Source organism: Haemorhous mexicanus, chromosome 1 (genome assembly GCF_027477595.1).
Source record: "Haemorhous mexicanus isolate bHaeMex1 chromosome 1, bHaeMex1.pri, whole genome shotgun sequence".
Taxonomy (NCBI): Eukaryota; Metazoa; Chordata; class Aves; order Passeriformes; family Fringillidae; genus Haemorhous; species Haemorhous mexicanus.
Window position 1 is genome coordinate 73,339,450 of NC_082341.1, and position 288,358 is coordinate 73,627,807.

Here is a 288,358-nt window from a genome sequence, read left to right on the forward strand (position 1 = left end):
TTAGTCTTCCTGTGGAGCCAAAAGGGAGAAGGACATTTCACTTCTGGACTGCTCTTCCTTGTTACAGCTCTTTGAGTCAATAATTAGCATTCATTTCTGCATCAGTCCTGCCTGTCTGATGCCTTCAAAACTCCACTGAATCAGTAATTCTCCCCCCGCTTATAATTAGTGTTGATTACTTGAATTATGCTTCAGTGGTTTTGCTAACAATACTTTTTAAAACTACTGAAAATCCCATGTAAATAGTACCCAAGTAGGCTTTACATAGGATTAGTCATACTGGATGACTACCAGGTACCCACTTCTTATATTAGAGTTAACAATATTTCAAATAGAGTTTTTGTTATTTAGGGATTTGTAAAAGCTATGAACATATACAAGGAGTCAAGGACAGTACTCCTGAGTACACAGAGTTTTCACGTAGTGTTCTGTTGCTGTGGCACCTGCAAGAACAATAGGTTTTGAAAGAAAATGTCTTTCAGGATTGGAAGTGTGTGTATATATATATATTTTTTTTTTTCCTTTTTCTTTCAAAGCTTTCCTTAACAGCAGGCAGTCTAGAAAATACCTACCACAAGTTTCATTAACAAAAGGGCTGTATAACTCTGAGCTAAGGAAGACTGAATGAAAAAAATGAACAAGGCAACAATTCAGAGAGCCTGAGCTCTGTACACTAGCTCTGCTCTGTCTGGCAGATTTTTGTTGTGATTTGTTGTGACATAAGCGTATTTTCCTTTTCATCTGACAGAATACCATTAATTTTTCTTGGAAGAAATTAATTTTGTGTTGGAAGATGAAAAGTTTTCTGGCTACTCCGTGGTATAATGCCAGAAAAAGAGGTGCAGTTTTTAAAAATTCTGTTTGGCCTTCATTATGTCAAATTTCATGGTATTTCACAGAGATTTTATAATACTTCGGTAGTTATTACAAGCACTCAATTACTATGGAAATTATAGACTGCTTGAATGTGTGAAGTGAGGCATTTTAGATAATTTCTGATATGTTGGTCCAGTTTCTATGGTAATCTGAATAAGTGTGAATTAATTGCCTGTTGTTGCCATGGCTTTTTATGGTAATTCCAGACTTCTAATGTTTGAAATGTACCAGGTTACACGTTATACATGTCTTTAGTACTTGTTAACATACCTCTTAGGATGTTCCAGAGATTACTGCCATCTCATTCCTCCTGTTTTTTACTATCTGAGGGTGTTAGCATGAAGAGCTGGAAGATAATCTTCTTTAAGAAAATCCCTCTAGCCACACTGGCTTTACTTTGCAGCCCAAGAAGAAGTCTATTAAGAAAAATTTCCCATTACTACTTTAGATTCTGGTTGGGACCCATGATCTTTCTTGGGCAGCCATGATTGGCAGGCCATTATTTTTTACTTACCTTTCTGTCCTGCTATTGTTATCAGATAGAACTTCTGCCAGTTTCAAGAATTTCTTGGGAAATGTAAATGACCAAGTCAGCACAAAAGCAACATTGAGATCCTTCTAAAGAGGGTTTTTGGAAAAAAAAAAAAAAAAGAAGAAGTAAATAAAAAGAGAAGAAGGAAATGCTGAAAAAAATGAGAACACTGAAAAATAAGTGTTCACCCAAAATTATTGTTCCACTAGTGTTAACAGCATTCTGGTGGGTGATGAAAAGTAATCAGGAATCACTGCATCCTGAATGGGGTGGTACAGCAGTGAAAATTTGTAATGTCTTTCTTAAGGGGCAATTACTGTGTTCAGGATAAGAATTCATGAGCAGCGTAAGTTATCATTTCCAAGTGAAGCCTATACTTCATTTGGTGTTGTGCAATGTGGTGAGGAGCTATCTGCTGTTGTTTACATTCCAGGAACATTCAGACTCCTATCCAATATGTTTTTATCTCCAAGAACTTTGAGCCTCAAAACTGGCACAAGTCTTCTTTATTTGTTATTCAGTGGAAACTATATGAAAAACTTGGCTGTCTAAGGATCTGTCTTTATCACCATGATAGGTTGATAATTATGGATCTGTCACATTAGTCATCATTAGCTACACACAACTCCTAAATTAATTAATGCTATTTAAATTGCAAAGTCAAAGTATTCAGGAAGTGCTGGTTGAGTTCTTAAATTACAGAATTAATTTACGAATTAAGGTATTTGCCCCATGCAGGCTTAACTCAATCCCTTTGTGCATGGGCTTTGAGATCCAGCCTTTGATTACATGATCACGTATTTTTTTCCCCCATATTTGGTGCCAGGGTGGCACTACTGTCTTTATAAGCCAGCTAGTTGATATTTTGTGGTCATACTTTCATAGTGGGTGGTGCCAGGATTATTTATGATTCTCCAGTCAGACACTGTGGATGTGTTAAATTCCCTATTGTCTACAAAGGGAAGTGGGGAGTGCGGACACTGGCCACCCAAGCATTTTCAGAAAAATGACATTTAAGGAAGGAAGGAACTTCATGAAAGTTGGCAAATTCCCTGTAGTGTTTAAAAAAAAATGAAAAGCAAGCAGAAATCAAAAAATGCTAAACAAAATAAAAACATTTTAGCATTTTGGAAGTACTGAAATGAATTGGTTCAATATTTCAATACAAGCCTGTGAATCTCTTTTGTTTGAGAGCAGTGTATCTTTAGACACCGTCTGAAAAACAAACAAGAAACACAGAAAAATACTAAAATGGTTAAATAGCACAAATAATTGCACCAAGAAGTTGTCTTAGATTGAACAAAATGTGTACATGATTGTGATTGTCTGGAAAATATCTGTTTTGACTAACTCTGGAACAGTTTTTTGTTGCATTCCTTGTTTGAGCTGATGTGTTAAAACCCAATTATTTTTGCAGTAAAATGTTAGAGTAACTGATAGCAGAGGTAGCTTCTCTGTTAATCAGAATGAAATTGTGGAGGGATCTTGTCACTGGGCATAGGTATTTGTTGATGGGAAACATCTAATCTAAAGGTAGGAGAGCATTACAATTTCACTAATCAAAGTGTAAAAAGATCCAGAGATTAAATTAGGTAAGTTTTATCTTCAAGTAAAAGGCAATTAATTTTCAGTGAGCCTTGGAACTGTTACATCTCTGGGGTTGTGTTTGTTTGTTTGTGTTGTTGAAGGCAGGACTCGATAAGCTTGCTGTAGGTGGAGTCATGAATGTGTCATTGAACACAATTCTTTCATTTCTACTCTTTCTGTCTTGCTCTTTCTCCTCCAATCTTCCTCAAAGCTGGACAATGAATACTTGATACAACATGGCAAAGCAAGTAAGTGAGAGCTGGGGGTGAGTTGTGATTTGAAGATGAGAGACAGCCTCCATACATGTAGTGATAAACCTTTGGGGTCTGGAGAACGGCTTTCTGGATCCTCAGATCACAGGCATGGAGAACACTGCAGCCTGATTTCTTTCCTTGTGTGACCAATGTTAAAAGGCCTCCCTTGGGTCACTGTACTTCCTAGTCTCTTCCCCGTGCTTTGTTCAAAAAATAGCAAGTATTTAAAATTACTGTGTTTTGAAATTCTTTAAGCAAAGTAAGAAAAGGAGGGCAGGGTTCCAAAAGACACTCAGAGGAAAAGGCCAGAAAGGGATGGCTCACCCAGTTTCACCTGGTGTTTTTAGTCCCAAAGACCAGCTGGTAGAAGATGAACACAATCAACAGTTTCCAAACCATCACTGCAGATCTTCTATGTGGTGGAAGTCCAGTTGCTAGCCTGTAAACAGAGACATTCCTGGGACGCATCTTTGCTGGGTGGCTTCAGAAGGGCTGTAAAACTGTTGAGGAAAAATCATCAAAGGGACGTGTGTTGTGTAAAAGGCCACAGCCACACCTGGAATTCCCTCCTGCTGTGTGTTCCTGACTTCCACATATCCCCTGGGAGTCTCTATGAGGCCACTAAGTACCAGCCACACCTGCCAGGTGGTGTGACACTTTGTAGAAAGTCATGATATACCCACCTCTCCTCTGTGGATGAATTGTCCTGGCCTCAGCTGCTCCTTTTGGTATTCTTTGAAGAAAACTATCATGCATTGTTCTAATAGGCATGCAGTCCCAACCTTGCAAGAGAAATAAAATGCTTATTTACCATCACTATAATAAAGAAAACCGATGACAAATGTTATTCCTAATCTCTTGTTGAAATTTGCTTTGAACTGCTTGTCAGTATTTCACCTTTCTCTTCTCTTTTAATGGAATTCTGATTTTTTTCTGCTTGGGATGCCTCTTCCTCACTATTCCAATTACTTCTGTGTTTGTTGTGAAAGGCGTTGCACTCATTGCCTTTGTCCCTGTAAAGCTCTTACATTCTTAAACAGCTTTTTCACACCTATTTTTCATTATTCTTCAGGAAAAACAGCCAAAAGGACTGCATGGTTTGCCTGGGATTAGTATAAAATACATTAAATACAGAGGCAATGTCAGCTCCTTTTCCTCCTAATGACTCTATTCTTTATGGATCAAGGCATCTCATCAATTGCTTTTATTACAGCATGGGAGCCTGAGTGGAATTGTTTGCTCACTGTGGTGGTGAGGTTTTTTTCTTTCCCCAGTCCTTCAGCTGTGCAAGGCATAGGTTGTTCTGACAGGAGGACATGGCACTGTACTTTATTGTACCACTTATTGGTCCTGAAAAACTTACCATGTCTTACAACAGTGACTATTTAATATTTATTTCTGAATAGCTGATAGATGTATTTGTGAGAAGAGATTGTCTGAGGATACTCAGATCACAAATACATACACTCTAAATGTGATTTTGTCTGCAGAGTGGGAATGTCTGTGACTGCAAAGATGTGCATGCTTGGGAGTTCTTTAGTGTGGGGCTGCAAATTACTATAAGACATTGCAAATTGGTTACAAATTTGTGATATGAACAACTACTGTATTTATTGTTATACTTTATTGCTGCTTCTCTTAAGAACAGGAAAAAATTTATATAGCTTGATGATTTATTTTTATACTTCGTATCTAATATTTAGGGGAAATTGAGTCAAATTAATATAGTGTGACTTGAAAGTATTCTTAAGGTGACACAGTGCTAAAGCCATGAGAACTGCAAGCCCTTTGATTCCTAATCTCAGGATCCATTGCCTTATCTCTCTTGTCTCTATTTTCTACTTCAGGCATAATTCAGCTGGAAATTTATGCCTGTCCTTTCATCATCTACCATCAAAGAGAGGATTTTCTGTGATCTGCTGCCTGTGAATTTTGTCATGATTTGGCTGAGCCTCCCTAGTGGATGGTGGCCAGATTGTGTTATTTGGACCTAATGTTAAAATTCTGTAGTAGAGCCCTCTTCTTCGAGCTGAATTCACTTCTCCCTTCTTGATGTGGAGATCCTCAAATGCTCTTTCAGGGACACATCTTTTCTTCTACTCCCTTTCCTGCATCTCAAAGGCAGTGTTGGTGCCTCCTAAAGCACATACATCCTGGCTTACAGTTTAACCCCTTTGGGAGATTCATGGCAGTTGAAATAAAGAACACAGGATTTGCAAAGGAGCTGCCCAAGCACAGATGCGTGACTTTAAGCAGTGCAAGTGAACTGCAGGTCCAGGGAAATCAATACCTATCTGGATGCAGCACTCTCTTCATCCTGCTGAAACAATTTCTTCTGACACTCGATGGATTAAGTCAGTGTCCTTCAGTTCTTTGCTGGAGAGCTTGCTTTCTTTAATGTTTACTTAACAGTTAGTGATATCTTTCCTCTTTCTTAGCATTTTCTGGATATTTTTATGCCTTGAATCACTGTGGGATTATTGCAAAAAGTCTCTAAAAGTCAAGGATTTTGTTAAAACAGCTGTCTGTCTGTTAGGATAATACTGTTTCAAATAGGCAACCCCAAGAGGACCCTATTCAGCTTTTTGGATGGGGTTTATTCTTGTTTTTAAACTGAGAGTCTCAGTGATACTCAAGGTGAAAATGAGAAAATTACTCTATTTACTTGAATAAGAGTTGAAAAGCATACACACCCATGGAGTATTAGCAAGTTGTGCACTTATCACTGTTATAAATTGCTAGTTTTGAAGCAAATCCTGAAAGAAAACATCCTGGTTATTATTTATGTACTGCATCCAATGCATTAAAGTAATAAAAAAAATCTGATGTATAGTCTGCGATCAGTCACAGGTGTTTTCCCTAGACAGATGCTATAGCTCAATCAGATGTTATGTACTCAACTGAGAAATGTCATCTTCCTCCTTTTCCACAGCCTGGTAGTCACAATGGCTTGGTGGTGTCTTCTGACTCTGGTGCTCTCACAGAGTCACTTAGAAAATGTCTCTCTGTGGTGTCTTAGCCCAGACACGTCAGAGTTATGTTTTTGACTGTAAAACCAGCCTATTCGTAGTAGAGGACAATTGTGTGGAATAAACAAGCATTCCCAACAAACTGACAAAAATAGCAGTGTTAAACCACCAGTGTTTTGTCAAGGTTTGAAGGTGATGGAAAAGAGCATTAAAGAAGTTGTCTGGATGTGGAAGATTAGAAACAAGGAAAAAGGTAGTGATGAAGGTAAGAATGAGATAATGTTTAAATAGCTTTTGTTAGGAGAGAAAAGAAATGCTCTGTAATATTTGGGTCATCGCGTGTATAGCCCTGAAAAATACTGGTGGTATTTTGGAATGAGAAATGAGGATGCCTGTGGATGAAAACTCCACACTTCTCTTTTGAGAGGAAGCAAAAGCTGAGAGAATTTTTGGATGGAGTGAACAAACTCTTAAAATGCCTGGAGACAGGACCTGACTGAAGACATGAATGACCCTCTGCAGTGCACAGATGAGTGCTTTCATGCATCTGGACATGGATTTGCATTACCTATTCTCAGGATTCCCTCTATAACTGGATATTCAGTTATAGAGGGAATGTAGGTTCAGTGCTCCAAAATGGGAAGGACTGGTAGCATAAATGAATGAGCCTATGAATGCCCACCATCCATTGAGGGGACCTGCTCAGAAGCTAACCCAGCTAATTCAGGGGTTTTCAGAAAGGTAAATATTCTCAGCAAGGCGTTGGCATGCTGGGACCTGATAACAAGAGAGAATGCAGGAGATGGTGTTGCATGTGCTGGTGTGGAAGTACAAGTACAATAGACCATTGAGGGATGGGGTAGGGGAAGCAGAAAAATATATTTTTCCTGCTGGGAAAATGTAAAGGAAACTATGACCAACTTCACTTCCATTGTGGCCTGTTTCCATACACTTTACGTGGGAGATGTTGAAGAAAAAAAAAGCTAAGTTATTCAGCATTGTTTTATTCTATATTCCAATATTCCGTGAGGTATTGTATGCTCTGTATAAAACACTGTTTGCAGTAAATATTGTTGAATATGACTGCAGGTATTGTGGCATGGCAGATATGAGGAATATTGTGTCGTGTAAACACTGATAGAGGGAGATGTAAGATGGGAGAATTTATTGTAGCAAAGTTAGGTATTGGTCCCCAGGAAGGAATGAAAGTGCAATCACTAACTGCTGTTCGTCCCATAAAAATAGATTTTTCTGTCTTTCTATTTGGATGTTCTTATGTAGTGTTATATTTTTAAAATATTATCCAGGAGTAAAAGAAGAATTGGGATGTGAGCATTTAATCTTAAATCCAAATTCTTGATAGAGATGCAATGTCTCATCTTTGATTTTCTGAGATTTATGCTTTCTTTGGACTGCCGTATTTTTCTTGCACGGACATTACCTCCAAAACATGTATTACAAGTATGTGGTGTTGAGAAAAGGACGGCACAGTGACAGTAGCATAAGGACTAGTGACAAACTGGATTACTGAAAAACTTGCTGATGCTGAAAAATGCTAAATGGAATACAGGATGAGAAACAATAGATGGACCTATTGAATATTATATTCAGGAAATAATTTTTCTTACAATTATTTTTGCATTAATCTTTGGAATTCTGGGTCAGGATTGATACTGACTCTCTAGTTGTATGAGAAGATGAATAACAGCTTTCTGGCATTCATGCCTCTGTGGGAGGAAGCTGGCTGAGCTCTAGAGAAATCAGTGGAGCATCACTGGCCCAAATTAATTTTCTAAAGGAAGTGGTACAAGGTGGACAGCTTATAAAAAGAGACTGGGTCTGCTGGCACGACCTGTCTACCCAGTGCCTGTGCTGCTACTAGTAATTTCATTTTCATTTTAATCATTCAGTGATGTCAGGTTATTAGAGCTTTTCCCCTTCCCAATGCTCCTTCAAGGTGATTAATGAAATGAAAATGTTTCTTCTAGGATAATGACATGCAGCAAAGATGAGCTAGATAAACCAGCAATAGCTTCTTCCATCCTTCTCTGGATGGCATTTGTGGATAGTTAGAAGGGAGCCCTTCCAGTTTCTATCATCTTTTCACAGAGATTTTACCTCCTAGGCAGCTGTGAAGGGGCAGCTTTGTATATTTAGCTGCTGTTCCTGGGCTCTCAAAGGTGATTTGCTATGTTCCATCAAGGGAGGGAGCAGATGCATTCAGACCTCAGTTATTTTTTTTAAGAACAAGGCAACTGGATTGTACTGTTGCAGAACTGATGAGCAGAGCACAGCACAGCCACCCCAGGAATATAAAACCACTTTGAAACAGGTGATAATATTTTTTGTAACTTTATTCTGACAGACTTTTAAGTACTGCTAAGCCTGTTCAATATTTTGGTTGTTTGGACCAGTTTTCTTTAATCTCAAAGAGCCCTGACTGTGGCTTCCTTGCAGTAGGAAAAGAAAAATAAAACAAATGAATTGCTTCTTTGTTACCTATTTTTATTTTGCTAACACCCTATGTTCTGCATTGAGGTCACTGGAGATTCATTTTATCAACTCATTTTCTGTGAGCACAAGAACATCTCTGGAATAAAAAGCATTCATAATGTCTGACTAATGAGAGGGTAGCTCCCTGGCATGAAATGGTTTTAAAAAGATAGTATTAAAGAGGCAAAGCCAAGTACCCAGAAACAAAGAAATGTTGGAATTCATGCTCATCAGAAGCCTTAATTTGCTTCCTCTCTATGCAATATGCCTTTTGTTTGCTATCTGGTCATGTTTTTTCCATAGGCCTTCTGTCTCACCCAGTACACAGGACACTTGGTGCTCATGCACCAAATATCTTTCAAAGTATTTTTCCACTCCTTCATATATTCTCCTGTAAACATGGATGACTTTCTTTCACCTTGGACTTTTCTAGGGCGCTTGTGCTGAAATAACCTCCTGGCTTTTAAAGAGTTAAGATTTCAAAAGACTTTTTACAGAATGCAGGCTGAGACCTGAAGATTAAAGCCAATAAACATCAGAAGGAAATCCAGCAGCAGAGATAGAGAATGGATACTATTCTTCAGGTAGATTTTCAGTTTCTTTACCTATGAATTCTTTCTGCTCCTCCTCCAGTTTCCTGCCTACTTACTGTTTAGTTTTCCTATGCTAGCAGATGACTCTGAGTCTTACAGATAAATACTCATTCCACCACCAAATCCCAGTTCATCCCCAGAACAGACTAATTCTGTAAAATCAAAAGAAAGAAAAAAAAAATTGGGAAGGTTTCATGCAAGAAAATATGGCATGTGGAAACCTTGTAGGATGTGGGAGACTGCAGACATTTCAGGAACCACAGCAGTTAGCACCTTTGAGAGAAGTGATGTGTACTGCCCTTGCATGAGCTGGTATCACTGGACTGAAGCAACACAATGAAGACAAGATAAAAGCTGCAGAAATTAGATGATTAAATGGAATAGTGAGAGCTTTGTATCCACAGAAAGTGCAGGAGAAAGAACTGAAAACTAATTGGCTAGTACAAGGCTTCAGTGGAATAACCAAGAAGAGCTGCTGAGGGGGCTTGGCCATGTGTCAGGAGTGGAAGATACCTGGAGTGTATATTCTCCATAGAGAAGCAGTGGAGAGCAAAGGAAAGCTGAATGATGAATTACTGAAAACTGACGTGGAAAAGAGAAGCTGTGAAATGAAAGCAAGCAGATGCTCTGCTTTCTGGAACTAGGAATAGAATTAGGCAATTAGAGAGGAAGATGAGGAATGCTTCTACAAGAGTTCTGTAGCCCCTTTGTGCAGGCCTGCACAAAGACCTGTCTGATGTGCTGGAACACCCGTGAGAGCCCGAGGTAGAACAGCATACTGAAACACAATCTAAGTTCCCTCAACTTTACAAGCTACCTGTGTGACAGGAGAATTATAATAGGCTTAATGAACTTGCAAGTCTCTTCAGTCATTTGAGGGATGCAGACTTCTCTACGAATGTGGTAGCACTCGAGATGCTGAAGGTGGAAACAAGAGTTTTCCTTATTAAGGGATGGAGGATTCTGGTGCACTTTTATAATGATATCTCCATGTTACAGTGATGCTGATACAGGTCAGCAAGGTGCAGCTTTGAGGTTCTCAGGTAATTTGCACCTTTGAAAGAAAATTACAGCACTTTCACAGGCTTATGTGTGATTTTCCCTCCTTGTGTTTGCTTACCCTGCAACAGGATGAGCTCTTACAGCTTTTCTGAAGTCAAATTTAGCTCACCAGTGCTCCTTTCCCAGACCTTGTTGAAGAAAACTTTTAAGAACATAACCTTTAATATAAAACTTATCTTTTACTGACATACACACATATCTATCCTACAAGCACATATTGGATGTGGCTTTGGCCTGCTAATCTTGAAGAATATCCAGAATACCACTGTAGCTTTTGCAGTTCGTTGCTTTGTTTTTGTGGCTTGCCTTATAATGAAATGGCACAGAACAATTTTGTTTATTTCCCTGTCATTTCACTGCAGAATCACAATTCAGCTGATTCTTTACCATTTATGAGCACAACATGTAAGAGTAGCAAAGCCACACACAGATACATGTAATGCTCTGAAACACTGCCATCTTTTGGTGTCTGGGAAATGTATTGTGTAATTTGTTCTGGGTTTCTCATAGGTGTCTTGGAAGAGAGAGATGTATTATGTGCTCCAGGGACTTTTTTTATCCTATGCAGCAATGGGTTGCATCGAGGAGCCTGGAGAACTACATCTCCCTATTTTGGTGTTTACTTCAGTGCTTGGAAAGTGCTGCACTGTTTTTCTTCCTGCATCTGTCCAGGAAATGCAAATACAGCTCTCTCCTTAGGCAAGAGGAATAATGACCTACAGACAGCAAAATTGTTTGGTGCTCTGCAGAAAAATACTCATACAGCCTTAGAGAAGGCTTTATGAGACCCTGTGGGAAGGTGCTTTAGGATATGAAGGATAGGAGGCAAATAAGCCTGATGTGAATATCATATTTTACCTTGTACCTTTTTTCAGGAAACGTGCCAAACTTTTTGAAGTTCCTCATATACTCCAATTACTGAGATTTCTATCCTGTTTCTATTTATTGTATGTTTGGAAAGAGTTTTGAGACTTGTCTAGATTTCTGATCCAGATGTTTGTCAGTTCTGCTAGGGAGCTTTGGCTTTTGTGGTGGACTTGCCCCCAAAGCCGCTCTATCACTCACCTCCTCAGCTGGACAGGGGAGAGAAAATAAAATGGGTTGAGATAAGGGCAGGAAGATATCACTCACCAATTAATGTCACAGGAAAAACAGACTCAACATGGGAAAAAAATAAATTTAATTTATTTCCAATCAAATTAGAGTAACATAATGAGAAGTAACACAAAATCTTAAAACACCTCCCTGCCACCCCTCACTTCTTCCTAGGATCAATTTCACTCCCAGTTTTCTTCTCCCACTGCATCGGGTCAACAGAGAATGGGGGCTGCAGTCATCCCATGACACATTGTCTCTGCTGCTCCTTTCTCCTAAGGGGGAGGATCCTCATATTCTCCCCCCACTCCAGTGTGGGCTGCTGTCTCCACAGGTCCTGCCAGAAGCCTGCTCTGGTGTGGGCTCCCTAATGCAGTCACAGCCTCCTTTGCTCTGCTGTGGGGTCATCCAGAGCTGCCGGTGGATCTCTGCTCCATCGTGGACCTTCATGGGCTGCAGGGGAATCTCTGCTCCAGTGCCTCCTCCCTCTCCTTCCTCTCCTTGGTGTCTGCAGGGCTGTTTCTCTCACATTTTCTCACTCCTCTCTTCTCCAGCTGCAATTGCTTGGGCACAATGCCATTCCTTGCTTCTTAAATCTATTATCCCAGAGGCCCATCACTGATGGGCTTGGCTTTGGGTGTGTTTTGGAATCAGTGGGCATTTGCTCTATTGGACATGGGGGTAGCTTCAACAGCTTCTCACAAAAGGTGCCCCTGTAGTCCCATGGCTACCAAAACCTTGATGTGTAAACAGCTTTGGACTGGGCAATTTAGGAATGAAGCTTGGACATAGGGAAAATGGAGGAAGGAACTCTAGGAGCAAGTCGCTGCCATGCTGAGACCAAACAGAGGAATTACAGGGTTTTCTCTCCGTGCTGAACACAATCAGGGAAACTGCTAAAGTAATCTGAATCCCTCTCAAGGGCTCTGTTGTGTCCTTATCTGATTGCCTTCCCTGGTAACTGTACCATTTTGGTGTATGATTAAGGTGATTATAAAGTAGGGCTGTAATCAGGAAACAGAAAAAGGATATAGTATTGTATTTATATTGACTAGACTCAACTTTCTTTTCCCCTGTGCAGATTTTTTTGGGTGTTAACTCTGTTACTGAAGATTTATGTCAATGTGAGAAAAAGCAAAATTAGCCTCTCTGATGCAAATGTCACATGCCATGGTAACACCTCTCTAAGAGCAGACTGAAATATGTGAGAGAAGAATAAGATGCCCAGACTTACTATACTAATAGATGCTTGCTGATATGTAATTGTACAAGAATGCAAGCTGGTATGATCTTTTCTTGGCAGAGAACCAGAAGAAATTGTCACATTAAATTAGGAGGATCTTCTTTAATTTTCTCCTTTTGACATCCTCCTATTGATTTGGTAAAAGTGCCTTTGTTCAATAATTCTACTAAAGGAATACCAAGCAGTCTAGTTGCTTAAATAGCATTTATATATCAATACAATTTTTAATACACAGGATTTCAGTCTGTCAGGACGCAAGTTATTTACCAAAGTGCATAAAAAACCGCCAACAAACAAACAAGCAAACAAACAAAACTCCAACAAAACAAACCAAAAAACCAAACACCAATAAAAACGTTTTAGCATGTAGCCTCTCTGGAAATTAGAACAGAAATGCTGCTTTCTCAGGAGCATCCAGCTTGCACTTTTTCAGCAGTAGTGCTATTACATACACATTGTGTTTCAGAGAGGATCTACCTCCTTGATTATTTTCTGTAATCAAAATAAAGTAAATAGATATTATATGGCAGGAGGGGACTTTTACCCTATGGCAACCTTCTAATATGATGAGATTATCACTTATCCACAGAAGTAATTGCAAATAAAGAGGTTGTTTGTGAAGCTGTTTGGAGGCACTGCACAAAAAAAAGGAATGATCTGAATATTTTCTGACTGGGATGACATAATATATAAATATTTTCTGATGAAGGAAAGCTTTATGTATTATCTCTTCATGAGAACTGATTACAATATTAGCAAAGCTTTGATATATCTATTTTATTGCTCTATGTACATTTTGAAAATGTAGTTCATGATTGTAATATCTTTGAAGGAGAAGTAAAAGTGAAGTCTTGTGTAATTTGTGGGGTAAGTCAGAATGAGAAGTCTCTTCTCCCTCTAACCCACTCAATTTTATTTCATGAAACAATGCTGAGTTTACTCCAACACCTCCAACAGAACCAGTTGTCAATGGCATTTTTGTTCACTTCCTTGTCTTTACAGCTGTGTCCTGATCCTACCATCCCTAATGCAGAGACAGCGTTTCAGGGGTTGCTGTTTTTGCATGTGTAGGTGAATGTAATTATTAATAATATTATAGGGGTTGGAAGAATTAATAAGGAATTAATTCAGGAGCTCACTTTTGCTGGCAGAGTTTCTGTGCTCTTGTAGAGAATAGCTGGTGTGAATATGCACAACTCACATGCTAATGTGTAATGATTACTGTCACACTGTAAATTTGTGAGGTCTCATCCAGTTAATGCATGATTATAATGGTTCAGTATAGATAATTACCAGAAAGCTGGCCATTAAACATTCATTGGTAGGCTGCCTAGTGTACAGAACTGTGTACAAGGGAGGGAATGGTTGGATGAAGACATGGAACACTAAAGAGAAACTTAAGAAGAGTTCGGAGAAATGTGGTCTCTTGTGTGCTCCACATATTTCCTCTCATACAGCTTATTTTGCCCAGTGAACTTCAGAAGGAAACATCCAGCTCAGCCTGCTAGACACCAGAAGACCCTGTATGAAGAACTTAAGTACAAAGTTTAAGACTAATTAGCTCTCCTGTTACCTTAGTAGTGCTAATTCATTTAAATGGATTTGATGAAGCACAATTTGATCAAACAAGGATCAGAGAGAGACGGTCATTGACAGCTGCTGATGGGAGGAACAGACGTCAGGAGATTTATTCCTTTCTTCCCCTGTCCTGTTGGGTCTCTGAGAATTAGTGTTTGTAATGATAGCAGGCTTCAGAAGAGGCTTGCTGCAGTAGCTAACTTATGATCCTGATTAATTTTCTATAACTCTGTAAACTGTAAATAAATGGATTAAAGAGCCATTTGATCTTCAAGAAGAGGTTTAAAGTGGCTTTGATGACTGTGTACCTAGGGGAATACAATGGATTATCATGGATAATTGATTAAAGAAGAGAGAACATTAAATTGATGTTATATGTGAACACATAAAATGCACAATTTGTGCATGTGGGTTCTGTGAGTGCGTAAATGCAGACGCATGTATGAGAGTGCAAAAGTGGGTGTATAAATGTAAACATTACTATTTATTTAATTTCTCTCCTTTATAGTCAGGAAATGAGAGATGAGACATTGCTCAGTTAAGCTGTAATTGCATTTGGAGATGGAGCACTAAAGGTAGCATTCTAGGTGAAGCTCAGACAACCGACAGATTTCTATCAATCAGACAAGCTGTATTCATTAGTGACACTGCCTGAATGTGAAAGGCAGCACAATAACTGTAATCCTGCCTCAGCTGAAGAACTCACTGACGATTCAGAAGGTCGATGGGTGGTGTAAATGCTAATATACATTGGAAATCACGTGGCAGAAATAAGAGCACATGGAAACAAAGTTGTTCTTGCTGTATTCCCCAGTGTGTCTTAGCTTGGATACTGACATCTCAATCTGCTATGGGTGTGGGCTCAAAAAGAGGACTCTGAGAAAATCTTAAAAACATGCAGGGCAAATAATAAGGGGACAAAAAGATGAAGGAGCTGCCCCCTCCAGATTTCTTGATGGAAGAACATAAAGTCTTGCCTCAGCTTTTAAAAGATCTAATTTTTAAGTTCCACATGACCAGAAATGAAAACAATGTAACATAACCTTGAGGCTAGTTTGGCGACCTCATCACTTTAAACAATTGGCTGTCCTGCTTTGTAAACTGGATTTCAGTTTGCAGGGTATTAAGTCAGCAGTGCTGCATAAACCTGCTAAAAATAAGGATTGAAATGGAAATAAGTCAGTGTTTACCTTATTCCTGTGAAGGCTAGCTTACAGGAACTGAAGTGAACCTATGTATTTTTTGTTCTCAATTTCTTTCTTTCTTTTGGATCTGATTTTGCAGATTCATTTTTCTTTCCCCTCACTGTGGTAAAGACTGTGTGGAATAGAGAAGGTTGAATATAGCTCAGGGAGGGGAAGAGAGACGTGGTGTTTGTGCCTTATGGCAGTTACTTTCTTGCATCTGTGATGGTACTTTCAGTTTTGTCATTTTTCTAGTTTAAATGATAATTTTACAGATAATACAAATGTTAAATGATATAAACCAATTCATTCCTTGCTTTTGCTCCTCTCCTGCATATATGCCCTGCCTAGGCATCATTGCTCTTTAAAATTAAGTGGAGGGAGAAGGATTTATTTTGCACCAGGGCTTTGGGAAATCTAGAAAGCAGCTGTTCCCTTCCACTAGAGCAACAGAGACAGCACAGAGTGTCCTCTGGGAACTGACATTGAGTATAGCACTGCATTATAAATACCATTTCCTAAATACAGACTTGGCTCCCTGCGGCTGATGAATAGACCTGTGCTGTCTTAGTACAGGGAGTTAAAGAACAACATTTTCCTCACTTTCAGAGCGGGGGAAGGTGTCTTCCAGCATTTCTTTTACTTCTCTGACTGTGACTTCTCTGGCTGGATAGATCTTTAACAATCATTTATGGAACCGACCTTGATGCTTGCTGTGGCATCATCATTTCCCACTGAGGTGAGCTGTGATTAGGGGTGCAGATCCTGCACGGAGAATTGGGCAATACCCCACATGTGGGTCAGGGCAATCACCAGCACAAATACAAGCTGGGGGCAGAATGGATTAAGAGCAGTGCCGAGGAGAAGGACTAGGGCTGTTGGTGACAAGGAGTTTGACGTGACCTGGCAACATGCGCTTGAAGCCAGAAAGCCAACTGTGTCCTGGCTGCTTCAAAAGAGTCTTGGCTGGCAGATGCAGGGGGCTCATTCTGCCCTGAAGTACTGGGCTCAGCTGTCGAGCCCCCGGTATAGGAAGTACATCAGCCTGCTGGAGTGAGTCCAGAGGAGGGCTGTGAAGGTGGTCAGAGGGTTGGAGCACTTCTATGAAGACAGGCTGAGAGAATTGGGCTTGTTCAGTCTGGAGAAGAGAAGGCTCTGTGGAGATCTTGTAAAACCTTCCAGTACGTAAAGATGACCCACAAAAAAGCCAGAGAGGGACGTCTTATAAGGCCATGCAGTGATAGGACAAACAGGAATGGCTTCACACTGAAATAGAGTAGGTTTAGATTAGATACTAAGAAGAAATTCTTTACTCTGAGGGTGGTGAGACACCATGACAGGCTGCCCAGAGAAACTGTCGATGTCCCATTACTGGAAGGGTTTAAGGCCAGGTTTGGTAGGGTTTTGATCAACCTGACCTAGTGGAAGGTGTCCCTGATGATGGCAGAGGGGTTGGAACAAGGCTGCTTCCAACTCAAACAATCCTATGGTTCTCTAATCCTTTCCAGCAGAGTGAGAAGATGGATGTGAGTTTGCACCCTTCTGTACCTCTGGGCTTAGGCATTGGTTTGATGCACAGCCCCTGATAAATGGCTTCTCAGCATCTCTGCATCACACTGCTGGTTTGTGAACTGGAGCCTAAACATCCTCATAGTACTGTGGGAATATCTCATCCTGCTGTGGGGATACAGCAAGCCACATAAAATGTCTGTTGGCTTCACAGAGTGCCTCTCTATTCTTACCTGTCTGAAATAACTTTCCAGTCTCATTTGGAGAGTTAAATGCCTCTTGGATAATAGGAAGGAATTAACTTTGTTCAACCAATACAAACTAAAATGGGCAGTAAGTAACTGGGTAAGTTCCCACTGACTGCTGAAAATGCTCCTCATTAGAGAACACTCATCTCTTTGGGTACTTTTTTCCCTTTTGTGTTCCCTTTTCTGCAGTAAGATATAACTCTGTATTTCATATCCTTGTGTGCCTGTTCACCGCCAGATATTGTCTGAGGAGGTAAGGAAGTGAAAGAGGCGGCACTTTGCAGCTCCCTGTGTCAGCTGTGAAAAGCCTCCTGTGAATCACAGTTGAACAGACATGTCCTCTCTTCTTTAGAGAAAGCATCCTAAGACAAGACTGTGCTGTTAGGAGACAAGCTGCAGGAGGGAGTGTGATTTTTTTTCCTTAAAAATTCTTAAGTGAGTTTTTTTACTCTGAGCACTTCTTAATTAATCACCAGAGTGCAAGCAATTGTCGGCATTCAAAATGCACAGCTGCACGATTATTTTGCTCCTGAAGATTTGAAATTGCAGAAGCTGGCAGTATCTTAGCCCCCATGTGAGCTACATTGGAGTTGAAATTTTGGACCCTCCTGTCCCTGTCAAGGTCACTTCCATGCTGTGACATGAGCCCAAGATCCAGAGCTCAGCACACACAGCAGCAGTACAGGCAGTAATGCAAGAAGCAAGAGAGAATCCTGACTGTACACTCTGCATGAGGAAAGAAAGAAGTTGAATAGGCAAATACAAATTTTCACAGGATGATGGAGTTTAATTTAGAATGTCACAGAAGACATAGTTTTGGGAATTGAAGAAGATTTTTATAATCTCTTGATATACTTCCTTAATTTCAACTTTATAAATGAATTCCTGAAATTCATTCTTTACCTCTTATTTTTCAGTGCTTTTCCTGGTTATCAGGAAGACAGCACCTACCAACAGCTTTTGGAGTCAATAAAAGCAACCATAATGTTTGCCTTTGATTAATAGCTTCTGTGCAGGGGATTCTCTTGTGTGAATATGTCCCTTGATTTTTATTAGAAAAATGGATATTTAGAGCAGTGTTATTTGCACATACTGTAAGAATCAGTCAACCAAAGTAAACTTGTGTTTAAAAACTGATTCCTACCAATGAGGAAACTGTAGTGTAGATGGAAACTTAGGAGGAACCAGCTGGAAACTGGATGTTTTTTTCTTATGAAGAATTTAAATAATATTTCATAATTTCTCAAAATGTTCAGCAGAAGATCTCAGTTTTTCTCTGAAAAAGTGAATAACTATATTTTTTTACCTATTTTTTACCTATCAAGACAGAGTATTTCTCAAGAAAAAATGCACTTTCTGAAATGATAACAATTTAACAACAATAGTAATAATAACAATGACACAACCTAATGGAAAGGTTGTTGGAACAGGATGTGTGGGATGGAAAAGAGTCTAGAACAGAAGACAAAGCAAAACAGATGGGTAGTTCTGTACATTGAAGTTCCTAGGACCTGTGTCAAAAAATAGCTTTTCAAGGGCAATTAAAGTTACCTCCCCCACCAAAAAAAAATCACAGACCCCTTGTAACTCTTTTTTCATTTGCAAGTGTTGCCCCTTTGTGCTGTGCACAACCAGATATCTTCTGCTTTCTGATTAGTAAAGAAGTTACTTTACAGTATTGGTCCCCTCTTTTTCCTTTGGCCATCCTCTTTCCCATGGTCAGGTGAGCTGATGGGACAGAACGGAACACATCCGTACATGCAATAATCTCACTTCTACTGGAACTAAATATGGACTTTGCAGGTTACTGTGCCATCCATGCTCTCTGCCTGAGCGTGTTGTTTAATGCTTCTTAGCCATTCCCCTTGGAAATAAATCCAGAAATGACGATCCAAATTATGCTAAGAAGTGCTGATCTTGTGGTTTCAGCTTTGCTATTTCCCTGTAGGCAGGACAGAGATCTTAGTGGGAGCTGTGCCTTGCCCCAAGGCAAAATTAGGACAAAGAAGACCATGTGCTGCTTTTCCTTTCCTTCTTTAAGTGTGTCCTGTCTCTTTGGAGCAAAGTATTTCTGGTCTAATGCTGACACTAAATGAAAGTAAACAGGGCTGATGGGCAACTTGCAAAGAGTTTAGCTCAGCTAAGCATTCCAGGGTTATTTCTTATTAATTATTGAGAGTATCTGTGTGCTGGAAATGATGGAATACACGGAGGATACTGTGAACTAGAGAACACACACCGTAACTGAGTCACTGTATTGCTCTTCCACCAAATGCAGTTTAGTGATGAAGGGTGAGAAGGGTTTTAGTGTCATCATGGCTGTGAGTCAGGCATGTGCAGACACAGTGACTTCACGCAGCTTCCACAGCACACACTTGGGATGACTTTTTACACGAGAAAGCCTGTGCTTTCTTGATCCTGCTAAAGTCAGGTGGCATGAAGAATCACAGGCTCACACTTTCCTCTTCTATGCCAGGTCCTCCCAGTGTCAGAAGTGGTAGTGTCAGTTTCCTTAAGGAAAAACTTGTTCTGGATTCTATTTTTTCCAATCTGTTCTAGCATATAGGACTGTGGGAAATTAATTCAGGACAGAGCCATGCTGTCCTCTCAAACTGGGTGGAATTCAAGCTGATGACTTAAAAGGGAAAACCATATAGGTTATTGGCAGTGTCATGTGGCTTCAAGAGCTTTGAACCTGTGAGAATGAGTCTTCTAAATTATTCTTCCTGGAAAATCAGTGAATGAAGATTTAATTCTTTTGCAGCAGAGTCAGAAGATCTGTTCACAGGACTGTTTCATCTGGAATAGAAATTGCTGTAGGACAAAATCAGGGCAGATATAAATTTTAGAGTGAAAGGGATGCAGTGAGAGAGTGCATGATGTGTCACACATACAAGCACCAAGAGAATGTGCTCTGAATAAGTTGCATTTGCAAGGAGGTTTAAAAGATGAGTAATGAGACCCAGTTTTCAAAATAGAGGTAGGCTATTTCACGTGTCCTCCATCTCCTGCGCTCCGGCTGCTCTTCCAGAAGGTTGTGCCATGTGTGTCGGGCCCATGAGGATGTCTTACATACTTAAGGGCATCTCAAATGGCACTTCACTTATGTTCAGGTAGCCAAAGCCCTGTGAATGACAATTCCAGAAAGTGCTTGGGTGGAACTGTGGGGCCGATCCAGCTTTTTGTTCTGTATTAGTAATTCCTACTAACATTTCTTTGTTCTGCAGAACTGAAATAAAAGCAGCCTTTACCACAGGTTATTGCACAGTTGTGTCTGTCCCAGTGTGGGGCAGAGGTAGAAACAGGAGCTTCTGAGATTTGAAAAGTGAATAAATCTTACTGCCACATTAGGGGCAGGTGTTTTTAATTTCTGCTTGAACCACGCTTTAGAATCTTTGACTGAGTAAAAGGATAATAACATGTTTTGCTAAATTAGCTTTCAAAAAGATCCTAAAAGTGAGAGTTCCAGATTACAGTAGTATTTTCTTGTCCAGACAAAGAAGAGCTGCATTAATTGTGTGCTAATTAGTGACTACTTAAGACAGTGTTTAACATTACCATAAATAATTAATAATTCTTGGACTTGAATTTGAATACTGAAACTTACTTGTGTCATATTTATATGGTCTCATTATCTCTTCTTATTTTTCTCTCTTTTTTTCTTATCAAGATAATAAATTCAGTTCTTCACAACTGTTCTGATTATTTTCTTCCCAAGATACTTAGGTTCCTCTCTGTGAATAATAATTGCTTTTTAAAGCAGTTGTGTGTGCAGCAAAGGGCAATGCACTGGTGTTTGGAGAATCCAAAGTTTTCAAATAATTAGATTGAGACGGGGGGTTTTGTCTTGTTTGTATGTCCACAAAGTGCTCTTTTTCTATTCTGTACAAGACCATACATCATTCTAGCATGTGAGTGCCTTCTGGCACTGCAATAAGCAGTGTACTTAGTATTTTGAGGTACCTGAGTTCGTCTAGATCAAAAGCAGAGTCAGAGATTTCATTTCCTTTGTTTTTTCAGCTACACTAGGGACCAATGAAGACACTGGATTTGATCCTCCCAGCTGACTTTGGAAACTTTGGAGTTACAAAACCTCCTTTACACTGGCTTTATAATATATTGCTGTTTTTAAAATACTTAAGCTGCTTTTAATTCATCAATGCAGAACAACCAAATGTTAATGGGATTTACCAGTACAGAGCAAATGTCTCCTTGGAGCATATACACTCCCAGGTTTGTAAATAATTTGGAAATCCCCTGAGATTTTAATGCACTTTAGCTTTCCTTATAACAAAAGAATTATATGTTTGGGCATTTTAAGAACTGCTACTTTCAGCTAGATGAGTTAATCTAATCATAACTATGTGCCTGGAATTTGTTGATCCAAAATTTGCAGGTTTACATACAGAACTATTTTTTGCTGAGGAAGCAATGTATAATGAGCTCTGAGAGCTACCAGCAAGTGTCTGCAGCTTTAAATCATGCAGTTAAAGAATGAATTCAGCCCTGTGAATTGTGAGCAGCCCCCTGGGAATCTTTTCAATATGTGTAAAGCAGGATGTGCATAGTAATAGCAAATGCTCTGATACCACAGAGCAAACATTCTGGAGCAGGAGAACAATGTTTTCCCACTGTTTTATTTGTCTTAACTAACTCATGCAGCATCAAAAATGATATCTGAGACCAGCCCTGGGTTCTTGAAAAGTCCCTGCACTGTGTTAAACTGCAGTGGTGGGGTGATAAATCAGTGTGAGCCTGAAGGAAATATGGCCCCATGCATTTTACTTTGTTGTGCTTAGTGTGAGGTTGATTGTTGAGGCTTGCCATGGGTTATTGACTATTTGGGGGGAACAAGGAGCTTCTGCAATGATTGCTTACACCAATAACTCGTCAAACTGATGTCCAAACCAGACACATTGCCAGGGCAGGAAGGCAGTTCAGAGACTGCTGGCTAACCAGTCCCCATGCTTGGGTAGCAAGTGGCCCCAAGCTTTACTAGGATATGATGTACCTGCTGGGGGGAAATGGGCTGCCTCGGCTGGATCAGAGCTCGCAGAACACTGCACATCCCGGTGAAAGCTGCCAGCTGGAACTGCTGAGACTGGAACACCAAGAATGCTCCTCTGCAAATGCAGATACCTTTTGCAGTTTTTCTTTTACAGTTAAGTTTTGAGGAATGGTGACTCTTTAAGGTTTTAGATGCTGAGGTTGAACAAAAACCTGACTTTTCAATGACTCCCATGTTGCCTTTTGGCACTTATGGACTCAGTGCCTTCTTTATTTTGCTTACACTATTGCTTCTGCTGTTTTCTCACGGAATTTGGTAGGTATGCCTCACACTGGCTGAATAACATTTATATGTGTGATGTATGTTCTGTGATATCCTAGGTCTTCCAAAACATCCTGGCAAACTTCCAGCAGTTTCACTTCAGGTGCTGCAGTGTGAGTAGACTTAGATCCTTTTCAATATACTTACTTTTTATTCCACTTACCTGCAGGACATAATTGCCTTCTGGAATACTGATCTATCTACTGATCTCTCTTTTTCCATGAGAGAAAAAGAGAAGACAGTCTAACATCCAAGCTTTTGTTTCTTTTTTCCCTACTTATTATTCTCTGTTACTAAATGAAGCAGAGCTCTCTTAGTTTGTAGGCATAACATTGCCTCTATACAAAAGCTTTTTTTGTCATCTGGATCACCGTAATTTTTCACCATCCTCTGAACATAAACCATGAAAATTGTCCCTTTTCTTCTATCCTAATTTGTGAATCTCAATTATAAATTGTGAGAGGGTCACAAGCAAAATGTACAGAATACAAGTTGTTACAGTTTAAAGGTTTTATGGACACTCATTTGGGATGACCTGCATAAGCCACTGGTAAATGCTTTAGTAAATTGGAAGTAATTAATTTATAAAATAAATTAGTGGGGAAAATTACTATGAATTTTAATAGAAGTGTGCTATTCACAGGAATGGAACTTATTAAATTTCAAAATATGAGGCAGCCTTTTCACCCCCTAGACTCCACAGTTATAACAGATGGAGATTCAGAGGTACTAAATTGGCTGCATGAAGGCTTTCTAACTGGATATGAATAGTGTAAGGGTAAAGGAGGGAGATAGCTGGAAAGAAAATCAAGACTGAGTACACAAAATCCCAAGTTTATACCATGCCTGTTCTCCAGTTCCTGGTGGGTTATAATGTTCATCATCTGCACTACCCAGGGGTTTGTTTTCCTCAGTAGGAAAGGTGGAGGAGTTTATCTTGCCTCTTGTATCCTCACTTGGGTGTGTTCCCCCATTAGAAGTACTTTTCTCTCTGAGCATGCTTCTCCCGTCTCACAAGGTGCAGCCTCTGTGCAACCTGGTGCTTCTGTCTGACTGCAAAACCTCCACACCACCGAGAGCAGATATAGAGAGAGAAGCAGCTTTTTCAGTGAGGCTTGCTGCAGACTGAACTGCAGCTCTGTACCTTGTATGTCTCTCTCCTGGTTATTTTCCTGCCACGCAATGCTAAGGTGTTGTATGATTACTTGATTATCATTTTTCAAATATGTTCTCCTAAGGAAAAAACAGTTCTCTGTAGGCTGATGCTACTTGGGAAACCCAGTGAACTTTATGAACATGTGTTGTCTGTCTGCCTATCTGATACTAATAATTCTCCTGGTCTTTGGAAAAGTAAAACTTGCCTGTGTTGTCCAATTTCTTCAAACTGAAATCTGAAGTTTGGTTCATTTGTACTCATGCTTTTCTTGTACGTCTGGTGGGTGCTTAGTTCTGGTTCAGTTAATATGCATTTATATGCCTTACTTTCCAATTGAACTTTTACCCGTCACAGGCTGAGAGGCAAGTTATATTGTCAGGCCTCAGTTAATTACCAGTGCCATTATTTTTTTTATTTGTGGTGCCTAAGCAATCAGGAGAACAGCAGGTTAAGTCACATTTGCAAGGAGATCACGACACAATTAGTGCTTAAGCGTATAAAATTATAAAAGGAATAATTAAGGGTATGGCAGTAACAATATTAAATGCCTGGTTTAGTGCTAAAGAACTGCTCTACATAGAAGCTCACTAAAAGAATGAAGGATTAGAAGGGATGTATACAATGCCTGAAAAAGCAACAGGGAATTTATGTGAGAGACTCTTCTCACAAAAAAAAAAAAATTAGAAGAGCTTGTTAGAACAGGGCACAGTATCTGGTTCTGCAAAATCAAATGTCTTTGGTTTGGAGGATTTGCTGCATGGCTAGTTTAGTTTTGGTTGTGAAAACAGAATTAAAAAGCATCTGACATTCAAGATCATCCCTGTCCACTCTAATCAAGAATGTCCCAACGTGTCAAAGTTTTACTTATTAGCTCTTCTCTCTTTCACTAGGGAAAACTGTTTTAACTTCTAGGTTCAGCCATGTTTCTTTCTCTAGCATGTTGTAGTTACACTAATTCCCATTATTTTTAACTACTTGCCCCCAAAAGTACTGAACTGCAAACTCAGTAACTGAATGGATCACTGCATGGGATTGGAAAGGCTGTCTCTAATTTTATTCTACTTACAGCCTGGTGGTACTGACAGTGTGGAGAAGAGGTGCTGCTTCCCTTGAAGTAAAACTGCTAAGCAGGTGGAGCCAGCTGAGGAGCCAGCTTTTTGGGTTATACATCCTTCCCTGGAAACTAATTAATTTGAGAGACACTGCATGTGTGCTATTTGTTAGCTGGGTGAAATATTTCTGAATGGGGTGTCGGCTCAGGGATTTTTAAAGGAATTCTGGAGAGGGAATTGTTGTACACAGGAGCAGAGATATGCCAAAAAACTGTTCACCTCCTTTTCCATTGAGAAGGCGGTTCCAGCTTGTCCTCCACCTTCAGGCTGAGAGGAAACATGCCCTTGGCTGTGGCTTGCTCCTTCTCACACTGCAGCTTTATCTTCCAAGCTTGTCATCTTGCTCACTCTTCGGGGTAGTCTGTGTCTGAGTAATATACGACTGCTTGCCTTCTCTATAGGAAGCTGGCTAGGAAAATAAGACTTTCTTCATGAAGAAAATCCAGCTGCTCTTAATTCTGGGTGCCTTCAGTTCACTTCTTTGTGGCATTGTTTTACTTTCCCTTAGTTTTCAAAAAACTTGCACACAGCCCCTGTGACGTGAGCCGAAGTAATGGACCTGGCAGCAATACACAGGGGAGTAGGGGAGCTGAATTGCAGAATTAGCACAGTGAAAAACAATGCTGTCACTGCACCAGTCTGCAGCTGTGACTGGGTGTACAGATCATCACAGAAGCTGGGTGGGGTGAAAGTGCTTTTTTCACTGGGTTACAGATCCATGCAATGATGAGACCCTGGAGGAATTTGAGTCTTCAGTGGAGAACAGCCACTTTCCTGTTGCCACTTGAATATAGAAGCACCAAGATGTTTGTACCTCACAGTGCCATGTAGAATACATAGGGAGTCCATTTCTCCTCCTGGGAAAAGTACAGTTTGGTACTGTGGTGCTCTTCTCTAGCACTGTTATGAAGCAGGGGTTAATATTTTGAGAAAAATGAAATTTTTGTGCAGCAAAGTTTCAGCTTATTGGTATGTGAACTTTTTCTGTAGGACAGGGGTACTCAGTAACATCATGGGGCCTCTGACAGCTTAAGTAAGGGAAAGATTATAAAATATTTCTTTTTGATTTTACAGGCATGTATGTGTGTTTAAAATTGCTTGTGTTTTTAAATATCTGCAAATATTTTCTGAGTCTGAAAAACCAATCAGGAAGCATGTTTCTTCACAATCCTTCATCAGGTGAGCTCAGTGCGACCTTAACCAGCTGAGGTTACACTTAGTGTAGTGTAGTCTACACTTTATGTAGACATTTCATGTGGATTTTAACAGGCCTGAGGTTTGGGTACATTTTCTTTCCTTATAGAGGCACCAACCTCTTTTCTTGACAGATGCAGTGGATTGACCCTGTCTGGGCACCAGGTGCCCACCAAAGCCTCTTTATCCTTCCCTTCCTCAACTGGACAGGGGAGAGGAAATGTCATGAGAGGCTCCTGGGTCAAGATAAGGACAGAGAGAGATCATCACTAATTTCAGTCAAGTGCACATAGACTCGACTTAGGAATGCTAGTTTAATTTGTTGCCAGTCAAATTGGAGTAGCATAATGAGAAGTAAACCCAAATCTTAAAACATCTTCCCCACACTGTCTCCTTCTTCCAGCTCCATTTCACTCCCAATTTTCTCTATCTCCTCTTTCCCCAGCTGTGCAGGGAGACAGGGAATGAGGCTTACAGTCAGTCCTTCACATATTGTCTCTGTCGCTCCTTCCTCCTCAGGAGGAGGACTCTTGCCCCTGCTCCAGCATAGGGACCCTCCCACAGGAGACGGTCCTCCATGGACTTCTCCAGCATGAGTCCATCCCATGCGCAGCAGTTCTTCACAAACTGTCCCAGCAGCCCAACAAAGGGGGAATATTGATGTGCCAAAGTACACATGACAGAGAACCCAGTCAGAAACAACTGTTAGCCAAAACCCAGGTAATGAGATGGGAGATGCTGCATTCTCAGTGCTCCAGAAGAATCAGGAGCCTGTTACCTTCCAGGGCAGGCTGCCAAGTTAGTCACTCTCCTTCATCCTTGAGCTGCAGGTTAAGAGCTGGAGATTTATGGCCTCGAGGGACTGGGTAGGTCAGATGGCTTTTGTTTCTTGTACTGGGGCTTGTGCTAAGGGTGTGTTCATGACCAGAATATTAGGGGTTAATAGGGCACTAAGGGATGTTTTAATATATGGTTAGTTAGTTATCATGCATGCTGATTGATTGCCTATCTATTAAATCTTCTGTTGGGGGACTTATAAAATGTATTACTCATCTGTTTGATGGTTATAACAGCTACAAATCATTTAAGAAACCTTATAATTCCTTTATGAACCTATTCTTTAGAGTGAGGCTCTTCATACCATGTGTTTTTAAACTACACATATTGCCACAGCACCTCATGTGAGCATATCTGCCATACTATACAATTAGATAGAAAGGATCAACTGTGTTTCATAGTGGCTGCTTATTTTCCCCTCCAAGCTCTGATCCTTGCCTTTGTGAAGGTTACATACTGCCTTTAATGATCCTACAAGGTCTGTGGCACTATCCTGTATAACTGTTGGAGCCAAGGGGAGCACAGCCATTTGCTCTGCCAGTGGGATGTGCTTGTTTTGGGCAGTTGCACCACCATGAGAACCAAAGTGTGCCAGCCAAATGGCAGGTGGTCCTTTCCAGTGGAACCTGGTGGTGGCTTATGAAGCATAATGTAAGTTCTTGGCCAGCCCTGTTTTAATTTGATTAGGTGACGGGTAGCCTGATGTAACCTGATGGTCCCTGTGGGCGTTTCTGATTGTGCTTGCTTATGCTTGTTTGTGGCGCTGAGGAATGATTCTAGGGACAGTGGAAACCTGGGAGTGAAGCCTGTTTCCAAACCCTCTTACTCCCAGTAAAACCCTCTCTCTCTGAAGAGCAAGGGCTGTACCAGCTCTGTCACACGCCATCATTTTCCTGCTTTGGGAGAGACCCTGTGGGGGACTTGCCAACACTTTTACTTAGCCAGGGAGCTGCATGGATGAGTTTAAGGCATAATTCTGGATATTTGTAAGGCTACAGTTTTCTTTATTTTTTGTTCACTTGATTCACCGACAAATGTAGGTGAATTCAGCCCCAGCGCTGCGCTGGGAAGAGACTGCCAGGGCATTTTTTAAAATTAAATTTTCAAATGCTTCCTTCCTACTCCTGTACTTTTTATATTAGCTTTTTGGAAATCAGAAATTGAAATCTGTTTCCTCCCTCAGGTTTTCTCTCTCTCCTTTTTTTTTCCTCTTTTCTCTTATATTGCTTCAATGTTTGATGACTGGTTTTAGAAGTCAGCCTGTAAGTTCATGAAATGAAACAAGCCAAGAAACAAATGGTACTACATTGAGATGGGGATGATGTTAATACATTTTGCAGAAAGGCTTTGCAGGCTTCAGACACAGGCAGGAATGCAGGGACACAATAGGTAATATTAGAATGGAGTGAATCCCATAAATACCTCTAGCACAGCTGTGAGTTGCCAAGAGGCAGCTGGTACCAGACAATGAAGTCTGTAGATGCCAAATGAAACGTGTCTCATTATGAGACATCCTGTGTTACACCTCAGGACACATTGACATGGAGGCTGCACCTTGGAACACTGGTCCAACAAACTGTGCCAGTTTCTCTCCCTGTCCTCTTAGTGCAGTGGGTGTGATGTCATGCTGCTGTCGGGAAGTGATGCTGGCTCAGCCTGGCCTCCCTGGCATTTGTCTCCTCACAGAACGCATCAGCACCCCAAAGTGGGCCATGAGCCTGTGCCTACCTTATTTCCCTTTCCATGTGCCCTTCCCTCCTGTCAAGGGATTAACTTTAGTTGTGGGATAAGAAGAAAATCAGTCCCTTCTTTCATATTAAAAACCTGACTCCAGGAGTCCTGGTTAGTGTTCCTTGCTTTGGGGGTTTCATCACAAAATTCTTGCAATACACGTGTTTTCATTAAAAAAAAAAACACCCACCTAAGAGAGCAGTTCAGCTTTTCAATTATTTAGAGAGATTTTATCATGGCTGGAAGCTCTGGGACATGACCTCCAAAGTTGCTAGTGTTAGTGGTGGATAGTTAAAAACAAAATGCAATTACTTTTTAGAAGAAAAACTAACTATGATGGAGTGAAGAAAGTTTAATAATTTGGAGATAGCTGCCTTTTTTTTTTGGTTTTTTTTTGAATGCTTGTAACTGACATAACTATCGCCCCTGCAAAAAAGAAAATATGGGGGTACAAGAGGATTACCTGTCCTTCAAGTCTCCTAATTGCAGTGTGATTGATACTTTATCTGTATGCTTGGTATTATTGATGCAAAAAATATAATTAAAAAAAATGTTGTTGTACAAATTTTAGCTTTGTTATTGAAGACTTACCAGAGAAGGGTTTATGGAAATGTTCAAATTAGCAAGCCCATATATAGGGAGAGGAAATGCTTTTTCTCTTAGCCTCTGGCTTTACATGATTATATAACCTCCTCACCTGTATCCGAAATTCCTGCTGAAGCCTTTGTTTTTTGTTCATCCTCAGATCTTTGCTCAGGCATTTCTAACACAGTCCTTCACTGTATGCCCCTTTTCCTGTTCAGCTAAAAGACTATGAAGCAGGATCAGTATTTGCCCCTTATTGTTGTTCTGTCATTGTGTTCTGACCAAAAAAGACTTCAGCTATAAACTCAGCTCATCAAAACACCTTAAAAATGTTGCCAGGCTCCTCAAACACTGCTGCAGTGTGCCAACCCCAATTACCTGCTGCAGGGAAGGCAAAACTTTTCCTGTTTTCAGAGCGGTGCCATTGGAGCTGTTGCAGGGTTGGACTGGACTTTGTCAGCTCCATGGAGAATCAGGGAAGTCGAAAGGTCTGAGGGGAAGCAGGAGGCTGGCATGTGCAATGGTACAGTTGGCTTGCAAGAAGTTGCATTATAGCCTGACCATAGTGTGGCTCCTCATCCCTTGCCACATTTTCAGCGAAAGGAGATGCTCCAGCCCTTATAATGTATTGATTAGAGGGAGAAAATAGTGTGGCTGGAGATGCTGTCTGTAGGCTCTCAGTGAAACTTTTCAGCCAAAACTAGGTCAGGTTTGAAAACCTAACGTGTGCACTGAAGCACAAAGGCAGTGATAGAGAGGACTTGTTCCCAGTAATGATATTTTAAACAAAAGGAAAGAGCAGGCATTCTGTTTGTTTAATGGCTGCAAGCTGATTGGATGTTTCACTAGAGCTGTGTTTTGCTTTTAGCTGCTATCACAGTATTTACTTGCAGAGACAGGACAATGAGTTGCAGGCAGAGGCTGGCAGGGAGGATGCAACAGCAAAAGTAGCTAAACAGCATAATTTTTCTTGTTGTAATTCTGATACATTGCAGTACCCATTATCCAGACACAAAATGAGAGGTGCTCCCCTGGCCTTACAGGCAGAGTAGCTAAGGTGGAGGAGACCATTATCTCTGTGTTGTGGACAGGAATCTGATACTAATAGAACAAACAATTTGCTACAGGTCTAAAGAAAGTTTTTATCACACTGCATATGAAACCAGTGCCATGTTCTTGCATCTGGTCCTCAGTACAAATGTCTTTCAATTAAAAGAGGGGTTGACCAGCTTGTTTTTGCACATGTCAGATTGAGCAGTGAGGCAGGGGGGTAGTAGTTGGTGCTGACACCAGGTGTGTCCGCCAGCAGTGGATGTGCCTGCTGGGCTGTACACCCTTGTGAAACTTGGGAAGCAGCGTGTGTAGCACTACAGGTACCCGAGCCAGTAAATTGAGTTCTTCTGAGATGTTATTCTTCATCGGGGTCTCTTGCACTTGCACTTAATGAGACTTCATCTCTTTTGGAGTTGTGCAGGATGATAAATGTTAGGATCATAAAATCATAGAATGGTTGGGTTGGAAGGGACTATTAAGATCACCTAGTTCCACCCCCCTTGGTGTGGACAGGGACACCCTCCACTAGACCAGGTTGCTCAAAACCTGGTCTGGAACACTTCCAGCAATGGGGCATCCACAGCTTCTCTGGGCAACCTGTTCTAGTGCCTCAGCACCCTCACAGTAAAGAATTTCTTCTGAATATTTAATCCTAACCTACTCTTTCTGTTTGAAGCCTCAGCAGTCCCTTGGGCACCTCTGGTCCGAGGGGACACTTCCTGTGTGGCCAGCAGATGATGGCCTGGGGATAGAGCAACACTCCTTTAGGGGTGAAATCCTCCTGTCCTGAGAAGAGTGTCTAAGGTAATGTGCATGTTTTGCTGAGGATTCGTCCCCTCTCTCTATTGTATAGAAAGAGTTTGGACATTTAATGAATTTTACATCTGGTAATTTTTACATCTGGTCTGCATTTTTTTCTGGAAAAATGGGACCTGCTGTATTATTGGTCTTAAATCCTGCTGGGCTGCACCAAGACGCTCAGTTGATTTTCTTTAGCAATAGTATTGCAATAATAGAGTAATACTCTCCCAGGGCTACTGATAACAGAGCCACAGTACACATCAAGAATGCTGTGCTGCTTTAGTTATTCATATTTATTGTGTGCTTTGATGGTTTTGGAGAGAAGGTCTGACAAGCAAAATATTGTGGCTACGGCTGATAAAGTGAGACAAAGGGAATGATCTAGGATCTGGCTTGCCACAGAATTTTGTTCAAATCTATCCTAGGTAGGCTTTAAGGGATCCTGCATCCCTACAACCTCTGAGTGCTTTCCAGTAATGTGTTAAGAGATGCTACCAACATCTGCTGCTTGTGAGTCATCCTTCTTTTCCTCTTTTCCCAGGGCTAGAAGGGTATGTGCTTTTTGAAAAGAAATATGCAGCTTTATATCCTATCTAGCATGTGCCTGGGGCTCTAAAATGCTTAGAAGTCTCCTTAGATAAATAACAAAATTATTCATGTTGTTATGTGACTTTAGAGTGGGTGGCAGAGACAGTTACCCCTGTGGTATGCTGGGTGGAAAGCCACAGCGCAGAAAGACCATGAAAATTTGCCTGACCTGCATGTAGCATCAACATCAGAGTCAAAGCCACACCTCAGGTCCTGTAGTCCCTTGGTGCTGGTTGTTGGAGATGAGCTGGGAAAGCCCAGCTCACAGGCTTACACAGGGCTTACACAGGGCTTACACAGGGCTTACACAGGTTTATGGCTGTTCACCAAAGTGTTTTTGGCAGATGCCTTGCTTTCTGTCATCCCAGATGTGAAATCATGATACTGGGATCACAGGGAAGGTTTTCAATCTTCCTTTCTCATTCACCAAACATGTTTTTGGGGTGGCTGCTGCAGTGGTTTATAGACTAACTCCTCCCAGGGGATGGAGCTGTTGTCTTTACACTGGTTTTTGTCGCAAATGAAGTCAGGGCTGGTGAGGCACTGAGACTATTCCTTATGAGAAGCTGCTCACAGAAAATGCATGTTTAATTTGGACTTGTTCTAAGTAAAGCCGACAGTTTACCACGTCTTTGAATGTGCTGTTCATTTATTAAGCAGAACCATGAGGTGGATGAAATTTGTCAGAGAAGATGAAGGAGGCACAGTATCTTATAAATCGGTCAGTTTGGAACTCTTACTGTGAGTGATGTTTCAAAAATGCTAACATCATCTGTAATTACTCAAAATTACACATAATTTATGTTGTGCTTGTTCAGTGCTCTAACAGTCTAGGAAAACACTTTACAATTAACTCTGGATGATAAGATTTAATTAGAGCTTTCAGACGTTTTTATCCTACTCATCTGTTTTGAGCTGTAAATGCAACATTGACTTTGGATTTCTTTAGTGGTTGGACAGTTGGCTGAATAGTAAATGATAGGTTCAAATATACAGAAATCATGAAGTGAATTCCCTTGGATTAGTAGCAGAGATAATTTTCTGTTGAGGGACAATATTTATCATATAACTCACAGATATGTTTATCTTATGGGTAAAAAATAATTTTGCACCTGAGCTATAGCTCAAAATTCTATTGCCCACCTGCCACCTATGCCATAGGCATGATTTACTAAGTTGCAAGTGGAATTCTGTTTAGAATTACTGTTGGGACAGGTTACCATTTCTACAATGCTGTGTTTCCATTTATTTGTCTGTAAAAAACACCAGACTATTCTGTAGCAGAATTTGCAAAACGTTTTGCAATCTCAGGTCAAGAGCATAGTGTATAGGCAGAATATGCATTTTTTTCCTTCCTTCTAGTGTACATCTTAAATGCAAGATCATGGTCCATAGGCACAAGATTGAGGCTGTTGAAAGTATGTACCTCAACTAATTAGCTTTCTTTTTGGGAATATGTCTCTAAGCTGAAAGTAAACAAGAGTTTTTGTAACCAGAAGGCTGCTCTGAGGTTAGAATAAGTCATATGCAGGCTGGGGCTCTGTTTATGTTTCCATTAAGAAGACATTTGATTGCTTGTACCTCATTTTTTCTACTTTTACCATCTGTGATACCTATGATCTTACAGAATATTTGGTTGAGCTTCATAAAGAAATGACTTTGTTGGACTGGTTGTCTCCCTTGACAAGGCCCAAGAATAATCTATGCAAAAAATAAAAGAAATAATGCCAAATAACCCATAATGTGTTACCACCACTGCTTGAAAGAAAAGTTTTCCATTTTCTTTCTTTTTCTACATATGGTAGAAAAGACCACATCTTCTGTTTGGCACTCATCAAGGTACTGTGATGCTGAGGAGGATCATGTTGCACTCTGATTTACCCATGTGTGTTTGGCAAAAAGAATCATAGAATCATCACAGAATCACAGAATAGTCTGGGCTGGAAGGGTACTTATAAATCATCTAGTTCCAGTACCTCTCCCATGGGCAGGGACACCTTTGACTGGTTCCTCAGAGCTCCATCTAGCCTGGCTTTTGACACTTCCTAGAACGTCTGGAACTACTAATCCTTTAACTAGGGATTCAGCTTCCTAAATCATATTATGAGTCTGGTAGCCTTCACCCTTGCCACAAAGCAGAAGCAAATGTTGACCCCCATTATGATAGATGATGTCATTATTATTGTTATTGGTTTTCTGTGGCATGGCAAGAACTTCTGCCTCTAGATTTAAATGCTGTAGCTCGTGCACCTTTGGGAAAAAATTGTAGGATTAGTCATCATGGAACCAGCCTATAGATATTAAGATGCAGGTTTGAAAATTCATATTTCCCAAGAGGTCTATTCCCTAATGGTGAGCTTAATAACAAATAAGGTCTGAAAATTATATTACTGCATCAGGTCTTAAAAAAAATCACATGATTTTTTAACGTCATTGTGAAGTCACTCACTTCTACCTCCTCTACCATATTACTCCATTGTCTCTTGGGAAATACAATATCAACATTGCACTGCTGCTTCTGCTCAGTCAGTGATGCGGGTGGCCTGATGTGCCACCTCTGAGGTCAACAGCAAAACACCTGAGTGCCAGTGTGGGCAAGGTCTTCAGAGGGTTGGTATAAGAAAGCAAAACAGAAAATCTGTCCTTAAAGTCTTGGTTTGACAGCGAGACTCCCCAGTTCCTACTGCTTTCCTAGGATCACAGCTCTGACTCCACCTCAGATTCACTGCCATCTGCTGATTTTCCTGTGTGTTTTAACAGGATGCACTGATACAGATTATTACTGCGTTACAGTCCAAATGAGAGGCAAATCACTGACCTTTCTGCAGGAGAACGAATCCCTTAGGTGATACAGCTGTTTTGCAGCAGTGGCTATCTTGGAGCTCTCTGATGCCAAGTGCACTGCAGTGAGAGAGGCAGGGGCACAACTGAGTGAAACACAGCTTCTCTTCTGGATGCTGCACCTCTCAGCAGGCACAAAGTAGGATGTTTGGACAGACCCACTGCCTGTTTACACCAGCTTCATGTGGAGAAAATGCATTAAAGGCTATTCCTTGAGCTGAATGAAATGGGCTGTCTTACACCCTGACACACGGGACAAGAGAGAGCAACAGTAAAGATTTCCTCATGTTCCATCCTCCCTTGTTATTGAGCCCACCTTCTCTCCTGTGCTTGATCTAACTGATAGCTAAGCTGGCATAGACCAAGGTGATCTTATTAGTAAGACCTTGGCAGCACAAATCCAAAAACAACTGAATCTCCTCAACTTTGAATTGGTCCAGGTCAGAACTTTTCTGGAATCTGTAAGGTATCACTTGTGCATCTTTTGTATGCCTCCTTTCTCTTACTCATGGGCGGGACAAGTAAAATGTGGTGCATATGCAGAACAGGCTTCTGGGACATATGCATCCCTCCAGTTTGATGGTTCCTGGGAGCTGTGCTCAGAGAGCAGGTTCTAGCTTGTGCTATGTGAAAGTTGCATCATGGAAAATACTGGCATGGGCAAATAAATTATATTTCAAGGTGACCAATAGATAACTTCTGAGTCCCCTAAGGATTTGTGTCACTCCTGGTTTTAATGAATGGCCTAGAAGGGAATTTTAGGCAACACATGTGATGGTAGCATAAAGTGATTAAGAGCAAAGTGATAAAAGCTGGAGGAGAAATAACAAAATCAAGTGGGGCCTAATAAAGCTGGATAAATGGGCAATGCAGCAGCAAATGAAAGGCAGCATTGCAAGAAAATTTACACTAGGAAAAATGATGTTAACTCTTTTCATGCATTCCTGAGTTCTGTATTTTGCTCTGAAGAGATCTGGAGTCCTTGACAGATGGACAGAACACTGCTGCTCAGAGCCTTGGTATGATGACCAGTGCAGAATAAGAGTGGCAAGTCATGCAACCTACCTAGACAAGGCAGAGATGGGTGGTAGGAAAAGGAAAGGAAAACATCAGACGGTAGTGTTTGCCCATGGTCACTTGTGTAACCAAATTTAGAGCAGAGAGCTTGGGAATGTCATGCCTAGGGCCAGACTGAGCAGCAGGGATGAATCCCTGGAGGCCTGGCCATTAACCGAGAGGCATACAGCTCCAGGGGGCCATAGCATCATACAGATGGCCAGGATGGGGGAATGAATCACTCTTTGTCTAACTCTCTTTGGTAGAGAGAGAGAGTTGAGATGGATTGTTTAGCTCATATGCTCAACTTTTAAGTGGCTGAAATTAGTAAAATGACTTGCATGTTCTGTTATTCTTTCCTCTGAACCACTGATTTGCAGCCACAGCTGATACTAGGGGATTGTTGTTGGATGGTAAGTCCTTTTTTTTTCTTTTCCCTGAGAACTGGCAGCCGTGGAAAAAATGTCATCAGAGGAACAAACCAAAATGAATAGTGGTAAAAGCTCTGTGCACTCAGACCAGCCTTGGAGCACAAGGGGGCTGGGGACACTGGTGAGGGCACATAGACCTTGTCCTGGCCCTCTGACATTTCTGCCCTTACACCAGGGCAGTGGGTAGAGTGGCTGCCATGCAGAACTGGGACTGTCCCTTGGAGGTGTCTGGTGGCGTGGCAAAGCCCAGTCCCTCCACCACAGCAGGCTGAACTCCCTGGCTGTAAACCATGAGCAGGTTTTATGTAGTGCTGCAAATGTTCATGCACACAGCCAGAGCTGCCCTTGAGCAGGAGGCTGAGGACCTGTGTGACCAGTGTGCTTTTTTCACTGACAGTCTGTGGCACCAAGCATTATCTTTGGGCTTGGATTCTCCTCTTCTACTCTGGGCCTGCTGAGCCCTGATGTGTCTGAAAGTGGATCCTTTTCATATCTCATCAACAAAACCAGAGGATTCTTCTGTTTTGTTTGTGGCAGCGTGATAGATGCAAGTGTTGGTTGTTGGCATAGAGATTTCACAGACTGCAGAAACACTGTCACCTGTTCCATAAAATGGAAAAAAAAGGTGCCAGGCTGCCAAGTGCCTACTAAACACCAGCTGGTAAGTGTCACAACATCAAGCTGTGCAGCTATTGACTGTGATCACAAGTTGAGGCAAACCTGAGGACAATCAGAGAGCCTAATGCTGACATGCAGCTTAGGAAGGTGGGTTATGAATTCCCCTGAGGCATGAGTTCAAGCCCCTGGCAAAAGGGCTGCTGGTCTTTCCAGAATGGGGGATACACGCCCTGGGAAGCTGCTCCTGGCTGCTGCACAGGCTGTCGTGCAGAGACCACGTCTGGAGGCTTCTGTGGAGTCAAAACAAACCATGGGGCAGCTTGTCCTGGGATAACTCTCAGTAAATGCAGGAGGCTGAAGGCAGTGTGATGCTGGACTGTACTTTTACGACCCATCCTCCCACTCTGCCTACAATAGGAGATTTAAACTCTCCTGGAATCAAGATATGAAGAACAATCTAGAGGCTTTTTTTGTTCCTGTAGACTGTGACTACTGGAAGAGAATGTCATGGTCTGAAAATACCAAATCACAGCTCTGTGGAGGGACAGGGTCATCTTTGTGCATTGCAAGTAGGCACAAAGTATGCTGCAAGGGGCACATGCCTTGTACTTCCCCTGGAAGGCTTTCAGTAATGAGTGTACTGATGCCTAGAAAGATGCCTAGAAAGGTTACAGAGCTTTAACAGCTGGGGCTTTAAGAAGAAGGACACATCTGCTTAAAATATGTAAAACTAATGTTTGGATCTGACAGGGAAGTGGTGGAATAGATGTCCTCCTGTCTGCGTTCTGTGGTATCTGGGGTGGCAGGAGGCGAGGAAGCTCTCAGACTTTCAACAGCAGCTTTGTGTGCTTTAGACTACTTCCTTGATCATGATGGCTGCAGTTCTAGTTTAAAGTTTAAAATCAATATGACATGTGAGGGTGAGTGCTATGGTGTGAGTAAAAGAATCACTATCAAATAATTATCAGTGCTCTTTCTGCAGTGGTGTAAAGCATGTTCAGGTGATAAGCGGAACCCTTGGCATAATATGTTTGTGAAGGCCCAGATTTTCATCCCATCAGATTAACAAGCAAGAAGTCACTAAAACCTTTTCTCCTTGGTGGGTGTATGGCTCTTTAGGGATGCATGACATTGTATGAAAACAAGGCTCCTGCCTTAAATTGGTACAACCAAAGATTAGCAGAGACTGCGATGTTTTGTGCACATCTGCAACAGGAACTGAGTAAGGCATGCCCATAGTAAAAGTGTGGTAACTGTGGGTGGTTCTGTGTGCACATCTATTTTCTGGGCAATTGGAGGCATAGAGAGTCCTTAGCTAGAAATAAACCTGCAAATTCCATTGCAGACTGTTCTGCTTTCAGAGGCCTTTCTCCACTTTCCATGAAACTTGTGTTAGTGTAATTTCCCGAGCTCTTCTCATTTACACATGCAAACAAGAGACGACCGGAGCGCAAAACTGAATGCAGAGTAAGAGTAAATAGGTGTTTTATCTTAGTCTGTCATGGCTCTGAAGGTATGAGACTCTTGTCAGGGCTGTGTAACTGGTTTCCAAGCCTAGCAATGCCCCAGCCTTAATGTTTCAAAAACATCAGGCAAGACTTTCTTTTGACTTCATCATGATTCGATTAGAAAAGTAACTAGTCTGGTGGGCTGTACTTGGGCAGATTTGCTGCTAAGGGCAATGTCCAAGTGAACAATGATAAAAGAAGCAGACAATCTGCTCGATTCTGCAAACTGAAGCCTTGTCTCCTTGACACAATGCTGATGAACCATTTTTTCTTGATGCTCAAGGCATGTCAAGCTGCAGATAAGCACTAACTGCTGTGTGCAAAGTAGTCAATAAATTGCCATCAGACTTTCCCTTCTATTTAACTTTTATTAAAAGAGGTGCTAAGGTACTGTACTGTATGCAGTACATCATATTTATTACCAAAATTAACAAATATACAAAACTTATACATGTAATTTTCTTACATCCATTTATTTGTCTATAATACTGCATTTGTTCAAGTAGGTTATCTACAGTATGTAAACATCCCTTGGATTGACCTCACACAGATTAGGAAAGCCCATCTAACCCATGTAGTTACCAAATATAGCTTTTTCTTATTTTAAAATTTATTTGGCTTTCATTGGTAGAATCTAATCTTCACATTTGGCACATGGAAGAGACATCTACAGTGCAAAAGAGGCAGATTTTCTGGTTTTGTTCTGAGCAGTTTAGCAGAGTCATGGTTTTAAAGAGTCAAGAATAAATTTACACAAACTTGATAGGAGATGGATTAGTGTTAACGCCAGTGACTCACAGATCAGCCACTAAACTAGAGCAGAAATTCAAAGCCTCTTCCCCAGCCCTCTCAGTCACGTGGGAAAAAAACCTCCAACCTCAGCCTTGTTTCTAAAGGATTAAAAAAGAGCTCTGTTAGCAACAGAGGGAGGAGTTTAGTTTACAAGGAGCCCTCTGAGATTCCAGTTTCAATTTTCTGCTTTGTGGATTTTTTCTCTTGTTAGCAAGCAATTCTTTTCTGTTTTAATGGGGAAAGAAATGACCAGTGGGAAGCAACTCTTCTGTGGTGACAATTTCTCAGTGAGTTGGAGATTACAGTTGGAGTTTATAGATCTTCGAACCCTGATGTATAGAGCTCAGTAAGCTGCCGTGTACAAAGAGGAGAGAAAGGAAGAGAGAGAGAGAGAGAGCAATGCCGTGGAGCTCTCCAATTTTGCTGTAAGAACCAGGAAAAAACTTCCTTCCTTCTGTTTCTCAAAGTTTCAAAAATGTGACTTAATTTAACTGAGTAAAGCTGATCCAGAGAGACTTTCATTCACACCCTTCTTCCCATTCTCATCCAAGCACTGTATTGCTATTTTTTTATGAGGCCTCACCCATGTCCATGGAAGCATCTGATGAGAATGGACTGAACTGGACACCGTTTCACATGGAAAGCCCTCTGCCATTCCTCTCCTGTTACCACAGAGCCCCACTGCTGTCCGTGGCCCCGTACATCTCAGCCAGCTTCTTGAAGCGCGGCCCCCAGTCCGTCAGGTAGTCGTAGCTCTGGTCTGAGTCTGTCGTCACGGACTGTAAGGAGCTGAGCGACTCCGCCACCGAGCCGTTCCCTTCAAACATGTAGGTCTGCAGGGAGTCGAAGGGAGGAGCCCACAGGTCCATGTCAGCTTCGTACAGCTTGGCGAGCACGTAGTTGTGGACGTTGTTGTCCATGACGCACGCCTGAGGCACGTATCGGGAGAGGCTCTCTATTTCAGGGAGCATGTCCTGCCGGTTCTTCACCACCAGCTGGGCCTCCCGCGGGTTCCACATGGCGGCGATGTCGAAGGCCTCCGTGTCCTCCTCCCCGCCGCCCTCGTCATCGTACCTGACGATGTTCTCGTGGATGTTCTCCTCCTCGTCGATGATGTACGGCTGCTTCCGCTGGCGCCGCATGGAGAGGATGAGGAGCACCAGCACTGCGGGAGCCAAGCAAGACACGAGGATGTCAGCAAGGACACAGATCTTGCTGGGGCTTCAGACTTTCCTCTGCCCTCCTTTTCCCTGGGTGAGCCCAACTAGCCCCTTGGATTTAAAGAGCTGTGGTGTTTGCAAGCTGAGGGGTGTAGAAATTTCTCTCTCTCACTCCCCAGTCAAAACTAGTATCTTCAGGACCTGCTAATCTGTCCCCCTGAATTCTTAAGTCCTGGTGACACTTTGAACGTGGATATCTAGTGGTGCATGCCACTTTTAAGCTAGCCAGCTCAGAGGTAATAACAGTTTATCTGCAGCAGCACAGTGCCATAGAGATATTTTGTTTTCTGCTCTGTGGCTGCTCTGCAGCCTGCTTTGGGGATGCCTCTCAGGCTGGCCACTGCATGTGACAGAGATGGATGGTCCTAAGGCACCACAGTGATACATCTGGCTACACAGCAAAATGCAGAGCTAGCCCCTTAGTCTGCTGTAAGGAATTTTTTGTTTATCTGCAAGCCTCCTGCAGTGCTGCAGTGCTGGTGCTCCTCGCCCTCGCTGTGCTTATTAGCATGGGGAGAAGTGGTCATACAGGCACCAGAGCCCTTTTCTATTGAAAATGTGCCATCACTTGGTATCTATTTCCAGAGTTAGAACTCAGCAAAGATTTTGGATACTGAAATTTTGAGCTGATGTATCTAGGCTCCTTTGAAGAGCCAGAATTGAGGCACTTTTAAAGAATTTTTCCTGTAACTTACTACACTGTTCCTCAAACTGGGTCCCCTGAAATTTCAGAGAATGTGTGTTTTGAGCTAGTATTGCATGATTTGAGAGAGCTAACAAGGGAACTGAAGTTCTTTTGATAGCAACAACTAACAGAGGACATAGGGTGTATGGGCAAGGAAAGCATGAAATTTAACTGTGGAGACAGAACTCATGCAAGACCCTCAGCCCCTTTACTGCAGCACAGGCACCATTTAAATGTAGAGTCTCAAGGAAAAAGGATGGAGGTGGGGATATCTCTCTACAAAAGACAAGAAATGGAACTGGGCTTGCCACTACTGTTTCCTGTGGATCAGCCTGAGAAGCTAACCTGCCCCAAGCCACAGCTCTCAATACTTCTCAATACCCTTGCAGGAAAGCATGGCCAGATCAGACACCATAGCACTTGGGGCATCTGGCAGAAATATTTGCCGGCCATAGTTTCCCCCCATTCCTACAGTCCAGATCCTGAATCCATACACAGCTGACTACACCATGGGTCCTTGATTTGGCCCTTTAGACATGCATGCATCTACATACACACGTATACACAGACGTGTGTGTGGGTGTGTTTGGGTCCTACACCTTTGGTGGATCAGCATCATGGCCAGAACCGAAAAGTCTGTCCCTCCCAGGAAGAAGTGCAGGCTTTACCCAGCAGGACAAAGATGCAGGCGAGGATGGCAATGAGTGCCCCTCGGCTGAGGCTGACAGGGAGGACGTAGGCCTCGGCGTTGCAGGACATCACCATGCCCTCCTCGTCGCAGCTGCACACGTGCACCGTCAGCGTGCCCGTGCTGCTCAGCACCGGGCGCCCGTTGTCGCTGATCAGGATGGGCAGGTAAAAGGTGTTCTGCTCGTTTTGTCTGAAGCCAGAGCGCCGTGTCAAAATCCATGCTGTATTGTCTAGAGGCAGGAAATAAACAGAGAGGACAGCTTATATGCAGAGCAAATACATTCAGCAGAGAAAGAATGTTAAAAAAAATCAGCCTTAGACCCACATCCATTTTTTCTTCTCTCTTCTTCATCTTTTTTTTTTTTTTTTTTTAATCAGTTAATCACTAATAATTTTGCCTCTCCTTCCCCTCTTCCAGTATCTTCTCAGGCCATAGATCCCAACCTGAGAGGCATACAGACCTTAGCAGTTGCCTTTACCCCCTCTGATATGCCCAGAGCAAACTCATAATGTTCAGATTTAGTTTTCAAAGTGCAAGACAGAAATGAGCAGTTGAAGGCAACTTGTTGTTCCTGTTTGGTTATGCTCAGCAGCTTTTCTAGGTCTCAGATGCTGCCACAGTTTTGGAGATGCTGGCATATAACCTTTGTGGACATGTTACGGTACTCTGTGGTTTTTGATACATGGCACAATCATCTGCTTGAGGCAACAAGGGGACAAAGGAAAAAACCCAGCTTGCTACCCTAAAGCAGCAGCAAGTTGAAAATTGCAACGAAACATTTTTCCTGTGAAGTACATGCAGTTTCTTTCGTACTTCTGCCAGAGAAAAAAGCCAGAATGCTTCACGTCGTCAGAATTATTCTGCTTTGATTTGACCATTCTGCTTCATTTAGTGTGACTGCCTGTTTTTATAAGAACTTAAATCAAAAGGGATCAAAATGATGCTGCTGACAAAAATAGTAAAAGAGTGACCTAACAGCCAGTTGCTGTTGGCCATTTCAAGGGAAATTCCTACCTTTGGGGCTTTTTCCTTCATATTCAACATGCTTTTTAAAATGTCAACATTTACCAGTGGCATTTGAATTCCTGTCTCCTCCCTCAAATTCCTAAGAATGTGAACCGAGTTTCCTAATTTTAAAAAGTGAAAAATGGATTCAGGAACTTGTTCTCAATTCTCATCTCAGGATGCCAAAGCAAAACTCTTTGGAGATGAGTGTTGATTTTGTCAGTGCTGACTTTGAGCCTTGTAGCCTCTGAGACTTTTGGAAAGTGCAGGACTGAATGTCTCCAATATGATCTGGCTCACCAAAGAGACTAAAGGAATTTGCATGAAAATTGTCCTTTCTTACAAACATGTCTGCAAGGCTAGGGCCAGGAAAGATTACTGGGGAACACAGGTACTTTTTCTCTTTGGCAGACCGACAAGCTCTGATTCCGTGCACTGATGCTGTGGCACTTTTTTGGCAAATGATCTTCATGCAGTTTCTTTTGCAACTTAGTTTTATTTCCTGTTGCCTTTATTTCCTGGTTCAAAAGAGGTCACACAGTCTGGCCATCTGCATCTCCAGGTTGTTACCAATGTACATTGCTATGCTTGAAAATGCAGGACGTTGATCAGCTGTCCCAGGTGGATTGGCACAATGGGACTGCTGCCTGGAAAAGGCAGCAAACCTTCTGATCACAAGTAGACTCTGAAAAAACCTAAAATATTAACACAGAATTGTTCAATTTCCTTATTAGTCCTCTGTCCATTCACTGCTAAGATTTAAATCTTGGGTGATTTTTTTTCAGTGTAGATACTCAGGTAACATGAAGATAAATTCAGCAGTATGATCTATTGTAGTATGGACACCAAAAATGATTTGATGGCTTTTTGAAGGGAAATCAGCAGCTTCATACACAGCCAACTATGGAATATAGGCAAACTCAAGCTCGACTAACCAGACTTGTCTCCTAGACTTAAACTATGGCTCAAGTTACAAACTCTGTGCCTCTAATCTTATGGCATCAGAGAGTAGAGGCACACCTAAGTATTAAGATGTCAGGTTCCACAGTTTGTGAGATCAATTTAAATTTGTGACATGTTTTTAAAAAGAATCTCAGGGTCTTTTTCCTTGGATGTCAATGACATTTCAAGCTTTCACTCTAAAACCATAAAATTCTGAAGTGTGCTGCATGTCTGCATGCAAATATACAGTGAAATTGTAGTGTCTTGTTAAATCATGTGGTCCCAAGAGCTGGAGCTTTGAGGAAAAACCACCAGGTGCTAGATGAAATCCCAAAGTTGCTTAAAACTGGTTAAGTGTCAGTGTTTACTGATTTCGCCTTTGATCTGCAATGCAGCTCTGAGTGTGTGCAGTGGGCATGGACAGACACAGGTAGGTCTCTTCCTAGGAACAAACAATAGGACAAGAGGAAATAGCCTCAAGTTGTGCCAGGGGAGGCTTGGATATTAGGAAAAATTTCTTCACTGAGTGGATGGTTAGGCATTGGAAAAGCCTGTCCAGGGAAGTGTTTGAGTCACCTTCTCTGGAGACATTCAAAAGATGTGCAGATGGGGCACTTAGGGCCATGGTTTAGTGGGGGACTCAGCAGCATTAGATTAACAGTTAGACTCAATGATTTTGGAGGCCTTTTCCAACCTGAATGACTCCATGATTCAGGAATGTGTCCCAAAACTCATCAGAGAGTAGTACCAGTAGTACCCTGTGCCTCCATGGCTCCTGGGCAAAGGGAGTGCTGTGGACAGGAGCCCTTGCCTGCTCAAACCTTTCCCTTCTCTCTCCTGGGGCACATACAAGTGCTTTCTCTCCCCTGGGCTGTTTATGTGCCCTCTATATGTGCTCCACATCTATTAATATCACAACTTTTCGTCACTGGGCCAGTTTTGACATGAGGAAAAGCAGCCCAAAGGCAGAAAGTGGCAAAGTGCCTGAGTTTACGCTGTGTCAATGAAAATACTTGAGTCACCCTAACTGGAGTAATTTGGCTGTATTTCTCTTTCCTGGGTGAAAGATTCACTTTCTTTAAACTGACTTACACTAGAAGTCACAACTTTTATTCAGGTGGCAGCAAACCTTCATTTCATGTAGAATTGTTCTTTGTGAGGGAAAAAAAGATTAATTATTTTGAGCTGGTCATACTTTGCCTGCAAAAGAAGTCACAGGCAGTGAACCTGACAGAAGCTGTGCAAAATCAGCTAGTGAGAGATCTCAAGGGTTTTTAACCACTCTTTTTTCAGGCCAAAACCAAGTTTCTATAATCTAATATAGAAAGATATATATGTATATATACCTTCTGCTGTGATGGCCTGACCATATCATCCAGGTCTTAAATGTTCTTGGTAATTAAATTCTCTTTGTAACTCCCAGGATTACATTCTGGGCTTCTTGCTTCATTTTGCTTTGTACTAGGCAGGCATCCAAATCATCCCTAAAGAATTGTTCTACCTGTTACTCTGCAACAGAAATACATTGGTGCCAAGGCTTGTTGTGTGACTCATCAAAAGCCAGTGTGATTTGACGTGCTAGCACAGTGCAAAGGACATGCTGGAATGTGATGCAGCATGGCAGAAACTGGAATACACAATTTTATTCCAAATTTGATATCTGCTAAGCCCCAGCCATCAAGAGAAGAGGGCTTGTGAGGACATGAAAGTCCCATTATATTAAAAAAGAAAAAGCAGGCCTGATAAGAATGAATATTTTTCCTCTCAGCATCCAGCACGGCGCCTTTGGCTCGTAGAGGGCTGCATGGCAGCACTTAGCTCCAGCACTGAGCAGAGATGCTGAAGATTGCAGCATGGCTGGTTCCACATTTGTGTGAAAACTGAACTTCCCACAGGCATGCAGGCAGGTGTATTTATGTAGTTGTGAGAACAAGCCATGGAGCACCATATTCCTGCAGTTTGCTGCCTCACTAGAAATGATGTACCTCTCTGGAGAGGTCAGGGGATCACTGTGTAGGTCCCAACCTAACCACTGCTCTTCTCACAGGAAAGGCTTGGTTTCTTTCTGCAAACACCTGTAGAAGAACTGGGGATGATTAGCCTGATAATTCTGATAGACTTTAAAGCCTGATTGTAATAATTATGAAGAGCTAGGAATAATATAAATACATATTCCACCAGGAGTGGGAGAAAGAACACAAGCAAGCAGGCAATCTAGACATGACGGGGTTGGGGAAAGAATCACACCTTTCCTTGAGGATTTTCAGCTCACTGCTTACATGTGTGAAGTAGACCACAGATTTAGGGAAGGCAGAAATAGCTAAAAATTTTTCCCAGGACAAATTTAATTGTAATGCAAAGGACTGCCAGGACACCATGCCTGGGTGGGTATGACAGATCCTGATTCTGCACCCATTATAAAAGGCTTCTGTCTTCAACAGTTCCTAGTTCCCAAAGATGGAGGGCAGTGATTAAGGGTCAAGAGAAGATAAGGTCAGAGTTTAATCTAGAAATGCAGTAAGCTTATTTTGTTGGTCATTCTTACAGCAAGCTTCTCTTTCTAACTTATTCCCAGCATAGTCTCACCTGGAAGAAGGTGGAAGTAGGATGGCTTGCCAGTGCCCTACAGCAGACACTGAAGAGATGGGAGACTCCAGCTCAATTCCCTGCTTCATCACATTTATCCTATAAGGCCTTGAGAAGCCTTTGTGCCCAGATTGTTGCAGCTACTTAACATGTCTATTTCTCACTGATTTTACTGAACTCAAAGAGAACCCAGCATGTAAGTAGCCTAATTTCTCCTTGCCCCAGATCCCCATCTATAAAGGAGCACAACAGGATTTCTCTGTCTGCTGAAGATAGGCAAAGAATGAATAGACTGAAGAAGTTCTCAGAGACCAAAATTACAAGGGCCAAAAAAAAATGTAAAACAGCTCATCAGAATGCACACGGTGATCTATCTGTTGCTCAGTATAAATCAAGGTTTTAATTGTTGCCAAGAAGGCTCCATGTCTTGCAGTTTCTTTTACTGCTATATTGGACAACCAAGTAATCAGCACAATTGCTAATCTTTAACAGCGCCTTCCCGCAGCCTGGGAAGCATTCCTGTCTCGTGTTTATGGGCACAGGCTGTGACTAGGAAAGTGTGCTCTGTTTCTTGTCTAGCCACCCTGTGACAAACAGTATAGCTACTCCCTCTGTGCCAACGTTGCATGATTTATATAGCTCTTAGTGGCCCCTAGATGAAAATATAAGCATAAATTACTTTTACTGAAATGACTGCTGCTCTCCAAATTGCTGAGGCAGTAAATAAACCCTTAATCATAGAGTCATAGAATATGCTGTGTTGTAGGGGACCCTTCAGGATGAGTCCAGCTCTTGGCCCTGCACAGGATACACCAAGAGTCACACTGTGTGCCTGAGTGCTTCTTGAACTGAGACAGGTTTGGTGCTGTGACCACTTCCCTGGGGAGCCTTTCCAGTGCTTGTACAGCCTCTGGGTGAAAAACCTCTTCCTCATACTTAACCTAAACCTTCCCTGACTTAGTTTCATGCTGTTTTGTCCTGTCACTGGTCATCAGAGAGAAGAGATCAGTACCTGCCCCTCTGCTTCCCCTCACAAGGAAATGATAGACTGCAATGAGGTCTCCCCTCAGTCTCCTCCAGGATGAACAGACCAGGTGACCCCAGCTGCACCCTATACAGCTTACCCTAAAACCCTTCACTGTCCTCATGGCCCTCCTTTTGGATGCCCTCTAATAGCTTAATATTCCTCTTATACTATGGTTTACCATGTGGATCATTCAAATAGTCAGTGGTTTGATACTTAACATTTTTATTTCAAATTAGTAACTAATAGTACCCAAAGCTTCTTGTGAGAGATATATATATATATTTATATGGAAAACTGGTATTTTATAGAGAGTGGGAGGCACAGCCATTCAGTCACTGCTGTCACTATAAATTATTGCAAGCATGGCCTGAGACAGAAAAAGTGCATCTGATGCTGGGAGTTTTGCGCGTTTCTTTTTTTAGAACAATGCCTTGAGGATGAAATGAGCTTTCTTTGCCAAATGCTTTAGCAATACTTGTGTTATATTTGTTTATTTATTTTGGCAATATATACTCACAAATAAAAAAGACAAGGAGAGAAAGAAGGGGATAAAAATGCAAGAAATTGTGAGGGGAGCTTTCAGGGACACTATAGAGAAAAATGATTTTGGGATGAAAGAGCATTAGCATGCTGTGGAGGAGGGCTCCAGACACTGCAAGTATGATGTTTTAAGACATGCTTGGTAAGTGAATGCATGGGATTCTTTATAAGCCTTTCTGTTGTTCTTTCATATGCCTGGAGAGGTGCAGATAGCGGCTTATAGAAGTAAGTGTGATAAGCAGGCATGTGTGGGAGCAAGGCTGGGCTGGGAGGCTGGCCATAGATGCTGCAGGTGGCCAATCTTTCTCCCCATTTATTCTGGAATTGCTTGCTGATTCGTGGTACTTTACACACTAAACTCATACTGAAACCCAGCCCCTCAATACTGACTTTCCAAGCTCTACACCAGGTCACTCAAGGTCATCCCTCTTTCCTAATGAGGGCTGGGGTGGACCTGTATTTAGATCTTTTCTGTCCATGCAGATCATCTACCAACAGCAGTCATGCAAAGGCCTGCTATGGCAGGACTTTCCTGCAGGCTCCAAAACCACCAAAGCTTTCCCAAAAGAATCAAACTCCACTGGTTAGAATGCTCAAATGCCAGTGACTTGCCATGAGTCTTCCCACTGGTGTTTTAGTTTCTACTTAGGTCATCTTACACAGACCTTTAGCTGTACTCCAAGTTACCACCCCAAGGCTCTGCAAGTCCTCCCTACTTCTCTCTTTCTCTAGGGAAATGAGGATGTGCAAGGAGAAAGAAAAAAGTGCTTGGGGGGAAAAGACTGGAACAGTACAAAAACCTTCTTTTTTTTGTGCCTGGGAGAAAACATGAAGAGTATTTAAAAAAAAAAAAAAAGAGCAATGTAATTCCCTTCAGATTTGTCTTCTAGTTCCAGTTACTATCCTACCTTTAAGCATCTTCTTCTGAGCAAATGCAATTTCCACTCTGATAATCCGAGATGCCTGCAGCCTGACCAAAAGACCTGAATTTGCACAAAACACTGGCACATTTCCTCGAAAAAGAAAAAGGGGCCTATTGCTAGAGAATATTTATAGAGAAGAAAATATCATATAACCTTCAAGTGTATTAAGTGATATGTCATTTTATTATTGCCTTTAAGGAGCAGGTGTCACTTGGTATTATTTGAAATGGCAGTCTTATCACCCACTGTAAGTCACGGCTTCTCAAGTCCAACTCAGGCATTAGAAATTAGAGTAGCTAACTGTCTGTGTCCACTCTGATTACCTTGATTGTCCCTTAGAGTAAAGTTGGGGTTGTTGGCTGCCTCTGGAGCCAGGCTGTAGTAGAAGTGCTGACCCTCCTGTGGGTCATCCCTGTCGATGGCACTCACTGTCTGGATCAGCTACAAAACACAAGAGAAAAGTAGAAACATGTGAGAAGCAAAATATTTATAATATAAACAACCAGCAAACTGATAACATGTATTTTATATCCATAAATATCAGCAACTGGAGCATTTAAATAAAATTGCCTTCCAGAGGTACAATCTTCTCTCAAGAAGAGACTCAAAAGCTTGCAGGGGTCATCTATTTTGCTGTGGTGATGCACATCACTTTTAAACAAAGGAAGAGAAATTCCATTTACCTCAAATTACAGATGCTTTCCTGTCATGCATCCCTATCTTCTGTTGCACATTTATTTTTTTCTTTTGGGGGCCCAGGTTTTTCAGAAGATTCATTGTGCATTAGAGAGCTTGTAAGAAAGCTCATACTTACTTTCAGCTTCATTATGCAGGTAGAAAAGGACTTCAGGTTGATTATTTTGCCACTCTTTTAGTTTTAAATCAATAAAATTCTTCCCAAGATGTCAGTGGAAATGAGAGAAAAGCCAGCCATGCAGAATGCATATGCAATAAATAACACCAAACTAAAGAAACTAAGACAATGCTAAATCCAGAAAGAGATTTGTTACTTCACTTATAGAGGCTTTGTAAAGTAGGTCTAACAGCTTGAAGCACAATGAGCACTGTCTGAATAAACATTCTGGCATCTTTTTGGACAAGGAATAAATCTTCACCTGGATTTTTTAACTTGAAAGTTATTTTGGGATTCAAAGGCAAATGTCAGACCCATAAAGGCTTTTTCACCACCTTAAAACTAATTTCAGAACTTTTAAAAATGTGGCAATAGAATTTAGTGTTCTCTGCTGAAGGAAGTAGTCCACATTAGCATGCATAATAATATTGAACTTAAACAGCTTATTACCTAGGACACTCACCCTTCAAAACCGGGAAAAAAGGTTTAGGCAATGAATTCTATTGCCTATATTACTAAGAAGCTCTGTAAACTGGTGAGATGAAAATATCCTAGATGTGATAGTTGTAAGGACAGTTACCCCAGCAGCGAGCAGCTATTTCATTCTGTTCCACACAGCTGGGAGAAGCTTCAGCAAACACACAGTGATACTACTTGCATAATTGTTCCTTCACAGATCATGAGAGGCATGTCTGTGTGTTTAAGTGCTATTTATTCTAGTCAGCTTTGCATGAGGAGGCACCAGTCCCCACTGTGGACCCTGGTGGTGGACCAAGAGGAGGCTCCTCACAAACAATCAGCAGCAGAGCTTGCAGCAGGTCCAGTGAGGGAGAGCTCACATCTGTCTCTGGCACTGGTGACCTTGTCCAAGGACTTTGATGGGGTTTTGGAAGGGAGAGGAGCAGAGGAGCAGAGTCTTCACTGCTTGCTTGAAGCTGCTCCTTTAGAGTGTGTGCAATGGGAAGTCTTGTGCTGCTTTTGACTCTCTGTCATCTCCAGTTCACAGCAGAACATATTCTGCTTGGCACCCCTTTGAACCTGATGTAGTAAGTTATGTCCAGCTCCTGTAAGTCCAGGTGTGCTTAAGGCTCTTAAAACATTTAGCAGTAAGCCTAGTCTGTCACACGTGGCCTGAGCTGGTTCTGTGGCACTTCTCATAACACTTCTCCTCTCTTTGATGCTGCTACAGGACACACTGGCTGTTTGCCTGCTGGCACATGCCTAAGGGAAGGCTTTATTTCAGCTATGAAATGTATTGTGCAGTGAGCTTAGAATCTACTTTGGGAGAATAAAAGAAATGTGGGAGAAACAAAAGAGGTGCTATACGTGATGCTCCTTCCAGTGGGATATGCTTGCCTTTGGAATGAAGCACAGATGGCTGCTGATAAGATTTCAGATGAAACGTGTGAGTAGCTGAGCCCTCTTTCCAACACTCACCTGTCCTGGCATGCTGCCTCCATGTAGGACAGCATACCCTTCCCAACCCCTGGGGGTACAAGCATTTCTCACCTGGCCTGCTTTGGCATTTTCACAAACAAAAGCTTCATAAAATCTCGCAAACTCCGGCGCGTTATCGTTCACATCCAGGACTTTCACTGTCACAGAGACGCTGCCCACCTGTGAGGGGTTATCTGGAAGAAGAAGGTTTAATGTAAGGAAAGGCAATATGTGGGAAGGGGAAGAGGCTGCTCCTTACTCGGCTCAAGAGGTAAATCAAGTTTTCTGCTACTAGCTTGTGTTAAGTCACATTTTCCCATTGGAAACTGTGGTGACTTGGGCATTGTGTGACTCAGAGTGAAGCTCCAAATGCTGCTCTCTGTCTAGCCTGGCTTCCCATTTAATCGCATATTTACAAATCAAACAATTCTAAAGAAGACTTCACCCTGGTTCAGTCCAATTAACTATTTCTACAGCAAAAGTTTCAGACAATGCCCCCCCTTTTTTTTTTTAATTGCCCTTCAACTGTTTGTTGAAGGGCAATTAAATATTGTTTGTTGAGCCTCCCTACTGGTAGCATGAATTAGGAAGGTGTGGTTTTAAGGATAGACATGTTATTTAGAACTTGTTAAAAATGGCAGTTTCTATCTCCAGTTCAGAGATGGTTTTGCTCAAAATTTATGTTCCTTGAACTGAAGAATAGTGTCAAGTCTTTGATACTTTGTACAGAGGGGTTTAAAATGTAATAACACATGAAATTGAACAGAAAAGCTTTCAGTGAAGCTTAAAATTGCAATGAAAATTTTACATTCTGCATGACATCATTTGTGATGTTTCTGTCCCACTGGTGCATTAGCTTTCTTTGTCAGTAAATCTGTACATGTTTTCACATATCTTCACAAATTCCAAACTAACTGGCTACAGAATAATTTGTTTTTCTTACTGTTCTTGTCTGCCCCAAATCATCTTTCCCCCCCTTATTTAAAGACAAAATGAAACTGTAATCAGAAAGAAAAAAAATATTAAGGGGTCAGAAGAGGTGCAAAAATCAAGAAAATTCTTTAATATTAGTATTCTCATCTTCTTTTCAGCTGTAGCATTTTGTACATTTATCTCTAAATGTATCTCCCTTTATAGCAAGAAATGATATATTCATATAAACAATAGAGTTTACATAAACTCTGGAATTTTCTTAAATGTTCAGCATACTGTAGTCCACAACATGTGTTGCCTGTGCCATTGAGATAATACTCAAACTATGTTGTTTCTCCCTAATTTGTAATGTAATCCTTCAGCTTCCCACATATGCATACATCCATCTTGCTAACACACCTCTTGTGGCAGGTGAAGTCACACTCTTAGAAATAATTGATCTAACCTTTAGGACTAGGGGCCTTATTCAGGAATGCAGAGCTATGAAATTTTTGAAACTATTCACTAATTTAAAATACTGTGCTGTACATGTACGGAGCAAAACTGGCAGAGGATTGATGGAAAGGGAGCCAAAGGAAGACATGCCTTCCTATTGCTCTCACCCTCAAGTGCTGCTACAGGGGCAGCTTTTACAGACTCATGGTATTGCAATGGCCTTTGGTGGCTGAAAATAAAAGTAGGATCAAAATAGATGGGGGTGAAATCCCATTGTCTCAACCACCTTCACTACTTAAAAGGGCACAAAAAGGCATCATGTGCTGGAACACCCTGCAAATAGGTGGCAGTCACTCCAACTCTTGTGAAATATTTCCCCTGCTTTCAAGCTGGCTGATTGCAATTTGGGCAAGGTTGTTGAAACTTTGTTCCTCTCAAAGTGCTCCATACCTCTGGCTCAGCCTAGATGTGCAGGAAGCTTTCTGAGACACAAGGAATGACTCAGCTATTGGCACCAAGCTGCAGAAAAGCTGCTGCCCCTCACAGATGAACTGAGATCCTGACCAAAAGCTATGTGAACCGAAGGAATTTCAGGTGAAGACTAGGTGAACCTTTTATTTGCTTATACATCTGAAGTTCCTTTATGAAGCTCACATCTGTGAGCATTTCAAACTCAGCTAAATTTTTCATACTGACACAATGAAATGAGCATCTCCTTCTTCTCACAGCCTTGAAAAATACCCAGCACAGATGAACCCTGAGCTGAGTTTTAGCTCACTGTAAACCCCAAAAGCATAATGAGTTCAGCATACTTGAAGATCCCAAAGCACTCTAGCCCAAATTATTTATGTAGCAAGCAGATGGCGATGTCATTTACTTGCTGCTGAACCAGAGCAGATTTCAACTAGTGACCTAGCAGTGTAGGATCACTGCTGCCTACCCATCCCTGCACCACTCAATCCTCCCAGGAAGTACTGGGAGCTTTAGCAACCATGCAGCCTTTGCAGTATTTTCTTTAGCTGCCTTGGCTTTCTGAAGTGAGAGGGCTCTGCAAGAAACACATCAGGAGGAGTTTTAAAAAAAATCTCTGGAATGCTAATGAATTGGAAAAGAAGGACTCTGCATTTAATTGCCATCCTCTATGCCTCCCACCACCCTGTGAAAATGAGCATAAATAGATAAATAAAATGCAATGTTTGCTGGTTGATGTCAGAGGAGCAATTCACTTAACGCGCCTTCCCACTCAGTGCATAACAACATGTGATCTTTGAATTCAGGTCTCTCAGCCTGCTTTGTCTACTGTATCTCTTTAATCTATGTACAGTCTGCATTCTCCTTACTCAGCTCCATGGCCAACACAGTGATGTTGTGCCAAGAAATGTCCTCCCGGTCAAGAGGTCTTGCAGTCATCAGTGCTCCGGATGTTATGTCGACATAAAAGAACCGTCCTGGATCACTGCTCCTGTCAATTGAGTATCTGCAAGAGTACATATGAAAAACATTATGCAACCCTTGTGAAAACTGTGTGTTACAGCCACCAAAGTATCCCAGCAATGAGGACAGTGTCATATAAAGCAGATCCACATTCTTCCATATTCTTCTTCTTTCATTCTAGTTATGTGCTTCTCTGACTTGCATAGGTCCAGAGTGAGATGCTGGAAAAAGTTCATGTGGCTAGTGACATTTAACAGTTAGTACTTGAATGGAGCTGGAAGACAGGAAGATTTAGAGGAATAAGTCTCAAAGTAAGGCCCAGATCAGTGCAGGAACATCTGCTTTACAGAGAAAATCTGCCAGTGAGACGTATAATTTCTTTTTCTGAGAGAACTAATTATGCCCTGTCTCTAGGCAAATTCAGACAGGATGAAAATGGCTTCAGATCAGCTCATTCTCTGAGCACCTAGGTTGATGAAGAGGAACCATTCCCTTCCTTGTTCTTCTGTATTCTCTCCTTCTTGAGGAGAATTAACTCCACCTGCATCCTGAAGCATGCTACTGATGGGGCTGTGTCAGCACAAGGGGGATGATGCATGCCTTTCTCACAGCATCCAGTCAGAAAAACAGCTCCCTCTGTGAGGCTGATTCATTGTAATTACTGAACCTTCCTGACCAATGTCATGTCAGTCCAGTGCTGGGAACCAGCTTCCTGCACCTGTGAATGGGGGATTGTGGTGGTGCCTGCAGGCCAGAAAACCTGGGCAGGGAGGCAGCTGATGGACAGAGGTCACTGCAGTACTCGGGCAGAGGGACGATTTCTCAGGGTGGGTAAAATACTCAGTATCCTTCACAGGCATCGCCTTGCTCTTAAAGGCACTTTGTGCAAGCTGCCTTCCCAGCTGACTGTTAGCATGGAAAGGGATACTCTGGCCAAAGCCACACAGGCCTAGGTAAATGTCACAGCCTAGAGCAGAGACCAGACTTTTTGTCCTTTTTGTTGGTACTTTCATCAGAGTGGATGGGAATTGAAAGCATTAGTCACAACAGACACTGAACAGGGCTCATTGTTCTGAATTTTCTCCTTTCAGCATGAATGCATCCACTGGAACAAGCATGACAGCCTTTTCTTTATATAGGGACTTATTAAACTAGGATATAAAACACTATTGAGATATGTTGTTGGGAAATTCTTTTACACTCTTTTTCAGAACAATCAAAGAGGAAGGGATGGCAGGTTTGTATCCCTTTCCTTCCCAGTCCTTCCTAACTCTTCATCAATAAAAAGATTCCTCAGGTATTTGATTTATTTAGACAATAAGTATGAGTGTTCCTATATTTTGGTATAATAATTATTCTTGTATGAGGGCTGTAAAAATAATTTCTCTCTGACATTTCAAGGCCAATGGGTATCTGAAATTGACTATAGTCTTGTGATTAGGGGTTCAGAATTAAGCACTGGTGTCAAGAGGCACAGGTGGATCATTTTCTAGATTCTCAAGCTAAGTTCTCTTGTTAAGTCTACCTGCTCCTGCACACTTGTTTCCACTGTACTATTTAGATAATCTTCCTGAATCATTTAACAACAATCATGGCATATTTCCAGCCATCAGAATTTCACAGTGTAGGAGCCAGGTACTGGATGCTGGGAAAGTGAGGATTTGAGCCAGATCACAGTTTAAATTTCAGATGGATTTCAGCTCGTGCAACACAGTAAGTATTTGGGGATACTGTCTTAGCTTGCCTTGCCCCGTGCAAAGTGAATTCAGCTTAAAACATCGCCAGACTGTTACTGCACCGAGTTGGAATGAATGGAGGAGAGCACAGAAGAGGCAAGAACTAATTCTTAATATCTGCATTTTGGATAGCATTACAAATGGTATTTATTCTTACTTTTTAAATCTGTTCCTTTACCTCAGCATGGGGGAAAAGAAGGGAAGGAATGAGGGAAGAAAGGGCAGTGGAAGAGGAGAAAGGTGGGGAGAAAAGAGGAAGGAAGTTGTCAAGGAACAGAGTTACAAAAGAGTCTGCGCATATTTCCAGCTTTTTTTTTTTTTTTTTAATATATCTTTGTTGATGGATTCTGTGGTTTATAGAGTGCTGTTAATCAAGGGCAGTCACTGCAAAGCTCTGAAAAAAACTAAGAAAAAAACTCATTAAAAATAACAATGATCAATTCTACCGTCTGATAGTCCTCAGTATTATTCTTATACTATTTTAAGCAGATTAGCAGAGAGCTGTTTGCATTGCAGGGTTGGATGATGCCAGACAGTATTCAATCAGCAAAATAGGATGCAAATGGAAAAAAGTTTAGGGTAATGAAATTGTGATGCAGACAGTATAATAGTTTTACTGAGGAATTTGAGGCAATGTCATGAGAAGTATGATAACCTTATAATGCAGGCAGAAAAGATAGGTATATTAAAGTAGCAGAGATGAAAATATAATTAGACCAGCAACACGGAGTGCCATACCATTAAGAAGAACAGGCTTTGTGTCTGCTCAGATCTTCTAGCTGAAGTCCACAGAATTGCTCATTTAGATTTTACTTTTTTCAAAAAATCCTGGTACTCAATGTTTCAAATCCCTCCTGTATTTCCCAGGACTGTCCCTGAACACAGGCATCTCAGAAGCTGGACCAATGCATGAGTAGTCAAACAGCAGCTCAACACCTGAAACTCTCAGATGAGAGGAGCAGCCAACCTGCTGGGATAATCAAAGTGCCTGTACTAGTTGCTACTGCAGGTAGTGAAAATTTCTGTGTGGGCTGGCCTTGGAGAAGAACACCTTCCTCTGATAAATGGGGCTGGCAGTGGCTGGCAGCCACTATGGAAAAGAGTGCTATGATCCCACAAATCTGCTCCTTTGCTCCTTGCTGAGTTGCACCTATGAAGCTCCCATGGTTGTAAATGCACCTTTACCTTTCTTACCTCCTGCTGGGAATATCTAACTCTGCATCTTTGACCAGACACTGGATAATTTAACAGTTCTTGGATATTTATTAGCATGCATTCAATCTACTCCAAAAGTAGCGGCGTGTTTGAGCTTGTTGACAAGGGCAAGCTTTGAAAGAGAAGGGGGGAAAAGGACAAGCAAGTTGATCCCCTTGCCATCAGAATGGCAGTGGGTTCTCAGTGGTACTGTCAGGTACATAGTCACAGCATAGGCAAGATTCTGGGACTTGTTTTTAAGAGACATGCCTGACCAGTTCATTGCAAGGCTTGATGCTGATGGTCTTCCACACCACAGAATAGGGGGAGCTCCTGCATCTCTTTGACAGAGCTTTGACAGTATGTGAGGTCTGGTTTGCCAAACCCACCGATGACCACTACTGGCTGGAAAGAGAGAGTCCCTCTCGCTCACCAGTGCCCCACCAACCAGATGTATTAAGGAGTGCTCCTGGGGCAACACACAAAGAGAGGACAGACCTGATGGAGTTGTTGGTCACGTCTGGGTCCTTGGCAGAAATGATCTGTATGGTGGTTCCAATCTCCACATCCTCGGGCACTTCCACAAAGTAGATGCTGGGCTCGAACACAGGAGGCTCATCCACGTCTTCCACACTGATGTGGACAGTGGTGGTGTCACGGAAGGGACCCAGGTTCAGGAACCGCATTTCCAGGTGAGGGTTGGCACCCTCTACCTTCAAGGTGTAGCTTTTCTTGCTCTCAAAACTTAAAGGCTGAGGAGAAAAAATTAAATCTACCATCAGGCACACTGAGCCATATCATTATTACTTTTAATTACAAGTGCAACAAAGATAAATATTTGCAGATGCAGAAAAAGCTTTGAAAGACAGTAGTATTAAAAATAGCACTGTATACATTTTCTGTCTTTAATTTGATAGTTGAGCTGAAAAGGCCAGGAGAAATACTTGTAGATCACTTCAAAATACATATTCTTTCATTCTTCTTGCTAAAATGAAAACATAAACAGCCACCCTGCCACTGCATCGTGATTCACACAACCTGTTTCATGCCACTTTGAGGAAAATACATGAAGAAGCAGACACTAATGGGAGTACCTGGAAAAAAGGTAAGACAGCTAGCTCCTCAAAAATGGGCCCAGTGGCAGGAACAAGGATGCTCACACAGGAGATAGAGGTCCCAGTTAGCATCCTCTTTTTTTCCCTGAAGACACCAGAGTCTTGTCTCCAAGACCCCTGTCTCCAAGCTGATGAAGGGCTCCAGTGGGAGCAGGGAACGTGGTCAGCCTCTCTTGCAAGCTCTTGTTCCAGTTTTTATCCAGAATCCATCTTTCCTAGAAGTGAGGTTTTCTCACCTCCTCCTTTCTGTAAGTATCCTAAACATGGGTTCACCATCCAGGTGTAATGAGGGCTAGGATTTTCATCAGCTCCCTGCCTAGAGAACAGTTTAATTTCAAAGCAGTTTAATTATAAAGTATCCCTGATATCTTCCTCTGGGAACTCTTTCACTTCATATGAAATGTGAAATATTAAATACTCAAGTATTATTTGAAGCAAGGAGTGAGAATGGTCTCCTTTTCCCTCTTCCCTTTTCCCTTTTCTTTCCTTCCTGAGGCAATGGATAAAGGGGGCCAGCTTACTCTGTTAGTAGTTGTCTGAATTTGACTCCCTATCTAGATAAAACTACTTATTTGGTATACATGGATATAAAAATAACTAATGCTGACACTGAACCTCTCAATAAATAAATTTTTCATCTCCCTTCCATCTTCTTTTCACAGATCACTGAAGAAAATAAGGTGTCTCCAAAACCTTCTTAGATCTGAATGAAAAATTCCATATTTAATGTGCTACTTACCAGTCTTGGTAAAAGATAACAGTAAGGATTTGACAAACCAGAATAACAGTATGGAATAGTTAGTTCAAAATATAAAAAAATGCCACCAGATGAAGTACAGCTCACAGAGGATACAGTCACACTTCTCAAGTTGCAGCCAGAAGTTGCAAGCAATTGTAGTGTGGTTAAATGGTCACAACCCTTTACTTGGATAATCTGGGTAGGTCTGATGCTGAAAACCAGCACAGTGAATTCCCTTAGCTTGCACACATTCTGAGCAAGACAAATCTTGTACCAGGAAAGAATTGGCTAATCTCAGGGTCAGCCAGTGGGGCATACGCCTCTTTGCTATATGAGTAGTTTTCAAAAAGAGTGGCTTTATTTGGACATAAGGATTTGAGCCTCATGTGTGGAATTACCACCACAGCAGCAGTTCATTTAGATTGGAGTAAGATGTCTGCTGTTCCCATCCAACCCCTTTGCTTCTTCTATTCAGCTCTTTCTATTTGAAGACCAATCACCAGACCGACACATGGAGATGGCCAGGACAATAAAAGAGAAGGAGGATGCCAAAGCAATTGCAATTCAAAGGTACAAAGATCATTACTGTGGCAGTAAAGTTCTCCTTTGCCAGTCATAACCCACTTTTTTCCTGCCCTGCTCAATGGGGCAGCTGGCCAGTTCTGCAGCCATGAGGTGTGTATTAGTTTAAGCAGCATCAGCAAATTTCCATGCTCAGGCACGGGTCTCAAAACACCTCCTGGATTCAACCAAGTCTTCAGTACTTGTCTGCTGCCCCAACAGCTTCCTTCTTCAGAAGTGGAAATGTTGCAGTGACATACCAAAGCTCATGCTTTCCCAGTAAATTACCAGTACTGACATCCTGCATAGGAATGCCTGACTAAAGGCTGGCATTCTTGAAATTATAAAACTGAAAATCACTCAGCATTTAGTACATGAGAGTGAGGAATGAAGACTGGAATGGGAACAGGTTTCTGTGCTGGGGACACGATGGTCCAGTATTGCTGGAGATGCTGCCCAGTAAGTGAGGAAGTACAAACTGTGCAGTCTGTGGCTACAAACAGGTGAGCTGAAACTTGCTCCAGTTGCCTTTAGTCCCAGCTGGTACATCAGAGACCACTGCAGGCATAGCACTTGTCAGCTAGGGTTTGGTGAGGTCTACAAACGTAATATCCCTGGCTGCAGAGTCATTATTGTCTACCAGTTGCATATTTATGCACTGTAAAAATAGCAGTAAGATATTCACCAAGGACCAAGGACCAAGCTGCACTTATTGTCCATCTGGCAGGGAATGTGCAATGTAAAGGTGCCTAAACATATACTAAGAAAGAGGCCATTGTACTGAATTGTTTCCCACATGAAGAAAACTGCATGAGGAACACCACGTGTACACTAAAAAGCTAAGTTATAAAAAAAGCAGTTAAATGACAGACTTAACAGCTGTAAACCCCAATTACATTATTAAAACACATAATCACCTAGATCAAGTTAGAAAAATGAGAAAAATGAGGCAAGTGTGCTAGACCACTGCATTTTTGATGCTCCTGTTTGCCTTCATTGTCAAAGATGACTTTCCCTCCCGTTTCTCTCCTGGGCCAATGCCTCAGCACCACTGTCCCCCTCATAATTTTTCTCCCATGAGTGCATTCAAACCTCTTCCCAGTGCTGTTCCCATAGGGAGGGCAGGCAAGTTACCTTCTCCTGTGAACTTAGCATGCTGCAAAAACAGCCAAGAGGAGAGGCAGCCCATGGAAAGCTCTCCTTGTCCTTGTCCTTGTCCTCCTTCTGCCAGTGCAGACACAGGCACTGAGAGGTGGCACCATGCAGGGGGGAATTCAGCAAGACCCACTGTGACAAAGTGATTGATCAGGCAACATCAGGGGAGGAAGGCAGGACAGGACAGAGCTCTCCTGTGTGCTGTGCTGGCTGGGTAACCCAGCACCCTGCCTTCCATGGGCAGTGCAGAAGGGAAGGCAGGGAGAAGAGGAAGGTAGGGTGAGCATCAGTCTCCCAGGCAGGCAGCCTGGAAGGTATTTCCAGGAGGTAAATCTTCAGGAGGTGCTCAACATTTTGTGGGATTAGTAGGCTATGAGGAGTAGCCACACTACAAGCCACAGTCTTGTCAGTAACTGTAAATTCTGGCTTGCTGGTGCAAGTGTTAGAAGTGCTAATTATTTTGCTTGGGAATTCTGTCAAGAAAAATTAAAGGGGAAGTTTTGCTTACTTTTTAAAAAAAATTAATTCTTGGTTTAGAAATTCTCTCTCCCCTCTCCTCCCATTTTGATATCCTTTTGTATCGACACCAGTTGATTTTTTTTTTGTTTTGTTTCTTGAGGGGATTCAAAGGACAACTTTCCCCGTGTTTGGCTATTGATAATCACAGCGTTACATAAAGCCGGAGACATACATAAAATATTACAAATGTTTGTGTACAGTAGGTGGATTGAGCAATATGTACCTGATCCCAGTACATATCTGGTATGATTGATACCATACATTTTATAACTCCTCCAGACATACATGAACATATAGCAAAACTGTATTCATAATAACAAAAGTCAAGCTTATTGACACATTTACTCCAAAGAAACTATTTTATTTCATTGATAAATGAGTGGAAAATTACATTAGAGTTTGCATTCAACATCTATTTCATTCCAGAAGATATGCTTAACTTTAGGGACTAATATGCACCAAAAAAGAGCCAGGGAAAGGTGACCATAAATACATGCTTAAATGCTTTGCTGTAGGGCATAGAGGCTTGCAAGGTCAAAGCTCTCCACTGTATTGTTCCATTTTAGTGCACAATTTAATCCCAGGCCATTTAAATGGAAACTATACTTCCTTATTAGTACACTAGATATGCTTAGGCAGAAATATGATTACAATTTCATAACCTAGAAACAGAGTTGAACTTCTAACATTTATGTAAGATTGTAGAATAAATATCCCATAGCAGGGAGCCCAAGCAAAATACTCAATGCCTTCCTGCATAGCCTGTGGTACAGAGTACCAGCGGTTTCACAGCTGCCATTTTAGAGACAGCTTCCTCTAGACTAATTAGCATTTATGGATCTTCAAGCAGCAATTAAAAAAAAAATAAACACTGCCTGGGTTTTATTGGTTTATAAATAATTCCAAGGCATGCTTTATTATTGTTTGTGGAACACCACAGTGAAAAATATGTACAGTTCAAATGCAAATATTGATCTAATTTCTTGCATTGTAGGATAATTAAGCTACAGAGAATATTTAAATAGATAAATAAGGAATCAGAGCATTCGTTTGGTGGGAAAAGACATGTTTATGCTAATGCTGTTCCCACTTTATAAAAGTTGTTCCTGGGAATGCAGTCTGCATTCGTATTTTAGCAATAAATGCTAAAGAAATTGTGTTTTACAGCCAGAGAGGGGCTACTGCCACGTAATGGGAACCAAGTTACTGCAGGCGTAAGGGAATATTCCACACATAAAATGTAACCAGGATAGTTAGCCATATAAATCACTATAAAAAGGAAACTGTTTTACCTTTCTTACAGTGATGATGCCAACTTGGTAATTAGGATCAGTGCTAATATCAAAGACATCCAGTCCATCTCCATCCACAAGGCTGTATTTCATCTCTGCATTAATGCCTTCGTCCAGGTCTTTAGCAACCACACGGCCCACGGTGGAGCTGATGGGAGCAGACTCCAGCACACTCATCTGATAATGCTCTGGCACAAGCAGCACACAGGGAGAGAGGGGAAAAACAGACTGTGAAGAGGAACCAAAACAACTGCAAAGCAATGCAGTGAATCAGGGAGGCCACAACACTGCATGGCCTGCAGAGAGTCTTTAGCACCTGTGCCAAAGCTGTGACAGCCATGTGATTTCCTTTAAAAAGCCACAGCCCAGCTAAATTTCCTGGGGAAGTTTTATTTAGGTGTTTGGTATAGCAGCAGGTTTGTTGAATGGGTTTTTTTAAAAACAGCAATACATCTGAAGATAGGAACTTCAACTAGAAAAATAGGGCAATTAGCACCAGTGCTGTTGCAGCCATGATATAAAGCAGGATATGGAACAGATTTAATAGGACAGGCATCTTTTTATTTGTTCAGTTTGTACAGCAAGAATAAATAAGTTTTGAGCACCACAAATCCTTTCTCAAGCCCCTACAAACTTCTTTTCAGCCCCGAAGAAAGAATTTACCAGTTATCCTATTAAAATGTATTGCCTCTCCCTACAAATACTGTCTTGAGCGCTTTTGTTGCATTGCTAATTTGCTTAGCAGCAAGAGTGGGGAAAGAACAACCTGCTCTTTTAAAAGTGTGTTTTGAAAATATAAATGTTGTACCTAAAATACTTCTCTGGCATCATGCTTTACTTTCAAACCTTCCTTGCTGCACCCCCTCTGTTGACTGCACCAACTATTAAGCTTTAGAAGGCAGAATAACACCAAAGATGGGGTTTGATGAATTGTAATTTTTCTTAATCAAGAGTTTGATATCAGTTACAATCATGCCACTTTCAAAACACAGCTGGCAATGGCGTGCTCAAGAAGTTGCTCTAACAGAAGAAGAAAAGTAGAAGTTGAGACTTCTTGCTGATCCTAGTGGAATACTTTGATTTACCCATGCAACGTGCAGTAACAGATGGAGAGGAAGAATACCATCAAAAAGAACTGCGGGAGTTTGCATTACTCAGCTAAATGAGAAAAATGTCAAAAACAAAATGGCCTGAGATTGATTTACACCACTAAAAGAATCAGTTTTCTTTAAAAATCCCAAATTACATCCCTTGGAAGATTTAGTCCAATCAAAACTGAAAAGCCTCTTTTGAATTTTTAATGGCAATATAGAATTATGTAAATAAATGTGATAAAAATCTTATTAACAAAGAACAAAATATTGTAAATCTTGTTTTGAAGTTCACTTTTGTAAATACAAAGTTGTGTTTCTGGTAAGAGTGGAGCTGCTAATTTTCGCATCCATTAAGCATGGCTGTTACGTATCTTAGGGTTTAACTGTATATTGCCAAGGTTTAGATGAACCTTTCCTGGAGAACAGCCTGTGTGACAACCCACTCCACACTGGCAGCACAGCTCCCAGATGCTCCCCTGCTGTGGCCTGGCTGGAGTGTTGAATGAATCATCTTTCAACTTCCAGCACCACCACATGTCCCTGATTTGAGAGACATCCTCTGGAGATAGGATGAAAAGACAATCAGAGCAGCAATTAGTAGCCAAAGGCAATGGCCATCAGCAGTCTAAACACAAAATTCTCCTTCCTGCCTTTTTCTGTAAATTAATTGCCCATCCTTTAAAAAAACTGGTTTTTTTTGATAATTTTGGAGGTCAGAAACTTTTTCTGAAAGGCAAGGTGTCAAATAATTCCTTTTGACTTTTTTTTTTTTTTAAGGGGAGTTCCATATCGAATCCAAAATTCTGCCCATCTCTAGTTGTCACTATCCTGAGTTTGAAAATGACTGTCATGAGAGCAAACAGCAGACATAAATAACCCTCAGCCACCCTCTTTTGCCTGACGTGGCACCACGGGTACTCACTCTGTGGAAATCTGGGTGGATTGTCATTGACATCAGAGAGAGTGATGTTGACTGTGGTTGTTCCAGCTAATCCTCCCAGCTGTCCACCCATATCCTTGGCCTGGATAATCACTTCATAATATTCTTTTGCTTCTCGGTCCATGTTCATTAGAGCTGTTCTAATTAAGCCTGAGATTGAGGGTGGAAAGGCATTTGGGGAACAAAAGAAAATGGCTGTTAGAGAATACACAAAGAGGGTAGAGGGCTCTTGCTCCTGCATCCTATTCCCTGTGTCAAGAATGGAGACCAGGCTCTGCACTGAGTCCCACCTTTCCTAGCAGAGTAAAACTCACCCAAGTGGAATCTAGGTTAACAGAAGGTGTGAATTTTAAAGAAGCCAGTTAAAATGCATCAGCTCTGGGACAGGCTGCACGTTCAAAATTAAAATGTTGCCTTCCACGGAAAAGCTTTTTGGGAACAGTGAGCTACGTCAAATTAAAGGCCCTGCTGCGGATGACAATCTCTGCACATCACTGGAAGTGATGTGCTTTGCTAAAAGATCCATCAAGACAAGTTTTCCAGAGCACGCAGTCCTAGAGACCACCTGGCATGAGCCCGGGGGCTTTGCTTCGGGACCCAGCCTGGGGCTGCGAGTGCAGAAAGCGGGGAGGCGCCGCTGCGCCCGCTCCGGAGGGGCCCCCCTGCTCCCCCAGACCGCAGGGCGTCCCTTCCCTTCGGGGTAACACTACTGCGAGAGGACATCAGGTGGCAGCATCACTTCTCTTATGGAGGCAGCGAGCGCCGGCCCGGGCAGCGCCGCGGGGCTGCCGGGCGCTCCCGGGCGCTGCCGCTGCTCCCGGGACAGCTCCGTGCGCCCCGGCTGTCCGTCCTGCAGCCCTCCCAGCCCCACCCAGCCTCACGCCTCCAGCACCTCCAGGGTGCTCCCTCGAGCAGCCGGCAGTGCAGCCCGGGGATGCGCTGCCATGGGATAATCCCTTGCTAGCGACACTTAGGATGTCCTTTGGGTGGGGGCAGGCGTGTCAGCCCCAGGCACCATCCCAGTCGCACGGTTCAACACGCAGCACTTGCACATCAGGACACTATTAACTTGACTGATCTGCATTTAGTCTTTATTTTTAGCAGAAAGACAATGTATGGGTTTAATAAAAAAGCAGTAAAAAGATATTGCGTTGGCAATTATCGCTGTGTGTGAAGGGAAGAAATAGTGACCGGTACGGAAGAGCACGCAGTGCGCTGCTTTAATCTTCCTGTGTGGAGCCCTTCAGGTCCCATTCTGCAAAGCTGAGTGCCTCCTGTGAAGTGCTGTAATTCCTCAGCTCCCATGGATATATAAATAAGATATGAAAATACTTAGCATTTTGGGAAGTATTTTCTCCATATATGAACACTTTGTAGGGAATTTCCACTCTTGGCTTGACCTAAAAAAAGACATCAGTGCCTAAACTCCAGGCTCTGCCATGCCTATCTTTAGGGGCTACGATCCCTAGAGGACACCAGGACTCAGGACCACATCAGGTACCCAGAGGTGCAGCAATGCAGAGCAGGGAGCATCTGATGCTGCTGCACACAGTCAGTCAGCAAAGAAATGCTAAGGACGGTGGTGAACATAAAACCCATCCTTAGGGCTAGAGGAAAGACTATGGGATCCTCAGGTCTCCCAAAGAAATGTACTGGAACCATTTCTTTCACTAAAGTGAGTGAGGTTTGTGCTCTTAAGAAAACAGTAAAAAGCAGAGGTGATGGTCCTTTATTTTCTGTAACAGCCACATGGTTTCTTAGGAAGTGGGAGAGTTCTTTTATCTTCTAGGGGAATATGATTGTGGTCAGGCTGTAAAAGTATTCTGAAAAAAGGGAGGAGGAGGCTCTCAACTTTCCTTTGAAGTTGTGCTTTCACATAGACACTTATTCAGCACCTGTGAGGACAGTGACAGGATAGGAATAGGAGCACACCTCTGGGACCAAGAGGCTGTGTTGGGCGGTAAATGGTAAGGACTCCAAATGCTACTGGAGGAGGACTGTACTGAAATGAGTTGTCCACTACTGGGTGTTTTAATCACTATCAATGCAAAGGAGCTGTTGCTTATGCCACTTATGCTCTAGCTCTATTTTAGAAGAATGCCAAAGATGCAACTGCATTTTGTGAGCTATCAAATCCCACAGGTGAATTTGCACAGGGGAAGCTGATTACAGTCCTGTCTTTGTCATAGGGAAATGGCTTCTGGCTCACAACAGTGTTTACCCTAAATGGGAGTCCAGTTGCTGACTGAGGCAGCTAAAGCCTGAGGCATTTCTGAGCCTGTCTAGAGATGCAGGTCTAAGTGACTAGGAAGTTAATCAGAGGAGAAAAAGACTTTTTCTGGGTTAATTACTGATAAAGTACATGCTTTTGGACTTAAGGACCTATCTTCTGTATAAGCTGCGTTCTAGTGGTTAAATCTGTTCTGGATCTGACCCTGAATATTGATCCTTTGCTTTCTTAGAAATAATTTGGTACTCAGCAAATCTATGATTACACCTTTATTTGTTTGTTTTTGACACCTGATTACAAAGGAGCATTAGTAGCTTAGTATATTGCAAATATTAACTAAACTGAGAAAATAGCATGCCACATACAAGTTTGTCTTTGGCTAGAGCACCTACCCTGTAAAATTCTAACTTTGGAAGAAGTTTATTCAGTGTTTTTTCTATGTTGTCCCCCCAGGGCTCTGCAGTGACTATCGTCTCATGAGTTTCTGACCTTAGCGCCACAGATGCCCTTTAGAAACTGTCAAAATCTGTCAGATTCCACTTTTGAATATAAACCTTGGATGTATAGAGAAAAGAGAGAGAGAAAGCAAGCGAAACAGAGAGGGTGTCCTATAGATAAATGTAAGGTTATTAACAAGAATACCCTTAGGCAAAACTACTCCAGATAACTGCATCCATTAGCTTGCACTTTCCAGTCCTGGACAGTTCATAGATTTTATTTCCTCCTAAGCCTTGTTATCAACTAGATCTGTTTAAGACATTTTTCAATGATAGAAGCCAACAAGAGTATTTACAGCACCAAACCTATCCAGATCCTGAGTTGCAGAATATGGTCATTCAGAGGAATATATCACTGGAAAAAGCCCATTCTTCTTCTGGAGCTCACTGCCACAGCATTACTTTACCCCTCACACAGTGCTGCTCTGTCTTGGCTCCAAGCCACAAAACCACATTTCTCTGACCACAGCTATGATGCACTGCCCTTTTTTTCTGCTTGCAACTTTTTCTTTTGGTTTCCACACTGACTCATTCCCTGATGAAATAACCTACCTGTCCGAGAGTCCACAGAGAAATATGGTTGTCCTTGGAGAATACTGTATACGACTCTCGCGCTGTTCCCATAGGTTGGGTCATCAGCATCTGTTGCTGTCACCTGGATAACAGAGGTGCCTGACAAAAAACCATCAAGGTAAGACTTTGTGGGATAAAGAGCTGGCAGGAAAAGTACACTGTTCAAAGTAAATTGAAATGCCTAACAAGAGCTTTCCCGCACTGAACTTTTTCACTTGATGCTCGTAGTGCTTGTACTTATTGTTCATACTTGTAGCTCATTAGCACTAAAATAATTAATAGGTATTAATTCATTATGCTTCTGTAAGAAGCTATAAAAGAGAAAGTACTCTATGGACCACAGTTACAGAATTGCTGAACTAACAGTACTTTGTTATGGTTGACAGAGGAATGGTAATTATATCCTGCTTGCTTCTTTTACCCTTGTCTTGATTTTAAATATTTTTAGGAGGCAGCTCAAAGAAGTTCCATAGCTCTGCTGACATAAATCATGAATGGTCGTAGCAGGCCCATAGATGCTGTAAGTTGACTCAGGGATGGAAACTGTACACAAACAGAGAGCATGAAGGGATGTATCTCTGAGATAATCTCTCTGAGGGACTGCAGTTTACATTGTATGGCCTAAAGATTATACACTGCTGAAATGCCTTTGCAACCCACAGAGAGGCATATATATTTCTTTTTTTCAATTGGTTTTCAAGGTCTGCTTCCTCTGAAACTAGTAATGGCTTCCAGGTGATGTAATTTATCAAGAACAAGGAGAAGGTGAGGCACAACTGAAATACATGTGGGTTTTGACTCCTTAAAATGTCAGACAATGCTTTTCTGAATGTATCTAGCCTTCTACATAATGTTTTGTGTTACAAACAAATCTGATGTTGCTAGATAAGCACTTGGAGATAAATCTGAATTCAAGCTAGCCATTACCATTAAAAAATATTATTACTGACTGGAACTTCTGTATTTTCTGTATTTGATGCCTCTCTCTAGCTTTATGTCAACATAATATTGAAGAATGAGAAGTTGAAGCATATCTGTAACTTCAGGACATGAAATTTATATGGTATTATTATCTCTACAGCGATGTCACAGAGCCAAAAAGCAATAAGCAAACAAAGACAACGCAAAAAGAAAAAGAAGTCCAGAAAAACAATATTTTATGTGATTATTTGAATTCTTATATGGAAATGATTTCTCCTGACTTGTGTCAGGATAGGAAAATAGGAAGGCTGCTGTTTGTGTTCTGCACTGCAATAACAGGAGTGTCTTCAACACGATCCTATTCTGTAAAAGTGGAGGGCAAATAGTAACAGAATCTCAGGATTCACTGAACTATGTTTAGTCAGGCTCACACAAATTAGAAGAAGCTAATGATTGCTTTCATGTCTCCATGTTTTCAAGGGCTCCTGGACAGTAGCTGAGCTCTCAGTATGAACTTGATTAGGTTGCTAAGACTGTGTTATTTTTGGGATGGTAATGGCTGTCTAATGGACTTTATTATTTCTACCATCTGATGTCAGAGGAGAAGGGGCACAATTTGTATGTTATACAAATTGTCTAAACATGCATGTTTGAATCACACCTATTTCATCTCTCAGGCTTCCCTTGGCACATTTTCTTTCAGAGGAGCTGGTGCTGATGTAAAGCCTGTTGTCTCTTTTCTACAGCAAGCAGGCACCCCAGGATAAGCTCCTCTGTCCTGCAGCTCCTGCGCGAGGGGCAGAAGCTGAGATCAAGGAGTCAGGGAATTTGTGTTTTGGCGACCATCTCTAATTTGCTCATAAGGGAAAGAGACTCCACAAAATCTGTCTTACCCACAGGTGACATTTCTGGAACAGAGGCTATGTAAGGTCCATCCAGGAACTTGGGTTCATTGTCGTTGATGTCTTGGATTTTGATGATGAACTCTGACTCTGGTTCCATGGGCCGGCCCGTTCTCCTGTCCAGAGCCTGTGCTCTGAGGGTGTACTGTGACCTTTCTTCCCGGTCCAGCCGCTGAATGGCATGGATGTCCCCTGTGGTATCATCAATTGTGAACACAATGCCAGCTCCCTCTCCTGAGAGGATGTATTTGATCGAGCCATCTCCCCTGTCCATGTCGGAGTGGAGCTGTGGAGAGGAACAGGATTCAATTAGACCATGAGCTGGGTAAGCAGCTGCTGAGAAGCACTGAGCACATGACCATCCCCAGAATTCTGGTCTCACTGTTGGGACTCACAAGCTGGTTCTAATGAACTCGCTTTGCTGAAAGAGGCAAATAGGAAAGTCTGTATTGCGTAGTTGCAATTAAAAACCCTCTCCTGTCTTCCTGCTTCTGCACCCACAGCTGTGCCAAAAGAAAAGGCAGAGGCACCCAAATAGGAACAGGCTCTGTGCCTTTTTGGAATCTCACTCAACACAATAATTATCTTTTGCCTTGTTACAATGGCCACTGAGAAGATTTGGGATAAAGTGAGGTCAGCAAAGCTGCAGACTGTGATTCCTCACATGGCTTAAGAGGAGTCAAATACTACAGGGGTAGCATAATGTTGGGGCAAATAAGGCAAATCCGTTTGGGATCAAGGGGAAAGCAGAATGGAAGAGCTACCCAGTAAGTGTTATGATTCAGAAATATTTTAATCTTTTTCCATTAAATTTTAGTGATAAAATTATTCTGTATCCTTACAACTTCAGGAAGGAATATTGTCAAACAGTAAGTAAGCTAAGCAGCAAAAAACAGTTGCTTATGCCCATGGCAGGCTATAGAAATGAGAACCATCCCAGATTTTCTAGGAAATTAGCAAACGGATTTATTGCATGACTGCTAATTAGTTCTGAGCAGCCACAGATAACTGTGAATGCAACAAAAAAGAGCAAGAGTAAACGCAGTACTAATTAAAATCTAAAACAAGGAAACAAATCATTCTGGGGACTACATTCTGTTAAACAGCTGGTTCCCATGAAATACTGGAATGACTATCAAAAGCAATCAAATTGGTTAATTTCACTCACACTATGAAAATCCATGATGGTATGCTCATACTTCCATGCCTTTGAGGAACAGAGCATAAAGATCAATGCCCAGTGGCAGTAATCATTCAGTACCAAAAGACAGGAAGGCAATAGACTTGAGGTGCAAAAATCAAAATGGTTCAGATGTGAATACTGTTTTCCAGTGTTTTTATCATTGTGGGCGATGAATAAAGGATAAATAACAATTTTTAAAAAACAGTGAAAGTGGGCTGGATTCAATTAAGCACATTTTAAAATGCATATATGGGCAAATAATCTCAGAAATATGGTCAGAATTAGGTGCGTGTTTAATGCTTTGATGAGCTTAAAGGACAGATGGCAGTAATCTTGGAGGATGGGGCCAAACATAGGTAAGTATTTGTACTGGAGAGAAAAATCTTAGAATAATAAACTGAATATTACTAAATACTGAATAAACACAGTATTTGAAGAAATAATCCAAACAGAAATTGATAATTTGTGTAGAAAAGCAGAAGTCAAACTTTGTACAATTGCTTAAAGACTATTTTCTCAAGAAAGAAAGAAGAAATCTCATCTCTGAGTTGTTTAAAAACATAAAGAACATATACAATAACTTATTACATAGGAGAAAGTTTAACAGGAAAGTGGCCAAAACGACTTATCTGACCTGAGCATTTCTAGTGCCATTGAAGCAGTTCCTCAGCTGTTTTAGGGTACACAGTCCTGTTGACTGGGGAGTGGAAAGACTTTTTTCCCCTGTGAAGGGTCTGGTCGGGAGACACTCATTCTCTGAACGGTGTCTCCCCTATTTTCCTCTCAGGTAGGTCATGCAACATATGCAAAACTTGGACCCACTCCTGATTTTCAGGGCAAGAGTACTTTCAGCTGAGGTGGGATCCCATGGTTTTCCATGGCATATCCCAGCCTGCAGACAGGTCTGTGTGGAGGAGCCTTGGAGCCCACGGACTCCAAGCAGCTGCTGGGACAGTGAATGTTAAGGGCAGCATCACTGCAATGTGGCTGCAGGAGCTGAAGGTGCAGGTTGTGACAATGGCTGTGTCAGGCCACCGGTATTTCACTTCCTCCTCCTCTGCCTCCATCCCTGCAGTGGCTACTGCATCTGAGAAACATCAGTATTTTGGAGAAAAGCTGACAGATCTCAGGCGATGCATTAACTGAATGGCAGAGGAACAAGCCCAGAAAAATTTGGCAGTGGTAAACAGTTAAATTTAGATGGCTGCCATGTGTATTAATTCACATGCAGGCAGCAGGGCTGCAAACTGGTATATCTTCAGGAAACACCATCTTGTGATTAGTTTAAAAAAAGACAGTGGTTGTCATTACTTACCCTAAACACCCATAACTCAGAGATTATCACTGTAGGAGCTAGTAAACAGGATACTTCCAGAAGGAGGACACTATTATAGCTTTTCAAATTGATTCAGAACCACTAAGCTACATCTTGGGTATTTGTTTTAGTGCATTAGTGCTCCAGTGAAAGAATGCAGCTGCTGAGACAGATACAGATGTTAGACCTGATTGGGGAATTAGAGCTGGGCCTGATGGAAGAAAATGTGTTTTGGAACACCAACAAGTCCTCATTAAATAAGGAAAAGAAAAAAAAAAAAGAGAAAGAGGAAGGCAAAGTCAAATTCAAAGTCAAAAGGCAAAAATGAAACCTAAAAGAAAGAGAAAAATTAAAAAGAAATTAAAAACAAGGAAAAAAGAAAACAGGAAAAGAAAAAGGGAACAGGAACAGGAAAAAAATGAAGAAAAAGGAGAAAAATAAGAAGGAAAGGAGAAAAAAAAATAAGCATTTTTTGAAATAGAAGTAAGTGTTCAGGAATTTTCAGAATACTTAGAAGCAAATAATGAATCAAACATGAATCAAACTTATGGGTGAAATTACACCTTCTGTCCAAAGCCCTATTTGGAATAAATGCAGTTGTGAAGGGAGCAAACAAAGAATAAGCATGGCATGCTGTTAAGAATTTGGGAGTACAAGAGGATCTCTGTCTAACTGTGATTTGTTAGAAACATTGGGTCTCAACCAAGGCTAGGCAGTAACAAATGCTAGCAGCACTTTTGCAGCTTCTTGTATAACTTGCTCTTTCAAGACAAAGCAAAAAAGAGCGTAAAAGACAAAAAGAAATAACACTGCCAGACTGCAATAAATCTGAAAGAATTTGGTGTCTGAAGGGACTGAAGTTCACACCAAACCTAATATCAGGATGCTGTAGTTTGTAGTGTAAAAGTCACTGTGTTGGAAAGGTGATCTAGTTTTAAGTTGGCTCTGTTTTATGGGTGGTGCAATAAATTGTGCTGCCATGTGTTTGATACAGAGTAGGAGGAATTAATTTTTACTTTTACCTCAATATTGAGGAATGGGTTATTGGAGGAATAAAGCTGATAACTCCTGAGAAATTTTTAACTATGTCAACCCGCGTAGCTCCTTTTGATGAGAACAGTACAAAAAAATAAGGATGTTACATCTGCATTGGAATGACACATTTCCTGGCAAAGGGCACGTGAAAGAGAGTAGCACTGCAGTGAGCAGCACAGGGGAGAACCCACACAGCTCTGCTAACCAGTCTGTAGTCTGTGACTCCATCCTTGATGTGCTTCTCCCTTCTCTGCTTCGAGGGATGTAGCACCTGCAGGGCATTTTTGTAAGGATGCATGAGTGAGTGTGGTTGATATACATTGATAGTCTGTGGAGAGGTTGCATTTTATTCATTTATTCAGCTGCTGTGATTCAAATGCTTCTTTGAAGCAGGGTTAGGGAGTCTCCAACATGGCAAAATGGTGAAGTGTGTTCCCAGTTCAATTACTGACACAGGGTAGGCTGCTCACTGAATGTGGAAAATACCTGCTGTAGCAAATGAAGGGGCTTTGGTTTCCCTGGTTCATCCTATTAGCCAATAATGGCCACCTCTAGGAAAACTGAAGCCTTGTATTTATCTGTGACAGGACCAGGAACCCTCTGAAGCTGAAGTACTTTAAATCACTATCATGAGCACTGGAGAAAAGCAAAAATTGTACTGATTTCACATCAGGACGTTTCTTTCATTTCTCTGTCCGGAACATATTTTGCACCTTGCCTTAACAGTTTTCTAGGGAAGTTCACAGAATCATAGCAGCCTTGGAAATCGTATTAGGCAAGCCTGGACCTGTGGTTCAAATCAAGGTGCTTTTTTGGTTGCTCCAGTCATACAGAACCAGCCAGAACCAGCTGTACAACTGCCTCTGTGCAGTGCATTCTTTCTCCTTCTGACAGGGGCTTGGAAAAAGCAGATGGATAAAAGCAAGGCCTGGCTATGAGGATGTTTCAGGATGCTGTGGGTGGTATCAGTTAGAAGAGGCCCTGCCTTGCCTGGAGTGGGACCCAGGGCTGTTTTGGAGGGCTGGTGTGAGCAGCCAGCAGCAGTCAGAAAGCCCCGTTGCACCTCCGCCCCACCCCGTGCAAGCCTTTACAGAGCTATTTTTGAGTCAGCCTGGGGTGACTCGGGCTAAAAAATTTCTGGCCTGCCAGAACAATTAATTCACCCCACAGTCTATTCCCTGCTGACCCCTTTCCTAAGGATCCCTAAGACTCAGGCAGCGCACATGCAGGCGGGTGATGAACTGTGGGAGGCTGCTGCCTCTTCGGGGCGCCTGTGCCTCTGGCTGGGTGAGGCCAGGGGCAGCCTCTGCCTCGCAGAGCCCCAGAGCCCCCATCCCACCGCTGGGCTGGCTGCTCCCCACCCCATCAGGGCTGGGACACCATGGAACGTGTGAGCCCCAGAGGCCCCTCTTGGCAGCAGAGTTCCCTGATGCCGGGATGACACGGAGCACTGCCGAGGCTGGAGGCTTTCCGAGGGATCCAGCCGTGTCAGCTCAGCAGTGCGTGGGACTAATTGGCCCTGTTCATTGTGGGTGCTAATTAGCCCTTGTGTGCCCCGGTGAGAGCACAGCCAGTGCCCAGGCAGCCTTGGAGAAGCTCCCTGATGGCAGCTTGGGCTTCAGAGTGGCGGGCACAGGCCATGAGGAGCCGTCTTGGTGTCCTGGTGTCCTTCTCGAGCAGTGGCAAGATCAGGAGTGCTGCTGACTGTGCCAAATGTGTGTGCTCCTAATGACAACACCAGGTCTGAAAGCGTGTTTCTCCCCATATGTGTTTTACCTAAGATCTGCCTCACAAGTGGAAGCCTGAAATCATTTCAGATGTAACTGAGAATGTGGAATAATAAGTCTGGCCCTTGTTCCGAAGCTGGGAATTGCCTGAAAACAAATATTAATTTCTTTAATCAATAGAGATCTCAAGACCTGAAAAGCTAGGTGCACAGATGAATGAAGACTAATGAGGTCTCATCTGGAGGCAATCACTAGTAATGCCACTGCTGTGGGAGGAAAGAGAGCACATCTTGCTGTCAGTCATGCAGGGATAAATCAGAAGGAGGTCTTCTGAAGCCTGCAGATCCATTTTGATTTATATTGGTGTGACTGAGAACACAGTTTAGCTCTATGGGGCTGTAGTATGATAAATATGAGTCCAAACTGGGCCTCTGGATATGTAATTTTTTTTTTTTTTCTGCAGCTGGATAGCTTGGAAGGAAAAACAGAACCTATATCTCATAAAAAATAAGCAATGAAATGTGAAGGAATTATTTTCTGACATCCTTTCTAAGTTATTTTTCATATATACCTATGTGTAGTCTCCACTTGTCATAGTTGTACCTGATCTTCTAGGCATGTAAATCTTGATTGTATTGTTCAAACACTTAAGCACATTACCTCTCTCCACATTTTTGTCCAGATTTGTCACCTTGGTGTAGAATAGAAGCAAACTTGACACTGACCATAACACTTTGAATAACAGGGTCAATACAGGGTCAGTGATTCAGGGTCTTTAAAAACAAAAAAGGAGGATGGTTATAGTGAGACAGATTGTGACAGCAGACGTCACTGTCTGATTTCCATCAGCTTCTTCCTCAAGGAGACACAGAAAAGTAAATGCAAAATATTACCAAGTATATGTATAAGATGAGCTCAGGAATATATTTTACACATATTTGTACTGATGGGTAGATTCTTGGGGCATAAGGGGATCTAAAAATAGGAGCCTTCATAGTTGGATTTAATGAGGTGTCCATCTACCCTTCTAGATCCGGAGCAACTTCTCTGTAGTCCACAAAATTAACCTGCAGTCAAGATGCAGTAAGCAAGAAGATACTCTGACCCTGAAGATTTACAGAAAACAAAAACTAAAATGTCAGTTTTCAAGGGAAACTGGCTATTTAATTTGATTTTGAACTGCAGCTTCTAGCTGACTTGATCATGGACAGAAGCATGATCACAAACTCTTCCTTTCTTTCCTAATCCTTATATGTCAATATAACCTTGTTTTGCCTTGACATTGTAGGAGTCCCTGGAAAAATTGCTGCAGATTTTATAACACTGCCTCAAATTGCAGATGAAGATTGATGCAGCAGATCTCTTTGAAATAGGCAAATATATTGACAGCCCCTTGAAACAGAAATTCTTCCCAAACAAAGGTGACATGGGGCAAAAGCTCTTGGGAGCAGAAGTGAAATTAATGCGGAGGAAAGAAGGCAAAGGCACTTGAGGAAACATCCCGTTTTTCACCACAATCTGCAGATACTCAGATGGATACACTCTTACAGACATCCTCCCACTGTGGATCTTACCTTCCCAACGTAAAGAGGGTCGGTTCCTGTGTATTCCTCCAGAACAAAAAACTGGTTCCACACCCAGCTCCTCTTCATTCGCTGATGCAGCTTGTCTGACAGGTTGTCTTCTTGCCCTTCAGTGAGGGGCCTGGCACTTCCTGACAGCACAGTTGTAGTAAGGTCCATCAGTCCCCAAAAATACAAGGAGACACCAAGTCCAAACAAATTCTTTGCATTGCTCATTCTACCTGAAGTCCACATCCGTATACTAGGACTGACTTAAAAGTCCAAACACAGTAACTTGGGTCCCTTGAGAATGAAGTAGGTCCTCTGTGGAGTCCTTGGAAATGTCCAGAAGAGATCCTGGTTCTCAGAAATGCAGTATCCTGTAAAGTTAAAGGAAATTCATAAGAGGACGCCTTCTTCCTCAAGGCAAATGAGTTTTCTCAATAGACAAATAGGCTATAAAGTATTTCATCCTCTATATAAAAATGTAAGATCAGGATGCACAACTTTTGAAAACAGAAATACTATTACTATATAAGCTGAAGACTTGGAGCCTTAGATACAAGTCATATCAGGGTTTAGTCAATAAGTATGAGTTCTTGACTTTGCTAATTTAGCTGTAGGGTTGCTTTATGATATTGATTGGCATGAGTTAAGTGCATACTTTTTAGAAATATTTATGACCAGAAGTCCTTAGAGAATATTTAAATACAGTTCACTCTGGAAAATTGTGATAGCTGAAGAACAATATTTAGCAACCATCTTTCTGTTTGGAAACTGTGCCATTGTCATTACACACACGTCCATGCACACATGTCTACATAAGTACAGATATTACTGCTATATTGCAAACCTTGAGTATAATTTCTGGAAGCTCCAAGTTATTTCTGGCTTTAATTATTCTCTCAGCCTCTCTGTTGCTTGAATTCAGGTTTCACACTCTGTTGCCTCCTCTCTGAGGAACTGATTGCTGCTACAAATGCAACATTTCTAGAATTTGAATGGTCAGTTAATAATTTTATAACCCACAAAATGTTTCAGAGTGCTGATGGCCACATACTCTATGTCCAAGAAATCTTGCTCACACATTTTTTTTTCTTTCACAGTCCTTAAAGACCTGTTTAGGCAAAGGAATAATGACCTCTATCAGAGGATGTTTTCTCATCAGTCTAGGGTCTTGTCATAAAGTCAGTTTAGTTGGTGACCTCACTCCAGGCTGTGGATTGTGGCAAACCTTTAGCAAACCATTTTGCTGACCTTGATCTAGTGCTGCACACAAGTTACTCTGTCAAAACACTCCATACATCCTCTGTTGGTCCAGTATTTTTACTGCTCCTTTAAAGAACATTCATGACTAACAGGATGTTTCTTTTTTAAAACAAAAAAAAAAACCAACATTTTTTCATGACAAACAGACTAATTAGGAAAGGCACATGGAGGTCTGAGTCTTAAGCCAGTAGTTCACACTTACTTTTACTGCTGTTTCTACACTTAGGTGTTTAGGCTTAGTTAATTGTTTTATCCTGTGGAAATAAATGTACCAGGAGATGTCTGCCAAATATTTCCAGCTGGAATCCTTGAAAGATTTTAAAATTATAAAGAAGTATCTTAGGCAGTTGCATGACTTTAAAGTAAAGACTGAGACAATGCTATGTTTTTAACAGAGAAGAAGAGTGTGGTTGTGAATTCCCTGGCATAAAGGCTGTTACATCTGGAGAACTGGGTACACTTAGAAATCTACTGAAACAGAAATTTAAAAAATAATCCAAAAGTTGGCTGAAATCTGAAAAGGGCAGTTTAAATCTTTAAGTGATGTCCACAGGGGCAGTAGAGACAAAATGACCACCTAAGACTAATTTCTACACGAAATAATGTTTCCAAGGATAAAGCCCAGAAGTATGACCACACAGTGCTGCTAGCCAGCTGTGAAGTATAGCAAACTAATGGGTTCTTTACCTTGAAAAGTTTACAACCTAAGCCTAAATAGATATGACAAAGAAAGTCAAAACTACAAGCACAGAACATGGTAAAATCCTTCTAAGCAGAGCAATGTACAGAACTGCTGGTTGATTAGACACTGGCTACATCATATGCAAGGGTTTATTGTCTGCACAACTAAAGAATGGGGATTTACCCTAAGCAGTACAAGCCCAGAAGGACCACAGCAATCTCTGTGTGTCTGTCACTCCATGAAGAAGTTGTCAGCTGTTTGTGAGAGGCAGGGAGGTGGCTCACAGTCCCTGCTGGATGCCCACAGCCACAGGAGAACTATGTCCAAGAACTATGTGTGCAGGGCTTGCCTCTCTTTGTCCTGTGATGCCTTTGCTCCAAACTTCAAACACACCTCTACACTGGGGGAAAGAATGCTGAAGCCCTCCACTCATAAGTATGCCCACCATGTTCTTGGCATGTTCTAAACAACAAGTTGTTCTCAGCAAAATCAGGGGGACATTATTTACAATCCATGTTTTGCTGGTGAGTAAATGTGGGGAAGAGCTTCCCACCACCTCCCAATATAATTTGAGGGAATACACCCTGCAACGAGAAGAGTAACTGGGGGCAGGCTATGATCCAGCAGCTAAGGTCCTACCTGGAGTTTTTGCTTTAAGAAACTCTCCCTACTGCACAGTTGCATTTTTGTTAATGTGACAAAGAGGTGATACAACACGATGGACCAATTCCTGTGGAAATCAGAATTGTGTTTGTAGGTGAATTCTCAAACCACAAATTCAAAACTAATGGTGCCAGGTGTCTCCTGCAATTAAGTTCAGCCATCAAGGATCAACAGTGCTTTGGCAAGGTGTCAAGACATTGTTAAATGAACTTGCAGAGTTACTAGTATACCTGTAAGGAGGCAGTAGCAAAAGAAATCTGATCATCAGGATGCTTTTCATCCACATGTGCATTAAATCAGGAAGAAGCAAGGTAAGTAAAAGCAGTGAAAAAAAGGTCAAGAGGAGTGATATAAATGCTTCAAGCTCTTTGTGAGAACAGCTTTTGCTATCTGAATGTGCAGTTCCATGAGGAACCTTTTTTGAAAACAGTGTACAACTCAGCAGTCCCTGGCAGCAGTATCCCAAAGAACATTTCTTATTCCCAATGCAATCTTATTCTGGGGTATGGCAACTGTCAAGAAACTTGCCATTAAGTAATGTAAAGTCTTGTAAAAGGATGTTCCTTCCTTGAGTACCAGTAATTTCCCCATTTACTGCCAGCCCATGGCGACATGATCATATATTTTTGTAGAAATGGAAGAAAGCAGTAGTACTGAAGTGGAACAGAGGAGTTTTTTTTTTTTCTTTGTTAATAGCAGAGTTTCTGGTTTCTCATGCCTTTCCAAAACTATGAGCAAGCAGGCTCAAACTCACTGCATTTTGCTCCTCACCTAAGGGCAAATTGATACCATTAATAACAATGTTTAGTCCACAGTGGTTCCTCTCCGAGACTGAAGGAGAATGACCTTTTTTTCTGTCTCAGGTCCTCAGCTGGTGTTAAAGGGATGAAAAAGGCCTCTGCTAACTCCTGGGCTGAGGTGCTGCTGATCTGTCTGGGTCTCTTTTCCTACAGTGTCACCAGCCCCAGATGTGTGCTCTTGGCTTCTGCATCAGCAAGGCCTGCAGGCCAAGGAAGGCGTTTCTCAGCGGCATAAAAAGCATTCACAGACATTTAGGGTTTGGACTGTGTGGTAGCACAAGTGGTGGCTGAGCTACAGTTAAGGCCATGGGTAACTGAGCCTCTCAGGGGACTCATGCAGATGAGGGTGATGGATGAGGACAGGGTCACTTCAGCTGCAGACACAACACTTGGTTAGGATAAGAGCCAGCTGCTTGGGTGGATTAGCTTGGTGAGTCTCTAGACTTGGGTGGTCCACAGTGGTGGTTTTTGCCACAGATGGATGGCTCAGGCTTGGAGGCAGATTCTGTTCTTTGCAGGGAATCAGGGGGTCCCATCATACAGGAAGGGTTACTTGGCATTACTGAGTGAGGCAGAACTGAACTTTTAATGTTCCCTTAATGCAAATTGTTTCTTGGAGCCCTTCAAAATGCATTCTTAAGGAAATCTGCAAAGATGGAATTGATGAGCCTCTTCTTGCCATATGAAATATATTACAGAAACACATTTCATGACTCAGCATGGGGACGTGCAAAGAATTTGAAGGCAGTAAAGAGAGAGAAATCTTGTTTTCCTTGCTGAGACACAAAAATTATTGAGCCTTGGAAACTTACATGACCAAAATTTGTGAGATTTCTGCAGAGGGTGCTTTATTTTTCAAGAATAACTTAAATGTTTCATTTTGTTTCTCACAGTTGTCTATTCTGTGGTAAAACAGGTAGGTGTATCTGTGCAGTTTATATCCCTGGCCCAAAGTGAATGCCTTTCTTGCCCCAGCTTTTGTGATGAATATTTGATTATCAGGTCGGTTGTTTAGGTTACTTTATCTGTTCTTGCCTTGCAAGCATTGCTGAAAATCCTTTTTTTTTGTCAGTCAGCAGTTACCAATACAACTTTTGGTTTCATAAAGATCCATGAAGATCTGATTGATCTTTGTGCTGCTTGTGGTCCATACACGGTACAAAGGAACTACCTAATTATTCCACAAAAAAAGTGTTCACCAATGAAAATATTAATTTCTCTTTTAGCCCATATTGCAAGTTAAAGTAGGCATATTCCACGTGTGAACTACTCTTCATGCTCCAATTCTACAGACACTCCCCCCCCCCCCCGCCGGCCCCAGCACATATTTGTTCTGTAATTAAGTTATTCTTAATCAATAGCTAATTCTGGGCATAGATGAAAAGCAAAATGAAGTAACTGCCAGAATCAGCTTCTAGCATTTCTTGCAAGTGACCCATTTATCTTGTTAATTCTGAAGAGAACAACACTTCCAACAAAAGGATAAAAAACATTAATAGTTTGGATGACCATATGGGCACCTAGAGAGTTCCACTGGGATTGAAATGCATTGTGCTCAATACATATTTACATAAATGCCAAGGATTTTATAGTCAAAAAGCTCAAACTTGAAAAGCTTTACTGACATGCTTACTGTATTCATCACAATGAGCAAGTGGTCTCCCAGAAAGTCAGTGGACTATTTGCATTCATAAAATGAATTACATGGTTACATCTTTTATGCCTGGTCCTTGCAATGGGTTTTGCTGTGTGTTCTCAGCACTCTTGTAGAATGCTACAGACCTTAGTGGAACCCGTGCAGGCACATGAGTGGAGGCAATTCATTTGGAGTATTACACTGAGAAAGTGGGGGAGAGAGGAAACCAGTATTAAACTCCCCCTTCTATTTTCTCTGTACATGAGTACATAAATTCATGTAATACTTCTTAAGTAAATATTTCAAATATGTCATGTTTCTTAGCAGCACATACACTGCACTAGGAATATGCTAAGGAAAGTGATTTCTGTGTTTAATGACATATTTAAAGATTTTCCTCCCAGTATTTTGAAAAAGAAACTAAAGAGACTAGTAATGACCACAGTAAGAAGTAGAAATTAAATTTTACTAAAAAGAATTCTCCAAATGAGCTATTTGCTTTGTTTCTTGCATTTCTCAATTTTGATATTTTAAACCAAGGTGGAGGTGGGAGTCCTGTGCAATTTTTTACCCACCATGAAATGGATTATTCTTTTATGTTTTCACAGATTAGCTCTTAGGGCTCCTGTACCCTCATTTGCTTGCTGCTTTGGCATAAGGCACCTTTGCAATAAGCCCACAGGAGCACCAGTCAGTAAGCAGCTGTAGGCTGTATTCTGCACCAGACACACCACCCAACGGGAGTTAAAATCACCCACCAGGGACGGAGGCTCTGCTGATCCAGAAAATAAAATTTCTTAAGAATTTAATGCCCTACTTGTCTCCTTTTCAGCCCTAGTGAGGTTATATCTTGGAGTGCTGTTACCAGTTCTGGGCTTCTGAGCACAAGGGAGACATGGAGCTCCTGGAGCAGGTCCAGCAGAGGGCAATCAAGACGATCAAGGGACTGGACATCGCTCCTACAAGGAGAGGCTGAGGGAACTGGGCCTGCTCAGTCGCAAGAAGGACTGAGAGGGAACCTCATCAATGTCTATAAGTATCTGAAGGGAGAGTGTCAAGAGAATGAATCCAGGTTCTGCTCAGCAGTGCTGTGCAACAGGAGGCAATGGGCAGAAACTGATGCACATGAAGTTCCACCTGAACACGAGGAGGAACTTCTTTACTGTGGAGATGACTAAGCACTGGAACAGATTTCCCAGAGAAGTTGTGGAGTCTCCCTCACAGGAGATATGCAGGAGCTGTCTGGTTGCAATTTTGTGCCATGTGCTCTGGGATGACCCTGGTCCAGCAGGGTGACCACTGTGGTCCCTTCTGGCCTGACCCATTCTGTGATCCTGTAACTCTACGATTTTAGAAATCCTAATGCATGCAGTACCTAATTTAGTTATCTCTAAACAGGCTGCATAATTCTAGTCCTAAATGTTTCTGTACTACTTCCAGAACTTCCTATGTTTTATCTCTGGCCTAGGACAGTCCTACTGTTACTATTACCTGTTGTTATACTTTATGGGCACGTTTAAGTTAAAAGGAAAAATCTAGAGGCACTAGTTACTTTTCTTGAAAACAGACTGGCCTAAACATGTATTTTTATTTTTACTTCACTTTATTAAGACCTTCATAAATACAATGGAACTTGACAATGTACCATATGGTGCATAAACATTAACTCCAAATACAATCCATTGTCATAAAATTATATCTACAGACTAGTCAACAGTCTCTCCTGGGACACATCAGTGAACTCATTTTGTTCAAGATCTGAAGTCCTTCAAAGCTTTGGAGTGTCTGCAGAGCGAAAAATCCCACAGAATGACAGAGGGAGTCCCATCGTATAAATCCCAGCCCTATGGTTATAGATGCATAAAAAGATCAAAAAGAATAAAAGACACACACAATTACAAAGTAAACATTTCCAAATAGAATTATGCTGATAACTTGCATCTGGGGAAGATCTGATCCCCAGCTTTTTCTCAGTGTGGGGCACTGTAAATACTCCTGTAAAGAGCAGTACAGAAGTACAGGATGGTTTCTGAAGCTCCATGCATGTCTAACTAACTCTGCTGAAGTCAACTTCAACAGGAACTAAGTGTAGCATTGCAAATACACTGCAAAATTCAAATAAATTTCAGATAAAACAACCCCTCTTTCAGCAAGGATGTGCAAGATACACAAAACCTATGAAAATCATACTAATTATGCTTTCATTATTAAGCAAAAACTCCTTTTAATTCTCATATCCTGACTACTTTTTCCATGCTGTCAAAAAGCCTGTACAAATAACTCTAAATTGTGAATTGATGTTCATATAGAGTAGCACATATGGTGATTTAAAAAACAAAACAAAACAAACCATAAAGCCCTTCCTCTCCTCAAAGTGTGACCTTTTTTGCAGCTGTACCAGGAGCCTCTGCTCAGACATGTCTCCAGGCCCCTGAGCAATTCAGGCATCTGCCATTCCCCTGCTATGGGATAAAATCTGTTCCTGTTGCACACCTGTAATGTGTTTTGAACCTGAGGTGTCCCTGCCTGTGCTGCATGGTGGCTACAGCAGCAGGTCATGTTCTTTAGCTTCCAGACTTTGCATTTTATGTCTGTTAATCCCCACAATACGACATATTTCTACATAGCAGTGAAAAATGATCTCTTTCTTATCCCACAGCTACTGGATGATTAGCGATAAGGCTCCCTGATAACCCCAAATGCCAAAGACAGAAAAGGTGTTATCTCTCATTTGGTGACAGATATGAGAAGCAGCTGTCTGCCTGCACCATGTAGAGGTAATATTTCTTCCCACGCATAAAGATCAAACCCAATGATTGGCAAGGGCCTATGTGAGGTTGTTGGTGAAGAAAACTTCCTAGTTTCATTGTGACTTTGTTCCTTGTTAATTTGGCATGTCATACAGCATTTTGTCATATTAGAAATGGACCTCAACTCATTTCCAAAAGCAGCTGTTGAAGACAAAGAATTGAACAGGTAATTTCTTTTTCTGACCAAAAATTAATATTTTGCCATCTCTCATAATTACTGTATGCACCCACTGGCATTTAGTGGATAGTGGGATGGATTTTCTGTTGTTGTTTTTGGTTTGTGGTTTTTGTTGTTGTTGTTGTTTGGGTTTTTTTAATGGTGTCTTTTCATAGGGAAAGGATATTCTTTAACTTAGAAAAAAACTATAGGTGCTCTGAAGGTGAAAATCTTCCCTCTAATTCCCATTTCTTGACTCTGACATTCCTCAGCAGCACAACACTGGCAGCTGCACCTCCCCTGATCTCATTGATTGCCTTGTCTGAGCATGAGGACATATACTACTAACCAACAGGATGAACATTTTCAAGTCATCTCCAATCTACAGTATATGAAACCAAACCAGCAAAAGAAACAGAAGTCTTACAGCCTCCTTCTCTCTCTGAAATACTAGAGTCTACCTTGTTTTTTTCACCTAGCTTCAAAGTGTTTCTAGAAATACAGAATATGAGTGCTTAGCCTTCACAGGACACTTTCAAGCTGAAAGAATAAAGTAAGAAGCAATAAATATGTGCTGACCTCATTTGTCCTAGTTCTAAGACAGCAAGCAAAAAGGTTCAGAAAGCCTGAAAAACAACCTCACATGCTTTGCATGCCAGCCTCTAGGTTTTGGTCTTCAAACTCAACTGTTGCAGTTTCCACAAGAGTGTGTGTAATGTGTCATCTAATTGTCCTCCTATAAATGTGACATTCTTTAACAACACCTACCCCTCACAAAGAAGTATGCATTATCTATTTTCCATCTTCTTCATCATCCACTTTTGGCACATGTTTTCAACTTTCCCGGTGTCTCCCATTTCCTAGATGAAGCAGTTCCTCTGTCTGGATTGCTTAATGGCTAAGCAGAACAAGCATTTACTAGAATATAAAAGATCTTTTGTCTTGCTGGCAAACTCTTTGCTTGTCAGTTTGTTACAGGTAAATTGTTCAGAGAAGAATCCAAAATCCTGTGCTCCATCTGTTTTAGTATTCAATTTGTAATGGTGATGTAATAGCAGCTTTTGTAAGAGCTGAGGTATTCTTGGCCAAAATTCCCATCCTTCCATTATCTGCTGTGAGCCATCTGGTTGCTGTCCTTCAGAGGGAAGAGTCTTCTGCAGCTGTTTTGAGTCTGATTTCCCAAAGAAATGAGCTTATGCGGTAATATAATTGCACTGATATTCTCTTAGCATTGTGAAAGGAGAGATCCCAAGGATTGCTGTATTTCATAAAATCATAGAATCATTAATGTTGGAAAAGACCTCTAAGATCATTGAGTCCAACTGTTTGCCCAGCATTTCTATCTGCTCCCTGGGGATTAGCAGGTTTATTTGAGAAGTGAGAACCAGGTTGATGGTTTCACTGAGGAAAGTATGGGCAGTTATACAATCTCTTGACTAAGGGATCATCTTGCATGCAGCTCTGCCATAGTAACTGAGGTATGTTAGCTGTTATGACAAGGCAGCTGTAAGGAGCTGAAATTAATGCATATGAAGGAAGAGATACGAGGGAAAGACATTACCATAATAAACCAGGCTTTGTAGTTCTATTCCTCTTCACTTGTTTGTTAAAAGTCTTAGAGAAAAATTTTATTTGCATATAAATTCTAGGGGTCTCCCTGCTGCTTTAAAGCATTTTCAGCGATCAGTGGAGCACATCAATGCAAGCTTTTGAGTATGGACCTGAAAGTAAGGTATGGCTTTCATTCACTGTTACTGATGGTCACTAAAAGGTCATTTAGTACCTCCAATATTTAGGCACACCTCCTCTTTAGGCAGGGAGACATTGGGGTGTACAAAGAACTAATGATCCTGAACGCAGCACATGAACATGGAGAGACCCTACAAGCAGCAGCTGCAGGGACATCAAGGCCCCTTTCTCCCACTGTTGGTAGCCACTTCATGTAACCCCTCAAATAATTTGAAGATCCTTTCTCAGATGTGTAGGTGTACTTCAGCAACAAGATTCTTCTTACATACGTTCTAGATGTATTCCTTCTTACCTACGGATGTGCCTTTTTATCAGCAAATTCTGCACTGCAGCCTTTTGAGGGACCAGGACGGGCTTGTCAAACTAGATCTCTGCTCTAGTGTTGAGATTATTGCCTTTGGAAATTGCCAGTAGCTGGTACTTCCAAATAGTTAAACTCCCTCTTCACATGCTTTGAAAGAGGTAGTTCAGAAATGAAAGAAATTCTGACAAAAGAAACTTGACATCAGAAGAGCTGTGACTAAGAGCAGCAAAGAGGATTACACCAGGAAGCTGGAAAAATGGTACATCCCAAGTGGAAATGGAGTGGTCTTCTACTCTGACACAAGTGAAATCCTAATGAGAGAACATGTAAAAAAAGGAAAAGTGGTATTTTTCTTAGATATTGAACTACAGATTGCTGGGAAAATGTGTGAGATGTGAAAAACATGCATGCATACTTAAATAATTTGCTTGGAAGATGGTTACACACAGAAATTTCGCTTCAAGTTAGAGCTGAAAACTCCAGACTTGATGTAATTTGTTTCTATCTCCTTGTTGGAGAAGTCTGATTAATTAGATATTTTGCATTTGAAGTTTCAGAGAGGGGAAGAAGAAGTGGAAAATAAAGAACAATGGGAATAAGCACTAGTATTCAATGCTGAGGTCAATAATGTGATCCTGCTTGATACATAATCTTTAGTTAACCATAAAAAATAAGACTGTACTGTTGTGAGATGATGGAAATGGTGAGAACAATTCCTTGCTGACCCTTGTAATCAGTTTATGCACTGAAGCGTGAGTTTTGATTTCTTCCTTCTGACTGAAGAATCGTTTTTTTCTCTTTTAAAAAATGTAGCAGTATAAATACTAACTTCACTTTCTCCCCTTTTTTCCCCAGCCTTTTCCTGAAGCTTTTCAACTTCTCTTTTAAATTTGGGGGAAGCATGAAGACATAGATTGATCCATTTTTATTTCATCAACTTCATAATAGCCAAAAGCCAGGTACAGTGCCCAGTGAAAATTGATGGGATATTATATATTATATTCTGTCTTCTCTCAAGTCATATAACCTACATTTTTGAAATCTCTTGCAAAATTAATCAGTCCACACTGAATTTTCCCTCAGGTACTTCAGAAACCAGCTAAAGCAATAGACAAAATTAGTGAATACCTTCATGTGATTACAGAAGATAAGTGAGTTCCTAGAGGAATGGCAGACAAAAACTATTATACCTATATTTAAGGAGAAGGGAGCAGTGGGGAAGAGGAACCAGTGAATTAGTGAATTAGTGAATCTCCATTATAACTTTAGTACATGGAAAGTAACTGGAACCAACAACAAATTTTTAGCATTTAGAGGATAATAAAGTCCTAGGGAATAGCAAACATGTATTTGTGAAGAACAAGTTGACAACAAAACCAGCCTGATTTTCCTCCTTGGTTAAGATAACTGGCCTAGCCTATGTGTAATGAGAGAAATGCACTACAACTTGACCTTTGTGAAATGTCTCACACAACTCCACAACTCATTGTCAAAGGCAGCATAGGGCAATGAGACCCAGGTGAAGTGACAGTGACAGACTGGAAAACAACCTGAAGAACCACTGTCAGCAGCTCAGTGTTAAACTGGGAGTCAGCACTGAGTGGTCCTGCAGGGTTTTGCTTCGTGACCAGAACACTGAATGGTTATGCTAACAGTTACAAAAGGTGAGAAGGACACCAGGCTGGGAGATTTTGTTAGCAATTGGGAATATGGGGGTAGAATTCAAAATGATCTTGGTATACTGGAGAAATGTTTGGAAATCAATACCAGAAAATTCAATAAGAAGAAGTGAAAACCAAAAGCCTTCGAAGAGCAGAATCGAATTCCCAGGCATAGAGAGGTGAGTAACAGCCTATGAGTCAGAATTGCAGGAAAGGAGATGACCAGAAAATGAATAGGAGCCAACACTGTTGCATGGGTCGTTCCAAAGGAGGAAAATGCCACTCTGTGCTGTGTCCACAGGATGCTGGGCAAGCTGCTTGTCTCGTGTCTGTGGAGCATTTTTACTGGCAACCTCAACATAAAAAAGGCAGCACCTCACAGCTGAAAATGAGACATGGACAGACTCCCAAACTGCTGCCAGGAAAACAGCAAGGAACTTTAGCAGAGGTCTGGAAAAACAGGACTGGTGAAAAGGTTAAAATTTGTATTTTCTGAGTCTGGAAAAACATGATTTGGATGAGGGCATAAAGCAAGTTTTTAAAAAACTGTAATGCATACTAACAGGTATAACACAAAGAGTGCTGATCTACATCTTAGTTTCCAGGACAGGTGAAGGTGAAGTAAGCCTACTTTGAAGCAAGAGGAATTTAGGTTACAAGTACACTAAACCTCTAAGAATAAGATGGGTGGGAATTGGAACAGGTGACTGATAGAAACTGTGAAATCTCTTTTTTTTTGTTTAGCTTTTAAGAAAAGTCTTGAGAGTAATCTCAGATGTTGTTCAGGTGATCTTTGATTTTGCATCAGAAACAAAAGACAGAAGGAATACAGAAAAGTCCTACATTTCTACAACCCTGAAATGCAAATAAAATCACATCTTATAATGTAAAATAAAAGGTTTGAAGACTCATTATGTCTAGTCTACTCTATAAATTCTTTGGATCTTTCCACCTCTTTGTCTCCTCCTCTGTTAGGCTGAATCCACATGTTCCAATTGTGTTTACTGCGTGAGTACTCAAATAAACCAGGTGGTTGTACTGTGTGGTAGAGAGAAACCTTATCAGGCATGGATAATATTGTTAGGCTTGTGTGAACATACCAACGGAATCCTGGAATGATCAGTGTTTCTCATGATAATTAGGGGAAAAAAGATGAAGAAAAAAGCCCTTATGCTTTTCTTGATCATCTCAAGAAATGGGTCTTTCCAGGGAAGGGATGATCAGAAAGTGTTTGTTCGGGATTGCCACACTGTGGGGCTAAAGGAGAATAAAGCATTTACTCCAGCTGTACTTTGTTTGCTCTGGAGGATCCCCACTTCTGTAACAGCAGTAATTTCATGGCAGGTAAATCAAATCCAGAGCTTTGTATGCCTAAATGGTGTTTCTTTTAAAAGAGACTGTCCTGTTAAGCAGGAGGTTGTACCCTCGATCCCAGTATAAGGACTTTTGTGTTGCAAGCTACTCTGTAATCTCCCTAACCACACCGAAGAGCTTCCTTGCTTCATAAAATGACCATCAAAAGATGTTCTATTGATTCAGAAGGGGCCTCTGATTCTGCATGTGCTAATTGATACTTTATTAAAGTCTAAGTTAGCATACAAAAGTGCTAACTAGGCCAAACTCCCTGCAGCTTTGTAAAAGACCATTATTCCCCATTGCCTTTTAAATCCCTATATGAGAAGATAAGGACTATCTACTCATTTTTTTCTCATTGATTCCCACCTCTGAGAATAGGTTCACATCCATATATCCAAGCAAAAATAATTAACTGACCCCTCCTATTAAGTACAAGGTATTTTCAATAAAACAAAGTTTGAATGCCAGAGACTCCATCCTAGCTTGCTGTACAGAATCACAGGGAACAGCAAGAAATGCTTCTTTGCATTAGGCAGTTAACATAGAAAAGGGACCCTAGGTATCTCTGCCTTTTAAAAATTGATTGACACTTTCTGTAAGAGTACAAGTGTTCTTTTTAATCTCTTTTAAACTCACTTTTTTGTTTATATAAATCCACCTAAATCTGGCATTGAATGTCTTACTTTTGGCCTATGTCTAACAGTGATGCTCTTTACATTACTGCATTTGATCTTGGACTTGCCATGTTTCAATGTGAATGGTTTCAATACGCATAAGAACCAAATTTCCCTCCCCAGCCAATTTTTTTTCCCCAAAAATCTTCTGTCCAAGTCTCTAGATTTCTACAGACTTTCCTCAGGGTAAGTCTTACTTGCTTGGCTCATTTGCACCTCCCAGAGTACTTCAGTAGGAATATTCAGGTGAGCAGAGCCATGAAGATATGACCTACAGTTCTGCAGATGCATTTAAAAGACATAAAAGAATTACAACACCTACCTCTAGGTGTTGTAGGTTTGGCATTGAAATGGCAGAGTTAAATGCCTATATTGAATCATTAGCCTATCAATTGTTTCATTATCAACAATGAATAACAGCAGGCACAAAATATGTCTCAAGAAACTAAAATTTTATTCAGATAATATTTATACTACTGTGACATTCCTGGGGATGGACGTGCAATATAAATTCATAGCATTACCTGTCAAAAAATCTATCACCTCTTCTCCAGCCCCTAGAATAGCTTTCCTTCAAGAAATATTTTTTTTGCCAATCACATGATAATAAGCAAAATGCAGCCTAAATGAAATTTTCTACTTTTTAGTGCCAGAATGATCTCCAATTGCATAATATAAGGGGACTGAGTTTCCAAATATTTCACTCAAGTAAAATTAAATAGTATAATATAATGTTATATAAAATACTATAAAGTGATATAACATAATTCAATATAATATGATGCGTATGGAAAGCACTGTGTCCATTTTACCTAGGAGATGAGGTGTGCTTATGAAAATGCATCACTTGATAATACCAGGAAGGGCAAACCAAAGATGCGTGCAGCTCACGTCCCAGCTCTAAGGCAGGGGGTTATGAGACACCTTTAAATCCATGGTTTGTGATGCACTGAAGAAATGATCAGATTTGATTAAGTCAGTTGCTGATAATTTCTAGTTAAATATTGAAAGTAGAGTAATAAACCAGTGAATGTGATTGACTTGGGACGCCTCAGCAAACAGCGGCATTTTTAGAGGATTTAAATAGAGAAGTGGTATCTTACAAAACTGATATAGGGAGAATGGCAGTCTGCTGGAGTGACACAGACACGTGGAGGACTGGGTTGTCCCAGTTCTGCACACAGGCAGTCTCAAGCACCACCAGCAAATTACCTGAGCTGTGGTTTGTCCGCTGCACCCACTCTGCCTGCCTGCACTTCCCACCTGCTCCAGCTGGCAGAGACCACAGCTGGGATGCCAAGCTTGAGAAGCACCTACTGATGGCTGAGGGTGCCTGGCTTGCACCCTCTCCAGCCATTCTGAAATGGAGATGAAAGACCCCCTAGTGCCTGTCCTGGACAGAAGCTCTGCAGACTTTGTGCAGCAAAAATCAGGCAGAGGAAAGTCTCTGCCCCATGGACTGCAGAATCTCTTCTTCTGATCTCAGAGACCCCCTGATAGAGTGCCACTCCACTGTGTGAGGAATGTAGCTGGCTGGGGAGCTGGGGGGGATGGCTCCAGGGGAGCAGCAAGATAATCACTGCCTCTCATGCAGTGTCAGAAGCGGGAGCAGGAAAGTGAGGATTTCCCTATGCATGGGGACCACACTTCTTTGCTTGCAGAGGATTTTCACAGGCAGCCTGTCTTTGCAGCATTTTTTTATTAAAAATGCAGGAATTCTTTAATGATAATCCCCACACAACATCAACTCAGAGAGTGGACTCTGTAGCAGTAGTTCCTGGCCATTTCACTATGAAGAAAAACTGAATAAACTAGAAAAATGTGAACAATGTCACTTGGAAAAAAATATGTCAAGGACAATAAAAGTTTTGATTTTTGGTTTAATATTCATTCAGTATTTCAAGAAAAAAACATAGTGTCTGTCCAACATTATTAATTAGCACGAGCTTCATTCACTATAACTCTTCTTTCTCTTCAAAGAAACACATACATTGTTATATATCCCATATTTTGTGTTCCCACAAGGCTCATTTCAAAACAGCTTGTGTTGTTTCTGATGCAATACTATATCAATCTGATTATATTGTACATAATAAGATATGCCCTCACATAGAGAACAGCATGGATTTTTATTTAGAAGGACACCTTTGATTTTGTGTGAACTAGGAAATTTTAAAATTCTACTGAAATAAGAATGAAATTCTGTGTCACTGTAATCAGTCTTGATCCACTACAGGAGTCTGGGCTCTGCATAAGTGTCAGTCTAATCTACTTCCAAATATAAGCTTCCATCTAGACAGTCAAGACATGCAGATTAGCTCTTTGAACAGGAATTTTCTGAAAGCACAAATAGAAATGTATGTGCCTAATGTCTATTTTACGAAACACCTTTTCAATTAGAAGAGTTTTGCAACCAGTTTAAGAATAATTTGTCCATGTCACTGTCACTTTCCAGTATTGCCTAGGTCTAAACTTCCAGTCTCCTTGAACAGACTGTAAGTAGCAAATAATGGAATTATTCTGAGCTTCTTATATGCATACCAGTGAATGCAACAGACAGCTACCAAATAATTCTGAAGCACTGTCTCAGACAGCTTGTCCACATATTAGAGAACATAGCATATGAATTGTTTCTTACCAACACAAAAATACAATGCTTTTAAAAATCTCTCCTGGTTTTGAGCAATCCACTGCATACAATAGGAAGCAACAGAGAAATTGTACTTTCTGCCACTGAGAAAAATAAATAGTAATATTACAACGTACCTTTCACTATGTTTGCATTTCTCTGTTCTTTCATTTGCTGCTGCAGCTCAGTTTACACACTGCATTTTTCTTATGCTCTTCTGGGCAATATGTGCAACAGGTTGCCTCAGCAGCTCTGCCCTCTTTTCAACATAACCCACTCCAAAGAACAAGTCTGGTTTGTACTACAGCATGCAGCAACTTTCAGGAAAAAGACAAGACATCATCACAAACCAATCAGACACTCTTTGTCTGATGATCTAGCCTCTTTCTCAACTGATGCACCAGTGTGTGTGAACGGGACCAGTAATCCAGGAGGTGAGGTATACAGGCACCATTCCCTGGAAACCATGCTGGGAGAACATGAGCTACATGAGTGGACAGTGGGAACAAGAGCAAATGTTTCATGTTGAGGTGGCTGGGAATGAATAATGCATGTGATGGGGAAACAGTTGCCCCGTTCTGGTGTAGAGGGCGTGGAAAGAGTGGGTGTGAGAGGTGCTTCCCGGGCCATATTAGCATTTCTAATTAAAATCATAATCTGCTCGGACCCAGAAGACACCATATGATGAGAAAACAATGCGCAAACTTTCAAGGGGGGACAAATTCCTATTACATGGACCCGCAGAAGAAGTAGCTCAGATGCAAATACAGTATTTTATGTAGGCAAGCAGACTACATAAGGACCAAGAGAAATCCTAGCAGGTGACATGTTTTGATCTGGTATTCTTTAGATACACCATATAAATGAATGTTTCATCTTAGAAGAACAACCCTTTCAAATTATTGTTAATTAAGTAATAATCCCTGAGAAGTGTGTTGTTACCAACAGTTAGGAGCAACTTTATTATGCTTTCCCCAGGCTATTAATGCTCAAACACAATGGCCACTAATTGCAGTAAGAACTAATTTCCCAGCAATTACACATGCACTTTCTAAGTATCTGGTGGCACAGTTCTTGCTTTTAAACTTTGTTTATTCAACTTATCTAACTAGAGCATTGGTCAGTCATAAAAATTCTCTAATCATCCTGCACAGAAATTACCATTAACAAAAAGAAAGCTGATGTTCGCTACCTTCCTGCATTATTAATTTTTTGTCGCAGACAACAACAGCAAAGGTTATAATCCCTATAAACAATGCATCAGCTCTAAGTTCAGCAAAGCTAGCAAAAGCATTTTCAATCAGTGCAGTGAGCTTTGGATAGGTCTCGACAGCTTCTTTAAAAGCAAGCAGGGGGTCTGCTGTTTTCTAAATTTACATTACAGCTCTTCTTCTGCAATATGTTATTAATGCAATAAGAAATCATTTTTGGGATGCCAATGACCAAACTTTGGCATTTCTTCCTGTCAGCTGTTTTCAGTGTAGACAAATTAGGTGGCCATAAGAATTATTATTATTTTTGAGCATTTTTAAAGGGAAAAATTGAGAAAATTAATCCAGAGGAATAGGAAAAAAAATCTACCTGGAATTTAAAGTGATTTTCTCCACAAACACTTTTCCCCTTGGCTCAGGAGCAGAGTATAAGGAAAAAGCCTTAAAGAATAGCTGCCTTTGTCATTACATTTTAAAAGCATTCACATGACAATTTAAAAAGAACTGCCATTTCAGCTATTTCTTAAATAACCTCTTTCTTCCTCTATAATCATGGAATATATTTCTTTCACCTTTTGACTAGCACTTTGGTTTTTTTTTTAATAAACTTACGCACTCATTTTGCAGGAAATTATATTTTAAAATGCTTCTCAGAGGTGTTTTATCATAACACTTTCATTTGGGTTGAATTAATGTTGAATCCTGATTTTCAGAAATTGCGGAAGAGAGGAAGAGAAAGAGAAAAGAAAAAAGCTTAGCTTCTACCCCAGCTCCAAAACACACTTACCTTCAATTCACATTTCTAAATCAATCTTAGCATAGCCTTTATCTGTAATAACAGAATTATTCTGGTACTTCTGAAACACAGACAGCAGCAATGTAGTTATCTGCCGGACTAGCCAGTCAAGAGTTTTTTCCCCACTCTCTTCACCAGTGCACAGTTTGTTTCAAGCCTTCAATGCCACAGTGTCAGTCCTCGCTTCACCGTTTTTATTCCTTTTTCTTTTTTTTCAGGTCCTTGTCTCTCTCTTTTCCCCATTAAGATGCGGATGGGCTGGTACCTCAGCCAATATGTCTATACATGCCTGAATAGACTTGCAGAAAAGCAGGGTCTCCTTTTGTCTGGGCCCGTGAGGCTGCATGTCATTCCGCACCGACAGGCAAGGACTCCTCTCTCTGTGGGAGATTTCCAATAATTGCCAGAACAAATTAAACTGGGGCTTATCTGTTCCTCTCCCTTTTCAGCTAGAAAATGGAGGAACAAGACCAATTTTAGCTGGTGACAACGTGGCATAGAAATAGATTGGATACAGCTTATGTGAAGTCATGCCGTAGATAGCAGGGGCAGGACACTGCTCGGAGGAGTGAGGTGATGTTGTGCTACATGGACTCAGTGGATGCCCCATATCTGACAAACAGAAAATGAGTTGGGAGCTAAGAGCAGACTATCTAGTTACCATTGTCACAAGTGAAGGGCTATTTCTGATAATACATTTAGATGTGGCACTCAGGGACATGGTTTAGCAATGGACTTGGCATGTAGGTTAATGGTTGGACTTGACCTCAGAGGTCTTTTCCAACATAACCATTCTATGTTTCTACATATATTCTATGTTTCTGGAGTGGACTGGGCAGCCCAGAAACACAGTACGGACTGCAGATATGTAGGCATGTTTTGAAAAATAAAAATTAAGTGTACAATAAATTCTGGATATTCCCCCACACAAACACAGCTCCTTCCCTGCCTTTGTCCCCCACCACTTACATCTTGTGCCTTAATCTACATGAAAGCATCACAAAGTACAGCCTTAACCTCTGACAGATCAATGGGGAGAGTTCTGCCTTGTCTCTGCAGTGGGTATTTGGAAGTCTTGGGCTGAAAAGACTGTATTAAGAGATAGTATAGTTATCAGACACAAATTTTCTATTGCAAAGAGCTGTCATCTTCCTTTGCAGATGAAATGAAATGAGCTCAAAGTGCTTTCTCCAGGCAAAGCCAGACTGGAAACCACACAAAGGAATGAATTCTTTGACACTGTCTGACAGATAGAAATCTGAACTATCAGATTTGAAAGGGACCCTTAATTCTTGGGGCTGCTGAATGCCAATGAGAAGTATTTGGATCTTCTCTTGACCAACATGATTACTGCTATCAAATGAGAATATGTCAAACACCTTTCAACAAACTGTTGTCAGTCAAGCTCTAAAAAACCATCATTCACTGTAAACTATCTTCTCAACTACTACTCTGTCTTGGTCAGACTCCTCCAGCCACAAAGTCAGTGAGAAATTAATAGAGAAAAAAACTCCAGCAGTTCTTAGTACTGTCAGCTTTTCAGCTCTTTTTTCTCAAGCTCTCATACTCCTGACCCATGTCAGAAAATCAAGCATGAAGCTGTGACAGAGTAATTAACGAAGACCAGAGGAGGTAACTTCGGGTTACTGGAACTTCAGGTTATTGGAACTGGATGGAACATGTCTTAGTAAGGTCACCCCATGTCCTATCACAGGACACCAGAAAGAAGAGATCACCACCTCCCTCTCCACTTCCCTGTCAGGAGGAAGGTATAGACAAGGTCACACCCCTGTCTCCCATTCTCTAAGCTGAACAAACCCAGTATCCTCAGCCACTCCTCCTAGCTCATGCCCTTTACTCCTTTCACCATCTTAGTTGCCCTCCTTTGAACACATGCTAATACTTTAATATTCTTATATTGTGGAGCCCAAAACTGCACACTGTACCAGAGGTGAAGTCATGCCTACGCTAAGTTGTAGAATATTTTCTATAAAACTTGGGACAATGTTTGCCTAACAGAATAAAGTACTAGGGTCTTGCTTTTGTCTTTTATAGAGAAGAGTTCATTTTAGCATGATACACAAAAAGCAAAAATCTAGTAAAAGAAGTGAAAACACTGGGGAAAAGCAAGACAGATTGAAAAAAAAGTAAAATGCAAAGTCATATTTTCAATTTATAATGTCAGTCCCAAAAGTGCCCCTTTGACCTTAATAACTTCAGTAACTTGTGAAACTTAAATAAGCAATTTTGTTTCTTAAACAGCCCGTAACTAAAATAATTAACTAAAGACATGGCATAATTTAATATAATTTTTAAGTGTCTCTGGAGGAAGCTGTGCAAAATTCAAAATAAGTTCATTCTCTATTAGGTATGCAAGAAAAAAAATTAGCAAAATGTAAGTTTTACAGTGTGATCTTTAGTTCTGAAATCTGTGAACGGTCAGCAAAACTGGAACAGCAAATCCATTCTGAATTGACTTTTTTATAGTCATAAGCCCAAGAATTCAACTTTTCAGAAGAATAGACTTCAGAGAGGCTTCCGTGTTTTATGCTCCATGCATTCTTGTTACCAGTTATTCTTTTTGGTCAGGTCACATATTGGCGAGTCACCATCCAATGGACAAATGCTCACATTCAAAAAGGGTATTTTACAGTGAAGACAGAACTCAGGTTTCTTTGTTTTGGACCTGAAACCACAGCTAAGTCAATAAAACCTATACTGCTGCCAAGAAAATATGATCAATTTCAACCATTATTTATTGTCTAGAAACATTTATTACTTAGGAGGAGTCAGTAAAGTGTACTCCATGCCTATAACGTGGGGTAGATTGTCATCAGCCTTAATTAGAGCCATGCTGGAGAAAACTGAATATGGAATAAAGCTGTCCATTCTTTTTATAAACAGACAAATGAAACAATGAAAACAAACTTTTGAAGACAAACATAGAAGATTAATTGCATGTCAGGATGAAGTTATGGATGACCTCTAAAGTGGTTGCCAATGTAAAGTTAAGAAGAGACAGCACTCATGGGAGGAATTCATACCCACCTTCCTGCTTACTGGTGACCTCTCTTCAGAGCCTTGGGAAGTGAGGGCTGACTTTGCTGGTTCTGGCACTGAATCTGCCTGGTTTGATACTTTAAACAGGAACAAAATCAACCACTTCAAAAGGTGCCCTGCCAATCAGCCCTGAGACTGGGCAGGGAACAAAACTTTCCCAAACCAATCACTGCAGGATTGGCATCTGTTGGACGTTTTTTTAGCTCATTTTGGCTGTTGTTAAAGTCTTAAAAAGCCTCGCTGCAGCCACAGTGAGTGAAGACTGGCCACATGCAGTTTTGTGTGGGTGGGCTCATGACTGCCTTGCTGCCCCTGTCCTTGGAGGTAGACAGTCCTACCTGAGGGCTCCCTGGATGGGGGGTTTCCTCCATTCTAGTAGTCCTAGGACAAGAGGCAGAGTGCCCCTGCAAAAAGGCAGCACCTCCAACCATGCCAGAGGAGACAACTGGGAGAGGAACTGGTGCCTGACTCACCCCTTTTCCACTTCCCCTTGTTACTGATGGTTTAGATAATTTCTTATAGTCTTTCCCTCCAAAAATTGGAAACAATGGCTCAAGTAAAGGAGCTTCCATTTGGATTAAAGCAGGGGATCTTGACTGTATGGCAAGCAGCAGCCTTTAGTGCAATAGTGGGTGGTCCTGAGGGGTCAGAGCTCTCGTGCTCTCATGACTGAGCTGCATGTCTCAGCCAGCAGCTCCATGCAACTACTTAGTTTATCAGCAGTTTGGGCTGATAATTACTGGTGAATATCAGGCCAAAGAGGCTTGGCCTTCCCTTGATAGGTCAAGCTAATCCCCTGTCCTGTGTATTGAGGACTGCCTGTTCTGCTGTTGTACTGGAACAGAAATGATACCAGGCTGATCTCCACAGCCTTCGTGCTGCTGGCCTCATGCTCAGAGACGGAGCACTCTGAAGGCCATTGCAGCTGCTCAAGTTTTTTCTTCATACACGCCTATCAGTTTTTTTCCTGGTTCAGCAAACCTCCAGTGCCCAAACAGAAACAGACCCCTTCCATGTTTCAACCTGCAGTAGCTTTTGAGCATTCGTGTCACTCTGCATTATGATTCCCCGTGTTTTTAAAAGCTGTGGAAGGGCTGGAAAAAGTAGTGAATGGGAGATTCCACCTGCCACAGATACTTCTTGCTTATTCTGCAGATGGTGTTCTTTCTTCTGAACAGGACATTAAAATGAGTTCTTGCTTATGTGAGGCTATTAAAAGATGCAGTAGTCCATTCAACAAGGGCAGTAATGAAGTCTTCTGTCTCCTTTCCAAATGCCAAATCAGTTTAATGACATGTGCAAGATACTGTGCAAAGCCCCATCAATGGATGCTGGATTTCTGTTAATACCTTCTGTCTAAGAAAATTCCCTTTGTTGTTTCATCTGTGTGTGGCAGTCATCTTCAGTGCCTACCCTGGACTATTTGAGGGTGTACATCCTCTTTCACTGCTGCTCTGCTTTATTTCAAATGTGGTCTGGGGAAAAATGAAATGATTCTTGCCCACTTAAAATCTTGATGAAAGATTTTATAATTGTACATTAATTATTCATCACTGGTAGTATTACACATACTAACATTTTCCTCAAATTATAGTGTACCCCCCTGAGCCATAAACATGTTAAAGAGCTGTAGCTCCTTAAACAAATTTGGCACAGAACTCAAATGAATTTCACCAAAGAGGTGGGATCAAAATCAGGTTTTGTGAATAGAGAATCACTTCATCACCTAGGGAAAAGTTTAGAGAAGGAAACAACAAAGAGCTCAGAAATGTGAGTTGTTGATAGCTTATAGTGTGCCATGAAGCCTTTGCATCAGACAGAACACAGTTCAGAGCCACTAAAGCTCATCACCACATGCACAGCAAAGACCCTGAGATCTCTGATGAGCACAGGACACCTTAACACCAGCCTCACGATTACCCTATAGGCTGTCCAGGCTGATTAACTACGGACATCAACAAAAATAACGGCTGGAAATTCCTGCAGCTAAATATATCTTTGCCCTGTAAAGCTGGTTTGGGTCTAAATACAAAGTTGTCTGCACAACTGTGTGTAACAATCAACTACCAGCAGCAACCCTTAATGGCTCTGTTCAATGTAAACTGTGCACTTAGGAGTGATTGTGGTGTAATTATAGAAAAATACATTAACAAGTAAAGCTTTAAAGCAAAAAAAGCACCCAAAATCAAATAGCAAGTTGGAAATGATGTTATGAATCTCAGGTAAAGTCAATCCAAACTGTAGTCATTTTACATAGGGATAGCAATAAAGAGCACTGGTAGTAGGTTGTTGTGAACGTGTTGGTGAATGTTCTGTTGTTTTGTTGCTTTTTCTAAGTCCTACCAACAGATGCAATTAAAAGAAAACGGGACTAAGTTCTAAAAAGGAATCTTCTGCAGTGGTAATCACAATAGACTTAATGACTGCCAGCTCTCTATTTCCAATAGGAGGCAGCTAGGAACTTTCCACTCAGTACAGCAGTATTAATGCTGGAATTTTCCTTTCCTGTCAAGCCTGACAGAGTCCAGAGTCTCAGTGAAACAATGGACTACAGGCAGTGAGCAGTGAGGTGAGAAAGGATGTTGGATGTTGTCCTGTTGCTAGACAGAAATGCCAGTACAGGTGAAAGCATGTGTACCTACATATACATGGATATACTTTTTAGTTACTCTACCATCTTTCTATCCAAGAGAATTCAGCAACTTCCCACATTTGTGGTAGAAGAGGCAGAGCAGGAAGCTGCTGCTGGCCAGTGGGGAAGTCTTACCTATGGTGCCTTGCATGAACCCAGGACCTTGCTGGCATTTTCACTAATGGTGACTGGAAAACACGATAGCTGCAAGCAGGAGGAGAGTGCAGGCAGCTCAACACCATTCTATGCTTTTTGGCTGTGGCACTGCACTAACATGAAGAAAGTCTGAGGAGCCATACTCAATTATTTAGATTTGTCTTGTCTGTCCAGACTGAAGAACGATGCGGGGTCACAGAACTGTTATCTCGTGTCTCTTATGTCAGCAGACGACAGGATTTTTGTTACACAGGAAAATCGTGGATACATACATCTTATGTGATCTGATACTACACAGCCTGCCTGCACTCTCCAGCAGTACATGAAATATGCAGCCCATGTCAGCTGCTCAAAAGGCACGTCCCTGGCACTTCTTGTGAGCTGCAGTCTCATCAGGAAATAAGATGCTATAAATCATTAAATCAGCACCAATCAGCCACCTATTGCTGTGCAGAAGAAAGGCTCACTCAACAAACATTCCTAGTAAGAAATAACCACTAACAATGAGCACTGCACTAATTTCTACATTATCTAACACAGGTTGTGGTACCAAAAAAACCCCTATGTCCACTGCTACTGAAATGAACAAGCATTAGAATAACATTCAAAAAGCTGTTTGTAAATTCTATGTTTGGATCAATAATTATGCACTCATTTAAGGGCCCTCAGAACTGGCAGCTCCCACTGACATGAAGCATCCAGAGAGACATTCACTGACCATGTTACATGTGAAATGCTACAGTGGCAGATGGTACAGTGGCAGACAACTTTGTTGTGAAAAACCTAGCACCTTATAGAACTTTACTCTCCAGTTTATGTGATTGGAAAATACAGTTTCCCCATAATATAACATGCATTTGCAGGAGTAATTTTCAGCTGAAACAAGCACTTTCCTTCAGGTTTCTCATAATAAGTGAAGTCTGTAAATTTTTTCTTTTCTTTACTGTTGGCTTTTGGAGAGGTCAAGGACAAGCAAAGGTAAAAGAATTTCAGGTTTCTCAGGCTGTCTTGCAAATATTAGGCACAACCTACTCTGGTCTGTACAAGCACAAAGTTGCTGCTCTGAAGTTTAGCCATATGGAAAATTTCTCTTTGGCCAAGGAGAGAAGGAAGCTCTGCTCATCCTCTACTTCTAGGCCCTCTTCTGCTCTCTCTACCATCTCACTAAGGCAGACCCTTTCATCTCCCTTGAATTCTCAGTCTGAGCAAGATGAGGGGTTTATGCAGCTTTTTTGCACCTTTCTCTGAGCACCCACAACTTTTTTGGCTTTTCAGTGCAGACACAAACGCTCCTTTCCTTTGCCTTTTTTCAGTCTCAGAGTTCACTTGACTTGCAACAGAATGGGGGCAGTGACCTATTTCTATAAGGCTGGCATGGAAAGTTTGCTAGCACTCATTTTGCTCATAAGCAGCCTCCCTAGGCTCTGCAGATGTTTAAACGGTTGAGGGATGCCCAGGACTCACTCAGGCAGCAGAGGAGCTGCCTCTGATACACTGCATCTGTACAGCCTGCTGTGATTTGAAGCCTCAGAATTCAGCTGCATATCACATTGCTGGCAGTAATGCCACTTGTATTGTCTACCTAGAGAATAAAGGATTTTTAGCTGGATTTCCCAAAGAAATGGGTGTATAGTAGTTTCTTTCTGCCTGTCAGTCCTCATCTAATAAAACTGGAATCCATTTAGCCAATTTCAACCCTATTTGACGGAAAAGATGTTATAGTGTATAGGGAAGAGGATTATCTGTGATACACCCAAAGGACTTATTTTTTCACAGAAAATTTTGTATAAGCATGCATTTGGGTTGAGAGCAAGCTCTTCAAGTATATCTGCTTCTTTAATATGCCACATATACACTGCTTGCATGGCTGTCTAATGGATGTCATCTTCTTAATGTGTATTTACAGACAGTTTAAAATATGCACGGGGATCTTAATTTGGAATGAGAATGATAGTATGCAATTAAAATCTGAAATGAAATACAGCAAGAACATTGTAGGTTGTAATTGCAATTATTACCAGTAAAAAGATGACATGCCTGAGATATGGTCTGTCTATCATTTTGTGAGTGAAAGTTCCTCAAGGAAAGAGGTGCTATTTGTTATAAGGTTGTACACTGCCAGTAAGAGCGGTCACCTTGATCCTCTCTACTAACATAATAAAGCTAAGCTGAATTGAGTCAAGGGAAGATAAAACCAGGCAGTATCACAGATGACCATGAGTGACACTGGAGTACTTTCCCAAGTTTTAGAAGATGGTGCCAGCACTGCATCTTTAGCAATCTCTGTGTGGTAAAAGTTAGTGACCTTTTAATGGTGACAGTTATATGAAGTAGTTTGAATAATTACCTCTGAAAAGATCCTTTTATATATCTTTACAGACATCCTGCAATGAGATGCTCTTTTGTGGCATTTTCATTTCCATTCTAAACCATATTAACGATTCACAGACTTGGAGAATCAGATGGGGAGGAAAAAAACCCCAAAACAATTTGCTGCTTTCAGTGCTATTGCTTGGAGGCTCTGCCTCAGAAGCAGCCAAGCACTCTCTGCAGCTATGATGGCTGAGAGCTCCTCACCATAAGCAGGGAATTTGGGGCAGTCTTCTCTCACAGTACCTTCTCCATTACAGCTGCTACCAAACAGATAATGGGGAAAGAGCACTGCTAACAGCTGCAAAGAGCAGTAAACAAAGCTACAAACAAAACTGCTTAGGGAAATTATCATTTGGTGTTGCTGGCTTTAAAACCTGCATCTGTAAGTTTGCAAATAATTGCTTTTACTTAATTCAGTATAGAGCATACTGCAAAGAAAAAATGTGGGAGGAAGGAGGTGATGAAAATTGGAGAGAAGGAGACTGTGTAACAAGCAAGAGAAGAGACCTTAAAGTTATAAAGCAGTTTAAAACATCAGAGGGTATTTTTTGTTTGTTTTTGTTGTTACAGCTGTTTTCTTTTTTCTAACAGATGTTCAAGGAAATATCTACAGACTAAGAAATATCCTGGCCATATAGCAGAGGAATAGAAGCTTAATTTTATCTCTGCTCTTTTGCAAGAAATCACTGAGGTGTTGGACTCACTTGTATTAATTTCATCAAACCCTTCTGCATTATTATTAGCCTGCAGGAAAGCTAAGCCTACATAGATCTAAACCTACTTCACTCAAAAGACAGATCCCAAATTACTACTCCTTTCCTGTTTTGCATTTTCCACAAGGTAGACAGAATTAAAAAAATGTTTAGCAAGGAGAAAGAGTCTCCACAATACCCACACAGACCTGTACAGGATATGAAATGGACTTTAGAAGTATTTTTTCCCATGTTCTTTTAGCTTGTTGGTAAAGTTTAAAACAAAGGTGATGACAACTGATAACAAATATTCATCGTCTCAGGAAAAAGTACCCTCACATCATTATGAAGCTGATGCTGAAACTTAGTTTTGTGAGATTCAGAGGTGGCATCCTCAAAGACTTAGTGAGTCTCAATCAACTTTATTTTTCTCTGAGGTTTGTTCATGGCTGCAAACCATCAGTCAATTCTCTAAGATCTGTTGCAGGTGGAGACAGTTCCACTGTTTTGAGAATCCTGATGTAAAGGGGTGTAGGGCATGAAAAATACAAACCTAAGGAATAATCAGGCAACCAGAGTTTTCCCAAGAGTTTAAATATTCTGTTAAAAAACCACTCTGAGTGACAACAGTACTTCAACATCAACTTTCCTTATATTTAAATGGACTAATTCTTGTGAGAAACAAAGAAGTGGGGTAGAAGGAGGCAAGGCAGATTTTTTTTCCAAGATCTAAGCAGCTGTTGCAGAGAACCTGAGAAGCACAGAGCCCGAGACCTCATAAGAAAACAAGCATCCTTAGGTCCTTTCTTGACATTTTTTTCCCCCAGTGAATATTTTCACAAATTCACTTGATCTGATACCTTCTGTCTTTAATTAAGATGCTGGCAGGTATGTTTTGCTTGAATTCATGCCAGAGGATTTATTCTAATCTCCTCCTTTTATGATATGCTCATCTGGAGGAGCAGAAGAAAATGATTCACCAGTTCCTGTGAAGAGGACATACATTCTCCTTTAATTGTGTTGGAAATCCCCGTGAACCTCAGCAGAAGAGAAACATTCAGAAGACATGACCCCTCTAAAATATTCAGTATTTGCTGTCTGCTGTGGGCTCTGACCCCCTGCCTTGCAGTGAGCAGGAGTGAAGTCACTGAGTGGTCCCATGGAAGTTTGTGTTGCTGCAATAGCTGGAACTGAGGGAGATCCCTTTGGAAGGTCTGAGGCAAGAGAGCAGAACCTGTCTATAAGTCACATATTCATATGTCCATATTCATCAGAAAGTCAGAAGTGGAAAAAAAGCATCAGCCTAGACTGTTTCTATCACAGCTACTCAACCAGGGCCAAATTTGCCATTGATGCATGTTAAGAAGGTATTTATGAATAACTCACAGAAAAAGGAATCAGCATGAATACAAGTATTGCAAACTGGCCACAAGCAGGGAAAAAATGTTGCTTGAACAATATCCAGCAAATATGCTATTCAGCTGATCTGTATGGTTTTTGTTTAAAAAAATCAACAAAAAACTCCCCCTCTCTTCCCACTATTCAGATTGCTCTCCAGAAATGGTACAATATGTTCCTGCCATTGTAAGCATCCAGCAGCCCAACCCACGCTGACAGTACAGCTCTGGCACAGCACATCCTACAATGAAGGGCTCCCAGTGTCCATGAACCTGCTTTCAATGCTCTCTGTAGCTGCTATTGACAGGAAGGACCCAGAGGAGATGCCTCCTCTCCCTCACCCACCTTTTTTCCTTCACACCCTGCTCCACAGTCGCCCTTTGATGAGATCACATAGCAGTGCTGATTTATATTTTCACATTTTGACTGCTACAGCATTTTTCTGTCCCCCTCTCCTTGGGGCATTTGTTAGCAGCCTGGCTTACCTTTACTAGCTAAATGGGAGGCAATGATGGTGCTGATGACCCAGCTGGCAATGGACAGAAAGAGCCAGACACAGCCCAGCAACACCAACATTGTGCTTGAAGCCCCCAGACTGTCTCAGGACTGAAACATCTGCCTTTATCAGAAGCTGTGGAAGTTTGTCTTTAATTAAGTCCAACAAAGATACACTGGGGCTCAGCAGGCTTGTGCTTTTGCTGCTCAGGTAAGAAGGTAAGGCATCACTCCATTCTGTTGGCTAAAAAGAGGAATCAGCATGAACTGTGTAATTAAGGGCTGAAAGGAGAAAAAAATGAAATTGAATTAAACCTGACAGCATAATGCAAAGAATCAATAGCTTTATTTGCTGCTTAATGATGATGATACTGTTCTCATTTCATTATGTGTGAGTCACAACCAGCTTTTTGTAGGCTTAATTGTGTTCTTTAGCAAGTAAACTGAGGCATCAAATTTACAGCAGCAACACCTGTTAAAAAAACCTTAAGAATGTCACCAAGTGGTCCGGAGCAGTGAAATGAATTTGCTTACCAGCACACTAGATTATTATTTGCTTACCGGCACACTTGATTATTAAGACATGACATTCTTTTTTTTTTTCCTTTTTCTTTTCTTTTTCTTTTTTCTTTTTCTTCTTTTTTTTATAGCAATAACATAATAAAGGCTTCTTTTGTCTGACAGGACAGAAACCCCAAACATCCTCTGGCAGTGCATCTTGTGATCTGAGCCCTACAATGACCTGTTTCAGTTTCCACATGTTTGGGATTACAGAGTAAATCCTAGATCACTCTGTCTCTGTGAAGTGACTCCAGCTTTTGTCAATGGTTGAACAACACTGTATTTTTTGCCTTTCCTTTTCATGGCCTCTCTACCAAAAATATCATGTAAAAGAAGCAGAAAGAGGAGCAGAAGTGGGTGAGAAAAGAACTCAAAGGAGACAGCTGAGGAAGGAATGACTGTCACAAGACTGAAGGCATTGTAGGTGGTTTTTTTAAGCAAAATGGCAATGGGAAACACTCATTCATTTTATTCTGAGGTCTTACAGAGTGCTTCAGCCTCAGAGAGGTTTAGTTATGGTGAATCTGGGAAGGGACATAGCAGTAAATGAGTTCCAGTGGACTGCAGATGCAAGGAGGCACTAGCAAAATGAGAAACAGATATAGGGTAGGCAGTGACCAGTTTCTTTGCCTTTATTTCTTCTCTTCCCATCTGTTTTGCTCATGGTTCCTCTTTCTCCTCTGTCTGTCTCTCTGTAGGTCTGGGTCTTTCTAGCAGCCTCCCTTTTCCCCCAGCATCTTGGTGAGGTCCCTAGGGGCTGTTTCTCTCACAACCCAGGGGTGCAAATCCAGTGCTGCAGAGGCCTCTGGGTGCTTGGACTGCCCTGTGACTCCTCCAGGACCCAGCTGAATGCCCAGAGGAGGGTGAAGGTGGAGGCAAAGCCACATCCATCCTGGACTGGGCTGCTACAATGGACAGGTGCCAGGGAATATTCTGGCACACACCCCTCAGCAAGGACAGGGATGCCAAGTGCGACTGCTGCTCCTCAGATTTGGCTGGAAGTGGCAGGTCTTTCTGATTAAAATACATTAGTTTACTTTTGCCAGAAAAGCTCTCCTTTCCCTCCCTTTTGTGCATTCTACAGTGCCTGTGCCACCACTGGACATTCCTGTTCCAGGGCAGCAGGGGACTCAGTGATTACTGCCATTTTCCAGTTGCCTTTGCTTTACAGGTCTGCCCTTAGCTTTGGTCTCAATTACCAGGGATTGCATATTTTAATATTACCCTGAACTGCAGAAGTGAAGAGCTTTAAACAGCTCAACATCAACATCACAGCTGAGGCCTAATATTTTTTCCTCTAATCAGAAGATCTTTGCTGTGGAGAGGTGTAGAGGTGGCCCTGACAATGGGGTGTCTGCACAGAGCAGACAGATTTTCATAGCTTCTGTAGAACCTGCAGATTTCCTTGGGGACCTAATGAATTAAACATTAAACCAATGTATGTTGCAGTAGATTCCCATGATTAAATTCTGAAAAAAAATTAAAAAGACATCTACACGTGAAGACCTGCAAGACCTCTATGTCCCACAGCATGACTGGGAGTATTAAAATGCAGTGTTCTCCTAGGAAGTTCTGCTACAGCAAAAATCACATCGTGCATGTCTGTGATTATTATTTCATGTGTGATTTTCTGCATAACAAACATTCAGCTTGAGACTAAAGGGGATATTTGTTTCCTGACTGCAGACCCTGCAAACCATATGTACACCTGGACTGGCAAAGTCTTTTACACAGCTACCAAGCATGAATGGCTAATTGGCAAAACTGCACTGCTGCTGCTGGACCTTGTACAGTTCTGTTGGCCTCACTGCAATTAGTCAGGTTGCGACTAATTAGCTCTCTGTAAACACTTCTGAGGATGATGCTTATGACAGAATAGAAACCTCAGCTCCTCCTGTCTGCCTATCTGCATCGACAAAATAAAGGGAAAAGCAACAGGAGAAACTCAGAATTTTGTTAGACCCCCTGAGCAAGAAGATGATTTTTTATGTGGTAATTTTTCACAGTAAAGTTCCATACAAATGGATCGAAATCCCCCTCCTCCCCTGTCTTTAGGCTGTTGAATGCCTTATTAGATGCTTTTCTCCTAGAGACAAGGAATCCCTGACAGAGGACTATTAGCCTATTGGAATGATAATTCAGGATCTTCCCTCCAAGTTCATGAGCCCTTTTCTTATATACAAGGCCAGGAAGGATTTTAAGGGAACTGCAAACTAAAATATGCTGCCCAGTTCTTTCCATGATAGCTTTTGGGAATAAAAAAAGGAAAGTGCTTTGGTGTCCACTCCCTTCTATTGCCATGCATTCATTGTCTTCACATTGCTCACGGCTAGTATTTGCTACTTTTCTCCTATGAAAGCAGAAAATTGGAGTAAGGGCATCATCCACTTCTAAGGAGGCTGTGACAGCTAAAGCTTGTCAACAGCTCGGGCAACTGGGGACCAGAGAGCTGGAGTCCACAGATCTCTGTGCTGTGTACCAGGAGCTGATATTTCAGTGCTGGCACATGCCAATCTTTTTCCACCTAGAGGGGAATCTGACTCTTAAACAGCCAGGAGACTGAAGGACTCTGACTTCTGAAGGTCCCTCTAGCCCTTCAAATCAAGATTTTAAATGGAAGCCCAATGTCTGATTACATAATGTACCAGGACTGGTTTTGCAGGGATTTCTGTTTTGTGAACTGTTTAAATTGCTTTAAATACAACGGAAAGTGAAGGTTACTTTTGTTTTGTTTTTCTTCTCTGAAACCTTAAATAAATGAAGAAAGAATTGCAGAATAAGAAAGAACCTTTACATTCAAAACAAGAGGCTTGACTAATTTTGAATAAATAATAACACTTTCCTGTGCTTAAAGATCCATTAAGTAAAGTCAAATTGCAAGGTCCTGATTGTGATGAGATAGCTGCTGTATGTTAACAGCCTTTGTCTGTACGGGAGTGGGAGTATGGAGAGGGAAAATGCATTCATAGAAAATAAAGCAAACAGTGTTGTTGTGTTTGCAAGGATGTTAGGAGTCTGCAGATGAGGGAGGTAAACAATTGCTTTTATTAATAGCAACAGATCAATGCCACTAGATTAGCAGAAAGTGGGAATAAAGCAAAAAACAAATATTTTTTTCTTGTCACACCCCTTCACCTCCATTGCTGAGCAGAGTCCCTAGCTATGAATTGGAAGCAGTAACATACCTTACCAAGTATGGGCTCAAATTTTGAGACCAAATAAAATTTTTCCCCAGATTTATAAACTAAACAGAAAGTTGCCATGTGCTACACTGAGGATGCTACATGTAAGGATGGAAGAGCAGATGAATGAGTCAATGGCTCAGAAAGTGCTCCTCTTTGTCTCTACAGTTTTCCTCTGGGAAGAATAAACTAATCCAAACCAAGAGGGGTTTGCTTACTGTCTTTTCTTGGCTAGGAAATAGCTCCAGCTCCAGCTGATTCACCCGTACCCATGGTGGGAGGCAGGAGGTGGGAAGCAGAAGCTCCTGAAATTTCCTTCAGGCTGGAGCCAGAAAATGATCAGATCTCATGAAAAAGCAAAGGTGTGGAGGTAAAGACATGCATCTGAGACTTTTGAAGTGATTCTGGGAGCTAATTACCAGGCTAGCTAGGCTAATTAGTACTGTCATTGCACGTGTGGCTTATCTTTGGGCTTGTCTCTTCAACTTGTCAACAGCTGCCTGAATGTGAGCCAGCATGTGCCCAGGGGGCCAAGAAGGCCAGTTGCTTCCTGGCTTGTATCAAAAATAGTGGGGCCAACAGGATCAGGGCAGTGATTTTATCCCTGTATACTGGGGTTCTATGAGGAGCAACTGAGAGATCTGGGATTGTTTAGCCTGGAGAAAAGAAGGCACAGGGGAGACCATATCACTCTCAACAGCTGCCTGAAAGGAGGTTGTAGCCAGCTAGGGGTCACCCTCTTGGAGGTTACAAGGGACAGGACAAAATAAATGCTGCCTCAAGCTGTACCAGGGGAGGTTTGGATTGGATATTAGGAAAAATATCTTCACGGAAAGTGTTGTCAAACATTGGAGCAGGCTACCCAGGAATGAGGTGGAGGGACTATACCTTGAGGTATTTAAAAAATGTAGAGATGTGCCACTTGGTTTAGACCTGGTTTAGTGGTGGACTTGGCAGTGCTGGGTTAATACTCAGACTTGATGATCTCAGAGGTGCTTTCCAATTGAATTGATTCTGTGATTCACTGGTGTAGGAGAGCTGTAACCCTCACAACCTACAAAAGGCTGTAGGAACTCCTGCCCTGCCAGCATGTCAGTATAAAAGCTTCCAGATTAAAAGGAAAACCAGAGTCATTTACATAGGCAGTTTAATGGGAAGACAGCCATGGCTATAGAATTTTTGCCCATGTATTTACTGAAGTCTCATACTTCTCAAGGCTTACACTATTTTGTCATTTGGGAAGAAAAGTTGCAATTTAGCATCTTTTCTTTACAGATACTTGAAAAGTTTTCTCTATAAAATTAGCAATAAGAATCAAATCCAAAATTCATAAAAAATAAATTAATGGTCTAACTTCTGAAAATTTAAGTTCAATATATTAATTACAAAATTATTATCTCAAGAGTTCCTTCATTATGTTTTGAATATTTGTTTTTTAATGTCTGCATCTAAATGACATTAACATATCTGAGAATTTCCATTTGTTGTTGCATATATATCACTGCAATGTCAGTGACAAAACCTTAGCTCCTATCTGGGTCAAAACACTCACTTAATCATTTGATACATTTCTGTATTTTATCTTTCCTAGAAGATCAATAGCCATCAGCTCCTGAGGGAAGTTAACTAGTCAGATCACAGATTTCCACAAGACTATTGCCGAATTCTGTGAAAATTGCAAAAGGGTTTCTGTTTTGCAAATCCACACACAACCAAATTTTTCAATACTGCTAAATGTTGTCATGCAGTTCTCAGTCACAGAGAATTCAGACTTCAGCACAGGATGTTACAACTAGATGATTTGCTATTGTAAGAAATAATGAAAGCTAAATTACTCTTAACAAATGAATAACAAGAGCTCTTTCCCATTATCCTCTTTATATTATCCTGATCATGTGGTATATTACAAAATTCAGTCATTCAAAATGGGTATCCCATTTCTTATTTTACACTGAACATAATTTGAGGGAGGAAAAGTAAGGTACACACTTGGGTTAATCAGCTGTGCACATCTTGGGAGAAATAATTTGCAACTTGCAGTTCTAAAGAAAAAACCTCCGAGGTTGTAATGGATCACACACACCGAACAAAACTCAAAAATGTCCTGCAGATCCAAGAAAAGGAAACACCATAGTGGAATGTATGAACAGGAAAAAAGCAAGACATCTGAAACAGCCCTTCTCACTGCATTGGCACTGAAGAGGATTCCTGGGGGGCTGCATTCAGATTTGGGCACTGTGCCTCAACCAGTGTGCGTGTGGCTCAGCTGGAGGGAGGGCAGAGGCAAGCACCGAGTGAGATCAGAGGTCTGGAAAACGTGGCACCAGGGAAAGTCTGCAGTTAATTAGCCAGAAGAAGAAAGCACTAAGGAGGCAACATCGCAACAGCCATCAAACACACAGAAGTATGGTGTGAAGCAGAGAGGCAAAGCTCACTGTCCGTGCCCACAGTGGATGCCCGACTCAGGAGTCCCCCTGCCTGCACGGACCACGTGTGACCTTGCAAGGACAAGGCTTATCAGGCACTGCAGAAGGCTGCATGCGGAGCCTCTTGCACCTCCATTCCCAACAGTGTTTAAATCCAGGCCAGACTGGGGGTATAATTGATCCTTTGCTCAGGCAGGAGTGGCCTCTCGACCCCGTAGCCCTGCTTTATTTCCATTTTAGAGCTGTACGAATGCTGCTAGGCCAGAGCAGGGCACTGACATCCATCCCTGGCTCTCACCTGTGCTGATAGTTGGCAATGAAAGTTTCAAAGGATGTGCAAAAACTATGTAACACAACAGTGAACAAACTAGATGTCAAAAATATGTTAGTATTTAGCTTCCTTTTGGAAGATTATGGCTTTATAACACATTGCCTTTTTAAGCTGACCCAGGGTAACAATAGACATTCTCAATGTACATATACTTTTCTACTCTTTTATCATTTTTTACTAGATGATTTGCCTCAGTGGTAGCTAGTGGCAGTGAATTCCATATTTAACTGTGCTTTTGGGTAAAAATATATCCCATCTTAGCAGTTAGTTATGAGTTATAAAGAAAAGGTAATTAGGAGTTCCCAAGTTGCCTCCTCTACATTATTCATTACTCTATCATGCTCCATGTTATTTATTTAATCTCTGGGCTAAGGAGGTTCAAGATTTTCACTATCTTTTCATATGGAAGTCTTTTTGTGTCTGTAGTAATTTGCATCACTGGTCCCTGAATCATCTCTGCTGAGCAGCATATGCAAATCTTTTTTTTTCCTAACTGAAGCAAGGGAAGAAAATGCATGGGTGTTTTTGGGGGCAGGGAGGGAAGATTTTATGTTCATATTTGTTTTCAGAACATCCTTTGCTGATTTTCCACAGATTTCAAAATATATAGCTACAGTACAGGAATTACAGACAGTTCTGCAAGTTTGTTCTGAACTTGGGAAACAGTGCGTGCAAAACATATTGATTTCTTTGTCTGTATCGATCCTTCTTCATTACTTAAGTCTCAAGCCATAAAATCTGATGGTTAGAAAAAATTCTGATAACCTACATTTAGTCTATTAGAATTTCTGTTATACGTGGCATGTGTTCTTCCATTTTAAAAGCATAGCAAAAAACTGAATTCAATTCAATAATCAGCTGATTTTTATCTTTTGCCAGTAAAATTTAAAGTTAATCTAATTAAATATAAGGAAATACAGAACAACATGCAAATTACTGTATGCTCTGTTCTGCTTGTCTACGATGTATGAATGGGACCCTTGTATTTCTTGTCCTTGTCCTCTATCTTTTAAGAACTGTGTGGATTTTTCAACCACTATGTGGTGCATGATGATAATCTGCACTTTTGCTTCAATGCTGCCCTTCTACTCCAAAGCAAATTGATAGCAGGAGTACGGTCTTGACTCCTAATAGGCAGAGAAGACATGACTGCACCCTAAACTCAATGCCAGCCCCACACCCTTGCTAGAGGAGCTGACTGGCAATGTAAGAAGTACAAAACTGACCCCATCAGCAGAAGTAATAGTGACAGGGGGGTTTGATAACATCAAGGAGGTGAGGAAGATTCCCCCAGGCAGAACGTGGTAAGGGCATCTCTGGGAAGAAAGGGAATCTCAAGCTTCCTTAGAGCAGTTATGTCTCTGTGGGGTATCAAACCCTGCCTTATCAGGTAGCAAACCAGAGCGTTTAAAAAATGACAACATTACCGTTGTGGAAAGTGATCAGCTGGGCATACTCATTTTATCTGCCTTCAGGTCTTCCTGTCACAGAATTATAGCATAAAAGATGACATTTTGTTCAAACTTTTTACTGATTTGCATTACGGTTAGAGGCAGGCAAAGAATTCTAACATCATCTATGGGTTGCCTGGCATTTGAGGGCTTATGTCAGATCTTTTGGGTTATATGAATATTTTCTTTGATGTAATGATATTTTCTATTCTTACAAGATCTATTTAAAAGACAAAGAAAAATGTCTCTTCAAAAATGTGTAGTTAATGAAATAGCAGTCTGTGTCGCCTAATGCATTGTGCATTTCATAAATATATATTACAAGTTAGGACAGCCAGTTTTCCCATCTCAATCTAATTCTTTGAGATCTTCTGGGTCACGGTAGTTCTATTTGAGAAATACAGACATAGTGTTGCAGCTGATCAGACTTTTGGATATTACATTAATGCAGATAACTCATAAAGAGAGCAGATGGACTCAGAGCTCCTAGCCTTTGAGTACTAGGAAGTATAAAAGTATTAATTTTACTTATTTGATCATTCATGCATCAAACTACAGTTTAGAACAGATTCCTGCATCACTGGCTGCTCCTTCCAAGCCTCTATAGACCTATTATGACTGTATGCATGTTGGACTGCAACTTCTGAATATTCAGATGAGGTAGGGCTGTTTTTCTTTGCTTTATGGTGTTTTACACAGTAATAGAGCAAGAAACTACTTTTTTTTCCCCTCCCTAAGGTAACATGATTCCAGTTCAGTCTGTTGCACAAAATTTGTTGTAAGAGTTAGCAAAAATCATGGAGAACACAAGGTGTCTGACTGGTAAGACCAGCAAGTGTGCTGAAGTCTGAGCAGCAGGCATAAGAACATAAGACCTTGAGATACCATGAGTATAGAACCAATGTGCTGAGAAATAAGCTAAAAAAAATAGAGTGGACATGCTACTCCACTACCATTCCCTTTGGGAGAGCTCTATTTGGAAAGCTGATTGGAAGAAATTGTAGTGAGTATAGCACAGGTATGCAGATAATAGTGTGTGTTTTAGGGACACCTCCTCTGATCACACATTGCACCCTAACACTGTGGGACTTTACTTTCCCTGGTCCTGGAAAATTATGAGATTGAACCAAGCAAGCATCAGGGGGTTCTAGAGGACATGAGCATTTTTTTGCCTCAGAACTACTTATGTCCAGGATCTATTGTGCAATGAATGAATTCCTAGTTCTCTCCTTTCTTTCTATGCTTTCTATCTCTTTACTGTCCTTCTCTACCTCTGTTTGTTCCCTTTCTATGCTGTTTGCTCTTTTCCCATAATATCTTTTTTTCTTTGTGAGTGATTTGGATGTCCTTATATACATTTGTGTGCTTTTTGATGTGTCTGTGTCTTTTTTGTGTGAATCTGATCTGCTTGACTAAGGTGGCAGCTTTTGTTGCTACATTGAGCATATCATCAAAAGGGAGCTACCAGCAAGTCAGCCCAACACCAGTACAAAGACTGAATGAGCTTAGAAGACTAGATGTGGTGCCTGCTATTCTATAGGAGCACTGATGCAAGAGCCAGTCTCAGAGTCCAAAGCCAAATTTTTCTGTCTTTGATGCTCTTTGCTCCTTTGGGGCACATTTTGTCCTTCAGGGAACCAAGATGTGACAAACCAGCTGCAACTGAGCCCAGATGACATTTTATCTTTTCTTTAACAAGAGCAATTACTATAATTTCTAATATCAGTCAAATGGTTGCCAAATGGTCTCTCTGCAGCTAAAGTCTAAGGAAATATGGCATATGGCTAAAAAGAAGTTACTTCCTTGTTTATATGTCAGAGGCATTAATCTTCTTCTTTTCTTATTCTGAATCTTTAATAAAGGATGATAGATTTTTAGGCTAGTTGTTTACCATGATATTAAACAGATTGAGATTTCTCTGTCAAAACCATAAATGTATTTAACTGTATAATGTTCTGAAGTGACAAGGTTGTGCTAACACCCCCTAAGCCCATTGAAACCAACACAGAACTCAGCTGTTCTTCCCTTCACGCCACTCTGTGTCCCAGGAAGCACAGAAGCTATTTCCAAGCCAAATTTCTCCCTGTGCTCACACCCAGTCAATTTTCCCCATCTCCCCTCAGACTGCACTTAAGTTATGTTTTCCCACTGGTAGACTGAGTATCACTGTCCTTCCTTTGGACATGGCATGAAGGCTACTCCTCCTCACAGGTCCCAGGCAGAGCTTCCAGTGGCTGCCTGTTCTTCCAGAGGGATGGAGGGCCTATCTTTAGAAGTCCAGCCTATTGACTCATTTCTGGACCACGCTCTTCTTGCTTTTCTGGCCTCTCACGGGAGGCCTGCCTTTGATGCTGTAAATCTGACTCCCCGTCAGCCCCCAACACAGAGAACTGAAAGTCAAAAATAAGGCCATGCCTGCACCCTGGATGACCTGAGCTGCTCCTGTGTGATGATGCACCAAGCTGGGTGCGTGATGGTGCAGTGCAGGAACTCTGGACACAGCACAGATGCATACAGGGGCTGCACTGCTGCATTCACTGGGAAGGGAGCTGCATGGGAACAGCAGCTACTAATCCAAGAGCCTTTGCATTGATTCTGAAAACATGCAGCCTCTGCTACCATTGGAGTTTTGAGTATGCCCTGAGAATATCAGCTCTGGAATTGAACTGTTAGGCTATCTTAACCTTTAGTAAATTAAATAATGGTGCCTGGGCAGTGGATGGTGGCAATCTCTCTTTCAAGACTGTCAGAATAGTCCCCAGACTCATGGAATGTTTCATGCCTACTGGTCCCTGCGCCAGACAGCAGTCCTGGGCATGTTTAATTAACTAGGATGGATGCAACCTCAGGCTGCTTTTATCATCTGCTGAGATGCTGACTGGCTGTATTTCTCACTCTCAGACCTGATTCTGATTCTGCTTCTGCTGAGCACCTGAGTATTTTCATTGGCATACAAGTGCTGTCCCTCATAGGACAAAAACCAGTCAGCAGTATCTAAACTGACCATAATTTGTGAACTGATAGAAATAAATATGCAAATGTGACACAGTAACTTATTCTGTAGGAGTGTGTGGGTCTGTGTCTGTTTGTATCTGTGTGTAGCATCTTCTGAAACTCCCTAAACTCTCAATAAGCCCATGCAATCATCTTTTGTTACCTATGCTTTTCTTAAAGTGCAACTTCAAATAAAATGTGCCAGATATTGTAAACCTGAGGTTATGCAGGTGTTAAACCCACTTGTTTTTTATAGATAATGCTGGCAGGTACATATAGCCTATCAGTTTTTAATGTGAAGGGATCATACTTCTGTGTGCATTTAATGGTTCTGAAATGAAAGCAGCTAATACGTGTGCTCTTGCCAACACTCAGATGTTTCCAACTTAATAATTTTAATTTGAAGATAATAACAAAAAGAGCTCATCTCCATCATTAACTACTGTTATGCAACATTTCATTCTGAAGAAGAAAAAAATTTTTAAATTATAGGAATCTTGAAAATAGCCCAAACTAACTAATTCCTATTTTCACACATTATTAGCAACCTGAGAAGCAATTTACCTGAGGTTTTCTTTTTTCTTCTTTGGATTACAATGTATTAACAACATTAGCAGTGCAAAATTAGCACTCTGAAGGACAGGAAACAACTGCTGCAAGGAGAGGTTCTACTACAAAGCATCAACAACATTGCAAGCAGTTGTCTGACAGTAGCTTAACCTTTCTTCTTTGAATACTCATTAAAAATACCAGATCAATAATAACAAAATCAGAGCACTTCTGGCTTTATCCAGACAGCAAAACCAAAGGCTTTTGTCACCTACCATAAAAACACATCACCTCTGCATCCAATTGCAAAGGTGTTTGCAACCATTCTGTACTTTTTCTCTAAGATTACAAAGAAGGTCATGCCAGCTGAAAAACTGGAGATTTTGTTCTACTATAATATAAAAAAAACAGCTATAAAACATTAAGTCTTTCTGAGAGAAAGACAACCAAACAGCCAACACCAAACAAAAGAGAAGTACTTCAAGCCACATTTGGTTTTTGGCTCCTCACCACTGGAATGGATAAAAATTAATCAAAACATCCCTATTTCACTCTTCCTCCTCCCATTCTTTTCACTTTCACTGAAAAGAGATTTCAGTGCTTTGTGAAGTTTTTGGAAGGAAAAAAAAAAGTAATCAATAAAAATTAAAGCTTTAAAAGCAAACTTTGGAGCATTCTACATGCACTTGAAGTAGGAAAACAGGCTTCAAATCTCTGCTTTGAAACAGGGAGAGAAGAAGCATCTCAGATTGGACATCCAAAGCTAGAGGGTCATAAGAAATTTGGTCATGCATTGCTTTTAATCTCTCATGCTTATTTTATGCCACTTTGCATAAGTAATTAAGCATCCATGAGAAGAAAAGAGAAAGGAGAAGGACTTTATAGCTCTGCAGTAAGGATACTCACCTGAGAATAAGGGAAGCTGCTTTCAATTTCCCCTCAAAATAATATTTTTCTGTTTCACACAGTGGAGCAATAGTGCTGGGATGCAGAGCAAAGATGCTGCTGCCTGAAATATCCAGTATCCTTTCTCGGGGTCCATAGAATGTGGGAGGAGAGAACTGACTGAGATTGCTGGGATTCTCTTAGTGGGCATCAGTTGCAGACCTCCTTCTATTTTAGCTAACACACTGCACTGTCCAGCCAAGCAGTTCTACACATACAGTCTATGTCACAGTTATGTCTGGAAATGGCATATTTTCAAAAAGCATTATTTTATATATTTAAATATACTGACAGGCAGATAGATTTTTACCCTAATTTTCACCAATCATTTCTGAAGACAGAAAAAAATATCTTTCTGAGGTTGGCTGGTTCCACATACTGTGTTCAGAGCAGGCTAATCATTTGCCATTTTCTAAGTCATGCAGTAGACTTGGTTAAACTTCAGAGAGCAGTTGTATGTGCAGAGACTTACTTTTAAACTGCTGACACACTGCAAACTGTGAAAGCACTATTAAAAAAATTAGCATTTCTCAATATAGGTCTCTAAAACACACACATAGTTTAAAATAAATTGACTGAACATTTAAACCTGCTTAATTTTGGAATCAATTCCACGTTTGAAATAATCTACAAGTTGAAACAGCTGAAGCATAAAATGTATTTGAAACCGAACAAGTTTAAATATTGAATCAATTTTGACATAAATGTGTTTGCATATTAACGCATTAAAAATGAATCCAGTTTAAATACTAAGCTGATGAGAGAAAAAGCTGTGCTAGGGAAAAAAGATTAAGGATGACCACTAAAATTACAACATGCTCAAATATTAGAAAATCCTGCAGTTTGTTATTTAATCTTTGTGAAACAGCTACGGTTACAGGAAAAAGAAAAATCCACTAAGCATTGGTATGTAAAAGAATGAGTGAGGCATTTGAGAGCACTGAGTGGTGATGGGTGAGGATTTTCTTACTCAGATTTTACTCAGTGTTTACATGATTTCAAGGGCCACCCTACAAAATCGTCTTCCACTTACAGCTCTACTTTGTTTTTTTAACTTTTAGCTTCCCAACGGAGTGAAGGACGGGCCCACAAACCTCACCCTTCTAGTCAGTAAGAGTACTCACAAGCCCCAATCCCTTGTACTCACAAGCCATAATCTTTTGATGGGTTAACTGTAATTGATGGGGACCAAAATGTTGGCTTTCTCCATGTAATCAAACACACCACATCAACCTCTCTGCTGCCCACTGCAGACTGAGGGAAAATGGCCCGTGCCTTGCACCCTGCTTTCCAAGTAAAGAATAAACTAAATGGCATGGTCTTGGTGCTCCTTTGGCCATACCTGTGTGTGCAGGATGAACTCTGGGGCATATGGGGAGGAGGTGAAGAGGGAAGCAACACTAGGGTAGAAAGTTCTGCAGGTAAAAAGGAAAATAAAGGCAGTGGGGCAAATGTGCTCAGGCAAAAAAAAACCCAACAAAACAAAACAAAAAAACAAACCAACAAAAAACGCCCAAAAACTTAAATGCTACCATAAACAATTTCCTTTGTTAGGAAGTCAGGCTAAGTCAGGGCCCCCTGCTGTTGGCCCCATCCAGCTGCAGGAAGCTGGTAAGCCTGGCAGGAGGGAATGTGTCTCATGGCTTGCCAGCTTAGCGCTGCTACTAGAAGCAGCAGGAGGTTCAGTAGCTCAGCCCACATTTTTCACCTGAATTCAGATGACTGAATATTGCCAGATTTCATGCTATTTAGTCAATTACTCACTTGGGCTGCTCATCCTCCCTTTGGGAAGCTGCACCCACCTTGTTCTGCATGCTGCTCTTTATATTCTGCCTCCAATGTTAATTCCACAGACAGAAGGAGATGATTATTGCTTAACCATTTCACCTCTGAAACTGCCCCTTTCTCCACATCATTGCCCAGTGCTATTCCTGCTGCAGAGAAGAGCAGAGCTTAGATAGATGATCTGGATAAGGAATATGCTCCACAGGCAGCAACAGAGTCTCTGGAAAACACCCTGTAACCAGGGAGCTAACAGAAACCCTCGATGTGGCAAGTTTTGGTGCTCACCAGGTCTCTTGAGACCTGCTTGTCATTTCTGTGAGACTTCACAGTGCTGACTTCTACCAACCTCAGAGGCAAAGCCCATACACCACCACAACATCTCTCCTTGCCCTAGGTACAAGAAGGCAGCATTTTTGTAAGGAGAAGTGAACCAAGGGTCTGAGGACTTGCCTGTCTGGAATACTCAGGTCCATATTCACCAAAATAATTATTACTGTAAATATTAACAGTCTATGGGCTAAATCATTCCTTGAGGAGAAGGACCTCTGGAAGGGAGTCTGCTTGCTACTGAAGTTTCAAACAGGATAGTAGTTTAAGTTCTTTGCATTCTCTCTGTAGAAATCTCAAAGAAGTCATTTTTTTACCAGAAATTTATTTTAATAATAGAAAAGTTTATGCATGACAAGAAGTATTGTTTGACAATGTGAATTTGAGGACCATTAAGCTGTGATATGATTTTGTGATTATCAAAAGATAATGCTAAAGCAGTGCTCCCTGTGTTTGTGCAATGCACATCAAAAATGTAGTCTTCAGAGAGAGAAGAAAACAATGATGTTTGACAGTAGGAGGTATAGAATCAGCCTCCTACTCCCCTGTGCAACTCCCCACTGTAAGAGCAGGGCACACCCATCCAATCACTCCTATCTGTATTTTAGATATTTGAATATTTTAAATAACAAATACTAGAACCTGAATATACAGCATTTTTCACTTCTCTTAATTTTCATTTCTATAGGTTCTCCTTTTGGTTATAAGAATGGCACTGTTTCACTCTGAGACATGTTACAGGTCCCTTGAATAGGCTGACTGGAGTTTACTCAGTTTTGTTTGCTTTAGGGTCACAGAGAGATTTACTACTATTAAAGAGTGGGAGCAGCACCCCAATAATTTTATCAACTGCTTAATAGCCTTTTGTTAAAATCACCTGTGATCCATGAAAATGGATGATCCATGAAGTTGCTCCATCAAGTCTTATGAATGCATTTGCCTCACTTGACACAAGAGCAACTCATGGAAGGGCTGCATGGCTCCGGGTGCACAGGAGCACAGGGAGTCTGGAGGGCAGCGAGACAACTACACCTGTTTGGCACCACAGAGAGCAGATGCTTTGCATACACTAAACAAAACTACTCCAGAGAACACACTGGTGATCTGTATCTCTCCATAGGCTTCTGTGAGAAAAATCCCAAGCAGAGCTCATCTTGGTGATGTAAAGCAATATCCTTTATTACTTCAAGTGTGGGGGGTTGTCATTAACTTTATTGGGGGAAAAATGTAATGCAGCATTTCTGTCAGCCCTAGCTGTGAGGACTGGCTCTGTTAGAGAACTCCCCAGCAGCTCTGGAGCACAAGATCTCCTCCTTGTGCATGAATTTTCTTTAATTTCCTTCATTCATTCTCTGACAACCTTTCCTTCATCCTTTATCGCATGTGAAGCATTTTCTGCATAAAAGGAGCGAAGGAACTTGATCCTGCTTCTTCCTATCTCAGACTGAATAGGTTAAATTGCCATGGTTACCTCTCCTGTGCTGCTAGGCCTTGAAATACATCTCTATTTCACTTTAGCTTTCCAAGCTCAAAGCTGAGCTCTAGACAAATTTAGGAAGACTTTTCATCAGGATATTAGCTCCCCTCCCAGAAGTCCCCTTTTGGGTTTTGTTCATGCCTCCAGCTTCCTTCTGTGCCTGTTTAAACCAACAGTTGCAGCAAACCTCCAAATCAACAGCCTTGTCAGGATGAATAATCTAAAATTAATGTGCACTTGTCGACATGCATTACTGTTCCTGACAGAGACGCGTTGCCTGCGCTGGCTACAAACCGACAATCCTTCAGAAGAAGTTTGCTCACTGCAGACCGAGGGCTGATGGAGAGCCAGGATAGGGCTGGGAGTGGGATTTCAGATGATAAGTACAATGGTTCCTGACATGTAAGACTCAGAGTGAATCCACCAAAGACCAGGCTGCTTACTTTTTTTCCTGCTGTTTGCTTTATTCTCACTGGTGATGGTTATCGCATTTATACAGCACCCCTTGAGAAATCATCTAGATGGGTTTTGAACATCTTGTTTTTACCACCCTCAATTTCAAGTTGTGGAGCAGAAGCGTGAATAATCCAGCACACCACCACTGTTACATTACAAACGCATACTTTAACTTTGTGCTTGGTGCTCCCACTCCTACCTCTATTTTTTTCCCTATCCTTAGCTCTTGCAAGCCTTTCTTGACAGCCAAGTGCGCTCTTTTGCAGCGCTGTGGGCAAGCTGCACTGAGAGATGGGGGCTTTGGACCTAGAGAAATGCCATTTGTGAGACCAGTTTAGGGTCAAGTGGTTAGCACTGTATAAGCTGAAGTAATACAATCAACCTGAAATGAATAAAATACTGCTCTGGTTTTGGTTTGCTTTTTTTTTCTTTTTTTTGATTTTGCCCTTTTTTACATGGCTCAGTAATCAGCATTCAGCATATTGCTGCATTTTTAAAGTTAACTGTTATGGAATTAATGAATTCTTCTTCATGAATACCAAAGGACTTGGTCTTTTGCAATTTAATAGGTAACAGAGTCGCTTTAAATAAACTGTCGCTTAGCTTTCATATGTCAACACAGTTGTGCGAAAATTGAGAAGGGCTTTTATTTTTGGCTTTGCTTAAACTCACTCACTCACCCTCTCTGCTAAGCCACAGCTTTGGCTGGATTCCTTTGTCTTCCAAATCTTTACATTCCAAGATGTTTTGGCAATAGTGATGGTAGTTCACATGAGGGTGACCTTGTGGGGAGGATCCAGAGCACTTTTGAAAGCCCAGAGGCAAACTGTGTGCCTTGGTGGGATGTGCTTGGGGAAAGAACAGGTGCACTGCCCATGCTGAAGGCAGCTGCAGCCTGGCTGCTTTGCTCCCTTTGACCAAAGAGAGCCCTGGGTGGCCAGGCTCACCCCACCAGCACCCTGCTCCTCCCAAATTTGGGCTAAGCCAGTTTGAGACAGAGGTGACTTGCAAAGGCCTGAGCACTGCAGCCGTCGTGTCCATGCCTTACACCATCTCCCACCTGGTTCTCGACCCCTGTCAAGGACACCATGGGGAGGAAAATGGCCTTTCTGTCCTCTATGCACCAGGGAGGAGGCACAGATGCTGACATTTTAGTGTCTGACTTCCTGGCTGCTCAAGGCACTGCAGCTTTCACCTTGGGAAATGCTGGCCAACCACCTCGATCTGGATGGATGAATCCTCAGCTTGGAAAGACCCGCCCCCAGGAAAGGCTGCTCTTTCCTGATGCTCCCCTGAGATGATCTGGCAGTCTGCCTGCCCACTCCTGTGCCCATCCAGCCACTAGCAGGCTGGAAGAGCATCTCTGGCTGGTTGCTTTGGGGTGGCAGCAGGGGCAAGATGTTAGAGAGGCAGCTCCTGGCAGTCAGAGAGGAGCAGCCTGTGCCTTGGAAAGTGCAGCCTGCCTGCAGGGAGAGACGTGACTGAGGGACAGAGGGAAAGAGTGAGCAGAGAGAGAGGCCGCAGAGGTTGGGGCAAAGGGTGGAAACATCACGGGGAAGTGATGGTATGTGAACAGCTTTGCAGGCAGGAGAAGCATCCCCTGATGCCTCCACCGATGCTCTTCCTAAGGGATGATTCTAGGTAATTTTGGGGGAATTGTAAATTATTTTTCATTATTGTTTTCCCCTACTCTCTTTCCACTTTTCTAAGAAGAAAATTACCTAGCACTTACTAAGCTGCACAAATAGCTAGTTGGCAGCTTTCAGCATATTTGGAAACACATTTACTTGGCAGAATAGCATACAGGTTTGTAACCCTGAGATGATATCACAATAATTCGCCAAGGGGCTCCGACTAGCATCCCAGCAGATTAAACATAAAAGAGTTACCAGCAGGGTCTTCTCACAAGGGACTTACTGCCTTAGAAATACATGTTCCTGGCTGCTACTGAAGAACAAACATCTCAGCAGCCCTTGGCTAATGATGCATGGCCCATCTATTCATCCTTCGCCGACTGCAAACAAAACTGAGGTTTGGGTGTGACGCAAGCTGAGCTCTGGATGTGCAGCATGCCAGTCCTTGCTCTTGCTTTGGGACTCCTGTCTATTCAGGGAGAAGCATGCTGAAGGAGATCTGAATTTGAGCTGGGAGACTTTTAGGGACTGGAGTAGCAAGAGATCGTGTGGGGAGGGAACCAAGAACAAGCTGTAAAACTCCAGGAATTAGCTCCCATTATATAGGGAAGTTCAATGGCTAGGCCCACTCATTTCTACTGTGAATGTTCCTACCAAAGCCCTGGAAAATTGAAAGCTATCAACATTTTAATAGTAGAAAAAATCCAACTTGTGCACTCAGATGAACTTTTGTCTTTTGTGAGGGATGACACACAGGCAACAAGGTTCAGGCAGCCATGTTTATGTGAAAAGGGAAAAGGGTCAGTTTAAATCCAGGTGGAGCCTGACTTGATGGGCTCTCTGAGCCTCCAAATCATTGTCTCCATCATCCCATTAGGACTGGGCTAGAAACAGGCTCTGGGCTGCTGTAGGCTCAGAAGTTGCTCTGCACTCCCTGTGTTCACTGCCCAGCAGGTCCTGGGAACATGCAGAAGTGGGGAAAAAAATAAAAGTAGTCCCTGATAATTATTTTCCACAGAGAGCAAAGGGCTCTTAATGAGCCCTATCTCACCATATAGTGCTGGTATTGTGTACCTCTCCATAGGAGCTAGGTGAGACAACCTGTCTTTTTTCCTTTTTAATTTCCCTCTTACAAAGCTCTCTTAAGACAAGCTGCTGGGAGGCATTGTCAGCGTACTGACTACTTGCTGCCTGCTAGAGTACAGGTTACATCTCATCAAGTTATGCCGTGGCATGTGCCTGTGAGGACAACATGAGGCGAGATCATGTCACAGAAATTAACAATGCAGAAAGACATTTTCTTGATTCACAGCAAGGCATTAACTTATACATCTGAGGAGTGGATTAAAGGCTTCCAGCAGTGAGGTGGGGAGGAAGTAAGAGAACAAGCTGCCAACTGGTAAATATCCACACTAATTTTGCAAATGCAGGTACTTCATGTCTTTCCTAATCTAATCGTGAATGCAAACTGGATTACTGCATCCGACATGACAAGAATAAAACGGCACCAGCAGACTCTTGAAATTAGCAGAGTGAGTTTGCTGCATGGAGGAATTACATTGCTGATACAAGTCACTCTTATAATAAAGGGCACTCCTAAAAAGGGAAGAAAAGAAAGACGGAGACAAAAAAAAAGCCGGAGTAGTCAGCCTTTTCCCCTAAATGAGAAAGACAATAAAAAGGCGAATTCTTTTGCGATAAGAACAGACAATTTTCCCTTCAGATGCTCGCTGCATCATAGAACCATCTATGACCACTTGACAGGACAATATAGGGAAGGATGTTGAAAATACATCTCTATAAACATGCCCTATATATAGGGCAGTGGAAGCACCTTCACAGGGATTGGAAAAGATGGGCCCAGCAGAGATTCCTGGAGGTTCAAGAGGGAAATCTATGCAAGTGCAGAGGTTTAGGAGAAGAAGAGCTGTAAGCAGGTACACCTCCTCCTCAGAGTGATGCTAAAAGGGATCTTGCCTGACTTTCCAATGCCTTCAGCTTTGGGCAGCCATGTAACTTACTACAAAGTTACTGTAAAGAGAAAGCACTCAAAACTGGTTTTACTTCTGATATCATGTGCTACGCAGAAGTGCAGAGAAGTAGAGAGTCTTGCTCTGAAATCTACCTTTTATTTCTGTGTCATTTTCAGGTTAATACCTGAACCTTCACTGTCAGCAAAGCTGCTCTGTTTCTCTATCTTCTGTATGTAGCTTGGCTGAGGTGGTCCTCAAACTAAATAAAACACGTGTCTGGAAGGAGAGGACCTGCATCTCAATCTAAGCTGCAGCTGTTTTCTGCCTGCTACAAAAAATAAAAGATAACCAAAGAGTGAAAACTTGTTAAGAGAGTGGTTGCATAAAGAAAAGTTCTAAATCAGAGAGGGAACAGAGGAGAAAACTAAACAAGCAGGTTAAAGAAAGTCAAAGTAATTTAAAAAAATCTTTTACAGGTGCCTTTTGTGGAGAAACTGGGCTGAAAGCCAAAATGAAAAAGCTGTGACAGCAAGGAGGAACAGATCCTACAGAGACAAAATAGGTGAGGGGACTGTCTCTGCAGGAGTGGTGAGAAAAAAACGAAACCATTAACACTGTTATGAAAAAAAACAATTTAGACTAAAAAATTAAAGGACCAGAAGTTTTTTTTTCATAGGCATTAGGCTTAATGGGTCTCGTAATCCCTCTCCCTCTTCCCTGCCCCAAACATGGATGTGCTGCCTTTGATAACAAATGAGCAAGGCTGGGGTCAAGAGGCTGCTTTCAGGGAGCTTTGTGTTGAACCAATGCTTCCTAGAGGAAAGCCAAGTCCTCCAGTGAGGCAGGCGGCAGGAGCCCTTCCACTGGGGAAGCCAGGACCAACTGCCACAGAAAGGCAGAAAAAAATAGGAGGACACTAAGTACAGCCTGCAGGCATGTAGAACAGGGAGCAGCAGTGATGGAGGACTTGGTGATAGGAAGCAGATAATGGAGAACACTGTGAAATCACCATCCCAAACCTGCATGGAAAACCTGCCTTCAGGAGGAAGTGTTAAAGAATTTGTTAAACGATCAAACTAGTCAGGCCTGAAGCAATGAGAAGCAAAAAGAAAAAGCAAGAACCAAAGAGAAGATGAAAAAGATCAAGCCTTGAGCTAGAAATGAATAAGCTTAAAGATACTGACAACAAAAATTAAGGAAGGAAATAGTAAAGCACTGGATATAATTAAAGAGAGCCAAGTGACCATAGCAGCAGGCTGATCTTTGCTTAGCTTAGCTGGTCTTCAATAAAGTTTACCACAAGGCACAGCAGAATACTTTGGTGTTAAGAACTCTTTCTGGAGTTAAAAACCAGAGGTGGTTTGAAAGGAAAGCCAAAGTGTTATGAGAGGAAAGCCTAAGCAATAATGCTGGTTGTTTCATCACACCCAGATGTTTTGGTCACTTCTCATATCATCCATAAAAAAGGATTTACCTCTATTGCATCTGTCTTTGCCTCTGCCCCAGACCACAACAGCACTGAGGCAGAACAGGTATTCTCATGTTGAGGAACCATAAGGACTAATTTGCCTTGGATGAAAATGTTGTTGCTTATTTCTAGTTTTGTCTCCGCTGGCAATTTCTTAAGTAACTACATTTTTAGCTTGGCTGCACCATGCCTCCAGTTATAAGTTTCTCATCTTAATATGTCATTGTCATTAAAAATGTCCTGTCTACCAGTGTAATGGAAAAAGATTACACTTTTGGACATTTTTTTTCAGAAGTAAAGCCTGAACTCATTTAATTTTAGCCACAGAATTAATTCTTACATTCCCCTCCTTGAAAGCCTTCTATCAAGCAGCTATGTTGATTTGAGGACATGTTTGGGAAGCCATGGCTGACTTTTTAGCCTCTCATTTTCCTAGCAAGAGAGGTCTGTCTTAAATAACAAGAAGGTGAAGGAACTAAAGTAGAAGGATATAAACCAATAATAACATAAATGTGAAGCAGCCTTGCTTTAGCTCAGTTTTTTTGAAAAAATCCTTGCCCCTAAGCTTTCAAGGCACAGCATAGGTTCAAAACACAACCCTTCCATAGTTTTTTTCCAGGTATTAACAAGGATTGTCCCCTACTTAGAAATTTTAGAGGTAGGAGAGAGAAGGCTGCTTGAGGAGACCCTGCCTGAGGAGGGAGGTTGGGCTAAATGACCTCAGGTATTCGCTCCCAATGTTACCTATGTTGTGCTTCTGCAATTCTGTAACAGAGCTTCAGTTCCTGGAAATCATGCTGGCTTTGTTGGTATTCAAATAATAACCAGTTTTAAAACCTAGGAGCCCAGAAAAGCAGCAATAAAATGACTTTTCCTACATATGAAGACAATATTTCCTACTCTATGCCTGCCACCCTAGAATTCCTGTGAAAATTACTGGATGCTCTCCAGAGCAAATCTTCCCACATGGTGGCATGACATGGCACCCAACAAATCTCATTCCTGCTTTTGTCCTCTGGCACATCCCACTCCCAAATCACAGGGAATGAGTCATGCCTTTCCTTTAGACCTTTTTCTTCTGGACTGATGAGAAGCCAGACTTGGCCAGCATCACTGAGAAGATGGCAAGTGGATTTTGTCCTAGAGACTGAAGTTTTCCATGACTCTACAGAAGATGCTTGTGCTGATCTAAGCGGTCCTGACAGCACCCTGCATCCCCACAGTGACTGAGAAGCTATTTTTGCCCAACAGATTTCACCAGTTAAATGTTCACTAATGAAAAAACTAATGGCAAAATACAACACACAAAGGCTATGACAATTTTCTGACTTCTGTATGGTCTGCACTTGAGCCCATGGCCATTAAATAAAAGGCTCTGTTTTCTCTCAGTCTCTAATAATTTAGTTACCCATGTAGATGTACTGAACACCTGGTTTGACTAATAGGGGAATAAAAAGAAAATATGAGAGAAAGGGAGAAGAGGGGTGGGGAAAGGGAAAAGGCAAAAGGAGAAGGGGAGAAGGAAGGAAGGCAATTAAATCAAAACTGATCAAGTTAAAGTTACCTCGAGCCTGCACTCTACAAATAGATGCTGCAATACAATGAGTTCATGCTGCCATCCTAATTTGAATTTACAATACTCTTCTAGAAAAGTCCTATCAGGGCTTTGTGCCCAACGCAGTAACAGAATTGCCCCCCCCCTATTAAAATCAATCTCTGTGCCCTGGCAGTCCGTACATAAGGAAGGTGAAGAGGGACAAGCCTTTGTCTTTCCAACTGGCTGCTCCTGCCCATCGTGCGCTGGGTTTGTAACGCCACGGCATTTTGCAAAGCGGCATTGCCGGATGGTGCCAGATGGAAGGATTACAAGGGGAGGATGTAGCTCAGTTTGGGGTTGTCTAATAGTGTTGGCTGCAATCCAGAAGCAAGCACTGTCCAGCTCTCTCGCTCATCCCAATTAAGGGTCAAGGCCTTACATGGCACTGCCAGGGGAGGACAGTCAGCTCATGTCACAGCCCTTGAAGAGGTGCCGGTGCAGAAGCAGCTCCTCCAATAAAACTTAAAGGAGACCGAGGGACACGCGACTGATTAGACAAAGCAAGTTAATGGAATTGATTTCAAACATTCTTAATTGTATTATTCCTTAATTGTATTATTCCTGGCTAATTATTTTTCCTGGTGGGAAAGAGAAAAACTGAAAAGTCAATCAGTCAGAACTAATGAAGAAATATTTCATGGCAACCATTTGCATTAATAATAACATGAAATGTTATGATGAATCAGAATGGTACAAACACGGTGAGTTAATTGCAGGTTGCTCATTACAGATTGTGAGAGGAGGACTAATGCACTAAGTGGACACAGAGTCAATTTTAAATATGAAGTAGCATCACTGATTATCCTGAAGTTTTCAGCATCATAACACAGATCCAGACCTGACCCATGCTGTTTATTTTCTACTTGGTCTGGCCTACTTGGACAGGTAATTAGGTCAGCTGAACACCCTGTTCTTTGACTTCAGCACATAAATGGAAAAGCTTAGTTCACCAGCTCATTGTGAGCCTCACCCCACTGAAGCAAGGGCCCGTTCAGTCATTGACTCCAGAAGTTAATTACTTTGCCCTATATTTTATGGGAGAGAGAATTTGGCTGTTCATTTGAAGGGCAAGGCAGGTTCCCAAAAAGAAAGAAAGCAACAGTCACTAAAAGGGACAGACTAAGGTGAGAAGTCTGAAAAAATGTTCTGTTGGTTTGGGATGATGGGCATTATGTGGGTTGCACAGTTCCTAGGACATAAAAGCAATTTCTATTTAAACAAGCATTAAATCCGAGTCAGAGACTTGGGGTTTCATCTTCAGGCCAAATAACTACAAGGGTTAGAAAGAATTTCTTTTTCTCTTCCTCCTCCACAGTATTTCATAACTGAATGAGCCCATTGGAGGGGTTTTGCTTTGTTTTTCTGGTTTTTGGAAGAGGGATAACAGACTACAGGATTGTTCAAGTTTTGGCAATGCATATATTTCATTACAGAAGTTTCTCCAGCAGCACCTAATCAACACAGATCTTAATTGCAGGTAAGCACTAGTTAAATTGTTATTCAATAGCCATTCATACATTTTTAAATAATAGTGTATTAGCTTATTAACTACATAAGAATTCTATTTCCTCAATACTTGTAATGAATTGAACAGTTTAAGGCATGTTCATTTCTAGGGAGATATCTTGGTACTTGAGATGATTATCTGCTTCAGAAGTGGATTACAGCTGGTACATAGGGACTTTCTGAAAGTTAAGCAGGTACTTAACTGCTGTCCTGCAGTGGGATGGACTTCAGCACCATTAAATTCACCAAGGCAGAAACGTGCATCTTTTCTTAAGCATGTCCTTAACTGAACAGAAGCAGTGCCAGAGGACGGGGTGCTACTGAAAAACAGGGTCAGGCTTATGTCTCAGTTTTAACTGCGTGTGGACGAGTTGCATCACATTAATTCTTAAATTGGCTGGTTCCAAATTCACTCAATTTTACAACAAAAAAAGAGGAATGTTCATTTGCAGTTTAGGCTGGGTTTTTCCTGCTTTGCTGAGGTCTCTCTGCTCCCTCCTTCATCTGAGACTATGATCCCACCCAGTGACTGCACCATTTAAAGCACAGGCTCATAAAGAAATGACATAATTTTGCCATCCCTCTGTCTGTGGCAGAGCCACCATGTGAATGTTGAAGGACAGTGTGAACTGAGGGCTTTGGAGATCCTGGATAAATACATACTATAGAAGGGAATGACTCTCCTGTGCCTGTGAAGCAGGGCCTGGGCAGGCACGCTGCCCATGGGAGGTACAACCTCCCTGCAGATGCAGTCCAGTACATCAGATTTACAGCCCACAGCCAACTTATCTGCAAGCAAACAGCAGCTGGTTTCTGGCCATGCAGCAGCCTGGGGTGCTGACGATGTTGTTGCCACAGAAATACAGAAAATACCCTTTCCCTCAAAAGGTTTCCCCATCTGAGATCTGGGATTGGACTGTCTATACAGGACTGCATAATACAGGATCATCTCTATTATCAAGCACAATCCTAGCACAGACTGATGGGTCTCCAGTGTCTTTCAAGGCTGGGGCCCTGGGTGCTCACACAGTCACAGCACACTCCTTAAGACTGGGCTCTTTCTGCCTGTCTGTCCTGTCATAATTAGTATCAAATCTGTTCGCCTATTCCAATCTCAGTTCTTTCAGCCAGTTTCAGCTGGCCTAATTCAGAGCTGACAGCAACAGAAATCATCAGGGCCCTACACATATTATACAAAACTGCAACAAAGAGAAGAAAGAGCCAAATGAATATCCCATGGAGAGAAAATCTGCAGCAAGTTCTTCTCTCTTAATTGTGGTTCTGGCCTTGGACTCTGCTGGGCAGCCTGGGGATTTGGCTGGCCAACTATCTCATGGGTGGCTTGGACCTTGTCCTTGAACCAATCCCTATGGCCTTGATGGGGCATGGGGACAGAAAACTGAGATGTTTTTGGGGTGGCTGAGATAATGGGAGCCACAACAGAGGCAATAAGGCTACTCCAGGGGAGGCATGGGCATCTATGGGTATAGGAAACAAATCTATATGACTCTAGGCTTTTTAAATTGTGCTGCTCCTGGAAAAACTTGTTAAATTTTATGATACTGACTATCTCTTCTGACTTCTCTTTTGGAGGTTATATGAAACAAATCCCCAGTGAGCTTTCACATCTCACTATGGGATAGAACTCGGTATTTAAGAGTCAGGAAATTTATTTTACCTTTGTGGTCCCTAGTGATTTCAATTCTTGTAAGCCTGATTTCTGCTGCCTAAAATATTCCATAGTCATTTGTCACCATTATCTACTGCTTTACTAATGTTACTTAGGCAAATTATTATAATCTCAGCAAAAAATATTTTAGCATTTCCTTTGCAACTTTGTTTAAAGTAGTCTTAGCAGAATTAGCTTCATAAAACATGCACCTTTCAATATACTTCAAAGTAACTTTAGCAAGAATTGTGCATGCCCATTAATTCTGCAGTAACAAGCAGATTGTATAAAGGCTGATTTTAACCAAGTAGCCACATCATCTACTTCTCTTGAATATCTCCCTGTAATATAAGAGGTTTGGTTCACCCTCAAAATCAAGCATTTTGGTCACTGTTAACAACATACTTCACTAGGCAAAAGTACCTACATGAGATATGTTGGGTTCGAGGGTCATCTTTTTCTCCAAACATCAGAATCTGTTCTGCCTCCTTATATAACTTCCTTTTTCTGCATCAGCATTGCTCCTGTTTATCTACTGGCCTGGACCTACACATCCTTTGGCTGCCCAAAAGCTGTCTTCACAGCCTTTACAAGAAATGCCTCTCTAAGATATGCTCTAGTTTGCAGTCAGAAAACTCCTGAAGGCTCACTTCCAGTTGCTCTTTGGTATTTAATAAGGCTGAATTAATGTGCAAATAACAGTAATCTGTTTATTCTCAGGTAACTACCTTTAAGAGCAAAGCCATTATGTTATCAAGACCTACATTACTGATATTACAATACCATTACCATGACCTATTGCTGCCTTAACTCTTCTCTTCCCAGCAGACCTTGTCTGAACACGGCTTCTTCACAGGCTCTCAAGTGGCAGGAACATCAACCTTGCTTTTTTGTTTGTTCCTCCAGCACACACACACTGAATGCTATCTGAATTTAATAACAATGGTAATATAGCAATGGAATAGAAATCAAAATGAAAATACAAGACTAAGATTGTGTCTTCTGCAACAATTCTAAAGCAGTGCTATTTTAAATTGACCCATAGTAACTATTAAGCACAGTTCTGATGTCTTTTTTAAAAGCAAAATAATATAATGCACAATACTTGAATGGCATTAAAAAAAATTACTAAACAGTGTAAAAAAAGGGAAGAAAAAAATACTACATGTTATCTACTCTCTATGTGGGATATGGAGCTTTTGGAAAAAAGAATGCACCACATCTTTCCTGTGACATACAAAACCCGACAAGAAGATCTGTAACTATTTTTTGGCCGTGTCAAATATAAGGGGCGGGGGGGGAAAGCTTATAATTTTTGAAAAAGCTTTCCACATAGACCAAGACCTGGTGCTTTAGAGTTTGAAGCTCTCTGCTGCATGGGTTGAGTCTTTCTACACATATCTGTACCTTAGTACCCAGAACTCTTTTAGAAATGGCTTTTAATAATAAATAATAGCAGTGTAAGATGTAGCTTAGCTCCTTTTTTCCCCAAGGCCTACTGATATTGTCTACCCTTTGCTATGTGCATTGGTGAGCCTAATATTTCAAAGGAATTCAATGCCAAAAGTGACATTAATCTCAGTGAAATTCAGGATTCTGTCCTGATGCTTAAGATACATTGGATAAATTTCAATTGTACCTTTATAAGCAAATATTTCATGCTTGAACCTGGCATTATAATGACTGAGGTCTGCTGTCAGGGACATCTCTGCACTTCCACAATCACAGCCTTTTCCCATAACCTTTCCAAGACATGCCCATTCCAGAGCAGGGGAAAGGTGAAGGAAGAAGGAACACATTTGCTGCAGGCTGTCACTGATACCCTTCTGCAGCAAACACTGCCCACTGGTCTGAACTGGGCAAGTCAGGGAATGTAACTGTTTCATTTAGGCAGATGAGAAAGGGCTTTCTTTTCCTCGAAGTCTACCAGTCACTTTCATGAAATAATTGGTTTTACTAGCATCCACTGCAGTGCACTCCATAAACTGGGAAGAAATACTCCTGAAGGCTTGAGGCAAGACTGAACACAATTTCAGAGGCCTTTTTCATAAGTGAAATCAACAGTCCATGCTAAGCTATTATTAGAAGTTCAAGGTGGAATTTCTATCCTGGATAAAAAAAATGATTTGAACACCCTTGATTCAAAGCCTGCAGTCGCTCTTGAAAGGGAAAAAGGACCCCATCACTTTAAAAAGCCTTATGTCTTTATAGTTTTTCTGCTTTGCCTTCCTCACCGTGACATATGTGGTGAACAAGCTCCTCAGAGAGGGATTTCAGTGTTGTTGCAGGAACTCGTCAGAAGAGTGCAGTGCATGGTAACAGAGAGCAGTGCTGATGTCACACAACAAGTCCTGTGAGCAGAATCAATACCCTTCACTGGACAGGATGACACATCTAAGCAAAGTTATGGGTCCAAAATCTCGCCCAACTTCACCATCTGGACCAACAAGGGTCCTCACTCTCACCTCTTCTCACTCAGCTCCCTTTGCTGGTTAGAGGTGCAGCGAGCACCTCCCCATGCAAGGCTGGACAGGGTCTCCTCTGTGATGTGTGGTGGGCAGGCTGCCTGCCCCTCCTGATGAGGTGACAACACTTAAAGCCACCTCCAACTCTGGAACTCTGTGGGATTTTTACAGCAGAGCACATCTAATGGATGCTAGTAAAAACAAACACCACTTGTTTTGTCACAAGAAGTAAATAGGGTGAACACATCAACTGTATTTAGGTACTTACATTCTGCTCTAATTTTAAAGTAATGTACTTAAGATAAAATTTTGTAGCCAAGAAGTGTAGTGGAAAGTAGTCTACTAATGCATAACACTTTTCATCCTCTACACTGTAGCCAGACAGCTTTTTACAATTAGTAAGTAATGCACATATATTCAGTAAGAACTGCAGTGCAATACACAGGGCGCCCACAGTTCTCCTCCTCTATCTTCTGCATGAAGAAAAACAAAAGAAAAAAGGGTCACCTAATGTGACTAGAAGATGCATGCATAGCTAAGAATGAATACTGTGTGCTCAAAGTAACCTATTAAAGCATTAGGGGGAGGCATTAGTAATCCAACACTACGTGCTTTAGAACAACTCACTGCCAGAAAGAAAGATAGTGAGAACAAAACTAGAATAAAACAAATAAGGAAGCAAAAAAAAAAAGGGAAAAATTATGATTTCCTCATATAAGCTAACTGAAATATTTGTAGCAACAATATGGGACTGTTTCAGTTGCAAAACAGCCTGACTGAATGATAATCAAATTAATTATCTACATTAACTGAACAGTTGAGAGCCCAGGTTGAAATTTAATAAAACACACTGCATGAGGATGCTTAAAGATAAATCACAGCATGTGACTCTGTGAGCATAATTTATTTTAAAACACTGCACTGTTTCTGCAAATTGCATTTATTAAAGCTATGCAAAAGCTTCAAATCCTTTCAAAGGTGAGGACATTTTGACTGTGCTGGTTCTTGTTATTTAAGATGTACTTCACAGATTTACACAATTACAGAATGGGTCAGGCTGGAAGGGATGCACAACGGGTCATCTGGTCCAACCTCCCTGCTTAAGTAAGGTCATCCCAGAGCATGTGGCACAGGATTGCATCCAAGTGACTCTGGAAAATCTCCAGTGAGAGAGACTCCACAACCTCCCTGGGCAATCTGTTCAGTGTGCAGTCACCTGCACAGTAAAGAAGCTTTTCCCCTTATTCAGGTAGAACTTCCTGAGCTCCAGTTTCTGCCCATTGACTTTTGTCCTATTGCTTGGAAAAACCAAGAGCCTGTCTCCATCCTCTTGACACCCTCCCTTCAGATACTTATAGACATTGAAGAGGTCCCTTTTCAGTCCTCTCTTCTCAAGGCTGAAGAAGCACAATTTCCTCAGCCTTTCCTCATGAGAGAGATGCTCCCATCTCTCAATCACCTTTGTCACCCTCCACTGCTCCAGGAGCTCCCTGTGTCTCATGTACTGAGAACTGGACTGGACACAGCTCTCCAGATGTGGGCTCACCAGGGCTGAGCAGAGGGGCCAGATCACCTCCCTCCACCTGCTGGCAACAATGCCCTCTCTTCCTAATGTACCCCAGGATACCTTTGGCCTTCTTGGCGACAAGGACACACTGCTGGCTCATGGACAGCTCATTGTCTGCCAGAAACCCCAAGTTCTTCTCTGCTTTCCAGCAGGTCAGACCCCAGCTTCTGCTGGTCCATGGGGTTATTTCTCCCCAGGTGCAGGACCCTGCATTTGCCCTCGCTGCATTTCAGAAAGTTGCACTCTGCCCATCTACATCTCTCCAACCTGCTGAGGTCCCTCTGAGGAGCTGCACAGCCCTCTGGGGTATCGGCCACTCCTCCCAGCTTTGTGCCACCAGTGAACTTGCTGAGGAGGCACCTGCCCCTTCATCCAAGTCACTGATGAATATGTTAAACAATATTGGGCCCAGTATTGAACCTTGGGGGACACCACCAGTGACAGGCCTCCAACTAAACAGTGATTACAGCCCTCTGGGATCTGCTGTTCAGCCAGTTCTCAATCCACTTCAATTTGTGTCCTCTCCAGCAATTCTTGATGAAATTTATTTGGCAGTCATGCTGGGAGGAAAAACATGGATCCAACCCTTTTGCCCAAGCTTGATCCCATCCCAACTTTTCCTATTTTCTCTCTTGAGCTCACAGCTCCAAACACATTTGCTCCACCCATTCCCCTAAGATCCATGCCAATGTCCCAGGCACATGACCCCCTGTGTATACAGCTACTCATCATTTTTATTTGCTGTCCCCATGCTAAGATGCCCAGGGCACAGTCAGCATGGTCTCAGCTGCTGACGGGGCTGGAAGAGACGTGGCCACAAGCTTGTATCTTACGCAGAGACACACCCAGCTCTGCTCAAAATATGGGAAGGAGGCTGCCAAATGGCTTCTATGCCACATCCTACCAGCCCTTTGATAACAGCCAGGGCAACTAAGAGGAGCAAGGCCAACCAGGCTGTGACACAGCTTCCCCCTCCTTTCCCAGCTGGCAAGACCCTGGGCACCGGGACTGTGCCAGGACGGGGGGCGTGGGAAATCACGGGTTGAGAGAAAGCAGCCTCCCAGCTGCTGCTTCCCCAGGTTTGCGGGAGAGCACAGCACTACCCGGCAGCACGGCCCCAGCTCTGAGGGGACACCCTCCCCCTTGGCCACTGGGTGCCTGCAGGGCGTGGGGCAGCAGGGCTGTCAGCACACCCAGGGTAGGGAAGGGTGGCCTGAGGGCCAGGTGGCTCCTGGTGGTGCTGGCATGGGAACCGTGCTCCCGTCCCATGCAGGGACACGGCACCTGCGCGCACTTGAGTGAGAGTGACGTGCGTACTCTGGACCCACAAGGTTAATGACAATGCCACCTGTAGGAGGTACTTTCCCACAAATACGAACCTTCTGTTTTTTCCATATGCTCCCATATGGTCCAATTTTTCTTCATAAGCGGAGTTGTACTAGAGCTAAGAAATGACAGCAAAGCTTTACTTGTGTGCCTGCAATGTCAAAACCATAAGTCACCTGACTTTGATAAATCCAGGGTTTAAAAATAAAAATTTAAATAAGTTCCATCTTTTCCTTTGACACTCTAACTTAGGAATAATTTACATGCACAAGATACATAAAATTTGATAAATTTTGTCATGAAACATTTTTGTTTGTGACTGGCAAGAGGTCAGTGAGAAGACTCAAATTTTCTTATCTTGGTGCTTCTCTGCAGCATTCTCACTTTGCACCCTTGCTGCAGTCCAAATATGCCCTGCTCTACACATGTAGAAAACATTACAGAAATCAGATACAATCTCTGTTAATTGTGGGAGGAGCAGAAGAAACAGATTGATTGTAATGCACTACAAAACACAGTATTAATGTGTGATGTACTACAAAACACAGTGTTAATCCCTGAAATAATAGCAGAATAAGCACAAATGTTCCTAATCAATTTCTCCTAATTCTTATCAACAATAAGGAAAAAAACCAGATGATAAAAATGCTTGAAGCATTTCAGGTTTCTCCACATGGCGTCTGAAAACAGACTTTGTTAGCAGATTGACTGAAATCTCTCTGGTTTTAGAGATGTGCGAATGGTTGTGAGAGGAATGCCTGAAACAAGTCACTTCTAGAGAGGCTTTGAACAATAAAGAGCCTCTGTTTTCCAGTGAATTGTGCATATGCACACAAACGCTCATCCATAATGTGAATTTAAAATAATCCTGATGGGAGTGAGAGGGGGAAGGGACACATGGAAATAACTAGGCAGACTTTGACCCTTTGTGTCAGAAAACAAAGCCTTGTAGTTCAAATCTGAGATAGCAGCTCCCATTTGACATGGTTTCAACAGACGTCCACGCCTTCTGGCTTAAGCCTGTCCCTAAAGGATACTAAGACCAAGCAAAGCTTGCTTACAAGCCACCCAACCACAACACGATGGTTTTAAGTGGAGACAAATGAATGGAATAGATGTAATTAAAAGTCCAAACTGAATTAGTCAAAACCGTTTCAGCTTCACTTTACTAAGTCAGTGAAGGGCAGGAATGGAGCATCTGGAATAGCTGTTTGCCATAGGGTCACTATGAAGATGAATTAGGGTTAATTTTCTACTGGAGTGTAGGTCAGGCACTGTGCTGTGGCAGAGCACTCAATTTACTGGGTATGTTTTGGCCTACTTAGAACTTTAGAAAATAAATATTGCAATGTTAAATTAAATATGCTCTGTGACAAGGACTTGCAACATTGGGAGAATGTGATTTATATGCAATTGGCTCATATATACCATCTAATATGATATGCACAGTGTAATGAAAGCTCAAGGGTCTGATCTGCAGTGCAGAGATGCTTTACAATCCTCTTTCAGGTTGCACATTGTTTTTTCTTTCTCCTTTTCTTTATTTTTTTTTTTTTTTAATGACTACATGAGTTAATTAGTGGTTATGTACTCTGTCTCTTTGCCTGGCCTAGCTTATCCCTACTGCAATAAATCTCTTTTCTTTCACTCTCCCAAGGATCATTACAACTTTAGCCAGCATTGAACAAAACTAATTGAAAGCCACCTGCTTTTAGGATCACGTTAATGAAAAATGAAGAAGTTAAGAAACAAAATTCAATCAACTTTCTAGCAGTCTTTAATTTCCTATTAATTCACACAAGTGCAGAGATAGAAAACCCCTCACATTATCCCTTTTGTTTTCATGGCCGGCCTTATCATCCAGTTCTCCTTACATCTGTAGAATTAGAAATTATTATTTTTGTAACCTAAATCTCCCATCATTCTTTAATGTGGAACTGATAGTTTTACATTTCGTCTTTTTAACTGCTGCTGTACAAAAAAAGAAATGTACTTGCAAATAGCCTTCCTATTCTTTTTGCTAAATGTTTGGGTTCTTTTAATCAGGCAGGTCCAGATTCAGAAGAACTTTTACAGCTGTCAAAGTCCACTTCAGCACTTACACAAATGATCTATATCTTACTGCCTTTGATGATGTTCAAGCACCTGCAAAAATCTGGGAAAAAGGCGGAACGTGCGAGACTGAATAGTTACAGATTTTGTGAGGCAGGGCCTTGGTACCCAGACACGCAAAACCTCTGAGCACATACTGAACCTCAGGCAGGTGACCAAGTACTAATGAAGCTGATAGGAAGTAAGCACATGTGTCAAGATATGCACTTTGCTACCACTGCACAGGAGCTCACAATTTAGTGGAGTGAGCAGGAGTAAAGGAAACATTCTTGAGACACCTTGATGGCAAAGCTGTTTCTCCCAACTAGTTTCACAGCTCATCTATAATTGTGAAGAAATAAGCCTGGAAAAGGTTAAGAGTGACTGATTTATTTCCTGCAGGCCAGCCGGAGCAAAAGACAGAGAAAAGGAAAAAAAAACAACAAAAGGGGAACAGGAGACAGATGGGACTAACGACTATTTGTGTTGCAGCAGGGCTTAGATATCCCAGTAAAGCCTGGGATCCCACAGCGCGAGACGCTGTGCAAACATGTCAGTGAGGGTGTTCAGAAAAGGGGAGCTGCCTGTAAACACTGCAAGTGGAAGTCCCTTTGAAGTTAGCAGAGCCCAAGCGTGCAAGAGGTTTGTACTGCCGGGGCCATGCGTTTCAAGCTGTATGATTAATTGCAGTGGAGTGTGCCAAAGCAGAAGAGAGGCTCTCTCATAGGATGGCCACCACAGATACAATGAGCTGAGAAAGAAAAAGAATAGGGTCACAGATAATATATTGGTTTTATTTAATAGTCCACTGTTTACTTCCTGTGAGTGCAAACATATCATTATTTCTCTTGCTTGAAAAGAATAAGAATTCTATTTAGATTAAATAAGTTTAAAACAGTGTAGGTGACATGCAGTATGGGATAAATGTTACCTTCATGTAAATGTATGCTTCTCTCATCAATTATAGTAATAAGATATGCAAAGAAAGATCAAATGAATATAATTTGATCCTTTTTGGAAGCTACTGCGAAATCCATGCTGTGTGTAGTGTATGTGCATGCACAGAAGAGGAAGAAGAGTGAGGAGTCACAGCACTGCAGAATCTTCCCAGAGATGGCAAATTCCTGCTGCTTTAGAAGTGAACTGATGGCTACAGAAGGTCAATAGACCTAGAAACAAGGTGAGCCCCCCAGTTTGTGAACCTGCATTTTCAATGATGCAGTCATTGCTACAACTCCCAGAAAAGGCTTAAACACAAAGGCATTCAGAAGAACGAATGGAAGGAAAAAGTACCAGTCAGGAATAATTATCACAGTGTATAAAACTTTCCACTCCTTTATTATCATAAATTGCAAAGTTTTATTGATGCATATTTTATCACAGCACTCTTGCCATATGTGATCTGAAGATTCAGAGCCTGTCCCCGGGGACAACGGTACTGATATAGATAATCAAGAATTCCTTTTATGCTCCTCTCAACACAGCCACAGCTCAGATTGAAATTAACATCTTTTACAATGAAACACCAGTTTTCTGCCACAACTAGACATGACAGCTGGAGAGAGAGACCTGCTTATCCAGTTATTCCTTCAAGTCTCCGTTTCATTACAGCCATGAAGATGTAAACTAAGTACAAAGCAATGCGGACGGTCACTGAATACCAGAAAAACGAATCTGCATGCAACCTGCCACATGAAGAAATGGGAAGAGAAATGCTTCCAAATAAATCCAGGGATGAAAAGCAAAGATCAGACGCAGTCCCTTAAAAAAAAAAACGATGAAGAGGAATCCAAAAGCTTTGAACTTTTGCTGTGTTCACTGCCTGGACTAGACTGGGTGATGCTTGCACACACGCATGTGCACACAGGAGTGGAACCCACGGCCAGAAAGAAACCCAGCATGGGGCTCTGTCCTACTTAAATCCTCCAAAGCAAGGATTTGACCTAGTGGAAGCACTAAGTCTGCTTAGTGTTGGTACTTGTTCCTGGTCATTTTCTTAGCTTGACTGCTTCCACCTGCACATTGTCCCTGTTTCTCACGCTACTGAGGAGGGGGGCATGAAAGTTGTTTTACCCTGCTCCCCATGGGGTCAAACAGCACTGTGGAATCTGACTGTCTTTCTGTAGAGCATTAAACAACCAACATCTGTCATGTAGGCTTCTCCCTCTCATCCTGCTCTCAAGGGAGAACTGGGTATGCATTGTAGTGTTTTGTTTGTTTTCTTTGTTTTGGCATGACTTTGTTTTTGTTGTTTTAAATCTACATGCTGGGTATGTTGGGAGGGAAAACAAGGGCAGCACCATGCTTGTGAAGGAGAAGGTGGTGGGGTTTTGGTGGGGTTTTAAATGGCCTTAAGTTTCTGAGGAAGTTAGTGCCAAAGTCTCAGCCTGGTTTCCCAGAAGGCGCAGCTTCCTGCTGGCTGCTAGAGCTGACAGAAAGGTGCAAACTTCACAGACTGTCACAGGGAGCTGGAAATGATAATGCACTGGAAAATTGCATCTGTTCCGTGTGTAAAAGCAGTTCAAGTCCAGCTTTGAGCGCTTGCCCACCTATCACAACATTTCAAAGGAGGCTGTTGCTTTGTTATATTACATGCTGGGACAATACAGAGCAAAACCTACTCCATTGATCATTGGTTTTATTTTTTCCCCTTTTCTTTTCTGATTAACATCCTACAGCTTAGGGGTTGTCTCCAAACAGGGAAGCACAGAAGAGAGGTTCTCAATGTGTTTTGAAATATGCAAAAGGGCAAATGTGCTGTTAGAGATGCAAGGATGCTCAGGAAACATTGAAAGGCTACTGCACACCTTCAGGTTAGATCAGGAAAGAAGTACAAAAAGGCACATGCTACCTTTCTAGCCTCAAGTCTTTGTCTTTCTACAGGCTGCACAAAACAGCACTTCCGCATTTCAATTCTGTGGATGAGCTCAGGCTAAAAGCACATGGAAATGCAAGCCCACTTTAGGGTCATTATCAAGTAAGACAGGGAAAAAGAAGGCTATGAAAGAAGACAGATATGTGGCAAAACTGCAGTGTAAGGATCTAATTGAAATCATCAGCAAAAAACAATAGCACTAACACATTAGTTGGATGAGTCTTCAGGGGATAAAAATGAGAGGGCAGGACCTCTCACCCTGCATTAGGAGACTGTCATTTTCACTTTCCTTAACCAAGGAATGTTTGGAATTTCCTGCTCCTCATCCCACTGGAAGGGCTCATCTCACTGGGAAAGGCTGATTCCCAAATACTCAAGCCTTTTGCATTCATGAAGATTCTTTTTTGGGTTACTCATTCTGCCTTTCACTATGTTTTTAATTGACACATTTCCCAGAGTTCAGCATTATAGAATGCTGACAATGGAAGAATTTAATAATGATATTTTTCTGCACGAAGGACACTTTGGAACACTGGTTCAGATGACTGGGATTTTTCCAGTCTTGCACACACACACACACACTCACACACACAGAGTGATGGCTGCAACCCACTGCAACTACGAAGTCTAGATTAGCTAAGACTGTTTGGAAGAAATGTAACAGTACCTATTATTTTTCCTTTCACAAGAGATTTAAGATAGAATATTTACTATGACCATACCATTTTTATATCAGATTGAAAAACAGAATTTCCATCTTGCAAGAAGTTATAGCATTTGGCATTTCTTCCAAGTCAGGCTAAAAAGCCCAAATAATGCAATTTATCTTTCCACGGAGTTCTTAAAAATCAGTTTAAAAAGGCAAAAACATTAACATCTATGGTATGATACGGAGCATCTTGAAGTTTCAGAAATAAAATATTTGGTGTTAAGGAGCAAGAGGGGTATGGTGATCTTCTCCTTCACTCCAACTTCAGATGGCCACAGCTTAGAGCTGATATTTTTGACCCACTTGTCTCTATCTGCCTATGGACCCCTCTCCCCAGACAGAATTAGAGCCCCACCAGACATGAGAATCTCATGGTGTGGCTGTTCCCAAGAGGCTTCACACCAATGCAACATCTCATCCCAATTACAAAATGTAAATGTCAGACAGATTTTCCTGTGGAGCATTTTACTAAAGGGTCTATTTACACTATAAACATTTTTAGATTTAATGAACAACAGATACAACAGAACAACAGATACGATACTTAATTGGATACTTTAGTGATCAAACCTGGTCGTTATTTTACAATTTGCTTTTTTGAATCCTTTGAGTGTGACTATCAAGGCAGAATATCAGGTAAGAAGACTAGTATTCAACAGAATCTCAGTGTGATTTGTAAATAAGAAAGGACTTTGAAAAGCATTTGAGATGAATCTTTCTTTGCAGCCTCAAGTTTTAAAAGTATGTTTTATAAGCAACTTCCTTTATAAATCTTTTCATGGCAATATTGATTTAAAAAATATTTTACCACTGGAAACCAAGAAGCACACTGGAATACTTTTCTATAAAACTCTCATTAAGGTAGAGACCTCACTGAGAATCTGCGCAAGGTCTATCATCATGTATAGAATGACCAAGCCAGAGTCTGATGGGGTCATTTTTGCAACAGAACAAAAACAAGAAATCCATTAAAAAAAAAAACAGAGACAATCAAACAATCAAAAATCAGCTGCTTACTACAAAGAGAACTCAGACCCTGTCTGAGTGAAATGTATTCTCATTGCACCAACATAACCCCTTGAAACCAGTGATCTTGCATTATGGTATTAAAGAGCAGAGTAACAGAGACATGCCATGTTGTAAAAGTTCTTTACACCTTTCTTTGAAATAATGACATGGGTCATGACATCAGTCTGTCCTTACATAGTAAATCCTGGGTCTTTAAGATAGATGGGCTGTAATTAGAACTAAAACATAGCCTATGGGGAAAGATCTTTCCCCACTTAAATCACATGGTTTTCATTTCTGTACTGGTATAAATGGTATTTTTATGTATGTCTCCAGAAGAGAACTCAACTGCAGTATTTCTTCTCTGCTGCTGAAATATTAACATTAAAAAACCCAGTATTTTACAAAAGTCATATAAACACAGTGCTTCCAAAACGATCAATTTTGTTGAAATTGTTTTACACCATCCTTCATCCTTGAAATTATATCCCTTCCTTTGTGGACTGTTGAAAAACTTTAAAATTCTGAACTTATTTGAAGTAAGACTCAGCAGTACATTAACTGGTAAAAATCAAAGTACTTCTTTTTCTCCCCAAGCCCAGAAGAATTAATTTTGTTGCCACTAAAGAAGAACAGGCACCCAACTTTTGAACAGAAACTGACCTAATATTTCTGAAAACCCTGCATGCAATTAGCTTCTTGTAAGAGCCATCTTTCAAGCAGTCTTTTTCTGCCTCTGAACTCCAAAAGCTGCTCATGAGATCCAGCAAAATTAGGATATTAATAGAGAACCATTTATCAAGCTCGATGGGTTTGTTAGAGGCACACTTGTCTAGTTAACCAACACTGCCAGGGTATCCTTGAAAGCAGACAATACTGTTAAGGGCCTCCTTATTATTTCTACTCCATGTTTTTCACAACGGCGTCTGTCCAGCAATGGAAGCAATGCTGCCCTAGGAAGGGGTGCTCAGACAGCAGAGGGTCTCCCCAGAAAGGGAGCCCTCCTTGGCTATGGGGTGGTGTGATGGCTTTGTCCCAAGATGTGGTGATGTCCAAAGGGACTCCTGGTACAGCAGGGTGTACACCTGCACCCCTCAGTGCTGTGAGCATGTGGAACCACTGGCGAGTGTCCAAAGCAAAGAGGGCTGCTGCCCTCCTGATCCCAGGGACTGCAGCCCGTTTCTCAGAAACTTTGGCCTAGGCTGAAAAGAAGAAAATAGCTGGTGAACTGGGATGGCAAATTCATGGTACCAGACTGGGAACCAGGGGCTGACTCCAGTGATTGGTTTTTCTCTTGCCTTTTTCCTTGATGGCCCACACAGTTCTCGGGGCTTGTTTTACCTTCACTCTGCCTTGTGTTCAACAGCATTTTGGTTTTGAGATATATTCCCTTCAAGCAAAAAAAGCAATTTTTTTCCCACCAGAAACATATGAACTTCAACCTTTCCAGGAAAACATTTCTCAGATCAGGGCTCCTTCTTGGCAATTTGAGACACAAATCACAATTTTGACCTCTTCATTACTTAGTATGATTGCTCTGACAGATCTTTTGTCTGAGCACTTCCTAAAGGCTTCGGTTTCCCTCTAAAACATGATGATTTTGAAACCTAAGCTTTGACAAAACAGAACTGTGATCTCCCAGCTCCGGTATTTGGACTGCAAGCACTGTGCCCTGTGCGTTTGTACTGCGGGGGGATCTGCATATTACCTAACACCTGCAGGCACTTCTAAACCACAAATTATAACTAATAATAGAAGTTTTACCTTTGTGTGGTGATTCAGTCTCAGAAACCTACACCTGATGTATTTCTTCAAGCACTCAGATCTAGCCTGTGGACAAAAGCTAAAAAATCCCTATTGTATCAGCAGATTCAAAGCTAAACTCAAATACTGCTCTTATCTAGGCACATAATCCTATCAGATTGGGAACCATTGGTTTGGCAGTAGAGTGTCCAACTGTGGCAGAAGCTGTGCTAAGGCTGGACGCTTACCCCACTCCATCTCTGCCTCCCTTTTCACTCAGACTCACTTGGCCGTGCTGGCAGAACTCCTTTACTGGCACCAGTACTGCACAAGTTTCAGATAAAGGAGCACCATTTTCTGCAGTCCTATTCCTTAAACATTTATTGTCACATCTGTGACTTTTTCTAGTTCCAGGGTTTTATGTAAGACTGGAACATTGAGGTTATCTGATAAACTTATGTTGACAATACCCCACACATGGCAGAGGACAAGAGGATAAAAGACTGTAAACATTGTGAATGCTGTGTCTTCCCCCTTTCCCTTTTTATTTCCTCTAAACATTACTGGAGAAGAATGTACTGCAAAGTCATAAATAAAGTATACTTGTCAGAAGCTATGATCTTAAAATAATCTAAGGGTTTGTTTGTGTTGTCTCCATAAATTGTTTATTGGTCAATATGGACAGAATTTGCAAATGCATCCTCCTTTGCAGTCCACTGATATTGTCTCCATTCTAAATACTTTCATCTAGTATTAAGCGTCCAAAAAGCACCCAGTTTCTACCTTTTTTTCATTGATGAGAAATTTTCTAATGCTGAACATTCAATTATGCAGCATTATGTTATCCTTGAGGAGATGGTGACCATTAAAGGACTGTATGATTTTTAAAGTTACTATCAGAAGTAGGGTTATGTAGATGGCTTGATGCTTTTTGAGTCATCTCCATCTAGACAATAAAGCAAATAGAAAAAGAAAAATCTCTGTAGAAAATAAGTTTCTAATTTATATTTTTGCTTCCCTGTGTCATGTTAATGACACAGTAACAGGCCAACACTGTAAAATGGTACCCTGGTGAGTAAATTATTACGAAAAGAAGTTTATCAAGGCCGTGATTTCAGTGTCTGAATAGCCCATGAGGATATAGAGCAGGAAAGATCTCTTTAGCCAGAGAAGGCACAAACCTTTAACACAGAAACCAGACATTCTTCTAACTCTCCTGGAGCCCTGCAAAGCAAAGTGGTCTTCCAATAAAACAATCATCCTGCACAGGGTGATATTTTAAACCAGAAGTTAAGTGGTTCAGTCCCCTCTAGATAGTTCCTAAAGAGGCAAAAAAACCCTACCAGTAGACTTAAAAATGCTTTTAAATGCATGTAGTCGTTGATAGATTGGCTATTTACAGCTAGTAAGTCAAATCTGTTATGACATTTGGTAATTACCTCTTCAATAAATAACTTGGTAAGTTCCCAGAGAAAAGAAGGCAATTTATCTCAGAATAAAAACAGTTTTGGTCCACCAACTCTATGAGGACAATTTGGTAGGTAACTGTAACTACATGGGGAATTTGGATGCTCAGCGATCATTAAAAATAATGGGAACTTAAGTGTCCAGATCCTACAGCAGTTTCAAAACTCTTAGCCATGCTCTCCTGGGACAACTACTTTTTGCCCACTGCAAAAGGATTAACACTTAAACACTCAGAAAAGAAAGAGAACAAACTGCATAAAACCCCAGTGTCAGATGGTTATCTATGAGCATTTTACTGATGTTTTACTAAATTGACACCATGAGGAGGAAACCGGAACACCTTATAATTTATTTTTGATATTGTAATTATTGATGTTTCAACAAAACAAGGACTTCACAGCCAAAGGGTTCATTGGCAACAGGATTAAAGTGGCAACAGATTTTAATGGGAATGGATTTTCTGAGGCTAGGACTTTGTAGTAAAAAATTAACACCTACCTGCCACACAACTGTATATGTTTGTTCTGCATAAACACCTGTACAGCCCAGTAGGGATTACAGAGGTAATGCAATGGAGCTCTTTCTCTCAAGGGTGAGAAATAAATGAGGTGGAGATAGCAAACAGTAGTAGGGAAAAGTTATTAGCTATACTGGGTATCACTGCTGTTAGCCATGGCTGATTCATTGCCTCACTAACAGTCGCCTATTTAGCAGGCTGTAATACAAATGAGTCTTTAATGGGAGCCCCTTCTCTTGCACAGAGCAGCAGGACAGCAAACGAGGGCACTTGAAGAGCTACACGGGCCAAACAGGCAAGGAAAACAGACAGGCAGAGACTGGCAGCTCAGTGTTGAGCTGCTCTCTTTTCTTTCTTTCCTTCGTTTCCATTACTGCTCCTACACATTTGAATCTAGCAGCCAGTTCCTTTGTCCTCTACTTCATGCTGAGATAAACCCTGGGCACAAGACAGCAGGAGCCCACCTGGGAGAGTGCATCCTCACCCACAGTGTATTTAACACAGCGCCTTTAGTGGCACCACTGAGCTCACCCTCACGAGGATTCACCTTTCCCAATGGTTCAGACCAACATTTCTATACAATGGTTACATTTTGTATACAGTCGTAGTATCTACAACACTTTGCTGACAGACGCCTTTCTCTTGGTGTATTGGCTAGCTACAACCTGAAATCACATGCAAATCTAGAAATATGATTTTTTTAACACCCCCCCTCCCCACTATTCTTTACTCACCCTGGAGTCTTCTTGTGGGATCCAGATGCTGTCATTCCAATCTTTACCTGTTACCACAAACTCCTCTGCTTTCTGCCATGCTCATTTATAACCCTGTGGAATAGTTGTCTTCTTTTTGTATTAGTCTCTTTCTAAGCCAGAACCAAATTCTATACTTGCAACCTATCAGATCTGTCCTTTTGTGTCTGTTATTCTGTGAAGACATTTGTCATTTCTTTCTGTCTGCCTCACTATACAAATCCTGTTTTCTTGCCCTCCTGCAGCTTCTTTCTCTGTTCAGTCTCCTCAAGGTTTTGTTGCTATTATCATCATTTTGTCTCAGCATGCTCTCTGTCTCCTTGAAGGCTGGTTTGACAGATCCTCTCTTGTCATCTGCTTGAAGGCTGATTTCAGCTCTTCCTTGCAGCACTGTGCCTATGCACCTCCTCCGCGACAAGTGTTTAATGTGGAGCTTGTTCTACCAGAGCTGCTCCTCGTGGCCCTTCCTCCTGAGGAGCATCTCCAAGACAGGAGGTGTGCAGGGCTGTGGGCCAGAGCTGGTCTGATAATGTCAATAGCTGACTGCTGCCTTTCCAACAGGCCTAGCAGCCCTTCCCCTTGTCATTGTCAAGGATGTGCACTAGTGATCTGACAGGATCTCCTCTGGCTGTTCATGGGGTACCCAGAAAAGATGGTGTTTAACCTTGCTATTAGAATAAATTTACCAACCTGTGCTCACTCCTCATGCATGGAGACTGTCCATTTCCATACCACTTTCTGAAGGAGACAGAGCAGCAGCTCCTCTCAGGAGGTATGGTAGCTGTTTGCTGCATGCAGCCTGCCTTTGACATTGAAAGAAACTGAGTGTCCAATTAAAACACACAGGAACCACTGATACACAGTGTTCCCACACTTCCCTTTCTGGGAAAGCGTTTTCCTGTCCTTCATAGGTCCTTCACGAAGCCTGCAGATTTCCTTTTTATTTCTCCATTCTCTTCCTTAAAAACACATTTTTGCACTGAAGCCTTAATATATTACACCTGCAGGTCAAGTAATACATAATATTTACTTTAATGGTTAATGTCCTCCAGATTATGCATGGATTGGAGGATGCTTGGGGCAAAACTTCAAATTTTATTTGAAGGGAAATGCTTCTTTTCATTAAGGAAGCTCCCCTTTCCAGATGTCAGTCTTCTAGATCAGACAGAGAGCCACCATAACTTCACCTCTTAAAACCTGTCTCTCCTCTTCAAAAGTATCTTAAAATTAAAAAAATGGACTAATTTCAGCAATGGGCTAAGCACATAGAAGGTACTCCATAATCTAGTGAAGTACCTACATTATTCTTAAGAGATTTGCCAACTAGGGATCTACTACTGCTATTTTAATTTATGTTACATCGTGATTGCAATTCTAAATTAAACTCATACAGGCAAGAAAATTTATAGTTAAGCCTCTCCGTCAATCCTTAACTTTCTTTGCAGTAACCAAGTGACATATTGCAAGGGCTCTGACTGTGTCTCACAGTACCTAGGCATGTGCAAAGGTTAATTACTGTATTGGATTTGAGTGACAAGGCTTTGCTGGTTTGGGGGGGGTGCTACAGGGGTGTTTATGTGAGAACTGCCAGAAGCTTCCCTTGTGTCCATTACAGCCAATGTCCACTGGCTCCAGGATGGACCCACTGCTGGCCAAGGCTGAGCCCATCAGCAACCACCTCTGGGATAACTTATTTAGGAAGGGGAGAAAAAACCCTTGTGCCACAGCAGCCAGAGAGAAGAGTGAGAACACTGAGAAAAACAGCTCTGCAGACACCAAGGTCTGTGAAGAAGGATGGGAAGGAGATGCTCCAGGCACTGGAGTAGAGATTCCCCTGCAGCCCCTGGTGAAGACCACAGTGAGGCAGCTGTGACCCTGCAGCTCCTGGAGGACCCAAAATCTAAGCAAGTGATGCCCAAAGGTGGCTGTGATCCCCATGGGAAGCCCATGTTGCAGCAGGCTCCTGGCAGGACCTGTGTACCTGTGTAGAGAGCCCATGGTGAAGGTAACCTATGCTGCTGGGATTTGTGATCAATCCTGCAGGCCACCCACGCTGGAGCACTTCATGAAGAACTGCAGCCCATGGGAAGGCCCCACACTGGAGGAGTTTGTGGAGAAAAGTGAGTCCTGTGGGAGGGACTCCATGCTGGAGCAGGGGAAGAGTGCTAGGAGTCCATCCCATGAGGGAGGAGAAGCAATGACAATGTATGATAAATTGACTGCAGCCTCAATTCCCTGTCCCCCTGTTCCAGGGAGGCAGAGAAATTTGGAATGAAGTAGAGTCTGGGGAGAAGAACTGTGTAATAAACTAAATTGACTTCCCCAGGTTGAGTCTGTTTTCCTGGCAACAGTAATTGGGGAGGGATATCCCCTGTCCTCAACTTGACCTGTATTCTCTTTGTATTTTGTCTCACCCTGTTCAGCTGAGGGAAGGGATAGAGTGGCTTTGGTGGGCACTGCGGTCCAACCAGGGTCAACACACTCCATTTACACAGTCTCATTTCTTACCTTTGATTTGCTGAAAGGAATCACATAGAAGAACTCAGCCCTGGTGTGCTCTCTTTCTGAAAACTCTTAGCACCTCTTGGGCTATGCTGTCAGGTGCTGCATAGCTCAACAGGGCAAACCCTACCCCTTTCAGTGACTGCTTGCTCCATTGGGCATCTGCACAGAAGCAGGAAGGGCAGAGTCTTTCTGAAAAAAGTAACATAATTTACAAAAAGGCCTTACTGAGAAATAAATCCACATGTTTTCCCTAGGGGTCCCACGGCAGCCCTAGCCAGCACTATTCCCTCCCTCTTTGGTGAGAACATGAATTAATGGCATGGGCGCACAAGAGCATCCCAATGCTGTCACTGTCAGAAAAAACAGAAGATGGTAAAAAGGAGAAAACCAAGAGGGAAATTCAGAAGGCAGCCTCATTACCGAAATACCTCTGTGTTTCACTGGCTCCAGCTTAAGCTTGGACTGGTTGTGGTTTGGGGTATCAACACCTGAATACCCAGGTTTTTGAAGAGTCATTACAAAAATCATCACAGTCAAATACATTTAACATACAGAATGCATTTAGTAGTGTACTTTGAATTTATTTCTTAGCATATGAATTATGCTTTTCAAAGCAAAACAAGTAGTTTAAAAATTGGAACCGCCTGTGACTGTGTGAAATGCTCCTTTCATCCATTCATTCTGTAAATGAGGACCCGAATCAACTCCTTCACAACAGTTACGGTTTCTCAAGTCTGCAAACACTTTTCAAATGTGGGCTCTATCTTTTGGAATGCCATCAAGACATGCTTGCTAGTGTTGTAGCTGGTGAATTTTAAGTGTTTAGCTTTCAGATGAAATGTATGTAACTATGTTAAAAATTCCTCTGAAAAAAGTAGGTCTTATACATGCATTGCTGTCAGTTTTCACAGTTCTATCCTTTTTTTAATTACCCAAGGCATTCTGATTACAGAGCTACAAAGTAATCTATTTAAAGCTGGGTTCTACAGTGATCTAATGGGCACAAAAACCATACAGAATTAGAAAACATTTACTTCTCTTCCCCTTCTTCTTATATTGCCAAATATGTTTAAATCAAACTTGTTTTAAAAACAAATATTCCCAGGGTAAGGAATTTCATATCAACTTCTGGTTGTTTCTGTTGAATTAGAAACCTCTGGCAATTTTTTTCCTACTGAAATGTAAATGATGACATATCGTTAACTAGCAGCACTACACCACTAAAATACTAGGATGTGCCTTGCTCGCCTCAAACTTCCCTCTCCTTAAGTGCAATGCCTTAGAGGCAGCAGTGTTTAAATGGTACAAAGTACTCTACTAGCACCAGCCTGAATCTTTATTTAGGAGAACAAGCTACACATTCTTCCCCACTAACAGAGTATATGGAGATGTTCGGCTCCTCCATAAAGCACACTCATACACTATTACTGTCTACCCCAAGGTACAGCACTGACATGACAGATTCATGTTCCCAGCTGTGACATAAGGGCTCTTTGACAATAGCACAGTGAAAGCCCTATTAAGAAAACATGCGCCGGACCGTGCATCTGATGCAGTTAAATGCTATAAAAGATTTTCCAGGTGTTAATGAGCTGCACGAGCAGAATGAAAATGAGGGGGATCCGTGTGCTTGGAAATTCTCAAGGAGCAGGACTCGGGCTCTCAGAGAGACGGACAAACAGCGCTTTATAAGCACCACTGGCCACACTCTGCACCTGACCATACGAGGTGATGAGCGACCCCGACTACTCACTGGGGAACTGTTCATTGAGGATCCTTTGCATGGGAAAAGACAGACTTTCATGTCTTCCTGCAGTTTACTACATCCTTTTGACTTTGCTCTATTTGGGAAAAAGCACTAGTTATTTTCTCCCTTTTAAGCTTTTTTTTTTTTTTTTTTTCTAAAAAGAAGGAAAACATTATGCCTGTTGCTTCTTGTGTTTAGTTTTATGAGGGATTCAGCTTGACCCAGTATAGATAAGAAATTGTCATTTAGTACATGTTAAAATATCACTACCTAGAGTTTATGTTTTAAAGGACAGACAGACAGTCTGTTGGAAAGTTTGAAAAAGCAGTGTTTGAAATTTTTCAAGGCAATGAGGAGGCCTAATATAGATTCTTTTAAGATATGTATAAAATCCTATGTATTGTCTGCCCTGAAAATTTCAACCACTGATACTTCAGAGTATGTGCATATGTTATTTTTTACAACAGCTACCTACAGGAGAAATGTTTATTCATATAATCTGTTGACTTCATAAAAGATTGTTTCATTTGTTTAGTACGTGTGAATTTTATGGTTACTCTCCTTGAGGAGGTAAGTTTTGTTTTATCTACATATGACAGGTACAGTGAGGGAAGGCTGCAATGCAGACTGTTTCATGCTGTTGTGACCACAATCACAGTCTTAATCCTGGCATACAACTGTATCTAAGGAAAAAAAAAGATAATTTTGTCACCATGCTAATTTCAGCCTGATTTTCTGAAAAGAGGAAGCTCCCAGTAATATGAGAACCAATGGAGTGTCTCCTCTCAGAAGTTAATTTAGAACCACCCATTTTATTTCCCACAGAAAAGTCAGTACTATTTTATCTCTCTTTTCCAATCTAATATCCTAAGTTGTCTACCCACTCTTCCCCCACCCCAACAGAGTTACTTAAATTAACTTGGAGCACTATATTTCCTTAAAGGCCTAAGAAGACTAGGTAGAGAGAATAAACAAATCACTGTAATAACACATTGACACATATTCTTGAAATTGATGTCTAAAGGGTTAAATTCTTCTGGCTTGCCAGGTGTTCTGTGCAAATGCTGCATTCATACAATGTAGTATCTGACCATTTAACCATATGTCAAACAATCTTTGCTATGACAACCAGATGTAGACATTGCCATGGAATGAAATTATCATTTTATTAATTACCCTTTAATTAGTTGATACAGGAGAGAACATGCAGCAATTTAGTCATAATTGGCCTGACTGAGACTCAATACTTAAAGGGATGGAATCTGTTTGTGAGACCACTTGTTATGAATAACAATTATGTCTGTGACAATGCAATTTTATTATGGAGATGTACTATGCATTTCAAACAGTATAAGTTAGTATTTAGGATAGGTATAAGTTGGTATCCAGGATTCTAGCTACAATTTGATGGAAAATACTTTCCTTGAATAAAAGTGTGTAATCCTCTGTATATTTTGCTACACTTTATAACAATGCAAGAAAGATCTTGCAAACCTTGCCAAAGACCCTTACCAAATTCACTGTGATGACCAAAGTGTGTTTTCAATGCTTTATTATAGAAATGAGGAGCCACTTGGACTTCAGACTCATCTCAAAATCTTTTTAGAAATCTTCAAATTATTCTTGACTTTAATCTGATATTTGTGCAAGGGGTACACCATGCAAATTTTTTGAAACACTCTTTGGCAAAACATTGTAATCAGAAACTCTAGCAGAGTCTCTTATGTGATCACTTGTCACCATACTTTTTGGATTTTTTAAGGAAGTGGAACATCCCTAGATTTCTCAGACTACATAGGTGCAAATAAAGTTGGCAGCATCCCTCTCTAGACTGTAGCAATAGGTAAATGTCTTGAAGACATTCTTTCAACACAGATTGCTGTTAAAACAGGAACACTCTTCCCAGACTGAGTATTGAGTATCACTAGGAGTATTGAGAATCTGTGGTAGGATAGAGCACATTCAACAGCTTAATAAAATACTTGTGAAGTGGATCTTAATATTGGCCCTTACATACCTAGATGTTAAGAGATGTTTTTGCCATTCTGGAGCCATCATTCTGTCCTTGCTCTTCTAAACTCTGTGACCTGAGAGAAGACTGCAATGTTTTATATTAGTTTTGTACTTTTAGATGGACAACACGCCTCATGTTTTCGCCTCTTGTCTTTCCACAAAAATCTCAGAAAGTGCAGGTCAAAACCTTCAGCAAACACAGCTCCAACAAAATAAAACAAGCTACTTTACTTTTCAGAGCTGAATTAAAGCTCTCTCCTTCTGTTTTTTCTTGTTAGCTCTTATTTCTTGTAAGGCTCTTGGGTAGCTCTTATTTTTTTGCATGTGCAGTGACAGAAATTATATTTAACCGAATTACTTTTAAAACCTTGCCCAATGTTTATTTATTTCCTTATGATGGATGTGCAGGCTATATAGATGTCTCCAAGTCAAATAAGTCTTTCATGTAAATGTTGTAAGGTCAAGGAAGTTATACAAATGATAAGTCTGTTTCCTTTACAATTAGACTTCTAGAAATCCCTCTACCTTGCTTAAATGACTATGGGATGCTTTCAAAGTTGGTTTTTCTTTTTCTTTTTAAACACAACATCCTTCCATCCTTTCTGATGGTTAATTCACCATTATGCTTCTTTAGCACAAATGTGTATATATATATATATATATGGAAAAACATGCTCAATAGGAAAGCAAAACACCTTTTGCCTAGGGTGCCATCTTCCAGTTAATATCAGTAAGTCATATTCTGCTGCTTATAAGTGCATCTTGCTCAACAGCTTATCACCACCTCCAGTACAAACACTCGCAGGTTGTATCTTCCTGCTGTGTCACAGGGAATAGCTAACACAGTGTAACAAGAGATCATTTCATTAGATTACCATGAAAGAATCACCGCTGCACGGAGCTTGAGCTGAACAGGGACACAATCACAGTGCTAAAAACTTGAAACAGTTTACCATTAAAGCCTTGTGTGACTGCTTGAGAAATGTCTTAGAGCAGCAGAAAAGCTGGCACCATTAGCTTTCATCCCTGCTGAGTTGGCAATAAAGTGCACACATAAGTAAAATGCATTAATTGGTATTAGTCAATCTAGTTAAAATGTTCATTCTCCAGGCATCTTCAGATTTCATTTCTATAAAATAGGATTTCTTTAAGTCTCATAATTTGATTTTGTCCAGCCCAAAATGATATTGACACAGTGGCAGCAAAAGCACAATTACACCCCAGCTTTACAAAGGTACTCTCTATCTAAATAGACTGGGACCCACGTGCTCCCAGTCTCTCTCTCTCTCTCTCTCTCTCTCTCTCTCTCACACACACACACACACACACACACACACACATAGACAGGAAAAAAAGCAACCCACATAAAAAAACCCACAAACAACTGTGGAAGAGGAAAAAGTGATGCATTTTCCTATCATTTTCCTAGTGCTATTTTTCGTCCCTTTCCCCGGTATTTTTCCTACTGTGCACTACTGATTACTGCACTTTAAGATCAGAATGAACAATTAACTGCCTAATTATTCCAGTCACACCAAGCCACAATGAAATCTTTATTCAGTGTTTACAGCAATCTTTGGCAGAGACTGTCTTGCTGTTTTTAAACCAAGAAGAACTGCTCCCTTTGGCTCCCTTCAGCATCAGCTGCCTGGGTTTCAGAGCTGGATGCCAATAATCAGCCTCCTTTTTCTCTTCCAAAGTGGCTATTTTTTTTTTAAGGGTGAAAAGACCTATTCTCATCAACTCCCCATATATTCTGCCTGATTTATGTCCCAGCCACTGGGTCTCTTCCTTCCGTATCTTTTACCATTTGCGTCCCCCCGCAGCCCCTCCGCGCCGCTCCGGCGGCGCCCATCGAGTCCCGGAGCCCCCGGAGCCGCCGGACACCCCCGGACAGGGGGGCGCTTCTTCCTCGGGAGCCTCGGCGAGGGGGCGGGAGGCGGGGGGGGGGGGATAATTTCCAGCTCCGGCTGTACAGCATCCTCACACATCCACACACGCACACCTTCTCCCACAGTTTTTTCTCGTTCTGCCGAAATCTCGGAGGAGGCTCCCCGCTCCGGGAAAGTTGGAGGGAGCCGCTCCGTGCCCCGGGCGGCTCTTTCTGCCCACTGTCCATCTCTCCGCCCTGCTCCCCTCTCCCGACGGGCAGCGGCGCCGCCGGGACGCTCCGAGCCCCGCTCCGCCCTGCGCTGCCCGGCTCTGTCCGCTCCTGCCGCCGCGGCAAAGCACCTGCGGAGCGGGGGGATGCTCGTCCCAGCCAAACTCCAGAGCGACCCGGGGTGGGCTCGCTTCGTTCCCCACCGCCTCCTCCTCGCCCTCTGACTGCGGCTGGACAGCCAGGGGGTCAGGGACAGAAGAAAAAAAAAAAAAAAACAAAAAAAACCAGGAGGAACAACTGACATGAAAAGAATACTAAAATCCTAAGGAGAAAAAGAGGAAAAAGTAAAGGAGAGGAGAGAAAGAAAAAAAAAAGAAAAAAAGAAAAAAGGGGAAAAATAAGAAAGAAATAAAGGGAACAAAAATAAAGAAAATGAGAAAAGAAAGAGGAGAGGGAGAAAGAGGGGGAAAAGGAAAAAAGCAGAAGAAAAAGTCCGCGAAGGAGAGGTCGGGTTACCTTGCAGTGTGGAGGAGCTCCCGACTGCCTTCCCGGCGACGGGACTTCCCTCCTCCGCCGGGTGCGCCCCTCACATCCCGCGTCCCCGTTCCGTGCCGCGGAGGGAGCAGCGCTCGCTCCTGTCCCCGGCTGCGGAGAGACGCTGGGGCTGGGGGGGCTGCGCGGGGCCGCGCGGCCGCGGGCGGAGGAGGAGGAGGCGGAGGAGGAAGAGGAGGAGGAGGAGGAAGGAGCCCCGCGGCTGCCCCGCTCCCCAGAGCTGCCCGCGGGAAGTGGCCGCCGCTACCCCTGGCTCGGCTGCCCGTGGGTGTCGCGGCGGGTCTAACGCTGCCGCGGGGACCTGCGGGAGGCGATTGGTGCCGAGGAGCTGCGCCCTCCTGCGCCGCCCCACGCCCTCCTTCCCGGGGAACCCCCCGCCCCGGCTGCGGCCCTCGGGTTCCACGCAGCCCCCGGCTATGGGAGAGCAACCCCGGGTCTCCCCTCCGCAGGGCTGGTTACATCTCGGGAGGATTCCAAAACGCAGCACATTGGCTGCTGAGGTAGACCAAAAGTCACACCGGAGAGGCGAAGCGATCCTTTATTTAACTAAAAGAGTACGGAGATGAAAGCTGAATTTCTTTGGAAGGCTCGATTTTAGTTAATAAACACGCTGAGACTAATGTCAGAGCTACTTTTATGAGGGCAAACAGTAAAGTTTCCTGGAGGGTTTGTGTAAGACTTTGGAAAAACAACCAAATAATAAAAGCATTTTACATCCACCTTTTAAAGATCATTTTAGTGTTCATAAAAGCTGCCAGGCTTGCTGAAATACTCCCCATCCACAGAACAACAACTGCAAAGGCAGCGGCAGGACAAGGCATCCTTTCTGCCAACTAATTTGTCTCGATCTTGACCTGAAGCAACCAGGAGGGCAGGTATTTCTTATCCACCTCTCCTGTGCTAGCCTTCATCTTTCTGCACAGAATGGGAAGGCAGCAAACTTACACCAACTTTGATGATGCGTATGTATGAAAAAGAGAGGGAAACTTGTCCACTTGGGTATGAGGAGGTTATTACCTCTCTAATAGCTCCCTGTAGTAATAACTCCTTTTTGCTGCCAGCACACAGCCCATTCCCTGTCTCAGTTAAATTGGTAAATCTCAAGCAACTCCACTAAGCAGAGCTGTGCCCCATCAGTCTGTGGCCAAGCCGGTGAGTGGCAGTAGGAGACTCTAAATCTCATTATCGATTACCTGGGACGCTGCCAGTCCCTCAACAATTAGATCTTGAGATGAGGATTCAGATTATACAGTCAAGATCTGTTTCGGGTGGTTTTTTTGTTTTCTTTTTTTCTCTCCAGATTTGTACTAATGATTGTTTGCAGAACTAAGGTCTCACTGGCTAGTTTTCTGGCCCCGCATTTTTCATATTGATCGTAACATAGTCATTTCAGCATTACAGAAGAAAAAAGGGCAGTCAGATCTCTGGAGAGAAGTTGCTGGAAGTTTGAATGCTGGCAAAGTGCCCAAAACAAATGATGAATTACAGCTATGATAAATGAATACTTGGGCATGTTGGGAAGCCATACAATGTTCTCCCAGTTTCCTCTATTTAGTGTTCATCTTTGAGCTCATCCCCAGGCTGATGGAAGATTTTTAATGCAGCAGTTGGAGGAGGCGGGAATGGCCTTTGTCAGCATTACTGGTCAGCCACAGAGACTTGGCACACTTGTGACAAAAATAAGGAAAAACGGACCCCTCGGTACCACTTTGCCCCAATACTAGGACAGAATACTTGTAATAACATTTGGGAAAGTGTCAGAACACCATTACTGCTTCGAGTATGATTGCAAGAGCAATGACCTCTTGCTAGAATTGACCTGGTTACTGAATCAATGCACTTACTTGTAGAATATGCACACATCCCCATTCCTCTGCTTCAGCATGGTATACTTGGAATAAGTCTGATTGCAATCTTAAAGGCTAAATAGATGCCACTTGAAAAGTTTGCATTTCAGTTTAAGTGTAGTCTGTGAGTTTGTTTTTCTTCCCTGAAGTTGGACTGCAGTAGGGGGAAAAAAGTCAGAATAAAATGCATATGACAGCTTCAACAGAATGGCAACTCTAATGGCTGTCCTTTGATTATTGCATGTACTACAGTACCAAAACAATAAAATGCAGTACTGTATATTGTTTAAGTTTATAATTTAGGATTAATATGTAGTACATAAGGCAGCACTTCTATGTGACACAGAAAACACAAGAGAATTCTATGATACGCAGAGTAAGCACTAGAACAAATCCATGCATTTAATAAATGAACTTCTCAGTTTACACAACCAAATGGGTTATCCAAACTTTGTGTTTACTAAAGCAGATGTGGCTACACACTTCTTTAAATTCTGTCTCATGTGTTGTCTTCTTTCACAGGGACATGATTCAGGAATGTGCCTGTGACTTATCTTTTCTGAGACCTGTGCTACACAGTAAAATAGGAGGAACTTACATTTTCACTGTCTCATGCTCCCCTTCCAGTACACAGCTGAATCACGCAATCTGAAGAGTGCTTTTCTGTGCCTCTGAAATTGGAGTTGAGAGAATGTGGCAAAGAGTGTGGTCATTAACTCACCTGTGGCAGCATTGCATGTTTTCAACAACCAGGCTTTTTCAGGAAAAAGGACAGAAGGTTTCAAACATTCATATGCGAAATGCACATACAGAACAGGTGGATGAAGAAGTGTCTCACCTCCTTCCTCAAAAACATGAAATAAAATTACAATTTTAAATAAAAAAAAAGAATTGAACTATAAAACCTTACATGAATAATAAAAATCAATTGTTGAATCTAGAGCGTTTATTAAGCTCAGTTGTGATTAAGTGTCCTTACATGAAAGAAGTGAATCTTTCATCTCCAATACTCCCTGCCACCATACTATACATTATTCTAAAACCATACAGAGTAAAAAAAATACTAGAAAATGCATCATGCTGAGTTGTTTTAAAATTTAGAGGCTTTCTGAGAGATGAAAGAAGCATTTTGCTATCACTGTTTGAACAAGAGAATTTTGTATGCTGCAAGGTATTTACACTGTTCTCCTACAAGGAAGACTTTGAAGATGAAGCATTATATATGGATATTGCTTATGTGTTCATATAGCTTTCTGTCATGCAGGACTGAAACAAGACATGAGTTACAAGTTACCCAAATGACAGAGGTGAAGGAGCAAGAGAGGAGAAAGCAGGAAAACAACTATTTTCCACTTTTATGTTATTGCATGTCATACAACAGCTTTTATGTTTCCCTCTTATACCCCTGCCTCACTTTATCCAGCTCGGTTCATTATTCTTCTGACAAGAAAAGAGGGTTTGGATTTTGCAGGTGGGGACTGTGTGTGGTGTCACTTTAAAGGTGGCTAACAAGAAACACTCTTTACAAATACTAGAATGGTATATTTGCACCAAGAGATGTCAGAGAAATTGATAAGATGGAATTTTTCTAGCACCTCTGTGACTTTTCAGAATAGTGGGTGTTTATTTCACCATTGATTTGCTTTTGTAGTTGACTACAACCTAAACCTGTAATGGTTTTTATTGTGCAATAAATCACGGCTTTTTAAAATAAAACAATTGTTAAGGGCACTCTAGAATCTATTTGAGAAGGCAAAAAGAGTGAATATTAACTGAAAAAGATTCCATATACCAAACAATAAAATGAATCCATGACCCAAAAGCAGTAAGTTTCCAAAGCAATAAAACAATATTGCACATCACTGAAGAAGTGACATAGCAAGACAATGCATCTATAACAAGAATGGTGAAAGGAATATGTGCGGTCATAAAGTCACATCCATCTCTGTAAAATGTTACTAAACCAGTAATAGGAATAGCTTTCAAGTTGTCATGTCCACAGGGAAGAAGATCAGCTGTACTTGCAGCCAAGAAAGCCCAGACTGTTACGTGCTACAATGGTGAAACTCCTGAATGCTGTACAGTCTGTTCAAAAAGCAAGTATGCACACAAAATCCAGTGGAGAAATTAATAAGACTTCAGTACAGGACACAAAGACGTGTATATGGCTGTACTTGTTTTGCCACATGTTTACAGATGTACCCCAGAACCTCTCATCCAGCAGGATCCGAGACATGACTTTCTCCATCACATGTTTTTCTTTTGGCCTTCACTCTCCTTTTCTTCCAAGGAACCAGTGATTTGTCCCTCAGGCTGCCCCTCTCCTTAGGAGTAAGGCCTGATTTTAATCCTTCTCAAGGGGTTATCTGAGCTTACCACTGTCAAAAAAACTTTGTAGTGTTTTGCTTCCTCATAAAAGAGGGATCCCCTCCCTCTTTGCTCTGAATTTTTTTTTTTTTGGTTTTGCCTTACTCTGTCACTTATTATTTATCTCCTCTGTTGCTTATGTAGGGTGGGGAAGGCAAATCTGACACAGCTTTCTTCTTAGTCACATTTTCTTCTATATAAATTAAAGAAAACCTTCTTCAAGCATGTATTCAAATCTAGTGGCCATCTGGAAATACAGCCTTGTTTTGGGCTCTCTCCTGCTCTTTAAAAGAAAGTCTTTGTCTCTGCCACCTCTCCTTAAGCTTAATTATCAGTTTATTATTTTAGTCTTGTTTTAGTCTATTGTTTCTTGGAAGGTCTGTAGGATTCAGCATATTCTTTCTCAATGGCTGTTCACAAGGAAGAGATTAAATTGGAATATGGACTGCTAAAAAGACCATGAGCATGATCTGCTCCATCAGTGTCTTCAGAAAAGTAATTTGTGGTCTGGAGTCACTGAGGAAAATACTCTCTTTTTCTCCTGCTGAGAGATGCATTAGCTTTTCCTTCACGCAGGTCTTTCAAACTCCACAGCAGTGGCAGGGAATCCCAAGAGTAGGAGTCAGCTTTACAGTTCTGGACTTTATTAATTTAGTTTGAAACCTGATTTGGTTTCAAGACAGCAGCAAGAAAGTTTACCGAGTCCTATTCACATCTCAAAATGTCACCTCAGATGGAGGGCACCAGGGGACTTGCATGGCTGAAAGCCTCAGAGGGAGCTGCCAAGGAACTGCCGTGTCATCTTCGCCCCAGCCTGGCCTCTCCCTGACTGCACCCATTTCATTTTGCTTATTTTTATCAGAGCATGTGGAATTTCCAAATGAAAACAAAGGAAAAATACACACGACTGTATTATTACAACTCTACCTACTCTTCACAATTTTTCTCCCACAACATTTCTAATGGAATGCTGATGAGCAGATTTTCTGATCTTCCAGGCATTTACTAAACCAATTCTGAATATCTTTAACTGCACCACTTAGGTAAAAGGAGTGAATTATTTGCTGTGGTACCTGTACCACAGGATATGAAGTGTGTACTACGGATAAATCACAGGTAGGATGCTGGTTGGTAAACAAGCAATTGTCAAATTGCTAGCTATACCCTTGTCTGCAGTGAGAGAACTGTAGGTAATCAAGGATTGTCTTCTTGCCATGCATGAAGAGAGGGGCTAATAGAAAAGAAATAAAGTGAAGAAGGAAAAACACTTCAGATGTTTCTATATGAATAGAAAAAGGAACAGGCTTCTATTGTCAGAACTTAAGTCAGTGACGTCTGTGCTTGGGCTGCTTTTCCTGCTTGCACTGAATGTGACAATACAAAATGCAGCATAACTCTGATTGCCCAGCACTGTTCATGTTCTCTCTATGGGAACTGAGCAGGGATTTTTCTTTGAATATATCATTTACAGCTTGCTACAGCAATTCTGCAAAGTCAATACATATCCTTAGCACAAAGCAGAGAATGAAGGGCATTATGGAGAAAGAGAGAAAGATACTACATTGACAGAGAAAGATGAATTCCACTGCACAAGCACATTACAGGTTCCATTCAGAGTAATAAAATTACTCTTTTTTTCAAACAGAAAGTATTTTTCAAAATACATTTAATATGGTTATGTTTAAAAAGATCTTGTGTGCAGCTTATATGTCACTACTGACAAACTCTCTGGCACTGAATTATCATATGATTATCTGCTGTGCAAAGAAGATCTATTCATTGATTCAAGTCAGATGTATTTGCAAGGCAAGGTTTGTAGACACAGGTAATATTTTTTATTAGACCAACTGATTAGAATGAAAAGATGGATCAGAAACACAAGCCCTTCACGGAGTAAAAAAGAGTCTGTTTTTTTTTCCCTAGGTGCTCAAACTGGCTACATAAAAGATGTTATTTCTCTGGGCAAACTTAGCTGCTTACAATCTTAGATCACCATGACTGTTGCAATGCTGTTGCTTATGTAATTATAAAATACCTGTCTGAGAACCTGGTTGCTCCTCTGCATTATTAATAGCATCTGACTTGTTTTCACCACTGTATTGGGAATATATTTAAACAAAATCATCTCCTGAGCACCTGAAATGATCAAATTGGAGCCTACAAGTGTTGAGGAAGGGTATAGAAAGCAATTTTCAGCCACAGGGTGGCCGTGCTAGAAGTGGTCTGCTAGAGAGCAGACTACCCTTGGGCCTGCAGAAGGTACTGCATTGGGCTTCAGAAATGCACCCGAGCTAATCAGTTTTCTCTGGGAAGGGAACAGAGCATGGGAGATTGCCGGGGGACAAAAACAGGTGTGCTGGACATCTTTGCAGAAATGCCTCTGGGTGTTTTGAAGAACACTCCCTGCCCTCCTGCAAGCAGTGTGGTGGGAAAAATGCCGACCTGTCAACTACATCAATTAAGAGAAGCTTTAGTCTCATCTCACCCCTTCACAATGCCCACTGACAGGCAAAAATTGAACACATCCCTAACTCTAGAGGAGAGGAATCTATTTTGTAGTGTGCTGCAGGCATGATCTAGACAAATTGCACCTATATTTTATTTGAACCCATCACAATACAACATAACAAGGCTTTTCAATTACCTCAACAAGCTCCCAGTACAACTTTATCATTTCAATTTTTCATCAGTTTTCTCCAGCTCGGCATTTCTTCTATATATCACCGTAAATCTCATCAGTTCCAGCCCAGTTTAGACTAATAAATTTCATTACCAGCTCAAGCCTAATGAAAAGGGGAAGTTTCCAGTGAAGAAAGAGGAAGAAGGCACGGGTTGTTGCCTCGTGGCTCGAGCTCACCCCTCTGAGCAGGGCAGTGGACCGGCTTATCCATCCCCATCGCCTTGGGGATGGGCAGGGCACAAGGAAAGGCAGAATTCTCAAGTCCTGTTGCAGTCAGCAGAGCTGCAGGGTTGGGCTGCCCCCAGGAACAGACCTGTTTGTCCCCCTAAAGCCAAATTTAGGCAATGGTTTGAAACACACTGTGCCAGAGCATAGTCTTAGCTGGCACATGTAGAGCCCAAACACAGACCAGAGCTGTGATTCAGTGCTGGGGCAACACATTTCACCACAGTAACTTTTATGTTCCTGTGGCATGATGTTCCTCTCTTCAAGGAGGAGGACAAGTTAAGCAGGAAAATACTGATTTGTGTATTAGCTGGAAATGCACTGCAATCCCAACAGACAGAGTGCGGAAAAATGAATTTTGTACCATAATTATGTTTTCTTCTAAAAGACTCTGATAAAGCTCAAAGTTTTCAAAGATTTTATGGATACACAGAAAAGGCAAACAGGCTAAAATAATACTGCAAACCAGCAGACCTATATGTTTATTAATTCAGACTAAAATTTGCCATCTGGAACTGAACATTTTACTAAATAAATCCCACAAACTAAAAATTATTTTATCTAAGAATCTTCATGGCACTGCTCTTTAAGTTCTGGTACTGAAATAGCTCCACTGTAAATTAATATTTACAATAAAAGTATGCTCATAAAAGTTCCAAAGCATTTTCTAGTGACAGTCTGTTCAACTATTTAGTGATTCAAAAGCAAACTCTCCAAGAAAAGCTCCGTATCAGTGCAGTACATAAAATATAGAAATATATGAAAAATGACAAAGGCAATATGTTACTTTTGAGGTGACTCTGACTTGATTGTTAAGCTGGTTGAAGTAGCTTTTCATAAATGAAATATGTCCTCAGTTTTCCTAGAATAGATAGAATAAGAGCAAAGTCAACAAAATGCCTCACCTTTATTTTCCTTTGAAGACATTATTTTCTCTGGAATATGGTAAAAATCTGCGTTCAGCGCACGTTAGCTAATTCTGAGGCACATGTTAACAAGCAGACACATAAGGGGCTAATTTACATGCTTAAAGACAACTGAAACTTTGTTTTGCTTATGTAAATACATCTGCCCAGGGTAAGAAGTGGGCTTTCCAGTATACCTGTGTGTGAGCTGGGTTTGCAGGCATTGAAAAAGCAAAGTCTGGTCTGCTACTACTGTCACTGTGGCTGTCATCACAGCACAATTCAGGCAGAAAACCTCAAGACACCTATCAGACCAAATCCTGAGGACCTTACTCAAGCAAAAAATCTTGTTGATGTCAACAAACGTTTTCCCCAAAGAACCTGTGCACAATTGAGCCTTTTTTTGTACATGCATATTTTAGTATCATTGAATATCTGCATGAAAATCAAAATAGGTTTGTTCTTTAAGTCAGGGATCAAGACATCAGGGAATGAAAAATAAAAACCACCCTCCTTTAAATCCCGAAAAGGACTAGTTTTACAATTTTAGGATATGTTAGAAGGCTCTGAGTTTTCCAGATGTGTAAAGAGGACTGTTGGAAGAGTGAGTTCCTTTAAAGACAAGTCACAATGGTCAGACAAAGGAGTATTAGCCACTCAGAATTTTCTTTCCTTTGAAGCAGTATTTTTAATATGAGAAGCATGCATTTAATGTCCAAAGGGTTCAAAATAGTAACTGTTGGTCAATAAATGTGCATTTTTAGGACTCTGCCCAGAGCAGGAGATGTTTTGTCAAAAACATTATGCCCTTAGGCCATAATTCTAGCTCTGGTCTGTTTGCTAGGGACAACAACTTCACTTTACACATCTGGTTACCTCACTACCAGGGTCCCCAAATGTAGGGTTTTAAGGTAAACCAACCATGAAAAACTGACAATGACACACCCTTGATAGCATCTCTGGGTCCAAGAGCTGAAGAGAAGATCCCAGTCACCTTCTGCAGAGAAAAGGTACCTGCTAGAGAAAAATCTAAGAGAAGCAAAGAGAACATTTTCAGGGAGCACCTAACTGGTTGTCATAGTCAGAGGCCAGCTGAAAAATCGTAAAAATGAAAGAGTTTCTAGAGAGCTCAACCTGCTTTCAAATCCAGCAGACATTTTTAGCAACAGTATAGAGAGGATGCGTCTGGGCATTTTCAAATGGTTTCAGAAATGCAGAAACAGTCTCCAGTCCAAAACAGTAAGGCACATTTGAAGGTAGGATTTGTGCTTGCTTGGAAATCAAAGACCTTCAGGACAGAAAATTAAAAGATAAGAGATAAAAAAAATTCCCAATGACTTTTAAATTAAATAAGGCATTTATTTTTAAAGTATCTGTAGAAGAGATATCACTCTAATAAACTCTATCAGCTATTAATTTATCATAATGTAAATGGTTTAATTAATGTTTAATGATACAGCACTTTCCACAGGAACTGATCTCCAAGTACACTTCTTTAGAAGAGGGATACGATACTCTGATAAATACATTTATGGGAGACAGGGCAAATATGTGCTTCATGTAAATCCTTTTAGCTCCAGCAAAACCAAGAGAGTGATGTTAGTTTCCTCAGGTTTACTATCTGCAAATGATATTACAAATAACATATTACCTTAGCGGTTATCTCATACATCTGTGCATATATATCTTGGTAGCTGTTTTTGTTTTCCAGCAGTATAAACTAACTTTGCAGAATCACTGACTGGCATTTCTTGAGACAAGTACTTTTAAACTACACTTTTTGCAGTCCTACCTCCAGTGCTTTTTACTCTAAAGGCAAACCTCAGTAGTCTACTAGTTGATCAGTTAGCACCAACCACAATAGATAAAATGGAGATACAGTAAGAAAATAATGTTACTTAATAAGGCAACTTTGGAAAGTAATCCCAAAACTCCAGCTACTAAACTGCCTGTTGACATTGTAAAAACAAATTCAAAATTATTCAAAAGGTTTGTACCAAGATATATCTCCTCCAGTTGTACAGCATTGTAAATACTATGTGTATCACAGAAAGTAAATTAAAGATATGAGTAGCATTTTCAGCTTTTCTTGCTTGATTTAGTATTTTTCCTTCTTTCAAATGATCTTCCAAGTACCTTTCTTCCGCACGACAGGGAAACAGAACAAAAGACATTTCACTTCCAAAGCTCTCCAAATTGTGGAGTTTCAGATACAATTTTCCAAGTGCTTTAGAGGCTGTGTCAGTCACAGGGCTATTCTTGGCATAGCCACTGGCAATCCAAGAGCAAAGCAGAATGAATTCTGGAGCAAGAAGACGACCAAGTCAAATTCTAACTAGGTGGAATAGTCTGTAGGAAAGAATTAGTAAATCAAACTATCAGAGTGTTTGGCACAGAAGCATCTGGCAAGTGGAGAAAAACAGCTTAATGTAGGTGATAAGATTTTATTTGCTTGAGCTACACCTTTAAATATCAGGAGTTTCTGACTTTTTGCACTGGTCTCTTTCACATGTTAGCTTTTGAAAATGGAGGGATATTGTTTGCAGCTATAGCAAATTTGCTGCTCCTACAGCTTTAGCTCAAACCCTACCTATACTCCTTTATTGCAATTAAACAAAACACCGAGGTTTCAACTTCAGCGTAACTTTTCTGAATCAGTTACCTACATGCAAATTTATAATTTGCTTTCAGTTTCTTCACTGGTTCCATCACATGGCACATGTACTCCAGGCAATTTAAGCTAACTCAGCAAGTTTGTCTCCTGCAATGCAGGCCCCATTTCCTTCAGTGACAATTTATGTTAATGATAATCAGATGCTTTTTTAATTAACAATGACCTACAAACATCCTAATATATTTCTCTCTCTCCCTGATGGTATTTTTTTTACAGGACTGTGTCACTCTGTTTCATTTGAAACTTGGGGGCTCTTGTATCTGTTCAGACAGCACAGCTCCCATAGCCCCTTAATTTTTGCTTTCACAGCGTTTATGTTCATATGTCCCTGTCAGTGTGTGTAGCTCTAAAACCAGTAGCAGGGTGGGAGCCGTGTTGTTCCAGCAGTGCAGAATTGATCTTCACATGGACAACAGCTCTGCAATTGCCCAGGCTTCCTACATGTACCTAAAGTGGCTGCATATTGCACATATGGAAGTAGGGTGGCCTTGGTTGCACTACCAAAAAGGCAAGGTTATATGCTATCAGGAACAGTCATGGTGTGCAAGACAACAAGGCTGCAGAGACATTATACATATATATATATGTACACAAAAGACTGCAGCATAAGATGTAATTCCTTTTATTCAATGTCATATGTATTTCTAAGAAAAAGTACTAATTATAAATTCTTTCAATGCAGTAGTATACAGATATGGATCCTGTATACTGTCTCCTTCACAGGATAACAAAAACAAAAACCCTAAACCAACAACCAGGTTTATAGTTCTGAATTGCTCATAATTGCTACAGTTTCTTTTCCAGACCCTTTTTTCCTACACTCCTTGTCAGGGCTGTTGCTACCTAAGAGATAGTGCAGGCAGCTGTCAAAGACAGAAGGTGTCAGAGGGCAGCAAAAAATGTGCCCATATCAGTTGTCCTATATCACACTCTGGCATGTTAGTACAAATGTGCTTTCCCCTTTGACTTTTGGTAACAATGCAGGACTGTGACCAGTGCTGGCTGAGGCACTCTGCATGCTGGGGTCCCTGCCTTCCCTGTCACAAACACATCAGCCTCCCATGGAGAGCAGGACACACATCTGGCTCTTGCAGCTGGGCCCTGGATGTGTACTGCAGGTCAGAACTATCTAGCTGCTGGCATCTTTTTGTGCAGTCTGGTTGTAACCTGGTCACATGGCTAGGAGTGTTGTTCTGGAGTCTCTTGAAAGCAGTTTTCCCAGTCAGTGTTCTTTCCAAGCCATGGCTACGTGGATGCAACAGTTTTCCTTCATCCCATCCTTTCCTGGATAGGATGCGAGATCTCTCACGTCCTAAGACACATTTTAATGGGAGAAAGGGAAACAGAATAGGGTGCTATAAAATGCTGATAACTCCAAATGTGGGAAAGGTAATTTTATTCTCATATCTGGGTATCCATTCTCTAGCCTGTAGATCATCACTATTTGGCTTTGGGTTTTGGACTTCTGTTTTGATAACTGGGGCTGTCTCCATATAGCTCCTGCAAATTACCCTATAATAATGAAGGTTGCAGTTGATGTCATATAATCCTATCCACATCACTATAAAAGAAAGATTCACCTTAGCAAAGAGCTTTTGGACTATTTCTAGACAGCAATCAGGCTCTGGAGGCAGCAGAAAGTTGACTTTTATGGCTGCAGCTGATGCATAGTTTTAGGTACAGGGAATTTTGTTAACCCAGCTGGGAGCTGTTAAGTGCCTAATCTGGATCACAGGAAACAAAGACACACTCGGGATAAAGGATCAGCATTTCCTTGAAATCTGAAGCTGATACACAGTGTGTGTGGGGAGAGTGTGTCTGTTGTGGGTGGTGTTTTGTAATCACTAGCACTAGCTGATCATCCAGGCTTAGCTGATGATTCAGATAGCACCCCAAGGTTTTATCCCTCTTTGACAAATTCAGCAGTATCCTTCACAGACTAGTGGTGTACATTATGCTGTTTTTTCTTTTAATCTGCCTTGGTGATCATGAAAGAACTTGCCTAATTTGTGAATTTGCAAATAAAAGTCTTCTGTTTTTTTTCCTAAAGGAAAGGTACACAAACACAGACTTAATGTACCAGCCTGACAATAATTTTATATGAAGCATATCAGAAATTCAGATCATCATGAATTGGCTGTAATTGAAATAGAATTACTGCAGCTAATTCCTGACACTAGGACTCAGGAGGAGGTATTAACAGCCAGAGAAGGGGCAATCAGAGAACCATAATGACTGAAGATTAAGGACTTCATACTGTCAAAAGGCTGCACTAGCTGATATGTTATCATTTATTCAGAGTGTTTGGGCTGTTATGTGATGAGTAGACCACAGATTTTAATTTTATCTTAAATTCTTCCAAGAAGTACTTTGCATTTTGTCAAATCAGAATAAATTACACAGTTTGTTTTTTGCCAGATCAGTTATCCAAAATATACATAAAATAAAGCGATTCCTGAAGAAAGAGCTGGGCTCTAGACACCTGCTGGGAACTTCAGTATTTGTTTCCTGACACCATGTTTGCTTGCCAGCCTGCAGGATAAGTGCTTCTGATGGGAAGAGAGAGGAAGGAGATTGTGGACAGGCAGTCCTTGGAAGTGAAAAAGGAAATTCAGCAAACTGCACTCCTACTGAGACATGACAGCACATTGGCTAGTAATAGATGTGCCTATTTTCTGAGGCATATTGGCCTTCCCTATTTGCCTGCATTTAGCCCTACTGGAGGAAAACAGAGAAGAAGACATGGGGATGGAGGCTGCCAGAAGCTTGGTTTTGTCTCTATTTTTTCTTGAATCGGGCAACACTGAGAGGCTTGGAATATTTACACACTGAAATGTATTCTCTAGACATTCCTCAAGCTCATCTTTCATCCTACACAATGTTCAAACTTTCACTTCAGCTCCATTAACAGCCAAACACCTGTTTTGGCTGACACAAATGTTTTGAGTTCTGTTTTGACAAAAGGTGCCAGACTGAATGTACTAGATAAAAATGTCCTTCATGCACTTACACTCCTGCAGTTGCAAACAGATCTGGTACAGACATCAAAACCACCTTTCAGTTCACAAGAACCACTGGGGAAGAATAGGGGTGTTTATTCACTCCTCATGTTCTTTCATACCTCAGATAACTCAGGAGTTGCAGGAACTATGGGTTTAGATTGATTTCCTTAACACCAGCATTTCCTTGAACTGAGATACCAATTCATGGCCATCAGGGGTCTTGGACATTGGCAGCTGGGGTTTTTTGTTGCAATTATAAAAATTATTTAGAATACTAAAAGCTGCAGATGAAATCCAGCTGGGCAGGTAAATTTTATACATTAATGTGAAGACATATGAATGTGAAGGAAATTCATACAATTCACTTCATACAGCAAAGTAAGATTTTGATTCTTCTTTCTTTCTTTTTCTTTCTTTCTTTCTTTCTTTCTTTCTTTCTTTCTTTCTTTCTTTCTTTCTTTCTTTCTTTCTTTCTTTCCTTCCTTCCTTCCTTCCTTCCTTCCCTCCTTTCTTTCTTTCTTTCTTTCTTTCTTTCTTTCTTTCTTTCTTTCTTTCTTTCTTTCTTTCTTTCTTTCTTTCTTTCTTTCTTTCTTTCTTTCTTTCTTTCTTTCTTTCTTTCTTTCTTTCTTTCTTTCTTTCTTTTCTTCCTCCCTTCCTTCCCTTAGCACAGACCATTTCAGCTGAAAGGAACCTACAGTGATCATCTAGTCCAACTGCCTCACCAGTTCAGGGCTGATCAAGCTAAAGCATGTTGTTAAGGGTATTGTCAAAGTGCCTCTTCAACACTGACAAGCCTGGGGCATCTACCACCTGTTCATGAGGCTTGCTCCAGTGTTTGACCGCCCTCTTGATAAAGAAATGCTTCCTAAGGTCCAGTTTGACTCTCCCCTGGCACAGCTTTGAACCATTACCATGTGTCCCACCTCTGGTTAACAGGGAGGAAGAGATCAGCATCTCCTTCCTGCCTTGCTAAGTGGCCAGCTAGGCAAAGGGGCTTGTACCATTTATGATCTTGCCTTCCACAAAAAATCTGAAACTTCCAAATTCTTTTCATACCTGCAACACAAAATTTCTTCTTCGTCGGATCTGTTACACACAGGCTCTAATGAGAAGCTGATTTGCCTTTGGAACTGGAATACTTTCTTCCCTTTCCTCATGACAAACAAAAGTAAATCACACCAGTATGTATGTCAGCCTTTTTCCATCTGCACTTGCAAAAAGTTTTGCAAATTAGAGCTTCTAGGAAGTGCTACTGCCCCTTTCATTTAAAAGAATAGGCATTCTGTTGCATTCTTTTGTAGAGATCAATTTGCAGGTAGGTGCCAATTTGTAGGATTTGATCCTCAACAGACATTCCAAAATATCCATTTCCCTTTTGCACACTAAAATATAGTTTTGAATAGTTTATCAAATTAATTTGATTTGTTATTTGGGTTGTTGTATTGTTTTTTGTTTTTTCTTTTTCTCTTTTTGAATCATACAAGCACTAGTCAATGCTTCTTCCCAAGCACTCCTATGAGGGTATATTTCCCTGTTTACAAATGGCACATAGGCTTATAAGATGGAAGAAATTGTAAAGAGAAAGCAACATGCAAAAGGCAGAAAAAATGGGTATTATTATACCTTTCTTAAAGATCAGTGGAAATTACTCCCAGAGTAATTTTCTCTGTAATCCACTGCCTCAATGTGCTGGTGAGAACATACAAAAGACAAGGGTAATTTATTGTATAACAATTCCCATGCAGTAAACATTATTCATGGTTTGGTGGCATGCTCCTCCCTTGGGAAATATTATCTAGTTTTGCTTTGAGACTCCTGCAATTAACACTTCTCTGATGATTTCTGGAGTTTTTTTGCATGAATAGGCAGGAGGAGCATCATAAGAATTCACTACGATCTGCTCTCATCCTCTGCAGTTTGCAGTGGGTCTCGCTAGGAGGACAAATTAAGTCATCCTTGACTGAGGAGTTGTCCTTGGTCCTTGTACACTGAGCAGTGCTCCCAGCTGTTCAATCTTTCCACGGGAAACAGCCACCCTGCCATGGATATTTGAGAATAAAAGTCTTTCTCTTGCTCTCAGTTCAGCTCGGTTCCCCATCCAGTTTTGCTTTTTTTTGTAGTTATGGTGGCTGCCACAATATCATCAGGGGGAATTGATACAGAGTAGGCACATTCTCCACTGACTTCTCCAATCCCTGCATAGTAATAAGAAAAAAAAATCTCAATTCCTAATGTTTCTGCTCATTTTAAGTTCTGGATAAATACAGTGAGAAACTGGCTCTCTACATGTTCTTTTACCCACCCACCAAACACAGCATCAGAAAAATTGCTGGCCACCACATCACATTTGTATCTGGCAACCTGAAGATCACATGGCTAGGAGCAAGTAATACACCTGTTAATGTAGCTTCAAATTTTGAAGGCCCTGTGGGTCAACGAGTTACCTCAAGATGAACATGTGTGACTTAAAAAGCAGTGCCCATCTCCATTTTTATTGTGATTTTTCTGAGGAGTGAAACCCCTGGTGCTCCTGCAAGTGAGCACCTCTGCTCTCAAGGAGATCATGGGCTCACACAAGATGCAACAGAGTTATCTTGTTGCACATTTCTGAGGGCATGAAAATGCTCTCTGGAAAGTTAATGTTCATGTTAATTTTTTTTTTGGGGGGGGCAACTCGTTTAAAGATTATACAATAATAGGAAAGAGGAGAATCCAAATCAGAATGTTTACTATGTTTCAAGGTGCCAGGTTTTCATATTATAATCATTAGAATTCACAAACATCACTGCAATTATGTTGATACTGTCCACATCCAGATTGTTTTGAAATAAAGTACCAGAAAATTAAATGCCAGAATTTACATCACTCCAGACCATTTATCGTGCTACACAATTATTACACCCTTCAATTGCCAAGTACATGCCACTTCTCTAAGACAGCTTAATGTGACCTGGAATAGCTTTGCTTTAATATTCTCTTAGGTTGGGTCTACATTAGCAAATAGTGCTGCATAATAGGAAGGGATGTGTAGAGTACAACAGGTGATACAGAGGATGTGATGTAGGCACATTTTGGAATGGATTTACTTTGGACTGGGTCTAGTCTAATCCTGTAAACTGAATGCTTGGTAGTGTTTGGAGCACCCAGAGTGTATATTTTGGTTTATTGTCATCCAGAAGTTAGCATGTTTTCACTAGAAATATGAAACATAGCAGAGTAAGAGTGACAACTGAGAAATTTGCTTGAAAAACTCATTCCTTGCCTGAACTGAAACTCTTCTGTGGAAGTACCTTAGAGACAAATTGGTTTTCAATGTGAGGAATCAAAAAAAAACTGAAAGCCAGAGAATCCATACTATGAGACTGTAGCTGATTAATTTTAATGCTTCAAACAAGTGACAGGGTCCCATGTGAATTTCCCAGTGTAGGTTTCAGGCTGCTGTGTCTGCACTTGGCTCTGGCATCCAGATGTGGTCAGACAGTGGGGATGGCAGGGAGATGGGGCCCATGTAGAACAAGACAAAGCACACCTGCACCTCACAGCTTATTTCAGAGAGGGCAGATCTGGTCAAGGCCAAGGTGCTTCATGAGAAAGACAAAAACTGGGACTTAACACTGAGCATGTCAGCTTTGTAGGCTGGAATTAAGGACAGGCTGTGACTCTCTGTCTAAATGTGATAAACTAATGTGGACTTCTAAGGTGAGAGCTGCTTGAAATATTCCAGCCTGTGAAATATTTGGATTTGGTTGACAGACTGCAGGGGGAAATAAAACTTAAAAAAATGTGGTACAGAAAGAGGAGGAAATAAAAATGCTCTTAGTCATTCCCTGGAGCACAAACAGACGTTCAAACAATATTCTTAGTAAAGATGAGATTTAGAGCTCAGTGCATGGAACAGACATTGTAAAAATCAGGGAGAAATTCCCATTTACATCTATTTCTAATGTCAGAGCTTTGCTGTTGACAGGCATAAAACCTCATCAGCAGAAGATAACCAAAGCTTCTGAAGTGTCTGATAGGTGAGACTCTAAATTCAATAGGTGTAATAAAAGAAGTCACTATTAAATTAACATTGGAACCGACCTACTTGGTCAGATCATTTCTGAGGTGAAGACCAGCAGAACCAGCGATGATACTGAAAGGATTAAATGCTACCAATATCTACAACATCAGTAAAGTATTGTCAGATTTCTTCTCCTGACAGTTCTTATTGCAGTCAGTTTTGGTTTATGCTTCAATATTTTTTTTGTCTCATGTGCTTACTCTTTGACTGGGCATTTTGACTCAGCAGGGTGAGCTGTGCACTATGGCCCATAGGTTTTCTAGGATTCATCTATCTAGAGTCCAGCAGAGGATTTTCCCCCTGTTTTTATCAGACAACCCATTGTTATCCAAATGTTTACCTCTGGCTTGGATTTGTTTATTCAAATTTGTTTTGAGATCTCTACAAAGAACCTTCTCCTGTGTATTCTCTGATCCAGTTATCCTGAGGGACTCTGTTGCTGCACGAGTGTGAAGGGCAACATGAAGTCTTGCTTCAGAGACAGTGTGTCTCTCAATATTGATTTCAATGACCTTTGGATCATAAACCAGCAATAAATTCCTGCAGCATCTAAACTGTGTCAAGCACATCATTGAAGGTTTGGAACCTCACCAAACTGCGCCCCAGTCCTTTCTGGGGAGGCAGACTTACTTAGCCCAAGCAATACAAAAATGTACCCACACTCCCCTCCAGCAGTGCTAATGACCTTATTCAGCACCTTATTCACCTATCTGCAGTCACTGCTAAGCAGAAGGCAAACTAGAACTGATTGTCTTAACCTCTACATAACATGCCCATTGCAGATGTTCCTGCCATTCCCACCAAGAGGCGAAAACACACCCTAGTGTGTGTTCCAGCACACACTGCTCTCAGCTGTGCTGGAGCTAACCCCAGATCAGACCTTGCCTGTCATTATAGCTGCTTCAGGGGTATGTCAGCTGAGCTGAGAACAGCATATCTGACTGATAATATATGTAAAATATGAATGACATTCCAGTTACCTGAACATACTGAAGATATTTCTAACAAACCACCACGCTGCCAACGTTGCTGGTGGCTCAAACACTTCTTTTAAATGGCAAAACTTACAATTATTTCCTCCCTGTCTGAATCTGACAATGTTATGCTGGTGTTGTACTCAATGAAAATGTAATATTCTCTCTGCTTCACTCAGTTTGAACCTTTGTTACATCTCTTCTGCATTATTAATTCACAAACATGGCAGTCTTCATCTTTTCATCACCGAACTTCAGAGTTGCTACCTTATTTGTAAAAATCATCCAGTAAGTTATGTCAAACAAAAAGCCAGAAACAAACAAACAAACAAACAGGCAAAACTGCTCATCGTTACCTTTGAGAACCCACAACAACTTTCTCATCTTTTTTTACACTAGACAGTGACTTAAGGGCAAGTTTGATGAAAACAGGTGAGAGACAGTGTCTAAAATGATATGACTTGTTATGTAGCACCTGCTTTACTGAAGTCCTGCTCCTTGGCCTTTGCCATTTGCAAATGACTTTGTATCTTCTCAGTGGCGGTAACTTGTCTCCCTTTGGCTCCTGATTCATGTTCGGTATCTCTAAAATCTGATGTACAACTTTCTTTCTATTTCAGCCCCAAAGCAGCAGCCCAGAATTTCCTTATGAGTGTGTTTATAAGAAGTTTTTGCTTCTCCATTCCTGCACTCATCAGGGCCCCAGCATTTGAGTGCTGCCTGGAGTCTTTTCTCTGGGCTCTAGACTACCTAGAATCCACCTCCCTGCAGAGGTGAAGAGGGGCACTTTGGCCCACCACCTGCTAGCAGGGCGAGATATTCATTAGATAGTCAAGGCTTAAGACTTCTTAGAGAGCTGACTCCCAGGTCTATGCCCAGAACCAGACAGCTCTGCATAACTTCATGAGTTTCTCAGTACTTTGCAGAAGCTGCATTTTGGGAGCTGAGTACCCTGCCCAGCTTTTGTTCCCTTACAACAAAAGTGCTTGCCATTAAAAAGCTTGACTGCAAAGCTTTTATAACCTTTCTCTACACACTTGCAGCAAAGACTGACACCAACACCAGGGGCTCAGACTGAGTATGCAGCACTGCTGCTCAAGCTCACAGACCTCCCTTCCAACCTCAATGTCACTTGCCCAGAGAGGCAGTAAACCTGATACAGCTCTGACATGTGTGTCCTGGAAGTCCTCCCTGTCTCAGCCTGTCGCGCTCCCTGCCTGGCAAAGGACCCCTCGGGAGGGAGCTGGCTGACCCGAGGCAGCCCCAGCCTCTCTCCTCTCCAAACCTCTGAGAAGGTGACTCCACTGTCTGGGTTGACAATTTCAGGCAACTGCAGATAAGCACTACCTCTGGTGATACCACGGCAATTCACAGCCACGTTTACTGACGTGGGTAGGTACAGACTCTTCCCGCAAAGTAGCGGTGGCCCTGGGGCCCCCGACTCTCATCACTGAGGGGCTTGTTTTGCCTTAACTGTCACTCTGCATATATGTAATTTCCCAGAGTCTCTGGCATCTGTTCCTAATATCTCAGGCATTCTTCCTTTTAGCAGAACAAAATGCTATGCCTACGGACTAGCCACTGTCAGAACCGGTTACCCTCTGATTGTCTCTCCTTCTTAATGCACCTGTGGGTGCTGTTTGCAGACAACAGTCAAAAGCCATCTCACTTTCTCCTTGTTTTCCACAGTTCCAGGCAACCTTGGGACTCCTATATTCTTCTTCTTCCTCTCAGCACAACAATCAAATATATTTTGATTGCCTTTTACTTCTGGAACCACGGGATTGTCAGAGCTCACTTAGTGCTCCAACTGCTTCAGGGTAATTGGCTCCAGCCTTTGTTATTTAGGTTGCTCATTATATCAGGAAGAGTTTAAGCATTCCTGACTCATACTTACTGGATTCAGCCTGCTTAGGTGAAACTCCTTCAGGAAGAACTTAGCAATAACAAGAAGTGTGAAGGAGCAAATGGTGAAGGAGAGAGGAAGATGGGAGCCATTCTCTGGAATTGCCTCTCACTCATTCTCCCCTCTTCATTAGCTGTAGGGGGAGAAAAGGAATGTAATGAGATAAGGTTCATCCTAGAGGTGTCTTGGAGGAGTGAAATAGAGCTGGGCCTCCATTCTGAGCTGTGAGCAGTACACGTTTAAAAGGTTTTCTGTGCTTTTTGGTAGAACTTCTCTTCAGTTGAACAACTCTAACAGGAAACTGACTGACACAGTCAAACACCTTGCTTAAACACTTCATAAAAAAAGCAAACCTCATTGGGCAACAGAATTCCTTAGGGATTGGGGGGGCATTAGGGGTGCTTTTTCAGTTTCTCAGCAGCAGTCAGATCTTTCCCAATAAAAACTTTTAAATCACAGAGAGCACAAGGTGCACAAGGGCTATTATATTAGCAAGCATATTAAAAGCTTTATTTGGACTATGCAGCATATCAGACCTAGCAGTTAAAAGAAAAAGAAAGGTTTTCCTTGGGTAGAGATAAATTCAAAGAGCTATGCATTCCCTATAGCAGAGAGGTCTAAAACTCAATTACACTGAAATTCTGCTTTTGTCCCTGGTGTTTTAAGAGAGCAGGGAACAGGCATAGGGAACCTCTTCACGCCTTCACAATACAGAAGAACACTTGAAGAGGAGAGACATACATCTCACTAGCTGTGTGCACATGAGGACACTGGAACACCAGGACACTAAATGTTGGTAAATTGTTGTATTTTCTAAAAATAAAGTAAGAAACATTATGCATTCTTCATGGTAGAGTTCCCACCTTGTCAAAGAAGCATTCTCCGTCCCAATGGATGCAGCACTAGACTTTGCAGCCTGTTAGGCTAAAGGAGCAGCTGCTTCTTGGGGACACTTGCACAGGGACAAGAGCAAGTCTTCACTTTGCACCTCTCACTCTGGGTTGAAGGAGCTGCCTCCTCAGAGCAGTGTCTCTGTGGCAGTGTCTGGCAAGAGCCTTCCTGCCTGCTCCCACATTATTTGGCACGTTTCAGAAGAGCTCTCTTTTCAGGGTTGATATTCTGCAGCTGATGCCTCTCTGGCTCATAAATGCTGAATGTTGTACCATAATCAAATTCTCATAGGTAATTTGAGACAATAAGCAGCTTTCTCTTCTGTGGTTAAATACCACGGTCAACAAGGTACACATTGGAGCTCTGGCAATTCATTTTCTGCTGTGAGATTGTGGTTGACCTTGGCCAGCTGCCAGATGCCCACCCAGCTGCTTACTCTCTCCCTTCTCCAACAAAGAAAATGGGATGGAAAAGCTCATGGGTCACATAGTTCTCTTGCCAATTACTGTCATGGGCAAAACAGATTCCACCTCGGAAAATTTAATTTGTTGACAATTAAAATAAAGTTGGGTTGATAAACAAAACCAAAAAGCACCAAAACACCCTTTCATTTTTCCAGGTTATACTTTACTCTTCACTCCTGACTTCTCTGCCACCTCCCCTAAGCTGTGCAATGGAATGGAGGCCTGCAGTCAGCCCATGACAGCTCCTCTCTGCCACTCCCTCCTCACACTGTTTCCCTGCTCCAGCCTGGGGCATTCCCAGCAGCTGCAGTCTTTCAGGATAAACCTGCCTCACTGTGGGCTCCCCATGGGCTACCACTTCCCACAAGGCATGTCCTCCTGTCCCACTGGCTGCTGTCCTGGGGCTGCAGGTGAGTCTCTGCTAGCACCAATACACCCGCACCCAGAGCAGAGGTTTACAAATATCCCCCCCAGATACAAAATATATGTGTACATTGTGCATGTGTATCATCTATAAGGCTTAATAAAGTGACCACAGAGATCTGTTCTTCCTCTGTAAACCCTCTGTTAGCTTAGGGAGCAAAGAGCCACTGTTGAGCAAAGAGCTCACTCATTGTTGAGGGACCCTTGGGCAGACCCTGGCTCTCACCAACTGGGCACCAGAGCAACCATGTCCCTTTCACTGTGCAATCACTGTGGGAGCAGCCTCTTGAAGCAGCACTCGAGCTAGGAGCTAAATCAGGATGAAGTACTCTCCTTCTTTTTACTGACTACTTAGGTAGCTCATCTAGGGATTATTTGATCTACTACAGACACTTGTGTAAATCAGATTTTGGGCTATGAGTTGTTATTTAAGACTGTATGATCTCTGGAAACTGTGAGTGGAATATTGGTATTTCTGCACTAACACTCCTATCAACATGCCATACTCCCAGATTGTTATTTTTATCTGAAGTTTAGCTCCATGCTATTTAGAGATAGAAAAAAATATATTAGCTTATCTAGCATACTTCCTAGAAAAGTGCCATGGCTCCCTGAAGTATTTTGTGTAGGATTTTTTCCTCCTTAAACATACACAGAACAGAAGCATTTCTGGTTAAGGGACTTGCAGCGTGTTTAATGGTTTTGGTGAGATGTATTTTTTCCTGGGTCACATGGCTCAAAACTGTTTTGTGCACAATGTCCATTCACTTTTGGCAAACTGAAATGTCTGATGAGATGCTGTCCACATCAAGCTCTGTGTTCCTGCTTTCCTAGTTGCTTATGCTTTCATCATTTTAGAGAAGACACCAGCTCTCTGCATACTGGGTTTCAGCTTGGTTCACATGTGGACTCATTTTTCTGACATCAAGGCAGAGCAGCAAAAGACACAGCAAATGAGAGGCATCACAAGGTCCAGAGCTTAAAGTAGCCTAAAGTGGATTTCAGATCCAGCCTTTTATATACCATTTAAAAGCATTTATCTGATAAGATTTTTGAGGACAATATCTATCCCTTTTCAGGCTCATGATGTCTTGAAAGATGAATGTTGAAAAACACTGTGTTTTATTAATGCACAAATAAGATGATAATTTTTTTCTTAAAATCATCTGTTTTCTTTTTTTTTTTCAGCTGAGAGATGTGAACAAGAATTAAGGTTAACAATATATGCTTGAGAACTGAGAGTGCTGATGTGCAGCCTGCTCTTATTTTTCATGCTTAAACTGCTGTAATTCTCTTTTAACTGGTCTTCCCACCAGGCAAATTTAACGCCTTCCAGCTGCACAAAACTATGCAGCTCATCTTCCCATTGGGAGTAAGCCAAATCTACATATTTTTCCTTCATGGCAGCAAAGTTCTGCAGCTATTTCAAAACGTTATCACTCACATTTTTTTAAGTTCTCTGTGATCTGTCTTCAGGACCTGCTGATAACATATTCCCAACAGTTCAAGCCCAAAGAACCATTCAGGTATCCTCAGACTTAATCAGAAAGACTTGTCAAAGCTTCCTCATTTGATGCACAGACACAAGAATATTTTTTAAGCCATATAATATTTGACATTTGATTTCCTCTTTGCATTCCACACTCAGATGAAAGGACTTTTTCTATTATTGTTATTTAGCCTTGAGTATTTTAGCTTATAAGTGGCCTAACATGGCCTAACACATATTTGTTAATGGGGTTTAAAACATACTTGAGGGCTGAGAATGGTTCTGCCAGCTTTTAGCCCAGATTAAATTCTTATGGCTTGGTGGGGTTTTTAAGAGAGATGCTGACACAATTTTAACTTGGTAGCACAAATAAGCCTCTTATATATTTTCCCCTGCAAAAGTCAATTTGGTACTTGTGAAAAGATGCTGGATAAAAACCATGAAAATTCTGCCCTCTCTTTATTGACAGGGAGGAGCCAACTACAAGAACTAACACTTTGGTATTCCTCAAACTGCCTCCATAATCTGTTTTATTTCTGTTTTGGAAGGACCAACTAGAGGCCTTTCACAAGAGATTAATTCCACCTCTGTGCCCAGTCTGTCTTTGGCTTCTATGTTGAGGTTTGTGTGAAGAATGCCAAATGCAGTGATGTGAATTTTTTGATGGCACAGACATCTGTCAACTAGAAATTAGGCTAGAACCACCATTCATTTTGCATAGGCCACCCAAAGGTAATAACTCTCAGTTAGAATTGATTTTGAATTCATTGAACCCTTGACCTCTGTAATGAGAGTCCTCATACCAAATCCCAACCCACTTAGGTGTCTACTCAGTCATCCATAAAAAGACACCAAGTGCCTATTTTTAACCATGATACTGATGTCTCGTGTAGTGCAGGGGTATATTTCATGTGTAAACAGTGTATACAGCTGTCTTGGAAATACTGGAAGTTTAGATTACAGGCAGGAGCCTTTAGAGTTTAAGCAACTTCACTGTTACATCATGTGCAGATGAAATGACCCCACTGCTGCCGGTGTGTACCTAATGAGATTAAATAATTTTGAACAAGCTGGTCAAAAAAGTCACTCCATGGCTCATCCTTGTGGGTGGATCTGAACCTTTGCAGAATTCCACAACATGTTTGCTGTAGTACTGAGGTTGGCAGAAGAATTGTCTGGTTCCTTTCTCCTTCCTCACTGCTTTTGCTCCCGCCTACCCACCAGCACAGGTCTCTGCCTCTCCTGCAGGGACTTCTGACACTTCTCTTATGGTTACATTACAGGTGTAATTATCAAAATGATCTGCATTGAACCCTAGTATTTTGTGAAATAGAGTTTAAAAACATCCCAACAGCTCTCCCCATTTTTTTCTGTGTTCTGGTTAAACCACCAATTTATTTTTTTTTTTTTGCTGTGATTTATGTTACAAGGGGGAGATGGGGTGAGAATGAAGCAGGAATGGGGTATGAGTGAAAAAAGAAAGGGAGGAAATATCATAAATGAAGAAGTTTTTCACGAAAAATAATACACAACATCTATAGTTTCCTTTATGTCGTCTCCTGAGACAAATGTGAAGCCACTTAAAATAAATAATGAGGCAAAAGATATGAACAGAGATTAAGTAAAGCCCTGTGAATTTTGGAAGTTTCCTTTTTAAGAATTATAACCTGAGACACTTTTGTCCTAAATTATGACATAATTTTCCAAAATGTAATTTTGAAGATGACGAATGTGAAATAAAATGCAATCTTTAAAAATGCTTTTAGAAAGTCTGGAAAGATCTGTTTTATAGTGCTTGAGTGTTATATTCCAATCTTCACTTTTAAACCAGACTAAAAAATTATTATAATTAAAAGAAGCACCATGCTGAAAATGTTCAAAACCACTTAAAAATAAAATGTTTTGATACCACTAAATGAGTCATTCACTGGCCCTCCCCCCTAGTTTTTCATAATTGACATATTCCCACAGAGATTGTTTTGTTCTGATGAAATAACATTTTCTGACAGGAAATGTTGTAGAAAAAAGTTTCTGACCAGCTGAGAAAAAACTCCATTAATATTTAAGTTTCACTTTTAATTTTCAGACCACCTGATCAATCTTTTTTGGTCCATTTATTGTCCATAGTTATTTTTAATAACTCATTTAATATTAAACAAGTACTTTGAGAAAAAAAACCACCAAACTTCTGCAATTGAATTTAATTAGCTTTGCCCTTTTTTTTCCAAGCCCATTACCAACTTTCATAATGCTGCATTTAAAAATGATTTTTAAAAGCAACTGAATGTGAATGCCCAATTTCTGTTTTTTTTCCTTTCTTTTTTTCAGTTGAGAAATACCACAGCACAGTTCCAGTATCACATGCAGCACTCACTGAGATGACTTTCCCTTATGCAAATGAGATAAATTTTTGCTTGAGCTCCTGTGGGAAAACCACTGACTAGACAGGAGGTAAAACCTTGTGTCACATAATGGTGTACTAGATCGGGAATTGCCCACAGGTTTCCTCCTTACGTGTAAGAGACAGCTGCAAACAATGTTAATGGCCCCTGGGGCCCATTGTGGAGCACTGTGCAGACCTGAATTAGCAGGGATGAGCAAAACCTGGAATGCATTTGCTTCACACACACAAACATTTGGCCCTGCCTGCTGTCTCTTGGCTCTCGCGGAATTTTGCATGGTCATGGGCGCCCTCCTTCCATCCTCTGAACACCTGACACATCCTACCAGGAGTCTGCTCATTCCTGGAAAGGCCTTTGCAGCCATCAACAAAACCTGAGATTTGACTGTGAGAATCTCACTTGAGCTGAGGACAACTCCCACTGGCTGTGCATCTGACTAGAGCTGCTTGATTGGGGTCATCTGTGTCAGTCCCTGGAAAAAAGGATGTCATCTTACAGGCGGGTTGAGCAAGCGGAGTTCTAAATCGGGTGTGGCTCTATGTTCATCAGCGCTGCTTTAAAGGAAGAAATCAGATGAAGCCATTTGACCAAACTGCATTTTGAAAGGAGAGGAATGTACACCTAGATGTGGGATGTACGTTGTTTACCCAATTCTTGTCAGAAGCCCTGAGAAAGCTCTGAGTGCTCTTCCATAGTTACTCTTCCATGTTCGTGGGTGAACAGGCTGGCTATGGCCAGAACTGATAGGATATTTCTAGTGCTACATTGCCCCAGTGTTGGGCAGAGATCCCAGACTGGGTGGAGGAAGATCACAAAGGACTGCCACATTCTGGTCACAGAATCTGCTAATACTGTTTGCAGTTGTGGAGAAAGGAAAGGAGGGAGAATGATGCTGACGATGCTGTTTCCTTGGAAGTGAAGCACAAAGCAAATTGTGTACTACTAGATCACACAGAGTTACTGTTCTGTTGTGGGAATGAAGTCAAAAACCTTCAGCTATTATTTCAATATCATGGGGCTTATTTTCTAGAATAAAAAGTCAAGTTGTTTTATACAGACATTACAATGGAGTGTTTCATCTTTGCCCTGGGAAAAAGTCTTTGATTTGCCCAAAAAAATGTCCAGCATCCAGTGGTTTTTCTGTGGCATTTGAAGGTATTGGAGGTAACTCTTCACTACCCAGACTCACATGGGAGGGAGAACAGGAGTGTGTTAGCTTGGATAAACCCCAGGGAGTTTAGTGTAAGTAAGGTTTCAGAGGCATACAGTGACACAACAAGAGAAACAGCAGAAGAGAGTGGTGTTGTTGCCATGGAACTTTTAGACTAGCAATGATGTAAGCAGGTTAGTCCACTTGGTCTGTCTAATTAATATTGCTTCCAGACCAAACATGCTGGGTGGAAACAGCTAGAGTTTGGAGCATAAACTCTCTGGAATGGAAATACCATCTCTGTAGCCAATTCATAGAGAATAGACAGAACAAATTACTCTTTTTCTTTTGTTGTTGTTGTTATTGTTGTTGTTGTTGTCAAAAAGAATCCTTAGATATCACCCCAAACCCACCTTTCTGGAAGCTTTTGAAAGATCTGTGGTACATTTTGTGCTGCCAGCCAGCATGGGCCAATATAAAAATAATCTCTTCCTCTAACGTTTTGAGGCTAACTCGGTACTGTCCAAGGCCAGGCTGGATGGAGCTGTGAGCAACCCAATCTAGTGAAAGGTGTCCCTGCCCCAAGCAAGGGCATTTGGACTAGATGATCTTTAAGTCCCTTCCAACACAAATCATTCTGTGCTTCTATGGTTTTATCATAGATCATTCGATTTTAGCTCCTTGCACTGGCCCCATATCTAGGGAAAGATATAAGGAAGACTATGAGGCATGTAAACATACAGAAAAATGGCAGACAGGTCTTGTTTTCTGAAATGCCCTGAAACGGCAGGCACAGGTAAGGTTAACAGATACCGATCTGATTTGGAGAAGAACTATGCAAACAAGAACTGTGTTTAGAAATCAGACATTTAAATCAGACATTTGCTCTCACATCTTACTGAAACAGCATAATAGAGGACCATTTAAAAACCTGCTTCAAGTGACATGGTAAAAAAGAAATGTAACATTGGAAATGTAATACTTTTTCACTCATTTAAAAATATTTTTCAATAGATCTTAAAATGGGTCATATGCAATACAGTTCTTTTGGTCTGTTTAGCTCTAGAAAGGCCACTGATCATCAAAATTCTGACTCTTGCAGTTCATATCTTTACCAATACTGGTATTTGTAAGGACTTGAATATTCTTCCTTTTTTAAAATGCCAGATATATCTGGGGACAAAATCCATGGATTTTATATCTTTTTTGACTGGAAGTAGGCAATACACAGTAGAGCTGTAGAGCTCATGCTGGAAATGCTCCCAATGGACTGAATCAAGAATACCTATAATCAAGATTTGGTTCAATGAGAGTAGGAATCTTTTCAGCAACTGTGCTTGTTTAAGTATTTCTTTAAGAACTGCAATTAATTATGCTTGCGTTATAATAGCTATGTGTCAGCTTTCATATAGGAGGTACTCATTAAACTTTGTTCAAATTCTTGTGACTTGGTTGTACTTGAATTTATGTTTTCTTTCTTGGTAGGCCCAAATGTGATTATCCATCTAGCCACAGAAATCACTTGAGCCCTTCTGCCTTACATATGGAATGACCCTGATCTTTAATACAAAATTCTGTATGAATCTTAAAATAAAGGAACAAATACTTTCCTGCCCGCCTCTACAAACTTTATGAAAATTGTTGAGGACTACTCAGCTGATCTTGGAAAAGCTCAAGCCCTCTTACAACCTTCTGTTCTAAACAATTTCCTAGACATTAAAGGCATTGTCTGCAGACAGCTTGCTTTTAAAATTATGCTATTAAGCAACAAGCACAATATCGATAGCTGACTGATTTATGTAGTGCCATTTCCCCACTTCCTAGTGCATCACTGATTTCAAATTACAACACACACTCCATCTTTTAACAAAATGCAGCCCTTTCTGGAGAGAAAACTGGTCTCTCCTTAGCTGGCTTCAGGACACCAGAAAAAAATGTTAGGGCAGGAAACTGGAGTGGAATACGATAGGGGAGAATTATTTGTCTGCTGAGAGCTCAGATGTGATTGTCACCAGCCTTGTGCAAAACAGAAACAAACTGGAGGAAACCTGAGTCACAGAGGGACAGGAATGATGTTCACAGTTCTTGTCTTCCACCTGCTGTATTTCAGCATTAATGCCTGCCACTCACTCATCTCCCAGTGCTGTCCATCTCCTTCCTGGGGAGCTGGTGGAGAAGCCAAGATTCCTCACTCCTCAAAACTGTCTCGCCCCTTCACTTTCTGGCCCAGGCATATCAGTTTCCTCACTGTTCAGCCTGCAGTCATGACAAGGTCATGCAGCATCCCATCCTGTCTGTTCTTTGCTGGAAAGAGCCCCAAGGATACCTCATCTATGTCCGTTTACACAGGAGCTCCTCCCATTTTAGTCATCCATGATGTTGCAGTCTATCCAGACCCTGTCTGGTCACCAGGAATGCAAATCTCCGGCTTTGTTAGAGCTCTTCCAAAACTAGAATTCTCAGCACAAACGAGTAAATGAAGTCTGATGTGCTAGACCTTAGCTTGTGACCCTGTAGCTGCTGATGTTCTTGCAGTCTTTGTCCTGTAGTCATCTTGCTTCCAAAAAATAATATGTGGAGAGGTGAATAACATTAGTTTTAGTTAGCAGTTTATTTAACAAATGACTGCTCTTGGAGAAAGATTAGGAAAACAGGCTGCTGTTCAATATTGCCCGCCACTCTGAAATTCACAATTATAACAAGAAAGGCAGAGCTTTCAGACTAAAAACACACTGATAATTCTCTAATTTCATGTAGAAGACTAATGGGCACAAAATCATGGCACAAGTAATAAATATAGAAAATATAGGTAGTTTGATTGCAAATACTCCTGAAAAGGGGAGTGAGTTCAAAGAAGAAAGCTCAGAAAAGAGAATCTCAGATGATGTTCCCTTTCAACTTCCTCTCCCATAGTCTCCAGATTTCCTCAAATTTGTCACAAACAGGAAAGCACTGATATTCTAAAATGTCATCCTGATAACTTCAATAAATAATCTCTTTAAGGCTGAAGGTACGACTGGTAGGTTCCTTGTAGAGCAAATAGTAGTTTTAGATGCTGACCATGTGTTGACTGTGACTGAGAACATCAAGGCATCTGCCTGTTGCTGCTGTGCCTAGTTAGCTTGAATCAGATAATCAGAAAGTCATTAATAAAAGCTAATGAGCAGTCTTCAGTTAATTTTTGTCACATATTCCTTTGTTTAAAAGGGAAAATGATCAGAATAAATTTATAATAAATGTATTTATAAGAAACATGCTATTTGTGTGTCTGTGTATGTGTGCACACGTGTGTGCACACATCTCTAACACAATTATGCATTTTGACATACTTGTAGCCCATGAAAATAGAAAAGATAACATTTACTTTTGGTTATGGCAGTATTTATTCAGTTATTAGATGACTTATGGAGATAATTAAATAAGCATGGTAAAAAAATAAAAATCAATTCCTGCATTTTGTCCCTGAATAAGGAGAAGTCAGTGATGAATGACTATACACTGATTTGCAGGAAGAGCCAGATACTAGAGCATACCAGACCAAGTTGGAATGATGTGGATCACTGTTTTCCCTTAAAATGAACAACAGAGTTTTGACATAGAACATTATGCTCTGCTATAATTAATATGAGACTAAGCAAAACCAATTATACACTTTTTTTAGCATTGGATTGCTTATTATGGAGCATGGCTAAAATGTTCCTTCTAATGCACAGCACTCTTCAGTCCAAGTAATTGTCTGAGATTGCTAAAATGATCTCCACCAATGTTAGTATCACTTTTTTCCTGCTTTGAGCATATCTGGCAAATGAAATTTTGTTTGCAACATCCGTAGTACTGTGAGAGAAACAAGAGGTAGTAAAAAGCTGCTAATTCCACCTTGTCTCAGTTCCTGTGGGTGTAAATTGTATGGCAAATGAATCAAATATGGCTGTGACTTGGCAAAGGCAGCATCTTACAGACTGCAGAAGCAAGCATGGCAGTTACTGTGGTTTTTGCTTTGTCTGTAGATAATGTTCACAAAAGAGCATCCTAATTTACCTCACTAGAAGGGATAACCACTGTGCATTACTTTAACACAGATACATAGACACAGAGACACAGACACATTTATGGCTGTGTGTATCTGCAAAAGGCCACAACTCCCATAAACCATTGTTAGCAGGTATCAGAGCAACCTAAATTGAAAAACTACCTAAATGATGAAAAAAGTCTTTGTACAAAGATTCTGCTAGGAAGAAAGACAGTTTTTACTGTGTTACTGTGGCACTTGTTTAGGCATCCATCCTCATCAGTCTGACCTCTGATGTATGCAAGCTGTTGCACATGCTTTATTATTTTCAGGCTCAAAGAAACTTTATTAGAAGGAAAGATTTGGTCTATAGAAGAGCTTCAGATTGAAAACTCCGGGTTCTATTCTGCAGCCCACTTGGGCTGAAATAACAAGAAGGCAGATTCAGGTTAGATTTTATGAAAGTATGTCTAGCAACAAAGATTGGAAATAGTTTTCCTGAAGAAGGAATTGTCAGCACTGGAGGTTTTCAAGAAGCAGTAAGAGAGACTTCTGCCAGGGATGGAACAGACAGGTTTATGAGAGAACTTCCAGAGGCTTCTTTCAGGGCAATTTTCTCCAGTTCTGTTACATTAAAGCAGCATCATGTCAACAGAAAAAATCAGACAGAAAACTGATAGACATTAAAGGAAAACATCTCACAAGAGTTCATTATGCACATCACTAACCACTTTAATTATGCATTAATTTATTATTGATGAAAAAATCAGTATTATATCTCAGTATCTTTTCTGACAGAAGGCTATATAAAATGCCTCCAAGACTAAAATAAATGGTATAACTAGAGCTCTTTTTTTTCTCTTCACAGATAAAGCATCTCATCATTATCAATTAAAGAACTAGGGAAGTCTTTGAAAAGATGACTTGTTTGCTTAAAGTACGTGAAGGTCATATTCACCCTGTAATAGTTGATGAAGAGTAGTCATTTGTTATTTTTAAGCAGGCTGTCATTTAGCCATTATGAAGATGAATAACATTTGTTATTACCTAATAATCCTCCTGTTGATTACAGAGGAAAGACACTTGCAAACACCTTATGTGCCTTGCTTAGATATTGTAGATTATTAATGTATTTTGATTAAACCTTGTAAACAAAAAATGACGATCACGGTTCTCTGGATGTAGTGGCTGGTGTGTAATGCAGGATACAAGACCATGTCCAATCCCTAACATTTTGCTCTGCATATGTTATTGGCCTAATACTGATGTAACATAGTAGAACCAAAGTTCATATTTTAATATCAAACAGATTGTCAATGGATCATATGCTGCTCTATTAAGGTTAGTTCTTGGATGCCTGCCTTCCCGAGGAGAGTTAATGAAGCTGTAAGTTACCTGTGTGGCTTCATTTGGAGTTAAGCCTAATTATCTGGATCACAGCCACGTTTTGGAAAGTCCGAGCCTCATTTCCAAAGCAGATGGAGTCGCTCAGCAATGACTTCATTTGTATTAATTTGTTACACCGTCTTTTGTTATTCATCTCAGGGAATGTTTCTGCTTTTGCAGTCCAGCAGCAATGGAATATAAAAGTTTCAATTTGGGAATTCTTACTTTATTTTTTAAAGTAAGTCCATTATATTCCTCCACAATGACCAGAGGTGAAGAGCAGAAGCAATTAAGTGGGATTCAACCTGTGGCCATCACATGCTGCAAGATGGTGACCATGCCACCAGAGATTTATGAGGCTTTTGCTTCTGGGGACAAGTGAAATGACCAAGATGGTGACCCAGAAGCTTTATCAAGATAACCTATGGAGCACTTCACATTGGGGTTCATAAGTGGAAGGTTTTGGATGTCAAGAATACCACAGCTAGAAAATCAAAAGAGGTAAAAAAAGGAGATGGTTAAGGGCATGGGAACGAGGGTAGTTTTACTGATATTTTGAAACATTTGTCTAAGAGAAAGGTTAAATTACTCCATTAGGGCAGCTGTAGCAGGGTTTCTGATTTGATATGGTTGTTTATGTTATGTATATTGAGCAATGAAATCATATGAAGTAGAGATTGGACGACTCCAATCATTGTGCTGCATTTCTGAGGTTAGGAGCAACATGCAGACTAAAGCCAGGAGAGTTTAAAGGTGTTTGTGGCACAATTACTGTGCTGTATCATAGCTGACATATCCTGGCCTGCCCACTTATTAAATGAGGGCAATACTCAGCACCATTAATCCTTGGAATACTTTACCAATGAGCATTACTATTACCATTTTGAGCGATTTGTGAAGAGCAAAAGGAGCAAGGATAAATGAAAACAGTGCCAAAGAAAATAAATACTCTGATTTCATGTTCTATTACAGCATCTGTGTCTAACAAAATTATTACTTGTCAAGTTCTAGTCTACTTTCCTTGCACTCAGAAAGCATACAGGTATATCTGTATGTGGTAAATTGCAGCCAAATAATTCCTTTTGTGTTTTTCTCCCTCTGGTCTTCTGGTGGCAACTTCTGTTGATTTTTTGTGATTGAAGTGGTTATAACAGGGTTATAACAGCTGATAGCACAGCCTGTTATAACCTGGGTTATCCCAGGCTATAACAGGCTGTGCTATCAGCTCAGGAACCCTCTGAGTGATTCACACCCTGTGCTCTGCCTGATGCCATCAGGGCTACTTTGTTGGCTGTGCTGAGGAGTGAAGGGAAAATTCACCCAAGCAAAATGCAGCTATCCACTTTGTCTTTTCCAGGCTATTTTGAAGTTCATGAACACTCTGGGAGCAGGGAGAGGGAGGGCATAGCACTCTGATATCTGAGGGAAAGGAAAGGCAGGAATAGAAGAACATCCTTTTTATCAGAAAGATTGTTGGTAGAAAGAATAAGTTAGGTTTTTCCTGGCAGGTTAAAAATTTTGGACTTTGGCACAGTAATAAGAAACAAAGCATCCAAAAGTACAGAATTGTGGGGTGGGAAGACAAAAGAGGCAGTTGCAGGGAAATTGAGCCCCAAAGTTGTTGCAGTATCATTTATGACAGGAAAGGTCACTTTTCATTTCTACTCCCTTTTGTCAGAAACACCCTCTGCCTACTGCCACCAAGAATCTCCTGCAGGTCTTTAATCAAACAGAAACAGAGTTATAAGGCTCCAGTCTTTTGTGTTTGTGCATCAATAATACTATTCATGTCTCCTGACTATCAAGGTAACAAGCAGAGGGCATTCCTTTGGTCTGGTATCTTCTTTCAGAAAATAAAGCTTTCATTTCTATAGGAAGAAAAAAATCAACCATATGTCTTTCCCCGTTTTTGACACTATTAATTACACACATACACTTCAAATTTTTAACTACTGGAAGTACAAGGCATGGCATCTTTCAAAGTATTCAGAAATGCCCTAGTATGCTGAAGAGCAAAAATATTCTTTTCTGTTCTGAACAGTTGCCAGACCCAACTGTATAAAATGATGATGCATGCAATTAATTATTTTCTGTATTTGTGGCAATAAAGGCCCGATTCCTCAGCTGAAATCAACAGGTTAAATATAAATAAATATTAAGTATAAGTTACCAAAAGGCTTTTTGTGAGCCAGGCACTTAAAATGTGGAAGGAATAAAAGGAATGAAAGAAATGTTGGGTGGTCAAATGGGAAAAGGATTACTGCAAGAATAAGATCATAGATCCTGAAGATGGCTAAAAGTGTCATAGATATAGAAATGAACACTGTTCTCAAATACTACTGGATTTTCAATCGGAAGAAGTACGGACTTTGATAGAAACAAACCCAGGATGAAATTAGGCAAACTCAATTTTGAATATTTTAATGAGACTCACACGGTTAGCTTCAACATAGAAATGAATTCTAATATATAAAGTACTGGAATTTTCCTTGTGCTCTTAGAGATTACTTTCATAGTGTTCTTTGTTTTTTATGAATTGGTATGTTGAAGTCTCAGCTTCTCAAAGACAGCAACTTCACTTTGCTGAATACTGTACAACCTAGGACACTGCTTACAATACATAGCCACTACTTATTTATAGGCTGAGACTTTGATTGTTCAAAGGATATATAAAGTATTTCTAAAGCATGTCTGCCATGTGAATAGAGCCACTGGCCAAGGGACTGATGTCTAAATAAGCACAAGATTATATTTGAAGAGAGTTTAGGGTTTACTTGATTATGGGAACAAAGGATGAAGATGACAGTAAGAGTAATGTAATGACATAAGTTTTAACAAGTTTTAATAAAGTGAATAAAGTAAATGTCTGCAACATTGTAACATTTTTTTTTGTGATTAGATTACAATGACAGATTCATAGTGAGAGATATAAGGCAGAGGAGTTAGAAAACATCTATGTACTGTGGGGTTTTTTTTTCAATATGGCATGATCTCCTTGGTTAGGGTTTTCATTCAGCCAGGTACATGAAACTTAAATTTTGCATCTCAGAGTTCCTTAACAACTATGGATGGGTCAACCAGTATCTGAATTGGAACCTCACATTAATTTATACACTAGTTATCTCATCTAGAGTCTTTAAATTCAGGACCTTTTCAAGGAAAAAGTTTGTTGACTCACTTTCAGTTGTTCACAGCAAAAGCAAGTAATTGAATGAATGAGTGAATGGGCCATTTAATGTTATATCTGTTTCAATATTGTCTTAACGATACATTCTACTGTTTTGTTCAAAATGTCCTCAGTTTGAAGATAATTTATGTTAAAGGGCAGCCAAACATAGAAACCGCTTCAAAAAGGCCAAAACCAACCTAAACATTTCACCAAATTAAAAAAATTAAGTAATTTAATTTACGAATTTTATTGGACTTTCTAGTTATGGATTTTGTCACTTTTTGATATTTTGTTGTAATGCACCAGAGGAAACACTTCCTCAACTCAGAAAAACTGCTTCACTGGGTTCAATGGGCAGGAGACAGCCATTCTGCCACTGGCCAAAGCAGGCTCCTATTTCATGGGGACATGAAGTCATTTACTATCTTTTCTTTTCCTAATGAATAATGGAAAGCAGTTGTTAAAGGATGTGAAAACATATTTTATTAGCTAACACTTTTTATTTGGAGGCAAAAATCCTCTAATCTTCACCCAAATATTAGGCATTCCTTGTAATACCTTTTCTCCAAGTCTCACAAAGCGAAATTGAGAAATGTGGATCAGGTGAAGGAGAGTATGAGTAAAATCTTTCATAAACATGACCTTTGGTGTCAAGGAAGCCTGCAGATGATAGTATTTCAGTATATTATGCTGTAATACTGAACTCACATAGCTACGTTGGTTCAGTTTTGAATTTAAAGGAAGACTGCTTATTAAAGTTTGAAATTCAGCAAAAATTGGCTTAGTGTCTTTTAGACAGACTTGTTTCCCCTTATAGAGGAAAAAAAATGAATCAGGAGTACTTCTTGTAGACTTGCCTTTTTTTCTACACCAGTGGAAATCTCCACCTCCTGATGTGGCAAAGGCCAGATAGGATTTTGGTGCATGGGTGCTCCAAGTGGGTAATTTCCTATAGGGGCTGCTTGGGAATTGTAACATAACTTTATTAATTAATTAGTTAATAAATTAATTTCTGAATCATTGAGTTGCTGAACTTGCAGGGCAAAATTAACATTGGTACTCCTACCATCACAAATAATCTTAGACCATTAAATTCATCAATGTTCAGACAGAATAAATTTAGAGAGGTGCAGACCAACAGCCTGTTTGCTATTTCTGTATGGAAGTCACAGATCCATATGTTGATCAAATTTAGGCCCAGTGTCTCGTTAACATAGTTACTTGAGTCTTAAACCAAGTAACAGTAAAGCTGTGCATTTATTCCAGCTCTTAGGTGTCTGTGAAAACATAATGCTAATTTTTAAATGCTTTTGAAGAAATCTATTTCTGCAGTAAATGGATAATGTCACTAGTTACTCTACTGTCATGTTTGTAGAAAACCAGTATAGCCCAGATGCATTTTCAGTTTTGTTTATCTGTTCACCTCAATAGCTGAACAGAAAGAAGTACTGGGGAGAAAGTACAGATAATGAAAAACTCCTATAATTTTAGATGATACTCCAGGGAAAAATAAATTGATTCCCTTAATTTTTCCAGAAATGAGTGTAACATAGAAATGAAGACAGGTAATATGTGCTAAATAGCCTTTTAGCTGTTTCTGAATTGTGGAGCTTTCATATGTGTTGTATCACCAAGGGGCATAACCCACATTACATTGAAGGAGTATTGCCTGAATGATATACATATGTAGATGTACACAGCTCATGGGTATTATTGCAGCAGTAACTGCAGAAGAAATGCAATGCTATATTATATGGCAAGGCCCTTCCAACTAACTAGCAAACTGGACATAAAAAGATCCTCATTCATACCTATTTGGAAGTCCTTTGCTCATCTTTCTTCACACTACTTTCACACACAAATCTATTTTGGCATTCATGTTGAATGAAGATAAAAATGATTTTGTACAGCACCTTTTGGGGCATGTTCTAATTACCTGGGGACACAGATTAGCATTGCAATATCTCTAAGTGCCAAATGTTGTATTTGCTGTGGGAATACTCGGATACACAGTAGATTGTCAGCACATCACTACAGGGTTCTTTCTTGAAAATGATTTCTTGATTATTTTTTATTTTTCATTTTTATCAGAGTATAGTGCCATTGTTTACATAACTCTACATAATCTATAAGAAGTCAAGAAACCACAAAAAATATTTACTCTAACCAGTCTAAGGCTGGTGCATAAACAATGAGGAAAGTAGCCATCAGACCAGAATTAATCTCTCTCATCCAGCCTCCTGTCTCAAGACAACACTCAGTACTAGGTATTTTAGGACAAGGCTTGAGATACTTATGTCTTAACATGCTCACAGAACAACTTGCTTCCTCCCTACCTGTTCTGGTTTTAAATTGGCACCCACCCTGAAGCATGAGATTGTATTTCCCTAATCTAATGCTATCCTATCTAATATTAGATTACCAGTTTTTAAAACCTTAGGGGAAATTGTGGCTCCCAGAACTCTACTGCAAATAGATGACTTGGTTCAGCAAATATCAGGCACTACCAGAAAGCAAATAGTGTTTGGGATTCTGACATATGAACTTTTGCAAACTGAGCTGGAGTGCTGTGTAGGGTTATTTCCCAGACTCTTTTTACTAGAGGCTCCTGTCCTCCTGCTGCATCAGATGTGCATTGGAGTGCCAGCTGCACCCTTTCACTCACTGCTTTCTCAGCCCAAAACTCAGCAAAAGCTTGATCCTCTGAGCTGTTATGCTAGACTGTGATGTGAAGTCTTCTGTTACTGCTCTTCCAGGTTCCCATGTCGTGGGAGGCAGGACACCATCCCTGTAGAAATTGTCTCTAGGAACACTTCAGCTTCTGTAGCTCATTGTGCTGAGCAAGGAAGGTCCCAAACCCATGCCCTAATTTGAGAAAATTGCTAGAGTTTGTAAGGCATGCCTGAGCAAAAGATTGGTGAATTGTGGCTGTTGTATTGCCTGTATGGCACAGAGGTGCAGGGAGTGACACTGCTTATGGATGTGCTATGTTCCAGGGATAGCAAGGCTGCAACAGGAGCAGCAGCAAAATATCATCCACAGGTCACCCAACAGCCAGTGCTCTCTCTACCTGTTCTTTGACAGCCCAGTTCTTGGGCACATTTTTATCTCCCACACATGAGAGCTGCTGCCTCTGTGAGTTGTTGCTCTGAGATTCCTCAGTGTCCTGCTGGGGACTGTCTTGGGGGCAACATCACCTCACAGCCTTGCTCCAGCACTGCAAGTCATAACAGCAACACAGTGCTGACAGAGTGTTGCCTACATAAGCAAGACAAGTTCTGAGATATTTGCAGAAAAGGCTCTAAGACTGTTCCTATTTTGTAATGATTTTCATTTTTCTTTCCTGTCCAGAAAATCTAGGACTTACACAGGTCACTAAATATAACTGTGCCTTGTTAATTAGCTGCTCCATTCCTTCTCTATTTTACACATCTTTAAGCCTCTATTGATGCTATATGAGTGCTGGTATTGTCATCAATAGACATCTGCTTGCAGTGTTTTGGGTGTTTTCTGTCAGAGGTCTAGGCTGGAGTTTTCTCCAGCTGGCTATTGCACACGGACTGTCTGCCAAGTAGGCTTGGATCATTTCAAAGCCATATTGACTTTAATATAGACAAAACCTGTTGATGATCATGTTTTTTATCAACTAGAGAGAGAGGCACCTTCTGAATTTGTGTCCTAGAGAGGAAAGTGAGTTTTAAAGCCCTGACCTGTTGAAGCTACAGTCAACAATCTGCCAAACCACCACCTAGCACAACTATGATGGTTATGCTGCCTCTGTTTACTTCTTCTGACACATGCTCCTTTTCTTATTGGTTCCCTTGGCTCAAAATTAGGGAATTCTGCAGTATGGGAAGTAAACTAGGTGGCCCTGGAGAATTCAATGTCTTTATTACTCTGTTTTATTGCTCAAAAGTGTATTAGTCGTGCTGGTGGAAGCACACAGAAGATATACCCTTCCTTGGGGAACTTACAACTTAACTGAAGAGCAGTACAAATAAATATAGGCAAAGGAAGAAGTGGAATACAGGAGGAAGGATACAGCCTAGGTAGACATTTTGATAAATATTTCATAAGCATAGGCTTGAAATTTTCCTGTATGGGTTGGTGAAGATTTATAGATAAGATTATAGAAACATAAGGAATATCTGACTGGGTCAGATCAATGGTCTGTCTAGCCCCGGAATCTGTTTCAGCGGTGGGAATAAATGATGCTACTTAAAAAAAGGAGATGAGCTTGGCCGCTCTCTGCAGTCTATATATAAAACCACAGGGTACCACAGTGCTCATCCTGTCTGACCTACATGACATAAAACTACAGAGCCTCACTGAATTAATTTCTCTTTGAACTAGAAGAAGACGTTGTGCACCTCAGTGACACTCTGCTGCTTAACACCAGCTGTGGATTTACCCAGAGGTCTTTGTGGCTTTGTTTTCTTTTCATTTAAAATGTTTGAAATGTTAATATGCTTCGTTTTTGTTTTTTTTTTAAATAAGTTTTTATCATTGACATCAGCAATTTTTTTTTTTTTGCCTTGCAAGCTTTCACGACTTTGCAATAGAAATAAAGAAAAAGAGCCACTCTAAAACTCCATGTCTCAAATGACAGAAGTTAGCTCCCTAGTAGCAGAAGTTGAGAGAGGGAAGGACAAAAATTCCATACACCTGGAACACTTTCTGTTTATATCCCAATGCCCATCATACTTCTAGGATCATAGAATAAAGTCATTCTTCTCTGTCAGTTTGGAAGATGGATGTTTTGCCCATGTTTCTGTGTGCCCACTTTGATATATTTTATATTTAATTTTTTTTTTTTTGAATCTGGTGTTTGTCTGTTCTCATATATATCCCTTGGCTTGTGGTTTTCTTTTTTTTAGGTGTGTGTGTGTCTGTTTTGTTTGGATTTGTTTGTTTGCATTTGTTTTGGTTTGGTTTTGTTTGTTTGTTTTTTCTTTAATTTTTTTTTAAATTTAGTGTTTTATGCCACCAGTTACTTCAATACTTATGTGATGGTTTGCCCACAGATGTATAGGATATTCCCTCCTCAGGGAAGTTGTCTGCTTCTACTAACCTCCCAGAAAAAGGCTCTGCATGTCTTAAACAGCTCTGAGAACCATGTGCCAGATCCTCGTGTGATGTGAACTGGCTCAGCTCCGCTGAGGTAAATGAAGCCTGCCAAATAATGGCAGCTGAGGCACTTAAGACATATCAAATGAAGTGTTACACAGAAATGCACAGAGGCATCACAGTCATCATACAAAAGCCTAATAAACCTCTGAAAGGGTTTTCTGCCAATATCTGTGGTTGTCTCAGGGAAACACTTCACCCTGCAGTTTGCAGAACTTCTCCAAAGTTTTCCTTGTTTCTTTTTGTTTTTATAGTCCAATTCTGAATCTAGACAGACTAGACAGAGGGGAGGATATTTGGAACAAATTCCTCCTAAAACAGCAGAGCAAATGAAAGGTAACATAACCTTTGTTTTCTGAGTGACTTTTCAAAACAGCTGCCTAGCATAAACAGATTGCCAAATACTGGTTTCTCCCCAACAAACTAAATCATGCACTGTGAGAAACGGTTATAGTATTTCAACTCTGTCATGATTTATTAGATACAAATTCAAAATATTTATGATTTTCTTGAAGGGTTTACATTTCTTTTTTTGATGCTAGGGGAAACACATCTTGTAAATAATATAATTTAAACTGCTGTTCAGCTATATCTTAACATTCTTGCTCAGAATTTCCAATAGTCTTTGCACTTTGCATAAATGCTTTTATTTATACTTTGATATGAAGGGGCATATTTCCAAATTTATGTAGTACATTAAGCTCACTGTGATTTTATTTTTACTTTGCAGATTTTCAACATTTACAGTAAATATATCTACTGATTTATTTTAATTACTGAAGTGATCAGAGGCCATGCAAAACATAAAGCTATTGTGTAATTACTTGTACACAAAACTGTCAGCTTCCAGTTTATATAGAAATTACATGAAAGCTTAACTTTGAGCAGATACTTAAGCAACTTGGAAGAGGCAGGCAGAGGGGTTTCTGCATGGACCACTCCACACAAGAGGTGGAGAAGGGGGCCCCAGTGGGGACACTCACACCTCAGGCACTGAGGCCATCTGCCATATTCCCTCCACCAAGGAGAGGACCTCAAAGCCTCCAACAGCTGCCCAGCTAGAATGAGAAGTTTTGAGTGCCAAAATGTCTTTCAATGGCTGAGGCAATCCAGATTGCCTTTCTTCTTTCTATTCTAGGCAGTTTAATTAGGAATGCGTATGCATATATGAGGAGCTTTTTCTGTTGTTTTTATTTTACAGGGGAGGAGCACGCTAATGAGATCCTGCTATTAATTTTACTGTTCATGCCATCCCTGTATTTATGGTTGCTGAATCTGGAACATTTCACCATTTGTGTTTCAGCCTTCTGTTCAAAATGAAATAGATGTTGGGGGCTTTGGCTCGGGGTTTACATAATCTCTGCTAACTGTGGGAAAGCTGCTACGACTTCAAGGTGTGGATCTTTGCAGCTGTCTCGCTCACAGGGAGGGTGCACCCAATTACTGCCTCCTGCCTGGTGCAAAACTGCAATGGATCATGCAGGTCGCAGTGCCATGGTCCCCTGGAGCTGAGCGTGACATGCCGAGTCCTGGTGGAAACCCATTAATAAGCAGCAGGGCCCTCTGCTTAGCTAGGAGCCAGGCTGGCACTGAGCTTCAGCTCGTTTTTTTCTCACGCAGTGGCTGTGGAGACATTCCAGTCACACAATTTATCCACAAAGAAAAAGGCTGGGGAAAGCAGCTGGGATGCAGGCTCCAAATGAGAACACTGTAATATGTTGCTCACTGGTACACCTGCACGTGGGTGGCATCCTAAGGCAGGACTTCACTGGTCATGGTGTGACATGAAGATGAGAGGAAGACCATGAGAGAGTCCTTCAGTCTTCCCTCTCCCCAGGAATGAGTTCAGGGCAGGCTCCAGATGGGTCTGGTGAAGGCCACAACAACCAGCTAGGGAACTACTGTTCACATCCTCAGCACCAGTAGGAAAGTGGGTGGGACATGGCAGCTCATATGGAGCTCTTGGCTCCAGTGGTTCACCCAGGATTGGCAGGTTTATCAGCAGAAACTTCTGGCAGTGCAGTAGGGAACATCAGTCTTGGCTTCTGGAACTGGTCCTTTCTTTGAACTGTTATCTATGGAAAAATGTCTTCTTTGTTGACCAGAGCAGGATAAAATTTCTCTAATGAGAATATATTGAGGTTAGCACATTCCCATCTAGACAGCCGTGCTCAGAAATTGGCTATTAGATTTTTATTTAGATTTCTTTTTTTTAAAAAATGAAAATGCAATATCCCTGTCTAAACCCCGGGGCACTAACAAACAAGACATTTTAATAAGAGTGCTAATGTTCTTATTACAAGACTCTTGGTGCACCCAAACGAAAGCCTTTCCTCACAACTCAGTTATTTCCATTTACTCTATCTGCACAAAAAGCATAGAAAAATAAGAGCTTAGAGGTGCATTTGGAAAAGAGCAATTTTGAGTACTGTCAGATAAAGGTTGGGGGAGCGAGCCTCCAAAGACATTTCACAGATTGTTCCCTCCACTGTCTGTCCCAGCTTGGTTTCTAGACCCCATGCTGTTAGTGAAAGCAGCAATGCCTATTTTATTTCTAATAAGAAAAGAAGAGAGAGGGAAGATCTCTGTGACACCAAGACTGAGAGGAGCCATGACTGTACGTGCACGTACTTGCTGTGCAGACTGCTGCTCAGCCCAGAAACAAAATGGAAGGCAAAGCAAGATCCGCGTCTCATGACAGCTTTATTGCTTTTCTCCCCTGGAGGCATTACGACACTTATTGTAGCATTTTTGGGAGACTTTGAAGTTCCTTTACTTCTAATTGCAGAACTCGTGTCATTTGGGGAATTTGAAAATAGCCTCTTTTCATCTTTTTCAACAGTGAAATGTTACATGTTAACGTTTTATTCTGCGCATTACGAATTCAGAGATACAGAAATGACTGGCGTTTCGCTCCACATCTTGCTGTGATTTTCTCAGCTGAAAAATGCCTACCCAAACCCAGCCACTGCCATGCTGCCGTGAGATGCCTTTTAGAGAACAGTCTTTGGGAGCCGAGCTCCTGCCCCACTAGGGGCAGCCTCACTGCCTCCAGGTGCAGCACAGCTTTTGTACCCACTCCTCCAGAGTTCTACCTCTGTGTGTGGTCCCCGTGTCATGTGCTTGCAGGATCAAGCTGGGAGAAGATGGCTGGAGCTGCCATCCCTATGCAGGATTTACCACTGAACAAAGCATGGACTGGGTCGTGACAGCTGGTGTGGGATCCCTGGGGCAGGGATGCGCATCTTCTGCCTAATTTGGGCCATAACAGAGCAAACCATGGGCACCAGTAGAATGTAAATAATAAAAGGAATAATAAATTGCAAAATCAAGCCATGTAATGAAAAAATAAATAATCTAGATAGACTCTCTCAGAGCGCCTAAGCCTGATTTATTAGCAATTCTGGCTGACCGTTATTATTATTAGGTGAGAAACTTGCAGTGATTTTTCACCTGATGCTCTGCAAATTAACTATGCTGCAGGATGAATGCAGGAGATTTGTGTTTATTGTTTTATGAAATTATACAGTAGGTAAAAATTCACTTGGAACATCACCACCATCACTTTGCAATTTTATGACCTATAGCGCATCTGACACACAGTAGTACTGCTGCTCAACACAGATGAACAGCAACATCAGTATCACTGGTCATCTGGAGCAGTGAATAACAGCAACAGGAGCAGAGCCAATGCTTATTTCAGGCTGGCACAGAAAGCCACTCACCTGCAGGTTATTCTCATGTTTATTCCACGTGATAGAGCAGAGGAAGGCTTTAGTTTTCTGACACGTTATACACTAATGTTTCCTAGGCCAAAATTCTGAGCCAGGTATCCTAATTGTGTACAAATTCCCTCCCACCCTCCCCCACTGCAGTGACAGATGAATCAGTGGCTGTGTTTATTTACCCTCCTCAAAGAGGATGCAATTATGACCCTGAGGAAAAAAATGCATTTGCATATGCAGAAGAAGCTGGTGGCAATTCGCATACTAGTTTAGCTCTTACTGTAGTAAATGGCATTACTACAGAGCCCAAATATTTCTTTTATGTCAGACTCTACTTACTGGTTTCCGTTTCCTAGAGTCAATACAGAAATCAATCATGTCAAAAGGAAAATTCAATAAGAAAGTCCTTTATGGTATAAGCTTAATTATAGATATGTTTTCCTTTGTAAAAGTAGAAGAAATCCCAGAACCAGAGCTCTTTACACATCTTTCTACACAATATGAATTAGCTGTATTTATATGTAAAATATTATGAGTGAACTTTCATTATTCCTTACATAAAAAGACTTATGGGAAAAGGCCTGAAAAAATTTTATTCATGACTAAATAACTGCACGATGTCATCTTAACTGTGCTGACAGGAAAGGAAAAGCATTGCAAATTCAGTCTGATACAGCAATATTTTAACATCTTGATGTCTGTCCTGTAACACATTGATTCAGTCATTAAAGCCCACATATCGAAACTTGTTGAGAAAAATATTGGGAACTGAGATGTCCCTGGTGTTCTCAGATCCATAGAAACTCTGTTTTCAGTCTCTTAATTATCTAGCCAATGAACTGGACTTGAGAATTATGCTTCAAATGAGTTGTGCTGGGACATACTGCAAGTGTTGGGGGCTTTTATGTGAGGAAGGATGAGGGGAGCTTGAGGTACATATTTTCTATGATGCTAAGATAATTTCCTTGGGAGAATTTAGATCTCAAGAAAAATAAATGAAAAATTAAGCAACTAGTTATGCTGCATAAGAGTGAAATGACAGATTTTGAGGGTGGAAAGAAAGTCTTTACAACAGATCTAGAGTCAAACCTCATTTCTTCATGTTTTTAGAAAGATAGAGTCAACTCTGCTTTTGAAAATATTAGAAAGTTCACAATTAATTTGATCTCAAGAACAACACATTAAATTAATTATTCTACACCTTTTTGCCTCCATTTGTTACCAGGGATGTAAGCAGTAACCAGCACTAAATAGTTTTCTCCTCACAGCGGATTAGAGCGCTGTATAACAGCGATGTGGATAACAGCGATGCAATATAAACTTAAATCTCCACTCTTTTCCATTGTCCATAGTGAGATTTTATGTGGGATATCTAGTTCAGTGCAAAAGCATGATTGCCCTATTCACTGCAGGCACAGTGCAAGATTTTAATATCCTAATTTCAAAACCACACATCCATCCTAGGAAAAATACAGAACGCATGTTGTCCCTGCTGTGTACAGATCTCTGCTAGAGGCAGCAAGTTAGACTCGGTAGAACAGGCTCTTAAAATTATAGCTTGTTCCCAGACCAGTGCTTAATTTTCCCCTCCAGCAAGCTCAGTCACTGATGCTCAGCTGCTCTGCAACATCTGCCTCTTTCCTTCTCTACTTGCCCTCACACAGGTTATGAGGTTCCCACTCCACCTCACCCCAAGGTGTTCAATCAACAAAGCCTTGGCAAGGATGCAAGCAAACATATCCCAAATTTATTTGGCTAAACCCACTTTTGAGAGCAGGAGTAGAAGGATGGCGAATACAGTAGCCCTTTGTTATCTTCTCTATAAAGTTACTGTCAGTAAAAGACAGAGCAAAAATCAATATTTTTTCTTAAGAGAAATTGGAAGAACTCAATACTTAATTAATTCCTGCCTTTTGGTTCCTGTAATTGCTAACAATGCTGGATGCAACATTGTTAAATGTTGCATGTTAAAGATAGCATTACTTACTGCGCTTTTTTTTCTGTCATGTCTCCTACATAACACCACTTGCACTGTATTTTTTCCTATTTTTTAATATACTTAAGGCTTTCCCACTGGTACCTTTCTCAGGAACCTCCAAAGCTAATTTTTAGAGGATAAAACTCTGCAAACTTTATGTCAGTTAATCATCACCATGACTTCAACCAGCTATGACACTATCAGCCCCATCTATGGCCAGATGAAAACTAGCCACTACAATCAGAGAGAAACTTCATAAATAAAGACATCATGGCATTCTCAAAAAGCCAAAGCTGGTGTTGGCCAGATCAGAATATAAAAGTGCATCCTATGGGGTGTTATCATTCATGTTTTTCCCTCCTGTTTCCTTTTTGGTACTGTATTGATAAATAACGCACTATTAAAAACTAATACACTTTATCTAAATAAATGGCCTTTTCATCACAAAAATGTCATGCTATTTTAGTAATTAATCTAGTGAACTCCAGAGAGTAATGTCTGAGAGTCTATTGAAAACCCATTATCCTCAACAATATTCTGTGTCCTGTACTGTGGGCTGGTGACTTAGAATAATGTTTTTTCTTTTGGCTCTACTGAAAACAAACAAACAAACAAACAAGCAAAAAAGCCCCACTTCTATTGTGCTTGAAACACAATAGAAAACATTTTATTTCTTTACTTGAATGGGATTGGTTCACTTGGACTAAAATGAAGTAAGTTTCTCTAAGAATCTTTGATTGATTGCTACTTAGCTATTAATAATTAAAGTATACTAGAGAGCCTACTTAATCAGTTTTTCAGATAAACAATGCTCACTGGTGTGTCTAGATTATGAGAGAGATGCTTGAAAAATATAATTTTATACATGTACACACAATCACACTGAGAACAAAACTGAATTTCTGCATTTGCATATTACTGAATAAGATACTACCGTGACAACCAATTTAAGAACTCTGGAGAAAGTTTGATCTCATCAAAATCCAGTAGGAAGCTTCCTGAAACTAAGAAAAAAGAAAATAAAAAGGAACTTTGTAGGATGGGAGGGCAAATACTGCTCTTTCAAAAATGATAAATCAGAAATAAGAAGAAAACCCCAAAGTTTTAGAAGTAAATTCTTGGCTCGATGACCTGTCTACTAACATTTGCACAGCTCTGGCAATACTTGCTGAAGAAAGTTAGAATGTGACAACAGTCCTGAATGGTACTAACACATGCCTCATGTCACCATGAAGAACTCACCATTAGTCTTGTTTTAAGGACTTGAGAGCAAATATAAAATAAGAGAAAGTTTTTAGCTGGTACCACTGAATTACCACTTTTAGAGAATCACTTAAGTGATTTGGTTATGAGGGCTTGGGGTTACTCATTGCCCAAGCAGCAGGGATGTATCCATGTAGGATAACCCCAAGCATTAGGGATGCTCGTATATGAGCCCTTCCTCAAGTCATTCCAATGCTTGAGTACCATTTCCATCCTGAATTGTAATGAAAAGCCAAAGCAGGCTTTGGCTTTTCAAAAAAAGCCAAAAATGGATGTGAGGAACTCTGCAGTTTTCCTCCATTTAAATATGTCAAGGAACAAGGCTTTTGCATGGAGTGACAAGTTAACGATGCTCCTTTGAGTTGTGACAGGTTAGTGCAAATTGTAATTCTAAATCACATTCTCTTGAATGTGTTGGTCTCTGCCTTGACTACATCTCCTGCACTACATTTTAGTCAGGGGTTACACTGACTCATTACAGCAGGAAAATGAAATAGAGCAGAGGGAATTGTAGCTTTCAGTGCAGAGATTAACTGAACTTCCATGGAATGGATTAATTTGGCTTAAGCATATGGCAGAATCAGGTAACTGCCATTCAATTTCTTTGATTTTCAAAAACTGTTCAGAGCTCTGTTCACCAGTAAGGTGATGAGGAAATCACTCTGCAGGAGAAATTCTGAACTCCTCTCAGACCACACCACAGGCAGAATAAATTCCATAGATTTTGGATACTGTCACTGGATTATTTAAAGGTGGTGTTTTCCTCCATCTGTGAACCTGCCTCTGTGATTTTTTTCTTGGATGCTAACACCACCATACCTCTTCACCTTTCAGGAACTGAGCTGCTTCTTATGACTATGTCAAGACAAGAAGCAGTGATTGCAGAAGTTTTGTCTGAGTCATAAACATTTAGAAAATGTCAATATGTCATCCACATTATTCCGTATTTTTGTAAAAATGCTCTGAAAGAAAGAAAGTGTGAAAAAAGAGGAGAAGAAAAGATAGATGAAAATTCAGTGAGGAGGAATAGTTTGGGAGCTGTCTGTATATGCTCACAGAAATCTATAATGGAACCTAAAAAGCTCATTGCTGTCACTGTAGCAGGAGGAGGCTGAGTTGTGCAAGCCCAGCATAGTTGCAGTGACACTTGATGCACAGTTGGTCCCTTTCCAGTTTGGATGATCAGAGTTCCAGGAGGATGGAGCAACTCCCTTCGCAGCCTTTCAAAATATGACATTGTGGAAACAGTGAGGGAGCCATGGTTGGCACAGAGAAGGAAACAGAAGAGAGAGTTCAGAGGCTATCTGCCCTTGGCATCAGAGCTATGGACTAGGTATGGTGAAGGGGGAAACAGGATGGAGGGAAGCACGGAATGAGTATGATGGAGACATGTCCAGAACTCAAAGACCATAAATAGCTCAAAATTTTCCAAAAAAGTTCTTTTTTTTGGTCTTTTTTTTTTTTTTTTTTTGGAGGAAGGGCTGATGAAAGAGATGAGCTGACATAAAAATACACTCTGCAAAGAGCAGCACATTTGTCTATTTCTAAATTACAGGAGTCCTTTTTTACTATTATGCCAGTAGGAGTAAAAGCTGTTATGGAAAGTGGTAAGATTTCTGCTGCATCTTATCAGGGTTTTGTTTTCTTGGGATAACTTTATTGATCAGTGCTTTATTCCAAGTAACATGGGTCTTATTTTTTTCCAGTCATGAAAGAAAAATGATTTATTTCTCAATTAGTTTGGTTGTATGAATACAGTACTTGAGTACGGGACAGGCATGTATGGCTGTATTAGTAAGTTAAACACACCTAGGATTGTGCCTAGGCTCTGAATGTGCTTGGGCTACTTGATGTCACAGACTTATGCTATTAAATTTTCTCCACCTCTTAAGGTGTAGTGAGCACAGATCACCTGTTAGGAATATCTTCTGGTAAATTCAAATTCCCAAACCTTGGCTGGGAATTGTTTGAGGGGACTGGAAACGGGGCAAAAGCACACGAGGTAGTATCCTAACATTCAAGAGTACCAATCATTGGCTGTTCAGTGCTCAGAAACAAACCTAGGCAGTACTTTACAGACTGAGGTTAGTTGTCTCCCAAGTTGGCGAAGCAGTCTCCATCATTAATGAATGCTTGAACATTTACACAGATTTAAGTCTGTTGGAAATCTGTTATATTCCTCATGTTCTTACCACTCTTTTCCTTCACAGTATGATTCTTGGTGACATGAATTACAATTTGTTTAATGTGTATATGAAGAAGCAATAGAAGGTAAAACCTTTCCAGTTTATACGAATGAATATAAGAAAGCATTTGGGACCCCACTGTACTGAGTGTGGTGCTGACATACAGGGGAGAAACTGGAGATGGTCTTGCAGAGAGCTGCCTTGGTGAGTACAAGACACGGACACATGCACTGCAAGGAGAGGTGGAATAAGCTGGTGCAAAGTCTGGTGAAGAAGATGTTAAGGAGCAATATGATGGGAGCCTACATGTATTTGAAGAAAAGGTGCAAAGATGCCTGACCCAAACTTCTTTCAGTCTGTAGATGGTATAACAAGAGGTGGTAGTAACAGATTGTGGATGGGAGGATTGAATTAGGATAATGCAAGAAAAAGGTCTTCAGTTGTAAACTAGAGGAGAGGAGCGGGATAGCAGTAAAGGCTGTTGAATCTCTGCCAGTGAAGTTTTGCAAGACTTAGCTAGACAAGGCAGTGGCTGACCCAACCTAGTGCTGTTGTCATCTATCTTTGAGTGAAATGAGCTGGATGGGCTTCCTGATCTGCAGCCACAACTGCTCCTTCTGCGAGGGAGAACCCATGTTCACCAATGCTGGGCATGTCCAGAAAAATCTTATGCTGACCACAAATTGTGCAGAAACTTCTACAGTATTCTAGCTCAGTGTATGATATTTTTTATAAAAAGAGGGAACTATTCAGCTGAATGTGGCACTTAGTGCTGTGGTTAATTGACTTGGTGGTGTTCAGACAAAGGTTTTTGCAGTCTTAGTGAACCTTTGACTCTTTTCACATAATTACTTTCTCTCCCTTGTTTTATGCTATGCCCTTGCAGACCAGAAGTGGAGTTTACATTTTCAAGAAGTGCACTTTTGTTATTAGTAGACATGATTTCATTCAAATGCTGGGAAATTTACCTTATTCTGCAGTTTAAATACTGAAAGTCATAATATATTTCAGCTACTTTTTCTTTCTTATAAGAAGAATCCAATTGCAGATTTTGTCTTTACAGGTGTATTTTTACATTCCTATTGTGAAATGTGAATATGACCTCAAGGAGATCCACATTTTGCCTATATAAACAGAAAATACTCAAATCTGCTGACAAATAGATGTCAGTAGTTTATAAGAACTTGGTATGCACGGATATTAGGATATATTTGACAAGATTAATGAGAGACCAGCTCATGGAGATACTGGCCAAACTGCGCAAGTATGAGTAAAAGCCGCTCACAGCCAAATTAACTAAATAGAAACACTGTTGCTAGCACGGCACAGTGCACTAAAGATAAAATACAGTATCTGGTCAAAGAGGAGAGGACAGCTAAGCATTTAATCCATTAACTGTGCAGCTTCCAGCCCAGTCACACAGTCAGCAGTGATTTGTATGGTTGAAGCAATGGTACAACAGCATCGCCCACTACCAAGCCTGCAGCCCTGTTGAGCTGGAGCCTTGTGCACCCAGTGCTGAGAGCACAACAAGGCATGCAAAAGCTGCTTGGTGTTTTCAAATTGGAAAGGCACACCATGAAACTCATCCTTGGCCTCTTTCATGCCACGCACTCAGGATGTCCCACATTACAGTGCTGCAAACTTCCTGTCTCTGAACAGCACCTTACTGCACTCTGCATTCCAGCTTGGCTGATACATTCTAAAAAATCTCACATTGCATTTGAGGCCATTTTAAAACCTGCCCAGGTTTAGCCTCCACACTCCTTTAAATCAATATTGAAGTTAGAATTGAGAGGGAGTTATTTTATACATTTGTGAAAGTGTTCTCATTTTCTTCCAAATATTTTGCTTTAAAAAAAATAAAATTAATTCTTCCAATGGAAAAATTCTCTCCCCTTCAACTTTTGGCCGCTGAAAAGATCCTTGGCATTTAGGGAGTTTCAAACCCTAGTTTTAACTGATTAACCTGTTGTTAACATAGGCTTCACTTTCCCCTTAAAAACCAAAAATGAAAACAAAAAAAGGGCATTCCATGAAGATGCAAGCTGGAAAAGGAATGAAAACATGCCAATTAAGACTATTTCATGAGCCCTAAAATTTTCCCTGGGTTAAAAAAGTGCAGTGCCAATGCAGAGCAGTTCTGTAAGAAGAGAAAAGTTTTATTGGTGTTGCAGGGTGCTCTGTACGTTTGTTTCATTCTGCTCTATATGAGCTTTTATACTTTTGTTCTGGTGAACGCTAATGTTGTTACTGTAAGAGCGTAGCTTTGCTTGGTTCCCCATGGCAGCAGAGGTTATGCACTCCCCTAAATGTGTGCTCTGTGTCCCCCTCCACCATACTTTGAAACCACTGGGCTGTCAAAACGAGTTGAAACTGCTGTCAAAGATATTAAGCTCCCTCAAGTTACATGAAAACAGGTGGCTGGGAGAAGAACGATCCTATTAGCATCCCCGCAGAGGGGAAAGTTGCAAGACAACCTCACCTTTTGTTCGTCACAAAAATTCAATAAGGCAGAAACACTTGATAGGAAAAAAAGGCTCCTTACATTGAAGAGACTTCTTCAAGTGGCACCTTGTCAGATGCTGAGGAACTTGACCATGAGATCTGACACCATAGGGAAATAGGCTCCACTTTGTTACTGGGTTTCTTATTAAGGGATGCATTTCTTCCATGGGCTTGCTCATAGTGTAACCTCTCCCTACATGTTTGGAAAGTCTGACACATGGAGAAGTGTAACTGCAGCTGTGCATCAAAGAGCTTCTGGAAAGAAATATCACAATCAAATCCCCAAAGCTTTAAATAAATTACACTATGGGAAGGAAAGCAGTCTTGACAAAATACAGGCAGGTACAGAGTCAGCTTGTGGAGTGGGCAGAGCAGGCAATTGCCCAGAACAGCAAATTACCCTTGGTGAGAGTGGCCATTTCTGCATTAGAAAATAGGCTTGGCCGGCTGTGACTGCCAAGAGTCTTGGTGGGTATGGGGCAGCTCCTCACAGAAACCCGTTCTCCACACACCAGGATGGGAGCAACACCAGGTCACTTCTGCTTCAGCCCTCCAAGCCCCTGCCATTGTCTCACCCTCACTTCTTATGGAAGCAGCAGACTAATCCCAATTTCCTCCCCAGTTTTCCTACACATCATAACATCAAAACTCTGAAAAACCTTGAGCTGGCTTAAGATGTACAGGAGTACAGCACACTGGAAATGCCACAGGCTCCCTTCTTTTGACAAGGCTCCCTTCTTTTGACACTACACTACGGCTTCTACATACCATTTCTAACCATCCTAAAGGTGTGCTAGGTGCTGCACCTGCATTAAAACACAGGCCCTGATCTTATACCACTGACATCACAGAAAGTTTTGCTACTGGGTTGAATGGGGGCAGCTTAAGAGCATATTCATTTAAGACAGATTAGGTTTTGCAGCTTTAGACTGTAAATATGCAAACTCTGTGAACATTTAAGTTTATTTCTTACACCTGTTTTAATATTCATGCTTAAGCAGCTAAAACTCCTATTACTAGTCTTTGTTACTAGACTGTTTCAAGGTTGATGGCCTGATACTTGTGAAAAGTTGAGTAGAGGTATTGCAGGAAGTTGTCTGCAAAGTGAAAGAATCATTCTGATTACGCTTTTAAAGACCACTCTTATCCTAGAGATGTTACTGGTCCTCCTGGCACTCCAATTTTATGCACCAGTACCTTCAGCAGAATCAGTCATCTCTCTGAAAGTGGAACAAGCTGCACAACTAAACCCTGTGGGAGAGCTGTGCAGTAACATGGCCCTGGGGAAAAAATGCAGAGATGAGCCATCCAGGCTTCATCCCGTAGAAGTAGTTTGTAAAACAGAGCCTCCTCCTCAAAACGGAATAAAAATATTTTTATTCCATAAACAGAATAAAAATAAAATAAAATAAAATAAAATAAAATAAAATAAAATAAAACATAAAATAAGGAATAAAACAAGATCCCTCAAAAGGAGCATCCTCTTTGCCTTTGCTTTCCCAGGTGTGCTCAGTATACTGTGTTTTGGGGTGGTTTATTTTCTTCACAGTGGCTGATATGGGGTTATGTTTTGGATTTTTGCTGAACACAGTATTGACAACGCAGGCATGTTGAAGTTACTGCTCAGCACTGCTTACAGGATCAAGGCCTTTCCTGTCTCACCCCAGCAAGGAGACTGGAGGTGCACAGGAAGTTGGAAAGAAGCACAGCCAGAAAAGGTGACCCCAACTGATTAAAGGGATATTGGGTATCTTATCATGCTTAGCTATAAAACCAGGGGGAAAGTTGGCCTGGGGGAAGTGCTTCTCAGAGACTCACTGAGCATTGATTGCTCAGTTGTGAGCAATAGTTCTCGTTTTTGTCACTTGTACTTCTGGGGTTTTATTGCTTTTCTTTGTTGTTTTCCATTATGATTACTACTACTATTATTATTATTATTACTAAAATTCTTAAATTTTTTATTTCTCAACCCATGGGTTTTCTCATTTTTACCCTTCCAATTATCTCCCCCCCATTCTGCTGGGGGTTTGTGAGCTAGGGGCCATGTGATGTTTAGTTATTGGCTGGGGTTAAACCATGACAGCTCAGAAAAGTCCTCCCTCATGGCAAGAGGGACTTTTTCCTGCCATGCAGAAGCAACTGGGGGATGAAGTTGAGGAGAGGAGCTGGTTGGACTCCAGCTGTAAGGAGCAGTTACAGAAGTTAACTGAGCTCCCAGAGATGTTCCCACAGCCTCAGCCAGCCTCTCACTGCCCCAAGGTCTCCATTGCCAGCCTCCCTTGCCCTCCCCACAAAGACGTGCTTAATTGTGTTACCTCATTTTGCCTCTTTGACCGAGGGATAGGCTTGCAGGTGAATTAATTTCTATTCAAGAAGAACATGCCTGATGAAGAAAAGTGTTGGAGAGGACAGACCTTTTGGCTAAAACCCAAACCTCTTCATTTTTACTTCTTTTGTGAAGTATTTTGGGGTGAGGGTAAGACTGGAAATGTGCTGGTTTGGGGGAAAGGACTACTTCACCAGCCATGTATTTGGAATATAATCTCTCATTTCAACTGTAGGAACAGATATTTGTTTTAAATATAGAAAGAGATTGTCTTTCCTAATTATAGTATGCATCAGAATTATTACAGCAGTGAAATTCAATCTGTGAAGTGTGAAAAATGGATAGAATTTGGTGATCTGTTTTCCACTCAGTCTTGGCTTTATGCTTAGATGTATATGAGATACACAGAAGGTATATATTATCAAATAATGCAGGAAAGAGTGGTTGTTAGCAACACTTATTAACACAGTTATTTAATGATCCTAAGCAAACTCTGAGTGTGCTAATGTGCAAATGTTACACATCAACTCAGTCATTAAATGGTAACATGACCACTTTTGTGGTGTTTACTGGTACAGTAGTAAAAATGTATTTTATGGTTTAACCATTTAATTTTTTACAGGAAAAACTTCTGCTGCCTATTTGCTGTGGAAGAACAATTGGGATTTACTTTGCTTTCCTATATGAAATATAGGCTTTTACTTTTCTCAAAAAAAAATTATAATCTAAAATATACAGTTTTCTATCAGCTCATTTGCATCAGCATACAGAGAGGATGTGAGCAGGCACTTAGCGGCTTTTGTTTAACATTCATGTGGCTACAAATTCTCATTTGCTAATAAAGAGAGAAAAAGAAAACTACATCCCCTGCTGTAACTTAAGTGAAGCCAAATTTTGTTATTAATTTAACAGCATAGCTTATTTGTTCACACACAGAGAATTGCAGAATGCACAATGGCTGAGTCTGTGGAGACGTTTGCATTCATCTTTGTGAGTGAGAGAAGTGATAACTCATAACTGCTACAGTCCAGAGTGAGTTATTAGATCACTCCTCAGAGATCAAAGGTTAGACCAGATTGCAGCCATCAGATCTTTTAATGTCTGTGTGCACATTCAACAGTCAACATGAAAAGATAGGCCATTTTTTTTTTTTGCTTCATGGTCTAGCAAACCACTCCACAACTTCTCCACAATTGCCCTTGGTTCTCCCTATATTTTCCACCCAACTTGTGCTGACTTTGCAGCTCAGAGTTTTGTCTTTCACATCTCAACATCTGTATGAACTAGTTATTCAGCTGAGTAGAAGATCAACAGCTGTTTTTTTTCAGAGACAGATTAATAGCTTGATTTTCAGTGGCACCAGAAGAACACGCATCTAGGGAAACTTCCTCTTGGCTTAAGCCTGTTGTTCAGGGAAAGGGTAATTTACTGTTACATTTAGCCCAACTCTTTCACTTTAGCATGACCTTTTTATTCCAACTGCAAGGTGGCTCTGGAATAAAGGCAGCAAGCAAAGCTCATCTTGTCACATAACATGGTGTTTATGAGCAGTCACTAAACTCGCTCAGGCAGGACCAAATGGCCTGGCAGGGTACAGATTTGCAGCATGTATATTAAACTAATAAACTCATTTGATATTCAATCTAAAATCAGGGGTTTGATTGCAGATGTCCAAAAGCAGCACCAATGCTGCACACATTTGCAGTGGTTGTTACTTTGGCTGGCTTGCCACAGGCTGACCCAAGGGTAAAACAAAATCTGCTGCAGCTGTAGATACAGAAACAAACCTTTTCTATATAGGCACCACAATCAATTCCACTGAGTTGTCCTGGAGCTCAACCACTCACAATGACCTGACACATTCATAAATGCATTACACAATCAAGAAATCATCTAGTTTTCATTGATTTTACTACTTTGTATTAAATCAGTTTACATGTATTTCTCTGTAACATTTTTGATTTACAGAATCTATTACTGAAGCATGCTCATTGCTGCCTGTAAGTGCAGTCCTGTTATTTACAAGTGTTGTATTTATGGCATTTATTGGTATAACCCAGCTGAAGCTGATCTCAACTAAATTATGTATACACACATATTACTTTCTTACATCATTAACTTGATTAATATAAGGGAGATTTCCCAGGTTTAAAGAAAGGGATTGAGAACATGGACTCATGATGTACATCTAATGATAAGTAACATCATTGCAGCTGTATTGATTTCTGCTAGTGAACTTTCTAAAATACAGAATGCAGTCCTACAGCTTGTCAGGACTCATAGTGGCTGCATCCTTAGATTCAGCAGTTAGACAAAGTTGGGTGCCTTCATTCTTTATTAGAAGAAAGAAGCTGCTTTTGAAAACATTTGTGTATCCATAACAAATAAGCTTTGGTTTCCACTTATGTAGACAGGGCAATGTTTTACAGTAAAGCTTTCCAAGAAAAAAAAAGGAATACATATTGTGAACTAAAAAAATAGTGGCAGAAACACATTTCACTTTTCTGCAAGTGATGCATGTGTATGTATTTCCCAACAAGGGCTTTCAGTCATAAAGCTAAAAATACATGCAGAGAGAGAGAGAGAGAGAGAGGAGAGAACTGTTGAGATTAAAAACTAAACCAAAACACACTGTAAAAAGTGATTAAAAGAATGAGGCAGAGTTGACAGGGCTTATTAACTATCATCCTTTCTGAAACAATACTCCAACCCCAGAGGCTTTTGTCAAAATTTCTTATAAAAAGGTGGGGGAGGGGCTCTCATTTTCAGAAATTGCCAACATGCACAACTTCAACAGGAGCTGTAGGTCCTCAGAAAATGAAGTTCATGGTCTAATAGGTTCCAGTTGCCTCGGTTCCTCTCTGCAGGTCATGCTGTAAAATTACAGCATTCATGCATAGCAGCTATAGCACTCAGAGGAATTGACAGTAGAGCACAAAAGCTGTCCAAGGTTAGGGACCCAGACAGGTTTCTGTAAAGCATCAGATTATCAGCTATTCACAGTGAAAAATGAAAGGCAAGAGGAAATCTTATCTCCAGGATTTGGCATCAGTCAATAAGAAATTTTAAATTGGAATACAAAGACCTAATGATGGGTAAATTGTTGGCAGCCTTATTACACATATACATTCTGGGTAGGTTTTTCACACAGGACCAAAGGAACCTATTTCTTCTACTGTGCTTCTGTAGTGCACTGTATTGGACCTCAGTCCTGTGAGAATACTAGAGGCTTTCAAATCAATTTGTTTCAAATTCTCTGGGAGGATTTATTGCTTCTGTTTTTCCACCATGATATTCTGCACAGTGACCAGGCTCTTATGGGCCTATCCATTCAAGGTGTTTAATATAAAAACTTATCCCATAGCCAAAAGAAATCTAAAATCTTCTACGACAAAAGAAAATAAAAGAGAGCCTGAGAAATATATCTTAAAAAAGCTGGTTTTTTTTTAATTTAATATAAATTTTAAAGAAAAAATTCTAAAAAATTATTGTTTTTTAAAGTGTTGAGAGGACTGAATTATGAGACTGAATGAAAAACTTTCTGTCAATTATATAATTATTTATATCATACAATTATGATATAATTTTTTGTTTTCCCAAAAATCAGCCAGTAGCTTGTTGGCTAAGGAATACACTTAGGTGCCATTGTTCTTTCTGATTCTGGCTGGAGGTTTGATCTGGCCTCCAAGATGAATGCCCGAGTCACTGAGTTATGGTGCTCTAGTTCTCTGCTCCCGTAGCCTGAATCTGAAAGCTCATGGGAGAGCCACCCCACTTTCTACTGCCAGAAGCCAAACACCTGGGCTTTGCACACCCCACGTGCACAGAGCAAGGGCTGGGCTGAGGAGCCAGCCTCTGCTTCACCGAGCATTTCACTAACACAAAACAAAGGAGCCTTGACAGTGCCAAGCAAGAGCTCTTCACTGCTCAGCAGTCAATAGACTGATTGCAGGCAGCAGCAGCTGAGTGATGGATCAGCGAAGAAAGAGGGTATTTTTCTTCTCCCTCCTGAGAAATAGAAACAATAGAGGTTCTTTTCCTGGTGTTCAGTGCATAAGGATAAATACAGTGAAGTTGGGAAGATGCTTAGGAAGGTGGCTGGCCACATGTGCAAATAAAATGGCTTTTGCAGCTTCAGTGTCACCAGGATGCATTTATTAAGCAGTATGCTGGCCAAGACCATGCCAGAAATCCGTGGTAGCAGTTGCATCATGTATAAACAAGAACCGGCTGATAAATTAGCAGAGAATCAGGAAAAAATTGCTGCAATCAGACTCCAAGCTCACCAAACTTGTAATCTAATCTCTGCATTATTCTTTTTCAAAGACCATATTTCCCAATATTTCTAAATGATAGAAGCAATACCTCACAGACATTCAGCCCAGAGTCTAAAGGGAGAGTAGACACCCAGCTTCCCTATAACAATTTCCTGCCAACTTAAAGACTCCAGTAATATTACTCCTGATTTACTCTAGTGCTAAGATAATCAGGGTTCTAAAAGAAGAAATTTCCATATTATCATAATTGACAAGAAGAAACTAGGAAAGCAGTTGGAAATTTTCCAATGAAACATGCTTGCACCAGAAGTTGTCAATTCTTTGAAACAGAAATATCTCCCAGAAATGCCATGTAATGAGCTATCAATGAGCCAGGAAAAGGATTTCTGACAAAAATCAGAGGGAAAGGGGTCTGAATTTTTCTTCAGCTTATCTAAACATTCACTTAGGCAGCCTTGATTTCTTGGGTTTACAAATCTAGGATAGCCCTCCTGTGGAGAAAGCATCATAATGTTCTGCTTTCTGCACAAAGCTTGAAAATTCTGAGAAGACCATGTCTGGGTTTTCTTGAAGCTCACAGCTTCTGTAGAAGGTGTGTTATTTTTTCTGGAAATAATGTGAAACGTGAACCTTAGAATGCCTTGTTACTGCAACAGAAAACGCCATCCCATTATAGCCTGGTTTCCAGACTCTTAAATTTTGATATTTTCTGAAGAGTACCTTCTGTTCCTAATGACATTTTAAAGTTTAAAACCAGTAGCATTTTGCATCTTGCTCCACAAAGAAAATTATTTGCCACCTCCTTGCCACATTTTCTCTTGATATCAGGCATCCTCAAGAAATGTCATCAATAGTGCCAAATTCAAACACTCGAGTACTTCACTCGGTGTACAGCACATAAATATACTTCCACTGTGGAGCAAATATATACCAAATAATTTATATAGATATAGATATAGATATAGATAGATATAGGTATAGATATAGATATAGATATAGATATATACATATGCATGTTTATAGTATATATATCAGAATGTGTATGTGCATAAACCTCCATACACAATATACATATACCTCCCTATGTTTAGTGTGTACCTCTATTTTTTGGTTGAAATTTATCTTACTGCTGGAAGTAATCAAAGGAGGAACAATGCTGTCTAAGGTAGCACAATTTTTTCTATAGTTGCCGTCTTAATATTGACAGATGAAGTCAATCTTCATAAAGGAGACTTTAGGTAACCAATTGATGGGTAGATTTGGGGTCTAGTCATCCACCAGAGATAAGACTGTTTCTCACATGTATTTCACAATCCTGTTTACTGGGTTTTTTTCTCACCCAAGAGAATTCACTTTCAAAAACTCCTGGCTGAGACTGTTGCTAAATGAACCAGACAGTGCTGCAGTGCAGGACTTAATTTCCTCATTTGTGGTTTTAGTCCATCATTCAGGGATTTAAATGTGCATTGTTGAATAGCTGTGATGTGCCATTTAATTTCTGAAGTAGGTGGATATCAGTGTTAGGTAAATTGATCCCTTTATCACCTAATTTGCAGTACCTCAATGAGATATTTTGAGGCTTAATTGATAAATGCTTGAAAATGCATTCACGTCCTTGGAAGGATAGAGTGGGTGATAATATATGATCACAATGAGTATTTACAGGGACTCAGAATGGTAATCTGTCTTTTGTTGCTGCTCAGCTGTACCTGGTGTCCGACCTCTGCAAGGTCTCTCTATGCTGAGAGAGATCCCAGGCCAGACTCTCTCACTGAGGTTGTAATGTCAGGATGAGGCAGAACAACTGAGCTGCAGCTACAGAGAACTGGCATGAGAAAGTGCAGCAATTGAAAACAACACCCAAAAGCAGCATATTTCAAGCTATTAAACAGCATGGGGCTGAAGAATAGATGTTTAAATAACTCCAGGGACTGTACTCCCAAACACACAAACCCTTATGCAAAAACAGGACTGAGAAGGCTGACAATCAAACCCTTCATGAGCAGTAACAGAACTGCATAAGTGATCAAGTGACCAGAACAAAATTCCCAGTCCCCCTGTGAAGAGCAGTGAAGGAGTCTAAGAGACATGAGACAGGTGAGAGATGGTTGTGGCTTTCCAGGAGGGAGTAAACAGCTGGCAAAGCAGTTTTGGGGCTGGGAAAGGTTTCCAAAGCCCTCTCTGAAATGGATTGAAGCTGGCATTCCCACTGAGGTGTGACTGCAGCTGAAGTGCAATTTTCCAGGATCTTGGGCAGAAACAGTAAATTAAACTTTAGCTTACATTTTAAAGACCTTTCAGGTAGTGGGGGCCTTGGTGTTCCTCAAACCTGGAGTGACAATGCAATGAAAGAAAAGGTGGGGAGACTCCCTAATGTGCGAGAGAAGTACGTTAACATAATGGGAAGCGGAAAAGTGAAATGCTGAAACAGATTTAATATGCCAGAAATAAGTTGAACTAAGGGGGAATTTTCCTTGTCTGATTTGGATGAGCAGGGTTATACAGGGAAAACAGCAGGTGATCCTGCAGTGAAAGACCATCTCAAAGTCCTTGCTCACAGCTCTCATGTAGGGGAACACAACCAAAATTTCTTCATTGTGGAGCTTTTTGATTTGAGTGCATGGCCAAACGATCTCAATTTGCTTGGTGGTTGGGGCCTTTATAATACATCGCTTTTCTTCTCCTGTATTCCATTTTATGGAAAGGCTTTGATACCTGAAAGTCTGTCTAAGCATACCAGTTGGGATAATAGAAAGGTGTCTTTTCTTTCCACAGCCTTACTAACGAATGCCCCAGGATGCAGATGAGAAAAATGCAGCATAGCTATTAATACTCTAATATTCACAGCACAAGTTGCTGTTACGTTACGTTCATAAGACTGCTCTTTTCTTTATCATAAATAAATACCAGAGACTGTATCAGCTGCTCTGATAATGTGCAGAGCTTCCTTTGTCCAAAACCCAAGGACTTTGCACCATGTAGACCAGGCAAGTTCCAGCTGTGGCTCAGTGCTTTGACAAAAGCTCAGGCTGGTCTTGGCAAAGGCAAGAAATCCCTTATTGTTGGCTAACTGAGGAACTCCGGGGAAGGCATCTTTTATTTCTCTGGGGACAAAAGGGATAATTTAAATTAAAAATAATGTTCTATAGTAAATTACTGATGGAGAACTACCAATTGTGATATGAACCAATGCCACTTGATTGATAGCAGCAGATGATCACAGTGGGATACTGCTAGCAGGTTCTTTCATTGATGCTAATGGAGAAGTCTATTTTGTAGTTCAGCTCTGAGACAGTAGCACCTTGTAGTCTCCAGTCTGGAGATAATTAACTTCAAACCTTTGAAGTTCTTCATACTCCACCTGTACCTGTGTGTCAGGGGCATGCCTGGCAAGTCCAGTTACCTGGCAAGACAGCAGCTGCAGCTGGAGACTGATTTCAGTGGGGAATTCTTATGGCACAGAGCCTCCCTCTGCAGCACCCTTCCTCAGGTGAGATCTCCCTCCTGCAGTGTGGCCACACATGCTGGGCTCAGCTGGGGGATGGATCCTAGGAAGCTGTACTGACCTGTTACAACGGGCACACTGGGGTGTGTAGCCTGGCACAGGCTCTGGTGCTGCACTGCAGTGGGTGAGGTACCTATCAAGGCAGAGAAGTGAGCTTGAGGTCACAGAGACCTGCATGGGCTTCAGACAACTGTGTGACATTTACAGCCTTTTTCATTGGAACAGCAGAATAAACTTGAATTTCAAGCAATAGATATCTTAAAAAAAATTCTAAATTTCATGCGCTTAGAAACAGTAATTGAAAAATTAGTAGGCCTATTTGCACAGGAGGGAAAAAGATGCATCTTTTTCCCAAGAATGAAATTCTTTTGGCAAAGGTTCTCATTTCTACATATGCCTGTGGTATGTCTCCTATACAAGACATGACTGAAAGTAAAAATAACTCATGAATGCCTCCTGCAAATGTCTCAGTTCCCACACAGTCTGTCCCTTAGCTGGGTAAGAAAAGCAGAAGGAAGAAGGAAAGACTTTAATGCTCTTGCAAACTTCTAGGTCTGGTCTGGACAGAAGAGTAAACAAAGCCTGAGTCACACCTTATAATCTGTTTTCTTTCTGTCTATAACATCTGAAAGGTAAGGACAGAAAAGGGCATGTAATAATGGCCTCACTTGTTAAGTCCCATCAGTCACTTGTGCCAGGTGAAATACAGAACCAGGAACAGAGGCTGCTCCTGACAGTCCAGCCAGGAGCATTTTCTGCCCATTACATATTTTGCTTTTGCCTTTTTGTTGTAATGACCCCACAGTGCTTTGGTAGCAGCTGCTTGTGCCCACCTGCAGCCCAGCATCATCTTGTCATTATGGTATCAGGCACCAGAAAGCACAGGTGAGCCTGATGAGATGGTTCCAGAGCTGCAACTGTTTTCAGGTAGAGGTCTGCTGGAAAACGTGAACTAGACAACGGAGGAGGGAAATATGGGGAGCTGTAGGCATAGTGAAGACTTTGATGGCCAATGATGAGGAAGACAGGAGGAAGGACAACTTCTAAGGACAGGCATAGCAAAATGAACAGTGAGGACTGACAAAAAGCATGGTTGGTTGAAGGGGACTGTTAGCCTGAGAAGTGGATAGTGACTGTGAAAAAATTCTGCTCAAGTGAAGACATGAAGGAAAGACAATCTTGAAAGCACAGATGCTGGGAACAATTCTAAGGGAGCAGAGAGAAGAGGATGGCTGTTGTGGTGGACACCAACAGTGGAAGTTAACTTGAAGGGCTGTTTCAACGGCAAGTTTTCATTTGGAAGGCAAATAAAGAAAGAATGTACGGTCAGAAGAAAGAAGATACAACAGGATGAGAATGACTTATCCCTCATTAAGGGATGAGAATAATTGAGCACACAGAAGTGGTGAAGATAAGGTATGGTTTCCAAGAAAATGTCTTACAGTTACTGAACAGATCTAAAGAAGCACATGTGTTTTACTCCTCATTGTCTGTCAGATGAATTCATAGACTCATGGATTCATTTGGGTTGGAAAAGATCCTTAAGGAAGTCCTTTGGACTTGCTAAGAAGAAAGAAGATGTAAGCTTTGTGTTCCATGTCATGGATGTCAGAACTGGTGAGAGTAATGAGCATTTCTTTGTGTGGGAGCTAGGAACTCTGCCTGCGTTCTTCCCTTGCTACCCTGGGGCATTACTTTGCACCAGTAGGCAAGCTTCTTTGCTGTTTTGCTCTGAAGAGAAATGATACTGAAAATCTCCCATTTCAACTGGGTTTCACTCTCTTGCTACATTTTCTCAACCCAGCATCTTCCTCACTAGGTAAAATTTATTTTACTTTCATTCATCCAAGGGTTTCATGTAGAAGAACATCTCCCTGCCCATGAAAATCACTGTTTTTGTTGTATGTAGGCGGGTAGTTGCCCACACCTTACCTACTCTCAGGCAAATGTTTACCTCAGAACTGTAAAATGAAATAAAATTGGGGTGGAAAGTCTTTATGGAATCCAAATCACACTGGAAAAGGGTGTGACCTGTTTATACAAATTTGTCTTGCCTCCCTTTTTCCCCTCATGAAAAAATTACCTATATTAAAAAGAGATTACCCTGCAGTAATTTCCTGTGTCATGAGAGTTAGATTAATGTTCCATGCCCCCTGCCAAAGTGGTATTTTCCATGGTATACTCCATATCTCCATATTCCGTTGGATCTCATAATGCAACAATGGGCTTATGTAGAAAGAAGAATGAACAATGTGTTTGGATAGATACAGTGGCCTGGGACCCTGGTTCTCCTGGCTCTGCTTATACTTCTAAATAACTGGGCCAAGGTCACAGCCTGTTGCTGAGATTGACAGACATGCATGGCAGTGGCATCCAAGCTTTGCTGTCAAAGTCTTTTACCTTTTAAAACAGGTTTGGCACACACTGTCTGCCTACTAGGAATGGTCCCTGGCCCATGCAACTGTTCAGGAAAAGTGCTAATTAGCTGAGCCCAACGTCACACCAAGAAATATTTTTACAATGTTATGACATAGACAATAACATTTTAGTGTCTGGGAACATTCCTGGCAGCTGCTTAATTTATTAGCATAGGACCATATGCAGCCCCAAATTACAATTCCTTTAAGACAGTATTCCACATTATCTGGTTTAAAGCTGAAGGGATATATTGTCTAGATTTTCCCTGAGAAACAATTGAAAAATGTTGAAGTAATGGATATTTGCTCATTGAGAGCACTGATTCTGCAGATGCTGCCACTTCTGCTTTGAAAATCATGAATGAGCAACTTGTACCTAACAAGACCCAAATTTTAATTGAACAATGAATTCTTTCGGACTTTTTCTATCTAAGCTCTGCTGTATTTTTTTTTAAAGTATTTCAGAAATGATAATTCTCAACAATTTTGTGAGTTCTGTTTAGTATTTCATAAGTGGGAGAATGATTTTCAATGAGACCAAAGAAAGAAGCTTGCAGTGCTGTGCAGACTCCTCCTTAGTCAAATAGCAGCTCTTCTACTGATAAGATTCCATGACCAAAATTTAAACCAACACTATTTAAAAAAAAAAAAAAAAAAGTCATAACAATACAGTCAAATGTTTCTGGTCAAAATATCATGCTGGAACTTTAGATATAAGTGAGACTGTGTTAGAATTTCTAGGTGCCCTTCTAGGTGCCCTTCAGCTCCTTAACCACAAGATTATCATGTCTTTCTTTGCCCCTTCTTTAATTCTTCTGATATCTCTGATTTCCCACATCAAAGAAGCAAGGATACTGCAATTTTGCTATGGATTTTCAACTCATTTCTGGGGCACAACAAAGCCCATGTGCAAGTGGAGCAGGAGTCCTATGAAAACTTGGTCATGGTAATGATGTGAAAGGATGTCACCACACATAGCAGTTAATTCACAAAAGGAAATAAAGTTGTGGATAACATAATTTATTTCACTGCCTCAGTAGTGAGCAGGTAACTTTGAAACACTAACATTCCTTTAGTATAATTTTATGCTTGTGCAATGTTTTGCATTGAGATGCAGCTGTGTAAGAAGCACTTGGCATACCAGTTCAGATTTCTTCTGTTACAATGTGATTACTTATGAATAAACTATGTGGCCAAAGGTTCTAAACAAAATATATAAAATATAGATATATGAACTTATATTAAAAAAACCTCCTAAATAACACTAGAGCAAAGAGAAGGAAACCAAGTTGTCACCTTGGGATATTGTCTGAACACACAATGCAGCAGGCAGCTAATGATGCAAAGGTTGCTGGAGCAGGGGTATCCCAACTGGATTTCTGATGTAAGGGCAGTGTGCATTTCGTGTTTGAACTCTGAAAAGCAGAGTTGGTCACATAGCCCCAAATATCATCTTCTATCAATATTCTGAGTCTATGTACCAAGACATAACAGTTATTTTCTTTTGCAAATTGGTTGTAGCGCTCAGAAACATCCATTTACTGCTTAGAAAAACATTTTCTGATTTGAGAGGCATATGGAGGTTGCTAAAATATTGCTAAAATATTGCCGGTGATTTTTTCAGGCTTTTTAAAGCTTTATTTCTATTTATGTGGCTTTTACATTATACTGTCCAAAGGGGAGAAGAGGAGTGAAAGATCTGATGTGAATGAACTTTGCCTGCTGCTAGTGCATGGGAGAGGTCTGAATGCTCCATCTATTTTCAGAAACCAATAAATACAGATTGAGCAAACCAGGATTGGTTTTGTCAGTACAATTTTCTTGTCTGTTTGGTTTTTTTCTTGGTAGAACCAAAATGAAAGGTGACCTGAATTTTGATTTTTTTTTTTTTTTACTTTAAACTCCCTGTGTTCTGCAAAGAGGGGATAGTTCAAAGCAGGAAGTGTTTGTCAACAAGTAATCTATCTCAATTTCACATTGTCTGTGGACATCTAGCAGGAATCTAATTTACATACTGAGGATATGGAGAGGGAAGAAGCCCTACCTGGAGGCCGTCAGAACCAGTTATCCCTATGTAGCACAGAGCGATTTGCACAGGCACGCCTGAAAAATCCAGAATCTCAAATGATTGTGCAATTCTGCCAAAACTATCATCCAAAATGTTGAATAGCAGGGAGAGATAAAGGCATGGAATCAGCATGAAGTGTCTGTTTCATATGGTTTTCCTTGTCACATTCTATGGCCTTAAAAAGGAGACCCCAACCATGAAGGAAATATTTCAGAGACAGGGAATGCTTTATTTTATTTAACCTACATGCATGCATATGCACACATATATAAGCAAAATGATTTATACTTGCTATTAAGCAGTATCAGAAATACCTGTAATTATCTTGTTTTCCTCACTTTTCTCCTTTTAATTTCTTACATGCTCTCTCTGACATGCATCAGTGAGGACTTTTCAATCTCATTTCCTCTTCTCAGTTTCCATTCTACTTCTTGCTGTCTTGAATAGGTTTAACTACCTTCTTGCTTCCCAAATTCTCATTATCTTTCCATCTCTCTCCTTTCCACTACAATTCCTCTTCCTTATTCCACTGCTTCTGTCAGGGCTCCCAAAACCTGTCTCCCCACTCAGTATGCCTGGCTCTCTTCCCTTATCACCTTCCCCAGGCCATCACCCTTTATAGTCTCTTGTCTATTACCAGTTACTACTACACACAGCTGCACATTTATTTCACATTGTAAATAGTTCTATCCCTTGCTGTTCCTGGTGCCTTACAAAAAAGGGAAAAAATCCTCCACAAACCCTTATTCCCTTCCCCCTCTCCCTACTCCTACTTCATCCTGGAGAAGAAATAAATAACTAGCACAGCATTTGTTTTGTTTGTTGGGGCGTGTGTGTGTGTGTGTGTGTGTGTGTGTGTTTTTGCTTTTGCTTGTTTTAAAGATCTAGCAGTTAGCATGTAAGAGTCTCTGTATGGTCCTCCAGGGAAGGTGATACTGCAAAATATGTTTTGTAGGAACATGGTGTGCTGACTCTGACAGGAGCCAGCCCCGCCCAGCGTGCTCCCTGGAGGGAGCAGGAGTGTATGCATCTGCCGTGGTGTAAAGCCATGCCATTACACAGGTCTCTTCTTATCTGCTTCATGATTTAGCCTGGGAAACAAGAGATCTCTGCAACCAGCAGGGCAGCCTTGTGGGTTTTCTTGGCAGCTGGCAGTGAGTGCAGCACACGTGGAGAGCTGAGGCAGAGCAGTGGGCTGGTGTGACCAGCACAGACAGGGGCTACTGACTTCACATGGGTGAGACTGACCAGAGGGCTTCTCTGTTCCATGGGCCCTGACCTTTGTTCAGCCTGGCACTCTGGGTTACTGTTCATACCAATTCTGCTTGCACTGGCATAAATAATTGCTGTAAATTCATGAAGTTGCTCTATTAAAACTCTTGCCCATTGTGACAAGCTTTCCTGATCATGATAGTTGGTGACTGACATATGCAGCTAAATGCTGTTCAGCTCTGCTTGGCCCCCTGTGTTTTGGGTACTGCAGTTTTGTAAAATGTACTTTATTCCTCATGTTAGGGGACAGGAGGAAGAGGCAGGACTGATTAATTTTTACAGGGACCTGATTAATTTTCAATACTTCAGCCAAGCCTTCTATCCCTTTTTCCTTCTCTGGCAGGATAAACTGAGGCTATTTTTCATCATATGCAAATCCCACCAGCTCTCTGGAGACAACTCATGGAAAACACAACAGCATCACTTTTGTGCTAAGCCAAACCTTTTCCCAGAAGGGCTGAACATGTTTTTTGGCAGATCAGCAGTAGCTATTGTGCATTTTTAAAGTCTGTTGTCCTGTCCCTCTTCCTTGCCTTTTGGCAGGTTGTCAAACATCATTAAGTTGATCTTAGTGATCTAGCATTGTACATTTAGTTTTGCTTATTCCTTGCTTAAGAATAAAGTTGCATCAGGACATTAAGCTGTGCATGGATGGGACTGAAGAGCATTAGTTTTTTTCTTCTTTATTCAATTAAATGATACTTTTTATGTGTGTACTTGCAGTATTCAAATGCTCATGAACAGATGAGCCAGCACCAAGATGAAAAGACCCAGAGGATCCACAGAGTACCCCCTGAATCTTCAGCTGCTTGTGCTAGGAAAGTCATAAGAAATCTGCTAGCACAGTTTTGAGTAAACTAGTCAATATTTTGTGGTACTGGTGTTACAGGAAAGCAACTTCTTCTGTAGGGCCTACCTTCTTCAGAAACAGAAACTTTGTGGATCTTCCTGTAGCATTAAACATGCACTCTGACACATTAGTCAACATAGCCAGGAGTACTTTATGTGAGAGCTGTAGCTACTGCCTACTGTACTTAATTGTGGTAAATACACTTTTGTTTTATTGAAAATAGTGACTCTTTCATTTAAATAATTTGCTTAAGCATGTGAGTGGGAATCTTAAAATTCAAATCCATTTTTAAGCAAACAGAAGAGTTCAACAGTAATGAGACGAAATTAAAGTTTTCATTTTGAGAAAATAAATGCAGTCTTGTATGTATGTTAATCCATTTAAAACACACTTGGAAGTTTTCTATTGGAACCGTAGGAGAATATGAAAAACAGCTTTATAAATACGGTGCTGTTTGTTCGGAAAGTGTCAGAACAAAATGTTCCTTCCTTTTCTGCCGTACTCAAAAGGTACTTTTCACCCTATTGAACAATTAGAGAAACCCCAACTGGTATAGCTTCATGGAGGGTTTTAACATCACAAAATCTGTATTTTTTCCCCCTCAAACTCTGTAGAATGAACATGATTGCACAGGTCTGCCTTCTCCTTGATAGAAGACTTTAGTTCTCTCCTGACTGTCTATTCCACATACGTTTCCACAGTAGAGGAGCTCAGACTGTGGACATTTTTCCTGTTTTGACTTCTAGTTAACTAGATATGTTTACAAACTTTATGGTTGTCCCTCACATTACACTACAAGTCCTTTATAATAGGCTCAGTACAAGGAGTTGTACTCTTTGTCACCTCAAATGCAGCACAAAATTACTGGGTCCCCCTTGGCCTTCAAATTTTTTGGTGACCAAAGTGACCCTTGCAATTAAACCATGACATTACAAAACAGTATGTCAAAGGGTGTCTGTGCTCCCATGAAGGTCAGGCTCTGTTCCAAGGGCAGCTTCAAAGACAACCTGAATACAGTTAAAGGACAATCATTTCTGCTGTGTCAAAAGCCTCAATCGTATTCCCAAACCATGTCATAACCTTGAATAAAGAGGCTTTAGCATGGTTGAGGAGAGAATTTAGGTCCCTTCCACACCACAGAAATGGAGACATGCTTTAATTGTATTGCAGGGATAAAGATAGTGTAATTGGGTCCCCTGGAATAAATTTTTTTCTTTAGATATAGCTAAATGCAAGGCCTTAAATCTCTCAAGGACACAAGATGTCATTTTATATTTTTAGTACTGATATGAGACTAAAGAATTTTGAAAAATGAAGAACTACTTTCATTTCATAGAAGTACATTGATTTATACAAATTGAAAAATTGACCCCAGCCTAGATGGGAAAGTAATTTTATCCAACTAAACAGAAGAAAATGCTTTTTGCTAAAATAATTTTTCTTCAGCATTGAGATTTATGTTTGTTCTTTATCTTCAGATAACTACAGGAACAATTATTTTTATATAAATATATATGTGTGTGTATAGATATACACACACACACACAAATACAAAAGATTTAACTTTGGCTGTATTCTGTCTCTGTTAGTTCCTGGGAGAGAATATTTGTTCTATTTGGAATCTGAGAAACTTGTTATAATAAGGGTCTTCTGAGATTCCCATAGTGTCTGCAGCCAGCCTCTCCACCTCAGAGTTTTGTTCCCTAGCACAGTGGGACCCGACTCACCTGACAATTCTTCCTGGTGCCTCTCAACATGAACACCACCCAGGACTTCTTCCTGGTGTACACCACCTTATCATCTGACCTAGCTGAGAAATGGAGTCAAAAAGCTTTATTTTTCTCTTGTACAAAAGATACTGAAACAAAAATGATGGGACTGTCTATTTCAGATGTCTTCACTCTTTTGTAAGAGCCTTTTTTCTGCTGTCTGCACAACAGAAAAAAATCCAGGAAGTTGTAAATCGAATTATGGTGTATGCTTCTGGCTAATGATGGGATTCGTCTCACCTATCTGTAGCCATCCAGTGACTACATGTTTAGTTTAATCTAGCTGTCAGGCCTCTGGTTTTTGCCAGAGGACAGATATAGGCATTTAATGGAAATTAGTCATCTTGCTAACTGAGACAGTTATTTTAGGTGGGAAGCAATGCCTTTTGGAGAATCATTTCTCTCTAAAGCAACCACAGAGGGAGCTTGGATAACCAGCTTATACTAGACACTTTTTTCAAGGTGCTTCAGCTAAGCAAGAGGAATCCTGTCCATAAGACTGCCATCAGGCCTTTACTTAGAAACAAACTTTTCTCAGCTCTATCTCCATTAAAAATGGAGCCCTAGTCAAGAACAAGAGCCTTGTAATAGAAGTCAGAGCTTTTTGTTTTGCATTAGGAATGCAGAGCTTAAAATAGGAATGAACTTCCCAATTCCTTCCCTCCATCAGTGCAGCTATTAACAATAAGGGTGGTAAAAAAAAGACAGCTAGAGCTTCAGAGAACAAGATAGGAAGTCATGTTTTCAAAGATTCACTTTTCTACTCATAGGTGTATACAATCCTTCATTTTTCAAATATATTTTTTAACCTGATTCTTTGTATTACTTCCCTGCCTTCTGCAATTGTAATGAACTATCCTTCCTTTACATATCCTTCCTTCCTTTGTAATTTTCCTTCCTTTACGTTTTACTTCAGATTTTTATTTTGTTGTTGTAGATGAATCACAGTTATGTGATTCAATGAAATAGTGAGGTGGCTTTTTACTTCTCCCTTCAGGCAACAAAATATCTGGTCATTATTTGTGCTCAACCCCAGACTCTGAGAGATGCATAGTTTCCAGTTTGCCTGGAGTACAAACACAAAACTAACCATACTGGAGCCAATGCTGTGAAATAAAATCAGTTGGGTCATAACCAGCTTTGTGCTGCATTTCCACACTAGGACCATGGAAAGATTTGAAATGAAAAAAGCATGCTGGGGACAAATTATTGCTGGCAGTCACATAGATGCTACAGTCTGCAGGTGCATTAAAAGAAATATGCTACTGTGTGATATTTCTTCCCCCTCCTCTAACTCAAACAAGTTAAGCTCTGAGGTGGCAGGCAGGGGGTTTGTATCTACTTCTCAGACTACAAAGCTGTTAGGTAAGTTTCCTGAGAATATTATAGGAAAATTTCTGGCAAGCAATCCAAAGATTTCTGCGCAGGCCAGCAGCCGATACCAACAACACGACACCTCAAGTGCAAAGAGAGAACCCATTCATCCAGCAGCAACTGTATCTGCAAATTAATTTCCTTGAATGTATTCCCATTACTCAAAGAAAACAAATTCACTGAGAAATGTGCACCCTATAGATAATCCAAACAGAGCATGTTTTACAGATTGGAGATTAGCTCACAAAATCAGAGATAATGCTGTCTCAGCCTGGTTGTAGATTACTTATAACAAATTAACACAGAAAGCAATTACAATTTAGAATGATGCCTTTTTACCACAGTGTCCTTGACAGATTTTGCAAACAAGTTCTTTGGTCGGTATAACTCTCTGCATCTGCATGGAGAATACTATGCTTCCTTGCACTCTCTGAGAAGCTGACTATATGCTTTTTAGTCAAGCCTTTATTGCGGAGATTCTTACAGACTCAGACAGCTCTTCACAAGAGGATACCTAATCTAGACAAAGCACTAAGTTATTGTCAGGAAGATAGAGTCTATCCCAAGACAAACTTGTGTTCATCACTTGATCTTCTTGTGCCTCTATTTCCTTTCTGAGAACTGAAACTAATTTTGTCTCTTAGTAGTTCTTTCATTGATTTTTAAAGTCAAAAATGGTTGATATTTTGCTGATACACACAAGGCAGTCTGCAATAAAAAAACCCCTACATCAGAAATTTAACTTCCAGTTGAGTAGCACTGCAACTTTTCAAAAAATGCCCAGCCTTATTTTAAAAATACACTTAACAGAGGATTCCCTATGTTAAAAATATTAGTAATGTCATAATTTAGTTACCCCCACAAAAAAAAATCCATAGCTCTTTTATGATATGAATTTCACTTATATCAACTTCCTATCATCAGATCTTATCAAGTCCTTGCAAGTAAATTTCTGTTCTTTACTACATAATAGGCATGTATATATAAAGGATAAATTAAAACAATTTTTTGGTTTTAGTAAGCAAATAGGTTAAATAATTTAGAGTAGGACTGGAGAGCAAAAAACGATTGTCTATTTGCTCACATGCCACCTACTTTCCCTGATAAGAAAAAGGGTAGGATAGCTCAAATTCTGTGTCTTCATAACAAAACTTCTGTAACACATCCATTTGACTGGCAGTAAATACACATTCCTGACAAGAATATAAGCACAGGCATAGATCAGAACAATGGCTTGCCCAGCCCTATTGTATTTGCCACTGTAGTCAAAAGAAAGCTCTCCGAGTACAAAAATAATGAAATTACATGTTACTTTCTGAAATATTCTTTCAGCCTTCAACAACTTGCAGCTACAGATTATCTGAAAATATGTATAGCCTTTTACTTATGTAAAATTTTCCCTTCCATAAACTTTTGTTTTTGAACCCAGGCCAACATTTAGCTACCACAACTGCTGTGGCAAAGAATTGTCCAGCTAACCTGACATGCTGAGAACCACCTTCTTCTGTTTGTTTTGAACTTGGTGTTTTTTATTTAATCCCCCCTAGGTCATATGTTGGAAGATATTGAGCAATCAACCATACATATCCAGTCTGCAATTTTATAGATGTTTGCTCTCACATTAATTGGCTGTCTCAGCCTGAACCAGCTGTCCTATTTTTCAGGCTGAAGAATTCTAAGCTATTAAATAGTTCCTTGTATGGATTCACTCCATGATTTTCACAGAATCATTCAGATCATGAAGTCCAAACACTAACACTGCCAAGTCCATCACTGAACCATGTCCCTGAATGCCACATGTACATGTCTTTTAAATATCTCCAAGCACAGTGGCTCCACTACTTGCCTGAGCAGCCTGTTCCAATGCTTAATAACACTTCCCATGAAGAAATTTTTCTAATACTCAATCTAAATGCCCCCTGCTACAACATGAGAACATTTCCTTTCCTCCAATTGCTAGTTACCTGAGAGAAGAGGCCGACCCCCACCTTGCTACAAACCACCTCCTCTTCAGGTAGTGTCTAGAGAGTGATAAGGTGTCCTTTTCTCCAGGCTAAACAACTCCAGCTCCCCCAGCTGCTCCACATAAAACTTGTGCTCTGGACCCTTCTCCACCTTTGTTGCCCTTCTCTGGACATGCTCCAGCACCTCAATGTCCTTCTTGTAGTGAGGTGCCCAGGGCTGGACACAGGATCCAAAGTGTGGCCTCACCAGTGCTGAGCATAGAGGGATGGTCATTGCACTGGTCCTGCTGGCCACACTATTTCTGATGCAACTGGGAGCTCATGTTCATCCAGCTATCATCCAACACCCCCAGGTCCTTTTCCGTTCGGAAGATATCCAGTGAGTCTTCCCCAAACCTTTAGTGCTGCTGACTGGGCCTGTTTCCCAGGTTGTCCTACAATGCCCTATGATGGCAGTCAAGATGATCTGCCCCACAATCTTCCTGGGACAGAGACTGACAAGACCCAGAACCTTCTTTGGGCTCTTTTTGTAGATGGGGGTCATGTTTGCTAACTTCCAGTCACCTGGGACCTCCGTGATTGATGAGGGTTGATAGTAAATTATTGTGAATGGCTTGGCAATCTCGTCCATCAGCTCCATCAGAGCCCTTGAGTAGATCCCATTGAGGCCTTAGACTTGCCTGTGTCTGTGTAGGTTAGCAGGTCACTGACCATTTACCTTTGGATTATGGTGACTTTATTCTGCTCCCTATCCCTGTTTTCCACCTCAGGGATCTAGGTACCCTGAGAATAATTTATCTTACCCATAAGACTGAGTCAAAAGGCGTTTAGTACCTCAGCCTTTTCCTCATCCTATGTCAGTAAGTTTCCCCCAATACCCAATGAAGGAAGTAGATTTTCCTTAGCCCTTCTTTGGTTGATAATGTATTTATAGAAACACTTTTATTGTCTTTTATAACCGTAGCCAGATTAAGTTCTATCTGACCTTTGGTTCTTATAATTTTCTCCCTGCATACTGCATAACCTCACAACACCCTTGCAGTTCTCTTTTATTTTTCTCATTTCTTTTCTTCTTCCATGCTAACTTGTCTTTGGGCACATGGGGATGGCTTGCTCCTCTTCCTTTAAGATTTGCTTCTTGAAGAATGTCCAGCCTTCCTGAATTCCTCTGCCCCTCAGGACTGCCTCCCAAGGGACTGCATCAACCAGGCTCCTAAATAAGTTGGTCTGCCTTCTGGAAGCCCAAGATGGCAGTTCTGCTGACTCCCCTTCTGATTTCCCTGAGAACTGAAAGCTCTATTATTTCATGATCTCTGTGTCCAAGATGGCTCCTGGCCATTGTATACCTTCTAGCCCTTCTCTGTTCACAACTACAGTGGTGAACAGTTGGTTGCCTTCCTTACCTGGTGCATTCACCTGCTGTGTAAGGAAGTTATCTTCCACATATTCCAGGAAACTCCTGGACTCTCCACTATATTGTATTTTCAGCAGACATTTGGTAAGTTGAAATCCCTGTAGAGAAAAAGGGCTAATGACTGTGAAAATTTTCCCGGTTGCATATAGAATATTTCATTGCCTTTTCATTGTGGTTGGAGGATACATAACAAACTCCCACCTGGCTATCTGCCTTGCTGGCTTTCCCCGTGGTTCTCACCCATAAACTCATCCCTATTATCACCATTATTTAACTCCAGACAACCAAAACTCTCTATACTCTCCTTCCTTGCTGATTCCTTCTAAAGAGTTTATGGATGTCCATTGGAACACTCCGGTTGTGTGATTTGTCCCATCATGTCTCTATCATGGCAGCCATACCATAATTTTACTACTGCACCATGACTTCCGCTTCTTCCTGTTTGTTGTCCATGCTGTGTGTATTGGTGTAGATTCTCTTCAGCTGGGATCTCGTTGATCCCACCACCTATTAAGCAAGAGAAGCCCTAGTTTCTATGTGATGATTCCAAGACATTTCTGTGGTTTCCAGCAGACTAATAACCCTTTTGTCTTTTCTGCTGCATGGATCTCCATTCCCTACCTCCATATGGGGGACTGGATGATCTCCCTGCAGCCTATCCCTCAAACATTGGTGTGCCATCCCCAGGCTTATCTTTAGCAAGCCTGGTTGCATCCATTTCCCTCTTTCGATCTAGTTTGTAGTTCTTTTTCACAAAGAAAGTCTCAATGACTTGTCTTCTACTAGACTGTAAAAAATTAGGACAGTTGAAAATCACCTTTTCTGTTCAGAGTTTCCAGCCCAGGTGAGTGTCTCATTGAATTACAGAGGGAGAGTTCCTGAAGACAGCTGAGAAAGTTTTAAGTACACAAGGGCAAGAGCTTCACGAACAGAACTGATTATCTTCTTAGTCATGTCAGCGCACATCTGGTTTGTTTCCTCAAATTGTTAGCAGTGGTGCAGTGCCATAAATGACCCCAGGATCAAGCTTACAAACTTTGTATTTTATAACCTTGCAATAACATGCAGAAAAGTCCCATTGCTATAATAATTTCCAGAAAGTGTGCTGCCAAAGGTGTTAATCTTCTTAACTCCATCCCTCCGGAAGATTGCACTGCATGATGCAGATCTACAAAGTCCCATCAGTCAAGCCATTCCTTCTCTGGTAAAGGTTTAACCATCAGTGGCCAAACAAGGAACCAGAAACTGTTTTCTTTAAACACAAATACCAGGTCACAGACAGAAAGAAGAAAACAACTATATTTTTTTTTCCCCTTTTCTAATGATTTTCTTTTATAGTGAAAGGAAAAGAATGGAAGATAATTAGTCAGACTGCTTTGCTATAGTAAGTGACACATAAAAAATATCAGGGAAAAGGCCTAGGAAATGATGAAATGACTGCACTATGGCAAAACCAGAAGGCTGTTAGAATATACACTGCCTGTATATTTAAAGATGTTGAACAGCGGTCAATGTTCCAAGTCATTTAAACTCTTTCTCTAGCTTCCAGCCACTTTCGGCTTAACTAGACATGACTAAAGGGAAGAATTTGAAGCAGACGAAGACAAAGAGGTAGAAATTTTGGGATATCGCTGTACCAAATTAAATGCCCACAGAAATGGTGAAACACACAGCTATATCAAATCCACTGGTCTGAGTCAGCTAGCTCCTGAAGAAGACAGGTCTGATCAGTCCTGCAGTAACTACACATTTTAGATGTAAACAAGCATGTGTACTCAGTATTCTTCTCTTTCTGAAATCCTCACTCCCTGTATCTGTGGCCAACACCCACTGCCTTCTCCAAAGCCATTACCTGTGTACAGAATTTCTTTCTTCTACTTACTTTCCCCTCTATTTTTCTCCACATTAATCAAACTTAGAGCTGACAGTATGACAACTGGTATAAAGGATGACAAGGTCTTTTAGAAGGGAAATATATGGTGCACAATCCCCTACACTAGCGTTTTTTGGTAGACAGACTTGTTTTTTTTTTTTTGAAAAAAAGAGATACATGCTATTTGATTGCTGTAATCTAGTAAATGTATGTCTTGGCCATGGTAAGAGATACAATTAATGTATTTCTTTTCTTTGCTGTTCAATGGCCTAAAACATGCAGCTGCAGCAATATTTAGTGAAGCTCAGGGGATAAATCACACTGAAATTTTACCCAAGTGAATTCTGTTGCCATATGCTATAGGTAAATAAACATTTTATTTCAATAAATTGGTGTACTAGTGCTTTATTAAATGGCATAAGATTTGTATTCATAGGAGAGTTTTCAGATAGTATGTGATTGGAAAATTATTTTTTAAAATGTTTTAGAAATATTTTGTGGAAAGACTATAAATGCCAGAATTTTTTTTGTGTTTTTTTTTTTTTCAGTAAAAAAGCATTAAAATATTTAATTTTCCAAAATGGATTTGAAATAACTTACTGACCATTTTTTCTCTCTTCTTCCTCTCAAATTCAAATGAATTGTAGGTTCTTCAAATGAAAAGAGACACTATAATTTTTTAAATTGCTTATTTTCTATTTTTTTTTTTAAGACCATTGATAGTCTGTGCACTTTCCATACTGATATACTGAGCAAGCCTCAATTCACTAGATGTTTATGGTACTGGAAATCACATATGAAAAAATGCATTGTTTTGGATGGAAAGCTTGGAATTTTCCAGGGACAAAATACTGCTGTTTTATTTTCATGCCAAGTGAATGTTCTCCTAATACAATCCTCTGATTAGGCCACATAAGATGGCCTTTATTTTCAATTGCTGGTCATTTTCTCCTTGCCCTGCTAAGAGCACTAGTAATTTCAGTTCAAGCTATTGTCCCTTATCTCTCCACACTGGGCATCCACAACTAGGGCAACTCAGAGGTCTGGTTAATTGCTGTGAGAAATTGCAAGTTCAAAAGCAGGCTTGGAGAAAACAGCATTGGAGGAAGTGGGAAACTTGTAGCTAAAAGGCAAGACCCTTTTTTTGTGAATACTTGACTACCCAAGGCTGACATTGATCTTGTGATTTCCAGTTTAGTGCTGCTGGTACAACACCACTGCTGCTAGTGAGTGGTTAAATCCTAACATCACCCAGGGATCTTCTCCCAGACCTATTCATGTTACTCTCTGCGTGTCCAGAAAATGGAGACTTAAAAATGCCAAAAGCTTGCTTGCATTGGGCACTCAAAAAATGAGAGAAAATTTGAGGTTGGAAGGGACACCTGGGAATATCTTGTCCAGCCCTCTGCCAGAAGTAGGGCTAATTTCAAAACTAGATCAAGTTTCCCATGGCCTTTGAGAGGTGTGTTATGGAGATCTCCAAGGATGGAGATCCCATGATTTTCTGGACACTGATCTAATGCTTGACTGTCTTTAACAGGATGTCCCTCTCCCCCTTCTCTGTTTCATCCAGTTAGATCTTCAAATACTCTACATTTTAAGTTCAGCTTATTGCCCTTTTGCTGTATCCCTCTGAGGGAAGTATGGCTGAGTATTCTCTGTGATGTCCCTTCTGGCAGCAGAAGTTTAGAATTAAACTCTCCACTGTTTTTCACTCTAAAGGTAAAAAAGTCTATCTAGGTGCCCCAAACTGGGCCCAGTGCTTTGTAAAGAAGAAAGAGCCCTTTGCTGGAGGTGCAGGCTGTGTGCTGGCTGGGGCTGGCCAGCATGCCCCTAGCTGCCAGGGCACTCTGCAGGAGTGGACTCACCATGTACAAAGCAGCTCCAAAGCCAGCCTGTATTGCTGAGGATCCTTCTGCCCTAAGTGTGGCGTTTGGTTTTTAGTGCTTTTGCATAACTTGAGGCGCTAAAACTGGGATATGAATCTTCTCATGATTCGTTTAACAAGTGTCAGAAATCTACTGCCAAAACTTTCAAAGTCAAAGTCAAATTTCAACAGTCAAATTCAATCAAAATGCACAGAGATTAATGCTGCTAATACTCATTAAGAGTGCATAATCCACAAAAACTTTATATATATGAACATATATACATATATGCAGTGACTTGAAGTTCAAATAAACAAATCAAAAGCTCAGCCTGTTCTGTAACCATGAAAAAAGGTGTTAACAGAAGCTTTAATATTTTTCTTGTCATCACCAACAAACTGCATAATCCAGTTAATAAATTCATCAGGTTTATGCCTGACATTAATAGGAAGTGAAAATTGCCTCTAGAGCTATCAACATTTACAATAGAGTGCTATGAATCTTAAGTATTGTTAATGATAATTTCTTTAAAGAGACGAATGGTGTAAGCATCAGCTTTATATCTGGAACCATGAAACAGTTGAGTCTCCCAGACAGGAGTCAGGGAGTCAGCATCCATAAGCAAACATCATTCCAGAAAGCAGATGGTGGGCACCTCTCTGTGCTGCCTGAGACCAAGCCAGCACCTGCATGAATATTAACAGTCATATTGCAATGCCCATTGGCTCACTCACGGCTCAGGCAAGATTCCCAGGATCAACACAGCATTGCCATGTTGCTATTCTATATATATAGAATATACATACGTATTTATATGTGTTTACACATATATATGGAATAAGCTCTCAAATATAGAGCAGGGTGGAAACGTGCAGTACTGCAAAAGCTGTCATAGTGGAGCACTCAGATTGTAAAACTCTTTGGAAAACTAACTTTTTCAAGGTGGGAAAGGAGCAGCATCAAGTCCCTTTTGACCAATCCCATTTCCTTTTCTTGTATAATGTATAATACAAAGCAAAGAAACCTCATGTTCATCAACACATTTAAGATAGATCACTGATGCATCCTGGCAATAGCAATTTGTTCTCTAACCACACAGAAACAACAGTTATGGCTGCACTCTGCAGAAATCACTTTTTTCCCCCCCTTAATGCACAGGTGATAACTGATCTGCAGAGCCTTTGTGAATAAAACCCTTGCTTTTGGACATATGTCTTTTTTTTACAGCATATAGGAATATTTTGGAAGTAAGAAAGAATTGCATCTCTTCTCTCTCCTCATCAAGGCCTTGTAGTCATAACCATGGCCTCCTTTGGCAGAGAGCAGGTGGTTCAGCTCCTCAATGAATGGGACTCAAGTAAACTTCATGCTGGAATGAAGTCAGCTGCCGCCAACTGCAAGTGAAGGCCTGCTTTAAGGAATCTAAGTGGGCAGCAGAGCAATGGCCACCCAGTAATGGTTCATACATGAAAATCAGAGTTCTGGGGTCTTTTACTGATGAAATAAAGGTTAAATGCTCCCAGCTATCAAAGCACATTTGCATCAGGAAACAGTCTTCAGGAGAAAGAAAAGGAGAGATACTCAATCACACTGCAGTACAGGATATGGAGCTTATGTCTTAAGCTCAGTGTTGGAAAGCTCACATGGCTGAACTCCATGCTGAGCAGCAAGCCCTCAGGCCTTATTATCCCTTTCTATTTAGTGCATCTAATTTATGCAGACTGTGAGCTTTTTTTCATGAGCTTTAAGATTATGGCAAGTAAGCAAGATATCTTAGCTCTCGTGAGCTCACAGAGGGGGTAATCAAGAAAATGGATTTCAATCTTCATTCATTTGCATGGCCATAAAAATTTCAGTACAATTGTGGGTACTTAAATAGCAAATATAAACCTACCAGTGGCCTCTTTGCAAGAACAGCACAAGTAGGAAACTGGTGAGGTAGGTCAAATGTCTCCTAAGTTATTGGATATACTTTGCTTGCTGAAACATTTCCAGGGCAACATGAAATCTTAAAGCTATGACAGGTAATATACCCCCAAGTAAATCTGCAATACTGAAGTTAGCTAGTCATCACAAAAAAGAATGGGTGCATGGGGGAGCGCAGGAAGACAGTGGCACACATTTAAGAGGTCTCCAAGCACCAGTTCCAGCAACAGCAGCCCTGGCAGCAGGCTCTTCACACAGTGCTGTTCAGCAGCTTGCCTATAGTGTTTATATTTGAAAATTCCTGGTTGCAAGCAGCGGGCTTCATTTGTTAGTGACAAGGTAAGCATTAGCAAGAGTGGCATCTTGCATCCCAGACATATATATGCTTCCAAGAAAGGAGATTTTCTATTAAAAAAGTAATTTCTCTTCTAAATCTCTTTCTCCTTCCCTCCAGCCTCATTCTCACCATCATAGGATTCCCGAAAAATTCATCCCAACAGGCCTCAGGGAGGGTTGTTTTGATACTTGTTGGATGGTTTTTTACTTTCTAGCATGGTGGGAAACACTATCCTCTCCCTGTGGATAATCTCCTGAGAAGACCTGGTGTGAAGAATATTTCTTGTAGCAGCAGGAGCATGGCAAATTGTCCCAATCTGGGAGATAAATGACTCTTTTGTTTTTCTTTCCCTAAACTCTTGTTTATCTCAGAACCCTCTCTTCCTTTATAGTCAAGGCACAGCTTTGACATCTTAAAAACAAGCATTTGTAGAGGGAGCAATGTGACAAAATGAGATCTTCAGATGCTTAATTTAGTTCCAATGTGATTAAAGTGATCAGTTGCTTGAGCTTTCTCACAGGGCTCTTGTTCAGCTGGAATTCTCCCAGAGGAACAGAAAGCACAATTAAAAGACATTTGCAACCTTAAACAGTTTTTTTTCAGTTCTTCAGAGACATTTAATTAGAATTATGGTGTTCTCTGTGAAAGATTGGGAAGATGGAGTTTTATTTCAGGTCTTCTTAATACTATTTTTCAACTCATACACTTGAGACCAAATTTCTCAGTCAAAAAGGCCAATAGCTATAGATCAGGGCTGCCTATAAATCAGGTCTGTATCTTGACTGGAATCAGCAGACTTTATGACAGCTTTCTCTACTGTAGAATCCAGCCCAAAGTCATAATCTTAGGAAACGCTCATCATCTTCCAAAGGAGAACAATGGCTCTGGGAATATCAAACCAGAACATGAATGTAGTAAGAGTAGCAAGTCTTCCTCTTGTCTACAGGGTAAATGTGCTCTGGTTATATTTATATAATCCACTGACTGCAGGACAAGGTTTAATGGGTTAATTAAGGACAAAATTGGCACACACTCCCATAATAGCATTTTGAAGTCAAAGCCTTTGTAGAAATCAGCCAAGATAATACAGAGGATTTTAATATCTATTTCTCGACATTAATAAACTATGCTTAGAGTAGTTCTGACCCAAATTTGCTAATGTGGATTTGGATTTAGGACACTTCACTAAAGCTTACAGCACGACTTTATCAAAGGTTTTAGACTTCGAAGACCTAGCCCATCCTGTGCCAGTTTCTCCAAAAAATCAGAGCTTCTGTTTCCAAGCCATCCACTGGTATTTAGAAGATAAGGTTTGAAATGTCTGCACAATTCAAGTTTGTTGAGATGGTGAATTGAGCTCAGAACTTCTTAACCTCTGTATTTTAAGGACTGCAATAATATGTAACAAATGGAAATGATTAAGATGGGAAGTGACCATCAATTACTAGCATTGAGATGCAGCAAAAAAATAGGGCTACATTTAAGTAGGGAAAGGAGCAGGATCCATTAAGATAGAAGTTATTTCCCAGAGGAAATGGGGCAAATTCCATGGCTTGAGAAAGTAAAAACTGAGAATAGGTAAAGTTTAAGAAAAAGTCCTACAGACAGCATCCTTCATTGTACTGAGGATGTATATATACAATTTTATAGACGTTTCTGTCTATGGCTGTAGTACTTGTACATGAATATTGTATTTGTTTTACCAATACACTAGGCAACAGTTCATCTCACACAACTTCCCCCTAAAAGAAGACAGACACATTTTGCTGGACAGGTCACTGTTCGCAAATGTTTTGGAGGGAGGAGAGGACTGAAAAATAGGCCAGCAAGAAACGTTTCATTACTCATGAAGTTGAAAGAAATTCAGGAAGGTTTTGCTATAAGATAGGTAGGTGAAATAGTAGAGAGAAGAACAGAAAACAGCATAGTAAGGCAGGAGAATAAAGGTGCCCACTTAATTGATATTATTACACCAGAAACCCAAAAATAGATATGGCACTTTTTTCCAGGGATAATGAAACTGTGATCTTCCTTGAACAGGACTAAAACCCAACAAAAATTGGGTTGGTGTATATAAACTACATCTGGCAGTTAAAGCCCCAGACAAACAAACATAATGGCAATTCTTTTCTTGTGTTGTAATCTAAGCAAGATGAACCTGTGAGGAGAAGGTGTATAATTTTGCTTTGAAATTGTGGAAGAAACTATGGAAATATTGTTTGCATAATATTTTATGTCCTGATAGCTAACACAAACTTGTTTTCTTGGGAAAAGTACTCTCTATTTCTTCCTCTCCTTCCGTCACTGAAGTCAAAACTTCAGCCTGACTTCACCATCAACTCTAACAGTTCTAGTAGATGTCAGATTCAAGTCCTTGGTTTCACTGTGCTTTGCTACCTTGCAGCTCTTCCTTAAACCCCTTGCTCAGTCCTCTTCCTGCAACTCCATGTGCTGGACTGTAAACATGGGGCACAGGAGCCTCACAAGCTCCTGTTCCCTACGTGCTTGCCTAAACTACCCCAAAGCCATTTCCCACATGGCCTTTTGCTGTGCACCATGTCCAGGGAGAAACATGGCTAATACCATACTTATGGGGCCAGCAGGAAGATTCCCACTGGTGGAAAAAATTCTGTTTTTTGCAGTGGCTCTCTATTTTTAAGCAACCACACGCAGAAAGCTAGAGAGAAGGGTTGGGTCAGATGTGTGAGATTACTGTGCAGAGAAAGAAGGGAAAAAGTGTGTAAAGCAAGAACTGATTCTTACACCAAACCTTATTTCTAGATCTCAAAGCCTAACTCATTAGTCAGATAATATGACATATGTTACAATTCCTTTACATTAAGCAAAATCCTCTACATGGTCATAGTCTAATTCTACTTTAAAGGTGAAAAGGTTATGCATATAAAAAGAACATAATCTAACTCCAGACTAATATGAAGAGCTACTTTATGATTATCTGCTTTGGAGGGAGAAATGAAGCCTTCAAAAGAAATATGTACATTCCATATTCTAATGCAAAAGTATTATATTATAAAAGCACACCTAACAAGATTTCAATGTTGTAATCATATATGTGGACCTAACATAAAGTAATTGTACCTCTACTGACTTAGTAACTCTCCTGTGCAGCTGTGTCTGGAAATATGGGGTAGGTTTCCTGTTTGTTTAAGATTTGGGCTTTACAGGAACAATTTGGTGTTTGTTGACAAAAAAGGGAAAAATTTCCTCCAGTATTTGTATTTCCATACAAATGCAATTCAAAAAATAAGAAGGATTAGGAACAGGTTTAGAAACAAACAAACAAACAAACAAACCTCACCAAAACAACAACAAAAAGACAAAACCAGCTAACTAACCAAGTAAACATCCCCAGTATCTATATTCTGTAACTAGAGGGTGAGGCTTCATTTCATCATTCAAAATGAAGAGGATTGGCCTGAATGTTCAAGTTTCTATGTGATCTAGGCATCTCTAAAGAGCTGAAAATTCAGTTATTTCCTTTATTTAGACAGAATTATGCAAGTCACCTCTGTTGTTTGGCATTACAACACTCTTTCTTATGTTTTAGTGATCAGTAGAGATGCTGTGTATTTCTAAAGGAGCCTTGGTATTAGACCGGTCTATGGTGAGGTGAGAAGCTCTGTTTACACCCTGTGCCAGAAAAAGCTGCACACTGTAGGCTCCATGCCAGGCTTGCAAAGCTTTTCTTCCTTTTCTCTCCAGTAAACTATTTTTGACCAGCAATAAAATTTCACTGTGGTGTTGTTTTCCCAGTTCTGAACAGCTTCAGGAAAGGTAAGAGCAGAAGAAAAATGAACACTGCTTTTTCCTGTTGGCCCTGCACAGATTACTGCAGCTTATGTGGCTTAGAGTTTACTCAGAGGACAGGAACAGGAGCCATTCTGAAATGTTCATTGGATAAAATCAGACAGCCTTGTTCAAAATATGTTCCCATGCTACAGGGTAAGGAGGAACACCAACCTTCCTGTAAAAAGCTCTCTTGCCTTTTTTCATACACATTTTCTTGGCATTTGAAGTTCTCATGACCACCATGATTAAGCAAAGCAAACACCAGTATTTTGCTGCCACTTTTTCCTCTTCCTCTGTCTGAGTTAGCTGTGGAAAGGCCCACATGCTCTTTGCTCTATGGAAGATACAGGACTCCCCTAGCAGCATGCAGACCAGCAATTGGCTGGAGCCACAGGCAGCTGTGTGGATGGCTGGTGTCCAGTCTGTCCAAAGTGGCTAGCTTGTTCTCTGGGAAGTCATTTCCTCTGGATCCATTTTTAATTTTAGGGAACTGGCACACAAGCCCTCTATTTAAAAGTTAAACTCCAAAAAGTGCTAGCTGTCACCCTGTCACACTGTCAGATGCAAGCTCTTTTTCCCACAAATTTATCTTCTTCCTTCTCCATCTTCTCCCCATTAGTGCTACTTTGTTTTGTGAGAGTTATTGGAAAATACTGTCTACAACAGAATCTCTAAGTCTCTGGAATCAAATTCTTACTTTAAAAAAAAAAAAAAGAAGGGAGTACATGTCACTGTCAAGTCACTCTGTAAAGTTAAGGCAACCTGTTACTAGAAGCTGCCGCTGCTAATAATAAAGTCTTCAGCTTTGCTCTCTCTTTAGTTAAGTCAGTCTTTAGGCTTTGGATTTTCCTTATGCTATTCTCTACTCTTCCAAAATTTGCCCTTAACTAGCCTGCAGAGACACTAAAATACAGCCTCCTGATTCCAAAACCTCATCAGTTTTTGATAATTTTACAAGAACAGCAGTATACATACAGCTTTATCTATGAAAAAAGGAATGTCAGAGCAAACCACGAGCACAATTACTAAACAACAATTTATTGCAAAATGGGGGAGAAAAATTGAATCAATGCGTATTGTGTGCATATGTTTGTGTGCATCTCTGTGAGGTGGGGAGGTAGGGATGGAAAGGGATGGTTATACCTGTGGCTATTTTCCATTAAAGCTGTTACCTATTCATGCCAGAACCAAGAAAAAAAAAGACATTTAAAAAAATCTCCAAAAATCAGACACTCTTCCACTCAGTTTATGCATTGAACTGTGCCTAGGACAATGCACTGTATGTAAGTTTATAGCCAGAGTGGATTTTTTTCCTATTTGTGCACTTTTCCCTTTTCATACCAAAGTCATCCACATAAATCAGATAAAACTTTCCTAATATAAAAGAGAAAGGGAAACTTATATCATTATTCTTAGTGCAACAGCTTGGAAATTGACTTTATTATACATACTCATTAGGTGGTTTTTTGGAGACTATAGAGAACTAGAAATTCTGATAAAAACCTTGTCAACATTGACAAGTTTGATTTATATGGCTCTTTCCATAACAATTATATGATTTTTAAATTAAGCCACATCTCCCCACCAAGTCGACTGCAATCTTTTTTAGTCTACTTCCATATAATTTTTCTCCAAAGTGTCTGTCTTTGAAATGTATCGATCATTAGAATAATGCATATTTGATGAAAACTTGCAATAAATAACATTTTGGACACTCTTTCCAGTCACTGATTGATGTGCATATTATTTTGTCTGCTGTATTTAACTGACACATCTCAGTTTTTCCAGTATCTGAAGGGCACGTACAGTGTAGTAATAGAGAATTTGGATGACCTATTTTCAGTTTCTCTTATGGAAAGAAAAGATTCCGTAAGTTGTAATTCTATAAAACGGAAAACAGTGTCATTCACCTGAAAATCAAGGCTTACCAATTTTCACTCATTCCCACACAGTCCAGAAAATACAGTATATCAAACAAGTATTTGTCCTTTTTAAAAAACATAAACAAAATTTCTCTTCATGGGAACACATAAAAGAAATTGAAAAGAACATTGCTTGGTTTGAAATGGTAGATACATAATTGCACATAAAAACTTTCAGATTTATTGGTCACCAAGAGGATTTTCTCTCTCCTAGAACTGTCAGAAACCTCACCAGCAGAATCAACTTTGTAAAATTCCAGGCTAAAGTTAAATATACAGGGTGGTTGTTAATATAACTTGCACTGTATCATTGAGATGACTTTAATTATGTTTGTCCTGAATCAATGTGCATGTGGGTCTGGGTCTGAGGATGGTAGACAAATTGCCCCCCAATATCTCCTTGAATGAGCTCAGAGTGCCAGCTCTGTAGTCAAAGATGAGGAGAGCATCTTTTGGCCATCTTCCTGTGAAAGCCACCTTCTGCAGCTTTGATTTTCTTTGAGAGGATATGTGTAAAATGGGCTCCTCTCTTAAGACACAGAAACCGTGTGAGAAGAGTTCTTATGTTTTGTGAAAGAAAGGTGCAAAGAGAGAGGAAAAGCAGAATTTGGGGATGAGGAATATATGTTTTTGACTTCTACATATCTACATTGCATCCACTGTCAAGAGTGGCATTTGACTTTTCACAGTCTCTTCCTAATCCAGTTAATTTCAAAATGGTGACTCTCTTTAGGACAGAAAATTTTGTGATTTGGGTTAATATGAATAGGGTAAAAGGGATTAATGCATGGAAACTTGTCTTTTATTTGAGAACTTTCTGAGATGACTCTTATAGCAAAAATTAAATTGCAAGCTACATATTGATTCTTTTTTTTCCCTCATCCATCTAAAATTTTGCACCAAGTCATTTTTATATGCGGCTTTTGACACAAGCAAATTGGAACTGACAAACTTTTGAGAACATTAATTAAATGACCCAGCTGAACACTGAACATATCAGGTCTTTTTCTGCTGAAGTCTCTCTCACTCAACAGGATGAAGAGTGCCTGGATTAAAAGCATGACTAAGTTACATTTATTTTGTTATACCAAGAACAAGCTTTGTAGCACTAACATCAAAGACTTAATGGACATGCTCCATTTTTTTGAACTTGTATATTAGAAAATCTAATACTTCTGGATATTATATTCTCTTTGCAACTTGCAAATGAATAGCAGTATACACCTTAAAAAATTTTTGCACCCCTAAAATGTTCAATTTACCCAGGTACTCTTCAAGTATAAATCACAGCAACTCTTCAGGAATAGAACACAGGAGAATGCAAGGGCAGAACAATACTCTGCTTGAAGGAGAAAAATGGTGTATGTTTTGTCATTGAAAGAAGTAAAAGTTTCTGTTTTGGAACAGAAAACTTCTGAGGTCTGAAGTTCATGCTACAGGTGCTTAGGCAAGTCTCAGTCTGATTCTTCAACTGAGGAACTATAGAATGAACAGGTAATCCTTATACTGTTGAAGTAACAGCCTAAGGATCCTTATTAAGTGACCTTGACAAAAAAGATTATTTTGGTTATTTTATTTTGTTGTTGGGGGGTTTTCTGTGTAGATTTTTCCCCCTTCCCCACAGCTGAATGTGAAGTGTGGAGGGTAAAAAAAGTGCCCAACACAAGTTATGGATCAAGTGATAGGACAAGGGGGAATGGCTTCCAATTGAAGAAGAATAGGTTTACATTAGATATTAGGAAAAAAATTCTTAACTGTTAGGGTGGTGAGGCACTAGAACAGGTTACCCAGAGAAGTTGTGGAGGCTCTATCCCTGAAAGTGTTCAAGGTCACCTAGGATGGGTCTAGTGGGAGGTGTCCCTGGCCATGGCAACGACTTTGGAACTGTGTAATCCTTAAGGTCCCTTCCAACCCAAACCATTCTACAATTCTATGACTCTATGATCAATACCTTATCATGATCTCACAGACTTAATGAAAAAGAAAAGATGATTTGTCTAGGACTCCCCTGCAAGAAATGCTTGTGAAGGCAGGCAGGTCATCTTCATGTCATTGTAACATGATGTATTAATGACACTGCCATAGCCTCTATACCCTTAAATCAATTTTAGTAGGTCACTGATTGATGGCTACCTGGGAAGTTTCCAATTTGTTGCCTATTTTAACCAAGGCACTGCTAAAAAAAAAGAAAAGAAAAAACTTTTTTATTTTAGTTTATTTATTTACAGTGCACACACATGTGGAGTAAATCCCTAGACCCAGGCCACATAAATAGAGTTGTTGATGTGCATTAATGGGATATTTTGTAGAAGTGATAGTGATTGTTATACTTTCAATGTATGTACCAGTCATAAGGGCTGAACTGTTGGGAGGAAAATACTGCAAGAAAGACTAATTTTGAACAAATTCACTCACTGCTGCCAGCAACAAAGGTCTTAAAGTGAACCATAACTTTCTGGTCTGGTCATAATGGAACATTACGCTGCAGGCCATTTTGAGCCAAAATAACCTCATTTGAAGTTCTGATACTCTAGAGTGTGCCTACAGAGGAGGGATTTGTTAACTCATGTTACAAGAAGCATTACAGGAAGAGTTTAATTTCTAGTGTGGAGAGATTTTTATAGATGATGGAAAAGATAGGTACATATTCACTTGTCTGAACAAAAATGAAAAAATAAGTTAGCTAAGACTTCCATTGACTAATGAACATAATAAAGAAATCGATTAATATCCACTAAGTGTTCTGATAATGGGAAAGTTTGTTTCTTGATTACTGCAGCAGTGTCTGCATTATCCAACTGAGAAAAAAATGCTCAGCTTCTGACTTCAGAAATTCCACAGTAGTAATAACCATTCATGCCAGATATTAATTCCTTGAGTCCACCAGCAAATTATGATTAAATATTTCTTCAAAGTTGTTTTTCAAGTGCCTAATCATCTGAACAGAGATGAAAAAGAAAGCAAAAAGACTTCCAGATAGGGAATTTTCTCAGTGTTCTGAAGGTACATTTTACATGACCTTGCCTCTATCCTGCAAAGCTCAAGTCAGAGCATCAAGCCTAAAACCCTCAAGTAGAGCCTATTCTACGAAACACTGGGTTTCTTTTATACAAAAGAAATAAGCTTCACTGATCACAGCCAGCAAGGACACATAAAGGGAAAATCCTTCTTAAGTAACTTAATTTCCTGTTATGACAAGGTCATCCATCTAGTTGGCCAAGGGAAACTAGAAGATGTGGGTGGTTTTTTTTATTTGAGCAAAGCTTTTGATACTCTTAATGCATCCTTCTGGACAAAATGTGCAGCACACAGCTGGATAAATACATCATGCCATGGGTGAGCAACTGGCTCATGGGTTGGGCACAAAGGGAGTTACACCAGGCCAGTGGCCAATCACCAGTGGGGATTCCCAAGGATCAGATTTAGGACCAGTGCTCTTTAATACTTCTGGTATAAATGATCTGTACACAGGGATTGAATGAACAGTAATTATTTTGCTGATGATACTAAACTAAGAGGAGCTGTGGATTCCCTTGATGGTAGAGAGACCTTACAGGGAGATGTGGGTAAACTAGCAAGCTCAGCAATCCTCTGCTGTACAGAAACTGAGCAAGTTCTGGATTCCTCACATGGGATGGGATAATCTTGGTCATATATACAAATTTAGGAGAAAGAGGCTGGAGAACAGCCCCACAGAAAGGGATCTGAGGGTTCTGATTCATGGCAAATGGAGTATGAGTCAACAGCAGGTCCAAGGGTCAAAGAGTAGCCAAAAGAGCCAAACACACGCTGGGGTGCATCAGGCAATGTCAGCTGGCCAAGGGATGTGACTGGTCTGCTCTATCCTGTGCTGGTGCAGCCCCACCTTGATACTGCATGCAGTTTTGGGCGGTGCAGTATCAGGACACCACACTACTAAAGAATGGGCAAGATGGTGAGAGCTCTCAAGGGCAAGACCTACAAGGAGTGTCTGAGGTTACTTGCCTTGTTCAGCTTGGAGAAGAGGAGGCTGAGGGGTGACCTCATCTCAACCTACAACTTCCTCACTGGGGGCAGGTGGGAGGGAGAAGTGCTCCTCTCCTCTCTCTGGCGACCTGTGATGGGGCCCAAGGAAATTGAATGAAGCTATGTCAGGAAAAGTTCAGGTGGGACATGAGGAAGAGGTTCTTCATAAAGAAGGTGGTTGGTCACTGGAACAGGATCCCCAGGAAAGTGGACATGGCCCCAAGCCTCTCAGATTTCAAGGAGTATCTGGGTGATGCTCTTAATTACATGGTTTAATTTCAGGTAGTCTTGTGAGGAGCGGGGGGATGGACTTGATGACCTTTATGGGTCCTTTCTCACTCCAGGTATTCTATGACTCTGTTGATAAGAGTCACAGAAAAAATTAGGTTGGGAAAGGCCCCTGAGATTATTGAGTCCGACCTATGCCCTAACACCACCATGTCACCTACACCATGGCACTGAGTGCTACATCCAGCCTTTCCTTAAACACCTGCAAGGACGGTGATGCCACCAGCCCCTGGGCAGCCTATTCCAGTGCTCAATTACTCTTTCTGTGAAGAAATTCTCCCTAACATCCAACCTAAACCTCCCCTGGTGCAGCTTGAGACATAGGTCCTCTTGTCCTGTCACTTGTTGCCTGGGAGAAGCCAACACCTGACTACACCCTCCTTTCAGGTGGTTGGAGAGAGTAATAAGGTCTCCCTGACCCTCATTTTCTCCAGGCTAAGCAACCCCAGCTCCCCCTGCTGAACCTCACAGGACTTGTGTTCCAGACCCTTCACCAGCTCCAGCTGCCCTTCTCTGGATCCACTCCAGCACCTCAAGGTTCTTCTCATAATGAGGGGCCCAGAACAGGACACAGCTTGAAGTGTGGCCTCACCAGTGCCAAGGACACAGGGAAGATCACTTCCCTAGTCCAGCTGGCCGCATTATTTCTGATAATACAGAACAAGCAAGGTTTTTTTATCTTGAACTACAGAGCTACCTGGGGGAGAGATAGGAAAAAAAGAAGGGCTGGAAAGAGGTTGACAACAGAGATGGCTTCCCAGCAAAATCCAGATGCCCTTCTTTAAATGGCTTGTTCCCTGCACTCCAAGTAGGTGCTTTGATTAATTTGCTAATAGTGTTGCTGGGGGCAAGGATAAGGAGGAGGAGATTCAAGCAACTTTCCTCCACTGTCTGTGAGGAGCTTAAGGAGACATTTTTGAAAATCCTTAAAGAGTTTCTCAGGACAGAGACACTGCTTCCAGCATAGTTTACAGCTCAATTCAACATTTGTTGTTTAATCTCACTGCAACCAAGGCTCAAACAAATAAAGCAAGCCTTTTACTTCACAGGGAAAGAAAATTTAGAGATAACTGAGTTATTGTAATTGCTGTTTGTTAGGATTTTTTTTTGGACTAGTTTGATTTTGTATATCTTCAAGTTGTCTAATGCATTCAAGAACTATGTGAAAAAGGAATTTTTTTCAGGACAAATATATTTTCCTCTGGGAAACTTACAAGACCTGATATTTAACTTCCCAATAGAAATTTTATAATTATGGATTTTTGCTGAGAATTATGTAAAAGATGGAAGAATACTTTTTTTTTTTTTTGCACATTTCAACATATATTAGAAATGCTGCAGTGGTTATGTAAAGAAGACAAAGGAGTGGATGAAGAACAATTGTCAGAACTACAGTAAAAGTACCTACAAGATAGAAATATTTAACCAGAAGTTATGGAGAGCTTGAATTACATTTAATGCATTGCATCCAGGAAGCATGATAGCCATGTATCTGTTCCAAGCATTAAGCATCAGTATCTTCTATTTTTTTTTTAGGAGATGGGCACCTTACTACAGATGACGCATCAAATTATCTTTTGACCTAGACTTACATGAGTTGCCTTGCTTTAATCCTTAAGAAATAGTCAAGACATTAGTAGATATGACTTTTGCAGGCTAAGCATTACATATATACAGTCAGAGAGGCAAAGACTCAAAAAACCTTAAGACAAATTTATTAGTCTTATTCAATAGCATATCATCTCCTTCAGCAGAAAATGCCAAATCTATTTCTGAGAGTCCTTAAGAGATTATGTGTTTGTCATAGCTCTCTTTGACTTTCTCTTTAATGTATTTTTTTCAGCTTCCCCTTCTAGATGAAAAAAAGCAACAAAATTATAACACAGTTTTCAGTTCATGGGCTGTGTACCACTTTGTATTTTCAAGTTCCCCCCTGCAGAACAATGAACCATAAAACAAAGTAATACCTTTCCTTCTCCCTCAAGTTACTTTGTATCCTGCTGTTTCAACTAGATGTGAAATAAAATATGTAAGCAAGAAAATGAAGACAGAAGGAGGAAGCGCAAGACTAAACACAAGAGCTCCTTGAGCAATTTTAACACTACCAAATGCCCAAGTTTTCATACATCATACATCAGAGTTCTCCATTGCATATCTTGCTATAATGCACTCAAACAGGAAATTAGAAGGCATTGACTTTTTAGGAATGAAAACTGGTCTCTAATCCTATGAAACAGTAGGACTGAGCAATGCTAATACTCAGGAGAAAAATAGTTGGAAGCAGATATAATGTACTCCGCATATCAAAATTTCTTCTGAGGAGTGCAAAAATAACTAGATAAATATCATTTCAATGGCGTTAGAATTACCATTTAAAATGTGTGTGTGTTGCACGTAGGTACAGTAGATTACATGAACTTCTCAATGTTGTGTAGAAACTGATCTAAAGAAATATCTGTGTAAAAATAAGCATACATCTATTTAAAAAGTGCCAGCAGCAAGGGACTCTTAGGAGAGGCAGTTCTTCAAAGCCACCTAGGTCCTGTGTAAGGTCAGTGCTGGCTAAAGGAACCTGAGTGAAAGTCAGTGCACTTCTCCTGCCAAGCCCTCCAGTTAGTACGAATTCATACAATTTCTTTGGCTAGCTGTATTAAACTAAAATCATTATCACTAAATGACTTTGATATTTCCTTGGTTGTCATAGGTGCAAGAACTGAAGGAAGAAAAGCATTTCTTCTCAAATGCTCAGCTCTGTCAATACATCCTTTGTAAACCTGCACTGTTGGAACATTTTCCGTTAGGTCTTATCCCATCCCTTATTTTCCCACCCGTTTTGGATTGTTGGTATATGTCAGGTATCAAATACAAATATTTTCATGTCAAGGCTGACCATCCAAACCTGCATTGCTCACTTAGAAAACAGGCAGCTTCCTACAGCCCATTGAAGTCTAGCAAGATGACTCAAGTGGTAGGAAAAAAGTGTGAAAAGCCTGACTTTAGTACACTTTAGTGTAACACACATTTAAAGAGTGAGAAGAGAGAGGATGAGAGGGAAATGTTTCCCAGCACTGTGAAGTTCTTTGCTGACACCTGTGTTTTTCAGTGATCAAAGATCTTAATGAATAAGGAAAATTTCCTTTAGCACTTTCAGTTTCCCACTGGCTATTCAACGCCTGGGTTTATGATCCCAATACCACGCATTTTCTGTCTGACAGACAGACTTCAAACTGGAGATTTGGGCTAGCACAGGCCCTTCAGAACTGCAACGTTTCACACTGCCATGTTGCCAGAATCCAGCCAGAAAGACCTGAAAGGGAGATGTAATTCTCCACCTGTCAGAAACTCTAACTGATGTGACATCTGTGGGTGGATCTGATTTTCTGCCTTTAAATCAGTGAATCAAAAGCATTTCAGGAGCTCAAAAAGAGGAAAGGTTTAAGGATCAGATACACCAGTACCTTGGGAACAGTACTCCAACCCTTTAACCCCCTCTTAGGTCTGTGTACTGCCAGTGTGGAAAAAGCTTTATGCTTTTTGATTTCACTCAAAACATCAGTTTTGGCTAAACCCACAGATGAACCTATTCCTGCCCTGATGATATTTGCCCTTTGCACATTCCTCCAGTGATACTTTTGAACATCCTGCAATCACAGTGCTATGCAAGCCTGCTGTGCCTTTGCTATCTCTTGCCTATGATAAAATCACCAGAAAAGATTAATAGGGTTGCATTTTTCAGCTCTGTCATTTCAGCACCTTTTTTAAAGGTCATTCACACGTAAAAATGAGGCAGCTGGAAACCAGTTAAGCATCTCTGACAGAATGACTTTTAGGTCAGGGGATACAGAGGGCCTCAGCTCCCATGTCCATCACTGGCATAAACCACTTGGTAATTTACTGATAACCAAAACCAGTGTAGTAATTCATGCATGCAAATTAAATAGAAACCAGAAGTATTTTAGAAGGAAAACATCCTTTATTACAACACTGTATATACCTGGGACAAAGTTGACAAGTTTCGTGGCTATTTTGACCAGAGTTACGGTTAAAATATTACATTTTATGGTTTGTTGCAGATACATAAGAAAATACTTTTAAGTGCAGTTTGATAATAAAGAAATTAGAAGAGATTTAACGGTCCTTATTTAGTCGAGTTAAGCAAAAGATAAAAGCCCTTGAACAACTACAAACATCAGCTTGTGGTCTGTGCCTCATTAATTCCTTTCACACAGTTAGAAAGTGGGTGAAGCAAAGAAAGCATCCAGAAACAAGTGCTTTTGTGTGAAGATTGATTTTTTCTTTTTCATTTTGTTCTTAAGAATAAAACATGACTAGAATCCCCGGAACCAGAATCACCAGAATTTGAATTAACCCAACCCAGGTTTTATTCTGGAAAAGAAAAAAATCCTGCTGCCCAAAGTGAAATGCAGTGATGCCATGCAAAGTGTGCAGAAAGCAGACAAGCCCCAATTCATTGTGGTAAGTGTTAATACTTTTTCCATCTTTTGAAGATCACGTTGATGCCATTCACAAGGAAACAGCAGAAAATTGTTGAGGCAAAATATAAATTTTGCCTCCCTCAATACTCAAGTGTCATTTACAACTATAAAGTTGACAGTGCAGCATTCCTATCTGTCAGCTAAAAGAGTTATGCCAAGTCACAGCTTCAGGGTTTAGCTTCGCCTACCAACGATTCAGTGAAAATGAACGTGCCGCCTTTCCAGAGGGGCTAGCAAAATATCCTCCATGGAAAGTACATGGAGCTTTCCATCTCAAAGGCCACACGATTTCTGAAGGCAGCAACTTCAGTTTGACTGCATGAACCAGCCATCAAATTTTTGACTGCCTTCACAGTTATAAAATTTAAGATTACCGGAGATTTGGCAGCTCTGTTTGGAGTCATGGAAAGCAGAGCTCTAAGCCATATCTTTTGAGCTGCATTGTACCTGTGAGAATGATATAGGATGGGTTGTTTGTGAGTCCTACATATGCATAGAAACACTCTTGTACCCTTCTCTACAGCTTTTGAAAATACAACACCCCAAAAATAACATGAATTTACATCTTTCAACAGCCTTAGGTATTATGACAATCTCTATGTTTCTGGATAAATGAAGCCGGGAGATTCAGGTCATTGAAATTTGTGTCTTATCCATCCTAGTTATGCCATACCATGCTAGGTTCTACCTTAAGCATCTATTTTAAATCTTCTGCTTTTGATTCAGCACCAAAGAAATGCTTGATGGCACCTCAATTCTTCCACCACTAGCAAATATTGATTCACTGTGGAAGGAGGAAGATGAAGAAGACATTTCCCTTGAACTGGACTTCCGAGAAGGAGTAACCTACCATGGAAAACACCTTGAGGATCTCAGAAAGGTTCCTCACTCTGTGGCTGGGTATTTGCAGCAAAGGTGTTGAGGCAAAACAACCAGCTTGGCATCCTTGCCAGATTCCAAGGGCCTGAACCTGATCTGCCCTCCACAAACTTACTGCCTGCTTTAGCAGCAGCAGCTCGATGGCTTATGTAGAAATTTGTAGAGAAGTGCAGCAGTTAAGCAGTTCCACATCAATCTGCATCACTAGACAGTGACCACAGGTGGGTTTATACACCCCAAATGATTTGCACTAGCAGCTATCCTAGCACATGCACTTCTCTCCCTCTTTCACAGGCTTTAAGGTTTTAGGAATTCTGGTCACAGGAGCTAGTTTTACTGTAACAATTTAAAATTCTAGTTGCAAGTATGTGTTACCACTACAATATGGCAGTGGTTAATATGCAGACTTATGCACCTGGATATTGTAGTGTGCATCCTTCATAAGGTGCTTTCACCCTGCCAAAGCACTCTGGTTAAGATTGAATCTAGCAGGACACACTAAACAAATCTATCATTTTTGCAGTTATATTCTTAACCTACATTGAAACACAGTGTAACAGATTCTTATTATGTTCATCATTGGTTTGAAGTACAGCCAGGCTAACTTCCTGTTGCTATGCTTCTTCCCATCATTGATTTTTTTTCCCCCAGAGAAGAGGGAAACATTAAAATACAGTATTTGAATAAACTTTATGGTCTGAGTGACCACATGGAAGGTGCTGGATCGAGGGAAGCAAAGGACAGGATGAAAATTAAGGAAAAAGGCATGTAACAAGTAACAGTCATAAATTTGTTTTATATATATTTTATATATATATATATATATATATATATATATACATATATATATATATATATACTTGTTATATACTGATTTAAGCCACGCTAAAGAAGCACTTCCAGTCCTGAAATTCACTTCTGTGAATTGTGTAGTACAGCACTACTAGCAAATGCAATAATTCAAGTGTCACAAAATGGACATACAAAGGATTGAAGACATCAGCAGTCATAAATCCAGCTATACTAATGCAGAAGAAAGAATATCTCCCCTGCACACACAGTTTGCTCACTCCAGACAGCAATGTGACACCTGCTCTGTGACAAAGCTCTGCACCAGTCCCTTTATTTCAAGGCAAATACTGTAGGTCAGCCAGTGAGCAGTTATAGTACTATAAATCTTCAGATGAGTTCATAATAATTTATCTCCTCTCTTCATGTAGAGGTTCGGAAATGTAGGTTCAGAAATTCCTAAGATTAAAGGCTAAGGTTTCAACAGCTATCCTTTCCTATTAAAAAAAAAAACAAAAAAAAAACCAAAAAGAAGGGCAAAACATCCATCCCACAAACTGAAGAGGCAAATTGATACACTAACATTTCATACTCACTCTTCAGAATCTGAATGCTCATGACTTCTGGAAGGTTTAGTCCACTTATGAGACTCAGGGTGGGTGTTTTGAAGCAGCTAATGTCACTAGTGATTTTGGAATATTTCTGCCAGGATGCTGCAGTCAGCATGGCTGACTCCTGAGTCTAGTTGAGTCAGATAACTAATTGAAGTCATAGCTGTTCTTGAAGTGCCCATTAAAACTTGTCCTTAGGATCCCCTATGCCAAGGCACTGCTTCCAAAAAAACCTTGCTACCCAAAAGCCACCTGTGTGCTACCCTTGCTCCCTCCTCAGTCCTATGGCTGTGTTCATCATTGCAGAAAGGCTTTCCACATCCAAACTGTACAATCATAGAATGTTTTGGATTGGAAGGGGGCCTTTGAAGGTCCTCAAGTCCAACCACCTCTAATGAGCAGGGACATCTTTAACTAGATCAGACTGCTCAGAGTCCTGTCCAACCCTACCTTGAATGTTACAAGGGATGGGACTTTCAAAGCATCTCGGGACAACCCGTCACAGTACCTCACCACCTACATCATAAAAAAGTCTTCCTTCTGTCTAGGAATATAATCTGAATCTACTCCACTTGGTTTAAAACCATTACCCCTTGTCCTATTGCAACAGGCCCCACAAAATTTCTCATAAGCCCCCTTTCACTACTGAATGAATGCAATAAGGTCTCCTCAGAGCCTTGTCCAGGATAAACAACCCCAAGTCTCTAAGCCTGTCCTTAATAGGAGAGGTGCTCCTTCCCCTGGTAATTTGTGGCCCAGTCCTGCAGGTCCATGTCTTTCCTGTGGTGGAGACCCAGAGCTGGATGCAGTCAGCACTCCAGGTGGCTCTCCCCAGAGCAGAGGCTGCCTTTGACACAGCCCAGGGCACTTTTGGCTTTCTGGGCTGCAAGTGCATGTTGCTGGAGCATGTCCAGCCTCTCATCCACCAGCACCCCCAAGCCCTTTTTGGCAGGGCTGCTCTTGATCTGTTCATCCTCCAGCCTGTGTTGATACTGGGGTTTGCCTCAGCCCAGGTGCAGCACCTTTCCCTTGGCCAAGTTGAGCCTTATGAGGTTCACATGGATAAAATCCTTGAGCTTGTCCAGGTCCCCCTGGATGGCAATCCATCCCTCAGGCATATCAACTGCACCACTCAGCTTGGTGTCATCTTCAAGTGTGCTGAGGGTGCACTCGATCCCACTATGTCATTGGGGAAGACATTAAACTGGTCCAAGACCCCTGAGGTGCATCAGTCATCAAGGATCTCCATCTGGACATTGACCACTACTGTCTGCATGCAAGCACCAAACCAATTCCTCATCCAGCAAACAGTCCACCTATCAAATCCATTCAGCTTCAGACAAAGCACTCTGCATGCAGACTTCATGCCTTTTTTCTGTTTGTTTTTGCTGTTCCTAAATTGGGGGATTTTCAAAGCATTGGACAGCCCTGGGAGGCAGTCTCATAGTCTGTGGAAAAATGAAGATGCTACTACCAAAGTATTGGAAATGCCCTTTGAGTGCCCTTATAAACATAACATTCTGAGATGAAAATAAATTCTCTGGTAACATCAAGAGAGGCAACAGCACCAATTGCAGAAATATTATGGCACCACTTTATTTAGCTTACATAAATTATAATTTGATTGAATCCAATTTTCAAATCATTAGAAAGAAAAAAAAAAAAAAAGAGTTTCCTCATTTCACGTAACAGATGACCAGATTTTTATGCAGTTCATTTTCCCAAAAGACCAAGGTTATCAGTTTCAGCTCTGTCAGATTTCAGTAGCTCATGGAGCCTTCTGTGTGAACAACTTTGCTAGGAGCTGCAGGGGATTTTACATGGAACAAGTTTAATGTATCCATGTGCTGCAAGTATCAAAAATGCCTCTACCTGTCCCTCATTTGTAAGGAAATACCAGAGGATTTGGTAAATGAACCACTAGAGCAAAGAATGTCCCATACTTATCAGGCACATGCTAAGATCTCTTTCAAACAACAGTACTAGGACATCTTTCACCATAGACCCAGACCAGCTACTGAAATGTAGTTTCCATTCTTGAAACTGATATAGAGTTAGTGTTACATGCATCCTGTTCTGAGAAAAGTGTTCTTTCTGCTCTCTCATCTCTTCTTCAAGACAGAGAGAAGATGGGAGAGTAGCCTTAGTCAACAGTCTGAGTCCTTGCCACCTGCCCTTTTTCTCCTTTACAAGGTCTCCCACACATACTTTTAGTTAAATGACAGGATACATTACTCATTAAACAGCACCAGAGTGCTACCTCATTCAGCAGAAAACATAACCATGTAAGAAAGAGATGATCAGTTATGAAAAAAAAAAAAAAAAGCAAAAGGCAGAACCACTCGAACCACATTTGAACCACTCGAACCACATTTCAGGAACATGAAGAATCCGAGACTGCTGGGTTTTGCTGCTTTCCTCAAAAGTGCTGCTACTTCTTGACACTCTCTGAGAGGTCTACAACACCTCTCAGTCAGTCCTTCTTAGCACCTCCTGCATCAGGAATGATGCAGCATAGAAGCAGATGATGTTCAGTTGTGATTATAAACAGCTGCCCATATTAGAGAGACATGGCAAAACACCAGCTTTCTGGAATTAAGGGCACAACCACAACACTTCAGTGTATGGTTTGCATTGGTAAACGCAAGCCTGCCTGTTTTTGGGATAAAGAGATGAGACTGCTGTCCCTTTTACGTGAAGAGAACAAGGGTTAGCTCGAATATGGTACACCTGCCCTTTTCCATAGTGTCAAGAGGCAGGACATGGAAGCTGTGTCCAGCTTCTTGAGGATCTTACAGTGAACTGGTAGGACAACTCAAGTGGGACAGCAGGATCAAACAATACTAGCATTATGAATCCAAAATTAGGTATTTGAGCTACCAGGGTAATACATTTCTACCTTAGATCCTGATCTTGTAAAGACTTATGCAGGTACTTGGCTTTAAGCACGGGTAAAGTGCCACTGCTTTCAGAAGAGCTTTCATGTGTTTAAAGGCCTGGAGCTTTAGAGTGCTGATTCCTTGGATCTGGGATTAGCTAAAATTTATAGCACCAGTAATTCTCAAGAAAGGCTCAATCACTTGTCTGGTCTTATTTATACCAACATTTCCTCCAGGTGGAGGGAATTCCTTTAGAACAGAAATTACCTCTACTGAAAAGCCAAATGATCTTTTTCTAATACTGCGGTAGCCTGCAATCAAAATAAGTCTCTTAAAATGACAAAAGATCAGGACCACTGACATAAAATTGAATTAACATGAATGAATATCAGCTTGGTTTCATTTTCCCACTCCTCCTTACAATGCTCCCTAATGACTAACCTTTTAGAAGAATGGTTAACATTCCAAAATGCTAACAGAAAAAAATACACAATAAATAAAATTCAGAAACAATATTTTGCAACATAGTAAGAAGTATTCCAGGGACAAGACTACTTCAGTAGTTTTCTGCCTTATAATTTTATCTACATCTTCACTGACAGTTGTTGCTGGGGGCCTAGGAAGTAAAAGGATACAATCCTCTTTGCCTTTATATTTCACTTTCCTGAGTTCAAAATTCTTCCACCTATTTGTTTTTCTTAAAAATGAACAAGGGCTTTTTAATGCAAACTCCTCTAATTTTTTGTGAACAACGTGAAATTCAATGGTAACTGTAGGAATGTGAACCCTGTTGGCAGAGTGACTAAATTATTCTTTGTCCGCTTAAAAAAGCAAAAAGCCCAAAAGTTTCTCTCCCAATTTAATACAAAGACACCTCATAAGACCTTTTAGACTTCACCTCAAATCTAAAGCTGTCCAATTAGACAAAAGCCAAGAAGTCCCGCCTAAGTAATTCACTAGAAAAAGAAGAGAACAAAAGAAATAATTGCTTTTGTAAGGTATTTAGCAAAAACAAGAATCTCTAGTGCCTAACTCAGTTTTTCTCTATAAGAGCTTTGTTATTTTTTCTTTTATTAAACCTTTTTCTGTTTCCAACACTACCTCAAAAACCATCCTACTAATTTTATACCATTCAAAGTAACTAAGCTAAGCTATCTCAAATGTAATAAGTTCTCTAAAAATTCATAAAACCTAACTCAAAAAAATCCTGGCATGTCTTTCACCTCATTTTCCTTCTACTTTCAGAATATAATAATTTTGGGGATGGATTATAAGAGGTTGATGATGCAACTCTATGTTTTTGCTCTATCCTGACAGCTAAAAGTGACTAATTACTTCAGCCATCTCCCGCTGAAGCATGGGACTCCATATCCCTCAGAAGCTGCCTACTCAAACTTCGTGGTCTAAATAAGACCGTGGCAACTTGTATCTTGTAGTGCATCACACCACATTTTACTCTTTCAGGACTGACTGCATGAATTGCTGAATCCAGTAAAAATTTTGTCTGTGTAAGGTCTCCTGCATTCCTGTCACAGACTCATACACCAATTAGTGTGGCAATACAAAAAAATGTGTCAACTAGTATTTTACCTCTGCTGCAGGAGAAAATCAAATTACATTAACAATTTCCTTGGATAATTCATTTTTCATCTTTTGCTCTAGCAGAAATATAAGTGATAACTAGGAACAAGACAATCTCTTCTGCCCACTGTATTTTCCAGTAACTTTTATGTTTCTATTAAAAAGAAACCTGAGGTAAGAATTACTTTGTAAGCAAATGCCAAGTTACACAAACCAACAATACTACACAATTTGTGCTGATACAGTCTAGCAGTAAGTTATTGACTCCAGAAGTCTTCATCATGAAAATTAGCATTTAATTCTCAGAGGAAAAAAATATTTTTCATTTCTCAAAATATCTCCTCTTACACTTTAACTTGAAGAAACCAATCCCCAAACTCTATTCTCAGCAACTTTTGTGTCAGAGACAAAGTGATAGCCATTGAAAGCTCCATTCCTTGCTCTAACAAGGTTAATCACTTTAACAACTTCCATGACATTTGCCAGTACTAGTACCTTCCTGCATGAGGCTTTTTTGGTGCCTCATTCATCGAAAAGGTAGGAAGTTCACTCCATATTTCTTTTTAAGTAAACCAATAAAACTGTTGACTTCCCCCACAGCTGGAGAACCGTCAGTCACCACAGCTGTTATTTTGTCAAAGCCACCAAAGCAATTCACAGTGCCCTTCACAGGATTAAAAATAAAATCCTTTTTATAGTGTCATGCAGGGATAACAGCCTCAGCCATTCCTCATGAGCCTTAAAATCCTTGTTAATCATATAAAAAATATCAACAGTTGATTTAAAGTATAGCAGTTACTTCTGCATTTTTCACCAAGTGCCAAAGAATAAACAACTCCATTACCCATTTCCAGTTTCATATTTTCAGTCAAAATCACACATATGGCTAACTCAGGTGACATTTGTCACAAAAGGGACGTGGATTCAATTTCTGTTGTTGTTACTAGTACTTTCTCATCTTCAGGCACCGTGAAAGATGCTGCAGCATTGCTATCTGACAAATTCTGTGTCAGCTAACCCTATTCTTTGGCTCTGGGACTGATATATTTTACAACATTAGACGCGCTAGCGTTCTGGCATGAAATCTTGGCTTTGTTATAGTCAAAGACAAAAATCTCACGTCTTTCATATCTTGAACAGAGCCAGGACTTTACCTCTAGTTTATGTCACCCCCCCATATTGTTGAAAACCCCATTCTGAAGCAAGAGCATCTCTGTCACTGACAAACAATCTCGTCCTGGGTTCATTTGAATTTTCCACTCTTTATGAAAAACACCTGGCACAGTGTGCTGGGCACCCTCTGTCTGTGAGTAGCAGGTCCAGAAGACCTGTGTTACAGCAGTTCAAGATAAATGTTTTTCCCCTCTCCTGGTGCTACAGCTGTCTAAAAGCTCTTATTCTACTTTATGTTTTTGATATCTGTGACTCCCTGCACCCTGCCTATTACAACTTAGCACTCTCATAAAGCAATGATAGCTATTCGGATGTTAAATGACCTTGCCTACAGCTAGTCTCTATTGGATTATTAGAAGCCAGCCTCAGGAGCAAACCCACATTTCCCTCAGATTTGACTGGGAGAATGATGGCTGAGTTATCAGACTGTCTTATTGCAACCCAGAAAATGCCTTCTTAGCATGTATCATACCCATAGATGTCTTAGTGACCAAGGAAATGATCCCTACAGTAAACACTCTTGCTGAAGTTTGCCCACCCCTGTCAACATTTGTTTAAAAATATGTCGACATTTTGGACAAGGTTATAAAGATTTCCCCTATGAACAGAAAAAAATGCGCTGGATGAAACCGTGAGTGCCAATTCTGCTTCCATTTTCATCCTCCCCCATTTTTTTGCCTGTGGCTCACTTTTGAGAAAGCTGGAGAAGAAAAGGAAAGGTTACCAAACAGGCAGTAGGTTACAAAAATGAAAGAAGCAGTGGGATGCACTGCACACCAGCGTCGAGGAAACGACTTAAGAGTGAGGACCTTATTTGAGACTGGACCTGCACTATGAATCCCTTGTCTGAGCAATGCCCATGCTGTACAGTTTAAAGAAAGAGTGGGGGGCAAAGCTCTTCTCCCTCCTCCAAGCATTCAGTATGCTTTTGTAACTTAAGCACAACACTTCAGGAAATATAAATATCTAACTGAAGCCTTTTTTCATTATTATTTCAGTGGTGATTAAAGTGAATAAGCAAATATTCTTCACCCTTGCCCGAAGGACTTAAAATACAAACCCAGCCAGTATATGAAACCTGGAGATAGAAGTGATAGAGGATAAGAAGTAGTTAATTCATCAACCTTGGTTATCCAGCATAATGCAAAGAAAAATGAGTGAACATGAAAAAACAGAAATGAATTTAAATTGTTTCTTATAATTACCTAAACAATCTAAGTTTTCAAAGTAACATAACTGAGAACTTTTTTTTTAAATTGTGATTTTTTTTTTTATAAACACAGCACTGTACCTCTTTTTCCTCAGAACAGTACTTTAAATTGCAAAAGATGAGAGGGACACCTTTCAGCCTTAATAAATTGAGGAATATTTATGAGAATTAGCCTGGCATCTTCTTTGAAGCACCAGACCCCTGAGATGAATACGATGGGTACAAGGCAGACCTGTTAGCAGTGCGAGAGATGCTCCAGAATTTGTGATGCGGTGTCGCTCCAAGGGCATGGGGACACACAAGAACACAACGTCACACTGCGGTTCAAGACATGCCTTTTATTAAACCTCTTGGCAAGGGGAACCCACAAGAGGATTCCAAAGTCAGGACAAGCTTCTCGTGGGGGTGCCTGTGTCTCAGCAGGCACATCAGCTTTGGAAGCCATATTTTATTTGATGGCTTCATAATACACCAACAAAGGAAACAGAATGAGACAGAAGCTCACCTTTTTAGCAAGAGGGAGAGATAAAGGATGAGAATAAAGTATATAATTATGCCTGATTAAAAATGATTACATTTCCACTGCATTATCCGTGATAATAAGAAAGAAAACAGAAAATAGAGGAAATGCTATGAATACTGCCTGTGATTAAAAAGAAAAATGAACTCTCCTTGTCTGACTTTCATTTAGTACGAGAGATGAGCTCTTTGGCTGGTAGTTTATTGGGCTCTTTTTCTGTACCACACCACAGAGAGCTGAGTACACCAAGAAGAAATCTAAATAAGCTGTTCATAAGAAAAAGAAAACAATATGCTGATGACCTTTTAGTATTTGAGGGAATAAACTATAAGCAGCAGTTTGAAGATGAAAAGTAATTGGCATTGGACTTTCTTAATTATTTTTCCAGTTTCAGGCCTTTAATATAATTCTGGCTCTTGCTGACAGACCTAAATGAGGTTTACAGAACCCAGAGCATGAATTTTGTGCTCATTAATGGAGAGGCAGCAGGACAAATGTTGCAGGTATTGTTTTCTTCTTTCACCTAGCTTAAATCACAATGCACTATTCAGACTTCATGCATATTTGTGGACCAGTGGAATGGAAAGCCCTTAATGCAGCTACAATCAAACATGGCACTTGCAGAAAGAAGGCATGCTAGATATACCACTGAAAAATCTCAAACAACTAATATGTAAAAAGTGGAAATCTCAAAATCCATTGTGGCATGATAAAATAAAAGGATGAAACCAAGCCTGAACTCTGAACACAGTATTCATAGGCCTGCAATATCTTTGTATATAGAACAGAAAAAATGATGTCCTGTTGAAAAACACAACTGCTGTATAAAAATTAACCAGGATCACATGTGGTGCAGTGCAAAGGGCCAAAACACGCCAAAACCAAGCACACAGACCTTACGAAAACAAGGGGAAATAAAAAGGAGGAAGACACAACTTTGAGGGGAAGATATGAGAGACATGGCATGGATATTGACAAGAAAAATAAAAAAACAAAATAAAAATTGTTCCCAAAGCGAAAGCCATCAAGAGGCATGGCATGCCATCCAGTGCAGGCACTTGCACTGAAGCTTGCCCAATTGATCCCCACTGAAATCGCAAGATTCCCTTTCCCTTCCCGAAAGGAAATGAAATTTCTTTTTGGGAAGGGAAAGGGAATCTTGCAAACCAGAAAACAAAGGCTTAGAAACACTCTGGAAAGGAGATAGGACCAAATGAAATGCAAATGAAAAAAACCCCAAAACCCCAGAAAATTGGGACATTTAGTGACTCCCAGAAAATGGTCTGGGAGGAAATGAGGTGCAGTGCAAAGGACTGAAATATGCCAAAACTACCCTCACAGATGCTGCAAAAGCAGGGGAAGATATCAAGGAGGAAGACAGAATTTGAGGGGAAGGTATGAGAGACATGGCATGGCATGGATACTGGAAAAAAAAAATGAAAGCCATCAAAAGGCATGGCAGGCCATCAAGTGCAGGGACATGGACCAAAGCTTGCCAAAACTGATCCCCATTGAAATCCTGGAAACAGAAAAGAAGGACTTAAAAACGCTCTGGAATGGAGATACGATCAAAGGAAATGCAATTGAAAGGGAAAAAAAAAAGAAAATTGGGAAATTTAGTGACTGCAATAAAATGGATCAGGACTACATGCAGTGCAGTGCAAAGGGCCAAAACATGCCAAAAATAACCTCCCAGATGTTACAAAACTGGGGAAAAATCAAGGAGGAAGAGACAACTTTGAGGTTTTGTCAGTACCAGTTAGGATGTCTCTGTGTAGCATGTGTGTGGGGATGACACCGAGGTGACATTGTCCAACTTTTCCTACCTTTGATAAAGTTCTGAATTTTCCGTTCCTTTCTGAGAAAGCAAGAAATGGAGACTCAGTGGCGTTCACTCAGTAGGGAGGTTAGGGAAGACCATAACCCTCCTTGATGGAGTACCCAGTATAAGTGAGGGAGAGCAGCAAGAAAGATTAATCTAGTCAGGTGGGTAGGTGTTTCATGAAAAAATCAAGCAGGGTTAAGGTATGGCACCTCTACATTAAGTAATTTTAGAGCTTAAGCCAAATTTTTTATAATTTCTCCAATTACTTGGATGACATATAAGAAGTGCCTGGAAAAATAGTAATACATTACTGTCACAACAATACAACCTGACTCAACTAGGTGAAACATCAGGAGAAATAATATAGGTGGAAGATTTGGAAAAGGAAAAGAAATAGTTTCATATTGTCTGCCTTTTTTGATGAGCAACATAGGTTTGAATACCTTTCAATTTTTCTTCTACTATTTGTTAATGGGGACAGGGTGTGGGGAGAAAGTAAGAATACTACATGGAGCAGGAAACCCTCACAGTTTCTTGCATCTTGAATAGTTGCTGTTTTAGAAGATGCTACGAAGGAAACTTATGAGCATGATCAACTGAACTTTTTCATCAAGCTTTTACAAAATACAGTGTATGTACCAAAAGGAAATAATGGTGAATATACTCTGCTTGGTTGAATGCTCCAGTGTATTATTCTTGTTCACAGAAAATGACTGGGAACAACTGGCTTCTCACTACATCTTGCCAAAAGCCTAAAGGGAAATGAATGAAATCCCTACCTTTTGCTTTCCTTAGCATCAAAATGTCAGTGCTGAACATGCTGCTGTGAACAGCATGTGTAGGAACAGCATCACTGAAGATAATGGCAAGCATTATTTGGAAGGAGATTATGTCATATGAAAAAAATAAACCTAAACAAATAGCCAGTCTGTTTCCTGTGCTTGGAAACACAAATATGTCACTGCCCAAATCTGTTTGGACTGAATCAAGAACAATTCTACTCCTGAGCCAAAGCAGTTTGTTGGATAAGATGGTGCAATGGGGATTCATTCTATTATCTCTCCCCATGTGTGGAAAACTAGAGAAAAAGGGAATGGAGGATAAACACCAGCTTTTTTGCTTTTTATTTCTTCTTTGGCCACACGAATGTAGTGTGATCCACAGTTGTGAGAGGCCAGTAGAGCCAGGCTGACTGTGTGTTTGGATGCCAGGAGCTGGCTGCTCAGGGTCTGCTTTTGGATCCTTGGTTCCCAATGGAGCTGCAATACAGAAAACATGTTATTCAAGTTGCACACACTGCAGAGCACTGCATCAGTGCTGAGGGGCAGACTTTAGATTTTTAAACAGGAGGTTCTTGTGGACCTATGAAGAAACAGTTGTCAGAGTGAGCCACAGAAAGAATGAGGATGTCATGTAGCAGCCTGGTAACAGAGAGGCATTGGGACAGTGAATACTCTCCTTTAACTTGAGTCTAAGAAAATAAATATTTATTCTAAAAATCCAAATCTAACTTAGTTGCCCAAGGGCTTCTTTGGAGACCTTCCTTGTTCTGCTTTTTTGAAGAAATTGTTGCCAGGAAGAATGAAACTGAATTAAATAGATAGTTTTGATTTACCTTGGTGCCATCCCTGGAAGGAAAAAAATCTCATACTGTTGCCGAGTGAATACATTTATTTTTCTTGTTTTTAATGTCCACTGTAGTGCTACATCTTAAAAAGCATGCTGCTAAACTGTGCAGGCTGTAAAACAGACATCAGGAGGTATGTGCACTGTGTGAAATATCCCATGATTTAATTTGAATTTGCACCATTACTAAGACACTTGTGCAATTATGTGCTGCATTACATTTCCAGCTGGAGACCAGAGATAAGGTGTTTGAGGAATACCTATAGACCAATCACAGTCTTTAAAAATGGATTAGCAATTGGAGGTCCTGTACTTCAGAGCCTAGGAAGGACTCTGTTTAAGGGGAGACAAGGAAAGGGGGCAAAAGGAAAGATGTGTTCAGCACCTTCTGAAAGCCAGATCTATCAACTTATGCCAGGCTGGGCATCTTGGTGTAACAGACAGTTCTGAGAATTTGGGAACACAGAAAAATGTACACCTCAGTCTGCCTGCAGATCTTGCAACAGCGACAGAAGAAGGGGCAGTGTAAGCCTGCACTGCTACCAGAGGTGCCCATAAAACAAACACAGACCCACCTGCAGCCGTTAGGGAGGGCAGGAGACATGGGGAACACAGGGAAGCTGCTATCCTCCTTAGACTGCCATCTGGCATTTCCACAGTGACACAGGAACAAGAGGAGGATGTGGTTTTTTGTCTCTTGTATCCCCTTGCAAACCATTTTGCAGATTGACCTTTACTTTGAGGTTGTCCCCTTCTTGTAGTTTCCTGTTTCCCCTCAGTAACATACAATACAATGGCAAGATTGTTAGTTTTCTGTTTTTTTTTTTTTTTTTAAATAAATATCACAGGGACTTTATCATTTATCTTGTGTGGAAACAAGAAAGGTTTAGGTGCAAAGGAAAAACATTTAATAACTCCTGTGACCTGGACAGCCTCATCTATTATGGCATTATTTTACTTGGACTGTGAGACCAGAGAGCAGCAGAAAGACCTCTGCTGTTTGACGGACAAACGGCTGGCATGACAAACATCCAGCGGGATGTGCGCGATCATTGCTTCTAAGGGCAACGTGGACTCTTTCTCTCTGCCTCGCTTTAATCTCTGAAGGTGAATGCCTGCTCACCTGCAATATATTCTGCCTGCAAATTGGCAAATGCCATTGTAATGCTTCTCATTTTATCTTTTTCTGTTAAGCCTGAGGAAAGAAGTTATGAGGAAGAGAGAGAAATATTTTTGTTTTCCTACAAAATCTTCTATATAGGCAAAACTTAATCAAAGGGCACTGTTTATCATTTGATTTTGAAATAATTTTGCCTTTCAATGTTCCCTGCATTCGTCAAGAGGAATAGAGGCTTGCAGAAAAGGCAGGTGAAATAGCCTCCTGTTTTTATTTATTGATTTTGTACAACTCAGCACAGAAGTTTTGTATAACAAAATCAGCAGCTTAAGAAAGATGCATAAGTCATCAAGAACCACTTAGGTACACAAGGGGTGAAACTAGGCACCACACAGGGTTACTGCTTGTGAGAGGAATTTGTACACAAACACCCTCCTATACACATATGCTCTTCTGTGGAAGAGGCCACAAATCCCTAGGGAGCTAAAATTTACCTCTGTGATGTCCAGGCAGCTAGGCACAGCCTGTGGGGGCTTGGCCTAAGCCTCAGCAGTGGCAGAAATTACAGACACACATCCCAAAATAAACAGGGTCACTGTTTTGTCTCCTGCAGTGTTGTCTCCTGTATTCAAATATTTAAAAACCCCCTACAAACCACGCCATAAACAAAAAGAATTCTTACAAAAAACACACAAAAAATGGTGATAGTACCATAGTGCTATTTCACTCAGTAATAATACAGTTTCCACATCAAGATAAGCTATTCATCCTTCAGCCTGGTAGTGTGTCTGCTCAGGAGCTGGATTACTGCCTCATAAAACTGTGCAATGGTGCAATTATCACTTTGGTGTTAGGCAGGTATTGCAAGGTGCTCTCGTTCTGTGTTTGGTGGGACACTTTATGGTGGCCGTAAAACTGATGTGGCTTCAAGTACTTGTTACAATGATAAATTAATGAATCATACTGTGGGCCATGTGGGTCTTTAACAAAATGGAATAGCTTCTTTTCTTGCAATATTCACTGGAGGTAGGTGAGATTGTATGCAAGTGGAGAGATGTCAAACTGGAGGGGAGGGCTGAGATGAAGGTGTATGAAGCTGAGACAGAAGCATTTGTCAGAGACTTCATTAATGTGTATTTTTTAACTTTGCTCCTCATTTTCACTATGTTTCCCCTACGCCATCATTTGGAAATGATCAGGCACTAACTTTTGTACAAAACCATGGGGGATTCTTTGGACAAGGTAGAGTTTACCAATTTTGTTCACTTGTCATGCTCAGAGACAAAGAGGAGATCTTTGAGGAGACTGAGTGACTATTCCACATTCTGAAATGTAGGTGGGTTGGGAATAAACACCAACATGTACCAGGATTGTTTCTGGTAAAAAGGAGTCGTACTCACTGTGAAAAAAAAAAAAAATCCTAAACAAAAAACTCGTCTCATTCCTCACAGACTGGGTAGATGCAGAGGGATGGGGATGCACAAGGAAATTGTCACAAAATATACAATATTTGCAAAGTCTGGAAGGAGCAGTGTTAGAGACCTTTTCTGTACATGAGCTGACTAGTTACTGTGGTTGAAAGAGTTCCAGTACCAAAAGTGTATTTGAATTGAAAAGTAGTGACATCATGGGCTGAAGGGATAGGTAAAATACAGCTGAAGCAGATAAAAGGAATACAGGCCAAGGTAAGCTAGAAACTTCCCTACCGTGTTTGGTTATCAAGGATGTGAGCTACTTTCACAGACTTGCAGAAAGTGATTATTTGGGGTACTTCCCCATATTTTTCTCCCACACAGTTTTGAAAAATTCTGGAAGAAATTTCCCACCTTCTCCCCCACCCTCCCCCACAAAATGTCAGATTCAATATTGTCATGATCACACATTTATTAATTTCCTTAAGCTTAGTTTTTAATTGCACACTATCTGAATGGGCACTGAAACACCATTTACCAAGAGCTGAAGCTGGTTTCAGGGTAAATAGAAAACAAAATAAAATAAAGTGGGAATGATTTTAAAAATGTTGCCAATTAAAAAAAACCTCAAGATTTTTAAGCAAACATAAAAGAGTTAATTTTAAGAGTCTAAAGCAAGAAAATAAAATAGGTCTTATGCTTTCAAAAAAATTTCTCTTTTCTATTTTAATAAATCAAAACAAGTCAGAGAGTAAAAGTGCAGGTGTTTCAGATGAACGAGTAACCAAACCATCTTTGAGATCTGACCTTCACATCCACAGTTTAAAATGAATTCTTGTCAACTTTATATGCTTGCTTAACTTGAGACTCATTCAAACACTCCCAATCTCTTAGCTACAGCATGCATAAAGGTTTTAATGGCATTTATTGATCCTGGATGCATTACACCTGGAGATGTCACTACTTATAAGGAAAGTAACAAGTTACTGTAAATATGCAAAGCACATGTTTATGAGACAGGGCTGGCTCAAAGCTCCTCAGAAATGTAAGCAGATGCTGTTTTGCTGCCAAAAGAATGAAGGGGAGATGGTGCCAGACTGAAAACAGACTTCCACTGCTAAATAGGAGAGAAGAGTTCAAAAGCATGCACCTGGAATATCCAGGTACCCAAAAATCTGGGTTTGCCATGCCAGCCACTGCTTGATGAGTGGTGTGGAGGCAGTAGCTAATATATTGGGAGAACTGCTCTGCTTCCCCACCCATGTGTGCCCCTTATGTCCTCTCTGCTGCATTCACAACCCCAGTGCCACCATCTCAAGCTGCATTTGAGTGCAGCCTGCCCAGGAGATGGCAGGACAGGGACAACACCAAGTAATCCAGGGCCTTGGACTGGTCCCAGAGTGAAACACAGACAGTACATAAAATTCCCAGTAGGACATGGACTGGATTAGTGTTTTGAAAGATGGGAGAATCCTGTATGGCATTCGAGGACAAGCAAATGACAGTTTCACAATCTGCTTTCCAGATTTCTGTTCTTCTTTTGTAGGACACAGGTAAGTGGCCTCTCAAGCTGTATTAATACCCTGTTACCCAGAAGCTCTCTAGTCAGTCTTTAGACAGACCTCCCATTAGTTTAAATACTGTATAAGCCTCTCTTTACTTCATAGTTCTTATCTACAAATCTTCTGAGAGGAAACACGCTGCTCAGGCATTTCAAAAACCACAGTTAACTTGACCCCACAATCTGATTGTGTGATTTCCACCACATGCAAGTGCTTGCAGGGCTCAGACCTCACTTTCAATCACTTAAAACATATCCTAAAGTAAAGCAATACAAGGTAATCATTGATTACATTCAGGGATAAGATTCCATTTGCATGAGGATTTCTGCTTCTAACATGGTGCCCAGCTCTCAGGTGGTCTGAAGGCACCACTGCAGGGTGAAGGATGTCTGGTCACCAGGCCTCCACATCTCTTTGTAAGCCCAAAGAGCACCACTGAGAAATTGAGCTGACATGCAGCATGGGAAACCTTGCACAGCAAGAGGGACCCATTGGGCTGTGGAAATGACAGTCCTGAGCACAGTGAGTGGAGAAGCTGCATTCGTGGAGCCTCTTCTTGATGATTTTTTTTTCCCTTTTTTCAGGAGCAGATAGCTACTGTAGAAATTTGTCAATGGTTCATTCTTTTAAAGTCAAACTTTTAAAGAAAAACTGGTGGCCCTCTCTGTGTTTATAATTTCCAAGAATTGGGCTTCTATGATTATACCAAATTAAGTTTCAGCTATGCAATTAACTCCTTTACTAATTAGTGACTGGAAATACAGACTCCTGTGGTCAATTTACCTGACTTTTTCACCTTCTTGCCCACCTTTCTTTCTCATTCCTACTAACCCCACAACAGTCTTGGCAATCACTCCCTTTGGTGGTTGCCCTTGCTGTATGCATGATTTCTCTGCCTCAGAAAATAAACCACCAGAAAACCCTATCACAAATCAAGCCCCAGTCTTCTGAGAGAGCTAAATTTGGTAAATTCTGAATAAGCAGAAGTAGAGAAGCCCTTATTATTTTTGCCACTATGTAGATTTGATTATTAAGTTTGATTAAAAGAAAAATATACATCATGGAGCTGAAAATGACCTTTTTGATCCCTTCCCATGGGCACGAATCTTTGCATGCTTTCTTTCTCTACCTCTTTGCTGTCAAACTCATGGTTGAGGAAAAGGTACTAACACAGCTCACCTCACTTCTCTGTTCTGACCTTTGGGTAGACACTATCCATGCATGCAAATTGGGAATGGGACATTAATCAGCTGAAGGCATTGAGCTTTACTCTTTGCCGTAAAATCGATGCTTAGACACTGGGGATAAGTCTGATGGGAATAACAATCTGATGTAACTTTTCATGTGTTTCATGTCCACCCCTAACATTGTCAATGAGAAAACTGAAAGATAGCCCATTCAGAAATTCAGTTGCATTGTTGATCAGAATGGAGCTACAAAAAATTGTTAGCTGTCATGCGGTATTTATGGTTAGAAACAAACAAACAAATATATACGCAGTCACTTGTTTATATGCCAAATTTTACAAAGCCAAAACATGCTATGAAAGACAGATAGGAATTATTCACCATTAAAACAAAAATATGAAAGAGCAGAAGGAACAAGCAAAGCCCCAAACTAAAAGTATTAACTAAAGTAAAGAGCTAAAAGGTAATGGCCAGGTTCAAAAGCCTGTTGTAGTTGCTTTAAGCTGTTCCAACGAGTAAAGCAGCTGGGCACATAGTTGAAACTACTGACATCAGTGCAGATGTTCTTTCTCCCACCTAGTCCCAATTGGACCATGAGACTGGTGTCAAACACTGGTGCTAGAAATTCTTCTCCCATCTGATGCATTACAATTCTGCTCCTTTTATAAATTTCCAAGTGCAGCCTACTTTCAGCCTAGCCTTATCTTTAGCTACCATCAGCAAACCCACCTCTGATTCACACAAGCTCACTAAATGGCTAAAGGTAAGTCCTCTTGAGGTAGAAATATACTTTTATTTGTAAAGTGCCAAGCACATCATGGATAATGGAAAAGTAACTCTCCAAATGACATCCTACAGGCTAGAGAGGAACAAAACCTGAACAACACCCTTCACTTATAGTTTTCTTAGGACCCCACCACCATCCTATGTAAAGCTGTATATACTGAGCTTTCCCCTTTACTCTTCTAACTGAAAACCCTAAAACAGTTGGTCTCTTGAAAAAAAAGATAATTCAAATCACCTATGTGTTTATATTACATTGTGTGCAGTCAAAGCTGTGAAAAACTCCTCTGCAAGAGCTTCAAGTTGGCTGCAGATGTTACATGCAGCCCTCCCTCTCCCCTCTCATATCAATGCAGTTTATTTACACAACACACAATAAATCATACATCAACCAGTAGGTTTTTAATTAATAGAACAGCTTTAGAAATTGCACTTCCAGAATGATTTGTGTGTTTTTCGTTTACTTTCTAATACCTCTCAACCTACCTCATTCCATTTCTAATCTCACAAATGTTGTTATCAATGCATTATAATTGAGGTTATGAAAGTCTGCTTCTAACCTATTCAGAACAGTCAATCTGCCTTAAAATATTTCTGTTTAGAAACGGGCAAAATCTCTTTCAAGAGGTGACATTCCTTTCATTGCGTGCTTTATGTAGAAACATGCTCCATTTGGGGTCCAAGAAGAATGACAGATAAAAGGGAGAAATATAATTATACCTATACTTCCTATCAAATTAAAGCAAAGCAAAACAAATAAGTGGTGCTGGTTTCCATTGTGTGAAAACTACTATCATATTCATATGTTTTAAGAACAGCAATAAAAATGTCTTCAAAGATATCATATGTTATTTGATTTAGTCTCAAAGCTTGAAAAATTGAATAATTTATAATGCCACTTTATTACTGAAGAGTGTGCACTACAAAGAGATATGATGTGCTGAATTAAATGGCACAATTCACTCGTTAAATTAATTAGGAACATAAATGCAAAAGCTCAAAAAAAAAGGTTAGCAGAGGAGAGGTGAGTGAGAAGAGAAAGGCTAACCACTGCATTTTCTGACAGAAGATTGAGATATTTTCATGGGCAGGGTAGCCCCCTGAACTCTGCAGCAGCCCTCTGTGGCCCACTTCCATCCTCCATGAGAGGTATTTCATGAAATAAGCATGTGAGAGGCATTTGTGTCCAGACTGTGATAGTTATGGCTCAGGCCTCTTCAACAACAGGCGAAAATGCAGATAATTTAATTAGCATATTTCTGTGAATTAATGCCATTTATTAGAAAAAGTCCAAGTGATAATCACGCTGCTTGAGAGCTAATTGAATGCAGAAATCTTGAGCACAAGCTCGATGTGAATTCAGATATCTGGGACTGCATGAGGGCACCCAGAAAAGTGCCAGGAGTAAGGAGCCCGTGCTGCCTTGTCCCTGCTGAGGAGACCGAAAGGAAGGGCTCCTGTGAGTGTGAGTGGCATGCAACTGAACTTGTGGGACCCAGCACAAGGTAACCCCAGCCAAATTTTTTCAGGCTGTTCCTCTGAAAAGATTGCAGGATCCTCTCTCTGAGAGTTCCCTTCTCCCGAATCCTACCCTCTGTCAGTGCTATGAGTCTGTGAAGCCAGACCTTCGGGGTAGCAGCAGCACTGCACTGTTTGGTTTTCTCACAGAGAACTGCTGCTTTGTCTGTAGGATACATCTGGCACACACAGCGCACTAAGGAAGGGCTTTTCAAAGGGAGTGGATGGTACTTTAAAGAAAAAAAAAAAAAAGAGAAAAATAGGCTGGCTGTATCTGTGCACTGATCTGTGTTTTCCTATGAGCAGCTGGTGTCAGTCTGTGAAACTACATCTTCTGTAGCAAATCGTACAAACCAGCATTTAGGTCTTTCCCTTCTTCTCAACCTCCTGCTGCCCAGTGCAGAAAGCATTAATGAAGACCCCAGGAGCTGGATGATATCCTTCGCACTGGCTGATAGAAATGGGAGCCAGGAAACAGGAGCCTAGGGATGCCACAGCATGCCAATACTCCTCTTCACCTCCACGTACTTAAATACCAGGTCTCACTGCGTTTGCTCATTTGTCATCCATGTGTGTGAAGCGAGACATATTCTGAACAGAGGCAGGTGTAAAGACACATTTGGCAGAAGAGATTGCTGGTCATGTTTTCTTGGATGGAAAGTGAGAGAAACGTATCCAGAAACATGGCAATCACCAATATGTTTGCTTCTCTTCTGCCCAAAGGCAATCTGGAAGTCAGGGTTTCCTGGCTGTTTTTGGTTAACAAAGATGTATAAAATGTTAATGGCTGTCTGTGTGGTTAAATAAGCATGGGCTCCAGCAACTACTGCCCTGGATCAAGAGTAAAGTCCATTGGAAAGAGGTGCTTTACTTACAATTAATGAACAGTGAAGCTGCAGACCCTCGCAGAGAGCTTTGGTGAGTCTGACATCATGTCCTAGCCTGAGAGACCTCCTTTCAGGAGAACAAAATTCCCTGACTGCTACACCCCATTGCAGCTCATCTTTGTACTCACTGAAAGAAAAGCTAATTTAGTAGATCTGGAACTTCAGGGGCGGTCCCAAATTAAGTCAGTGCTCCTGCCTTTTGAAAAAGGAAACATTTCTAGTTGTCAAACATCAGGCATATATCCAAGGGCAAATTTTGTCCACTTTTAATATGTTATGGGAACCCCTGGGCAGTATAGCTGCAGACCCTAAGCCTGATAAAAGAGTTCCCTGAAATTGCCTGTATGAAACAGCCAGATGCTCAGATGCTTTATTGTCTCAATGCTTGTCTGCAACAGACCGAGTGTTTCCCGCTCCTCAAAGCGTAGTTCTGCACTGCCAGAAAATCAAATAGCAGAAAAACAATTCACAGATTTGACTACAGAGAGAGACTCTGGGAGAACAGAGTGAGTCACTTTTCTACATTACTTCTTTAAGGGTTGTTTTATGCAAATTTTCTCACTTCCTCTAACCTTTGAAATAATATCTCTGATGAAAAGTGAGGAACTAAAAGTTTTCTCCGTTTGGAAATACAGATTTTAGGCATCAAGGATGACAAGGCAGAAAGACTACCAACAAAAGAGGTACTGGGAAGAGTCACTTACTTTTTTCTCCCTTTTATAAGGTAAACTTTAACTGGAGAAGGAATTTTGGTCACTAATCTAAAACAATGCTCCTTGTTTAGCAATTAGATATGACACAGGCAGAAAATGTGATGCTGAAACCACTCAAAGAAAGTTGCTCCCTGTAATTATTTGTGTTAATAATGTCTCTTTTTCTTGTCTTTGGCATTTTCTTTAAACTCACACTGTAAGAACACAATGCATAATTGTTCTGAGCTATTTAACACGATTAATGGTGGAGAAACAGGTGCTGGAGAAACAGGTGCAGGGAAGCATTTCTCCCACTCTGTTGGAATTTGTCTCAATCTGTGTCCATCGAAGTATTTAAAAAACTGAAGAAACAGCTTTTCATACAAGGAAATGTTCATAAACACAATAAATGGAGGTAATTATATCCTGCAGTCAGCCAAATTCAATGTGATTCACATATCAGAGTCACTTGACTTCTCTGTGGATTTGCTCTGAATGACACCTCTGACTTGTAACAATTTCTGTTCCAAGCTGTTATGAAGCCATTTACATTAAATGATGGCAGCACTTAGAAGGGTGGCTGAGTGAGTTTCTACTGCAAATAGTGCTCAAATTAAGCAAAATCATGGCTTGTGAGTATGTACATGACAGGGTTTTTATTTTTCTTTTTTATTTCTTTTTGTGGTGGGTTTCATTTTTTTTTTTCTTAATGTTATATAGGGAAAAGAGTTCAGTATAAATACCATTGTGGAAGCTTACAGTTTCCTAGGAAGTCATTGTCATGTCATTATATGACCTCAAATCTCCTTCCTCTGGAAGTACATGTTTAAATCTCCCACCCTCAAGCAGCACTGAATTATTTGACAAACATCCACGGCCTGCAAACTACCTCTAACATCTAGTGCAGCTCCAGGACTCACTGCACATACATTCAACCCCTCATATACACAGCTTAAGAGCTCACTGCTTTGCTATTTACCCCCCAGCCTACACACCCATGTGGGCGGGAGCAATCCAGCCAAGTCGCATCATCCCAGCTCCTTCAGCCTTTACCCTGATCCTCCTGCAGCTCGGAGGTGCTTCCTCCCTGGGGCAGTGCTCAGCTGCCCAGAGCCTGGCACAGCAGCACCCTGCATGGCTCATGCACTGCCTGCCTGCAAGTGCTTGCCTGAGCAATGCTCTCAGCACCTCACACAAGCTGAGCCACAGGAGATGCTGAGGAGCATCACGGCACCTGAGGCTTGTTCTTGGACACAAATAAAATGCAGAATGCTTTCACAAATCCTTTGTGCATCCAGAGCAGTGTAAGAGAACTGCAGAAAGATTTTGAGTAGAGATATACTCGATTTAGTCTTGTTATGCCTTCCCTTTTATTCCAAAATAAATTCACAGAGAAGAAAATGGATAAGCTGAATATTCATCAACCACCATTTGTAATACTTTAAGGGCATCAGTGCCTGTTTACAGAAATAGGACTTGCCCTCCAGTACACTGGTGGGCATTTATCAGATGATAAACAAATGATAAGCATTTCCTTTCATTTCTAAATTAAAAAGATAAAAGCTAGCCAACACTTGGGATGAAGCATGATGTATCACTAAAGAAATTTGTTGTGACTCTCCCTCCTCCTTCAAGAGTGTGGAGTTTCTGGTATACTGAAAGTTGTTTTTGGGATTGTCTTTAAAGATTGAAAGAGTCCATAAATTTTCATGAGCAGTGAGCTTTGTTGCAGTTACAGCAAGAACTGTACATGCACTGTATGTGTGTTAAAGGCATCTGAATGCTGAAGCAATAATTAGAATACAAACTACCTATGTAGAACATTTCTTCCCCTTACAGCTATCTTCTGGCTATCAGTAAGATATCAACGATTTAATTAAAAAAGAAAAAAGAAAGAGGAAAGGAGACACAAAGAAGAGTTCAAGAGAATACTTCTGAAGTTGGCACCAGCAGCTGAGGGGGACTGCCTGACTCTGATCTTCTGAGATTGATGGCCACACTATGCTCTCTGCTTTTCAAAATAACGGTGAGCACCTTGCCACCACTCCAGCTGAGTGCAGCGAAAATGTGAGAGCCCTCCTTAAAGCCTTTTCCCCGCTCCTGCTAACACCAGTGCGACTCTGCACAAGCCCACCCTTCCTGGAATGTCCTCAGTTAGCCCCCTGTGGGGTCTGAGGGTCAATGCTAAAATGGAACACTGTCAGAGGGCACAAGAGAGTTTCCAGCCCCAGCAGGATCAGTCAGAAACACATTCAAATTCCGTGGAGAGTATTTCAAGGGAAGAAGATCCATGCATTACTCACTGAAAACACATATAAGACTGATTTTAAACTTTATGTTTAAAAATAAAATCATAACATACAAGCATTTTATCATGCATTTACTTTGGCTGCCTCCTGTGTCTTCTCTAAAATGGTACGAGTCCTTGGGACACAATCACAATTAAACAATGAACTGATAATTATAGACTCATTTATGCTAAGATGTATGTTCACTTCAGCTGTGGTGTTGGGTGTTTATTACAGTGTTAAAGATGTTCTCATCTGGCTGGCTCCACACAGTAAATGTACAGTGGATTATTTTTTACCTATTTTTTAAGGAGGGGGTGTGTAACTCTTCTCCCTTAGAGACACACAGTGGCCAAGTAGTATCCGCTGCTTTCTTGTAACATTAAAGCAGTGTTGGTATGGGAGTGAGATGATCACACACATACTTAGTCTTCCTGCTCCCATGGATTCTAATACATCCTTAATATTAAGGATTCAAACTGTCCCACTGAAGCCAGTACTATTCTCTGCATGCTTAAAAGTACAGGAAGTCTATTGATTGAAATTAAGGTCACCTGGTTTTATACCATGATATTTCGGTGTTGACCGTGACTGAATTCTAACACAGTGCATATTCTATTCTAACACTATGCATATTCACGGTTCTTTGCCTCTAGGTCTTACACTGTCTCCTAAACAGGATAACATAATGAGAGCATCCTAAAACATGTCTGTTTCTTAAAAACAGCAACTCTGACCAAAAATGCCGTGGAGCCTGGCTGATGGTTACACTTTAATAGATGGTGACTCTGTCTACCCTTCTCTTCTGGGCTTCCTCTGTGAAAGTGTTGGCCTCACAAAGCTCAGCACAGAATTGGGCAGTACTTCCATTGCAGTGTGGTTGGCAGCTGCATAAAGGATACACAGGGCAGCTGCAATCCCACTGTGAGCTTCATCTCCCTTGGCCTAAGAGATGACTACGTTTTCTCTTTGGGATCTTCTCGGTGTGGAGCTTTTTGCAAAACAAGGGCATCAAAGAATTTCAAATACCTGCCTTAGCAAGTTAGTACCACAATACTGATGGTGGAGCCCTGTGGGGTTTGCCTGAAGGATTCATCAGATCACAGCAGAGGAAAAGCTGTGTCACAGGAGTGTAAGCCCTGGTTGCAGTCCCAGTTGCACAGCTTAGACACTTCAGAGTTATCTGGGCTGATCTGTGCCAGGTGCCCAGTCTCTCTCGGGAAGTGATTGCTTTCCTTACTTCTCCTGAGGAGCCAGGCTTCAGCAAAGGCTGAATTGTAATGAGAGAGGGTTTTTCACTTCAGCTCTGAGAGGATGGATACAACACTGTCTGAGTACAAGGAACACCCAAATTCATATTCCCAGCGATTCCCTTTAAAACGACCAAAGAGATTTCACTGTTTCTCAGATAGAAATGTATTTTAAAAATTAACCCACTTAAGAATGGAACATTTCTGCCAGAAAATATTTTTCTTTTTTGCCATTAAAAAGTAAATCTATTAAAAGGATGATAAAAACTCCAAAAGTAAACTCAACTTTCAGGGATTTGATGGAACACCACCACAGGCTGCCAAAGGGTTTGTGTCTGCTGTGGGAGTAGTTTGGTTAGGTTTTGTTTTACCTTGACTCAACATCAAGACTTTTTATATTCCTTCTCCTAGAAAACACATTACTTTCAGCTATCCCTAGATGCATGTTTATCTCCTTTTACATGGCTACTCACATTTTAGGTCAGTAAAGGATTTTTAAGAACACAGTGAAAATATATAAAAATGGCTTAGTTAAAGTAGTCCCCCTCCCTAAGCTGTCCTAGTCTTCAGACTCCAAACCAACACATCTTGCCTATCATTATCTTTGCCTTGTAAGCAAAGCCTTGGCAGCCCTATGAGAGCTCTTAGATTAATAAAAGTCACCCAAGCCATCCAAATTAGAAGAACATATCTCACTGGAGTGGTGCCATTTAACTAGTTAATGTTTAGAAAGCCTTTTGATATCCACAGATGAAAGGCACGGTAACAGTGCAAGGCATTACTGTTATTACCTGCAGATGGTAAGTTCTCCCTCAGCTACTGTGTGCATATCATGAAAATATGAAGGCTGGCAATTTTCCTGTAACATTGCAAAAAGGAGCTGCAATAGTCTTCTACTTAGTCTGGCTTAGTACAGGCAGAGTTTTAAAGGGCCTTGGAAAACTGCAATAAGCAGCAGTTTCCCAGTAGATCCAGAGAAATCTACATAATCTATCTTGATTTCTTAATTGCCTTAATGTCAGGCCTTCAGCTAGTGGCTTAAAAACCTCTGTTCTGCTAAGTATCCTCTTCTCACGCTCCAAATACTTCACAACTACTGTGAAAAAAATCCCTCTGATCTTTCTGTAGTGCCATCAGCACCACCAATCTCTCCATGTGGCGTGACCCTCAAAGCTCATCCCTTGGATGCCACAGCAAGGGAAGCTTGCGCTTGGATTGGGATGGATGTACAGCCCCAGCAGAGCATGTTATGGGCATTCCTGCCAGCAGGAATGGGGATGTTGCTGCAGCACAGCTGCAAGACCCCTCTTTTGCAGCCCGTGTCCAACATATTAGGCAGACAGTGACTCCTGCAGCAGACTGACAAACTACATGCAAAAAAAGTGTCTTGTCCTGGAGCTTAGGACAAGCTGGACTAAGTGGAAAAGGAAGAGGAAGCAGTCAGATTCTGGAGCCAGACCTTGGCTGGAAATGATTTCCACTGCTCCTTAAGGAGCATGGTGCGGCCAGGAACACAGTCATGATCTGTTTTGCACAGCCCTTGAGACAAGGAGATAAGACAAAATACAATATCTGGATAATATGCTTTGTGGTCCAGGGATAACTGAAATCATAATGGAGAAGGTGTTAATGCTTTAATTGAGTTCAAGTCTTTTATCCTGAGTTTGTATGTATTTCTTGATACTGTGAATGCCACCTACACCGCTTCTGGAGTTGGCCAAATGGCAAAAGGCAATCCTGTTACAAGCTAAAGATGCAGGGATGAGAACACAAAGTTGACCAGCATCCCTTGAGCTTTAAGTGTCTCAGTGCCTTTTTTTCCCCTAAAGTTTAGGGCACAGGTATGATTTAGTTTTGTCTCACAAAAAATTAAAATAAAAAGAGGAAAAGCCAGCTATGCCCTCTGTTGGTACAGAGAAGCATTATTTTGGTTTCTCAGGCAGTTAGGATACACATGTTTTTAAAGATCAGCTCCATGTAGGAAGTGATCAGACTGATCTGATCTGGCCTGGAGAGCTCTGAAGGCAGCATGAGAGGCAGCTTGATCTAGTGGACTGAAAAGCAACAATTCCTGAGGCCTAATCCTGGCTGACACAGAGCCGCTGTGTGGCCTTGGGCAAGCTCCTTAAAAAGACATGTCAGGTTAACTTAGGCCTAAAATTAAAGTTTTACAAATATACGTATTTGCAAATACTTACATCAGTTGAAATGAATGTCACATTTTTTTATTTCATTCCAGTGGGGAAGAGGAGCAATATTTCCAGTTAGAGGACTTGGAAATCTTTTTTTCTGCACTGCAGCTTCAGTGCTTAACTAGAGATACTGTCTGAAAACAAAACTGGTCAAAAATTGCTTCTTGTGGCTGTGAGACAACACAACCTTGATTCAGAGAGCTCTGGAGCAGTGGGCGCTTGTGTTAAAAACTTGTTCTCATTCAAGGAACACTAAGAATTAATTAAGTGTATGCTAAGCAATTTCTGCAGCTCAGGAACCAGACTCTGCTCTCTGGTGAGTGCTTTCCATCACCCTTGCCAGCCTGAATTAGAAGCAAATTTTCAGACCTGTGCAACTACATCCAAGGGCAGACACAGGCAGTGTTTTAGAGATTATAGAGAAGTTTAAGATGATTTACACCCTGTGTGATCCTAACTTGTTAATATTTATCAAGTTGCTACCTTCCTATGATTCTGTTTTTACCCAAACCACTTCATTATAATGACCACTACAGCTAGACCAGCCAGCACTGAATTATGGATGGCCCTTATTTAGAGAGAGTTTGGACCTGGGAGACATCTCAATTTGCGTGGCAATATTACTGCAATGTTACTGCATTCCCTTAAGCGATGAGACTGTCTCAGATAATGCTGCTTTGTTCAGTGGATTTTGGGTTGCTCTGGAGTGGAATTTCCCCCCCTTACTGGGAAGGTCAGCCTTTTGCTATTTTTTATATGACTCTCTGTAGCTCTTGGTCTTTCTAAAGGAAGAAAGGAATTTGGTGGGGTGGCAGAGGATTTGCTTTGGGAAAGAGGCCAAGCCTACTGCCTTGCAGGAACAGCTGCAGGTGGCCTGGTATCCACAGCTAATATGACAGAAGATAATTAGCTGCCAGACAGGGTGGCATTCAAGGAATTAATACCTCTCTGTGGCTTACAGGTACAGTGGAAAACACAAAGTGGACAGCACCTGGCTGCAAGACAGAAATTAAAGAGGAGAAATAATGGTCAAACTTCAATGTGTCAAAAGTTGTCAGCGACTGCACAAAGCCCTGCAGTGAAAGAGGTTAGTTCATATTATCCATGAGACATCTAAAAATGATTTGCAAGGTGGCAAAAACCTGCAGATGCCACAGAGTTCTAGGGATTAATTAGGACTAGAGGCTGTATGGCACTCCAGTGACATGCAATAAAGCTGGGTGAACTGAGAGCACAACACATAAAATGCAAGGTAATGCAAATTGTGACAAAGCATTTGACCTGCCTGGGTACATTATTGACTTTTAAATAAACGGTGGTAATTCTGGATGATGATCCAGGCATCACAGAAAGTCCACTGTTCTGTTCACTGTTGTAACCCTTATGTCAAGAAAATTCTTTAGAAAAAGTGCTTCAGAACTGGGGACATGGGTACCAACAGCTCAAAAAAAAACTTTTGGAGGAGGAAAAAGATTATCTATTTAACAGAAAGAAAGGTAACAAAGTAATACATGATGACTAATGCCTCATAGAAATTAAATCAGGTAAACTCTCTATTCTTAGACAAGAGAACCTGGCAGTGAAGCTGAACACAATGCAACAATTTGATGTCTTCAGTGAAGAACTCATTGCTGGAAAAAAAATAATTGAGGCAAAGTACTGTTTGGGAATTCATTTAAACTGTATTTGAGTGCACAGCCTTTTGCACTTGTATTAACACCTCTGTTGAGGAGATACAAGCATTGATACCATGGGACATAACTAACAACTAAAATGTTCAATGTTAGGAGATACTTTTCCAATGAACAAATAGTTTCTAAGCTGTTTATGACTCTCCTTCTTGCATTCCCCTTTGGAATATAATCTGTTGTCCATTTCTTGCTACGTGGATGATAAGGATCACTACATTGTGTCAGAACATGTCCCCCTGGTTTAATGCCTGAAAGCTGTTAAAAACACAAGCAGAACCACATTGAAAGGCACTAATTTAAAGGCATCTCTCTTTAGTCAATTGTCATCTAGCACCAAAGAGCTGTTGTTAAATATCAATAGAGATTTAAATTAATTTTTTTTTTCAGAAAAACACAGAAATTATATAGTGAGACTTTTATGCTTTTAAATGCACTTGGAGAGTAGGGGACAGGTGTTCAGCACATTAAAAAATAAAAAAGAAAAGCAGTTAAAGAGTGTTGCTCTAGGCATAGTTTCATCTATCTGACTCAGCACAAATGCCAAAGTACGATGGAGAAATGAAACAGAAGAATCAGCTCTGTGCTGCCTGGGGTTTATTCACAGGGCAAAAGTATTAGATATCCTCTTCTTTTAATTAATGTTTTCCCTTTTGACATTACACTGGAGACTGTGACTGAACTTTTTTCCTCCACAGCAGCCTATAGCAATCAACAGAGCTCTCTGGGAAAACAGTCTGCCCAGAAGTGCTTAGCAGAAACTAGGGGAAAAATGGATGGATAAGAAAAGCTTCTACAGTAGAGCATTTATTTACTGCAGATTATTCATTGAAATTATCCACTTTTGACTGTGGGTAGCCCATGGGGAGATGATGTGACATGTATGAACTGATCTGTCATTCAAATAGTGCCCTACGAATGCTTGGGTGAGAACACAATTCAGCTGGCTAGTTTTTCATCAGCTGAACATTTAAGGTCTGGTTAAACACACCTGAACATTAGTGAAGTGACTCTGTCAGTCATTACAGCCACGTGGTGGCATTTTTGCTTCTTGACTGGCTCATCTATATAACCAAGACCAGAAAGTCTCCTGGAAAGTCAACAGAGAGCAGTGAAACTATGCTGTGGTTTTAATTTTCTTCGGAAAGAGGGGGCTTAAAAGAACAAAAGGGACACACCAGGAAAGCAATGAAAACAAAATGTTAACACAAGCTGTTTGAAGTCTTGTCTTGTTCCCTTATGTAAGAAGATCCCACCAAACTGGGATGCAGCCACAGAGTATGAAGTGCCTCTCTGTGATTTACATGCTTTTGGGATAGTGCCTATTTGCTATACCTTCATGCTCTGGTGAGCCCAATTTGCTTCATGTTTTTGACATCTATAGTATCATTTTGATTGGAGGGTATGTCCACCAAGAGCAGCAAAAGGAGTGTCACATGAGTGTCATCTGTCCTCCTAACTGGAAACTGAGAGACAGCTCAAGTCTGGAAGCTATTTAACTCAAGGTAAACTAAAACTTGCTGCACTGAATCACAGAGATGTGTCCTGATAGATGGCAGTGCTGAATTCATGGTTGGACTCAAGGATCTTAGGGGTCTTTTCCAACCTTAATGATTCTATGATTATGTTTTAAACATTTCAGATCTCTATCATTTTAGCAAAATCACTCCAGCGCTCTTACGTCTGAAGCAGTCTGAAAAAACATTCAAAAGGAAAAAAAAAACAAAGGGAGTGCTCCTGAGAAGCCATTTACCTTTTCTCAGCAAGATCAGTTCACAATTAGTGTCATTCTGCATTATATCCCTTTTTCCTTCTGCTCATATTCTTGGTGATGAAAGTGCTAGTGAATGTGACACTCTTTTTAGCAGTCTTCCTGATTTTTAATTGCTCTGATCTTTCATGTTAGAAATTCTTCATCCTGCCAGAACTTAAAAATAAAATCTCTTGCTGAAGATCTGGTTTTCTGTTTAATATCTCACAGAAAGTGTCCTTTGGTCACAGAGCCCACAGATGTTCTAGTGTGTAGCTGTACTTTTTGTCCTAGTTTAGTCCTAGCTCTTCCTTTGTACTACAAGATCTGCACACAGCTTTAAGCACAAATACAGGACATTCACCTCACTGGATTCATACAACTACAGAACTTGAGAGCAGCTCATCTGTTAAAGACCAAGAAGCCCATTACCTGAGAACTTTCCAGTGGAACCCTAAAAAGGAGCTCTTCCACACACACTGTTCTGTCCCTCATGAAACAAGTTAAATCTGTTCTGCTATCTACAACAGGATGTAGCTCAAGACACATATCATTTATTTTCTTGCTTAAAGTGTGATGTAAGATTGCAAAGTAGAACTGATTTTAAAATCAGTCCTAAACTTAGGGCAATGTACTTTGTTTAGAACCATTGCTCTGGTATCTGTGGACCCTTTGAAGAAATAATAAAGTTTCACACAAAAAATAAAAATTCTAACTCTAAAGTAGATATAAAAGTAAGAGATTTGAATCTCTCTTGTCTCCCCTACTTGACCTTCTTACCTTCAAAACCAGCAAAATATTAAAATTCAGAGAAAAATTAACCTGGTTAACATGATCTATGCTATGATTATCTACCAAATGTGTTGAATTCACCTTCAAACATTCCAAAAGGATAAGAATTTCTTACTTTCTATATCTGTGATATATTTATACACATAAAATTGTACAACATGTGAATCATAACATGGTGTTTTGCCCCCTTTTCTCCTTTCACCTCAGCAAACACAGAGGAGTCGTTTGGCTTCCAACCTGAATCTCAGTCCTAGGTGTTCATATATGAGGTATTGGTTCTGACCCCATCCTTATTTTCTACATTACCATGTATGGTTTGCTCTCTCTTGCTATTTCCTTCAACTTTACAGTTCTCCGGTCCTTGCTCGTCTTTCTAATCCCATCTAAGAGTGATACATTTGTGTGCATGAGAAGAATGCCAGCTGAAGCCTTGAGGTGATATACCTAAGAATTGTGTTGAAATAATATTGCAAATTCCCCAAGCAAAACAGTTAGAAAGGCAGCAGATTTGAGCCTGAGCCTGCTTCTATTAAAATTTAAGAAAAAATTCTTGAAGGAGTAGCAGGATAAAGAGAAGGGAAAAGGCCACTACGGTCAAATCACAGATTAAAATATTTTGGGTTTTATAATTTCAGTTGAATTGCACTATAATACATTAATTATAATTATTATAATGTGTTTACATGCATTAAGACTGGACCAGCATCACACTGTAGCCTTCATCCAGTAGTTTTACATTTTGGTTTGAGACGTCTCTTGCACCTGGACCTAGCTAAAAGACCTTGGTGTTTCTTGAGGGAACAAGTACCAAGGCAATGAACTGGGTTGCTGTTAAAACGAGCATCTACCTTTTGTACACAGGATTGTGAATTTCACCCCCAGGTGTTCTCTCAGTGAGTCAATGTTAAATGTAAGCTGCAGCTAAATACATCCCTATTTGTATGGTTGAACACTGCTAATTTTACAGCACCTATTTATGCAGTTATTTGTAATTTTCAACAGTGTTGTGGTTGTGTAGTCCCCTCTATCACAGTGAATAGCTCACTAAAACCACCAAGAGCCAAGAAATGTCTGTCAGCTATTTTTTAGTTCGCTAACAGCAGGGTTCTTTTTTATTTTTCAGATAAAGTTAATGGATGCAGTTTTTGCACTGCCACATTTATAAACAATTTGCTTTAAGGGCTGCTAAAAAATACTTGCAAAACATCATTTAGGGAGCACAAGTAGAGTATTTATGCAATATAGTGTTTATATCTTGTGGAATGACAGACACGCTGTTTAAGGAGATGTTGCTTTTCTCTCAGAAGTTAAGCACTTGGTTATATTCTATAGTTATTCATTCACTTGGTGGTAGTTGTTACTTAAATACCTCCTGTCTAATCCCTGTGCACAGACTTGTGGGCTTGGCAACCAGCAGAGATGCCTGGTAACATTTGCTGGGAAGTACCAGCAGCTCCTGGCTCACTCCTCTGCCAGGGCAACACAAGTATCGCATTGATGTGGCACTTTTCCTCATATTTAAGTAGTCAGCCCTCTTTCCTTTGGTTATTCCTTCCCTATCAAATTATTCTGTCAGTTTTGGTTTATATCTTATTCATTTAGTTTTACTATCACATGTTATATATGTACTCAGCTCTATTAACACACATTCTCCAAACACACATAATTAATGGTAGGGAAGTAATAAATGTCCATTTGGCTTTTACAAATTATCTGCAGAGTTGCACCTGCCAAAGTTTGTCTCATTATACTCAAGAAAGCATTAATCTAGTGTAAATAAAGAGGAGTTTTATTGCCCTTAGTGTGATTAAACCATGAATAACTAGGGTGGAAGTGGAATTTGTGAAAAGGCTGTTGTTTAAAAAAAATAGTTTCACTTTTGATAAAATCTTCCATAATCTCTAAGTTAACCACATCAAAGATTGCAGAGAAAGAGATGGGGGTACAAAGCAAATGGGGGAAATTTGAAGTATAGGGTTAGATCATCTGAGCACGTGTCTCTGCACAGCTGCTGAGATACAGCTTGTTTTCTGTTGGTTTTAATTGTTAAGTCAAAGAGTAACTGCATGAAAATACAAAAATTTCTTCTGAGAAATAATCTCCTTTTACTAAGAAGACAAATCAAATCCCCAAGTATTGAATCATTTAAGAGATCATGATTTCCAGGGGTTGTTGTGAGGATAGGACAGAATTTGAAAACAGATCAAGTTGTTCTTAGTTTACAAGCTGTCAGTCCAGATCCATGTTCTTTTTAATAACAATAAAAAACATGTTCAGTTTGTCTGGCTTTTACTTTTTATTTTTGTTGTGTCATAAAGGCACAATTTGGACTAGATTTGGGATGTTTTCTTTCCCCTTAAGCACTTCTAAAAGAAAAAAAAAATGTTTTCGATTTAGCAACAGCATGTTATTATGTGCAGTTTGCCTGCTGTCCATACAACAGCTTCAATGCGTAGCTGCAGAGGTTCTCTAAGACAGAAACTTAAAAGTTGGGAATTATGTAGCACCCCAGATCCTCTTATAGTGTAAATTAGCACCCAAAGACAATGCTGATTCATACAATTCTTTGCTTCCTCGTCCTGCATGTTAGACTCAGAAAAGATTTAAAAATAATGGATCTGAATTTTCATTTTTCCCTCATTTACCTGTTAGCTACTTAAGTATCAATTAGGTGTGTAGAGAAATAGACTGAAAACGGTAGTGATCTGTAATAATGGGAGAATTGGAACAGAAAGTAAATCCCAT

General features: G+C 40.8%; 1 protein-coding gene across 1 annotated transcript; it reads right to left on the reverse strand.

The window, feature by feature from the left end:
* Positions 1-38,417: 38,417 nt before the first annotated feature.
* Positions 38,418-157,097, reverse strand: CDH20 (cadherin 20). The gene is made up of 12 exons (XM_059854288.1): positions 156,793-157,097; positions 75,869-76,236; positions 69,026-69,320; positions 67,191-67,310; positions 63,894-64,061; positions 61,878-62,065; positions 56,995-57,248; positions 53,473-53,609; positions 50,837-50,958; positions 48,798-48,915; positions 41,429-41,680; positions 38,418-40,020 (listed from the first exon to the last, which is right to left on the reverse strand). The coding sequence occupies exons 2-12, from the start codon at positions 76,109-76,111 to the stop codon at positions 39,521-39,523; spliced, it is 2,397 nt and encodes a 798-aa protein (XP_059710271.1). The 5' UTR covers positions 76,112-76,236; positions 156,793-157,097; the 3' UTR covers positions 38,418-39,520.
* Between the last annotated feature and the right edge of the window lie 131,261 nt (positions 157,098-288,358).

Bases quoted from the DNA above. Each gene is read 5' to 3' on its own strand.
- CDH20 (XM_059854288.1), bottom strand. From the start codon at position 76,111: ATGTGGACTTCAGGTAGAATGAGCAATGCAAAGAATTTGTTTGGACTT. The intron at 69,321-75,868 runs GTAAGATCCACA...TCCTCTCCACAG, and splicing joins ACCCTCTTTACGTTGGGAAG to CTCCACTCCGACATGGACAG. The intron at 64,062-67,190 runs GTAGGTTATTTC...CCTCAATCTCAG, and splicing joins CTCTGTGGACTCTCGGACAG to GCTTAATTAGAACAGCTCTA.